At 49.7% G+C, this 282,070-nt stretch overlaps 6 protein-coding genes across 18 annotated transcripts; 3 read left to right on the forward strand and 3 right to left on the reverse strand.

The window, feature by feature from the left end:
* Nucleotides 1-382: 382 nt before the first annotated feature.
* ZNF185 (zinc finger protein 185 with LIM domain) lies at nucleotides 383-50,238 on the forward strand. 4 transcript variants are annotated; one of them, XM_056360118.1, is made up of 33 exons: nucleotides 383-496; nucleotides 15,565-15,640; nucleotides 18,219-18,357; nucleotides 18,929-18,988; nucleotides 20,837-20,875; nucleotides 21,517-21,591; nucleotides 22,480-22,554; nucleotides 23,214-23,294; nucleotides 24,324-24,407; nucleotides 25,559-25,597; nucleotides 26,219-26,302; nucleotides 27,909-27,983; nucleotides 28,617-28,697; nucleotides 29,149-29,217; nucleotides 30,767-30,835; nucleotides 32,373-32,417; nucleotides 32,825-32,911; nucleotides 33,770-33,853; nucleotides 34,363-34,461; nucleotides 35,700-35,798; nucleotides 36,225-36,338; nucleotides 36,990-37,085; nucleotides 38,700-38,780; nucleotides 38,997-39,098; nucleotides 39,550-39,708; nucleotides 40,950-41,063; nucleotides 41,332-41,427; nucleotides 42,595-42,696; nucleotides 44,154-44,222; nucleotides 46,271-46,351; nucleotides 46,704-46,806; nucleotides 47,382-47,480; nucleotides 48,313-50,238. In XM_056360118.1, exons 2-32 carry the CDS (start codon nucleotides 15,616-15,618, stop codon nucleotides 47,478-47,480), a joined length of 2,625 nt encoding a protein of 874 aa, XP_056216093.1. In that variant the 5' UTR covers nucleotides 383-496; nucleotides 15,565-15,615; the 3' UTR covers nucleotides 48,313-50,238. The 4 variants fall into 4 exon arrangements, with proteins under 4 accessions (XP_056216093.1, XP_056216095.1, XP_056216097.1 ...); XM_056360120.1 differs by having other exon boundaries at nucleotides 39,553-39,708; XM_056360122.1 differs by lacking the exon at nucleotides 41,332-41,427.
* A 1,145-nt stretch (nucleotides 50,239-51,383) lies between these two features.
* Nucleotides 51,384-78,458, forward strand: LOC130158858 (SLAIN motif-containing protein-like). 5 transcript variants are annotated; one of them, XM_056359941.1, is made up of 10 exons: nucleotides 51,384-51,515; nucleotides 52,305-52,397; nucleotides 53,953-54,680; nucleotides 65,333-65,469; nucleotides 68,052-68,201; nucleotides 72,140-72,280; nucleotides 74,467-74,784; nucleotides 74,994-75,131; nucleotides 75,267-75,585; nucleotides 77,289-78,458. In XM_056359941.1, the coding sequence occupies exons 3-10, from the start codon at nucleotides 53,971-53,973 to the stop codon at nucleotides 77,344-77,346; spliced, it is 1,971 nt and encodes a 656-aa protein (XP_056215916.1). In that variant the 5' UTR covers nucleotides 51,384-51,515; nucleotides 52,305-52,397; nucleotides 53,953-53,970; the 3' UTR covers nucleotides 77,347-78,458. The 5 variants fall into 5 exon arrangements, with proteins under 5 accessions (XP_056215916.1, XP_056215919.1, XP_056215921.1 ...); XM_056359944.1 differs by having other exon boundaries at nucleotides 52,335-52,397; XM_056359943.1 differs by having other exon boundaries at nucleotides 51,396-51,515; nucleotides 52,310-52,397.
* A 2,230-nt stretch (nucleotides 78,459-80,688) lies between these two features.
* VAMP7 (vesicle associated membrane protein 7) lies at nucleotides 80,689-105,826 on the reverse strand. Of its 5 annotated transcripts, none has more exons than XM_056359952.1 (9): nucleotides 102,590-102,653; nucleotides 96,215-96,288; nucleotides 95,367-95,525; nucleotides 92,125-92,182; nucleotides 91,385-91,522; nucleotides 86,445-86,535; nucleotides 85,751-85,818; nucleotides 83,473-83,565; nucleotides 80,689-82,763 (listed from the first exon to the last, which is right to left on the reverse strand). In XM_056359952.1, exons 3-9 carry the CDS (start codon nucleotides 95,510-95,512, stop codon nucleotides 82,695-82,697), a joined length of 663 nt encoding a protein of 220 aa, XP_056215927.1. In that variant the 5' UTR covers nucleotides 95,513-95,525; nucleotides 96,215-96,288; nucleotides 102,590-102,653; the 3' UTR covers nucleotides 80,689-82,694. The 5 variants fall into 5 exon arrangements, with proteins under 5 accessions (XP_056215927.1, XP_056215925.1, XP_056215928.1 ...); XM_056359950.1 differs by lacking the exon at nucleotides 102,590-102,653 and adding an exon at nucleotides 102,440-102,578; XM_056359953.1 differs by lacking the exons at nucleotides 96,215-96,288; nucleotides 102,590-102,653 and adding an exon at nucleotides 103,186-105,826.
* Nucleotides 102,648-110,513, forward strand: LOC130158863 (DNA-directed RNA polymerases I and III subunit RPAC2-like). 2 transcript variants are annotated; one of them, XM_056359955.1, is made up of 5 exons: nucleotides 102,648-102,761; nucleotides 107,411-107,508; nucleotides 109,206-109,282; nucleotides 109,890-109,972; nucleotides 110,312-110,513. In XM_056359955.1, the coding sequence occupies exons 1-5, from the start codon at nucleotides 102,723-102,725 to the stop codon at nucleotides 110,357-110,359; spliced, it is 345 nt and encodes a 114-aa protein (XP_056215930.1). In that variant the 5' UTR covers nucleotides 102,648-102,722; the 3' UTR covers nucleotides 110,360-110,513. The 2 variants fall into 2 exon arrangements, with proteins under 2 accessions (XP_056215930.1, XP_056215929.1); XM_056359954.1 differs by lacking the exons at nucleotides 109,206-109,282; nucleotides 109,890-109,972; nucleotides 110,312-110,513 and adding an exon at nucleotides 108,856-109,194 and having other exon boundaries at nucleotides 102,673-102,761.
* Nucleotides 110,514-114,421: 3,908 nt separating this feature from the next.
* On the reverse strand, nucleotides 114,422-127,923 carry LOC130158861 (endothelin receptor type B-like). Its single transcript, XM_056359947.1, has 8 exons — nucleotides 127,616-127,923; nucleotides 123,822-124,349; nucleotides 120,603-120,715; nucleotides 119,935-120,139; nucleotides 119,076-119,225; nucleotides 118,179-118,312; nucleotides 117,413-117,521; nucleotides 114,422-116,518 (listed from the first exon to the last, which is right to left on the reverse strand). Exons 1-8 carry the CDS (start codon nucleotides 127,622-127,624, stop codon nucleotides 116,369-116,371), a joined length of 1,398 nt encoding a protein of 465 aa, XP_056215922.1. The 5' UTR covers nucleotides 127,625-127,923; the 3' UTR covers nucleotides 114,422-116,368.
* A 93,344-nt stretch (nucleotides 127,924-221,267) lies between these two features.
* On the reverse strand, nucleotides 221,268-223,047 carry LOC130158805 (brain-specific homeobox/POU domain protein 3). Its single transcript, XM_056359847.1, has 2 exons — nucleotides 222,878-223,047; nucleotides 221,268-222,322 (listed from the first exon to the last, which is right to left on the reverse strand). Exons 1-2 carry the CDS (start codon nucleotides 222,995-222,997, stop codon nucleotides 221,417-221,419), a joined length of 1,026 nt encoding a protein of 341 aa, XP_056215822.1. The 5' UTR covers nucleotides 222,998-223,047; the 3' UTR covers nucleotides 221,268-221,416.
* Between the last annotated feature and the right edge of the window lie 59,023 nt (nucleotides 223,048-282,070).

Below are 282,070 nucleotides of genomic sequence, written 5' to 3' on the forward strand. Positions count from 1 at the left end.
ACAGCTGTAAGCGGCTCTGAAATTCAAGGGCTTTCTGGTACCTGCATAGCAGTGGGGTGCCTGCTCCCCTTTCCTGCTGGGCAAGCAAGCCTGGCAGTGCTTGGCCTGAGAAGTTTGGGGGGGTGGGGGCTACTCTCTGCTGTCCCAGTGCAGCAGAGGGCTGGGGAACATGGCATTTGCTGGAGAATGCAAAGAATGTAAAGGAGAGCTTACAGGGAGGGGAGACCATGCCGACTGAATGGAGAAACCTGTTTGATTCCCCTGAAGGGCAAAACACACCCAAGTCTCCTCCTCAAAACAAGGCTTGGCTTCCAGGAGCCAGCCCTCTCGGTCCGCCCAGCAGGTGAGCGCTCGGCTTCACCCACAGCTGCCTTCGCTGCCGGGGAGGGTCGGGGAGAGCCGCTGCACCCTTGAGGGCAGCAGTGCCTAGAGGTTGCGTGCAGCCTGCTCCGCATCGGCCTTGCTAGGGGAAGGCACAGCTGAGGAGCCTCTGCAGGTAGGGCTGGGCAGGGAGGCTGGTCCTGGGCGCTGCAGAGGACAGCTCTCCGCCGGGTTTCACCTGCTCTCTGCCTGGGGAGGAGGAAAAGGCGGGCAAGGAGGGCTGTCCTTTCCTGACCGGCTGGTGCGGGGATCTGCTGGGGGTGAGGGAGGCTTGAACCGATACCTTAAATCCTCCTCCTGCCTGGGGAAATGAAGTTTCTCCATTGTGTTCTGGACCAAAGTGTGCATCTAAAATGGTTCATGAGTACTGCAGGGATGGTGTTAGTACAAGTACACAAATGAGGCAGAAGAGGGGAGGTTTGGGTATGGGTCTCTGTTGCTTACCCCATCTGATCACTGAATTCCCTTCCTGCCCATTGCCCCGCATCTTTCCCAAATCTGTCCCCCTCTTAATTTACTACATAGAGCAGGGGGCATGGCAGTGAGCTAACTGGGGAGAAGTCTGTGCGTGGGTAGGGGTGAGCAGGATCTGGACAATATGGGTAAAATTTGAGCCCGTGTCCCTTGACAGCCTCTCAGGAGGTTTTGGGTAAGCTGCATCACTTTCTGCCTCTCCAGTCCCACCTCCTCAGGACTCATGCGGGAAGGAGAAGGCTGCAGACAAGGATTTTTCACTCTCTCCTGCTCCGCCTTGTTTTGTTTCTCTCTGAATTAGTATGAAATCAGCACCCTGGAAAGGAGTGGTAAAGCTGGTACAGAGGAGGTGAGCACCTCCCTCAGCCTTTGCTTCATCCTACCACCAAGCTTGGCGAATGCCTTCTCCATTTGTTTCCCCATCTCCACCCCTCTGCTTGGCCCTTGACTGCTCCAGAGCAAATCCGTAACAGGAACATGAGCTGGATTCAGCTGGGCAGGTTGCTCCGCTGCAAGCTGGGGAGCAGAGATGTCCTCCCTCATCAGATTGATCAGGACTTTGTATTTAGGCTAGTTTATTTTATTCATCCAGTCAAAGAAACAGCATTAAATTTGTTCCCCAAAATTTATCATGTTTTAATTGGAAGTCATAATTTTCCATAACTTCCAGATGACAGATTTTAGTTTTCTTTTACAAAAATGTAGGTTTTTTTCTTGGTAGAAGTTTGTACCTTCTCTGTGATGTCATGAAGCTTCAATGGGATTTTCTGTCCTGCTCTGTTTGTGGGTCTGATTCAAATGCAAAGCTCTGCCTTCGAAAGGAAAACAAACTTTTCATTCCTTCTTGCTTTTCATCTTTATACATCAAGGCTTAAGGTCAATGGCATGTGGGTGCGGTAAACATCATTATCCTTCTTCCTCTTCAAATACAGAAATTAGTTGAGCAATTAGGAGTTAATGCCTTGTAATTAGACTAATGAAACTATATACCTAATATGGTGAAAAATGATCTAGTAATTTTTGGCAATAACAGCAGCGAAGTTTTGTGTTTGGGGGTGGTCATACTGTGTAGGTTTGTACAGCTCCTAGCACAACAGGAGCCCCAAGATAGTCTCTTGGGATACACAGGTTTGTGTGCCGCTCTAATTAAGTTTATGCCACACTTCCCTGACTTCAACAGCTGACATCTTTGCCAACTTCATCTGGTCAGAATGATTTTTTTAATTTTTTTTTTTTTTTTTAGTTTTGTGGTGTATGTGGTTGCAAGTGAATTAAAAGACATTATAATTGTGCATTTGCAGCTTCACAACTGTTGTCTTCGACACGGCTGAAACATGTCTGCATTGCTCATATTAATGAATTCTGTGCAGGCTGCCCCATGGCAATTGCAAGTTTTCATCTCTGTTCCCCGTGCTCGGGAAAGAAGAGATATTAGCTGTCCTCAGGCAGCAGTGACCAAGTTCCTGAGAAACTGTGGTGCTGGGCTGAGGCTCTTCGTAGAGATCCTGCACAGCCAGTCAGGCTCTTCTGGAGCTGCAAGTGCCTGATGCTTCTGTGGTTTGTATTCAGGGTCGTGTTGGCCACCCTGAAAAGGGTGGGTGCACAGTTTGATGACCATGATGCAGTTTAAATTATTTGGCTAGTGTCATGGAAGAACTGTGGCAGAGGCATAACATGTCACTTGCAGTGGAGTAACCATCCATCCTCTCCAGCTGACACCTGACTCATCAAACACCTCCAGCAGTGGTTCCTGGGGAAAAGAACCTCCTCTTGTAGCCTGGCCTCTCCTTAGAGCATCTCTGCATGCACCGAGCAAGGTAGTGATGAGCTTTTGTATTGCATGAGCCTAGAAGGGTTGATTTAAGGTTGCTTGGACTGCTTCAACTATTGCATTCCTAATCATTCGCAAGCTTGACTTCAGAAATCTCCTGGTGTTTCTTAAATACCACCAAGTGTATATGTGATGGTATCAGTGTGAAATAGTCACTGTGTGGAAAAAGAAAAAAGGAAGCATGAAAAGCTGGTCCTTCGGAGAAGCTAAGCATTGTCCAAAACATGAGGACTCTCACCCTGCCTGTATGGATGAGCATTCAGCTGAAGTTTAGTATTAAAAACCTTTCTGCTGTTCAGAGGCAGTTGTGCATGACTTTATCCACATTTGAAAGCCCAGAGCCATCCAGTTACTCCTAATACTGAGCATTATCAAGACACTATAATGTTATTTGCCACTGAGGCACAGTCCAAGTCCTGGAGCGTGCCTCAGGCTGTGGGTCGGGATTTTCAGACTGACTGACAACCTCCCACTTCAAACTCATTCAGCCACCTGTATGCATGAGGTGGGATGAAATCCTAAGTTGCAGGTTGCAAGTTCACAGCGTGAAGCCTGAAGTGTAATTCCTGTTGCCACTCATTTCCCCAAGTGTAGACAGTGGGACGGAAGTGTCCATCCTTCCCAGGCACAGGGTGCCACTCAAGTCAGAGTTCAAAGGTGAAATAAATCTAGTTTTAAGAATGCTGGCTCAAAACCATCACAGCCACTGGGCACGAAGCGCTAATCCAGCATGAACTTCCTTTACTGGTTCAAACTTGCTGAAATGAATGCAAAGGGTTAACTTTGTTCTGGCAGGGTTTATGCTAGATCAGGTACAGTCTCTCCAAGCTGCTCTCACTTCACAGGAGATCAGGTAACAGCTGACATAAAGGCATAACATTGGCACAAAGTTTGCATTGTGTGCTCTGGCTAATGCATGAGAAATGCAAGTATGTGCCCACGCCTAATCCAGATCACTGGAGGGCAGTCTGACAGTGCACAGATCTGGATTAGCAATCCTGCAACCTGAATGCTGCCTTTCTGGGGCAGGGTGTCTCATGGCTGCATGTAACCTATGGAGAACAGCTTTTTTCCCTGGCTTTCCTTCCTGTGGGTTTGTGAAAGGTGGGCTTGATCTGAGCATTAAATCAAGGTCCCACCTTTCACCATAAGGGTTGGAGAGTAAGGACTTGGAGCCTGATTTAAGTCTAGATGACAGAATTCTCAGCAGAGTTTAGGAGGTTCAAATGAAGAAGGTTCAAACCTCTTGCAAGCTTTAAATGCATTTTAATTTGAGGACTGTGAAGGTCAGAATAGGCATCAATTATCATTAAACCAGGATACTCTTCTGCGTGACTGACCTCTCAGTCTGTTTGCAGCTGAGGGCCAGCAATCAGGTCACTGGCCAAGTCCTCCATTAGTACACGAGTTCCTAGCTGGTGAAATGAGTTTTGTGCTTCTACCCAGGAACAGGAGGAGCATGTGAGAGCTCCTTGGAAAGCAGCGGGACAGCACGGGTGGTCTCTGCTAACAGGCAGCAGAGCCCAGAGATGCTGCTGGATGAGAGTCGGCAGGTCAGGATTGCTTTGCAGATGGTCACATAAGTGATGCCACGTGGGCTTTGGGCTGCAGGAAAGTAACACTGGTTTAGGACACAGTTTGTCATCTATTAATGACCCTTCTGTTGTGGCATCAAGAGTTTAACTCCCTGTTTCGTGGACTAGGGAAGGCAGCGGTGCATGGGTCAGTTGTGGGGTACCTGTCCAGAAAGGGTCTGACTGACACTGCATGTCCAGGTGCAGAGCATCTCACCATGCAGCCCTCACAGGGACCAGCGCAGTGAAGTGGGCCTGGTGCCCCAGACATCAAAGGCAGATCCCACCCTGAGCTGGAGAGCGAGGCGCGGGCAGGAGTGCTGTAACATGAACTCAGTAGCTGGCCGGGGCTGTGTGGACAGTTCAGGAGTCTAAAGGCACCCTGTGGCGCTTCCCGGGAAAGCTGTATTTATGAGATCAAAGCAGCTCTGCTTCCTTTCCCAGAGCATTCATTTAGTCCTCAGAACTAGGTCCAATGTCGGATCCAGCTCATCGCCAAGATGAACGGAGGGCAAGGTGGCTATTAGGCACAAAGGGGCTATTACTGCAAGTGCCCTACAAACTCCTGACAACAGCAGGCTGAAAAAATGTTATTAACATTTTAAAGTTGCAGTTGAACCATCAAAAAGGAGGATGGCTGGCAGGTTTTTTCTTTTGTGTGTTTGCAGGTAATAGGGGCTACAGTCAGCTTTTAAAGAATACTAAGTGTTTCATCTCCTGGGCTATAATTACATCTTTTTAAGTGGCTTACATGGAAAGCAGAATCAGTCCCAATTAAATGATGGGCTGCTGATTTCAGGCACTGGAAGAATTTATTAGCAAAGACTGCTGGTCTGGCTGTAGATCAGCTCCTTTGCAGACGACTGTATGAGCGGGCAAGGATCTGTCACCCTCGCCCTCCGCCAGCTGCAGCTCTGTGGCCTCAGGGGGAGTGGTGGCTACGGGGATGGACAAGAGCATGGCTGTAGTTACCCCCTTGTTCAGCCCATGGGCTGTGCTCTGTAGGGATTGCTCTCTGCTGGGGGTCAGAGAGGAGTCTGTGGTGCCCGAGCCGTCTCAGCTCCTCTGCTGGTACCAGTGACGATGGTGCCCGCTGCTGTGCTCGTGTGTGTGTGTGTGTCATCTGTCCCTGGGCAGCCACACGGATCTCTCCAGCTTGTTTCAGGTAGCACAGCCACCTGCTCGCCTGGCAGGGTGAGGGTTTTCGCCAGGAGCCGCTCTCTGAAGCGCTGCTGAGAGACAGAGGCTCTGTGCGCCATTAGCAGCGGTGGCATTGCTTGAAGCGCTTTAAAAACACCAAGCGCGTGGAAATCCCTGCGACTGGGCAGGGACCACTGCGGGAGGGAGAGCCTGGCTGCCCGCAGACGGGCACGCCCTGAAGATTAAAATCTAAACAAGGTTTTAGCTCCCCTTTCCTTCTTAAATAGCTTGTAATTGCTTTCCATCACGTGGTGAGGATCTCCTAGTTAGTGTCTTCAGTGGGAGGCAGCTTTGGCAGCCCCCGCACCCTTCCTGCCCCAGAGCAGCTGCCTGCCCAGCTCTGCAGCACCCCGGGGGCTCCCAGAGGTGGGCATAACCTGCTTGTCAAGGGTCTTGGTAGTGCTCTGTGCCTTTGAAAACCAGGGCTTTTGTGTAAGTGGTTGGCATGGATTTAGCTAGCAGCTCCATTTGAAGCATGCAGTCTCGGGACACGGTCTAATAGGATTTTGGTCCTGCACAGGCAGAACATTTATTTCTTCCGCTGGGATGCTCATGTTGGATGCTTTGTCAGCAGGAATTTAGCCATCGTAACACCCGCTTTTGTGGGTCTGCTGTTGCCTGGGCCATCCCAGTGTTACATCCCAGAGAGTGGTGTTTGAAAGCTGAGCACTAGATACAATCAGCCAGCCTATAAATTGAGGGACTTGGCAGTGGTAGTGTTTTGGCCATATTGTACTAGAAACTCGAGTCTGAGCGGGACTAAATCACAGATGACTTAAAATACCAGAAAGAGTATCCAGCTGTCAGGTATTTGTATTGCCCACAGGTGGGGATCCAGTTTCCTGTATCTTGATGCTGCTTCTAGGGAAGGGCTGGAGAGAGAAGGAGGAGGGGCTGAGGTGGGCAGGCCTGGGGATCCTTCTGGCTTGTGAAGTGCTCTGCAGAATTAAGGAGACTGTAAACTCTCATAACCAGGCCAAGCTCATCCCTGCTGCTTCCTGGAATGAGCCCTGCATAGCTGATGGAGAATGAAACCCAGCTTATCAAGAGGTTCTCCCAGTAATATAACTCAGGTGATCAACCTCTGCTTCTTTAGCATTACTGGGCACTTAGCTCCACCTGTGCTACTTACCTGAGACCTGCTATCGCAGGGAAGGGAGGGGCAATTTGGGTTTAATTGCCTGCAGGCTGATTGGATCATGACTCATAAAGGGCTCCTGAGAACTGGGGTAGAGGAGATGAATTTAAAAGTTGCGCTGTCCAGTGGCCAGTGTGTCACTCCTCCCCCGCGTAGGATCAAGGCATTGGTGGCAGTGTCAGTCGACTCTGTCTTTTCTGTTGTGTTCCACGCTGGAAACATCCTGTGAAGTCAGAGCCTCTGTAAGGTGCCAGCCTCTCTGAATCTTGGCTGTGGGCAGATCCAACAAGAGGGAAGGACAAGTCTGGGAAAGAAGGAGATAACAGGTAAAAGAGATGACAGTGGTATCGGGGCCAAGCAGCACAGCAGGGATGAACGTGGAGTGCAGAAGCCTGCAGCAAGTCAAGACAGCAGGGTGGAAGGTTCGCAAAGACAAACTTGTCTATTTCTCCTGTTGTAGCAGGATCCGATTTTGGAGCGGTACACTGAGATAGTGTTGAATGCTCTGCACTTGCCCCTCTGCTCAGCTGGAATCCAGTGCTGGGTGTGAAGCAGGTACAGAAGATCCAAGTTTCAACAGACTGTCCCAACTCTGCTTCTGGGGTAGGATTTCACCACAGACGCTAATAAGGGCACAAGCAGGCCACTAATGGGCATTCCTGCAAAACATTCCTATTACGTGCTGCGCCCAGCCGGCATGTGGGAGGAGAACAACACTCCTGTAGCAAGGATAAAGCTTCACCTCTTGCTTAAGAGCAGAGGGTGTCAGGGAGATTCATCCATCAGAGGAGCAGAGTGGAGGCCAGCTGCACTGAAGCAGGTATGCCCTTAGGATCGTATGAAGATACACCCCGAATTCACAGCTTGGGCTGTGGGTAGAGCATTTGGTGAGTTTCAGTAGGGGAAGGGTCTTCTTAGGGGCTTTTGGGTTGTATTTTTTTGGCTAGGATCATGGTAAAGGAGACATTTGGAGTACTTTGGGGAGGCTGTAGCTGGCAGCTGCTTTGCCTTGGGAACTTGGACTGGCAGTGATGAACCTGATACAGCTCCGAGGTTAGGCTTGTACAGTGTCTTCCCCCGCCCCGAATTAGCAACACTGAACCCTTTCAAAAATACATACAAGTTTTGTTAGGCTTTTGTTCCCAAGAAAAATAAAATTGAAACCTGAAACAAAAGGCTAACTTAAGCCTTTTGTAATGAAACATTTTCATTTTATGTTTTGAAACAACATGGGTTTTTTCCTCAATTTTCATTAATTTTGTTTAAAACAAACATGCAGCAGAACATGTAACTAAATCCTTTGGCTGATTTAGTCTGAATTTCTGTTTGCTGAAAGCTGTGTTCTCATGTAAAACCAGACAACCTTTTTCTCTGCTGGAAACACTCAGTGAATAAAAAATCCTCCATTTTTGCCCATTCCTAATGATGCTTGAGAAATGAGTAAGCCCATAATCCCTTAATTTCCCACTCCTTTTAACATTGCACTGCTATGTTGAAAAAGCAGATTATGGAGAAGGGAGACAAATGTCCCCTCCCTACGTGCCAGCAGCGGGGCATGATTCAGGACCCCTAAAGGACACAGACCCGCTCCGGGACCGAGACAGGCGATGCCACTGGCTCTGCTTGCTGACGCCGGCCACGTCAACAAAGAGACGGGTGTTTTCTTTGGGCTGCCTGTGGCACCGAGCAGCGTGTTGGGCCTCTTCTTTTATCCTCTTTATTAAATAGACTCAGATGGCACCTGGGGACTTGGTCTTCCTTTCCTCAAGCTAAGGCAGTCAGGAATTAACCCCTCTTATTAACAGTGGTGCTGCCTCTATGTAACAGGCTCCCAGTCACGTCGCTCATTGAATGGCTCAGGGCTCTTCCCTTCCTTGGAGAGCAAAACCGGTGGGGGCCTTCCCCCCCTCTCCAGCTTTTTCCAGTCTGCAGACTGCATTTCCTATCGATACACCTTCACTGCTTGGGGACTAAACATCCTGGCTGTAGCCTTTCCAGACTTATTTTCAGTAAGAGCTTGTTCTTGTAAGCTGTCCACAGGACCCTGGGGGTTGTAAGGATCAGAAGATGAAAACTCCTGTAGGCATTTATCCTGGGAAACAGAATCACTTTGATTCTGTTACCTCCCATTAAACCTTATTACACAGACGGGCTTTTGTGAAGCTGTTTCTTCAGAAATTCAGTAGGTGGTTTGATTTAGCCCGTGAGGGGTCTTTTGCAGTTAGGTGCATTTGCTCACTGGGTCTGGGGTTTGTTTCTCATGGCTACAGGTGTCAATAACCCCTGCGTCCAGCATCACGGGGACTGAGGCTTACTGTGCCAGCTCTTAGAGCTTCGCCTGGTTTCCTTCGCTGCTCCCAGCTAAGGGGTTTCTCACAGAGCCCTGTGCTTCTGCAAGTAAAGCACTTACCTTAGAACAAAAGGAAGATGTAAAATGTGTGGTGAAATTGGCACATTTTTACCAGTCTGGTTTTGTTTGTTTCTTTTTTTCTCAAAAAATACTTATTCTTGGAGAAAACCCAACAACAACAAAACACGGTCCAAATATTATTTGTAGTGCTTGCTGGAAGAACACAAGTGCCAGTGTTGTGTACTGTTTGAAACATCCGTTCTGAGCTGTGTGTGCAGAAATACCAATGCACAGTGACTCTGCCAAGTGCAAAGAAAAAAGCAGTATGCAGAATAGAAAAAACATAATGCATTTATGCCTAGCTACAGATTAAGTCATAGGAAGGATTCAGTATATATATTCTTGGTCTAAGTGTCTGTGCATTGCATGTGCTGCAGTGTTTGTAACCCACAGACATTACTGTGGACTGGTATGTTGGTAGGTGGTATTTGAATTTGCACTGGTTTGTGCTCTGCATGGACAGTACAGATGGCTGTGTGAATCACAGACCTTTTAAAATAGATAAAATCTAAATTATTTTAGCTCAGGAGAAGCCTGTAAAAAGGTGCAGGAACTGAACCTCATGCTACCTAGAAGTTTTCCCTAGACTTTCTATTTGACAGGTAGGTCATGGATGAACATACCTGTGTCTTGAGCATTGCCTGTAGCAATGCCCAGCTGTCCCTGCTGCAGAAGGAGTCACTTCAACAGGCAGGTTTAGGCACCACAGTCAGTCTGGTGGTATTTTATTGCTTGCTTGATGTCTCTTTCTAGCGGGTCATGCTCACAAGTTCACATGAGTCCCATCTTCCTCACTGTCCAGATTAAACCCCTCCCGTCCTACACCACAGCTTCCTGTAAGCCCAGTGCCAGGGCTCTGTCGGCATGGAAACAAGTGTGTAACGGGGTAGGAATAATGGGGTAGGAATACAGGGGCATGGCAGGAGCACAGGCTGGACAGGGTACACGGGACGTCAAGTGGGCAGCTGCAGCCTTGAGCTACAGCAGCGAAGGGAATAAATGGCCACCTGTCTGCAGCCAGATGCAACTCCTGATGTTCTGTGACGGTTTTCAGAGGGGAATCGCCTCCCAGAGCTGGCGTTATGCAAGCCAACCTCATATTTGTTTCAGGGGTCCCAGGGCACTTTGCAAACATTAAGCCTGAGGCAGCTCTGTCCAGGGAAAGTGTGTTAAGGGAATCAACCTTCCGAGCGCAGCCATTGCGGAGTAAACTGGGCAATGCTTAACGGTGCAGCAGAGCCTGCAATAACTGTTTGGATCAGGAAGTGAGGAAGGATTATTGCTCATTTACATAACGATGGCACCCGAGGGTACCAATTAGGATCAAGGGCCTGTTGCACTGGTGGTGTGCAGGCACTTAATAGGAGGTAGTTGTCTCCAAAGGGCTCCCACTGGACTTCTGAAGAAAAACTTCCATATAAATAGGGAAGGAATAGGGATTTTTATTTAAACAGATTTTAATTTTTTTGTCTCAGATTTTATATTTGTGGTGAGTGTTTGAGAGAAAATATATATTCCTGAACAGCTCTGTTCGGTATCTAAACCAGAGTGACTCGGTGACTTACTGTGTGTCCTTTTATAACAGAGGTGTTCCTAGTCAGGCAGCAGAAGTATTTTCTATTAGGTAATGAATAAACAGGGAACAAAAAGGTGTGTCCAGCCTGGCAGAGCTTATTTTCAAATTGTAAGGCAAGAGGGAAGGGAAGGATCTGGTCTGAGGCAGAAGAGGTTTTGGTCTGCATGAGGTGTGGAGATCTCCATGTTTTCTAAGGGTGGTGACAAGAGTTTGCTGCTCTGTGTTTGGAAACAGGTGATTACAGAGATGGGTAAGTCAGCATGCATAGTGTTAGGGAAAAAAAAAGAGAGAGAAAATGGGATTCTGCAGTGGTGGGGAGATGGAGAGAGGACTGTGGGACAATAGAGAACAGGGATGGCCAAGAGCTGTGTGGGAGACAGAAGTGGGAAAGGTTACAAACTCTTCAGCTGTACCTGCTTGTCTTTTATCCAGTGCCTCAAAATCTGAGACGTGCTTGTTGGTGAATGGAGATAAGGATCCCAGAGGTTCTCAGGGGACAGCCACCTTTGTGTACCAGGAAAAGAGGAAGTGAGTTGTTTGCTGCCACGCTCCTCTCCAGTGCTGCCTGCATTTCTGTGGTGCTGCAGGTCTGGAATTTCCTGTGCATGTAGTGTTCCCCGTCAGCAACAGGATGCTGTAGACATGGGGACTTGGGGTGTCCAAAATACAGAGGGATCGATTGCTATGTTTCCTGTCCCGAAGCACCATTTTTGGGCCGTGGCGAGTCATGTGAGCTGCATTTTTTCCTTTTATCTCTCGTTTTGCCACAAGTGTGAGGTCCTGGGCTAATGTTTGAGTTGTGTTGGCAAGAGGAGGCCAGAGAACAGCATATCTCTGGCATCTTGTGTGGAGGAAGGGGGTTCTTCTAGGGCTTTTTTGAGAATCTGTCCTGAAAAAATAGCTATAGTGGTGTATAGCTGGAGACTACACTCACAGCCAACTCCAGAGATTCAGATATCCCTCAGTACTGCCAGAAGAGAGTTTTTTCTTTGCTCCCAAACTCATGAGGTGTGCTCCCACCTTCTAAATGACTCTCAAAAGTTGGACCGCTGCTTTTGGATCCTAAAACCTCCAGAAATTCAGCCTGCTCCAGTGAAGCCTGGGACTCAACCCACTGGGAGAAAAAGCATTTGTCTTATCTAAAGGCAATAGAAATTTTTTTATCCTGTGGCTGTAGCTAATAATTCCCAATTAAGCTATACCAACAAAACCACTTCTTTTCCTTGTAACAACATCACACATGTAAGTTCCAGCAGCATAAAAGCATATTTTTTAAGAAGCACATTCGCTAACAACATTTTGGTAAGGAAGATTTTTGAAGTGCTCTGTATTGCTTTGTCATAACCTTTCAGGACAATAATGGTAGGCAGTGTTAACAGCTGAAGATACCCCTCCAAATCTAGAGCTGAGGTCTTTGAGATTTACTGCACTGCAGAATTACAAAAATTTAAGTATAAAGGCATAAGTGCTTGGAAACATGTTTTGAGGTCCTATAGCATGTGTTGAAGCCTGAACTCAAATTTTGTCAAAATAGGGAAGCTGTTTCCATTTCTAAGCTGTCCTTGGAGCAGTGAGAAGCACTTTCTTTCCCAGGAGTGTTGTGTCAGTGCTGTAGAGCCAGACACCCTCTTGCCAATCTTCTCTGGCTCCATCAATCTTGTGCTTGTTTCTGCACATAGTTTGAGCAGATGGACTGGGATGTGGACCCACTGCAGCCTGAGAAGCTGTATCTACTCTTTCTTATTCTAACCACCAACCGCTGGAATATCAAAACATGGACACATACAGTTGAAAGGAAGATGCGAGCATTTTTCCTGATAGTAGTTTGCTGACCTGTCTGTCTTTGGTTTGGGTTAGTGGGTCCCATATCTCTCTCCTGTTCTTGTTTCTTCATCACAGCTACTATCTTGGCATCTGTAGATGTCGGTTTCTCTGCCAGGTATCACTGCCACTTAGCATTAAAACAAGTAAATGAGCTTTCCATTTCTCATCTGAGAAACGCTGATTTATTCTAATTGCAGGATTCATGGTATAACCTGGGTTGATTTGTCTTTTAATATTCTAGTTACTGAGCAGACACTAAGCATGCATAAGATCAGCACAAAACTTTACCAAGCCCAGTATCCTGTGACAACAGGAGCCCATAGCAGGTGGTTAAAAAATAAGGGCAAAAAATGGGGTACTTGAATTCTTTTTTTCTTGCTGAACCCACTCAGCTTCCGGAGATCTTGTTTAGGCTGTATTGCCTTGGTCCTCAGGTGAAAGGTAAAAATAGCCACCTGATAGCCTTCATTAATGAAAGAGAGAAAATGATGTTACAAGGAAGCAAAAGAGCTGACTCCTCTCCATCTCTCACAGAAGAGCCTTTGCACCCTTCTCCATCTCTCACAGAAGATTTGCTGAAAGCTTCATTCTGCATTCCTTTTTTACACAGCAGGGCAGGAGGACAGCCGGTTCTAATGCCCAGCAGTTTCTGCAAGTCGAGCAGTAGAGCCATCCCGATCGGTCACACCGTGCAGGTACACAGTCCAGCGCTGCAGCAGGCCTGGTGTGGAGTGGCCACGCCGCTGCTACCATCGAGTGATTCATAGCTGGAGAAAGCAGGCTGGTAGAAAACATTTGCCAGTCCCCCAAAACCAAGCCCGGTGAGCCCCACCGACCTGTTCCAACACCTGTTTGTCAAGCCAGAAATATCAGTGGAGTACAACAGTGTTTGCTGCAGTCCCTCCCAGGATGATGTGAGCTGGGAAGAGGGAAGGTAGTGCCAGAGGAAAAGGCTTGGCCAGTGTGCAGTTTCTGGCACATTTTTATACACGTGCCGAGTATCACCCTTTGTGGCTTCCCTTCCTTTTGGGTGTATTTGTTAGGAGAATCGTGTGAGTAAGAAGCAAAGTTTCTGTTTAAGCAATAAACGGAGACGTTGTTTCTTGCAGGGCTGGCGCGCGGTGCCCACAGTACGTGCCAGGCGGAGCTGGGGTGCGTGACAGGAGTGGAGTTTAGTCCTGCACCTCTGTGAGCTTCAGTCCTCCCTCCAGACCTTCCCGAGGATCTTTCCTATATGCTCCTGAACTCTGCTTATTTCTGTAAAAGATCTGTGCTGGGGGACTAATCACCTCTCGGTTGTGCTGCTGGACAGGTAACAGCTCCACAGCTTCCAAACACCTCCATTATGTGACAGCACGTAGCTTATGTCTACTTCTGCCTTTGATTTGCCCTGGATCAGAGCCATATCAAACTCTTGGAATAGTTCTTTTCCACTGCTTCTCATCCTCTACTTGCTTCAGTTTTATTTTGTCCTGGAATAGGAAAGAATTTACTAAGTAGAGGAGAGTGTCAAATGCAGCTCTGAATTGCAGTCAGCAAGGCAGCTGTGGGTTGAATTTTCCTTACTCAGATACTGTAGGTAATGAAGCCACGTGGCTTCTCTACATGCAGGTCCACAATGCTGTGATTTCTTTTTAACCCAAAGTGGCCAGATTACAGGTCTGTCAGCTGTGCTCCTGCAGACTACAGCCATGGCTCCCACCTTTAGTATAAAGATACCCAAGTGTTTTGAGGCTCTTCATGGATATCTAGGACAACGCTACAGTTTTCATTTCTCTCTAAATAGCAGGGTCAATTAAATTTGCGTGGGAAGGGGGATGTGGGAATGATAAGAAAAGAGGTGGGCTGTCTGCTCATGGTGAAAGCTGAATTAATGTTTGGGAGTGTTTGCAAAAGGGAGAGGGAGCCTTGGGGTAATAGCAGAGAGCTTGTTCGCAGTCCAAACTGGATGAGGAGTGGATTTGCAGGAGGTAGATCTTCGGCTGAGACAAGCTGAAGGAGTAGGCTTTGCCAAGAAGCAATGCTATGAGATCAGCACTCGGCATTCCTTATGGGCGTGTGGCTTCACAGCAATATTGCAGGGACAAGCCCACCAGCAGATAATAACAACCTAATTTTAGATTCACAGACTCCTGAATAGGGTTGGGCATTTTTATTAATGAATAGCAGAGTCGCTTAAGAATCCAGGTTCAGCAGATAGTTTTGGCAAGGAAAGAATGGAGGGTTGTAAAAGCTGGAAGTTGCCCTTGATTTTCTCCTCTGAAAGGACAACTTGTCCCACAGTTTACAGGAAAAACTTTAGAGAGTGAAAAAAGAAAATAAACTTTTCCGATAAAATGTAATCAGGTGCTGAATTAACCTGGGTTCTACTAATCTCAGAACAGTGAGTCCATTTTGAGGGGATTTGCTTTCTTTTGGTTTTTGTGGTGGTTTTTTTTGTTTGTTTACAACTAAAAAAAAAAAAGTCTTGGCAGAATCTGAAACAACCAATTTCCACCCCACCCCCCCACCCCTGACTCCTGGCTTGTTGTTGGTTGTGGTTCAACTACAGCACTAAATGATCACTGTTCTGCAAATTCCTCACCTCAGAGCATCTCTGAGGTTGTACATCCAGGAGTTTCTCCTTGCTGTTTTACTGTGGTCATTTGAAGGAGGTGCCCAGCTGCCATCAGAAGCAAGAACTAAGTAAGATGTTCTCTCTGCTGTGTCCTGGGGCAATAGCAGATATCTCTGCCAAGTGAAATTTGTCAGAGCACTTACGTTATACTCCCATTTGACAAAAATACTAAGGTTTACCCAAGCAGCCTCAGCTGCTCTGCGTTCTATAGACTCCAGAAGGTCTGCCCCACCTGAGTGACTCTGGGCACTTTTGCTAAGGTCTCCACCACCACTTTCCTCACAGAGCTGGAGGGATGCATCTGTTGTGGCCAGTCTGAAAACTTACTGTTGTGGAGAGCACACCCATTTGATTTTTCCTATCCTTGATACTGAAGGTACATGGCATGGGGAGAAATCGCAACCCTGGTTATATATGCCCCAGTCTCCCCATCCTCCAGGCTCTGTGGCCATAACGTTGTTGTGATGCTCTCCCACATAACTTCAAAGTTTTTATATCAGATCTACTATTCTGCTTTCCCCCTTTTTCATTTCTTCCAGGGGCTTGTTGCATTCAAACAGTGACTGAAGTGGAAGGTGCTTCTGAGAACCATGATGTCCCTGGGTGTCAGTAAAGGTAATTTTTTTCCTCGTCCCAAGCTGTTGGGGATCTGTCCACTGTCATGGCTTTCCTTTGCCTTCTTTGCTCAGTTTTATCTGCAGTAACGTCTCTGCTCAACTCCCTCAGTGCAGTGTGCCCAAGGGTACAGGACACCTCTTCCTTGTCTGGGACCTGCTCCAACCTGCAGCTCCAAAATAACATGCATTTGGCTATCATTTCAGTGTCCATGAAGGTATAGAGATCTGAAGAGCTTATGGCCTGACTGATGTTTTGAGATGAGCAAAAGACTAATAAACTTCCGTATTATTCTTTTTTCAAGATCCTCCTTAAAACTCTCTGTCCTTGAAATGTCTACTGAAAATACAGCAGCGATCAGCAGCCAGTACAGCAGCTGACTAGGTTGGCTTCCCTTTATCCATGTACCCACACCCTCTTGTTGTCTCTTCTAGAGATAAAAAACAAAAGTCTGTGGGCTGGAGACCACCCTTGTGCAGCGTGCAATAGCCATACAGTAATGAGAAGACTGCCTTTATTATTAATAAACTCCTAATAATGTCTTATTAACCAAGGAGTGTGGAAAAATCATACTGGGGCTACAAGTTGCCCTGAGTTGTCCCAGGAACATGCCCAAGGTGAAGAATTCTGTGGCAGACTGAGATGTAATTTTTAAGCAACAGATGCTCACAGGACCTTTAGGTGTGAATAAAAGGGACAATGCTTCCAAATCTGTAGGTAAGCTGAAACAGGAATATGAAGAAGAGTGGAAATGCCTTACTCATTTCCATTAGGTAATAGATTTAATTTTTTAAACTGAAAATTAAATTTTAGTGCTAAGAAAAGCAGCCCTTCCCTTTCCAGGTGCTCCCCATGAAGAGTACTACTGCTGGTCCCTAAACTACACCCTGGCGTAGATGCGGCCCTGCATAACTGTGCCTTTTAAGCGCTACTGATTCCACCTGAGGAAGGACATCCTCTTCATTGTTATAGCTGTTTTCCTTAGAGACTGTCCAATGTACCAATTTTTTTTTTTTTTAAGTAATAAAATCTTACCCCTACTATGTAACATATACCTGAAGTATATGACAGTGTGTCAGAGATTCATCAATTCACTGCATGTCAGCTGCTCAGCTGTAACTATTTCTGGGCAGCCTTCTGGCCCATCATGAGCACAAGATACAGAGACATAGATGACCTTCCATTCCTGGTAGCTAAATTGAATTATTTCAAGTTTGCCACAGGCTAAGAGTGTACAGGCAGGCAGTTTCCTTGGCTTGGATGATAAGTTGTAAAGCTGCAATAACTTGTTGGTGTCTCTAAACTCCTGAGCTGTATTGGTGCAGGTGTGACAAGGAGAGCAGGCTTGACGTTTTCAGCCCTTACCAGTCATTTCCAAAATGGTAAAAGATAGAAGATAGTTAGAAATACATGGAAAAGGAGATTTCCTTATCTGGTCTTCATCCGGGTATTTCCCTGGCTATTCATCAACAGCTATCTCCCTCAGAAGAAAATGCTGGATGGGGAAATTCACAGTTAAAATGTCTTTTTTTTAAAAAAAAATAGTAGCCAGCAGCAATCAATTTAGTCCAGCAGGACTTTGGCACTCCAGGATGACTGATGCCCTTCACATCAGTCACCTGCACATTTCCTTATGAGAAACTGCTCCCCCTTCCCCAGCCTCCCATCTCCTTCCCTGCCTGTTCCCAAAACTTTTGGCTTTAATACTCCTTCCCATTAACCTGTGCTTTTCCCACCCAATATTTTTCCCACTGGGAGGACTTAGCAACTCCTAATCCATGACCTTCTGCTATTTCCTACATTTTAATTTTATGTTTTAATTGCCATTGCTGACTTTCTCAGCCAGAGGACGTAGGTGTTATTTGTGGCCTTGAACAAAGACAAGGAGCAGAATGAGGATGGTGGCAGATTTGCTGTTGGACAGTAAAAGAGAGACCACACAGGCTAGGACATTTCCAGACTCGGGCCAGAACCACACCACTGGGGAGACATGGTTTGAGAATATGTCTTTGAAACTGAGCTTTGTAATGGAAACGTGGAAATGAGGAACCAAAGGACTTCTCCAACTCTGACAGGCCACCAGAGAAAGCTGACAGTCTGGTGTTGCATTTTATGGCTTAGTTCTAACCCCCAACTCTTGGCTCAGCTTCATGCTCCAGACGTATCATCCTCTCCCACAAACCAGAAAAGCCTCATGCTAGAGCTGATGTGATGGGAAATGCTAGAGGGAACTCGGTGCTTTGTAAATCTATGACTAGACCACCCACTGAATGTCTTGGGTCTTCCTGAAAGAGAATGTCTCCTTAATGTTAAACAGTCCTCTGAAAGGAAAGAAGAAACTATGTGAGAGGACGTGATGCATCAGCATAAATTGATCCTGAAGTCTGGATGACAGCTTGTTTCCATCTTTCATTAGAAGTGGCAAAAGACTCATTCAGTGTTTGGATCTCTGACTGAAAGGAGACTCGTGCTCCTCGCTCTCCGAGATTTACCCTGGCTCACCTGCTGATACTATGAATTCTTGCCCTTTCTCAGCAACCCTCCTCCTCTCTCCTTTCTTTCCCTCTGCCTCTCCTAGGACGTGTCATTCCACCCACGGATGAAGACCGCAGGAGGATCATTAAGCAGATGAAGGTTCGCACCACCCTGAAAGGAGATAAGAGCTGGATCCACCACCATAACTCAGACTCTGAGGATGAGAAAAAGAGCAGCCCGCTGTAAGTGTGGCCACTGAGGAACATTCCTCTTCTCCTTTCCCTTTCCCTCATCAACTTCCCGTGGGTACTCTGTTCTCCAGCCTACAGAAGCAGCACATGCGGTGCTAGCATGTTTTGGGGTCCCCGTGATGCCAGGCGATGGTACTGCCAAAGGGAAGCGGTGCTCCTGTTTATTTTTGTTAAATGCAGCCTGGGGAGAAGCTCCGAGAAACAGCCTTTCCTGGGAGCTGAGAAGCCAACAGCACAGGCAGATTTGAAGTCTCAGGAGAACTCTGAAATTTTTTTGAAGCCAGATTGTGTTTCACCATCTCTCTGGCATGACAAACGAAGGGGCAGACCTCAATGGGAGGGAGTTTAAGTGATAAAACAGCCAGGTCTGCAGCTCCTGCAGCTCACAGGGCTTGTCATGCAGCCAGCCTGGTACCAGGGAACGCCACAATCTGGACCAGCTTCTCTTTATTTAGAAACAAAACCAAGCCCAAATTAGTCTTAGCAACTCTCCCCAAAAATGTCTCGCCATGTTCAGTAAGATCAGAAGTTAATTATGTTACTGTGTTTTCTCTTTACTCAGGTCTGGACAGGCCAGTGGGGGATCCACAGCCTCAACGCCTATTGCTCCCCAGAATGACAGGTATTTTTGGGGACCCATCCTGTTGCTTCCCTTCTGTGTTATCTCATGGGGTCCGTGCGTGCTTTCACTGGTTTTTCACAAATATGTGCTCTTTCTGCACCTCCTCATACCCTGCCGCAACTGGGTTGAAAAATACAGAGAGCCTGCATTGGTCAGTGTAACATCTTACAAACTGTCACCTGGTAGAGAGCATGGCTTATCTGCTGCAAAGTCCAGATGGATGAATGGATGGTTTGATGTCTTTAGTGCAGATGAATGGATGCCTTCAAGCTCACGATCTCACAAGATTACTGGTGCACATCAGCTCCTGTGCTGGCACAACTGTATGCTCTAAGCCTGGGGGCTCCTCAGAGCAAGCGAAACCCTGGGTGGGAGCGGAATTTCCTTCAAGGCCAGAACATGAGGGATCTTCAGAAGCCCAGGAGCTTGTAGGACTAGTGTCCTGAAATGTAAAACTGTTGGAAAGAGCTTAGTTGCATGTGAGAACTCTTTGCTAGCTGCAGTGCCATTGCTGGGAGAGCATTGTCCTCTCCCGTGAGCAGTTTCCTGCTTCCTCTCCTTTTTCTGTGCCGGCTCTTGTCACTTCTTGTTGCAATTAGACAGGATGGTTTCCCTGCCATGCCCTACCTCTTTCTGCCTCCCTCTGCAGCATAGTGCTTTATCAGGCACAGGATAAGTAAAAACAGGGATGTTTGTGACACTGGAAATGTGGCATCTGAAGGGGCATCTTCACACAAATGTGTGAGGCCCTCAAGTTGAAAGAAGGTGAGTGACAGGGAGTCCAGGACACTCAGGATCTGTTTATACTTCAAAGGAGAGGCATTTATATGACAAGCTGGACAACTTCTCAGCTTCCTTACAGTTCTCATTCAAAGCTCAGGGAACAGCTAGGCAATAGGGCTGAGAAGGTCTGCACCCTGCTGGTGCCTGCTCTGAGGACACCGAAGAAATGAGAGCTTGGGGCTGCGCTCAGCACTCATCCTCCAGCGCATCCCACCTGGAGAGCTCCAGAGCTAGGCTGGGCCTGCAGTGAGCCTGCATTTCTGTGTTTGTGAAGGCAACTGGTTAAATTTGAGATTGACTGCCACCTCAAGCATGTGGTGATGGGCAGTGTAAACCTGTGTTCCTGTTAAGCTCTGACCTGATGGCTGACCTTGCTTGGAGCAGAGATCTGCTGAGCTTTCTTACTGAATTATCTTGGTCCTAAGGGCACTTGGGTAGACAGGAAAAGAGGAGGTGGTATCTGCGCAGGGGTGAGGTGAGACTGTCTGAGCTCATTTGATGGGAACCAGGTCCTTGAGGCCCATCCTGGTTCCCACCTTGCTCTCAGGAAGACATGTCCAAGACAGCTTAAAACAAGTTCCAGAGATGCTTGCCTTTGCCCTGGTGCCAGGGGCCAGATCCCCACCTGACAGTATCCCTTTCCTTTCCCTCCAGGGTAGCTATGCCACACTCCCTTCCTAAGAATGGACCCTCAGAGAAGTCAGTGTGAAGATGATGTTTTCCCGTGATAAAACAACCGGGATCTCTGCTGTATCTAATTTCCCTGCTGTGTGCCATGAATCTGGGGGCATAATTTTGAGCCAGAAAACACTAATGGCTAATTTTAATTGGCTAACTCTAAAATTCACTTTTCTTATAAAAATCTTTTATAGCACTTCTTCTGATGATTTTTCATTTTTAAGGAATCCAAGCTTCATTTTGGTGCAGCAGCTGAGGTATCACTCAGGGCCCATTTAGCCAGATTTTTGGCTTGACAGCCACGTGAACGTTTCCCTTTAATACTGGTGCTGCTGCTGTTGGTTTTCCTCATGTTTCTTAACTTGCTAATGTCTGTTCTTTGCATAGGTCTTCTGCCCACAAGCCTCAGTCCGGTTACCTCATCAGGTTCGTATAGATTGGCATATATTTGGGCTGTAGGGGAAGAACGTGATCAGGAGCAACAAGCATGAAAAATATGGCTCTCTCTTGGGTTCTCCTATTAGTTAGGAACATTACAGTGCTCAGGGAGCGACTTAGTGAAGAGATAGTCTTGAAAATTTTGTTCAACAGGTAGTTCAGTAATGTTAACGGGAAATCAGATCTTCCCTGTATGATACAATGACCACGGAAGGATTATTGTGCTGGGAAACCATTCCACCACCCTTGTGATCACAGCACCAGTGATGGGGCTTGTGTGCTTCAGCTTCCTCAGACACATGGGTTGCTGCCCACAGAGACTCTGATGCCACCATAATCCTAAACAGGTTGACAAGCTCTGTGATACCCTACCCAAGCCTGTGCACAAGCTGATTTTAGAATCAGAATCAATTTTACCATGTTGTCTAAGGCCAGGAGATAGTAAGATGGGACTTTTTCCAGGTTGACTGTCCCAAGGAAGCACCTTCTAATTCTTGGGGTCCTGAGCCAGTACCTTCTTCCCAACAGGACACACAGCCACTGTTGGGCTTTAGAGTGGCTGCAAGTATCTTAATTTTAGTTCCAAACTCTGTCCAGCAAAAAATGTAACATGTCTCTATTCCTGTCAGAGGGGTGTTCACAAGAACCATTGATAAGACCTCTTCTGTGCCAGATTCTTCATCTTCTAATGAAGCACAGAAAAGGTACGTGTGTGTCTTCCTCTTTTTCGTGAGAATGGACTTCTAAATATTGTGCAAATTTCTAGTCATCCTCTTACCTTGGCCAGTGCTTGTGGGCTTCCACTGAGCTCCACTAAATCCCTGCTAAGTGTTGGAAGATGTGGCTGTTCATTTGACAGCTCCACTCAGCAGACACAGCAAAAAGACAAGGCATCGGAATTCCCTATTTTCCTCACCAGGGCATGGAATGGCAGTTGGCTGTGAAAGTACTCATGGGTTTGGGTTTAATTTAGCAAACAGTTTTGAGTGGGGGACAAATCACAAGGAGGCCTTGCAAAGCTGTAACAATGCATTTTGAGGTTTTTAATGTGGTTTGGTTGTTTGTTTTGAAACCTGTCTTGTGAGAGGCACTTACTAGATCTTACTAGAATTAAATGTAAGTAAGCAAGCAAGCATGGCTCTGGTCTAAGCAGATGCTTTGTAGCACCTCATGGTGAAACCTTTTGAAACCCCATTTTATCATCTGTTCTGATTCATCTGGGGAGAAGGATGATGCCACAAGGTGACCCCTTCCTTCTCACTGGCTGATTTTGGGATGGAGCAGCACCGTCCCACAGAAGGGTATGCCCTCTGACAGTGTCTTTCACAGTGGCCCTGGGGAAGCAAAGCAGACCTCAGATCCTAGCCTTAGGCTGTGAAAAGATGGCAAACGCTGCCCTTTAATTAAATAGATTTCCCTGAATTCAGAGAGTGGATATTTGGGGTCACCTGGTTTTCCCCCCATCACGTGGAACATGGGGTCACCTGGTTTTCCCCCCATCACGTGGAACATGAGCTCACCTGAGGAAGAGGGTGGTGAAGGGTGAGCACTCAGAAGGGGGATGTTAATAGATGTGATTGTGCCATCTGCAGCGCTTCTGCGAAGAGACACAGCCTGTGCCGTTCTTCCTCTGGCTACAGGATGACCACTGAGGATTACAAGAAACTGTGAGTGTGCAAAGGGGAGCAGCACTTTCTGTCCGTGCACAGGCTCAGCAGCACCTGAGCCTCAGTGATGAAGTCGCCTGCACATGGATGCCCATGTCCAAGACGGCCGGGCAGGGCTTCATCAGCTGAGCAGTGCAGAGCTGTCACTAGGAGCTGAAGCAGGTCCCGGTGGTACCTCCAGGCCTGTGTGGCCCATAAGGTGTTCTTTGAACTGGTAATGGCCTTTGTGTGGAGTGAATCGTATCACTTGGTAGAAATTACGGCAGAAACTGGAGGATGCAGCCTGGGGACTTGGTTTACAGCATTGCTGGCCTTTCTGAAACCAGGAGAAAGGAGGGGCCTTGTGGCAGAACAGCACTGCTGACATTTCCTACACAGCTTTTTATGTTCAAAAACTGTGGCTCTAATCTGAAATGCAGCTGAGCATTTATTATGAACCAGCTCTATACTTAACACCTATGCTAAAAACCCCAAAATTCTATGTGGACATGTACACCCCAAAGCACATGAAAAATACGAGTGTCTTCCACACTTGTGTGCAACACTTCTAGGGTCTGAACTCATGCCCACATGCCCTACCCTTGGATTTACCTTGGGTTTTGCTCTGCAACAGGCTACAGAGGCAGTTCCCTTACCTGGCTCTCCCCTTTCTGTTTCAGAGCTCCGTATAACATCAAGCAAAAATCAGTGGACTTGGATGAGGATGATGTGCCTTTTACTCCAGATGAACATAAAAAGAGGTAAGCCCTCCAGGTAACTACCTTTTTCTTGGAGGGGCAGTGACAAGTGGACTCACTTCAGTTATACTGTTCATTACTGGGAGGGTCAGTTTGATGATGGCTGAGCCATTAGGGCTGATTACAATAAAATAATAATAAGCAGATATTTCTACACAGCGCGCATCTGTGCCCACAGGCGACTGCACTCCCAACAAAATATAATTAAAAGCCTGACGTGATTCAACCTGACAGCATACCCCAATTAATTTGGCAGCTGGAAATGGTTGTGGAATCCATCAGCTCTGTAGTGCCTATGCAAAAAGATAGAGATGTACAAATATCCTGGCAGTAACAGGCGGAACCCACCTCCCACAGCCTACATGTGCACCTCTGAGTCTGGACCACTCGGGGGCTTGCATCTAAGTCCAGATCCAGAGAGGTCTGTCCTTCTCATACCCGGAGTGGAATGTGTTTCGTGGTAGATCTGCATCTGATGCAGCCAGCGTCTTTGTTGCTTTCAGTTGAGTTTCTGATTTTGTATCTTTTCCTCAGATACAAGATTTTACAACTGAAAACTTGGTAATTTGCCCACTGGCAATGAACCAATACAAGTGCTTTCAGAGATCTGCACTCCTCCCTTGGTACATCTAGTGGTAGATACATGTGTAGACACGTGCATCCCATGTAGCACATCAGCCACAAAGCCTGTGTCCCATTGTTTTGTCCTGCAGTACGCAATATTGCAACAGTCTAGGTCTTGAAAAGGGGAGCTCCCTCTGCCCTCCTGGAAGAGGAAGTATTTTTTTTTTCTGCCTTACACTTTACATGCACGGTGAAAGTGCCGTGGCCCGGCATGAATGACACTAAAGAAAAAGATAAAGATACTGTTATTCCTCTTAGTTCTGGCTGGATTTCCACTCCCCAGAGCACAGGAGCTCTGTCAGGGTTAGCACAAGCCTCCACTGGGGTGTTCACCTGTTGCCTCTTCAAGGCTGCAGCCTGCAGCCACTAACAGCATGAGCAGAATGTGACCCCTTTCCTCCCTTCTAGGACAGAGGCAGCCAACAGTGTCCTGAGACGCACTGCCAGCAGGGAACGTGCTTACGTCCTCTCAGCAGCCAAGAAAAGCAATGGGTGAGTCTTCAGTGTGCAGGTTCGGGGAAGGAGACAGGGAAGAGGCAGTTGAAGGCAGTCTTACAGGTGTGGCAGCCTGACCCAAGGCTCTCTGAAGGTCATGGGTGCTTTTTCAATGAGTGAAGACATAGCTGCTGTTTCTCTAGAAGTACCAAGGATTTCTGCAGGTTTCTGCAGAACTGGGGAAATCCTCCAAGAGCCTTGGGAAGTCTTCCTTACTGAAATTTCAGGAAGAGAAAACCCATGATAGTCCCTAATTCCCTGAGGCCCACAATCAAGAATTCAACTTTCGGACTCAGTATGACTCTCTCCAGTATTGTTGCATTCAAGGGGAAAATCAGAACCAATACAAACTGCGTCCAATATGGATCAGCTTTTTGCAACAGAGTTTGGCTTTATATTGTGTCTGAACAGTAACTAGATTTAAAAGATCCTGATCTTAGGTGCAACTTCAAAATAGTTCTGTGGGGAAAAAGAACAATAACAGTAGTGTGTGGATGTGTTACAGGAATGTGAAGGATGTGTAGGAGCCACTGGTGCTCAGGGCTTTGTTGTCCATCTCTTTCCTGGGAGGGGAAAAAAAAGCAGATTTCCAAGGTCTGTGATCTCCCAGGAATCATGATAGTGATTTTTTTGCAGCTTGCTTTCACTCTAAATCCTTTTTCCTCTTAACATAACTCAGTGTGACACAATGAGGCACCAGGAGGTTGCTTGTGCGGGAGGAAGCAGGGAGGGGATGCACCAGAATGTGCCCAGAATGAGAGAACTGCTTAGATAGGACTTTACGGGTGTTGGCACTGGCTGCTGGTTCCTCTCGTGCAGTATGGTGTGGTATGGAGGGAGGCAGGTTTCTTTGCAGGAAGAAAAACAGCCATCAGGAAAGGATACAATTAAAAAGGCCCTTTGGGGAAACTTCTTTACTTCATGTTATAACTAGCTGCTCTTCCTATTTTTATTCCCTCTGCTCTGTAATTTGCACAGGTTTAACACACCTGGTCACGGTCAGCTCTGCCCAAATGGTGTTACGTGACCCCTTAAATGCCTTGCACCATATGGGTCAGTTACAGGTTAGAAACTGTGGGAGCTGCCCCTGCCCAAGGTGTATCTTTACCTCCAAACTTCTAACGGTTGCCTTCATGCTTCCTTTACAGCAGCCCAACACAAGAATTTCCACCCTTGTTTGCCAAGAGGTAGGTCACTGACCCTCTGGAAGTACCGCTGGCATCATGCATCTGTGTTCTGTACCAGGGCTGCTGTTAAATGCTGGGATAGGAGACCCCCAGGTGTTCCAAAGCAGAGGAGGGACACTTCCTTTATAAGTTCTGGGTTGAATCACGCTGGCTTTTGAGAGCCCACAGTGTTGTAAACACCAAGAATACAGTAGTGACGATGCTTTGGGTTATGGGCAACCTGAAACAAGGAGAGACTCGTTCACTGCCTTTATTTTTCCGGGGGAGGCTGGCTCCAGCCAGCAGGATGCGTGCTCTTCAGGCATCAGGCATTTAACTTCCAAAGCAGTCAGTGTGATAAGGAAATGATGCTTAAGGCGCTCTCTGGAATTGAAGCATTCAACTAATGCTGTTTGTAAAGTGACTGTGATGGCAAAATGCCACTGATCTCGCTTCGTTCAGCCAGTTGAGATGCTCACCAGTAGCAGAGCAGAGGGAGCATGAGGAGCAGGAAAAATCTGCCTCTAGGGGAAACAGAAGGAAAACATGGCTTAAGGGAAAAAAGAATAAACTGGCTGAATTAGCTGGCAGTGGGAAATAGGAAACAATGTGGTATTTGTCTCTCTTTTTGCCTTTTGAAAGAATTGAGATAGAAGAAGAGGAAGGACAGCAGAGGAGGAGTCCAACTGTTTCTGGTTCATGCAGGTTCACACCGGATGACAACAGGTATTTACCTCATCCTGGAGTCGTGTGTTGACTGCCTTTGATTTTAGGGCACATTGATTTGTCATCTTTGCTGGTAACTGCATTTTTCTGCAAGGTAGCAGCTATATGAACACAACTAGAGATGGAGGTTTTTCTCAGAAAATCCTGGTGACCCCTTTTTTGCAAAAAGAGAAAGATCCAAAATGAAAAATGACATCAGCTAACTTGGTGAAACAAATGGGCAGGCATGGGGACAGGGCCAGAGTGTCAAAATGTATCTAGCTGACAGCCCTGGGGCGTGAGAAACTGCATTTAACCATGGGCCAACTCTAATGTGAGTGGTATGGTGTAAACCCGCCTCTCCCACTCACACGCCATAGCCCAATCAGTCCTGTCTTCACAAGGTGCTCATATGCCACAGGAATGAGCCTGGCAGCACTGCTGGAAAGACAACTTGCAGGAGGAGTCAGAGCCACCATCAAGCAGCCATCAGATAGTAACGATTTTCTTTTACTAGCAAACTTGGCTGCGTGAACTGACCCCATCACCTAGACATGAAATACTCAATATCTCATTATTTCCAGTCCCCTGAGCCAGCTCTCTGTTTTCATTAGACTTTAGATTTAATTATTCTACTGTGATGGCAACAGATAGGTGTGACCGGAGAGGTTTGAGAGGTTCATTATCTTTAAATTGATCTTTGCTTTGATGGGAAATGTTAGCCTCATTTCAAGCCCCCAGACCCTTTCACAGGCTCCTGTGAAACCCAAGTATACGCAGAACTGTACGGAGCAATGACAAAGTGCCTTGGTGCGCAAGACCTGGGGCCAGGCTCTCTCTGGTGTAACGGGGCAGTAGCGACACTGTCCCTGAGTCCACACTGGTCAGAAGCAGCTGGCACATGGTGTGGGTCTGAGTGAGACCAGTATGCAGAAACGTTTAGCTGAAATGGAAATGTTTGCCCTAGGAGGGAGAATCCTTCTCTGTTTTCAAGCAGATTCATTTAATTTGGGATTCAGCCCTCTCTTCGCGCTCTGAGGGGTGGCTTGGTGCCAGGCAGCAGCATTATTAGCTTCTCAGCCACTCTGGTCCTTAGTGGGCCCAGCAGGGAGTCCAATAAATGGGGCCTTTCAGCCCAAATTGCTTTGTTTTCAGGATGAAGGAGCTGCCTCATGAATTTTGGTAGCAATTTTGTGCTGTTGTGGTGCAGGTTTGAGGCAGGGCTGGGAAGCAGTTACCCTCCTTTCCTCATGTATTACATACGTGCACAACAGTGCAGTCAATTTTGTGAATGCACTGAGCTTTCATCTATACATTTGGGGAAGGTGGGTTTTAGTGCAAACTGAAACACTGGGGACAGAAGCAGCTCCAGCTGTGTTAAGTAGGAAAAGCCAGTTTCTAAAGACCGAGTATTTCAGCAGAAAGGCAGATACTAGTCATGTCAGTGCAACAGCGTGTAGGGACAACTGCGTGAGTCCCTGCACAGCAGGGTTTGGCCTCACTGCCCAGGAAACAGACACCAGAGCTGGGGGCCAGAAAGCAGGATGTGTGTCCCCCCAGGAGAAGGCACCTAAAAAAATCTTCTATCTTTAATGCTTTGTTACTTTTTTTTTTTTCCCCCTGTCAGTACTAATGGGCTAAGAAAAGCCACCTCTGGGTCTTCCTGGAATGAGCCAAAGACAACAGCAGTGTCTCCCTCCAGGTAAGTGTTACGGCACAGCCAGGATGTCTTGGACATCCTTTGCAGCTGTACCAGCCCACATGTAGGTGTAGGTTAGAGATTTCTGTGGGCATCCCTCTGGGAGGTGAAATGAACGACATTTGTCAGCCTTGTACATGGGACACTTTTCTTAGATGAAGGCAGCTGCTTTAAGAAAGGTTTTATGTCTGAAATCCATGTTATATCCAGCAAAAGTGCTCAAAACTTGAAAGGAAAAAACCCATGCATGCTGAACTCTTTCTTGCCAAATATGTGTAGGGGAATAATTTTCAGTTACTTTCAACTTTGATTGAATTCACGACTATAGTATAAAAAATGCTGAAACGGTTTTCCGCAGTACTGCAGGAAGCACTTGGGTTACTGACCTTGTTATGTTATTTTTGTTCTTTGTGTATCATTGGCAGAAGGTAGACGTTTCTGGCAATATCAGTGTTTTTAATTTTAAAATTGCTTCTGTTAAGATGACTTTGTAAGTGAATGTATTGAAAATGGTGCTGTTTGTTTTCCATTTTATTCACAGAAAGGAACACTTCAATGCAGGAAAATTTTGGCCAGCTGCAGTGGGGAGCTGGTTTGTTCAGGAATGACAGCTTTTTTCTTTGCCTTCTCTTGCAGCCCTGAAACAGAGAGTAAGAGCCAACCAACCAGATCCTTAAGTGAAACTTCAGAGAGAATCTCCACTTCTGCTGAATTCAGGTAGGTCTGTTGGCCCTGCATCATCCTAAAGCTCCACGAAGGATAGCAAGGACCATGCTGGACTGGAGAGTTTGGCTCTGTGTTGTGGGGTTTTGCCAGGTACACATGATTGTTCTAGACACAGTGCAGTCATGGAACAATAAATACTATAGCATAGGAAATCTAAGAAAGGAGCACTTTACAAAAGCATTAGCAATCTGGGAGGAAATGTACCCAGATGGAAGCTGTGGGCCTCCCGTGGCTTGAACACTACCCAGTTCATTATGATGGGAATACGAGTGCAAAACCTGCAGACCTTTCTATCTCCCAGACTGATCAGGCTTTCATTTTAATCCAATCCCTGCACTGTGCATAGCACACTTCCCAACACGCACCTTGCTGTACTGTTCTTATATCTCACATTGTGTCCCCTCAACTCCCTACCTAATTGTTCTTGCTGTTTTGCTTGCAGAAATGGTAAAAACAGACAAGTCCCTAATGGAAAACCCTCATCTGAAACAGTGTCACAGCATGGGGATGGGTAAGGAGTTAAGAAAGGCTTATCTGTGCTGCTGAATATAAGGCATAAACCTGCTTTTTGCTCAGAAATAATATATACCTGCTAGTGGTCTCAAACAGATGGGATCTCTCCAGTCATGGTCCTGGGCTGCACTCCAAGAGCATCATCTGCTTGCTAAGCTGCGAGTTTGTCAGTTTTCTCTACTCTTCCTTCACCTCCCTCAAGGATTCTCCTCTCTGGCTCAGTCCCTAAAGAGCCTACTTCATCCATATTTTTTTAGGTTGTTTTTTTTTTAACTACACTGATTGCCCTCCCACTGCCATTCCCTGGGGAGCTTCTTACACCTGTGAGGGATGTGTTGAACCTCAGTTGCTGGTGGCTCCTGCTAACATTGGTTCTATTCCTGTGCACCCTGTGGAAAGTCTGAAAGGGTGGCTGGACAAAAAGACCAAGTGTAAAAAGTTCTATTGTATGGAGGAAAACCTAAGAAAGAAGGAATTGACTGGGAACCTGAAGGCATGGGTACAGGTTCTAGACACATTAAAGGGCAGAGCTCTGGCACTGTGTAGCTGCACAGGTGAGACAGGGAATTTGCAGTTGAGAGCAGGGAAGCTTCTGGCCCTCCTGGGAGTGAGATCACTCCCTCCTTGTACGCTTATGGCCAGTAGCCTTTATCCTGTGGACTGCATGCAGGGGAGTTTCAAGATTTTTAAAATATGCCCCGTATTAGCAGGGCTCTTTTTGTTCTCAGTGTTATCCCTCTGAATGTTTTGGCTGTGTCTAGACTGAAGTAGGCAGAGTTGTACATGTGGCCTCACCTTTCATTCTGTTGTGCCTAAGCCGCTGTAGGCGGCTTGGATTCGCTAAGTTAATTTGTGTAGAATATACAGTTAATTGCAGCTCACTCTCCACCTGTGAAGGTAAAGCTAGAAATGTTCCCAAACTGGTCTCTCGGGCTGAAGCAAAATCTAGGGTGCTTGAGAAAAGGTAGAGGCTGGACTATTGTCGTGGACATTCAACTGGGGCCCATAAATACATCCTTGTATGTCATCGCAGGGACAGCCTGGTTACAATGCACTCATTGTGCTTGGGGTCGTTCGGGTCACATAGCTGCTCCTAATTGTGAGGCAGTCTCCCAGAGAAATTAGAGGATGCCTCATTACTTAAGCCACCTAAAACTGGAGACAGAGTAATTGGCAGGGAAGGAAGGAGACAGACGCACAGCATGACAGGTCTGGGGGAGTGAAAGATGGGTGTAGGGTCCAGCTGGTGGACCCGCAGAATGGCCTTTCTGGCCCGTGAGTAGAGAGAGAACAACTGTTGTAGGGCGCTTAGGCTCACCCAGGCAAAGAGGCAAGCAGTGCCTCGCTGCAGGGAGCGGTGTGACCCATGAACCGAGTAACCCACGCACTGCAGTCGGGCCCATGGTCTCGGAAAGCTTGGCCCTTCCTCTCCCAGTATGTTGAGTTAGCCCCACTTCGTGCTCCTCCTAATCACGTCAGCAGACTGCTCTAGGGTGAGACAATATAAATATGTCAGGTCATATCTCACTGGATTTTCCTTTTTCTAGTGACAAACCTCCGAAGGAAAAGTGGGATGAACTGGCCCCCAGAGCAACTGTGGTTTCCACAAATGGAAGGTAGAGTTAGTGTGAAATTCCTGTATTGGCTTGAGCATTCTGCAAACCATAAACTGCTGCTCTTGAGCTGCCTGGAAATTCTGCATGGATATTTACTGATGGAAAAGCACAGTTCAGCCTGTGCTTTGCAGAACTGTAGCAGTTTCTCTAAAATTCTATATAAGAAGGGGTAGAAAAAGAAAACACTACGCTGTTTAATAAAATCATTTAATATTTTGTTCCAATTTTTTAATTTAGTTTCTAGGATAGAAAAAAATAATAACTTTTGTAGGTAATTTCGGCATTTTCCAGGTTTATTCCCAAACCTAAACCAATTCTGCAATATAATTTTTTTACTTTTTTTTTTTTTTTTTTTTTTTACATTATAGAGAGGTTCCCACTGAATGTCTCTGTAGGCTTCCACCCCCCACCTAACTATTTACTTTTGCAACAAGAGACCCCCTAAAAAACCCAAACAACCAAAAAATTGTGTCCTGACTCTTAAGGTATTGTGGAAAGTGGTTAAAGATCCCATAATGACAGGCAGTACAGTGTAGCTGAGCTGGCTCTTGTCTCCAAAAGCTCAAGTGAAATCCACCATCGCCACTCTGCTTGCCTTTTGTGTGTATGACAGTCACCTGCCCCTGACAGGACCTTGGCAGGATCTTGCCCCTCTCATGCACACCAGCGTTTCTGGCATGTGACCAAGCTGATAGCCAGTGGGTCTCCTTAGCCAGGGCTCCACACCATGCTGCTCTTCACTGCTGCCGTGGACCTTGCTGGAGGCACACCTCCCTCTGGAAAACGCTGATTTAATTTGATCTAGAAACCTCTGTGAATCTGAGAGCACTGCTCAGCGATCCACTGAAGGCGACTAAACCAACTCCGTTCCTGCCCGTGGCAGTCTCTGTGGCAGTCCCTTTTCTAGGGAGTCTGCACCCTTGCTGGGAAAAATTGATACACAAATCAAGAAAGGTCACAAACTGCGAAGAGCAGTGGCTGTGCTTCTGTCCTGCCCAAGGAAGAGGAAGTGAGGGAGGGAAGGCATCGCCCCTGCGGTGTGCAGAAGAGAAGTTCAGCGAGAGATGTTCACTTCTGGGCTGTTCACTGCCCACAGCCTGGAAGCCAGAAAACAGAAATGTACAATTTGTGAATCAAGACACCTGAAGTTTCCCGTTTTGTCAGCTCCCCTGAGACAAGCCAGAGGATGTCAGGGCTTTGCCTCCCCTTCTGTGCAGGCAGATGGAGGTGCCTGGTTGCAGCTGTAGGCTGTAGGCCATCCCACTGTTTTGGGAAGAGTCCTGGCTTGAATTTCTATACCACTGACATCTGTCATATGTTGATGATGTTCAGAGTAGCTAAATGCTCCTTTGTACTTCGTATGCACTGAATTTCCCCAAAGTTTCTTGCCATTTTACCTGTAGAAATATACTAAGGAAAGTCTCTAGGAAGTTTTAGGGATTTCCTCCTCTCTCTTTTATTAAATGCATAAGAAAATAATTGTAGAACATTACCCAAACCAAACATGCTTTCTAAAGTTGATGTCTCTTCTTTTCAGTTATACTGAACACACAGAAGCCAACAATGGATTTTACCCACCAAAGTAAGCACAAAACTATTACCACTGTAAAATTCAGTTTTTCTGCTCAGTTTTAGAGTGAGAGGGCTCTTTTCCTGACCTAGCACTGCCCTGACAAATGTGTTCCGAGAGCAGCACTTTCTTGCACTTGCAAAATAGGGGGTGGACTTGATCCACCAGCTCAAAATGGACTGGGACTTTTCACCTTCTTTCCTTGCAGTAGCATGAGTTGGTTGGATTTATGTCTCTGCCCTTCAGGTCTGCTGCAGAAAATTTACTGAGCTAAGCAGGAAGGAGGAAAACGTGTTATGTTTGAGACAGGAAAATCTCATGTTTGATATTTTTGCTTCTTGCTCTGTTCTCCAACTTGCTAAGCTTCCTTCTGTGACCCACATATCTCCCTCCCTTACCAAGTCCAACTCTGGTTGCAGGGACGTACCTGCAGATGCTACAGAAAAGCTGCACCATCGGTACGAGACCTCTCACTACCTGGATGATGCAGAGCCTGAACCTGCAAGGTCAGAGCCTAGTGCTGGGACTGACAGTGCTGCTCACAGAAGCCAAATGTGTGTGTGAGAATAAAAGTAACACATCCAGAGTAGAGCTGGAAGCAGAATCCAAATTGGGCAACAAAGCAAGGGGAGTCAGAAAATCCTAGGTGGCTAAACAGTGGGAACAGCATTCTTTCTGTTCGGTGTTACACATCAACTTCTTTCTACAAAAGCAGCCTGGAAGCAGATACAGCAGCTTTGTCATTGCTTTTAGCGTTGATCTCAAAAGTGTCTCCATGCCACATTCTTTTTAGAGCATACCTGCTCCCCTGACAGTGTCAGAGGTGCAGATCAGGAAAGAACTGCTGTTGACAGCAAACACACCAATCTCCCTGAAGCTGCTTTCTTCATTCACTTTAGTCCGTTATTTTGGGTCTTGACTCCATGTATTGGTGTACCAAAGGACTTGAGGTGAGTAAATGATGTCTTCAAGCTTCATAGCTGAGGTGAGGAGGATTACAAGGCTCCCAGTAAGATGCTGTAAATCCCAAGACCTAGAGTGATGAAGGAACATCTTCCCCAAAGCTGTTTGTGTTGTACTTTGACCCAGGTGCATGATCCTGTGCCAGGCCAGAACAGCCTCGTATCCAGCCAAGACGTATAAATTGAGGCCAAGTAACTGCATTAGTTCTGCTAACAGCCTCTATTCCTCTTGATTAGAGATAGTGAAAATGTCTTTTTTTTCCTGAAGGAAAATTAGTTCTCTGAGAAAAATTACTTTCTGTTTTCTGCTCTCATATAAAGTGCAATGTTGTTATTTCATACAAGTCCCCCTTGACACCTTTGGCAAACTATCAAGCTGAGATTCCTTCCTTTTTTTGACAGGTCTAGCTTACAGTCTGATGTCCTTTTTCCTCCTACTGAGAGAGCCCCTGTGCACCTAGATGACACAGAATATTCCTTTAAAAGGTAAAAGTGTGGTAAATTTAATGAGTAAGTAATACTGAGGATTAAGGGAAATCTGAATGGGGCAGGCACAGGAGGAGGCTTCTTTTCACAGCTTTTGTCCCAAGGATGAAGGCAAATGTGCTGAGGTTTAAAACGCAGCTTGGAAAATAAGCCGAGGTTTGCGTTGTGTCCCTCCTCCATCTTCTTTAATAAGAGCCAAGCATCACAGGTTTTTTTCTTCTCTTCGTGTTTGTGTGCTTGGCGGGGTTCAGTCACTACCTTCTCATTCGCTGGTAATCCAGTGAAGTGCTGCAGTGATGGTGGAGCAGCAGCAAGGGAGCTGAAAGGCAGCTGAAACACACTGAAATGCAACTGTAGTTTAAATATGGTCCCTAGAGAAAAACCCTGGTGCGGGACAGTGAGTGGTACAGATTGACACAAGCCTTGCCTGGTGAGTAGATAGTATTCACTAGTGCAAGAGTTCATGTGCCAGTTGTTAAAGATGTAACGGGCATTTCTTTGATTATCAGATCTGCTCTGGGCTACGAGGAGAGAAGCAACACCCAAGAGAGCAGGTACACGAGTCCTGAGGTTCCAGCATACAGCAAGCCTTACTGGAATGAAGAAACGTAAGGACCTGGGGTGCTAACCCCGTGTTTGCTAATATGTTCTTTGTCATTGTTGAAAGCCTTGAAAGTACTGATTGCTCAGGAAATACCAAGCACAAGAACAACAGCATAATAAGGGCCATTTGTCCAAGCAGCTCTAAACTGCTCCACTGTCCAGAATCCATTAAAGCAGTAAATTCCCTACTGCGTTTACTGAAGACTAACCACACAACAAATGCATTTAGCATTTCCCAATTTCTTCCCAGCAGCCCCTAGCCTTGCAGCATCTCCTTTCAGCTCCGCCTGTCCTGTGCTTGAGTCTGGGCAGAGACGTCTGCCACATCCTGTACCAGTCCTGGGGTGGGATGGGAGTGTGCATCACCCACTTCTCCCTTGCCTTCTGCAGGGAGAAGCCCAAGACACGGAGCCAGGTAGGAGCTGGGGCAGCAGGACTGTTGGGGCATGCCCCTGGGAGTCCATTCGCAGGGACTGGTACAGCTGTTGAGCACTTTGGATTTTACACCCTAGTGTGGAGATGGCAAAGGTCTCTAAATGCTCACAGGAAGAACAGCAAAACAACTTTGTGGAGGCAGCTACAGTGCTCCCCCGGGGAAGGGGTGTCCTATCCTACTAGATAAACAAACAAACCCAGTGAGCTAAAAAGTAGGTCCAACTCTTCTCTGAGAGACAGAAGCATTGTTACTCCAAAGGTCCAGTGCAAAGTCAACGTGCATCCTGAGGAAAGGGAGTCTGAGTAGAAAGGCAAGGGGAGATGAAGCTGTGTTGAGTGGTATCGTTGGGTATGCTGAATGAGTGAGTCTGGCTACAAAAATAACTTTCAGAATATTGGACGGGGAGGAACATGACAAATTCAGCCTCAGGTATTATCAGACACTGTGTCAGGTGTGATGCCCGTCCTGGCGTATACATCCTGATGTATGAGATAGCCACAATAAATCCGATACTCTGCAGGTCTACTGTTGTGCTAGAAAGCAGCATGTTTGCCTAAAGTCATGGACTGGTATTTTCAAGAGCTGACTTCAGTGTGTGAAAATGTCACTGCTTGACCCATCCACTGAATTCCAAGCAGTTCAGTGGTGTTTTGTGTTGTGCTGAAGTCAGTGCTTCATTGTGCTGGTTACAGCTTAGCCCATGCAATATCCTCCACCAAACCCTTCTTTTTTCTCAGTGTGCACTGAACTGAGCTTTTCAGGTGCTTGTGCCTGTAGCCGTGAGTGGAGTTTCTTTTCCTTTGCTAGGTCTTCCCAAGGTTTCAAAGAGGGGAGCACCCCTGGAGAAGGGGGGCATGAGAGCATGCAGGCCTCAGATGACTATAAACCAGAGCTGATCCAAGAAGGGTAAGTGGTCCGTAGAACTCACCCACATTATCTGTTCACTTCATAATTCTCCACATCTTATTCTGTTCCCAATGTAACTGAGACCACAGAACAGCTCCTCTGCTTTGCACCCAGGAATTGGAAGCATCTAACCATCAGTCTGAGGAATGCTGACATGAGTGCTTTCTCCTGTGCCTAACATTTTCCTTCTGTGACAGTCTTGGATGAAAGGCCTTTAGCTACCATGCTGCAAGCTAGAATGGGATCTGGACACATGATTCCCATCAGATTTGGTACCAGATTTTGGTACAGATTTGGCTGTTTGGAATAGGTCTGGCCAAACAGTGTTTCCTGCTCCGTGCCTGATCGCTCCTGTTTTGGGAATGGATGTCTACCCACCCCAGCATGTTTTTTCTCCACTGCCTTAAGCACAGATCTTTACTTTAGGTTTTCAGACTCAAACAACCATACTGAGAAGGGACAAGAGCCTCCTGACCATGATGTCCACCCAAAGCCTCCAAAGTTGAAGGAACATACTGAACATGAACCCAGCTTGAATAGGTAAGGAATCAGACAATTACCTGCCCTGCCTTTTCCTGTAGGGTTAATTCCTTGCGTGTCTTTCCCGACATACTTATGCTGATAAAATCTTCTCCCAGGCTCCCCTTTTGTGCCTGGTTCTAGTGCTGCTTCTACTGAGTGAACCTTTTACCGTGGTGGAGAAAACATCCTCAGTAGCTAAAGGCACCAAACGCTGTCCAGCTGGACTGCCAGGAGTTGCTGCCTAGACCCTAAATGTGGAAGCAGAGCCTGCCTCTGGAGATACATGCCTATAAGAAGCCTAATCTGGCATGGGGTAACACCTCCATGGTAACGCTGGGTCTCATTTCTGAATTTCTCCAGTCAGCGTCAGGTCTCAGGCTGTACTCTGGGCACTGTGGCACAGCACCGTTCTCCTTCCCACTGGCCTGTGACTCCACCGGGTTTGTGGTGGCTGTCTCGGTGCCTTCAGCCTGCCTCATGCAAAACAGTGCAGGGCTGAATGTCTGAATGGAAGGACTTTGAGGACTGATTTCTTTGCTTTTGTCTGTATTTTCCCCCTAAAACTGAAGAGTTGAGGCTTTGGTCAAATTGGGCTTCGCTTGTGCGTGTGTTTCAGTGAGCAACCCATCTTCAAATCAACTTGTAAAGTGGGCTGCTCTTCTCCTCCAGGTCCGTGCCATGCTCCAAGGACAGCGCTAGTGGGAGTGTGGACATTAACAAGGGAGTATCGCCCTGTGTGCAGAGTGAAGAAGTCACTTCAAGAAGGCAAGAGAAATAATGGACTGGCTTTTTCTGATGAGAGAACATGGGGAATTTACTGCAGGTGGTTCTGGAAAAGGGACTGAGGACGGTGTGTTTGGGTTTAGGAGTCGCCAAGCTGGGCTTTGTGAGCGCATGGAGAAAGGTAGTGAGTGGTGGGACAGCAGAGTGCAGTTAGTGGGGACTGTGGAGGAGGGAGCTCAGGAAGGGGCACTGGGAAAAGCAGTAGGGAGAGAGCAATGGTGTCACTGTCCTGTCCTCCTGGGTTCTCCTGATGAACGGAGCTGTCCTGGATGTACCACAAATACTCCAAATTGTAGTTCATCATGCAGAGAAGAAGCTGTTGCCAGTCCCCAGGAATGTAAGTAAAAGTTAGACTGCTGAAGAAAAAAAGTTAGAGAGAAAACTTCCCCTTTCTCTCCAGTAGCCCCCAGCAAAGTGACCAAGATGGATAAAACTCCATCTGTTGCCTGCTCCATGCCTCCCCCAGTCCACATAGTCCCTTTGCATAAGCCCTCAAGCTTAGCAAGTTACTGAGAGAAATGTGGAGTCCTGATCTGAGTGTCTTAGTGCTTCCAGGTGCAGGTGACTTTGGATCAGACGTAGCAAGGAAGCAGTCAGGACTTCTGCTGCGTCACTCCACTGAAGGACTTAGGAGTTATCTCTTGCCCTGTTCAGTAAATTGATTTTCAGTCTGAGCTCCTGGACAAGCATGTCTTCTTTAGGCCTTCAGAACATCCCACCCTGAATGGGAATCTATAGCTCACTAGCGTTTTGAACACTACAGAACATTAGTGTTTTGCTAGAAGGAAGAGTTTAAGGATCTACCTTTGCTGCAAAAGAATCAAACCAAATTGATCTTCCTTTCACCAGGGTGACTGTGCCAGTCATTTTCTGGCGTACCCCATTAGTGAACTTGCAGGCTTCAAACTAATGCTGGTGAAAGGAAGCCCTCTACTAGTAGCAAGTGTAAGGCTGAATCCTCTTTCATCAACCTTAATGTTTCAGGGTGGGATCTTTGAAAGCATTTTGACAGTTTCTTAGTCTAATTAAATGCAGTTCTGATGCAGGAATCCCACCAGTTTTGGATTTTCTACAGGTTATCAGTGTTCCCAGAGGGACTGGTGTGCACAAACATATAAAACCAGAACAGGCGAACAAACTTTTCCCTAGATTAATGTAGACAGGTGCAAATCCATGGTGGCTCTGCAGTGGGTTTATTCCGTGGATACACTCCTGAGATGGTACCCAAATGGCACCAGCTCATGCTCTTAGCAGTCTGAAATGTGCCGCAGAGGTACTGGATGACCCATAATGGTCATAAATAAATGACCAGAATTAAAATGTCAGGTTTTGAAAAAGTAAACAGATAACTGGTGTTCATCAGGAGCTTTATTTTTCTTTGCTTTCAGCCTTATTTTTTAAGAGATCTGTATTTTGCCTCTGGTTTTTTCTTTGGTTTTGTTTTTCACATCTCTTTGGATTACCTGGCATATTCCCATGTGGGGTTATTGTACTTTTCTTGAGGCAGGAGATTCTCCAGGGTTTGCACCTACATCCTACAGTAACTCAATGCACAGTGGCACTTCTGCAGACCCTAATGGTGTTCTGTCTTGGCAGATTCAGCGCTCTACCTAGAGAAGGCAGCATCGCTGCTCCAGAGACCCAACGTGCAAATGAATCTGACCCATTCCGGGAAAGGTATGAAGCCAGGGGACCAGGCATGCTCTGCTGCTGTCTCACACATCTTGTGTTCTCCCTGTTGCCCTGCTAAAAGGCATTGTGCATCATTATGAATGCTCATTTGTTGGCTAGTGAATTCAGAAACCAACATCATCACAATGTTACTGCATTTACTCCCTACAGATTTAGACACTAAGTGCTAAAGCTGCTAACAGGCTTTTCCTCCCTGACCAGGGTCACCCCACCTTATGAAGAACAAGCTCACCCCGCCACAGATAGTCACCCTGAGAGCCCAGGAAACTGGAGGCACGGCGAGCCTCACCCAGTGGCAGCCAGGTACAGTGGGACCATCCCGTTGTTTCTCCCCATCAGTGGCTCTCAAATCCTCGTCCTTTGCTATTCCTGCTTCTGGCTGAAGTCCTAGACCTGTGTAAATTTGCCCAGCGTACACCAATCAGATGATACTGACAAAAGGAGTATTAGGTTTAGGATTCAACCCACATATTTCAGATAACGAATCAACTTAGACAACTGCTGAATCTTGCAGCATTTCATTGTGCTGATAATTCAGCTTGTGTAGGTGAGGGGAAGTAGTACAGACCCCTGCCATTTCCCCTGACCTTCAGAACCCGTTAAGAACCTATTACCAGCGTGGTGTCCCGGGTTTTCCTCATTGCCTATAGAAAGAGGCATGAATCCAACCCCAGCAAATTCTGAATGCTTGTGTGAGCTGGTCATAGCAAGTACAGTCATTGGCTTTATGGTCAAATTGGCTCTAATTCTTTAGCAGGTCTAACTTCAGCTCAAAAGAGAGTGCTGTCAGTGCATATGAGACCCAGCGTCCCATGCCACTGTACATGGACCGCCAGCCTTTTAACACCAGCGTGTCAGCACCCAGTCACAGGATACCGTCCTATGTAGACAGCCAAGTATTCAGCACCAGAAGGTAAGGGTTTAGGGATGGGATGCAGAGACAGGGAGAGCTGCTGGCACGGAAATATTTGACAGAAGCTCTGGTCCAGGTTGTACGATCGCTGCAGCAAGAAGCGAGAACAGGGTTTTGTTCCCAGAGGGAGTAACAGTATTGCCAGGTCTCACAACACGTAGAACAAGATCATTTTAGGACCTGGAGGGCTGAAGAAGGGATTCAGGAGATCTGAGCTGATAGTTGCTCTGTAACGCTGGAGAGTTCTTAGCAGGCTGTATTCAGACTGCCTGCACAGTGCCTGGAAACCTGACAGATGACCACATCTGTTTCTCCTCTGCAGAGAGGATCATGGAGGAGCAGTCTGGTTCTGTTTATGTCTATATCTACATTCATGTGGTCTGAATGTAACCTGCACCTCTTTTAGCATTTTTGGGAAAGTTGGTGTCACAAAGCTCTTGTTTGCTTTTGGAGGCACCTGCAAACTAGGACTAGAAAAAATGGGATTTTTTGTACTTTGTTGTACTCCATGGCCTGTTACCACCCCCCTGGCATTGCATGATGCCAACATGTCTCTGCAGTGCGAGAAACTTGCGCTTCATTCCTGCACTTGGGTTTATATCGCAAACCAAATGCATGTCTTGCCCAGAGCAGGGCTTTTCTCATCTTACGATGAGCTTAGCCTGTCCCTCTTTCTCTCTTTAATGCAGCATTGATTTGCAGTGTTTTTCGGCATTGTTTAAAGTTAAGTTATACAGTTGCCTCAAGCTTTAATCAGGATCAAAGTGCTGATATACAATATAAACATAATCTGTGCTCCAGGGCACTTGCAAGAAAAGAATAACCATAAGCTATAGGCTCATTTGCTCTATTAAAAGAGCTGGAGCTCTGCCCACAGGTTAAAGCCATTCCGCTAATGAGTTCTGTCTTGGAAAAGTGAAAATGTGCAGGTCTGACCTGGATGGGCCAGCTGGTCAGCAGGTCACACGTGTGAGATGGGAGTTTGGTGAGCGCTGGGAAAGGAGACAATACTGAGGACAGATCTGTTCATGAACTGCTTCAGCTTTACTCTCAGATTTTGAGCCTGCTGCCCTGTCTCAGAGCTTTGTACGCATGCTGCAGCACCAGCACAGGTGAAATGGGCAGGGCGAAGGGAGAACACATCGTGATAGTGACTGCAGAGACTAAATATTAGGTAGCCGATGTGGGGAGTCCAGTGACTCCTGGTATCGTGTAATCAGGGCTTTGTGCTTCCTCTCCAGACCTACCCCAGATTACGAAGGGAGAGTTTACGATGGGAGAAGCAGCCCTAGGAGCAGCAGATATGACAGCGCCAGTGCCAGAGGGCACTGTGAATTTAACCCCACAGCTGGACGGTAAGAACTTAAAGGGTGGGATCCAGACTTGTTAACCCAAAGAACACCCCACTGCTACATTTACTCGGTATCGGAGTGTCCTGATCCAGTTCTTACCAATTCCCTGGGTCTCAGCACATGCAGTAAGGTGCTGTTTGTGTGGATGGCAGTGGTGTGTGGATGATTTTGGTGCTAAGCAGGGAGACATTTCGCCAAGATTCTCACCACTTGTGAGAATCCCTCACGTGCTCAAGTTCAGTGCTTGAGATTGTATCACTTCCTTTCATAGCCACGACTCCCTTCCCAGAGATACCACCATGTCCATTTCCCAGAGAAGCCACAGGGTGCCGTTCTACATGGACAGCTTAAACTATAACAGCACCAGGTAAATGGGTAGTCTGGATGGTTGTGAGGGAAACCTCCATGAAACTGTTGTGGCAGAGAAGCTAGGAAGCAAAGCCAGAAGCTGAAAGAGAGGCAAATGGTTTCCAGGGAGTGGATGTGTGATCTAGAGGCATGGAACTACACTTAAACCATTCCTAGCAAAAGCTACTCAGCACAGGGTCTGTGGTATGTCTGTCTCTGGAGATTTTTTCACCATGTGGGGTGCCAGAACAGAGTGGCAGGAGAATGAAAGGCTGGTTCCTGGCTAACCCTCCCTTGGTCTGTAATCAGCCTTTGCAGAGGCTACAGGGGAAAAAAAAGAGAGCGCGCTAAAAGCAGAGAGGGATGCCAAGAGAGAGGATCCCTATCTCCAGAATGTCAGTGATTAAATGACTGAAGTTGTCCCAGAACAAGGCTGTTGGAAGGGGTAGGAGCTATCCAATATGGAGCACCATTACCCTGCGCTTTCTGCAGTCCTTCGCAGCAGCGTCAGCCCATCCACGTGCAGTCTGACACTACGGAGGCACCACTGTAGGTCTGAATGTTGGATCTGTAAAGGGGAGTATGTTGTGGGTGTGAGCAGGAGGCACAAGATCCTCAGACAGCCTAGGACTGGCTGCAGGCAAGATCAGCTTCATCCCTGCAAGGCAGACTGGCAGGTCTCGTTGTGGAGTGGATAGGCAGAGCTATTTCACAGAGACATTTTAGTAACCGCAGTTTTGCCGCCTTCTCCCTTATACAACTTTTGAAATTACTGAGCTGGGGATAGTTATGTTGGACTTTGGCCAGTATGTCCCCATCTCCTCTCCTGCAATGTGTTGTGTGCTGTTTCCCTCCATAGCTGCTCCCATTCAGGCTACGTAATTCACTTAAGATCTTCAAATAAGTACAGACCTTGTTTGATCGTTTCTGCTGTGGCCTTATAAATGAGACTTTTCCAAATCACTTCTCCAGGGAAGTAGTACTGTCATGTGGCAGATGTGAAAAGAATAAGGGGCTTTTTTGGTCTGCGATAAAGATGAATTCATCTGTGCAGTTAAGGGCCTTATTATTGCACTCTCCCAAACTGCACTCCTAGCAGTAGTGGTACATCTTTTCTTGGCTGCCAGCTTGGATCATGTCACAGCTTATGTTTCCAGTGCCCATGGACTTTTCTCTCTCTCGCCAGGCTTCTCTCGAATTCGGGTGAGAGGATCTGCAGTCCAGTTGCCACCTTACCACACAACAGCCCAGCAGCCTCCGGGTACCAGCCCAATTCCAGCACTGCCGGGTAAAGAGCGATGGGTGGTTGTGATCCTCCCGCTGCAATACAGGTTTTATGCGCAGCCATCCTGTTTGGTGAAGACAAGCCAGGTGCTGCTGCTTGGCATCTGGCCACGGGACATTTCTCAGCTGCTCTGGCTAAGAGCACAGACATGGCCATGGTGGCCAGAGCCACTCAGAAGGGAGAGATGGGCTGGGTGCTTTCCTCCAGGTGCCCTTTTTTAGAGACCAGGGTGTAACTCACTGTAGGAGTTGTGTCTTTTCTCTTTAGTGTGGCAAAATCATGAATCCTCCATAACATGTTGTAGCTGGAGGGACATGATGGAGCTCCTCATGCCATACACGCTCATCACAGATGTGGGGCTCTTGGAAGACTGTTTGCCTTTGTTGTCAATCATGAGCGAGTGAGCGGATTTTGGTGGGGCTGTCGTAGGATCCTGATCTGTCACGTATTACAGGAGATAGCATCCCATCACAGTGCAGCTGCCAACTCAGAGCTGTATTCTGGGATTTGTGGTTTCCACAGGCTCCACCTCAGAGGTAGAAACTGCTGCAGTTTTACACAATTTAGAGAGGGGTTTCAAAGTGGTGAGAGGTCAGCATAGGCTTTGGGTCCTGCTGGCCTTGCCACAGCCTGCTTATTGCAACACCTTTCTAAGTAGGAGACTCTCATCTGCAACACTTGACATGGGAAGTATCTATGCTAAATTAGAAAAAAAAAAAGCTTTTCTTTCCTTAGCTGTGACATGGCTTAGTTTGCTCATATGAGAAGAAAGGATTACTCATAGCTTGTAGGCTGCAACGAAAATGCACCATGGAGAAAGAGCCTGATTAGTTCATTTCATGGTTCTGGGAAGAGAGCCGGTGGGCACAGTGTCTCCCCTCGATCTGTGACAGAGCTGCAGACAGACCGACAGATGGGGGCATGTCATTTTGAAATCAGAATTTTAAAGAGGGAAGAATATGCAAGAAAGGTCAGCTCTGTAAGCAAAAAAGATCCTCAAATCAAACCAGTGGCAATTTGTAATGGATGAAAATGCTGGAGATACTCCAGTGACAAAATGGTCACTGTGTAAGTAGTACTGTGCCAGTAGGGTTTTAATGTTAATGGGCAGAATCACAAGCTCTCTAAATACTTGTGTGCATAATCCTGACGTGATTTGAAAAAGACTTATCCTTGCAAAACAGGGGATAACTGGATGAAAGAGTTACATTATCCGCCCCATTCTTTTTAATTAACTTGATTTGTTTTGGTGGGTTAATTAGAGGGGGGTATATTAGGTGTTATTTAGCAACAATGCTTGATATTCAGTATTTATTCAAGAACAACAGCATCTCACTCTGTGCCTTTTCATGCACGCGTTAAGTGTCCAAGTGCACACATGTGGTCCCTTGCGCTGTCTCTCATCAGCTCCAGTCTTTTCTGATGCAAATGCTTCTTGTTCTGTCTCCATCCGTTCCTAGAAAAGGGGTCCTCTTTGTGAAGGAGTACGTGAACAGCAGCGAGTTATCAGCCTCCCCACGCTATGGCAGGTATGAGGAGTGTCCAGAGACAGTCATGTGTCTACATACGTGTGCAAAGCAACAGCGTATGGCTTTGCCAGCTAAAATGCCAAGCAAGCTCCTGAGCTGGAACAGTTAGCACTGCGTCAGCATGCCATTGTGCCTGAGCTAATTAGCCCTGGAGGGATTATTACATTGGGTGGGCAGAGAGTTTTGCTAAGGCAGCGGTGCTGCTTTGGGGACCCAGATGGATATCTGCAGTGCACTGTGCTGTCTAGTTCCGTTGCGGTGACAGAATCTATCCCGCAACTCATAGTGGAGGGGTAAACTCCCCCTCTAAGTGGGCTGGCCTCTAAGGTGGGTGACGGGGTGAGAACACTACGCTGCAGGTTTTTAGGCTGCATATTTGGGCACTGTCAGGCTGCAGTGTGCATTTGCACACGTAAATGTATGATTGGAATTGGTGAGAAAAATGTGGAGGTTGAGGGTTCTCAACTCAAAAATGAGTTAGAAAAAGTTAGAAGATGCCATTTTCAAGCTTAAATCTTCATTCTTTTGTATTCTGCTCAAATGTAACTAAGTAAAGCTACTCCAGATTGACACCAACATGACTGAGAGCAGAATTTGGCCCTGCGTGCATCGTGCTTACATTGATGTGGCAGCCGGTTAACACCCCGTGTGATGCCTCCCTGCTGGCATTTATCCTCCCTCAGTGCTGTGTTGGCATTACTGTGGTAGCCGATTACAGACTCCGTAAATCTCTAGCCTTTCCTGTAGGTCGGCAAAGCAGATGTCAGCAACCAAAGCTAAGCGTATTGCTGCAGTGTCTAAAAAACCCAGGCAAACAGAAGACAGAAGGGAGCACTCAGCTGGGTGAGGCTAGCGATGTGTTCCGTGTCTTTTCCTGCATAATAGCTCAGGATTGGGGAGTTTAGTAAGCAGTGAAAAAAGCCGCTATTTACAGGGTCCGTATGTAAACATCAGGACTCCAGTGAGGCCGGAGACGTTTCACTGAGTGTCGTGGAGGCAGGATTTCATGGGTTGCCTGCCCAGCAGCCAGCGCAGCACTTCACCACTCTTCTCTAGCAGCCAGTGGAAAACACGTTGGTCCCCGTAGTCGGGGTCACAGCCTGCGCCTGTCCCAACCCCAGAGCTGCCAGACGCGTGCTGTGGGCCCGTGGGCAGCACGGCCAAGGCGGCCGTGGCTCTCGCTGGCAGGGAAGCCCTTGCCCTCCCTCACCCTCCTTGGCACCCTCTTTTTTTAGCTGTGCTCCCAGCCTTGTGCTTTCTGCCATTTTAATAAGACAACCTGACTCACAGAGGGGTCTCGTGGCTGGCAAGGAGTAAAAGGGTGGGAGCATGTGGCTGGGAACATACTGGAGGAGACAGGGAGCAAAAGGAAGCAGTATCTTTGCCTTGGCAAGGTTGTTAGGTCTTCTCAGCCCCCTCCTGAGCCGCATTTGACACAGCACGGGCTTTCTGCCGCCCCCAGCTCCTCCTGGCACGGAGGGAGAGTGCTGCTATGTGCCTGTGCCACCCCTCTTGGCCCCAGGCTCGAAGCAGCCCCATTTCAGGGTGTGTGCCCTGGTTTCCCGGCCACACTGCCCACATCCTGCCTCTCCCCGTGGGGACAGCAGCAGCCAGATGCGTTTTTCAGTGCTCTGAAGTTAGGTGCTGGGGCCACCAGCTCTCTTCTGTCTCTGCTTGCCTTTGGGGGTGCCTACTCCCTGCAAACCTCATCTGCCAGGCTGAGCCCAGAGTCAGCTCTGGGTCTGACCCGAGGCACAGCGGTTGTGGTGTGGGGCAGGGAGCAGGTTACTGCCACCCCTATGGAGAATCTGCAGCATCAATCTAGCAAAGGTGGAGATAGTGCTGCCGGCAGCGCTGCCCCATCAGCCAGCGTGGCCTCTTCTATGAGGGAGATGCCTTTTCAGAGCTGGTTAGGGATGACCAACCTCTCCAAGGAGCAGGCAGCTGGGATGTTGCAGTTAGGACTTCAGTTTCATGACTAATGACTCCATCTGAGATATTCTTCCCATATATCACTGCCAAGTGCTGATCTTTGCTTCTGTCTCCAGTGGCAGCCTTGTGGATTTGACCGATTTGGAGAGAGCAACCTACAGCCACCACAGCTACCTGTCCAGCGCTCCCCTGCAGAGGTGGGACCATTCGGGGCTGCCTTGGGGGTTTCAGCAAACTGTTAAACAAAACTTTAAGGTTTTACTTTTTTAGCATATTGATATGTGTTCAGTGAAATAACAGCATGAAGCATAAATGAGCTTTGGAAAACACAGTGACATTGACTTTAAGATCTGCACTGCCCTGCTCTTGTGGTCTCTGCATCCCTGCGATAATGTGCCCCTCTGTACTGTCACTTGACAGTCAAACACATGTCGGAGCAGGTATCTTATGGAGAGTGGTGCTGGAGTTAGGTAGGAAACCTCTGGTACCAGCGCTGGGACTGGAACCAGGTTGTGTTACAGAGGAATTCACTCGTCTGTTCCTTCACAGGGCCAGCGAACCTGCTTGCAGTTACTGTGGCCGTGAGATCCGAGACTGTCCTAAGATCATAATAGAACATCTCAACATCTGCTGCCACGAATATTGTTTCAGGGTAAAAAACCCAAACAAAAACTGTAACTACTGACTGCCTTCTATGCACTGCTGTGAAATGGAGTGGTGGGAGGAGGAATCTTGCTGCAAATTCTGTCCTCAGACTTTGAGTAATGTATATAGTGTGTGCCAAGTGCTTGCATACACATCGGGACAAGAAACGTCAGGCAGTCACAGATGTTGGTTGTGTCCCCAATTTTCAGCTCCTCAAATAAATGTGTATTAGAACTAGGAGAATTATTTATCATTACCTGATAGGACAGCAGCACCCTCTTTCCTCATCTCCTTGTCCTTGTGGCAGACTTGCTGCTTTGTGGCCTTTGCACCCCAGCGCAGCTCTTGCTGAATCTCTCAAACTTGCAAAGTTTACAAGTCCATGGAAATGGTGAGTGTGGGGAGGAGGAAGCCTGCAGTGGCATTTGTCTATTGTAAGAAAGTTTAACCTCAAAGGTGTCGTTGCTTTGGCACCCTCACATTTATAGACCAATACAGAGACTGTTTCTCTGCCCCCTCCATGCTGTCATTGCTGCATGGTGCTTTGGTTACTGTCCCACCACCTTGTTTTCCCTCTGGCAGTGTGGAATTTGCCACAAAGCAATGGGAGATCTTCTGGATAAAATATTCATCCACCGGGACATTGTCCACTGTGACAAGTGCTACGAGAAACTCTTCTAGGTGAGTGCGCCTTCACAGCGTCAGCATAAATGCCTGGATGAGAGAGCTCATGGAGTTTACTGACTGAAAAGTGTTTAACTCTTACATTTACCGAGTGACCCATACAGGGATTTTTCCTGTGGCTTTTTAGTGGGAAGCAGTGACCCCTGTTGCAGAATTAGCTAGAAACATGCCAGAGCTGGTCCCAGGGGTCTCGCTTAGAGCCAGAGTCTCTGGCCATAATGTGATAACCAGGCTGTGTTAGCTTCACGTGGGGGAGACGAGTAGAGGGCTGGCTTGAGTGATGAAAGAAATGTCCCTTAGAGGTTGAGAGTCCTCTCGGAAGGGAACTAAAGCCTTCCCCCTTGCGACCCAGGCTAACCCGCCGCAGGCGGCTGGGTGCTGTTTGCAGCCATAACTTCCCTCTAGCCAGGAGGCTGCCTGTCAGTGGCAGGGGCAGTTACTGCTGTCCTTCGAGATGAAAACCACTGGGAAAATTAGAGTTGTACATTCTGTCAACAGGTCAACAAGGAATAGCTTAGATACGGGTTTGTTTTGCCTGATTATCTGGATGGGGCGGGAGTCACCACAGTGGCAGCCAGAAACCCTGCCACTGCACTGAGATTACAAAAAGAGGCTCCTTTCCTCCCTCTGCCTCATGATAGAGAGAAGGAGGGAAAGAGGCACCTGCCTCGCTGCGTACGCGGCTGCTTTGTTTGCCTCCTAATGCGATGTGACTGACTTGCCTTTTCCGTCCCATTCCAGCACGTTCATCTGCTCCACTGCACTCTGTAATGCAGTGTCTTCTGCAGTACCCAGCTCCTGCGTTCACCTTCTCTTTATTTGCTTGCAGGGTTTTGCAAAGCTGGAGAAGGCAGCCAGCGGAAAGTCCTCAGCAGCACCTACGAGAATGTATCTAGCAGTTCCTGACCGGCTAAGATAGCAGAATTCCTGCTCCCCCGCTTTCCTCAAGTTATTTTCCCTCCCACTGCCTCATCACAGTGAATGAGTTTAACATCCGCTAGTTTATGCTGTCAGCTGCATACAAGACAAGTGCCAATGCTAACAAGATAAGGCAGTGTCACCTACAAAGATAAGTGGGCTGATTTTCCAGAGGTGCTGAGCCCCTCTGCCTGTCTTTAACTTCGTTAAGATTCCAGAGCGCTCGCTGTGTTGGAAGTCAGGCAGAGCTCCTTAGGTCTATCTAAGCTAATTGCGAGAAACCTTTTCTGGTTTTGGTGGGTTTTTTTTCTTTCATTTCAGCCATCAGGCTGCAGCTTAGTGTGTGTGAGCTGGCACAAAGCAAGAAGATACAAGAAGTGGTAAACACTAAATTTAGGTGCTTGGGAGGGTTTGAATTTAGTTCATAGCAAGAGGCTATTTCTGCTTCTCTCACCCCCAAATTCTGCCTAGAAATAGCTTCTGCCTGGTTTCCATTTGCTTTCCATGGGCTTTCAGGAGCACTTGCAGACTCCTTTACTTTAATTGTATGTCAGCTTTAATTTCCCTTTCCTGCCTACTCCTCAGTGGATTGCTGCAGCAGCATGTGTGTCTGCTGTCTGTTTGGGAAGATAACGCTCACTTTCACCTGGTAGTTTAACTTGGCCTCTGATGGTAGGTGTCTCACGGCCATACAGAACGTGCCAGAGAATAGGTGTCTCAGTCGCCTCTCCTGACAGGGAGCACTGCTCGACTGAAATCTGAATTTCCCCCCACCTCGCCAAGGCTTGCTGTGCTGCCTCCCTTATTGATCTGAATTGTGTACATCACAAATGCTCGCTCACGAAATTGAACTTCGAGCAGATGCTGTACTTACTAGAAGTCAGAATCGCATAATTTTAGCCCTTAATTCAGATGCTGAGAGGTTGAGAAACCTGAATACCAAAACCTGAAAGTCGGGCTCTATGCCTTCAAAGTGCAGCTCCAAATGTGTCCGGAGTTAGTTTGCTCGTTGAAAGCATTAGGAATGACTGCGAAGCGCCCAAGTCAGTTCTGTAGTAGCCCTTGCATGGAAATAGGTGATGGCAAAAGCTCTAACACAGACTATTGTTAGCTAGGTAATTCTTTATGCGCTTAGTGATGGAAGCTGGCATGCATGCAAAAGCTTAGCAAGTTCGTGTTTTACAGCACAAGTGCTGCTTAGCTTTATTTAGGCCACTGTACCAGTTATTTAACCGAACCATAGGCATGACCTCGGAAGCAACTCCGTGAGGAGAACTCGCGTTAAGAGCAGTCACAGCTCTGCCACTGGCAGGCTTCAGGTTGTGACGGGGGACTGGGCAGCTCTATTTTGAGGGTGCATGGCACAACACCCCCCTGAAAGCCCAGCAGGCACAAAGGTGTGATTTTTCAAAAATGATGAACGATTTTGGCTGCCTACGTTTCTAAATTATCAAGATGTTAGAGGCGTTACTTTCTGAACAAAAAGAGGGTCACAAAAGCAGACCAGGGAGATGAAATGCTCGCTTCTGAAAATCACAGCCAGCAGTTCCTTACACGTCCTTGTACCAGTGGTGGGAGATAACTGGTGCAGCAGCCGTTAGACGTCTTATCCCACCGTGGTCAAAGGGGGCTTGTTTAAAATACTGAAACAGATGGGCCTGTAACTACAGGTGCGCTTTGAGAAGACAATCTGCAGAAATAATTTATAACCGATTTGAGTTCCTGATGGGTACGTGGCCTTATAGGGAACGGGATCTGTCCATCGTACGTTTCGTTCCGTCTCCCCTCTGCACGGCGTTTCCCTGTTTCACCCCAGTATACAGCTCTAATAAACACTCCTGGCTCATGTGTAGCTTCCTCACCCGCGTCCCCATGTAACGCCCTGCTGGTGTGCGCCCTTTGATCTGGTGGTCTCTGTCGACAATTTTGGCTTCTTGGCGGCCTACGGGCACGACCCGTCTGTGAAGTCACTGAACGCTGTGCTGGCCGGTGTGGCAATGAGGGAGTGAAGACGCGGTGCCAAGGAGAAAGGGGGGGGGGGGGGGGCCGCGGGGGGCAGCAAACGGCCTCGGGAAATACGTGATGTGACATCTTCCACGCGATTCCAGTGGCTCCAAAAGGGAGCCTCGGCCTGCAGGGCGGCATCCCGGGGGGCCGGGGTCCTGCCCGCCCCTTCCAGGCTTCCCGGGTCGGGCCGGGAGACCTGGGGAACCCGACGGCGTGGCCATCGTCACCAACCGATCAATGGCGGATTTTTTCCACCCCCCCCCAAAGACATCTACCAAAGGAACCTGTGCCTGCTCCAAAAAATAACGCGCTTTCAGTTGTTTCGGCCAGGACTGAGGAATTGCTGGCCTGCCCCTGCCCTCCCCCGCTGCCCCTCCTGCGCGAACGGACGGAATCCCCGGGCGGTGCCGGTCCCGGGTCCGGGGTGCCCGGGCGGCGCGGGGCACCGTGCAGCCGCCGGGCCGGGCCGGGGGGACGAAGCGGGTTCTGCCGCCCGCGGGAACCCACCGGGACGGCCCCGAGAAGCTGCCGGAGGGGGGTGGGTGTCGCGCCCCCCCCCCCCCCCCCCCCCCCCCCATGTTGGAGGAGGGTGTGAAAGAAGACGATGTCCGTCAGTGTCGCCTGTTGGCAGCGCGTCCCCAGGAGACGCCAGGCTGGTGGCGCGCCGGGCAGGGCCGGGCTGACCGTGTGCGCCGGGACAGCGACCCCTCCCCCTCGCCCCACCGGGCCCTGCCCGCCAGCGCTCTGCCCGAGGCTGACCGCCCCGCGGGCCGGGGGGGCCGGGCCGGGGGGGCCGGGCGGGGCGGGGGGCAGCGGGGGGGCCGGGCCGGGGGGGCCGGGCCGGGGGGGGCCGGGCGGGGCGGGGGGCAGCGGGGGGCCGGGCCGGGCCGCGCTCGCCTCCCCGCGCCCCGCCGCCGCCGCGCAGGCGCAGAGCCCCCCCTCCCCCTCCTCCCCCTCCCCCTCCTCCCACCCCCCCAACGGCTGCGCGCGCGCGGCGGCGGCTCCCTCCCGCTGTGTGCCCGGGCGGCCGGAGAAAGGCGGCGGCGGCGGCGGAGCTGGGCGGCAGCCCCTACCCACCCACCGGGCTCCCACCGGCGGCCGCCGCAGGTACCGTGTGAGGGAGGGGTGGGATGGGCTGGGGGTGGCCCCGGCCGCGCCCGATCCCCCGCCCGGCTCCGGCTCCGTCCCCGCCCGGGCGCGCCTCACGCAGGATCCCCCGCCCGTGGGGCTCCCAACGGGCCGCTGCCTCCTCCCCGCGGCGCCCGGTGCCGGCAGCCGCCGCTCCGCGCGCTGCCCCGGCTCTGCCCGCGGGGACCGGCCCCGGGCGCTGTCCGGGCGGCGGGGCCGGGCCGGGGGGCGGCCGCGGTGCGGGGGCTGCTGACCTGCCCGCGAGCACCCGGATGTCCCTGAGAAGGTCCCGCTTGTCTCGGGCACGGTGGGGGCTGGAAACGCGGCTGCCCTCCCCACCCCCCCGGCCCTTGTTTCACCCCCAGCCACCCCGCCCGTTACACGGTGACGTTAAGTTTTGCCGCCTCGCGGTCCCCCCGCGCCCCCCGCTGCTTCGCCCGGTGCCTTTGCCACTCGCTCCTCGTGGGAAAAGCCCGACCGGCCCCAACCCGGCTTCCCCCGCGGGGGATGGAGCGTTCGCTGCCCCTCAGCCGAGGGGGTTTCGGTGACGGCCTCGTCGCCCTGGCCCCCCGCGGGGCCCCCTTGTCCCTGGGCAGCCGGGCCGGCCGTCCCGCTGGCGCGGCCGTGGCTTGGAAGCATCTTCGGGCATCCCGCTCGTCCCGCCGGGATGCGGGCTGGTTTCGCGGGAGTGCGGATGCACGGAAGGAGGGGGCACGCCAGTGGGAACGGGTTCTCGGTAACTACGAATTAAAATTTCTTTTCCCCAAGCCAAGGTGACTTCAGCAATGCTCCTTGCAGGCACGGCTTGGAACGCTGCGGTGGAGGCGCGAGGCAGCCAGCTCTGTTCGCTTACTGCTCCTCGTAAGTGCTGCCTGTGTTCGGTACTAGTTCAGCTGTAAGCCTAAAATTTTCATCTTGCATGTGGAGGAGCAAAACAAACCAAAGCATCAAGTAAAAGAACCAAACCAAACCTGTAATTTTTAGGAAATGTGCTTGGCTACCGCTGTTACAAGTAGCGAAGCAACGAGGAGATGCTAAGGTGCGTTTGGGGGGAGGGGTATTTCTAATCTTGCTGGCTTTGTGTACTTTGTGTGGCACCCGGTTGTCATGGTTTCCTCTACCTGCTGGCCGTCAACCCTTAAAAACAGGAGAAATTTTCAGACGGTGAAGGAGGGGGTGGGTGGGGGGAGAACATCTACAGCCACAAAAAAACCAGGATTCAAATGCACTTGCAATGCTTGCATCAAATCTTTTAGTCTCTGAACTGGCTGCATCATCTAACTCCCTTCTTCTGTCTGTCAGTTTGCCCTCCTTCTGCAAAATTGGCTTTATAATTTTTTTAGGGGAATCCATCTTACTTGCTCTGTGGAACATTAATGTCATATTAGGGGCTTTTCAATGAAGAGTCAATTCAGAAATGAATGCACGCGTTGAACATGAAAGCTCATGTAAATCACTAGTAGGGAAAAACTAGAGTTTGCTTGTTATTTTGTAAGTGCTGTAAAACTGTATGTTAAATGCACCAGTGTTATTATGTGGCTTTTGGGAAGCCTGAATGTCTGTGCTGTTTAAAGCTGCCAGAGTGATGGTGCTCTGCATGCTCTTCCTTGGTCAACACAACCACCGGACGAATAGAATCACAGAATCGTTTTAGGTTGGAAAAAACCTTTAAGGTCATAGATTCCAACTGCTAACCCAGCACTGCCAAGTCGTAGTGCTTAAGACAAGAAAAGCAGAGAGGTGGCTTCATTCTACAAAACTTACTGGAATCTGTAATCCATGGTGTGACATATTTAATTTTCCTGGTTTTCGCTGTGTTTGCATCAGAGAGTGTGCCTCTCTCTTTTCAGTTGTAACAGGAAAATATGCCAGTAAAGACATTAGTCACGTTTATTTTCATGTACCACAGTAACTGCAGTTCTTGTTGGTAGTCTTTGGTATAAGTTGATACAGAAATGTTTTCAAGGTTTTTTTTCTGCTTTTCCAGGATAAACCTGGTAACAAACAAAGGATGTTTTTACCATTTTCTTAATGCTGTCATTGTCTGACGTCAGCACCTTGCTAATTATGTTTCCTGACTTTGCTCAATCAGTGCTTTTCTCCTGTATTTTGTTTGTAAACAGATGGAAACTAAACTATTGTGCTTGATTAAATCAGCTTCTTTTTATACAGTCTAATTTGCACCATAAGAGTGGCACATCCTAGCTGTTTAAAATGAGTAATTTGTGTGTGTGGAAATGTTTCATACTCATTTCAGTTGTTCTTTTTCAATAGATTTTGATTAAATTTAGTCACCTTGTACCCCAGTGTAATTACTTTATGCCTGTAACAGTCAGAATTTTTGGTGTTTAATTCCAGTTTGCTTAAAATACTGTGTGTCTTTGTGGAGCTTTTATGTGTTTTTCGTGTCTTGCAGTGAAACTGTGCTTTCTGGATGATGGTAGTGCCTGGAAATGCCCCGGTCATCCAGCAGGATCACGCTCTAGAGCCTGACTTAGGACGAGACTCAACGGAGAGCTCAGCCATGGGCCCTGACACAGAGCCGGCCTCCGAGGAGGTTGGCCCCGAGCTAGCGGAGGTGCGAAAGCTGCGGGAGCTGGTGAGGAGGCTGGAGATCGAGAATCAGCACCCGAGAACGAAGAGTAGCAGGAGCATGCTTGGGACAAACATGCAGAGCGAGATCCATACTGGTGTGGATAACCATGGCTCTGGTCTTAATGGGATGGAAATTAATAATAGCATCAATGCCATAACTGAGAAGCAAGAGTTGCAAATAATGGCAGATCTGCACAACCAATTAAGCAAAATAAGAAAAGAGGAAGGAGAGAGCAACTGCTTAAAAAAAGACATAGATGCCCAAATGCAATATAGTCTCATCAGTGCTGCTGAGGAGTTGTCTTCCAGTGTGTGTAAGGTGGAGATGAAGACAGACGATAACGTTAGATGTTCTTCACGTACAGATACAAGTAATAGCACAGAGCGTGTGGGGAACTTGGTCATTGTGGGTATTGATTCCTCGGTTACAATAAATGAACAACATCCCAATGCAAAATGCGGAGATGTAGAAAGTCTTTCGAATGATGCAGATCTGGATGAAGTGAAGGTGTTGGAACTTGAAAATTGCACTGAAGAAGAAGATAGCTGGTATGTATTTCAAACCTTCGGTAATACGTGGAGCTTGCGCTGCTTGGGAGTTTCTGTGTTTAAGTGTGCAATAATTTTTAAGGGTATAAAAGTATAGGAACTCGTTTTGTACAGTGTTTTGATTTTTAACAGCAAGAGTGCACTTCTCATTATCAGCTATTCTTATTTTTAAGACCATTGTGCCAGAGCATTATTTTATTAAAAAATCAGCGTAAGGCTTGTCTTCCCCCTTTCTTCCTGACGCTGCTGTAGCAAGCACAGAAAACTTCCTTTCCCTGTTTATGTAAAATGCGTGCAGATGAATGAATGATGGAGGTTTAAAACTTTGTGCGTAGCTGTCAAATACTGTATTTAAATATGCATTTTGTAAAACACAAACCGAGACCTTAAACCGTCTGGAATTTGTGGTTTTTGCTAGTATCTAAAGTTGACAAATCATTGCCACTTCCTGAATATTGTTTCTTTGCAGTTAACCTGTTTCTTTTGTTTAGGGAACTGAACTGAAACAGATCAATGATGTAATCCTTAACAGACCTTACTTGGTAGCACTCTCCACTTCACCAGCAGCCTTGTTTAGAACTTGTTTTATAAATCAGCAGATTAATTTCCCTTGCCCTTCCAAAGCTAATTAAAGTTTGAGGCTAATTCCAGCTCATGCAATAGCTGTGATTTGAGATTTTTACCTAGCGTTCTTAACTTTTAAGACTTTGTAGGGTAGCCTCTGGGATCTGCAAATTGTGTTTCAAAACTGTGTAGCTAATCTAGTAGCAAAGACAGCATTGCAGAATGGTTGCTGAATACAAAACACATCTTAAACTCTAAAAATTCATTAGCTGTTAGAAGTGATGGTGAAGTTTTGTTAATGGAATGGAGCTCATGTAATGACATCAACTCAAGTCTAAATACAAGGTTATATTAAAAACATGATTTTTTTTTCCCCCCAAGCTTTTTTTTTTAAACAGCAAATACTGGTTCTAACTTGATCACTGAAAAAAAAAAAAAAAGGGGGGGGGGGAAAGGGTAAAAAGGAAGGAAAGAGGAAAAAAAAAAAGGAATATATTTAACCAGTTGAATTTGGAAGACAGGCTTCATTATTTCCATGTCGATGAAAACAGCTAGTTTTATATTCATGTTTATATAACCTGTGACATGAGAGATTCTTCAAACTATATTGACTTGGTAAAGAAACCAGGCAGAGTCTGAGATTTACACGGGCAGTGACTACTGTCCGATGCAATCAGGAGAGATTCTGCACCCAGCAGCTCGGTTTATTAATCTTTCCCTGAGCTGGTGGCTAATAAGTTCGTTCTTCTTTACCAGGTACCCCTCTCAGTATAACTTGTAGGATCTTCATGGTTTTAATACCTCTGTCGTCTTGTCAAATTTGGTTGATAATAGGTTAGCATATTAAAAAGAGGTACCCCAAGGAGCTTAAAATAATGGTGATATTATGGAGCACTTGTGCAGGTACTATTATCATAAATTACCTTTGATCATTGTTGCATTGCTTCTGTCTGTTTCATTTTCCTGTTGTCAAACAAACCTGGTAAAACAAGAAGTGGCTTTTGCAATGGCTTCTTGTTCTAGAGCTCTTCTGCTACACAAAGTGGGGAACAAATAATATATGTACAGTCAGTAGTGCATGGCTGTGCTTATTGCCAGGATATTAGGATTTAGGGTATTATCCAAAACTGTCTTCATAAGCATGTGTCTCGTGTACTGTCTGTGCAGATATTCATGCATTCCTATCAGCAATAACCAGAAAAAAGTAGTTGGGGGGGTATTAAAAAAACCACAACAAACCAACAAAACCCCCTTAATGCTTATGGATTTAGGATCAGCTTTAATAAGGTAGCTTTGCTGATTGGGGGGAATTTTGTACTGGATGTAACTAAGTGGATGTAAGTACCAGATGGAAGTAATATCTAATGTGTTGAGCGGTGTATTAGTCAAAGCAAATAGCTTACTATATTGTTACATTTGCAATCTGTTTTTTAATGTTACACATAAGGAAAAAACCAATCTAATATTGGAAGCGATCATGTGTACTTTGATACTTAGGATTTTTTTGTGATTTCTGAGAAATTCACAGTGGCCTTGTTTTTTCCTGTCACTGCTGAATTGATACATTTTAACAGCCCAGAAAAACAAATATCCTTTTGGTTTTCTTTAATATTACCTAGTAGAGGGGATGATGGTTTGTACCTTAGAGCATACTAAGAGCTCTTTGCATTGTTTTAAAGTCTGGAAGTGTTGAAAACAAGGTGGGGAGCAGAAAGCTGTCGATAAGAGAGGCTTTGGTTGTCAGGGCTTCAGGACATTCTGGTTTCAAGAACAGGTCCAAACTTCAGGGTAATTTCTATCGTGGTATTTGCTTATGCCCCATGACTCCTTAGCAGGTGAAGCCTCCCGCTGAGTCTGCCGTGTGGGTTTGTGCCACTTGAGCTGAGGCCGCCACAGCAGAACCCACTGCCCGGGGAGGGTGGAAGCACCAGGAGTGGGTGGGAGGGTTTGTTACTGCTCCCTGCAGGTGCAGATGGACTCTGTTTCTGCCCCGTTTTGAAATGATTGGCTTTACTTGGATCAAACTTGCAAGCGTTTCAGTGCAACTTCCCTTGGCTTCGGCAAGATATGTGTGGTCTAAGGTTTTGTTTTTAAAAGCGACACGGTAAATCCTGAACGCCTGTGACACGTGAGGTGTGGCGTCACACGCCGTAGCTGTAACTCTGTCCTGCTTTGGTGTCTGTCCCTTGACTTTCTTAGGTCACTTTCTCAAGTAGCTGTTTGAAATCGTAAATATCCTTGAGAGCCAGTCAAGTGAAAGTTTGCTTTCTGTGCTGTCGAGTTCAGTGTGATGCTTAACTTAAACGTGAGCGCTGTTTGCCCACTGCTGGTGACCAGTTCTCCCCCTTGCACCGGTGCTGTGCAAATCAGCTCCCGAGCTGTTTGTAGAAAGGCAGTTACCTGTGCAGAGGGGGCGAAGGTACCACCTGCATTAGCATCACCTTGTCTGTCTTCCTTAGTGTTTGTCATTGTTAGGTACTCCCCCTGCATGAGAACAGAGTTGTGGCTTTCTGTGCATTTAGTTTATTGTTCTTTGTGCAGTGATTTGTGTTCATCATTTTGTTATGCATTCCCGTGCTACTTGTTTGGTGTTTTGCCAAATATGAGTTATTTTTCCTGCTAAGACTCGGGAGAGAGAATTTTGACTTGGAGTGATGATGAAACGATTCATATTCCAACTCCCTCTGAACTATAAATTGTTCTTATTCATGTGTCATTGGATGAAAGAGAGAGAAAGAAGTGGCAGAAGTGAAAAGCCTTACATTTTTTCAGTACTTTTTTACTGAATTAAACTATTTTTGCCTCCATCTCCTTTGATGGACTGAGTACCAAACTCTCTGTCCATGCCTCACCTTGAACAACTTCAGGTTTTCTCCTTGACGGAAGGAAAGAGGCCTTTGTACGTGTCTCCCCAGTATTGCTGCTGCTGTTGCTTAAGATCTTGATCCCAGTGGCAAAACTGCCAGCAGTTTAACACAGGGCTTCAGGTAAGCTTTTCTGTATGTATGTTCTTCTGCTTTTTTTTTTTTGTAAAGAAACAACGAATCACACCATAACAATCAAGCACATCCATGTAACAGAACCTTGTCTTTACGTTGCTGCGTTCCTTTTAGAAGAAAATGTAACATACGATGGGTGCGTACATGAATGTACCAGTCAGCCTGAGGTGGTCCTGGTTTCTTGTGGGGTGAGGAGGAGAAGGAATCTGTGTCACTCAGGGGAATCCCTGTGTTGCTGCTACATCCACGCCTTGCACAGTTTTCATTCCCAAAAGCCTGTCTTTCAACGGAAAACAGGCTGTGCTGCCTTCGCCTTAGCGTTGTGTTGCCTCCTGCTTGAATCCAGGGGTTCAACACAGCAAGGAGGGTGCCCTTGAAATAGTCTTTGCAGGAAGAAGGAGCATGGTTTGGTCAAATTACTGTTCAGGAGCTTCCTGGGAGTGTATGTTTTCAGCCTTAGCCCTGTGTCCAGTGGCCACCTATATTAATGTCTTAAGGTGTTTAATTCAGCATCACTGCAGGGTGTCACCCTTGTTAGCTGCTTGTACCATCAGCGATAGGAAAAAAAAAAATATGGAGAAGTTCCACCAAATGAGGATGTGCTTCTGCCATTTTACCAATATCATGAAAAATACAGCATCTTGTGCCTCTTAATTTGGGGGAGAACTTTAACTCCCTACTCTCTATATAATCAATTCACACATTTCCGCAGGCCACGTCGCAGTTTGCCTGCAGTTTTTCCTTGCTGTTGAGACTCTACATGACTCGGAAACAGTAATCTGCGAGGTCTTGGTTTCTTAGGCAGGTCATCTTACGAAAACCTTCTAAAGATATTTTTAACAATGGATGTCAGCTCTGTTGCATTAAATAATGTACAGATGACTTATCAAAAACATTTCCTGACTGCTTAGATTGTTTGAATAGCGCGTTATCTGTTTGTGCTAGCTGCCCTTAGCGGTGACAATGCTCCGTGTAGGGGCTGGCTGGCTGTGCACAATCTCTGGGTAGACGAGCTCCTTCAGAACCCCGTCTGTGCAGCTCCACGATAGCATTGCTATCAGCAGGCTTCGTTGCCAGTAATTGCCAGTGCCGGAGTAATCTGAAAGGAAGAATCTACCTGCTTCTCTGACGCTTGTGTGCAAAATATGACCTTTCAGGTTCAATTGCTTTTGACGGTGGAGGCTTGAAATGACTGAGCTCTTAGTGAAGTGCTTGAGGTATTGGCTCCCGGCTCTTTCTGTAGGATGAGGTGTGGGCACGGTAATTCCCTGCTCGGTGGCACTGCCAGAGTGGCGGGGGAAGCCTTTTTATCTTGCTGCAGCAAGCCTGCTACCGACGCTGCACAGCATCCTTGCGCAGCGTACTACGTATAATGGGGCTCTTAAGTTGTTCCACAAGGTGCCTTTTGATCATCCCGCAGACTGCAGGCTGCGTCAGGAGATCAAGCTAATGCGATGTTTAGAGCTTCTCTGTGACTTAGCGACTAGATTTTTGCTATTTTGTTCAACAGGATCAGCCACGAGAGAGACATGAGGAAGTGATGCCCCTTCTGGGTTTTGCAGGATAATTTTTTTTTTTCTCTTCCCAATTTCTGTTACTTGGGAATGAAGGCTCAAACTTCTACTTGGGCTAATACTGTAACGTTTTTTGTGTGGAGTGTTTTCCACAGGGTTTTTGTCTTTTTTCCTGTTATATTTCTGTCCCTTCAAGACCCAGACATGACTGTTTCACTGTTGCTTTCCACAACACTATATTGTCAGTATTGGTATTTCTGTTTAATGTTAAATAGTGTCTAGATTTGAGATTAGAGCAACATAAGCACAGTAATAAATCTGAACATAACTCTCTGAAGTCTGATACATAAAGGAGAGGAAAATGAATGCATTATCTGTTTGAGGTACACACTTTAAGAAGAATTTAGTGGCTGCCTTGGCACTTTCTGGAGGTGCATCTTATAAAGCTAAATTGTTCTAAACATATTTAGCTACCTCAGGACTCTTTCTCCTTGCATTGGTGTGTATAACTCAAAGGTTTGAAAATGAGTGTGATGTCTGCCATTTCCAGTACTGGTGTAGCTGCCAGGGCTACGTGCTGTGGAAGATGATTAATAAGCCGAGCGTATGTCTTAAAAACTGAGGTTCGTTTTACTTTCGGTTTAATTTACTGATGTACTAGTTACAGAGCTTTCTGCAGCTTGGATTTTCTTATGATCTATAGATTTACTAGTGCGTATTCCGCGTGACTAGGACCCTAAATTCTCAGGCAGTACTGGCTTGCACTCTTACAACTCATCTGATGTGTCACTGGGTTGTGAAGATGCTTGTTTTTCGGTACAGCGTGTGAGTTGGGAAAATTGTCATGGTATTTTCTAGATTCTTGGGGCTTTTTATTTAAAGCAGTATTTTCAAAAATCAAACAAGAGTGGCTATTAACTGCCATAAGTCCTCCTGTGACATTGACCCCAAAAGAAAAATACTCTTTCTAGAAGATGCTCTGCTGTTAGTGCATTGGAATATGTCAGTATAAAATGGAAAGAATCCCACAAATTTATTTTTGAGTGGCTACATTCTAATAGAAGGAAAAAAAATAAATCTCACTTTGTGCTTGCTGCACAACTCAAACTACTTGGCTCTTACCAGAGGTGCAGTTCATAAAATACTTCATAGGGGGGAAACACATATACTAGTAAGCAGAAACTAAAGATGTTTTATCTAGGGGTTTCCTCACAGAAGCTGAAGGAAATCTCGTTCACATTTAATAAGTTATGCAGCAAAACCCCAGTACATCAAATTGAGAATATATTCCCAAATGTTTACCTTCTGAATTTTGTATTAGGCCTTGTACCTATCTAGATAACTTCTAATTGTCATTTGCAATTTGACAAAAGAAAACATTCAAAGCACAACTTTTTGCCATTTAAACAGAGCCTGCTTTACACCCAAACTGCTGAGTTGCAGGAACAAAATGCAAAGTAAAGCTTTCTCGGTATTCGGGTGTTTGTTAAAACCAAAAGACTTTGGCTGACTCCTAAACTGGCAGTCGTACACGCGCCTAATGGTACGCCCCGGTACCTTTTCTTCCAGTGCTTATTGGATTAAATTAACCTGACAAATCCAACAGCCTTAGAGGAAAAAACTACCAGAAATAAAATTCTGATTGTCTTTTAAACAGAGCAGTGAGCAGAGCTTGTCACGAAAGACTTTCAGCCGAGGCCTGCTCAGGCTCAGCTGGATGGCGGCGGCGCGTGGGCCTGCCCTCTGCGGCCATGGCAGTTGTGCCGCGGCGGCTGGCGGGGGAGCGCGGCGTGGGGGGAGCCGCTAGCAAAAGGTGACTTTTGGTTCCTAAAAGCGTGTCCGGAAGAATCTTCACTCCGATTTGTGGGACTGCTGGTTTCAGTTTACCGGCTGATGGTGTGAGTGCTCCAGAAGAAGCTGTGGCAGTGTTTTGGGCGGTGTGTCGAACCCTTCCCCAAAGCTACTCAAAAAGGAGAACAGTAAACCTGCTGCTGTGAGACCAAGCCAGAATTCATCACTTTTATAAGCTGCCTGTTGGTGCTCTGAAAAATTGAGTTGTGCTTGCTTAGTTGAGTTTGGTGGAATGATGAGGCCACCTCTTGCCAACAGACTTGTTAGCTGCAGGGCTGGAGAGGGCTCGGACAGCCGGGGAAGCGGGAGCTGAGCTCCGCGTGGGAATGGTTGGAGCAGTCGGACAGGGATCTCCTTCCAGCTGACACCGTCCTGCGTAGAAACGTGATTAACAGCACGGGAGGAGCTGGGCAGGACAACTATTTCCTGAAGTGGAGCAGGATTGTCTCCCTTAACCTAAAATACATGAAGAACAGCGTGACCTGCCCTAAGGAGGCTGTTGGCCTCTTTTTTAGTTTGATGGTTTTATTGCTGCTTTTTTTGGTCTGAACTGTAAAATGAATCCGGAGAGAGGGCACTTTGCTTTCTCTGTTTTATTGGATCTGAGTGGCTGTAATGCTCATTTATCCATGCTGAAACGCAGCAAGATGTGCTTGTGGGGTCTTTCATAAAAGATAACAATTGCAGATTCAGGAGTATTTGTGTTCATGTTTCTCAGCATTTATTTTGTCAATAGCAAATTAACTTTCGTTTGTGTTTTTTTTTTTTTTTTATTTGCATGTGGTTTTGTGTAAAGCTTGGTATGAAAAAGCTTCTGTGTGAGATGTGACCAAAGAGACTGAATCTCTGCTCCTTGAAAAAGATGGGTTTGGCCAGGGGCGGGAATATTATTAAGATCTGTAAAGTCATGAGTGGCATGTCAGGAGGCAGTAGAGAACAGTTACCTTTCACCTGTATCCCATGCTCCAAGAACCAGCAATATCAAGAGTAAATTTGACGACGTGTCAGGTCATTTCAGAGCAGGGGAGCGGAGGTGGTTCTTCACCCTGCGCATTGGTGCGTGGTGGGACTCATTGCAGTAGAGTGCTGTGGGTGCTGAAAGCAGATACAGATTCAAAAAAGGGATTAGATGGCTTCACTGGAAAAGGTTATTTTGGGAGCTGTTGCATACAGAGCTGCTCAATCCAGTAGCCCCAAATTGCCAAGCATGGGAGGCCGGGGCAGCTTTTGCATCAGTACAGCTTGTGGAGTGATTGTTTCCATACTCATCCTGACCAGGAGACAGGGTAATTGGTTAGAGAGACAATAGATGCCACCACAGTATTTTAAATATTCCCGTTGTTTATATGTTTTTTTTTCTTGGCCAAACATTACTTTCATGGGTAGGACACTTGGCAACCAAGAGTCCCATAGTGTGTTTCTGTATCTTTGAAACATGAGTGTTTTTTGGAAATTAATGGGATAATTACTAAAATAGCTGATGACTTGGATTAGTTTTGTTGTGGAAAGGAGTTATGAATTGAATATGAGATGTCTGTGTGGGAATGAGTAACTGGAGCAGAAAGACTTGATGTATCTTGCTGCAGGAGAGTCGGTTTATTGCTAGAAGAGAGAGCAGGGTGCAATTGAAGTGCATGTCGACATTCCTTTAAATCTTAAAGCCATCTTCATGATCATTTTATGCTCAAATACTGGATTTTGCACTGATGAAGGTGAAATATTATGTATCCATCAGTGTGAGGACAGCTGTTGGGAGTAGTGCAAATTGAGTGTGGCTGTAGCCAGTTTGCTGGTGACCAAGAGAGTTCTTTGTCACCTCCGAGCAGTTTGCGAGGTGAAGGAGTAAGGGATGGCTGCTTGAGGTGGCAGTGGAAGAAAAATAGCAGTTGTGTGATTGTGTGCGTGGAAGAACTCACAGGAGATTATGAACCTGTTTACGTGAATTTTCTCGATGCAGAGAGGTAGCAGCTGTGCTGGCTGTGCGAAGGGTGGCCCAGAGACCGAGCCTTGGTGTCCGCAGGTGGCAGCTGAATCCATCAGGCTCCTGCATATTCATCTCCCCCAATCTAGTCTCAAAGCATTTCCCTTCCAGAAAGGCATTCGGTATCTAAAAACTGCAAAGACCTAGAAGTTTTCTTCATAATTCTACATGTAATTTTAAGAAATTACATTGTGGACAAGTTCAGTATTTCGAAACTGAGGCTGAAGAATATCACAGGCCTGCTCACAAGATCAAAACCACTGGCTTTCACAAACCTCCTCTCTGATTTTTTAGTGAATTCAGAGGTAATCACCTCACAGACTCTTCCAGAAACTGCACAGATGCAGGTCCCTAAGGTCATCATCGCAGAGCTTCTTTTCCTACCTGTGAATGCTGTTTATGAGCCCCTGAATGACTTCAGCAGAACGCTGTATTAAATATCTTTTTGTAGCAATGCATTCATAGCACCGTACATATATATTGGCACATGCATATGAAGATTACTTAGCTGGAACTCTAATGTTAAAGTAAGGTACCTGTTAGTATATGCAGGAAATTTATTGTCTCTGCAGGCAGGTTCTGTTAATGATGGCACTTCACGTTTCTCTTCCTGCCTTCCTTGGGCTGTGAATGGAGATCTCGATGCCCTCTATGTGAGGGTGTTCTTTTCTCAGTGACATGTAAGAATTAAAAACTGCTTAACTTCTGTATGTAGACAATACTGATTATTATTTTTTTTTCCCCTTCCTCACAAAAGTTTTAAGTCTGTTGCTAAATAGCAAAACTGTTAAAACGTAAGGTGCTTTTTTTGTTGGGATTTTTTGACTGTAAAAATGGAAATGTGGGATATGTAAGTAAAATACTGGAGTTGCTTTTCAGTCTGGCTCCTACGCCCTTTGACTTTTCTTCAGAAACATTTTCTACTTAACGCAATAAAGGTTAAGATGCTGCTTTAAACAAGATCAGTTGTAAATAATCCAACACTGTAAGATGATTATATCTGTCTATACATAGGGCTAATCCTGTATGTGTACGCAGAACAGTGCTAAGGTTATTAGAACTGTCAGAAGCTTAGGCTTCAGGAGAACTTACCCAACATTACAATAAAAAAGGAGGAAAGGTAGCATACAGTCATACTTCCTAACTGTTTGAAATTTTCTAAATCTTCCAGTTAAATGGTTTATCCCTGAAATCTGTGAATAGAGTTCTTGCTATTCATTCAGTGTCTTGGAGAGCTGCTGTTAGGAGATAGCAGCCAGCCGTTGCCTGCTGTGCAATACAGGGGAACATCCAGAGCCGTGAGGTTTTTAGCAAAAAAAAAAAAAATACAACAGTTAGACTTCTGAAAGTAGATCACCTTGAATCTCAAGTTACAACACCTCCTGTCTGTGTCATGAGATGGGTTTTTTGAGGGGGAGTGAAGGGAAGGGCAGTGGTGACAGGTAATGGTGATAAACCAACGACTTAACGTTTAGTAGTATTCCAGCAGCCCAGGCTTGAACCTGGCCTTGCAGTGGCAGCGTACTTCTCTGTGAAGCCATCTTTAAGTGAATTTTACTAATGTGATAGTAAGTTTTGTTTCTGACTCATAGTATACAATTTATATTTTTCCATCCTGTTTTTAATTTGGATACCTTTTCTATTGCTTACCGTTAGGTATACTTTGGTAAATGCTACGTTAGTGGCTGTGTGCTTTGAGTTAATGAGCATTTTTTTTACTGTCTCCTTTCAATCCTTGCAAAGGCTCTATGTGTCCCCAAGAAAATCTATTACAGATCAGAAAACGGACTCGCCTTTAAAATGGTGCCGCCAGGTGCTGGATAATCCCAGTCCCGAGACAGAAGCAGCCTGCCGAACTCTTATAAACAGACTTGATCAAGGTACGTAAACTATAAGCATTGCTTCTACAAGTGTCTTTTCATTCCACTCGTGTACTCCGCGTTACTGAGGAGCAGTAAAGCAAAGGAGATGTGAAGTTTGTGGTTGCCGCAGTGGAGAGCATCTGCGGAGATAGGCTTCAGATGTTTGCTCTGGGGGCCTGTTTGTACAGCAGCGTTTATTATTGTATAAAATTGTATAAAACCCCTGCTTTCCATTTTGATCGATAATGCCTCAGCTGGTGAAGGTAAGAGTTCATTCTGTAAACATTTAGAAAATCATGCTGATTGCAAGTAATAGACAAAACAGAGCTGTGATTTTTTTTTTTTTTTTTTTTTTTTCCTGTATGTTAAGCTGCAAATACAGGCATTTCAAATTATTTGCCAAACTGACCACCTTGCTTTCTGGGTTTTTAATATGTTCAGAGCCTAAATATTAAAATACATTTTGGTGTTTTCAGGCTTTTGATTTTATTTTATCATTTTTTTAGTATTTAAACACCTGTAATGTAAAAATACATAAAGGAAAAAATGTGCTTCTGGGGAGTGGGGGAGAGAATCACATGGAACTATTATTGCAGCTGTTTTCTGTGTAAGAAGTTCTAGTGCTGTTGAGCGTTTCTAATGGTGATTACTCCTGCCATATGTTACCTTTAGTATTACCTGGTTAAATAGCTGTCTGATGCTCAAAGCTTAAAATAATGACACATTAAAATCTGTAACTTGAAGAAGTGGTGTCACTTGGAAACCTAGTGTATCTTCCAGTTTTACCATCCCCTGAAAGCACTTCGTATGGTGGCTTTTAGCTGTGTTATTTAACCACTGAGGGAAAATCCCTTACTTCACCTGCCTGAAACAAAAACACCGTGGAGCATCCTGTTCAGTACTCGTGTATCACCATCACAGTCAGTGTCCTGGTGTCGTAGGTTTGCGGTTTTTTTTCCTTTCTCAGAGCACAGAAGGATCAATCCCGTGTTCACCTTCACTGCTGTAAGGGCTGTTAGAATAGGCACACAGTTTACTTCATGACAAAACCGTGAAGGTTATTCTGTTTGTACACACCTGTAGTACATCACCTGGAATGTCTGGTGGATATCCTGCCTTTGTCTTTTAAAATGTACTCCGCATTTGTATGTAAGATGGACTGAATTGCTGATAGCCAAGACACTGAGGGCTTTGAAAGTGAATAAGTAATCCTTCTCTATTTTGTATAGCTTGCTAGATCATGCAGCTTTCCCATGTCGACAACTGTGATTTACCCTGCAGCTGGAGGGATGACTAGTTTTATTATTTAATTCTAAAAACTCATTACTGAACACCATGTTGCAGCCTCATCTATCTAGTGTGACTCATGCACATCTGAACACAAAAGCTGTGGTTAGCAGTGTTTGAAAAAAGTGAAGTTTCTGAGCGAATTAATGTTTTGAAGTTCAGTGATGTTCTTAACTGCTGAAAATACAACCTCCAGTTTGGTACAAAAGTTGTTGTCTGCCTGGGTTTCAAATTGGCTGGCTTTATCTTCTGTGTGAATGCAATAATTTTGTTTCCAGTGTGACCAGTAATTTGCCTTTGCTGATTTGAAGTCTGAGAGGCCACTGTTTTGTTTTTTGAAGTTTACATCCTAACAGTGTTTTGGCTCTGTTTGTAATCAGGGTTATTTTGAGTTTAGCCTTGAAATTCCTGATCTGAGATAACTGAGTGTAGTTTGAGAACAAACAATTTACTTTTATAAACCACCTTTGCTTAAAAATTTGAACGAAGATTCATTTGATTAACTCTTTGCTTTCTGTCTGAAATGTCTCAGACTTCATTTGTACTCTCTCTCCTTTTTAACTAAAATAGTCTTATGTTTGGGTAGGAAATAAAAAAAACTATTTATGTAATGAATCTTTATTATTTTCTGAGCTACTGTTTTCTCAGTGGTAATGGTTTGGTGGGCAATTCAGCAGCCCCTTGAATACATGTAGATCACAGAGACATTTCCGTAGTGTTGTAGCTGCTTATTTCCAGCTTCAGTAAGCATGGATGCACGAGGTTTTGCTACCTGGCTTATTTTGATTGTTTCCCTAACTTGTATGCGAGTCTGTGTGCTGGATAAGTATTTCGGAACAGTTGTTTTGTATATGTGTTTGCTCTCCTTTTAATCTAAAGGCATAGCTTTTGTGGTTTAATGCTGTTTTGATTCCATCATTAAAAATTCAGAATAACACATGCATAAACTTCAATGGAGGAGTTTAAAATGACAATGGGGTATAGAGGTGACAGATATTTATAAAAACAGTCTTTGAAGGCCAGCACTGAAACTTTGGGAAGTGTATGGCTTCCTTAAAACCTAGCTTGTCAGTGGTTATTCTTGGAATTCTTCAGAAGTGACAAAAGAAGTTAAAGGGGGAGAGTGAGCAAGGGAACAGGCGCTGCTTTGCTTTCTACATCTTGCAAGTGACACTGCCAAGATGTCTTATGTGAAGTAAATCTTACATACAATATTTAATCTTGTTTGATCTGATGCCTTTCTTTATCTTATGCTCTTCATTTTTAAAAACAATTTGATAACCTTTATGGCTTTTCTGTATTTTTCCTTCTAGCCAGTAGATGGAAAAACCTGTATTGCAGTCCATTGGCATCACCAAGCGCACATAATTTGAATACAGAGACAGGCTCCTGTAGCAATGCACTAAACTCTCCCGGGCATCTCAAATCGACTAACAAAGCACTACTAACCTGTGGCAGCTCAGGTATGGCATGTCAGTAGAGCACTGCAAACCTGTAGTGTTTAAAATGCAAGGAGTATTACTAATTGACACAGGGAATTCCAAGTTTTCAAGAGATGCAAGTCCCCACCATGAGGTTTTTCTCCTCTCAATCTGCTCACTTACTGACCCAGGTTTCATCTGTTGCGTGGGAGGAAACCTCCTTGCATTCTAAATGTCTTGTAGTTATTTCATGGTTTTGTGTTTATAACTTTACATATTTATAAATGGTACTAATTTCAAGTGACTTAGAAAACAGCTGTTGGGGCAAAGAAAATACTGCTTTTAATCGTATGTAGGTGTTAACTTTATACAGTTACTTGGATTCAGTTTTCTGACTTGAGCTGTGACGTTTGTTTCAAGTTTGTGAAAATAAAAGGCGCAGTCTACAGGATAAGCCCTTAAATTGGCCTAGTGGGCAGCTAAACACAGCATTACAAAAGCTTTCCACCAGACTTAATTGTGTTTGGAGTAAGATTTCCTACCTTAGAGGCAACTTACACAAAATTCTTGTTAGAAGCCTGTATTTGTAAGTATGATAATGAAGCTTCTCCTGACGGCTTAGCCTCAAGTCTGCCTTTGCATTTACACCGCTGCCTAAGGAGCCCCTGTAGGCTCTTCCAGGAGCTTTGTTTATCCTTGATGCATTTCATGCTCAGTTTCCTAGTACAAATGCTTTGCCTCTTGGCTCTACTATCCAAGGAGTCTTCATTTGTTTGTTTGTTTTGGTGGAAATTGCTATATCCCAGTTTGCATGTTTAAAAACAGAGCATCTTTAACAGCTTCTGGCTTGAAACTTGATGTTAAGTGAACCTTTTCTTTTTTTTATTTTTTAAGAAAAAATAAAAAGGGTTGCATATGGATGTTTTCACAGCTGCAGGTATGCTTTTAAGATCTGCTGGTTTTCTGCTGTAAATAGAAATTAACGCTTATCTCTGTTTTTCAAACAAAAGGACTGGTTTTTTTTGCAAGCTGAATTCTGTAGGGAAAAACCTCTAAATCAATTTCTTGTTCTTAATATGAGGTTGGCTGGCAATCCAGATGTCTAACCCCCTTTTTGCACAGAAACAAGTTACTGATGTGTAAAACCAAAGTGACTGTGCATTTTCTAGACTCTGCAAATCTGCTTAAGCTGTCAAGGGTACCAAATAAAAAGCCAAGTACAGAACAGGCTTGGCCTGTGTACGATTATATGTGATAGTTCACTTCATCATGTTTGGTGGCTCTACCCTTGTGTATTGTGTAGGCTCTAACGTGAGTTTAAAGTTCATTGCCAACTTGATTGACGCAAATCTAATTTTATTTCTAAGAAAAAATGGAGCTTTCCTACAGTTCAGATGAAAAATGTTAAACATTAACTTCCCTTAAAAACTAAACAAAAAAAACCCCACCACCTTTTAAGAAGTCCAGATGTGGTATATTTTGAGGTTTCTATAATAAAAACCGTAATCAGTTCAGCTTGCAAAGTTGAGCCACAGCAGTTTTTGCTGATGAAAGACTATGACTGTTTTTCTTCCCCTCCTTGAATGTTTTTAAATAGGCCTGCAATTTGAAATGCAACAACCAAACTAAAAACACAGAATTGAATTGGGAGCCTTGCTTTTCACAAAGCTGTATTCTGGATACAGCTGCATTAAAAATACAGCTTTTGGTATTAAAGATGATGTCAGTTACAGCAGGAAACCTGCACTGATTCATTATACTACATCCTGCAGGTGCAATCTCTACATGTTGGCTTTATTTCAGCTGCTTACAGTGTGTTTTCCTGACACCAGAAGGAAAGGAATGGGATTATGTTATACAGAGTGCAGTCTTAATGCTGGGGTGTCTCAACCTGGGGTATTTGTGTAACACACACAGACGTGCTCCTTACACTACAGTCACACTTCTGTCACTGTTGTCTGTAAGCATCCTGAAACTGGAAAGACCATGCCTTTTTGAAGGAGGAATTTAAGGCTGACTGATACAAAGCAATTTGCTTAATGTCCATGGAAGAAATTTGTTTTACACCTGGACTTCCAATATGTGTTTTCAGTGTCGTCAGTTACTGTTCTTCAAAGCTGGTTCAAGAAATAACACTGGGGACCTGCTGCGTTTTCCTGCCTGATGGTGGAATTAACCACTGTTTGAAAGGGTTGCTCAGCAATGGTTTTTAGATGTTTTGCTGAGAGCAGACGAAATGTTTTATTCCCAACGTCATTGTTGAGAATTATTCAGTAGGGGCACTGCTGTGAAGACTTCTTAGAACGCAGCAGGCAAAACTGCGTGGGCCAAAGTGAGAGTCAATGGTGACTGACATTGCGTAGATGCTTTGGGAGGCCAACCTGTGTCCTTGGTGGTCCTGGTGTACTGCAGCCTGCGTGCTTTGTATGGAGTGATGATCCTGCATCCCTGCTTGGGCAGGATTTGTGTTTCTTAAGCCTACTCTAGCTGGAAGTGGTATTAAGTGCTCTTACGCTTTTGCATATCTACTAGCTTTAGCCGATCTTCTGTCAGATTGTGTTTTGTAACTTTTTTTTTTGTGGATCTAAATCTATATAGTACTAATTGCAGCCTTGCCTTGGAATTGATTTAAAGTAATGATGTACTGTCTCCTAAAGTAGCTCGTAAGTTATATAGCCCTACATGTCTGTGTTCAAGGGTTAGTTACGTGAGGAGCATATTACGGTATTTTGTAACGTGTGGCATAGATAAGCATGTGCTGTATAGAGGTTTTACATTCAATAATTCTTCTGTGCTTCCAGATTTTTTTCTAGCAATTTTTTTTTGTTGTTATTGCTGTGATTGGTTGGATTATTTTTTTATATACAAAGCAGTATGGTAGTTATAAAATGAGAACAGAACGATGAAGGTATGCTCGCTCTCAAAGGTACCACCCCCAGCCAGAATTAACACTGATGGATGGTAGCAGGATTCTACCACTGCCTGCCCCTGCCTGCCGTCTGCAGGCACGGGTGAGCTACCTGCGAAGTGATGCTCAGCCTTCCTGCAGAAACGGTCATCCCAGATGCCCAGAGGAGAGCTGTCTGAGGAGAACCGAAGGCAGTTGTGGTGCCACATTTCTGTGTGTAAGGGCTACTTATGAGCCTCCCACATCTGAAGGACAAGAACCAGTATAACCCCAAAGTTACATGGCTTGTTCTCATCTCCCAATTTCAGTAGCAAGTAGTTGTACTCTTATGCCATGGAAAATACTGACTTGCTTAAGAAAAAGTGCTAACATGTAAAAGTTTGCAATTGGTGGCGATTATGATGATATTTTTACTATTATTCTTCAAAAGGAAAATTATCTTCCTAATGGTTGACTTACGGAAAAACTTCCCTGGTGGGAAGATCCTTCCAGTCTGTTTTTTATGACCTGTTGCATGAACAAGCTATGTCCTTCCCTGTAGGAGAAGGTTTGGTTTATGATGACAGCAGGGGGAGAAGGATGAACCTCAGGGACGGGGAGGAGGCAGCCTAGCGTAAACTACTTTGCATAAGCAGATCGCATGTCTGATTTTTGAGATGCTGTACTCTGAAAGCCATTTGGATCCTTTTACTCCTGTGACTGCTTACCAACACCCTAGCAAGCACTTTGTGTAACTTTGCTGCTTCGTATCAGTAGTTGCCCCTTTCTCAAAATGGGCAGAAATAATACCAGTGATGTTTCGAAGCTCAAAATTGCCAAGCGTCTCTTTGCCACCTTCTTGACAGAAGTCCACAGTTTGTTCCCCACAGACACTCTGCCTCCTGAAAGCTGCAGGTTAAAATACTGAGCATTAGGTTCTCAATTTCTAATTTCTTAATTATTTCTAGCAACCATGCCTCACCTTCACAACTGCACTGATTTTATTACTGGGATAAACTCTGCTGCTCGTTCTTGTTCTGTATGTGGTGGTCTGAATGCTTTTTCTGTTCCTTCCTCCTCTTCCCTCCTGAAGGTTATCTGAGCATGCATTCTGCACTGAGCTCTCAGTCGTCTGTGGACAGTGAGCTGAGTACGTCCGACGACTCCATCTCTATGGGATATAAACTGCAGGACTTGACTGATGTCCAGGTTATGGCTCGCCTTCAGGAAGAAAGTACGTGACAGTGATCTCCTTTCTTTGTGTTACAGTTTTAGAATTGTAGAGAAACGGAGATGGATTCCAACTGTTCTTCTCTTCCCCCTTTCCCCAACAACCAAAAAAATCTAATACATCATTTGAAATGTTTGTGGTTTGCCAGGGCTTCCTTTAGTAATCTAGAGCCAAACTGCCACTTAAACGTAGAGGTTGTATAACGTTCTCAAGATCACACTTCTTAAAGCAGAGGATAGCCTTGAAATTCTTATCCAACCCCCCACTTCGTTAAATAGTAAGCACCCTTTAATACTCAAAAATATTCCAGCCCCAATTTTCTCCGCAGTACAGGTGAAGTTTCATGAGTAACTGTTTCATAATAGTGGCAGTTTAAACAGCAGCAGCTCGGAGTTGCCTGCCTGGCTGCTGTCCCCTCACCTGAGCAAACACAGGCAGCTGTGTGCCTGCGCTGTGCATTGGCTTGGGGAACTCATCCAGCTGAAAAAATAACCCAGCACAATTTTTTTTTTTTTTTTTGCTTGTAAATTTTATTTTTCTGAGCAGATGCCTAACTGCAGCCTGAAATCGTATTGGAAGCTGTCTAGAGGGCTGAGTTTTATAAGCTATTTCACAGAAGATGCAAGGAGTATTTCACTGCTGTGTTGAGTAAAAACCAAGAGTTCAAGGGTACTAGAACTGAAAGAGCTGAAATTACAATTCAACTTTTGTTCTGGTAAAGTGCTCAGAGACAGCTCTGCAAATTTAACAAGCATAAAACATGTTTGTGTCCCAGTGTGTGGGGATTTCAGGGCCCTGATGCAGTTGGAAGAGACCTTAAAGACCACCTAGTTCCAGCCCCCTGCCATGGGCAGGGGCCCCTCCCCCCAGCCCAGGCTGCTCCCAGCCCCATCCAGCCTGGCCTTGGGCACTGCCGGGGATGGGGCACCCACAGCTGCTCTGGGCAGCCTGGGCCACTGTCTCACCACCCCCACAGCGAAGAATTTCTGCCTTGTATCTTATCTAAATCAACCCTCTTTCAGTATAAAGGTGTTGCCCTTTGCCCTATCGCTGCACACCCTTGTAAAAAGTCCCTGTCAAATCACGGGTGAACTCGCTGTTAACTTCACTGTGACTTGGATGAGGTCCTAATTGAAGATCAGGGTGGAACAAAGTGGTTGGATCTGTTTTTCTGTGCAAATGAATCATTAATTTGATTTACAGGAAATAGAGAATGAAGTTCTGTTTTTCTTTTGGAGAACATCTATTTGCTTTTAGGACTGTGCCCTTATAAATTTAAAAAATACTGTGATCTAGGAATTGGAATATAGGACCTAAAAGACATAGGATCTTGCTGTCACTTTTATTGCAGCTCAGGAAAAGTTGTATTGATGTGAATAGAAAGAAAAAAGTAGTTACTTGATTTAAACTTGAGTATTTTGTTATGCTTTTTGAATACTTCTTTAAAAATATCAAGGAAACATTACAAAGTTTCCAGTGAAATATGAAAAGCTGGGAATGATGGAAGCTCTTTGTATTTGCGCTGTGAAGGGAGAAGAGCAGGGCATGCTTGTTTTTAATCCTTGCACCGAGAAGAGGATTTTTCAGAACTGTAACTGATGCCTTTCTCAGAAGTCTCTAGAACCAGCTTGCTAAAGTAGTTCTTGATAAGAAGTTGTTTGTATTTTGTTAGGCAGGAAGACTTAAATAAAGGCTTAATTTGGGGGAGGACTTGTAAGTAAACCCGACAGGTGCACTGTAGATGTCAATAAAAAGCAGGTGTTCTTTTTCATGTGGGGGACGAAGTTCAAATCTGTGTTTCAACCTGTTGAAATGCTGGTGGGTGCATAATTAATTGCACTAAAAACTACTGTAAATTTGACTCCTACACCTAGTTAACCTAACGGTGCTTGTGTGGCAATATGTAGTCCCCAGTCACAGCTGCTTGTGTATGTGACACAAGAAGTAATTCAGGTCAGTTTGAATATTAACTCTTTGCTCTAATTAAACAGTACCGATTCGGGTGACGCTGTTCCAGTTTAGAGATTCTGTAAGCTGTGTCTTCAGTAAAGAGTTACTAACTTGACTCTCCTTCCAAGGTGAAATGAATCGTTGGTAAAAGCATTGCGTCTGAATTTGTGTTGTAACTGGGTGTGGAATTTCTATTTTGAAGTGTGATGACTTTGAGCCACGTTGCCCTCCATCCCCAGGCCTCCGTCAGGACTGTGCCTCCAGCTCTGCTTCCGTGTCACGTCGCAGTTCCAGTGCCTCCCTTCACTCTCTGCGAAGGGGTACCTACAGCGACCAGGAGTTCGACACGTACAGCCTCGAGGATGAGGATGATTACGATTGTTCCCTCTCGTACCGTAGCGCTCACCGATACTCCCCATCTCCACTCAGTTCGCCCCGCTGTCAGTCCCCTTCTTCCAGTGCCGATTATGGCAGGTCATCTACTTCCCGTATCCGTCCTCCGAGGAGATCGGTGCAAAGTCCGATGCAAGACCGGCTCAAGTACACCAACAGCGAAGGTCAGCTGGTTGTGAGCTTTGGATAGGCGTCGATAAAAGTAATTCTTGTGTATACATTTTAAAAGCGCTGTTATTTAATGGATGCTAAGAATGAGCTGCACACTTGTCTCCTTTTAAGTGCGTATGCTTTTCAAGAGATAGTCTAAACCATTAGACATCTCTGTCGCTACCAGGAGCAGGAAATAAAGAGAATTTGCTCTTGATTTCAGAGGAGATGCGCCACAGCATGCCCAACCTGGCCAGGACCAGCCTTCGCGCTTTGGAGTCTGTAAGGAGCAGTCGGAGCTTGGAGTCGGATCTGCAGGTGCCAAGCAGCCGCATCCCGAGAACTCAGCAGCGGTCAGCAGGTCCGTGCCGGCGCTGCCGTGGTCTCTCTGACCCACCTGACCCAGGCGAGGCCCCTGGACGCAGGGTGCACGCTGAAGCATTCTTAAAATACTGTTGCCAGCTGGGTTATTCTTCCCTTTGTTCCCTGTTTCTAGGTCTGGCTCCCAGCAAGCTCCGGTATTCCTCCGGCGCTGGGCAGTCTCCCTTGACGGTGCGGCAGCCCCTGAAGGCCGGGTCCTGCACAACCTCCCTGTTGGCACCCAGGCAGCCCGTAAAAGCCGGCAGTTACACAAGTGCTGTTAGCGGAGTTCGAAAACCACCAGCGTCTTCGCTTAATACAGGGTCTTCCAGTAGCAGCTGCACTACCAGAAGCAGTAATATGGTCACTGTGGCAAAAAATTCACCCGTTAAAGCACGCACGTCTGTGGGAGGGATCTCGGTGCCCAAGAACAAGCCACCGCCACCGTCCAGGAGGTAAGTGTGAGACTTCAAGCCTCGCAGACCTGAATGTCTGCCTTTATTTCACAGGTTAGAAACTTTTTTATGGAATTCATGTTCATCTCTGACTTTAAAGTGTGGCATGGGTGCAGAGTTGGGTCAGAGCTACCGATTATAACTTTAGGTGTAGGGTGATGGTTGGAAACGCTTAGAGAAAGGGTGGTGGTTAGCTGGCAGATTCATAGATGTAAGTACTTTGCCCCCCAGTCAAGAAGCAAAGGGTTGCAGTTCTTTTAAGTACCACTACAATTAAATTCTGTTAAAGTATGTGTGAACCAGCAGGCTGGGACTCATTGGCTTCTGGGCGAGATACCCCTTTTCACTGTGTAGTATTACATCTGTTCAAAAAAAAGAAGTAGCTTTTTTAAACAAAGCTAACTATCCAGGAAAATGAAGTGGCACAGGCTCAAACTTACTTCTGTAAGAAATTAATATTATGGTAGGTAGTTATTTGGCGCAGACGTCTGGGTTTGGGAGGGGAAAAACCTCTTCCACAGGACTAATAACCTAGCTTTGCTGTTAATTGAATAATCTTCCCAGATGACCCACTGTGTTACTGGCAAAATAAGTTTGATGGTTGGGTTTTTTTCTTTCTTCCTTAAGTCTTTAGTACTGTAGGTGGGCATTGTCCAAGGTCTAGTAAGATTTTAGAAGGGTTTGGAAAGTAGGACAAATTAACAAGGCTTGTCTTCAGCACAATTCTGTATCATTATAGTAACTGTATTCAGTGGTGAAAGCAGAACATACGTAGTGGTTTCCAAAAAAGCACAATTTTTGTCTTGTTGCACAGGTCTGAACTGATTTAGGGGCTGCATCTTAATCAGAAAGACTAATGGGGTTTTTGGACTTCCTTTTTGACATGTATTTCTAGCTTTTGGCTTTTACAGTTAGCTTCCTAAATATTTAGACAGTGGATAGCTGAAGTCTGTAGACAGTCTAAGGCAAGAGCTGTTCAGTTAGAACAAATCTAATCTCTTTTCTAAAGAATAAAACCTCCAAGATGGTTGTTAACAACTGTATGCACAGACTGCTTTATGCCATCGTGGCAAAGTGCGGTCTTCTCCCGTTCCAAGGCATCTGCTGTGCTTTTGTGTGTGGTAAATTGCCAAAAGCTACTTTTTTACACCTGCTTGCAGTACAATGATAGCGTAAACTTTTATGATTGAGGGAAGTTAAGTTGATTCAGTATCAGACTAATAAGCAATTAATACTTGTTGACTTTCAATGTCCCATTGTGGCCTTAAATTAAAATGTTATCTGCTTAATTAAAAAAATTCAAAAGGGAACTTTTGACCTCTTGATCTGTAGGAGTATTCTACATACAACCTGATTATTTTTTATGTGTTTAGTCATATTTGCAGGGAAACAATATTTCTCTTGCGGGTTTTTCCCATAACTGAGTCCAACAATATTAATAACTTAGCAGAGCAGGATAAATATGTCCCTGGTGACAGTTTAAACCGCCTGAAATTGCTGGTGCGGTGCATGGCCTGTGCACATGTGACTGCAGCTGTTGACCGAAGGTGGGCAGATGTTGACGTTGTCCAAAGCCAGATGCTGCAAAGCTCCATCTAAGCTAAACCCTGCAGCAGGCACCCTGCGCACCTCAGCAGGTCGCTGGGGGCTCTGCTGCTTGTAGCTGTTAGTGACTTCTTGTGTGTGTGTGTGTCTTAAACCAGGTTTCTTCAGTCAGCACAGACCACCGAGGATGACTCGTGGAAGGACGGGTGTTACTGACAACCCGAAGTGCTGATGTGCTGCCAGACACCTCTGTGAAGCAGATCCCCAGCTGGCTGGGCGTAAGAATGGTATTTGAAATTGAAACCAGAGACCCGTTGCACTGCAGACTGATGTATATAGTTCCTCTCCTCTTGAACACAAACCATCCTCACCACCTGCTATTCTGCCAAGAGCCTGACCTCTTCTGGGTGGAACAGCCAGCCGCTTTACTGCGTTTCCACTCTTCTGAACGTTACTGAAATATGAGTCTTCACACGAAGACTGAAAATAGCCTTATTTCATATAAACCTCTACTTGCAGCCCTTCGGAAGGCTTGTCACAGGAGAAGACTTCTGCCGTGACCTGCTCCGGAGGATGCTTGCTTCAGAAGGCTGCTGGTTGTCCCGCCTGTGCCAGAAAGCAGGTTGGAGCTGCTGCTGTGGTGTGTTGCATAGCAGTGGCTTGGGGAGACTAGAAATAGGTATATAGCTGTTAGAAGTTAAGACTTTTTAAATGCAACCTGATGTATTCTAATAATTTGTCTGAAACTCAACTGTTTGGTTTTGATTATATTTTTTTTTTACTTCTGTATAGAATGTATTTCTGCTACTTTTTATTGTTTGTTCTAGAAGATGAAGCAGGTTTTTATAACTGTAGTACACTTCAAGGTGTTGTATTCAAGTGTGTGCATCACAGTTCACAAGTGAAGGGGCAGTACACAATATTTGTGTGGGTTTGTGAACAGGCAGTTGCAGGGAGGGCGGATGCTATTTAAAAACTGCTGTTTATCAGCATCTTCATCTTTCAGATGAGGAAGTTAATGAACACCAGTTAAAAGTAAACTTTTTAAAAATAACCCTCCCTGACTGATTTGACTTGAAGTGTTTCTCTTTGATCTCTATTAACTAGCTCCTAACTGCCCTGATTTTTGTAGAAGTTTTTACTGTCTCTTTGGATATGAAGGATTCGGTGTCCTTTTTCCTCAGCAAGTGCTGGATGCTATGGATACAGTCTTAGTACACAAAATATGCACCGATAGCAATGTTCTCCCTGCCATCAATGTGATTTTGATAGTGTAGTTTAATAAAATGTTATGGTGCTGAAATAGAGCTGCTTTATTCAAACAGCAAGCCTGACTTCTGAGTGGTTTTTGTGCTGGGAATGCGGCTTTTCAGGATGGGCCTGGCCCTATACAGCCGTCTGTGGCTGCACTGTGGCTCTTAATGCTTGGTCCAGAAGTCTCTTATGATGCAAGTATCGATATTTACCTTCAATTTCCTTAGATTTTGTAAGAATGAGGGGGGTGCTAATAAAGGAAAAAATTAATTCACAGCACTCACTTCACATCTTTTCTAGAACATCCACAAGTGGCCTAAACACAACAAAATACACAAAATGACACTAGTGAGTAGGAAGCTCCGCAGGTGCCTTAGAGCAGAGTGTGCTTTCTCCATCAGGTTTGCTTTAGAAAGGAAAAAAAACAATCGGGTACCAACCCTCTCTTCCCATTTCAGACTGGGTCTGTCACCTCTTGAGAGAGGCCCCTGCAAGCCAGGAACTGAAAAGGAGCGAGGGTTTCTTTCTATATCAATGTTTTATTGTAAGCTGCATAAGATACAGCTGTATGCCGTTATTTTTCTGAAGCTGAAATAACCCGTTTTGCTTCAGAGCAGCTTTTTAGATCTCAGAGCCAGTTCAGCCTTGCTGAAGGGCAGAAGGGCCAGTTCCTGTTACCAGCACCAGTACAGTGGAGCCAGGAGACAGACCAGACTGAGCTGGAGCCATTGCTTATTCCCTGGATACAAACCCCTCCCACCTGTGAAAAAGGCAGAGACAACAGCATTTACACCAGCAGGCTTCCTGCTCCCCGGATGAAGTAAAGCTCTGCGCAGTCCTGCTAGGTTCCTCCTTTCTGGGGAAGGCTCTTTTCTAATACTTCTGCCCAGTGGAAGAGCCACAACCTGGTCCCATTGAACTTACCTTCCCAGTTCACAGAAGGATAAACGACCAGCAACGCTTCCGTTTGAGCTCTATTCCTTGTGTCATTGCTGCAGTCTGTTCCAAGGGCAGGAGCATGCCTGCATCTCCCGGCAGCCTCCCAAGCTGAGACAGCTGCTATTTAATGGGTAATTCACAGATATTTAGCGCTAGGTAAAGAACAAAAACTTTCTGGAAAAGTATTTAAATAGTTTAAGGTTATATTCTAGTTAAAGCATATCAGGCATGTACTAACTTTCTATGAAGAACTGCAGAATGGGCGTCTACGGAGATACAGATCTGGATACACATTTCTGGACAGACCAGAGGCTGAAGAGAAGTAAGAAAAAAGTTAAGCAGGGCCTTAATCTGAGGTTGCATCTGCCAGGGTTCACAGGCATTGTACGTACAAGCCCGTGAAGGTGGCTGTCCCACCTCAGGAGAGGGCGATCACTTTGCTTTTGGTCCGTGGATCAGGAACACTAAGCGCAGGGCCCAGCTCTGTAAGAACCATGAGATGGTAAAGTTTTATCCTTTCCTTTTTTTAAGCCGTTCTCAGGCCAAGGAATCTTCCTTCAGATTTTTACATTCTGTGTCATCCTGAGCCCCAGCAGATGCCCTTAGAATGCAGCTTCGCCTCAAACCAAGATAACCATCAACTGAACTCAAACTGTTTCTGCAAGTGTAAGAGGAAATCCAACCCCCTCATCCCGCTGCATGAGCCTGCTCCTGGAACCCAACACCACCTCAGCAGCTGAAGGGCTACGCAAAAGTTTTACAGAGAGGCTCTGGTGCCAGATGGTGCGTCAGTCTGGGGGAGAAATGCTTCTAGAAAGATGGGTTCTTCCCTGCTCTGCCTAGAGGAGGCACCTGTTATGGGGCATTTCCCTCAAGAACAGGGGGGTTTGTATCACTGGAAACTGCTCTCAAATGTTCTCACACAGATCTTTCATTTCACTTCCAAGTCACACCTCCACTCCTCTGCCTGCATCCTCACTCTTCCTTTTGTGTCCCCTCCTCCCACAAGTGCTCCCTCCAAGCGAACACCGCATCCCTCAGCCTCCCCTTGTCTCGGAGCATCGGTGGGTGCCTCAGTTTGCAACAGAGAGAAGCAGATTTCACCACCAGAAATAAGGCCCCATCAAGCAGTGACAGGTGCTAGCACATCCTGCATCCTCACTAAGCCAAAATCCTCCCAAAGCAGAGAGGTTTTCCCCAGCCACCCTGGAAACCAGCTCACAGCAGGACCTCGCCACGCGGGGTGACGCCAAGCCTGGAGCCAGAGCGTGACCCAGGCCCCCAGCTACACACTGGCTTCACAGAGTAGTTCCTACCAACAGTCTACGTCTAGCACTAGACCCACCTTTCACAAAACTAAGGATATCCGCTTTCTGTACAGTAATTTTATTTAAATCAAGTTAACTTTGTTTTTACACTAATGCCTCAGTGCATCCTTTAAAAGGAAAGGAAGTATTTTCTTTAAAAAGTATTTGTACATAAGACAACAAATCATAGAAATGAACACAGTTAACATCGACAATCCCTAACACATGCACAGTTGTACACTGAACTGCGGGTGGCTGCAGAAGTCGGAGGCAAGAGGAAGGAAATCTTTAAGCTTTACATGTGATCAACACAGATGCCAGTGCCCATGGCTGCCGATCAGAACTGCTGACACTTTCTGGATATCAAGGTCTGATTACCCTTAATTAAATTTCAGCCTAGCAGAGGACAGATCCCAAGAAGCACACAAGTTTATAGGAGAGCTCTTGATCTGGCACCTGCTGGCAAGCTCCGAGGTCAGTGTCACATACACCAAGAAAAGCGCGTGAAGGAGCAGCAGCCTCACGTCGCTGCCCCGCCGGCAGCAAGCCTCACGCAGGGAGCCCACGGCACCAACCAAGCGCTCAAGTTCAGTCCCCAAACGAAGCCTCCCCTTCGCACACCTCGACAGCTTCCACCCACCGTCAGAAGCCGCTTCCCTGGGCCAACAAGATGCAGCTTCCTTTGTAGGCCACACGATGCTTTTAAGAGATTTCAGTTGTTTCTGTTTCTTCTCTTGGAAACGAGCCCGTAAGAAGACAGAGAAGCCGCCAGAGCCCTCGCCCCAGGCAGCACCAGCCTTGGCTCCCGTCAGCCAGGACTGGCCCGATGACCCACATGTCCAGCTGGGACAGAAATACAGCGCTCACAGCTTCCAGCAGCAGGCCAAACGGTCCCTGTCCTCCAACAGCAGCCCACCATCGGCACACCTGGTCCTACATTTGGTTATTAGCCTTGGGTTTGGTTTTCTTCTTCTTTTCAGAGGACAATGTTACTACGTCCTCTGAAAGAGCCTTTCTTCTTCAGACCATAAATTAATTAGCCATCCGTCAACTCCAACGTTCTGTCCCCTCTCTGCCCTCAGGTTTTAGCGCACACCCTCAGAGTAGAAGCACAAGCAGCAGAGACCTGACACCTTATCAAGCCAGATCAACAGATTGGCCCCAAATTTCACCTTAGCGAGTGATAACATTACTATTCATTTTAGACCACCCTCAAAAGAAGAACGGGAGAAATAACATGTGAGAAAGCAGATACATTGCTGCAACCTTAACTATATGCAGCCAACTCCTTTACTGTATTGATTTAGCCACAAATTAAGGGGGGGGGGGGGGGGAGCGGGGGGAGATGAGGAAGAAGTGAGGATGAAGAGGCAGCCGTTTCAAAATGCTGAGGTGACCCAACACCCTCTCCTACCACATGCAGAAAGGCCTCCAGGAAACAGGAGACTTCATACAGGGGCAGCACCCACATCCCGCAGTGCATAAAGCTCTAGCCCAAAAGCCATCCTTTTTGTTACTACCAGTATTGCACTTGCAACCTCTATGTGTTGAAGCCCTACAGAACCACACAAGGCCAGACGTGCGGGGAGAGTCACCTGGATCTCCAATATTTGTAGAAAGTGGAAATTCACACATACACCCACTGTGTCCCTCCCCACCCTCTGACACCACCCCTACGGGTAGGCCAGTTGCTAGCAGTACTGTTCTCCACGTGCACGCTCACATGAAAGTGCAAAGCCACGTGGATGAGTATGCACGTAACCCTCCAGAGCTGGATGTACCGCTCACCCAGCTGAGAAGGCTGTAGTTGGGACAGAAAAAGAAACAAAAAAACCCCAACAACCCTTCAAGTAATTTAAAACAGCCCATTCTTGAGGTTACAGCTGCACAGAAGCAGTGACCAGCTGGGCCTGTTTGGGGTGATAAGGCAAAAAAGTCCGAAGTCCTGGAGGGATGGAAGAATGAGAAGGTGTCAGTAGTGAAAGATTACAAGTAATTCTGTAGGTTGCTTCTTCACACTCCTGTGATTCTCATCTCCAAGTGACCAGCACCAGCTGCCTCCAGTTACTTCTGCACACAGCTCGGCCATGCAAGCCCACCACAGGCAGCTGATAGAATAATATAGATGATAACCTGGGGAAAGACAACAGCCACATCAGCAGAGAATTTCACTTCCATCATTCAGTCAGCTGCTGACTTGGCCTGGCAATCAAAACACGAGCTTAGAAACCCCAGGTTATCAAAACCCTCAATAACTTCTCAAATGCTCCACAGGACTTCATGTCAGTGCCTCCTGCTCCGCATCCTTGTGGCAACATGGGGATGGCAACTGCCCTCCAGTAAAACACGAACCAGGGTTCAGTGCTGCCAAAGTACTTCACACATCTAACCTGCAATTACAGTTTGGCATCCTCACATTAGCACTGTTTGCATTTATTACAGGCTGGAGGGACACTGTCACACTGAAAAAAAACTACTTCAAAGTTAAGTAACAAGACACCAACAGGACTAAGGCCTACAAAGCCGTTACAGATGGAGTAAGTAGCCATAAACTCAACACCCTAGCTTCTAACAGAGCTAGCAAGGCAGCTCTGAATGGGCACTTAGGAGCTAGACAGAATGGTCTGGAAAGCTTTTCCTATTGCCTTGACAAGAAAAGCTGCCTGACACAATGCTTCCCTCTCCCCACCTCACACAGGACCGTCAAACCCCTTGTTTTACCGCTAAGACCCTTCCAAGCGCAGAGCTGAGTACGTGCTGGTCTAAGGACAGTAATACGCTATCGGCGTTTTCCAGGAGTTAAGCCTGACTTAAGAGCTAAAGGCTACTACTCCATACTTACAATTGATACAATGATGATGACAATGGTTAGCTTGAGGTTCTTCATACACATGGCTCTAGCAAGGTTCCTGCTCGTAGTTTTGAAAGTGACTGACTACAAGAGAAAGTAAACCAAGTAATTAATTCCTGAACCTGCTGCAAAGGAAGCGGCATCCCAGGAAGCCAGATGAAGTGGCACGTACTTTTTTCTCTGCCACTACTTCCCTACCAACCCAGTCTGCTGCCATTATCTCCTCCAGAGCCGTTTAACTCCCGCAGTTACACCGGCACAAAGCTGAACAGGCATTAAGAGAAAGCTCTCCCACACTATGGCAGGGGCAAGATAAAGCATTAAGGGTAAGTCCAGGACCAGCCTGGGGCTGTGCCTTCTCAGGCTCAGCTCGGGAGAATTAAACACAGCCCACCACAGGCTGCCCACACCAATTATTTACCTTAGAGTACTTTTGGCTGGGTTCTCACTTGACTTCCAACCTTTGGGCAACTGAAGTGCTTCAAAATATTTACGGAACTACTGATCTGATCACCAATTACATGCAACTTTGTTACCCTAACTACACCTGCCAAAATGAGACAACCCGTACTGCCACTCCTGACAGCAGCTCCACAGGGGCTAGACGAGTCCTTTAATGCTAGCATTTTCCTCCAGGATCTGGGCCTACTGCATTTTATGGAAAGCTTGTGGTCATCCTGTTCCAAGTCTTCTCTCTGTATCCTGTAATTCCACCCATTCAAAAACAGGTTTCGGTCACCAAATGATCTCCAGCCCCCGTCAGGCTGTCAGTGCCAAGGACAGCCTGCCCAGAGAAGGGCTGAGGCACCCAGAACAGCCAACTCGGCGGCATTCTGCTGGTTATTTCCAGGTTTTCCCCAAAAACCACCCCCTAAGCTTTTTCAGATAAGGCTACATCAAGCACAACGACATCCCTACAACTGTGATTTTGACTTAAAGCCGATTTCCATGCTCAGCCACCACCTGAACCTTGGGAACACTTCTCTTGCTCAGCCGTGCAGTTTCTCCATCTGGAAGCAGACACCACACCTCATCCCAGCTCGCGCTGGTTCTCCAGAGGGCCAGCAGCTTCTTCAGACCTCCCTCCCCAAAGGGGCCCCTTGCCACTGTTGCTAGGAGGGTTCTAACAAGTTTGGTTTATGTACAATATTCTGGTGGTCAAGGCTCATACAGGAATGACAAAACACAGTCCGTTACTCTGAAGTTTGAGAACTTCAGCCCGGATCTCCCAGGACACTTGCCATCAGGCTCTAAGATGTTCACGCTGGAGGCATATCCCGTTCTTTTGTTTCCTGCGTGGTTTCCAAGATCCAACACCCCCCGAGGAGAACTCATGCATGAATTCAGCCCGGCTGCTGAAGGAATTGCAGTCATTTGCCTAAACCATGACACCTGAGCTGGGACTGCTTCTTGCCACCACCTGAGGAAGTGGTAAGGTTTAAATACCTGACAGCTGGAGGACAGTTTTCCCTGCTGGGGAAGCTCCAAGCACCTCTGCGACCTCTCTAATGCACAAATACTTTTTGCCAGCTGAGACATTTGGCTGCCCACAAGCCCCATACTGGGACACGGCCCTCTGCTGGGTTGCGGGTCAGGTGCCACAGAACTGGGCACCAAGGCAGGACACTGCAGAGGAAGATGCTGAACCAGGTCTCGGGATTCCCAGAGGAAAGACAAAAAAGCTTCCAGAGTGTACAACACTTTACTAGACAACATAGTGCTTTATGATTACATTAGGGGGTTTTTTTCAGTCTTTTCTCACTTAGAAACAGTCCACAAACCTCCACAGTCTTTTACAGACTATTTAGGTGGAACATTTTTTTCTTTATTTTTTTTTTTTAAATCAGCTACACTTTCCCTTGTTGGTATACTAGAACAACTCTACAGATTAACGTTTCCATTCTACCTGCATCAAGCTGACTTCAGACCAGGCTGCGAGAGAAGTTTTAATTATGATCTTTAGCTTCCCTGTCATTCCAGACACCCACAAATCCCACCGGTACTGGCAGGATACAGAACAGAGATGCATGGGATACCATCATTCTCTTAAAGGAGCTGCAATGCTGGGATGCAGCTTGTGAAACAGCTGTAAAGAGGAGGGGGGAATAAGACATGACTTGCGCCTGACACAGGGAAGGATCACCTGTAGACCTAGATGCTTCAGTGCTTAAAAGTGCTTAAAAGTGGCTCTAGATGTTGGTCTTCCCCTCCACTGCTCCCTGATGCAGTAACACTATTTCCCCATGTTTAAATTCTTCCCCAGACTTACCGAATCCACAAGATTCTCTGTTTTATCAATCAGCAGCTCCAGCTTCTCTCCTCTTTGTGCCACAAGGTCTGGGGCGGGGGGAAGAGAGGGAGAGAGAGAGAGAGAGAAATTCAAATCTGTAGGTAGAATCCCAGTGCAAAAAGCTGCTTCCAATACCCAAGCCCAACTGCAAGCCAGGAGCTTATTAGACATCAAGTAACTCTCAGCTTTTCAGAGACTGCCAACCAACAGTACTTCAGGAACAGTCTCACATCTCCACAGGCTATGTTTTGGGACTGATGACTCAATTTTGATTAATTCCAGATCTAACCCTTTATTTGAAATGGTCAGACTTGTCAAAACCCAAACCAGAGTCTGACACAAAGGAAAAAAGAAAGCTACTGAGAAGCATCTTCCTCACAGCAGCTGCAGGAAAGCCACAGTGACAAACAGACCAAATCAGGGCATGCTTCACCCCATCACAAGCTGTGCAAGTTCATCTCAAGTACTCCTCACACCCCCGTGCCACCCTCAGCCAAGTTCAACACAAGTAACAGCTTGCAAACTCGGAGCTCCCCCAGCCCCTTCTTCCTCAGTTCATTCTGCCAAGAGAGGCCACCCCGCCATCAGCTTCTCTCTCGGTAACTCTCCCTGTGGGACGGCTGCTCTGGCCCAGAGGAACTCGGCATGCGTGGCACTGGGGGAAGCCAGATACCTATGTTTCGAACCATGATTCCTTTAAGTTCATCGATTTGAGCTTGCGTCTCTGCCACCTGGTCAGTGCCCTTGCTCTCCGAGTGGTATTTCTGTAACAAATGAATAGTCAGTGAAAGCAGGGACCCTCAACGTTGCACTTCAGTTCCTTAAGACAAAAAAAGGCAACTCCTGGTCACTACAGAACAGCACAGACATAAATGTGAGTTTTCAGATTACCCAAGACATTTGTAAGGGGGTAGAAGAGCAAAATCCGACTTTCTCAGCCACCTACAGATCACACATGCCATCTGCTCCTGCGCTGCAAGAGCTGCAAGGCAGCCAGGTGCCTGCAACTCCCCAGAGTGCCCAGAAATAACAGCTCCCTTTGAAAGTCTAAGCAACTGGCAGCAAGGAACCTGTGAAATATGGTTCACTAAACGCCTGGGCTACCATCAGTGGTCCCACTCCCACACATAATTTCTGATCTATTTATGAAGGCAATGCACTTCCATGACCTTCTCTACTTATCTCTAGACCACGTCAAGAGAGCCCTGCAATTTCACAAGCATGACGCCATGCAGCCACCTCTGTAGGTGAGCACCACAGGGAGTCCCAGCAAAGATGAGGAGGGCCTGTGAACTGGAAACGCCACACCAGGAGATGCTGAGGATGGCCGGTCCTGAGTGGCCTAACTGCTCTTCCTGTAGAGGATACAAGCAGCCAGGAGGCAGTTTGCTGCGTATCACACCCACCCAGGAGGATTTCACGTGCCACCTCCTAGCTACAGTCTGGCACTTGTCGATGGCTTTGCCAATATCTAATCCCTCTGGTGTACTACAGCAGGTGGAAAAAGCACGTGTGAGATACCCCAGCACCGGGTCAGTGTGGAGCAGGCCCACCTGCTAGCTCATCAGGTACATACAGAAGCACACTCCATTGTGCGACCTCACAGAAGCAAGCCACAAAACCATGACATGCTGCTAGCCTGTATGTCATTCCCATCATTCCTCACCCTTAATTCCCTTCAGTGGTGACAGGGAGTTCACTCAGAGACTGTTCTTCCTGGTTTGGGGATCACATGTGAACCCCTGAGGACTGCGTGGTTGAGGCCAGTAGGGGAGGGAAGCACTAGCCAACATCTCCAGGTTAAAAGGAGTCTCACGGTGTCTGCAGAATCAAAGGAGCGAAACTGAGGTGAAGTCAGCATTGGCTAACTGAGTTCTGCTATTCCTGGACTGATTTTAAGTCGCTGCTCTCATCACAGGTCCTTTGCAGTCAAGCACTGCTCGCCACAGCTCCTCCTATCCCACTCCCTTTAAGTCACCTTCACCCAGGGAAACGGGTCTCTACAGCAAAACTCACAGATAAACTGTTGTTTTCCTCAACTTGTAGCCACTGCACGCACATCTGAAGACCTTCAGGAAGCATCTCTACCCAAATAACAGACTAAGGAGACTGAGGCCAGGACTAGGTCACGACTGCTCTACTTCAGGATCACACACGTGGCTATTTAAACCCCAGTTTCCTTCTGAATAAGTGTTTGATTTGCAGACATTTCTGACAACACGGGAAGCAACAGTCCCTAACCCTAACAGCACCCATATATCAATTCATAATTAACGGTTACAGCACTGAATGCAACAGCTCCTTTGGACCTTCTCCTCAGAGATAAGCTTTTTTAGGAGACTGGCATGCTATCCAAGCCGGTCACTGTTTTATCTGGAAGCGCAGCATCCCTTTTCCGTATTACCCGTGCGCTACACTGGAGTGGGAGCGTGACCTCTGAACTGCCACGTGATCTCTTCCTCCACCCTCAGCCTCACACTGGTTGAACTCCTTAAGTTACAGGAATCACCCAGGTAACAGCCCTGCTCCTGCACTGTATGTAATGTTTGATCAGCAGGGTGCTCAGCTCAGCAAGTGTTGGAGCCACTGGGGGAAGAGCTTTTTGTCATCGCTTAACTTCTATTAGCTGATGCCTGGATTCCTATCAATATGCAAGAGCGAAGGTAGGCAGCTCCTCCCGTGCTTTAGAGAAATGGAAAAGCTTGGGTTTTTAGAGGAACATCAATGCCATGGCTCTGAAGACTGCCTGGCTCTCACGATAAGGCAATTCATTTAACTTACTCCAGTTGTGAACAGCTTACAATTCAATGAGTCATCACTTTATATAATTTCAGTCTCCACATATCAAAGTGAAGAAGGAAAAATTCAGTCCTATCACACATGGGAAGTTAATCTAATTTATTATGCACAATGCACTGGGCCGTTCTGGGCCAATGAATAATAATGCCACCCTGGTGGTGTTATTCTTTGCTTTCTATCTGCTGCATAAGCCAAAGAACAGTTTGTGCAGCAAGCTATGTGCAGCTCTCCATGCTCCAAATCACCCCGCTAGACACCGAGGGCACCGACACAAACAGCTCCTTTCACAAACTCCAGGCAGCAACAGGGCAAGTGCAGATCTTCACCCTCACCCACCTCAGAGTCCTGGCTTCACCTCAACATGCAACTAGTGCTGCAGGAGAGCTTTATAAAGCTTGCCCGGTTTCTACACTTACAGATGAGAGAGATGCTCATGGGTCACCAGCATCAGACCTCTCCTCCTGCACCTGTAACATCACCAAACCCGGCACTAACAGTAGATCAGCAGGTTTTTCCTTCTGCAAAGCCCTTCGCAGCAAACAGTAGCAGCACTAACATGCTCACCAGCAGAGCAAATTTGGAACTTCCTACACCACATGTACAGCACCAGTTATAGCTGCCCCAGGTACAGATTGTGTACAAGTTCTTGAAAGCCAATACTGCAAGGACATCTTATCTTTGATTGAATGGAGGGATCAAAAAAACCAGGACCAAACCCAAACCAACATGGCTCAAGTTATGAAGTTGTCTGTAGTCAATTAAGGACTCACTTAAGAGCCTTCAACTGAAGACTCAAAACACTCTCCTTGTAGGCCGTATGCCCTGAGGCTTTGTGCACTAATAAGGCTATTGATTTTGTGAGTCACAGGGCAGTTATTCATTCCTTCTGTATTCTCCACCTGACTTCATTCATTTAATTTGACATGACGTCTAGCGACAGCCCTACGCTTTCTCCAGGCCTGTTTTCTTTACAGGTGCTGGAAGTATACCGCTGCAGACCCAACACCAGGGAGAAGTGCAAACTGCAACATTCCCACTACATTGACAGCTCATATTTTAAAAGCAGCTCAATCCTACACCTAGAGCAACTGCTCTGTGCTTTTTCTCCTCCTCTCTCCCACCAAAAAAACTCAACAACCCCCACTGAAGCAGGGCAGGGTGTTGTTTGCAGACCCAGGTTACACATCACATCCACGCTGCATTAAGTGCTCTGTGAAACACATCACGTTCTACAGAGGGCTGAAGGGAAATGCAAACGCTACGCTGTGCACTTAAACACCGCAGAAGCTATACCCATATACTGCTGTGAATAAAATACATTAAAAAATAAAAACTATTTCAAATCTCTCCTGTCTGGCAGCTGTGGGCTTTGCCACACCTCAAACAATACACAACAAGCAAAGCACTTTAGTGAAAATGGGATGGTAGTATCAAGGCTGTATCAGTTTCCTGTAGTAAGCAAAATAAGCACAACTTCTCTGCACTTCAGGAGGGAAGCCAGCTCCAGCCCAACCTTTCCCTTCAGGAGTCCAAGAACAGGCCCAGAGTAGTCAGAATAGTGTCTTCTGAACCCTGGAAATTTCTTAAAAAGGTGATTGCCAGTGTTCTGTATGTGCCCTAACAACAGCATCCGGAACTCTGCTTTAGTTGAGCTGTCAACAGGGCCAATAAAATCAGAGAGCACAAGCCGGAACACACCCGGACAGCAGTGCCGTCCAGTTCCAGCAACGGAAAGCAACACGCTATGCTGCCAGCGGGAAGCCTAGCACAGCCTGCTCCCTTCTCACACGGCAGGAGAGGGGTGCCACAAGATACCTTACACTGCCAGCAGCTCCCCGACAGTGGCTGAGCTTGCAGCACCGCACCCTACGCGCCAAGGCTCTCTTCTCTGTCTACAGCCCTTCACATGCTGTTGTTCAGTGCCTGCACAGACCCCATTGACATGGGCTTAATTTTCCTTCCAGACTGGAATCACACTAGTGGAGCAACTCATCTTGCCTGCAGTCCCTAGACTTGGAATTTGGCATCATCCTAAACACCACTACAGCTTCAGCTGAAAAGCTCAAGTTGAGGATGAAACAAATATTCCCCTCACTTTTGTAACACCCTCATTTTTAATTTTGGGGTTGGAAGGGTCCAAGGCAAACGTCAACTCAGAGAATGTAGGACCTTTCACAAGTCATTTATGCTGCTCTTTAACCTCCTACCCATCTGGGGAATGGAAATCCTTGGAGGTTCTGTGCAAGCTAGCTGGAGAGTCTACCACGGTTCTGTATACAGCACCTGACTGTAGTCCAAGCCCAGTTTTCTTTCCTCCTGGAAAGGATGCAGTACCCTAAGCAAATACCCTGTCACACTCCAGAACTGTGCCACCGAAATTAGCATGAAGTAAATGGGAGACAAGTGAGAGGCAGTCAGGGACTAACAGATACTCAAGTTCTAAAGTTTAGCTTAACAGAAATGGAGTAACAAACATTGTTACAAGTCTTGCTCTCTGTGACAGTGATGTTAGCTTGCACTGAATGGTCAGCTGGAACTAGGTTTGACATTTCAAACGTTACCATCAAGATCTAGCCTCTGGGGCAGCTACCTGGTACAGACAGTTAATGCATCATTATTAACCCCTACCCATTTTTAATCACCTAACTAGTGAAGCAACCCAGCTGCAGGGTAAGCGTGGGGAGAAGAGCCAACTCCCTTGGCTTTATACCCAGACTCAGCACAGTGCTTCAGTTCCGAGTAAGAAAATACAAGGAGAATTTCTGGGGAGAAGTTTGGTTTCTTAGGGAAACCTCATTTAGCAACAGATCTCACCAGCTGTGCAGCTAAGACGCTTGAGAACTCGCTGTTCATTGCATAGGGAAGGGCTGTCTGTGCTCTTGAGCCATATGTGGTCTGGAACCTCTTCTTGATCTCATTCAGGAAGTTGAAGGCTCTGGATCGTTCAAAGTCCTGGAGGGAAGAGAGCAGACCACGTCCAGAGCTGTGTCAAGTCACGACTAATGAAGTGTGCAGGGCACACAGCCAGCTGTAGTGAAACTGTAATTATCAGTTCTTAACAGGCATGCTGCTCCTAACGCTATGGGATTTGACTGGTTATCCTGGGGTTTGAAGAGCAGCCAGATTTCAGTCTCAGCTTCCTGGACATTGCTCAGCAGCAGACTTTACTGGGGAATCCATAATTCTAATTCTGTGCCTAGTACCTATTCCCAGCACTTCCAGAATCCAGGAGTATTACGCATATATTTCACTGGCAATTACAGGCTATCCTCTACATCTAGATTCTACTGGACTGGGGCTGCTAAGACAGAAACTATGCAAAACCAAGAACTTAACCTCAAAACAAACTATTCACATGCATCTGAGTCCCAGGCTTAGACTTCAAAGCTGTAACTGATGTGAATGAACAGAAGCAGTGGCTCCAATAAGGAAAAAAAAGCACCTCAGCTTAGCACTCAGTATTGATTTTCTTTAACATACAGATACAAAAAAAAAAAAAAAGCCAAAACCTGCAAAGAGCCTGTCTGTGCAATAGCTGCGACCAAAATACTTACGTCATCTGTGATGCAGAGGTATATAATCCTGTCTTGGCAGATGTAATGAAACAGATAACTGCAGAGAAGAAAACAACACAAAAAGGTCATTTGGAGCTGCCGAAGGACTAATCTTCTAGAAGACACTAGTGCCTGTGGGGCCTTCAAGGGCTGGAGGAGTAGAAAAGCAAATTCCAGTTACTCTACAGGAACTCACAGAGATGCCTACTTTGTTCAGGGAAGTGTTTCCATTCCTACAAGCTACCCCAAATTAGAGACCACATGTCAAGGAATCACCGGCCTCACGTGCTTCACAGCACTCCACGCTCAGCAATAACTTTGTGGGACATTTAGTTACCAAACACCTTCAGTTCCACATTCTTCCAGCTACTTACTTGTAAAAACAAAACCTTGACAAGATACCCAGGAGCAAGATTTATGTCTAATCCTAATCAATGTGCATACAAGCACCCATGCACTAGTTCACATGTGACAAGAGCTGCAGTTAATTAACGACGATGCTTTAGTGAGCCTCACCAGTACAGTGACTTGCTTCTTTAGCCTTGTTTCTATGACTGCTGGGTTGCCCTACCTTTGGTTTTTGTCACAAAGGCTAACAGACAAAAGCAACCACAGCAGAAAATGAATTAGATAGAACAATAATCAGGCTAAACAGGCCTGAACCATGTGGCTAGGTTAACTATTCATATACAGACGCCTTTGGTGGTGCTGTGCAAACACAGGCATTAGTTAAATGCAACCCTTAGTACCCTAAAAAAGTGCAAACCAGTTCAAAGCAATACTTTCCTATTTCCTATTAAAATTAAACCAAGCTGTTATTTTAGGCCCACCAGAAAAAAAACCACACCTTAGTTCATACACACCTAAACCCAAACCAGAACTGATCAGAGCATTCTAGTCAAACCCACTGGCTTTAGCTGTGGCTTTTTTATTAAATTGCCCCCTCGCTACCATTTGATGCTCCACTACATGATGTATTTTTCTGACCAGTACAGCAGGACAAAATAGGAACAGAGTTGCAAAAAGGCCACATGAACACTACTTTTTTTTAAAAAAATAAATTAAGTTTTAATTAAAAACTCTGTGTATCCTTTCACTTTGACATTTGCGTATTCCCATCCTCAGTAAGCATGTGGACCCTCTTACAAACACCAGAATAAAAGCAAGCTAATGCATGTACTGCACAGCTCAGTGCACAATGCATGTACAGCTCTAAGGGCACAGCTCAGTAGCTTTCAGACTCAGGTTTTGTATTATATAAGTAAGATAACATCAAAATAAGCTTTAGGCATGAGCTAGAAGTATAGTTTACTGCCCTGCAGGTCTGTTCTCATAAAAAAAATAAAAATCCCTGCACATCCGTAACTATTGCCTCTCCTTCCTGGAGGGAGAGAGATAAAGCTTGTCTGGTACTACCTTGTAGGCTCCCCAGCAACTCGTAGAAGAATCGTAACAGCAGAGACAGAATAACCCCAAGAACTCCTGACGCTAGAGGGCTGGTTTTCCTTGGAGATTATACGAAAGACACAGAAGTTCTTCTTGAAAACAAAAATAACTCATTAAATGCATTTAAGAAGTTCAAACAAAGTTAAAAAAATCAAGTTCTTTCCTGTTTCAGAAGGAGAATTGATCCTAGACAGGCAGATTACAGGGCAATTTTCTAGCCTACAAGCTGGGACTCTGGCAAGGTAGAAGGATCCCTGAAACCCTACAGAGGGGAAGAATGACAACTCCTTGTGCTCACTCAGCTTCACAGTTTCACATTCTGCCCAGTTATCACTGTCAAGGGGGAGAAAAAAAAAAAAAAACTAAAAGGAAAAATAAAAAAAAGAGAGAGAGGCTATTCTATAGCACTACAAACCAAAAACCTTGGAGGAAGAAAATCCCCCCAAACAGACGGCTAGGATCAATTCCTTCTCCTTTCCTAGAGGGAAGGCAGGGTTGACAGATTCTGACCAAAGAGGCAGTTGTCAAAAGCCAATATAAGGCTTGTCAGAAGAAACTAACTTTAGCAGAGGAGACACTGATGGTAGCTCAGTGCCCAGAGCTGCTAAATGGCAGCTGTGCTTCAATAGCACAACGCAAACCAGAACCACCAAACTGCAGTGATATTAAATCCTCATTAAGGAAACAGTCAGTAATGAGCAAGAGATTATACACTTTGCAGCATGCTTTGCAAATGTAAATGCATTAGTTACCTAGCTCTCAGTGCTCCCCAAAGAACAAATCAGTCTCTATCACAATTCAAGTTTTCATTGAGAAAAGTGCACTACAGTACTCCTAAAACTCAACTCCATAGTTGGCTGAACAGCACACAAGGCAAAGTTACATCAAAAGAAAATAACTGTACCTTAAAATTACAGTAGAGAAAAAAAAGACTCAGCATCCAAAGTATGTTAGACCACAGGGCAGGCAACTTCCTCAGGAAACTCTGCCCCAGGGACTTTTAGTGCTCTTAAGCCAGGGAGAGACACGAGAAGATACCCCAATTCTTATCTCTTGAATCCTCAGGCAGCCAAAAGAGGTTTCACACAACAGAACAGCTTGGGCAATACTGAGAATCCTGCCCCGCTGCCAATTCCAAAAAATAAAAAAAAGAAGCTGAAGTAGGATCTAACGCTTCTAAATCCGCTTTCTCCACAGATCTTTAGTTTGCCCACCAGCACACTGACTTACCTACTCTGCATGTGCAACACATCAGCATAGTCTCAGGTGATGTTACATCTACTCCCTCCGTTCTATCAACATTAATCAAGCATTGCTCAGACATCTCTACAAGCCTGGGAAAAATCCTTCTGTCCCAGAGGCTGATTTACGGTAGCTCAGGATGACTCTACAACTTACCTTAAAGCAACAAGGATCAACAAGTGATCTGAGAAGGGTGACATTTTTATGTGAAGCCATGTTTAAGCCTCAGAAAAGCCAACAAACGACTCCACAAGCCAAATACCAAAGTCTCTTAACAGTTTGACATCCACAGCTGAGCACCCTCTAACTCACTCTGGAGTTGCACAACAGAAAACTTCATTTCCTATCAACTGCCTTGGTACTTATTGCTTAAGCCAAATTCAAATCTTGGTTATGCCGTGAAGTTCTGAGAAAAAGTAGCTGTTGAGCTGACTGCACATTCAATCAGCATACTAACACATCCAAATATGAATTTGGCTACGCCCCATTTATCCCTGTCCTCGTGCATGTTCACTACTCTCTTCTTCCATTCCCAGAAGACAAGCATTACTCACTTCCCATGTGAATAGGTCAGTTTGTTGTTTTCAGATGGTATTTTTGCCAGGATCTGCTCTGTCACCTCCAGGAAGTTTCCTCCACACCAGGCATGTTTGGCAAGGATGGTTGTGCCCCTCGCCACAACAGCGAACAGGATAGCCATGACTTCACACTACCTGCAAACAAGAACACTGCAAGAATTAGATTCACGTTATTTGGCAGAGAAAGTATCATGATCTTAACCATATTCTCTCAGCCCTCAACATAATGGGAGGGAGGTATAAGCTTGTTTAATACTTCAACAGGACACCATTATCAGAAAGCTGCACTTATTTCCCCTTTTAGGCTCTGTTCAGAACACCACCAAGGCTACAATAACCTCTAGAAGAAGGTTTTTCTATTTACAACTGCATGGTGTCCCACAGTCAGCGATCCCATAATGAATTCTGCCTACCTTGTTTCCACCTAGATTTCTATCTATTAGTACATATTTTTGCTCTTCAACTGACCCTTCCATTTTTTCTTGCTTGCTATTGAAAAAACTGCCAGTGGCGAGCAAGCTCCAGTTCAGAGAGGAAGTAACTGGCAGCTATGTTAACAGCAGCTCATGGTACAGATCAAGTCCACCCTCCCTGACACATGACTGGTTAGGGTTAAAGCCTTGGCTTTCAAACTGAAGAAGAAAAACTACCAGTTGCTTAGAGTCACGCCATACACATCCCCTTGTAATGGTCTACTTAATGGTCACTAAGTGTATATTGTCCTGAGGCTCCTGTAAACGCACGGAATTGGCACTTCTCGGAGAGACAGCACATTTGCAAACTGATTATCCTCAGCAACACACCATTTCTACAAGCCAACGTACCAGCATAAATATCAAACTGGACAGGTTACAGTGTGCGACTGGTTGAGGGCCAGACTTCTGTGGAGTCTCCAGAGCTGGAAAAACACACATGCTATCATATAAAGGGACACACTTAATCAGATCAAGTATCATTAGATTAATCTACTGACGGACCTAAGATTTAACATATGAAACCACAGGTCAGACACAGCTGTGACATCTGCTTGGCTGAGCCGGTCCATCTATAAGCCTCTTTTCTGCTTAGGAAAGGCTTAGGAAGACTTTTGACCCTGCAAACCCTCAAAATCTTATTTTTCACTTTGCACTTTGACTGCCCACATACTGCCCGCTTTGATTTGTGTTTAGAAACAGCTGCATTCTGGCTGGAAAGAGCAGACGCCTATTTCAATGCCACCAAGTAGCTTGGAGACCTCTCTAGGAATAGGTACAACAGCAGAGCGGCTGCAGTTCCACCTCAGGACCTGGAGACCACAGGCAGAAAGACCAAACACTGGTGTACCCAGCCAGACTTCCCACCCCTCTGGCACCCACTGGAGTGACCTACTGACCTCTTCTGTGGCCGGGATCGGTCCTACCCAGCACCGTGCAGACAGATCTGCCCCAAGAGCTCACACTCTCACGTGAACCGATGCACCCGTGGAAGAGGGGGGGGAGGAATGCAGAAATGCAGAGCTGTCAACAAGGCAGTGAAGTTGAGATACAATCCCTATCCCACTGCATCGGGGCTCGCTCTGTCAGTCTGAGCTTCGTGCTGGCCAAGCCTGCCTCTGTCAGGCAGGTAATTTCCCAAACCTCCCACAGGTTTAAGAGCTCAACATTGGAGGGGAAAAGGAAACAAACTTGTGGATTTATTCCACAAGAGAATAGACTCCACAGCTAAGCCACAACCACCTGGAAGCACTAAGGTATTCAGAGCCAGCACAGCTCAAGGGAACAGAAGGCAAAGGATGAGTTTGAGAAGGGCCACAGCAAGCAAAGTGGGAAGCTGAACAGTAAAACGTCTCCAAGGACACTGTTTTGGAGCACAGCACCTAGCCAAGCGCACTCTAGAAAACCTGAAAGGGTTCATAGTGCCACTACAGAGGAAGAGAGAATACACCAGACAAAGCCTCACACCACTCAGATGCAAGTTCCCAGATCAGCTGTTTCCCTTTTCATGACCAGCAACACAACAAAGGGCATCAGTAACTGGAAGAGGGGAGGAAGCACCAGAGCACTCAGCAGCAGCTCCCCAAACAGATTTGCTGCTTTCACTTCCTCCTGGCCTAAAGCTGGTGCTCCAACCCCTATCTGCGCCCTTTCACGGGCACGGGGGAAGCCCCTTGCGCTGCTTTGCACGGCTTGCTTCTTGTTTACCTCATCTCAGAGAAAGATCTGTTTTCAGAACAAAGGCAACTTGTTGCATTTACGGGCTGCTCTCTTTGAGCTGACATCTTCCCCTGTCCTCACTCACTGCGTCCCAGTATCCACGCCCCCGCTTGCTTCCCACCTACCACTCCCACCTGGGCGCCAACCTCATCCAGACCAGGCTCAGGGACTGAAACAACACGATTTACAGCAGACAGGCTTGCACAAAACCTTAGGAAGGAGGAAGGTGAAGAGTGCCCACACCAGCAGACCCTCTTTCACTACTGGTGAAGGAAGTGGGGTTTGCACAGCTGTTCCCCTCCCTTCCAGACTGTAGCAAGCAAGCAAGCTCCAACTCATTAAAAAATGTCAGAAGAAAGGCGATAAACAGCTAGGTTTGTGCTTTGTTTCCTCCCACAGTCACAGGTGCGCCAGCTTGCAGGTTCACAACCGCCTTCTAAGGAGCCTGTCAGCGTTACAGAGAATCCCCCAAAATCTTAGATATAAAAGAGGAAATTATCTTTAAATAAAGAATAGGCAGTGCTTATTATGGTCAATTAAGCAGTCAGTGTCCACCTGAAGATGACCGTGGAAGTTACAGAACATGGAAAAGAAAGGCTAAGTTTTTCCCCTTACATACTTTCTAAGGAAACTCCTCAGCACAAAGATACCCAAGGAGAAAGAATATAAAGCACAGAAGAAAGTCATGACTACCCACTATCTGTAACACAAAAATGAAAAGCAAGTTCAAAACCAGCTTCCAGCAGAAGGAAGTAGTTCTTCACACAATGCATCCTCTGAAGCTCATTCCTGCATGTTATCACGGAGAAAAAAGTTCACGGGAGTTCAGAAAGTTTATAGAGGAAAAGAATGACTATAAAACAAATACCACCCAAGCAGCCTCTCACTGGAGCCTAAGAGTTTATGAAGAGTTTCTTCGATTCTTCCACTCTTCCCTAGACATCCCACCAGTCACCACGCAGCCAGGCCCACCTCCAGCCCCACTCAGTATATCCGCTCATGACACTGAGAATCACTCACTCCACAGAAGTTCAGGGTATTTTTTTTTTCCAGGGAGAAATACTATGAAGATCAAGTAGAATCTTCAAGCAGCAAACCAGGTGGCCCACCAAGTCAGATCCATGGTCCAGCCCCAGTCAAGGTTGTAACTCTCACAGCACTTGGGCTTTAAGGCCGCTCTTGCTCTCACACCATTCTTCTCATACAGGAACAAGGAAGTTATACAAAGGCCTGTGAAGTTCTAGGGCTCTCAATTTAGAGAAAATGCCTTAAAAGAGCTTAAAATGCACTCCCAAGGCATTGTATCATCTCTTCTAACACTTGAACTACCAACACATCATATGACAAGCACAGAGCCAAGTAATTTGCAAAGCCTCTTAGAAGCATGACCACAACCTTTTCCTTCTAGCACCACTGAAACCGAACCAGCCTGCCAGATCACATCTCACCAACTCTTAGAGCTTCCTCGCAACAGAAAGCTCAGAATTCCTTCCAGAAAGCTGTACTGCAAGAGCTCACAGACCGATCAACCTGCAGCACTGAGCTCTCTGACATCCTGCCACAGAAGACTTAAGCAGCCAACCTAGCAGTTCAGTAGATTTGTTTTCTTTTTTTAAGCCAGCATTATATTTCTGTATCAACCACATGTTGAATTGCATTAGAGCAGGAAAAGCAGTCATAGATTCCAGTGATATTTTGCTGCTGCCTCTGACCTTAGAAAGCTACCATCAGCTCTTCACAGCACTGTTCTACAGACACTGAGGGTCACAAAGCAAGCCTCTAGTGCTCCAAGTCAAGACTCACCTACCTCTAGTTAAACACGAGTAAATTACTAATCATAATCCCCACTCCACAGACCTGAAGAGACCAAAAGCTTTAGCCTGATGCTCACAGCTTATTCGTTTAAGATCAGAGCATTTGGACTTGGCACTGAGCAGAAATAGAGATTACTCCGAGCTAAAACATAGACAAATAAGCAACTACTTGGAACCTTCCTGCAGGAAACACTACCTCCACCTGAAGATTACCTTAACAGAAGGGAAGCCAAGTGCAAAACCAGACCCAACACGTTTACAATGAAGATGAAACGCAAAACTAAACCTTGGATAACTCAGGTTAAATGCTTATCACACCAGATACAAGGGTAGCCACACAGCTGATACTGAATGTCATAAGAAGAAATTATTAACTGCCGCACAACTGTTCCTAGTTTCTCCTGATCAAAGAGATAGCAGCTCACTCCTGTCTGATGAGGCCACAGAGGGAACAGAAAAGTAATACCTGTGGCCAATGTATTCAACTGTGTAGTCCTTCACAAGTGATTCTCTACAAGCTTAATCTCATCTCCTTTCCTACACCTGAGCTTTGACTAATTTAGCCAGAAGATGCAAGCTACACAAACTGTGCTTTATTCTGTTTTCTACTCACTCAACTCCTGCTCCCTTTAGGTGCTACCAACCCTAGTTTTCCTAAAAACAAGGAACTGCTGAGCAGCACAAGTGAAAGAATTTGTGAACAGTTAGCAACAGCACACTGATCTGCAACAATACTAACTAACCCAAGAGGAATTTATTACAGAATCATGTCCCTTCAGATCCACCAAGACACAGTCATCTGCAGTGCTCTGGCCAGCAACTGAACCAGAACCATGTCAGTGCATGGCACAGCACTAGGTCACAGAGAGGAATAAACAAACACAACTAAGCCTCTTGAGCCAATCAGGTGACTGTCAAGTATCAAGAAACCAATCTCTTCACGTTCCAGTCACTCAATGCACAGGGTCAATATAAAGGAGCAGCTGTAAAAGAAAAAAGTCACAAACCCTCCCCCCACATACACACTGCAAGAGATCAGCAGCCTGCAAGGCAGTGAGCAACTAAGCTCAGAACTACAAAGCCCACACGAGCAAAGAGGCACCTTAATTCCCAGAGCAGAACAACTCCAGGTTCAGACTGAGGATTACAAAGTGGTTTAGACAACTTCTAAAAGTCTCTGCTTTTTTCATATTGTATATTTGCAGAACTCACAGAGGTGAGGTGCCAGTTCCATAACATCACAAGTAAGGTGACGCTTGCTGACACTGTAGGATCCCACACTCTTTGTGACAGCAAGGAGAGATCAACTCACTCAATTCACAGTCCTCAGCCTTACTCAGGAGGCAGCAGCCATGTACTGCGGCACGACAGCTGCCCCAGCTTCGAGCAGAATGTTCACCTGTTTTGCTTCATTTTGTCCAAGAAGCATCTCTCTCTATATAAGCAGCACCTCATGCAGCCCTGTAAAACTCACTTATCGCTTTTGTTAGTAATACAAATCTATCAAACTGCTACATAACATCTCTCCTCAGAAGTTACAAGAGTCAGGAATTGAATTTATTAAAATCAACCCTTTTGTATAACCTAGAAATTACAACTATTTTCTGTCTAAACTTACAAAATTGAATGGCTGGAAGGAACTAAGACCAAGCCTTCCTAAAAGAAAAACTCGGAGATATCAGGTAGGCCTTGCATGGAAAGGCTCCAAATCAGAAGGGAAAGGGGGAAAAGGCTGGATTCCTCAGCCACCCAGAAAACACCACGGATCCAAAGAGCTCCTGCAGCAGTGCCAGAAGCATCTGGCAACTAACGGACATAAAGCACAAAGGTGAGCCGAGCATTGCATTTCTATCACGACGACTATTTACTCATTGCAAGTCATGCTGCAAAATGCGCCATGCTGCTGTCTATAAGGCCCCTCATAGTATTTAAGAGAAGGGCACAGAAAAAACTGCAGCATCTCAAAGAACGTCAGAAGCTAAGGTTCAGTCTTCAATGTGACGTTTAAAACTTCAGTAGGGGTGATTTATTATTTTCAAGTGAGACGCAGAACTACCTGTTTGTTGCTCTGACTTCACTGGAGATCTAGAATAAACTATCAGATGGCAGTTAGGACAGCTGGGGCAAGAAGCAAACACAGAGAACTATGCCCATCCTCTATCAGTAGCACGGCCCTCAGCAGCCAAGGGGGACTTGTCACTTATTCTTCTTGACCAGAAGATTCACAGCCTCAGCGCCAACAAGCGACGGAGGAGGTTACTGCTTGTATTTCCAGAAATGCTCTGCACAGAAAGCAAGGGGCATCGCATTACTACATAAAACCAAAAGAAGTGTAGATGTTGCAACCCTTCAAGTTTCAAACTGCCTGACTGCAATAAGATCGTTTAAGTACGGTGACTTCAGCAGAAAGTAGCCCAGGCTTCCCTTTAACTTTTCCTTGGCATCGGCAAATTATTATTTCTTTAAAGGATATTGCAGTGTTAAGCCTTGTAGTGTATTTCTTCATTTTAAGCCTGAGAAGCACGACATTCATGCACCAGCTTCACAGAAGTTCAGCTTCCTCTCTGCCTGCGTAGCCTACTTCAGGTACCCCTGCTTCATTGTTATGGAAACAAACTGTTAGAGAAGATGAACCCAGCTTCTCTGCCAGGCCCATCAGCTTCTCTGGCCGGCGGCGTGGCGTGGTTTAGGAAAGGGCTAAAGGAACCGAATATAACTATTGGGTAAGCAGCTCTCCTGAGCGGTAACGCGTACCCCCCAAGGCATGCCTAGCTACAGCGTCCCCCCGCACCCCACCGCAAGCGCGGCTGCGGTTGTTTATCACCGGCCGCTCTCCCCAGCCCGCACACGCCTCCGCTCCCAGCCGCACCAGCAGCGCGACGCTGCGGGGCCCAGCGCAGCAGCAGCGGCCGCCCCCCGCAACCACGGAGCCAGCCCCGCGCTCCCCCCCTCCGCTGACACCGAGCCAGGCCCTGCACCCCCGGCCCGAGCAGCGCTTCTCCCGCCTGCCGGGAGGCCCCGCCGATGCCCGGCCCCCCCTCACCGCAACGGCTCCCGGCCTTGCGGGCCCAGCCACTCAGTCCGGCCCCGCCGCGGCCTGCCGTCCCGGGGGGCACCGGCGACAGAGTCGCTCGCTTGAGGGCAACCGGATGCTGTCCTGAGGGGCCCGACCCACGGCCCCGCCGCCGCTCACCGGCCGTCGCGGCAGGAGGGAGCGCTCGCAGGCCGCCGCGCTCGTTAACGGGCCCCGGCCCCGGGCCGCCGCGACGCGCTTCCGGAGGGGGGGGGGCGCCGCGGGGGCCGCTGGGAGCCGCAGTCCGGCGGCCATGGCGGAGGACGGCGAGAGGAAGGCCGCGCTGGAGACGGTGAGGGAGAGCGGCCGCTCGGCGGCGGGGGACGGGGCAGGGCTCGGCGCTGCGTTCCTCTGGCAGCGGGAACCGGGGCCTCGCCGGTGCTTCGCGGGCCCGGCTCAGCGGCGGGGCTCCCTCAGCGCGGGCCCGCGCTGAGGGAGCCCCGCCGCTGAGCCGGGCCCGCGCTGAGGGAGCCCCGCGTCGGGATAAATCGTGACAGCGACGATAGATCCGAGGGAAAACCGCCTCCGCAGGGCGCCCTCGGCCGCATCCCCGGGCTGCTGCTTCGTCCCGGCAGCGGGAAGCGGCAAACAGCCCTTCGGAGGCCGGCCCGGGTCTGCGGCCCACTTGCCCTCTCACATCGCAGCCTGAATCCCCCTCAGTGCCACCCCTCAGCCCTGCCCGGCTTGTTTCAACCCGTAAACCCTCCTGGTTTTACCTAGCATGGGGCGGCTGCTCCGTTCCAGTGTCTGTGAACGGCAGAGGGAGAAAGAAGCTGAGGAAAGCGTGTAGTGTTTCCTGAAATGGGAGGGACAGAGAAGAATACACCTTTTGTTTGAATTTCTTGAAGTTTGGGTGATTGAGAAGCAGCTAGAGGTCAGGACTGGCTAGAACAGAAGCAGCTAGAGGTCAGGACTAACCTATTTTAAAGCTAGTCATGTTTTCTAAAAGAAGCCTCGTTTTTTAAAGATTTGATTTCTCAGCACTGTGTAACATCAGGCCTTGGGTGGCTTTGCACGTTGGCCGCAGGGCCCGGCAGCATGCCTCGCCTCCTCTCTTCCACCCATTTCAGGTTGCTGAGCCCTGTGACAGGAGTTTATGGACCCTCTTTCCATCTCCAGTCCCCGTTGCAGACAGCAGAAGGCACTAGATGGCACTGGACTTCATGCTAACGGGGTTGTAGGCTCCCAGCTGGCAGTTACACCAAGTCACAGTGACAGGGAGAGCTGACACAGGATCATCCAGTGCTCTGTGCACCTGTCTGTCAGTGGGAAACGGGGAAAGCTGAGCACCAGGACAGCCTTACAGGAGAAACAAGTAGGTTCTGTAAGTTGCCTGGTTTTAAAAGCTGTTTTTGGGGAGAGCTTAATACAATGGTTTTCCATAGCCTCTCAGTCTGCAGCCCCCAAATTTTTGTGATGGTGCAGCTGACCCTGGAGCCTCTTACCAATAGTCTGGCTTCTGGTCATTACCTTTCTCAGGCCCTGTAGAGCCATATTCTTCTCCCCAGTTGTGCAGGCCACAGGCTGAAAGTCACAATTGCGCCAGGAAGTCCAATTCTAATCCTGCAAGTCTGATGTGATGAATGAAATTGATCTTTGAAGAGATGCCATTAGGAGAGAGGCCCCTGGCAACAAACCAGCAGATTCCTCCACGAGGAATGCAGGACAGTACAGAAAACAGGAGGATGTGTAGAAAGCGATACTGGCTCATGAAGACCAGCAAAGGACCATATATTCTGACACACAAGACAAGTTATAAACTGCAATGAGTGAAGGAAGAAGCAAGTTGTAGGACTGCTCCCCACCCACTTAATGTCTAGCTGATCCCATCTATCTCGGCGCTGTGCTAATGTATCCGCCACAGCACTACCTTGGCACCAAATACAACATTAAATAATTCATCATCGTAAATCACAGCCCCTCTAAGCAGGAGAGCTTCTGGATGATGTGAGAATGCAGCGTTTAGGCTTGTATAGCCAGTAGAGGAGGAGGGTGTCTAATGCTTGGGTGGCCAGGTTGCAGGGGCTGTATCCTCACTTTGCTGAGAGGGTGTACCCCAGATAGGCACCTTGCCTGAGACTGCTTTTCCCAAAGTGGTGGGGGCCTGAAGGGACCTCTGGGGATCACCCAGTCCAACCCCTTGTTAAAGCAGATTTTCCCAGAGCTGGTTGCACAGAATCGCATCCGGGCAGGTTGTGAATGTCTCCAGAGACGGAGACTCCACAGCCTCTCTGGGCAGCCTGTGCCCATGCTCTGTCACCCTCAGAGTACAGTTTTTCATCATATTCAGATGGAACTTCCTTGTGTTGCAGTTTGTGCCCATTGCCCCTTGTCCTGTCACTTGGTGCTACTGAAAAGAGGCTTTTCCATTTCTGTTGTCTCTGAGGGAGTCAAGTGAATTTGAACAATCCTAAAGCTTCCTTGAGATCCCATCAGCTTTTCCTTCTGCCTCTACCATAATGCAAGAACAATGACAGTTTGGTAAAGAGACTAGCAAATCAGCGTGTAACCAAGGAAGAAAAACTCCAGATGAGCAGAGTTACCTACTCCATGGCATCGGGGCTTTTTTTACAAGTTGGTTCACAGGACAAGTTTTCTTGTGATTAATAGTTTGATACCTGGACACCTCTTAGATGAGACTCAAAAACACTCTGAGAAATCTCAACCTTCTGCCTCAGGGCAGGGACTTGATAGCTGCAGGGACCAGAGAAAAATCTGTCCTCCAGGGCAATGTGTCGGTTTTCCTCAGAAGCATCAGACAGCATCTGTGCCAGAGGCGACATACCTAACTAGGTGGGCCAACGGTTTCATGAGAAGCAGCAAACTTATGGTCCTGCTGAGATCCAGAATTGTACCTGAGGACTCTGCACAGGAAAGAGGAGAGAGAAATTGAGTCTGTGAAGCAGACAAGTTCAGCGCAATGTGTTCCTTATGGCTGTGTGAAAAGGCCGTGCTCTGGTTTTCATCTGCCAGAGCAATGCACTGGGTACTTAGGCTGTGCTAAGGTGGCAGGGACAGCTTAAATTCACTGGGTTGCTGCTCTGAGGCACTTGGTGTAGCCCCACGAACTGGCCCAGCCACCATGCATGCCAGAGATGCATCCTCTCCTTTCCTTCCTATGCGTTCATGTTCCTCCAGCTCTGGGAAGGAACCCAAACTCAGTGCAGGTCCCAGCACCGTGTGTTAAACTCCCAGTTATCCTATTTTTCAAATAATTTTTATGCAACATTTGTAACTCAGCTGTAAATACTGCTTTCTGTCTGGAAAAGCACCTCTTTGCTCCCATGTGTGCAGAGCCACACCCGAGCTAAGGTGTAACTCCTGTTGTGTGATGAAATTGGAAGAATGTCAGTCCCAAAGAACAGAGCTGTGCCTGTCTCGGGCGGGGTGGGGGGTGGGGGTGGGGGGGTGGGTGGCACTTGGGGTTTTGGCACTTCTAACCCTGTGACTGGGCGCCTCCTGAGTTAGTCTGCTCTTGTCTGAGCCTGTAGTCTTTGGAAAAAACAAGCACTCAAGTTATGACTGATGCTAATAATTTTAGTAAATACTTCCTTGCAAGGCCTCATGGTAGGGGAGACTGAGGCCAGTCGCTGCTTCTGGGAAGATGGAGGATGGTGCTGGATCTGGCAAGCAGGAGAGCAGGCAGGGTGTCCCATCCATGCCCCTGGCTGCCTGAGTGACCTGTGTCAAATCACACATTTTTGTTCCACAGCAAGGGCAGGTGGTTTTGCCACTCACTGCCTCATTTTAATCACCAGTTACACTCACCGCTTTGGTTGTGGATTGCGAGATGCTGGGAGGTGAGCGAGACCCTGTCAGTCCAACATCCCTGTTGTTGATGTGATGTTGCTGCATCGTACCTACCCTCCTGCAGTTGCTGGTGCACAGGGAGCCTGCTCTTGAATTGTGCTGCAGGTCTGGGTGATCTCTTCATCCGTGTTTCCTTTCCGAACTGCTGAGTAAATTCCCTGCGGAGGCCGTACCTGTAGAAGGAGGAACAGGACTGCTAGGAGAGTATTACTACCCAAGGGAAACGTGAGGGGTCATAAAACCCCTGGAGCGGTTGAGGATTTGGCCACGAGCAGGATGTGAAGAAATCAGCACTCAGCCCAGCTCCTCACTTAACCTTAAACCTCTCTCCGCTGCTGAGAGAGGAAGCAGTTGGGGGCTGTCTGGGCACATCAGGCTCCACAGTGGCTACGCTGAGCCTGGGGAAAGGTCAGGCTCAGCAGCCCTCTGACAGCTAAGCGATTAGTTAGGTGACTTGGGTTTGGAGGGGATCCCAAACCAGGCTTCTCAGGAAGCGTTAGCTGGTAGAGCTCTTTCTGGGTGCCTGAGCAAAAGCAGCAGGAGGATCAGGAGCTGGCTGCTAGTGCTGCCGGGTTCATTACACGTGGGGCTCAGCGGCCCAAGGCTTGCTGGTGGGCTCCCCAGGCTCATCCTAAGCATGGGAATCTGGGCTTGCAGCTCCTTTTGGTTTCAAGGTGGGATAAGATTTCCCTGCTGACAGGCAACATTCCTCCCTGGGAAGTTTCTGACTGTCCCCTGTCATTCCTATCTAGTCAAGGGCTGGTGGTGGGACCTGGGGTAACATCAATCTGAACAGTCATTCCCAGCTTCCTTGCACTATGGGTCCTGAAGCTGCAGTTTTCTTTGGGCTCCTCTTCTCTCCTGTGAAGAGGAAGGACACACAGGCACTTTGACGACCAGGGAGAGGTTTCACTGAGGTCTGTGATGTTGCAGTTTTCCCTCATCTGCAAAGGTGCTCTTGGTCACACTGCAGCACCTGAGACATGAGCCACAGAGGTGGCCCAGCTAGACCTACAAGCCCTCCCAGTTACTGTGGTGAAGCTGAGCACAGTAGCTTATTCTTCACCCTAGGGCTGGTGTTTGTTACCTCAGAGAGCCTTACAGCATTTCTTCTTTCCCCATTTGTGGCAGGTCCAGGCAGATGGGACAGATGGAAACTGCGTCACGTTTGTGTTGCACGATGAGGACCACACACTTGGCAACTCCCTCCGATACATGGTCATGAAGAAGTGAGTAGAGCCTGTCTGGTACCTGGCATTACTGCGGGTACCTGTCTCCCACTCTGGCTTTCTTCTTACTGATCTGCATCTCAGTTGTTGCTGGGACAAGGCAAATAATCAGAAACCACCTCTATGTATGCCTGTTAGAGGTGCCAGAACCTCCTTACCTACTACCTCTCTTCAAGGATTACCTTTTTCTCTGTGCTGCTTGTTAGCGTTGGGACCCTGAGTGCACTAATAGGCCTTAATAGGCCTGACCAACCATACCTGGGACCTCCACCCACACTCTGCCCATGGGCCCAGGAGCCCCATTTAAGCTCAGCTCAGGGCTTTCAATCCCTCCTGGGCAATGTTGTAGGAGTATGGGCCTCCAGCTCAGCCTGTACTGGGCTGTGAATTCTGTTCACCTGCATGCTGACCCAGGGACTGAATTCCTGACCTGATAGCAGCCCTTCCTCATCACTGTATACCTATTTGGTGCTCGCTGGGTGGTGTCTGACCCTCATCACCCTCACCTGACCTGACCCTGACCTGCAGATTGACTTGCTGGCCTGACCTTGGGCCTGCTTCATCCCCACAAACCTGCCTGGTGATCCAGACCCTTGGCTGACCCTAGCTACCACCTTTGCACCTACCCTGCTCCCTTGCTTGGGTGCTGTGGGACAGAGCTAGCCTAGTAAGGCCTGTGCCTTCCTGGCCATCTTATTGTTCATTGCTCCCAGCTCCCCATCCCTTAGGGAACAGCCAGCCCTCACTGCTCCTTGATGGCTAATTGTGGAGGAAAATTAGTGTCTGACATGTGAAAGGCTTCTGAATATCTTACTTGGCCCTGGGTAAAATGATGCACAACTCCATGTAAGTACATGTGGTCAGGCAGTATCTGTGTCTTCTTCTGGGACAAGTGCTGTCAGAAAAGAGAGTAGGAACAGCCAGTATCAAGCAAATTGATCATCTTTCACGCTTGCATGGAGATGCAGGAATTGGTGCTGGGAATTAATTATCTTGCTGCCCCCATCAAAATATACAAATATGTTCACCCTGGTTGCCCAGTTTTATCGAGCTGAGCAGCACTGAGGGTTTGTGAAGATCTGCTGGTAAGCCTCAGAAAAATTACAGCAGGCAATTCAATGCATCATCTCAAATGACAGTTGCATTGCAAATGTCATGTGAATTCCTCTGATAAATCATCATGATGAGAAAAACAGCAAGCTTCTTGCAAGGAGCTGTTCTTACTGCTGGGTGCACAAGTGTTCTACCAGCCACCTCAGCTTATGAAGGCAGGTGCCATGCAGGCCACAAGCCATCTTGGTAAATCCTTGCAGTGCCCTAGACCCATCAGCCTCTTTTGTCCAGCAGGACTGCAACAGGCTTGCATACAGTGAGGTTTCCAAGCATCCCGGATCCCTGGTTTGAACTTGGCAGGCTTCCCTGTGGACTGCTGGTGCTGCCGAGATGGTGCCTACGATCATGCCAGCCATGTCCTCCCCCTGCAAAGCTCCAGCTGCAGCTCCAGGACAGATGGGGGTGTGTGAATAAGGTTACACAGGTAGTTTCCCTTCAGCATATCCCTCCCATAAGACCCTCAACTATTTTAGAAACACCCTGAGCCCCAGCAGGTCTGGGGTGGCCTGAGCATCTGACTTGCCAGAGGTTTGCTGTGGACTGGCCTAGGTTTCACAGTTTCTCTTTTCTTTCCCTTCCTGCAGCCCTGATGTGGAGTTCTGTGGCTATTGCATCACACACCCCTCAGAAAGCAAGATCAACTTTCGGATCCAGACCAGAGGTATGGGCGTGCACGTTTCTTTTGTGTCTGGGGCCACCTTTCTTTTGTCAAATTCCCCCTGCTCATGTCAGGTTTCCGCTACAAGTCATTTAAATAAAGAAAAGCACTTTGCTCTCTCTTCTGTGCTAGCTGCCTGCAACTGCTATGGCCCGTGCTCAGCTGGAAGGGCTGCTCTGAGCCATTATAAATGATTCTACGATTCTGCTACAGCTCTTCTGTTTCCCAAGTACAGGGCTGAGCCAGCTGAGGCCTGAGGAGCCCACAGCCTTGCCTAGTCGCGAGGTGTCTGGGTTGGCTGGCAGCACGCACCAAACTGTAGTGCTGGGGTAGAGCAGGTCTGCTACTCAGTGTCAGAGGTGATGGGAGCTCCATCTGCACCTAAATCAGCACAGGAATCGGAAAGCAAAGCCAAAGTGGCTGACATATAGCTGCAATGAGATAACTTGTTTCTGCTTTTCCTTCTCGGTTGTCTTGCAGCTTTGGTCATCAGGCTGGTAGCAGGCCATGCTGCCTCAGAGCGGCAAGGGAGAGGGCTACCAACCCCTTTTGGAAGGGTTTTTTTTTGCAAGTCACCTCCCATTTCACTAATGCATCTTCTTTCCTGAAGGAGCCCTTCCTGCTGTCGAGCCATTCCGGAAAGGGCTGAACGACCTGATGAGTGTTTGCCAACATGTGCTCAACACCTTTGAGGTGAGACTATTCCTGAAAAGCTCAGGGGCCTTTTCTCTCTTGGTCTCAGAGGTGAGAGAAAGGGGCTGAAACCTGTGCTAAAGGCACCTTTGACAAGAAAAAACTGATAGTTTTTTCAGACATTCTCTGCCTGACCTGCAGCATGGCCTGGCTTTCTTTCCCTTGGAGTGCCTGTAGAGCTCAGTAACTTCTGAAGGTACCTGAAGCTCTGTCAGAGCTTCTCCGGTCCCTCAGTCTCTCCAGGCACCGGACAGAGAAGTCACAGTGCAGACCAGGGTGGCGGTGTATGTGTCACTCAGATACATGCTGTTAACGTTTGTCCTTTGTTCTTGTTTGCAGAGGAGCATGAAGGAATACAGGGCCCAGAGGGATGAAGAGATGCAGTAGTATTTGGGGATGGCAGTCCCCATGGTTGTGTGTAATGTCTCTGTTGAATTCCCCGTGTCAAGCGTTTTTGTTTGTGTGGTGTTTTTTATGACTGCTTTGATGCAAACCTGTATTTTCTCTAATAATAAAGTTTATGAAGTTTGGTGCCGCAGAAGTGACACTGCGTTCAGCTCAGCACGGGTATAGGAAATGATAGCTAGAAGGCAGCTCTTTCAGTCTTCCATCTTCTTTCCCTCTCCAAGTGTTGCTGTTTCCTGCCCAGGCTTTTCAGATCACAGGGTTTGCAGGTGGTCTGCTGCACAGACTTAGCTGCCCCAGGGAGCAAAGGGGTTCTGTGCTGTGTAAAATCAAGCTTTTAGAGGGGCAGCACCCTCCCTCAAGTTAAATCTTTCTGTTACTCGCACCATTGCAGTTGACTGAACAGATAGGGCCAGCCTTCCTTTTTCAACATATCATTATAAAATGATACTCTGCTCATTTGGGAGGTGAGATGAGTAAAAAACCACTTGCTTTTTGTAACCCCCCGAAGAATGCAGACAAAGGCAAGCCCAGACCACTCCTGATGAACAGGTTTAAAGGGTACAACACTGAAACCCTGGCCTCGATCGGTTCTGCTGGCAGCTAGCCAAGTGAAAGCCTTTTGTTGAGCGTAATGTGGCGTGAAATTGCAGGGGTTTTTCTGCTCTGTGCAGGGCGTAGGATTGTGAACCTTTCTAGTTTGCTCTGCACAGGGGGGACGCTGCTTGTCTCTTCAGTGGAGGTCTGCAGTTACCAAAGGAACCTGCTGACACTCAATTAAGTATTTAGCAGACTTTGCAGACCCCCTGCTGCTCAATAAGAAAAACCCAGAGATTTTCCTTTCAAACACCAACATGTTTTATTAACGTACAGAGGAATAAGAGGGAGGATGTAAAATGTCAGGTCTTCTCTAGAAAATCACTCTTTCAAATACGAATTGACAGACTTGGTCTCTCGGACAGGCTGGTGATGGGTTTGTGTTCGCAGGCACTAGGCCAAGAAGCCAGCTGAACCCTACATTTCATAATAAGGCTCCTTTGCCTCTCTGTTTGCTGCAGTGGATTCAGCCTGCCCTGCCAACATGGTCCCACATCTATAGTGGGTAGCTATCGTGGCTTTGCTTTTGGCTGATCCCCTCTGGCCCACTTTCTTCATGCTGAAACCCGTGGGTGGTTAAAGCATGCTTTCATATAGGGCTTGGGGCACGTGGGGAAGAGGGCTGTGCCTGATGGGTGCTGGTGAGTGTTTCACCCTGCTGCATAGGAGCAAGCACAGGCCTGGGGACTTTCTGGTTGGAGAAGCAAGAGGGAGACATAAAAAAAAGCAGGAAAGCAGTTTACCCAGGGCGGGGGGAGAGGGTAAAGGGGTGAGTAAACCAGGAGCGGACTAATGCACCTGGGCTGAATTTCAGCCCTGGTGTCACGGAGAACAGCTTTTTGAAAAGGTCTTGAAACCCAGCTGGTTGCTTCTTCCAAGACCCAAGGGATGCTGTGGACCAGTTGCATGTTGGCTGGGCTGGGCTGGGCAAAGCACTGTTTCTGGACTTCCTCTGCCTGGGGAAGCAAGGGAAGGATGTGCCTGCCCAGGACTGTAGAGCTCTCGCCTGTGAAGGGCAATAGGAGCTGGCAGCAGGGAGCTCTCTTCGCATTTGCATTCCCATGAACAGCTAAAACCAGGTTGCACGGGCACACCTTGTCTGACAGTCATTACTTCCCCTTGAGCAGAAACTCGCTGGCCCTGGCCTTGGTTGTAGCCTAAGGGAGAGCTTCTAGGAATGGGAAAGGGCTGTCTGGATGCCAGTGCAATAAAGAGCTTTAAAAGGGTACTGAGTCCTGCTGGTATCTCGGCTCTTTTCTCCTCTCTCACGCTTGGTCAAACTTTATGATGTTGGTTTTACTAGAGGATGTCTGGGAGGAAAACACAAGGGGAAAGTTATACCAAAGGAGGATGAAGTCACTGTTAAACAGGCATGCAGCAAGCGGTGGCAATGTCTGGAGCTGGGGGTGAATGCGTGTCAGTCTTTTTGTTGTAGTATTAATAATGTGCAGATCTGAGACTGGTTTTGAACCGTTTAAGGCTGAAATGTTGATCTGAGTATAACTGCTAATGCAGGAGTGATTAAATCTGCTCTTGGAGCATAAAAAGAGATGTTAGCCACTTGGGGCCCAGGAGGTTAAATAAGGTAAAAGGATTCCCCTGTGTGCTTGTAATTGCTATCTGTCTTGTGAAAACCAGCAGGTCCTGGCTGTTCTGCCTGTCCTTAGGAGAGGATCGTGGCTCTTCAGTGTTTGGGACGCTGCTCCTTATGGCATTACCAAGATCACCACTGGGAAATTGTCAAGATACTTCAACCTTCACTGAAATTAGCAAGTAAAAGACAGAACAACCTTTGCTCAGCTGCTGGCAGGCACTAAACTGCCTGTGTGCCTTGCTCTTGTAACATGGTAAGTCTCACTTTTACCAGTTGGGACTGACTTTATTTTGCAGCAAGGAGGATGGCAACAGCCAGGGACAGGTCTATAGCTCTAAACTCCTAAGCTGCTTTTTTTTGCTTTTTCAGTTTTTTGGTGCTTGTGGCTCCTCTGCCAGGAGGATGTGCAGAGCTTGATGCTCTTTCCTGTTTTGAGGCACTGAGGCATTTCAGCTGGCTCCTCTGTCCCCGAAGTATTTCAGTCCTCTAGAGAACAGTATCTCCCTCCCCCACGTCCTGGTGCAGTGAGCTGATGTCCACGTCCCTCCTGGGTCTCGAACTATCTAATTTCTAAAGAAAGCTGCTTCTCCTGACTGCCTAAGGGATCCTGTGTTCTGACAACTCCAGTTCATTTGGCATTATTTCTTTTTAATTAAGGGCAGTCCTGTGACTGGTGTCTCGGGGTCAGGTTGGAACAAAGCACCTGAAAACTGGCACCTGGGCTAGCAGAGGGCAATGTACGTGCCAGGAGGGCAGAGTTGGGCAGGACAGGGGGAGTTGCATTCCTTGCACGTGTGCGTGCTCATCCTCAGCTTGTCACCAGTGCTGATTTGGGGCTGAAGCTGCCCTGCTCAGCACATCTGTTGGCCTTGAATTAACCTACTGTGACCCCGACTTACCAGCTTTACCTGACAGATCTCCAGATCTGACCAACAGCATCCTTTGTCAGCCTTCTCCAGGCTGTCCAGGCTATAACGCCACTGACCCAAATCAGACCCCAGCAGGCAGGTCCCCTGCTTACACGGTGTTTCTCATCTATGTGACTCTCACAGTGGGGTCCCCACAAGCCAGGGCTACGCTCCAGGCCTGTGCAATGCATTGAGGACCCCAAGAGAGAAAGATGTTGGCTCAACCTGTGATCAAAGCGCCAGCCGTTTCAGGTGAGGGAGGGAAACTGTAACCACGGGGTCAGAGCATCCCCGTTAGCTGCTAGCATCCTAAATACTGCCTGTTACAGGACTTTATTACCTGACAAGTGATCTGACACCTCCATGCCCCCCAGCATTGTGTGGCCCAACAAGCAGACCCTTGTTTGAAGTGCCAAGAGGTTTGTAATTAACAGAAAACCCCTGGTGATGCACGTGGCAGCAGATGGAAAGGTCAGCACATCCCATCTGTCTCTTCCCACCCTCCCAGCCACCAGCGCTGCACAGCTGCCCTGGCACCTCCCGAGCACGCTAGACCCAGAGCTTGGGTCTACGTGTGGATTTTAGGGAGTACGATCAGAGATGCAATGGCAGAGGTGTTAACCCGAAGCAAATCACTCCGTAGCGGCTGCTTGCAAGGCGGCAGGGCAGGCCTGGGGCCAGCCTTGTCCTGGCAGGAGGCTGCCGGGGAGCTGGGCTACCTGGAGCTGAATTTGCCACAATTTGCGGTAGGGCAGGGTGTGAGTGAGACATTGCATTAGGCTTGGTGTGCCACTGGCTTACCCACTGCTACGTCCTTGGAGTGGTATGAGGTGTTGAAGTCACAGAAATCCATTTGCCTGTAAATGTGGACAAATACAGAAATACATAGAATTCAGATTTTTTTGTATAAGCACAATCATTAAAAAATATCCTTCTACTAAGATGTCTGCAGGGAATGCTTCAGTCTTTATCAATTTTCTCTGTTGACTTCATTTGTCCACCAACAAAATGCAGCCAGCTGTAGGGCAAAGCACAGCAGCAGCGCTGTGGAATTGATACAGACAACTCTACAGTAGGTAGGTAAGTTTATGGAAAACATGGTAGTCTAGATATTGCTCGCTTTCTGTTTTTGTCGAAACCCTTTTGTCTTTCAGAAATGTAATTTGTTTGTAAAATATTTGCATTTCAGTGAAAGCTAAGCTAAAAAACCACCGACACCTGGCAAGTGTTTTGCTTTATTTGCAGGTCTTTTCTCTTCCTTTTTCCTCTCTCTGGTTTTTTTTTTTTTTTTTTTCCCTCATGACAAGATGAGAAAGGGAAAGAAGAAAGGGAGAGAGGTAAAAGAGAGAAGGAAAAAAAAACCCAGGAAAAATCATCAAAAGCTTGGTGACTAAAACTTTCTCATACAGGTTTTCTTAAAGTTTTGGCAAGAGATGCAAGCATGACTTTTTGGAAAAACATGCTGGAAAAGCACTCGGGGATTCATTACTTTAAATAGTAAATTTGTGGAAGCTCTTTGCCATATTTCAGTTAGCTGTAGCGGCTCATTCGGTTGAGATTGGACTTTCCCCATTGCCTTTTCCACCTTAGTCTGACCATGAGGATGAGCATCTCTGTCCCCCTTAGAAATGGCATGAACCTTGGTGTCATGGTGCTGTGGCCAAGGCACATTGGGGTCCAGCCCCACTGCCCTGTTGGAGCTCAGCCTTGTTGGCAGGCGGAACATGAGCTACAGTCATTAAAATGCAGGGCACCCCTGTTTTCCCTTCAGAGCCGTGGTCTTCCAGGCGATCCCCCTCCCAGGAGCCAGTGGCTTAAGGAGGCGGTGGACTTTGCAGCTGCTGAAGACCACGGATCAAGGCTGGATGCTCTTCTGGAAGGGCAGATCTGGATCCTCTCCCCTGCATCCTATATCCAGCAGAATTAGCTGCTTCCAGTTTACGCAGGGAGCTGGAAAGGTGGAGGCTGGTTCCTTGGTCCCAGCCTCACCCAAATTTGAGCCATTTCTGCCTTCCCTTTCCTGGGCTTACAGACTTCCCCTTGAGCCAGCAACGGCGCCCTGAGCTCGCCTGGAGGGGGGAGCAGGAGCTGATGGTTTGGCTGGATGCTGCCACTAGCTTCTAGCAGGGATAGCCGATCCCCTAAGCCACAGCCCTGCGGTCCCACACAACCGTTTTCTCGTGCCATACACAGGTGGGGTGAACATCATTCTTGGGTGGGGAGCCTGGGCTGGATTTCCCAGGAAAAGGTGAAGAGAAGGGGGGGCTTTTGGGGCTCCCCCAGTCAGGTTGGTCACACAATGAAGCCAAGTACTGCCCACCTCTCCCTACCATGAACAGGAGGAGATATCACACCATTGATGGTCTACCAGACATGGATGGTGCCTGGATCTTATCCTGGCTCTGCCCAAAGACAAACTGTCCCAGCAGCAGAGGGAGATGATAAGGGATGTTATCAAAGCCTTTCTTTGGCTTTTTCAGCTGGAAATTTTCACTCATGGTCTTCTCCCTCTCCTCCTCATCCCACATCCATCTCAAAGTGACCACATCTCAACCTTCCTTCCCTTTCCACACACATCTCCCCACCCCATGTTTCCACCCAAGACAAATGGCCATAAGTCACTTGGTTTTCCTGCAAGGAAGTGAAATATCCTATAAGGATCTGAATCCCCTTCCCCCTCCTCCAGAGACGACTCAGACCAGAGGATGGATCGGTGTGGTTCAGCGCTAGTCTCAGGGGTCCATGAAATGCTGCAGCTCCTTCCAGGTGGGTTACGACACGAAGGCAAAAACGATTCAGGCCCAGCCAGGAGATGGCCATGTGAGAGCAACGGAGGGCTCCTGCTGTCCTGGCATGGTGCCTTCTCCTCTCGGCCCCACGGGTGGCATGGCTTTAGGAAGAGCTGTACTTATTACTCAAGCGGGAGCTGCTCTGGTCCAGCCCAAGCTCCTGCCCGTTGGCTTTCCACTTCCCAACAGAGCCCTTCTCATCTGTCGGTGTGATGCTCAGAGCAGGTCGCTGGCACCAGCAGCACAGGCAGGACTGTGAGGAGACAAGAAGGTGGAGGAAGAGGTTACAAGCATGGGCTACAGGGTAGAAGAGGGGGAAATATTCCCTTACTGATGTCAGCAAGTCAACCTGCGCAGTGCCAGGCTGGGGATCGCAGCCTGCACTTCTGAGCCTTGCTGTCCTGCAGATCTGGTGGGAGCAGGCTGGTATGGATTGGAAATGAAGATACCAAAACCTTGGGTACCTTTTGCAGTTGTGTTTTCTTGTCCTCAGGGGACAGAAAACGCAGGTAATGCTTAGCTGGGCTCAACTCTTCTTTTTGCTACAGCAGCTGGGAGATGACTCCTTCCCCACCCCATCCCATCCTATCCCATTCCCTTCCTTTCTCAGGGCTCCACTGCTCCTGAAAATTATATCTGAATAACTTGGCCTCAAAGTTTAAAGCAGCCCCAGTCCCTGATCTGATGGTTTGTGGGGATGCTTCTGATCCAGAACAGGGACTTTTTTGGCTTGTCCTAGGTCCTGCACTGGCAAAAGCCTCCCCATAGCAGGGCAGAGACATCTAGTGAACTGGGAGCTGGGAGGAGAGGCACCTGGCCGAGGGAAAATTTGGGAGGAGAAATAAGATCAAATTATATATGAGCAAATCAAATGTATATGAGCAAATAGGGGAACGCTGTGCGCTGCTGGCGGCCCCAGCATGTCCCTGGTGGGGAATTTGTCCGGGAGCCAGGAGCTGCGAGGTCCAGACCTGTCTCTGCCACTGCTTGCTGGATGTCTTTGCCAAACCCTCTCCACCTTTCCCCTCATCTCGTAAGCTCAGAAGTCCACTGCAATGGGGGCAACTGGTCCGTGGGGCTTGTGTCCCTGCGACTGGTGTCTGGGGATGGTCACCATAGCCAGGAGCTCTGGAGGGGTTCACCCTACCTGGAAGCAGTTCTTGAATTTCCGACTGACGAAGTAAAGAGCCACAGGGTTGATGCAGGAGTTGAGGGAGGCCATGTTGATCCCGAAGTAATCCATCACTAGGAGGAAACTGAGGCGGGAGGGGAGAAAAGAGGGTGGACATATTGGAAGCCCACTGAGTGGACATCTGAGAGAGGGTTTCCAAACTGTCTGCAAACTGCCTGGCCCAGGAACCTGCTCCCACGGAGAGCCACTCGGTGACTGATAACATAGACGTGAGCCCAAGGCAGTCCCCTCTGCAGGAGCCCACCACTTTCTCCAGTGCGAGGAGCATTTCCTGAGGAAGCCAGAAGTGTGAGATCTGATCTCCCCTGGTGACTTTAATGTTCTCAAACTGAAGCACAGTAGCAGCGCCTGGCCTGAACTGGATTTTAGCATGATGGGTAAAAAGGAGAGGCAAAGATGGGCACCTACCACATGGCAGAAAGCGTGCAAAGCCTTCAGAAGTGCTGCAGTCCCTTTAGCCCTGCAGGGAATGTTTCTTTGACCAGGAGCACTCTTTAACCCAAAGCTTTATAGAGACATTTCAAAATTTAATGTTTTTCCTTTCTTACGGTCCCCCACACCCTTTCTATGTGCCTACCAGGAGAGCAATGTCACCTAGAAAAGGAGCTGTTGCAACAAGGTGTTCAGAAGGCAGCTCTGGCAGCCTGCATTGAGCCCAGCGGAGCCTCAGCCGGTGCCCGCCGGGGGTCCCAGCTCAGTGCCCTTCTGCTGCTGCCCCTACCTGAGCAGTTCACATCTGTTGGGGTCCGTCTGGTCATAGATGGTCTTTTTGAGGATGCGGCTGAGGTGGAGCGGCAGCCAGCAGAGTGCAAAGATCACCACGAGGCAGAACACGGTCTTGGCCACCTCCCGGCGCTACGAAGAGAAGGTGGGCAGGAGAGAAGGGATGGTGTGGCTGAGCATGGGGGAGCAGGTGGAGCAAAGTACCATCTCCCCAGGCTGAGCAAGAGCCCTTCTATTTCTGTAATCTGATAACAGCAGGGTGCCCCTTTTGAGTCCAAAGCACAACCTGCAGGTCCCAAATTCTGCATCATGAGGAGGACTCTGAGATACAGGCTGCAGAAAGGGGTAGGGTATCAGCAGCACAACATGGACCAGACTCTTTTAATGCCTCTTCCCAACATTGCTCCTGGTGACTTTGCTGGGGTGACATTCCCTGGGACATGGGGCCCCCCTCCATCCACCCTTCACACTGTATTATTGTGACAGCCAGCTGGTCTGCCTCAGGGGATCATTCTGCAAAGTGTGGGAGGGGACCGTAAACCATTCTTTGCCCTGCACCCCTTATCTGTGATACAGCACATGCAGCCTTTGGCGTGATCTGGGCTGGTGCAGCACTGCCAGAGATAAATGACCATGAGAAATCAAGAACCGAGCTGATCCATGGCCATAACGCTGGTGGTTTGGGTTGTCCCTGAGACTGGAGGTTGTAGAGCTGAAGGCCCATCTCCCTGGTTTAATCCATGCATCTGCATCAGTGTGCCAATAGCTGTTGACCACTGAGAGGCTAATGTCAGCTCCTACGTGTCCTTTACAGGGACAGGTAGGTCTTCTCCCCTTGGACAGCACTCCCTCCCATTCGGGGAATACCAGGGTGCCTGCCTTCCTTGTTTCTTACCCGTTTCATGTGGTCATTCAGAGCAATTCTCATGCCATTTCTCTTGCTCAACATCTCGCATGACATGAGGCTGTAGAAGATGCCAGTGCATACCAAGGGGAGGCAGAAATAGAAGCCAAAAAGCCACCAGTCCTTCACATCCCGGTAGAACTGCATGCAAAAGAAAGAGCAACTGGGAACTGGAGAATGGGGTGGGGGAGCAACTGGGGCATGAACTGACCCGGTCCCTGACACCGACGCTGGCCTGTATCAGACACTTCTGATGTGTGAAAGTGTAACAGCTCCTGCGCTAAGTGCACATGGGATTACCCTCCCCCAAGGCTGGTGCACATGTTTGACCTAAAGAAGTAAAGACTGGTTTATGTCTGGCTGCCAGTCCAGTCTGGCACTCTTGTGCAAGAAACAGTTCCGAGGAGCTGATTTGGTAGACGCAGTGGGATAAGTTCTGCTGCTCTGTAAGTGTCTTCATTCCCTTGCTCACCTTTAGCTGACCCTGTGATCGAGGTTACCCATGCAGACTGGTTATGGAGATGCTTTTTGGCCTGCTGTGACAGCGTGGCAGGTTCCGAAGCTTCCAAAGATGTGTCATGATTTTCTGATGTGGATGGTGAAGACATGACACACCTTGAGGAGCAGCTGCCTGATTTCTGGCCCCATATTCAAGGCAAGTCTGCCCCGTGTCACTGCAGCATTGGGTATTCTGTGCTTTCTCTGAAAGTGCTCTCCTGGTGTTCACCCTGATGGCTAGAAGAAGCCATCTACAGAAGCATCTAACACTCTGATCAAGGAGGGAGGATGCCCTGGTTGCCCGTGCCTCCCTCTCCCATGCACTGCAGCTGGGGTGGGATGGAGTACCTACCATCATGAAGCTGGATTTCTGTTCGGAGGCAAGCATGCACACCCACAGGTGTCGTTCCCAGTAGCTGAGCTCCACCATGTCAAAGGCTATAGCTTCAGGGACTGCGAGCACAATGGCCACTGCCCAGATCAGCATCACCTCCACTGCCTTCCACATGGGGATTCCTATCCCCTGGATCCGACTCCAGGATGCCACTGCTCGGTACCTGCCCAACGTGATTGGAGTGAGAGAAGCAACCATCAGGAAGGGGCCAAGAAGGTGCAGGTTAGAGTTTTCCCCAAAGGCCCTTTCCCTTACACCTTACTCCTCCACCCCTGAACTTTCCCTTTCAGTGGAATGGGAAAGATCAGCAACAGGGGCTCCATGGATGGATGTGATGGTAGCTATCCCTGGCCAATGTCTACTTGCCATTGGGGAGCTGCCACCCTCCCACAGCACCCCAGCACATCAGCATCCTCCCCTCAACTTTTTCCATCAGGATTTAAACTCTGTCACCAGAGTCAGTTACCGTTGGATTTCAACTCTACATGCCAGCACCCTGCCCCCATCTCTGAATCCGGCCTGGGACCCAGCCACCCTGCAGTCTGCCTTCTGGTTACAGTGGAGGGACATGCTATAGTCAGAGGTGGCTCAGGCTGGGCTGTGCCGCTGTAGAAGCTCTTTCTTACCTGTCGATGCTGAGAGCACAAAGGCTGAGGACGGTGATGCCCACTGAGGCTTTCTGGATGAAGGGGACCAGCTTGCACACCTGCACACCAAAGGGCCAGTCCTTTGCCAAGAGCTGGGGAAGAACCACAGGGTTAACAGGCTGCTTCAGGAAAGCATGTCCGGCTTCCCGTAATGGCAGGTGGTTACCCACAAGGTGTGAGTGAGAAGCCCACAGAGAGCAGCTGAAAGCACTCTGAGGTTACCTCTGCTGGGATTATGCAGTGTGCGCTATCCAGTATTTTGTGATCCACTGGGAACCTTTCATTTCCCCAAGGGCTCGTTGTGAGGTGAGTTGACACATAGACAGAAGGATGGTGGAGACACCAGGTCCTGACTTCAGACCCTGGGTGGGTTTGAATGTTTGAATCCTAAACACCACGATGGGCTTTGGGTTGCTTTTAGAGGGAAAAGGGGTGTCATTCTCTGTAACAGCCAAAATCCAGCAAGGACAGCTTCTTTCAGATGGCTTTCAAAGTCTTAAGCCCTTACCATACTCTGACATTCTACCATACTCAGGTTCCTTATAGAACACATACACCGTGGCCCCAAGCTCAGCTGGAGCAAGCAGAAGATGTTGGTGAGGACAAGATGCCTTGAAGGCAGGAGAAGTCCAGGCCCCTCACTCATGAGGATGAGTGAGCCTGCGTTCACAACCCTTATAGCCCCATGGCACCTGGAGCCCATCCTAAGGTTCCTCCTACTCACAACCATCCCCCTGGGCAAGCTCTTTAGTTTGGTCTCGGCAGCCAGACAAATCAATCCAGAAGCTCTCCTGGAAAGCAGGGTCTCAGGTGAAGGCAACCGACCGACCCTACCCTTTCCTTTGCTCTGCACACCCAGGGAGTCAACCCGTCTCATGTGTTGCTGAGACGCACTGTGCGGGAACTGGGCTGCCCTTAGGGGCAAGTTGCTCGTAGTCAGTTTGGGCTTCTCAAACAAGGGAAAATTTCTCCTCCTGAAGGTGGCTGGAAAGGAGAGGTGAAGAAGGGAGTGGGGTTGCTTAGGTGGCCTGGTGAAATCCTGAACATCAGTCAGGAAATGTCAGTTTAGACATGACCAGAACAGGGAGTCCCAACCCTGGATTTGACCCAGTTTTCCTGTTACAAGACATGCAACACCAATGCAAGATGTTGTCCTTAGCCTGGACAAGATATCTTGACTTTGCTTTCTGTCAGCTGCAAGCTGTGCTAGTTGTAGCTCCAAGAGATGAGCAAGTGTGTCTCCAAGCCACAGCCTGTGCTAACAGGAGGTGTCCTGTAGGCTTTTGTTCTAAGCCATGGACTCTGCACAGCCCAGTGCACAGCCCAGTGCAACCCCAGTTCCCAGCTGACCAGGACGCAGAGCTGGGTATTGAGCCTGTCACTGGTTTATCTGCCAGCTTCCCTCAGCGGAGACATTCCTACAGCCTCCACCTGGTCCCACATGCCTTTTTTTTTATGATACATAGGGCCTTCCAACAACAGAGACTTGTGAAATGCATCAGAACTGGGCAAACAGATCCTGAAAGGAAGGGCTGTTGGACGCGTGTCCTCACGGTCCCATCGTACAAGCCTTTTTCCTTTGGGAACCCAGGCTAAAACCAACCCAACCGCCCTGATATTGTGGGTGATGTAAACATGACAGATGGACCCTGCAGTCCAGATCCGCCAAAGTGGAGAAGTATTTGCAACCCGTGGAGGCAGGTCTGCCAGATATTTTGCTGTTGCCTGTTACAGTGTGCATTCTTGTTAAATGCACGTTGCACGACCCAGATTCTTTCCCTGGCTAGATGGTGCATCTCCCATCAAGTGTGGCAAAGGCAGGATTAAAATGCAAATCTTCCCTGCCTTGGGTTTGACTGGGGACAAATACTGGGGGGGCTTTGCTGTTCAAAATTTTTAGGGGCTCAGCTATGGCCATGCTTGTTGGGCGACCTCCACAGCCTCTGCCTGTGCAGTGGGTGCAGGGGGAAAGTGACCCCCGGCAGAGCTGCCGGTGTTGCAGCCACCTTCCCCAGACTGTCTCATGCCTTGGGCAGAACAAATCGTGCCTTATTCAAAGCAAAGGGGGCCCGGTGGGTGAAAGCAGAGGGTCTGTACCCCACGGGTGAAGGGGGCAGCCCTCCCCTGGGTCAGTGCTGCTCACCCCAAGCTACTCTGTTTTCTGGCACGGGTAAAACCCTCTACATGGAGCCATATTCTTGTAACAGCAGGGATCATCAGGCTCATGGAGAACCTGTTTGTTTTGAGCTAAAAAACCTTTATAGTTTTCAGTCACTTTTCACTTGAAGGGTATCTATTCACAGTGATCTGAGACCGTCCCACCAGCCACATCTGGTTGTTCGCACTGTCAAATTACATGCACCTTCTTCCTGATTTGAATTTCTCTGCCTTCTCCCCCTGCCATCCAGCCTGCTTGGTCCAGGACCCTTCTGGCACTCAATGTCCACTTCGCAGGCTAAAGCTTCCCTTTAACAAACAAATCTGACTGAGCTCCAAGCCCTTCACCCTCCAGCATCCCTTCATAGAAACCTCTGGCTCCAGCCCACCAAAACGTGTCTCCAGCAGTTGGCCAGAAAGAGCCACAACAGCCCAAACGCATCTCATGGATGTGGTAACACACCTTCTGCTCTTAACTGGGGTCTCAGGTCTACTGCCTGCATCTCTCAGCCCCCTCTGCCCCAGTGCACCACGCAGAGCTCAGGTCACCCTAATACTGTTGTGCCTCTTCTCTCTAGTTAGGGGTCAGTGCCTCCTGAAAGAAGCCCCTGTTCTGTATTACAGCCCTCTTCCTTGTTCCTGGGTGAGTCTTCATGTTTAGCTGGAATAAAAAAGATATTTGCTTGAGGCTGATTAACTGAGCTGAAATAAACACCAGGTTGTGATGTCAGAAGACTGCAAGCGATTCTTTTCATGTGATTTTAGATCAGATTTAAAAGATCTGGAAGGTTGTGTGTTTGCATGTGTGTGTGCGCATAACACAGCTGTAGCTGAGAACACCTCTGCTTTCCCAGGAATGTACTCTGAGCTTTTTGTTTGTTTTTCTCGTCCTTTGGAGAGCAGAAACACCCTCCCTTGCAGAAATGGAGCCTGTAATAAAGAGCAGAGGATTGATATTCCCCAGGGCACCGAGGCAAGTGGGAGCAGACACCATCCCCACAACCACCAGACTGCTGCAGCGCTGGTGCGCATGGAGCCTACCTTATATACGTTGATGGGCAAAGCAATGAGGATGTAGAGGAGGTCTCCGAGTGCCAAGCTAGCAATGAGGACATTCGGCCCATTCCTCATGCACTTGTTCTTGTAAATGATCCTCAGGAGCGTGGAGTTCCCGATGATCCCTACTATGAAGATGGTGCAGGACACAATGGTGTTGATGTACTTGAAGATGTGTCTGATATCCGCAGGCTTCACGCACACGGGCAGCAGGGGCGGCTCAGAGCTGGTGCTCCTGGGGAGGGTCTCCGAGTGGTTTGACAGCTTGGTGTCCTGGAACAGGCTTGGCTGGACCAGGCTGTACGCCTGCTCCTGGCTGAGCAGCTCAAAGGAGTTGGTGCTCTCCTGAAAAGCCCTTGGGGTCTGGCTCTGTGCCCCAGAGAAGAGGCAAGTCAGGAAAATGGCCAGAGTGGTGGGAGCTGGGACTCTTGTCATTGAGGACTGAAAGGCAAAGTTGGTGCCAGAAGTCCTCACCGTGCTTGAGGGACGTCCTTGCTCGGGTCTTGGTGGGAACTGCAGGTGGAGAAAGGGACAAGGGCAAGAACTCGGTTAGCAGAGGAAGGAGGAACAAGGCAAGACTGAAAGAAAGGAATTCCTGGAGAAAGTCTGTCATCACAGTGTCCAGAAATAATGCCACATTAGATCCCATCTGGTCGGAGCTGCTGACCCCTGTGGGTGGGGGTCTTTGCTGCTGAAATTGAACAAGCCTGTTCGATAAACAAACTAGAAGGAAACAGTCTCTTATGCCCCTTACACAGTATTTCAGCAGATGAGGGCACCTGCCTTTTCTCAAACACGTGTGTTGAATCAGCCGTTACACTTTCTGACCTTGGTATTGCTGCTCACATGGCAAATCTGACTTTTCTTTTATGCCCACCCCACACTTCTCATCTAGTTCCTGACTGTTTGAACCAGTGGTTTTGGGGCACCTGCCCTGCTGACGCCTGCACAGCGGGGCAGTCCTGCAAATCCTGTCTGGGTGTCCACAGGACAAGCAGACCTTTTCTTCCAGTCTGTGCCATGGGAAAGCCGGAGCTGCACTGACATCCCACCCTTCAGCAGATCCTATGGGCTGCCAGATGCCATCTTTCAATGCAAAGTTTTTCCCAGTGCAGTTTTGCTGGGAACCATGATGGGAAAATGTCACAAGATTTTTTTCCAGAAATGCTGTATTGATACCTGATATCTTATTTCGATTTATGTGCAAGCAGTAGAGTCCCTCCTTCCCCATCCTTATCGTCGTTAATTGAACCACTTCCTTTGCAGATCCACTGTGCCCATTCAACCCAATACTTGGGGATATAAATCTCCCTGTGCAGTTTGCAGTTTTGACTGCTGAGCACGACAAAAGGTCTCTCAGGCTCACCAGGGCTGGAGCACCACTAATAAATATCACCCGAGCGGGGTGCGCTGTGCGAGTCTCAGGCGATGCTTCCAGCCAGGGCTCGCTAAGCTGCTGCTCCACAGCCACAGCAGAGAGCTGAGGGTGGCTGTAGGGCTCTGGCATGATGTGAATTTGTGGAAGGGGCTTCCAGGTGATCCAGATATGGCCCCCAGTGGGAAGTGAGCCTAGAGAGTGAGTGGGAGATGTCAGCACCCTGCCAGTCTGTGCCCCAGCACTGTCTGTGCCACAGGCAGGGACAGCTCGGGGTTCTCCTAGTTCGAAGTGGCTGAAGAACTTGTTTCTCAAACTCTGACACTTTACAGCTCTGAAGGGAGGAAAAACTGCTGTGCCTAGAGCAGGAACAGGAGCCTTTTTGGGCTTCCCTGGGGTGTGTTCTGCTCCAGAGAAGCGGTTAGGCAGGGATCAGGGTGCCTACCTGGGACTGGAGATGGGACTCCAGCCTTTGCTCTGACTGCACCAGGCAGAGTTGGGGTCTGAGCCCAAAGCAGCCATACCCCGGGGATCTGCTCCCCAGGCCCATTCAGCCAAGGCATTGCCAGGTTGTAGCACGGTTCCCCTGCCCAGGACTTGGGGAGACCCCAGGACCAGCAATGCATGTATGGTGGAAACACGCCATCCCCACTCTGGGAAGGCATGGCCAAGCTGACCACGAGTCCTGCCAGGCACAGCCACGGCTTCTCTGGATACAGCTGTGCGCTCCTCAGCGCCAGGCTTTGTGGAAGTGCCTGGGCACCCAGCTATGTTGGGAAGGTGGGGAGAAGAAAGAAAGGGAGAAAAAGGATAAATAACCTGAAGGAGCGCAAACCTGACTCATTGGAGACCTGAGCACAAATTCCTGCTCTGACTTGGTGCAGGGACTTCAGCCTGCACCCCTGCTAAGGTCCTCAGCAATCTGTCCTGCCCCAACCTACACCGGGGGCAGCTGTCTCATGGGTCGGTGCCCTGACCAAAGCCCTCCTCTCCTTCCCACTATGCCCACAGCATTGCAGCTCATAGGAGAGGGCAGACCCAGCTCGGAATTCCTGCCCGGGATCCTTGAGAGTCTGAGCAGCTCACAGGGAGCAGCTTCGGATGGCACAGCAAGCCTCTACCGCCCAGGGCTGTCTGGAGGCTTGGAGAAACGTGGTGGCTCTTGAGTGAGCAGCTGACAGAGAGGTGACCATCCCTGGGAAGCTGTGTCCTGTGCCCTCCACAGCAGTGGGCTGCTCTTATCTGCTCTCTCCGGCGCAGGACTACAGAGCCTGGGGTGGCTGTTCTGCCACTGGGTATTTGGCAGAAGAGCTCATGTGAGTATCACAGGACACGGCTCACTGGATCCTGCCCATCCCCTCCACAGCACAGCTGCAAAGCACTGGAAAAAAAAAGCACTTCTTCCCCGTCTTGCCTTAAAATCCAGAAATTTAGTAGAAGAGAAGCATTGTTTTCTTCTGTTCAACAGCCTGTTTACTTCCCACCCTCCGTGATGCCTGTCACATCTCAGAGTTCTTGAAAGCATAACCCTTTCTCAATTGCAGGGGAAACTGAGGCACAGGAGCATGAGGAAGCTTGTTCAGTGCCCAAGAGGTGTGAAGCCTAAGCCAGCATTGCTTGACCTCAAATCCTCTGAGCTTTGCTCATGTTGCTGATTTGGGGAAGCGACTTGGTGCCTGAAGGGGCTATCCCCATCCCACCTGCCCGGCTGGGGCTCTTCTGCTAGCAAATAGCTCAGGCGTGTGGAAGTGGAAATGCCCCTTATGCTGTGCTTCGTCCAAATCACAACTGAAACCACTGCAGTCATGACATGCGCATCAGAGAATAATTCCTGGAGAGGGGATGAGCCTGAAAACCATTGCTATAACCCAGCACAGCCTGCTCCCATCTGAAAGGTGCCATGCACGGGCCAGGGGGCTTGGGACTCCTCTTGCCTGGGAGCCCAGGAGAGCCCACCGCATCCCAGGCAGCATCCTCATCTCAAGGCAGACGCACCTCCGCTTGCACTCTCCTGCCAGACTAACCTCGCCAAATGCAAACCAGACCTTTTCTGCAGAAAAACATCTCTTGCAGCAAAAATGCCATAGGTGGGGGAAAGAAGAAAGGCAGATGACAACACCACATCCCCAGCTGCTTCCCTGCCGTGAACCCAACCCGGTCTGTAAGCAGAAGGATCTTTTCCCCCTGCCCCCGAGGTGTGCTGGATTTCTTCTCATGCACCCTCTCCTTTCCCACCTGTTGGCCCTGGCACAGGCACCACCACGGTCCCTTCAACGCCTCCCCCAGAGTGGGGGCCCTTGGGGGCAACCTGGAAAACATGCAAAGACTCACCCTGAAGCAAGAAATCATTTTGTCTGCAGGCTAGTGCATGGAACAGCAAAGCTTTTCATCGGAGTTAAGTTACCTTCCTCATGGCCACAGACTCTGGATGCTCCTGGGATCAGTTTCTTCCCCTCTCACGGCTCCTTCCCAGTGCGCGGGCAGCTGGGCATGTCCTGCAGGCCCTGGAGAACTGCAGTGCTGTAGATCCTGGAGTTGGTCGTGTGTGTGGGCTCGTGCTCAGGGGAATGTTTCTCCCCTCTCGTGACTTGCTGAGGTCTCTCTGAATGGAGTGGTTGGTTATATAGAAAATGACTGGGCTCCCCCCGAGCGCAGCCCCTGCAACCAATAGGCAAAGCGCGGGACAGGGATGTAGGAGGAGGGCGAAGCAGGAGAAACGCAGGACAGCGCTGCGAAGGAGGTGAAAATAATAAACAAATAAAGCTTGAGGCGGAGGGAGGGAGGTGGGGGAGGGCTGCTGACCACAGAGCAGCGTGCCTGCTCGGCACATCGCAGTGACGGGCTTGGAGGAGCCCCGTGGCTGTGCTTTGGTGAAGGGAGCTGCAGCCCCCACCACCTTTGGGGAAAAGAGACAGGAAAGCCTGCTGTGCCCAGGGGGTACAAAGCCAGCTGCTCCACCTGGGGCTTTTGAGGAAATGTTCAGGAGCAAGATGAGTACTGCCAGCGAGGCAGAGGGGACCTGTGGTCCCCCTTCTAGCAGGGTATATGTTGGCCAGGACGAGCCTCACTTTCCCCCCACCACAGTCTCCCCGAGCCCTGGTCTACTGCTGAAACAGGCTGGGAACAGGTTTCAGACCATGCTTCCACCTACAAGAAGTTCCACTGGTGCCTTCTAACATGCCAGCTCTGTTTTCATTTTGCTGTGGTTTCTGAGCATCCTGAACTGCCTGAAGAGCAGCATCCAGCTGCCGCAGGTGCAGGGCAGAACGCTTGGTGGCTGAGGCACTGGTGCTGCCGTAAGGTCACACCAGCCTCCCCCACCAGCCACGCACCCAGCCCACGCTCTGGACGTGGTCCTGCTCGGAGGCTGCTCTCTGCTCACCACCTGCTTTTGATCATGAGCCACGCTTTCATGAGACTCCTCCTGCTTTTCTCCAGACTGTAGGAACCTGTAGACAACTTGTGCTGCTGCACAGCCTCCTTCCCTGTGGACAAAGCCTCTCCCAGCCTCTCAGCTCATCTGCTTGGAGAGGAGAGTTTCTTTCCTCACCACGCTGTGAACCCGGCTGTTGTCAGGAATGGGAGATTTATTTGGAACGTGGCAGGTTGTTTATTTAAGAAAATGCCAGATCCCCTTGCTCTGGGGTCCTTGATGGCCCAGAAACATCTTGGCATGATGTGACTGTACTGAGTCAAGGCAACTTCACTCTGATGAAGGAATCCCTTTGCCCTTTTAGCCCCGAAACAAGGACAGAAAGAATTGGTTGACTCTTTCCCAAATTGAAAGCATCTCAAGTGGAATGAGATGACATTTCTCTGACACGCTAGAGGATTGTGTTGCCATCCAGAGGGATCTGAAGAGGCTGGAGAAATGGGGTGGCAGGAACCTCATGAAGTTCTGCAGAGGGAAGTGCCAAGTCCTGCCCCTGGGGAGGAATAACATAGATCTCTTGTAGGAAGCCATCTCACAGCCTCACTCACTCCTGTTGTCCATCTCTGATCTTTTTCTCGGTTGTATCATGGTATTTGTATGTTGGTTTATCTTCAAGCCATGACCTTGTCTAATCTCTTTTCTTACTGTGTTTTTGATTGCTAGTCTTCAAAATGTAATTGCCAATAAAATATGCCTGGTATTGGAAATGTCTCTTTGCTCCTTTCTACTTTATTCTTTCTTCTTACCCCTTTACTAAAAGTTTTAAACTTTCGAGTACACGCAGTAAGTTATTAAAAAAAAATTGTAATAACCTAGTAAATTCAAACCCCAGCAAAGTCATGCAAAGGTACTCCTATGTCCTTGATTAGCTGGTAGAAGGATTTCTGCAGCAAATCTGCTGCGATCCACTACTGGAGACAGACTTCTGTGCTACGTGCTCCTTTTGTCTGACCAACTGCAGACCACTTAAGCTTGTGGAACATGACAACAACAAATACAGAATGGACAAGTAATTTTGATTCCTCAAAACTCAGAGGCAAACAAGTGACTGTCATCACCCTGAGGCTAAGGAACTGCGGCTGGCTGGGTAGCTGCACACAGGGACAGATTCACAGCATTATGGTTGAACAAATTTTCACAGGAAGCAACAGTTCTGTGCTTTGCTGCAAACTCTGCCTTCATGCTAGGGAGCAGCGCATCGGGCAGGAGATGGCCCATATCCATCCTGCAATTGCAGACGCCTTTGCAGCCCCAGTTATTATTTTTCATCCTGATAAATATGGGGCTGCTGAGTTTAGACCCCAACGTGTCTTACTCTGGTCCTTGTAAGCTCCGGAGTTGAGCAGGTGCCTGCACGGTATCTTCATGGGACCCGTTTGCTGCGTTTGGAGCACAGGTATTTCTGCTGCTCGCTATTTGAAACGATAGGTTGGACCCCAGCTGCCTTCAGCCCTGTTGGTCTTCAGTTACTATATCTTAAAATACGTTTTCATAGACCTTTGGCCATTTATTATTCTGATGACACAGAATAGTTGAAGCTGTCAGTGAGGGTTTTGCAAGAAATCATAACTGCTCTTTTCTTAAGGTAACATGAGAAATGGACAGATTAACCCACAAGTGTTATAACATCTGTTTCTCTTGCTGATTGTGTTTGAGATCTCCTCAGAGTCTACACTGTCCTCTCCAAAAGCACGGGCTTTGGTTTTGTCTGTGTCTGATGGGTGTAAACTTCTCTCTCAGCGGCTCTCTCAGGGGAGAGCAAGCCCCCTGTTAGGAAGGCATGCCCTTCCTCCCCAGTGCTGCCCAAGCATCCTTCGTCCTGGGGGTTTTTGTGACTTCCTAAGATCCTGCCCTGTCAGCAGAAGGATTAGGGGGATAGATGTCAAGATTCAGAGATTTCATAAAATCGATGTTAATTCCTAAACTCTCCCTTCAGACTTCTCAAACCAGCTCAGTCCATCTGTGCTGTGTGAGGCACCAAGGAGGACTCCTGACTTGACTGCAACCTCCACAAACCTCCTCACAGCAAAAGGTGGGGACCCTATCCAACCTGTAAGGTGAAATTTTTCAAAGGCACCTTGGAGGCACAGATGAAAAAAATCCTCATTACTGTGGAATGTGCCAGTAAATCTATGACTGTAAAACTTTGTACTGGTATAGATACAGATCTTAGACTTTAAACTAGGTAAAGTGAGAAGACAGAAGAGATTGATCGGGTCTCCTTTAGGAACTGAGAAAAGAACAAAGTAACTTAGTGCTGATGCATAAGGAGAACTAAATCACTGAGGAACAGATCATGAAATTAATAAAAGACTTCTAATTTCAAGAAGTAATGAAGATCAGACCACAACAATTGAGACAACTCTCAACAGGGAAAGCTTTCTAGCGTTATTGCTGGCATTGTTGGCAATGCGATGGAAGAAATGCTGTACTTGCCTTGGTTTATAATGGACTCCACATTCAAATTTGTGGCTACCCTTTTCAGCCCTTTTCATGGGGATCATGAGTGAATTTGGGCAGGATCTCTGCTACTTATGGGAGCACTGCATACTAAAATACTGCTGTACGTATACCCTGTTACAGCCCTTCTTCTGAGTGGGTCCAGACACAAGAAGGGATTAACTTCCTCTCAGCTTTGGATTTGGCCAAAGATGCCACTGAGAATTTGCCCGGCCTGTCTTTTCTCAGTGGTCAAGATATGTAGATGGGGTAGAGATAATCTATATTGGTTGTTTGGGAACTTCCTTCTTTCTCTGTGTGAAAACAAGTTATCTGTGTTTCTCCACTGATTCATTTCCATGTTTCCTTGAATATTTGATGAATCAGGCCTGTGGATAATCCATAGAAAAGTCATGTCTTTATTTACTGCCTACCCTTGTTTATGGAAAAAACTCCTCACTCCAAAAAGCAGAGAACAAAACGTCCATTCAGACTCTTCTTTCTTCACCCCATCCCAAACTGGAGAGTCCATCTTAGGGATCCGTCACCCTCCCATCTCTCCATGGCTCCTCAAGCCTGGGTGCATGCCTGCTCTGTAGACAGAGATGTGATACCGCATGGGCAGACATGCCCCCAACAGCGCTTTGTTCTAAGCAGCTCAGGGGCCAGAAGCAACACAGGTGATGGGCAGGTGTTGAGTGATCTGGTTTTCTTGGTTTGCTTTTATTTTTAAGTTGAATGTTTTATTTGTAACCGTCACTTTATGCTTTTTATTGGGGAGAAGGCTGCTTATGGAGTCTGCTTGAGGATCCTGTTTCTCACTTTCTGTGCTGACATTGCCGTGCAGTGATTTTGCTTTCTTTTCTCCAGCTTCAGACTTCCTAGTGTGTGGCAGACCACATGAGCCTCTGAGGATGGAGGCATAGGGTAAAGCCAGCTAGTGGGCTGGGCTGGGTGGGTATAACCCACCGCTGGCCTCCTTTGAAGGGCAGTCAGCTGGTACCCCCCGTTTTGGTCAGTAATGCTCACTGAGGTCCCCAACTTGCAAGCGTCTGTCCCAAAGCCAACTCTGGGCCTCACTGACGCATTTCTGTACCTTGGTGGGTGCCTGTGACACTGAGGCTGGGCCAGCGGTCTGAGCGAAGGGAGTGAAGGGAACGAAGAAGCTCATTACCAGCTGGTGACTTTGAAGGGCGGCGGGGGGGTGGGGGGGGGTGGGGGGGTGGCCTCCCACCATTCCCAAAGGGGTCTGCCCCCCTGCACACTTACACTCCCCAGAGGGATCAGGAAATACGCACCTCAAATAGCCCACCCCCACCTAGAGCAGAAGTCACGGAGCATCGGGCGATGCCTTCTTTAACCCTTTGGCCTGTTTGGAGGGCTGCAGCTTTTCCTTGGCTCTCTTCCCAGAGCGCACGAGTCCGCACGGCACCTCTCCTCCTGACCCCACTGGGGAGGTCTTCTGCAGCCCTATTCTGGGACAGTCATGTTTCTGCATGTGACAGAGGGATGAATGCGCCTTTCTGTTCTGTTGGAGACAAAGGATGGCTCCAGCCCCCTTTGGAGACCCCCAGGAAAACAGCGAACTTCTTGTACGGTCAGCTAGTGCTCTTGAAACACCATTCAGTTTCAAGGCTGATGTTAAGAGTCACTTAAATTATCAGAATGAAGAAGCTACCTCTGAATTAAGCCACAGTCCCGTCCAGCAGCAACCAGCAATGCAGCACCGTGCTGGCAAGCAACAGCTTCATGGGATCCGTTTTATTCAGACTGCCCTTACATCTTAAAGCAGACATGTCAAGTGTAATTAATTTGGCTTTCTGCTGCTGTTTGTGCCTAACTGATGCCCATGCAAGCAGCACGCAGGTGGCTTGGCAGGATTGGCTGGTCCCATGCATGGCAAGCTCAAAGGAGCCATAGCTCAGAAAAACACTGACTCCTTATTGATATATTAGATGAGGAGACGGATACTTCGTCTTCACGCTACCTTTAAGCCTGGTCCATTGATTTGCAGCCTGGAGCTAAGATTTCATTTGGAAATCAGACATACTCTTAAGTCCTTGAGAGAGCAGCTGGATGAGATCCTTCCAAAGACCATCATCCGTCAGTGTCTGCTGCTAATGCTTCAGTCATAGTTGTTGAGGAGAAAGACAGATCTGCCTTGAAATGAAATACCACAGCCTTATCATATCACAAGAAAGAGCACATAGCTTTCACTTTTAACTTCGAGCTGCTGGAAGGATGTGCTTTGAAAACCTCCCTCTGCAGCTAAATTTTAATGGCTTCTTCAATTTATTTCCTATGCAAGAAGCTAAGGTGTGAAAAAAATCCACATTTTTGCACTAAGTGTAGCTGTCCGGAGTACCTGGTTCATCTCTTCGGTTTGTCCAGTGTTCATCCTCTTACATCCTTTTGTCCCTCTTAGCATAGGCTTTGGGTCACCTAGTGGCCATCTACCTCAACAGCCTTCAGCTCTTTCCTACCTAACCTGTTCCTGTCTGTACGATGCTTAAATATCACAAGGGAAAGGGTTAATAAGCATGGATTTCTTAGATCTTTCTTAGATCATTTCTTAGATCATAGCAAAGATCTTGTGAATGAGTGTAACCAAAAGAGTGCTCCTATGATGGAAGATGCCAACTGAAGATGAAGTGAATGGCAACGAAGTTTTGGGCTGTTTGTGTGCTCTGGGATTGTCTTCGACCAGTAACTGTAGGTCTAGCACTCCCAGTTTGAGATACTCATAGGAAGTAGTTCTCCAGAGCTCTGAGCTAAAATGCAGTTTGTTCCTGGCCTTTAATCTGCGCCCTCCTGCTCATCTTGGAGTCAGTCATCCCAGTGCATGGCTCTGCCTGGGAGTTAACTTTTAACTCTTTAAAGCTGCAACCCCAAAGCAAAGCCAAGTCCCATGATGTTGTGTCACAGCAAGAAATCGGCTTGCTGGCGTGATCAGCGTATCTTTGTGGTCTGGAGAGAGGCACAGATTAGGGTGTCCATCCCTCATAGCTTTGCCAACTGTGGGAACATGTTGATGGCTTTCTAGTCAAAACCACTGGAACAGCAGTCCTTAAAACATTGATAAAGAAAAATAATTGCTTCTGCTTCAAGCCTGAATCACCGGATTTAACCTGCAGATAAGTGAGTTTGGGACTGTCCCACAGACTCAGTTGTGCACTGTGTTTTGTGTGTGACCATACAAGAGGAATCAGATCATAGCAGAGAAGGTCACACAGCAGAGAAATATCTGGAAGAATCATGTAAGAGGCTCACCTTACACACCCCTAACATAGGGACACAGACACACACATTCACGCTCCTGCAAATTGAATAAAGCTGTTTACCCTGAAATGTGTTTAGGCCTGGGCTGGAGATGGCTGTCAGGATCCTTAGGGCACTAATTGGTCTTAATAGCCCTGAACAGCCTCATCTGAGTCTTCCACCCCCACCCAGAGCTCTATTTCAGTTCAGCTGTGGGAGCCCTAGTTTCCACCTCAGCCCTGCCTCCCTGCTGGGCCACGGGCTCTGTTGAGCCATGTCCTGACCCATGGGTTAGGTTGACTTCATCTCAAAATGTGCCTTGCCACCATGAGCTTACCCAACAATTTCAGCTCTTGGTTGAAGCTGGCTGCCTTCTCCAGCCCTGCTCTGCTCACCTGGCTCAGGTCCTGTGGGACAGGCTCTGGCTGGTGAGGCTCTGCCCTGCTGCCTGGGGTAACCCCTCAGCTCCCTGCCCCTTGAGGGAGCAGTGGTCTGGGTGGTGCCCTGATGATGGGGTGGTGCCCTGTGGTAGAGGTGCACCTCTGGGAGCAGGGATATGGAGGAGGACTTTGTGGCTGAGTTGGGGAAACCTATCTCTATAGGGAGAAGCTGTGTCCAAGTTTGCCTCCTGAGCTCACCTTGGGGAAGAACGGGGAGTCTGCCACAGGGACCATCTCATTGCCTGTTCCAGCTCCTTCACACCACCTCTCGTCTGCCATTTCCTTTGCCTTCCTGCCTTGCTGCAGTGCTTTGGCTGCTTCTATGTGCCCTCCGCAGATCCTGCCGTCCCTCTCTACCTCTGGGCTTGACTCATCTGTTCCTGTGCTCTGCTCTGAAACACAGTGTCATGAAAAGTTATCATCGCCATGGGAAGCAATATTATTCACTCAACATCACTTTGAGCCTGACTGCAATTAATCCTGCTAATTAGCCAAGGGGCTGTACCTGCTTTCCCTGCTGTATCTCCCAGAGTGTGCATCTGTGTTACCCCAAATGTGGAGTGGCTGGAAGACAACGGTTGTATCCGAACCTTCCACATCACCCAAATGCAGGGAGTGTGCTGCAGGAGCAGGGGTGCTGGGGAGGGTACTCGTGCAGGTGTCAGGTACAGTGGCTCTCATCTCGACCTGAATAGGAAATAGGAAAGCTTGGAGACAGTCCTTTAGGAATTCAAACACGTAAAATGTTCTGGAGAGGAAGCTGCTGGGGACCTGCATGACTAAATCCTTTGGGAATATGCTTCTTTAGGGTTGTGGTTGGGCAAATCCTCCTGCTTTTGGGAGGCCTGTTTTTCTCTGACTTGAATGCTCAGTGTATTTTTGTTTAGTGAGCCTCCAGGAAGGCTTGCATTTAGTTCTGGGGCACTGGGAATGCTGGCATCAAAAGCTCTGAAACTAACTCCCAAACTGTCATCTTCACTGGCATTATTATAAAAAAAAAAAGAAAAGAAAAAAAGAAAAGAAAAAAAGTTGTGCCTGCATTTCTAGTCATATTCCTCAAATCTTGCTGCCAGTGTTTTCTTTACCCTGCCTCTTTGCCTGAGAGGTCTGGAGTCCCAGAGAACAGCTCCGGCATCTTTCCAGGGGTGCTTTTCTGCAGCAAATGTTTTCATTCCTGTCAAGCCCTCTAGTACTGCTGACCTCTGAACTTTGTCATATCCTTTACCCTCTCCAGGCTGATATCCCCCAGTTTTAACCCCTGGCACAATGAGCATAGCAATGGACAGTAAAGAGAGCAAATGGTGGTGCCAGCATCTATCCTGCCCTCTGCTCCTTTCCTGTCTTAAGGGGTAGCCCGAAGAGATGCTCCATTGGCTTGGGAAAGCTCTGTAGCAGTGGAATGAAGAGCCCCACTTCCCCCATTCTGTTGTCAACGATCCCCAGCCTGACCTGTACCAGCCCAAGAGGAGCTACAGGTAATCTCGCGTGGACCCCACACTACAAAACCACCAGTAGTTCTAGGCTGGATCCTACCAAACTCTGCTGATGTGCTTCTTTGCAAAGGACTAGAAAATAGTCGTTGTTTGAGTACTTGCATCTGCCTGTGTCTATGTGTTTGTTTGCTGCCATATCCCTTCCCACCAGTCAGGATGGGTGAGCAGAGGATTAGGCTTGTTTGGAACACATGGGGTGCTGGGACTCTTCCTTCCCTCTGGAAGAGGGGATGGCTCAGAAAGCATCTCTAGGCTGCAAAGCCACATCGCTGCTGTTCCCACGAGCCCATGCTGACCCTGCACTTGATGTTTTCTTTGCTTATGACTTTATCAGCTGGGGCCAACTGAAGTCAAGCTATCTGGGGATGAGAGGGCACTTGCAGCCCTGGATTCTGAGGCATGGGGAGCCTGCCAGCTTCTCCTCTTTGAAGGCTGGCCATTGCGTCCTAGTGTCAAGCCTGAGGGCGTATGTGTGTATGTGAGTTCCTGCTTGATGTTTGGTAAACTGGGGCTTGCAATAAGCAGATGTCTTTTGTCATCTTCAGATGCCTTAGAAGAAAGGCTCTGACTGCAAGCCATCAGGGTGCAGGATAACTGTACTCCTCGTGGGTGGAGGGATCCTTTAAGGAAGTCCCAGAAATTGTGGGCATCTCTACTCCAAAGAAGTAGCTGAAACCAGCATAATGGAATAGATAGAGCTGAGCAAACTCTCCTGCCCTGTGTAATAGCCGTAGCCTTTAAATAATCCTTTACTTATTTATGCAGTAACTTTAGTAATTTGATAGAAAACAGAAGTGGATTTGGGTTTTTGTTTAATGTCTGTTGTTTATTACCTTCATATATTTTGGGCAATCTGTTTCATTTGAGTAGTTCAGATGGGAACTGGGAGGTGTGAACATTTTGACTTCAGGAACATCCTTCTGGGGTATTAAAAGTTGAATTGAAGCAAATCCCAGCACCATCAGTACAGGCCTAGATCCAGCCACTTCATGTAAAGCCCGTAAAGAATCTGGGGACATCACCAGATCCTCCTGTGATCTTGCCAGCACGGGAATCAGAGATGGCTGATCATCTGGTGCAAATCCTTGCTGACTTTGGAAGGACAACGCCAGCAGAGTAGTAACAACAGCCACAGGACCCAGAAACTCAGTGGTAACTTTTCTGGACTATTTCCCAGTCTCTCCTTACCTTCTATTCCCTCCCTCAGCTTAACAAGCTTCTGAGAAAAGTTTGGACAAATGGGTTATTGCTCCTGAAATAACTGCAGATAATTACATAAAGATTAATGGCCTTTTCTTGAAGAGCCACCAAGGCAGGCTTCATCATCTTTAAGTACTGTTGACCTTTCCAGGAAATGGGGATAAGGAAACAGTGGGAGATGGATCGTGTAAACAATATGTAATTTAGACTCTTTAAAATTGTGGGGAAAGCAAGACTGATGTGATTCCCCACATTTAACCCATACCACCCCCCTTGCTGCAGCTTGCAGACAGTGTTTTGGCTGTTTACCAGCAATAAAGTCGGAAAGGGTAAAGTGCAGAATGCCTCGGAGCCAGCGGAAAAATGCATTGGGAAGGCAGAGGGAAACACGAGATTGTATCACCTCCCCTAATGTCTGGTAGAGGACACTTTCTTCCTATAGTATGAGCTTTGGGTATCCCTGGGGAAAGTGAGTAAAAGCCAAAGATGCAGCGAGGAACTTGAGGCCTTCTTCACTTTGGGCTTTGCTGATAACTAATAACTTTCAAAAATTTGGTAGCCAGCTCAGGGATGAGCCATGAATAACCATAACTTAACGTGGCTGGTGGCTAACCTACAGCTGGCTGGTGCCAGCTTGTGCTGGCTTCAAACTCACCCTTTGAAAACGGACCCTGCTAGAAGAGAAGCAGGGCCATAAATACCATCAAAGAAAACTGAGAAACCCATGACCCTGGAAGCCCCCACTGCCTAAAGAGCATCTGACTCTTTTATTAAGAGCTCTGCAGGGTACGGCACCTCTGGCAGTGATATGGAGGAGGCTTTGTGTAATGCCAGCTGAGTTTTGTTGCTCTGCCACTTATAGACTCACCCGAGAGTGGCTATTAGATCAAAGATGGAAAATATATTAAGAACCTTGTGAGGGGATTGTGCCACTAGGATGTCTCTAGCTGAGGGCAAGAACCTTGGAGGTAGGCAGCCCCACACCGTGGCATGGGGTGGTCTTCTCTGGGCCAGGCACCAGGATCCTGAAATCGGTGTCCCCAGAACAGTTCGAGAAAGAAGAGTTGGCACAAACCCTCTCATCCCCTCAGTAAGTACCTTGCTGCTGCAAGGTGATCCTGAACAGAGAGGTGGGAAAAGCATTTCGTGCACATGTGCAAAGCTGGCTGTGTAAGTGAACTATCAGTTAAAAATCCATTCACAGAAGAAACGTCCCATTTAAGTGTCCCAGGGTTGTCTTCATGCCAACAACAGTCCTCGGGTCCATTCCTGAACCTCGTGCCACTAACTGGCAAGTCCTTTTGGTAACCCTGGTAGCTATCCTAAATGTTTTGCTCATTGTATTTATGAGTGTCTGTTCCAACCAGAGTGGCCAACTTGTCCTTGCCAGCTGGAGGGGACGTGCGGAGAGAGGCAACGTGAAACTCGCCCCCGCAGTCTAGGGTGAGTCAAGTGACATGGGTGCACGGAGGGGCTCAGAGAAGGTTTTCATCCTGCTGGAGTGGAGCTGGAATAATACTAATGAGGGAAAGAAAAAAATTACAAAAAAAAAAAAAAAAAAAAAAAAGGAGCTGTCCTGTAAATCAAGGATGGCCTGGAGGCAAAACCCAGTCACGTGTGTTAGGACTGACTGGTTTCATGTGAGGCTTCTCAATAGTGTCTCTGTGTGGAGGAGACACTGGCCCTCTGTGGAGGGCTGCACGTCCCAGGAGAGCTGCTGGGTCACAAGCAGCACATGTGACGGGAGACTGCTGCTGCAGTGAGGGCCACCATGGCCAATCCATCTTGATGGTAGAGTTAAGGACAGTGTGTGGGGACATGCTGTCTCAGGAAGCCTCTCCCTGCTCTGTTAACTCCCAGAAGCAGGACAGTTAGAGGCAAAGGAAATGTTGAATGTTTTTTGGTGGTGTTTGTTGTTGGGTTTTTTTGAGGGCTTCACCTTAAGAATGTTCCCAATGTCCCATCTCAGGCTTTTAAATTGTTGTTTTCTGGGGAGCTCTGTGGACTCCTGCACACAGGAGCTGTGCAACATGGTTCTTGCTGCTATGGACTGATGAGGAGAAGGTTTTTCTTGTGGACACTTCTAATTTGTTACTCACAGATGTCCTTTGGGATTTAAGGTAGGAAAGCAGCATATGGGCGGTAGTTGATGCCCTCTGTTTAGCTCCTAAACATATGATGATGGGAGTTTCCCTTATGCTGATGAGTCTCTCCACCAATGAATGCACCATGGACCCTGAAAACACTCACTTTGCTAGCAGGTGAGACAGCCCTCCCTGCTCTGTTGGCAGCCTCTGGAAGGAAGGACTTGGCTCAGAGAGCTGGGATGTCACGAGAGTCTCGCCACCCATCTGTGAGTAGATCAAAGACGGGGGAAGGAAAAAGCACGAATGGAGAGCAGAGGAGGTGAAAGTCAAGTGGAAGAAAGGTGTCTTGGTGCTATGATAACAAGCTATAGGAGAAAACTGCTTCCTGCACTGAGCCAGGAACTTTACCAAGTAAGAAAAGTACCTGGATCTTTTCAGACTCTCTTCTGTCTCCTTCACTGTAAATCGCCATCAGTCTTCTCTGACCTTCCTCACCTGCTCTTCCTCACATGTAAGAAATCTTATGTAGCAGGGTATCACAGAGAGGATCTAGTCCAGTCAATGGAGGCAGGATGAAGTCTCTGAAGATCCCAGAGGGAGATACTCTCTGCATAAGATTAGGAAAAAGTCAACATTAGAGGAACTGAATCCTTCAGCCAGGTGCTTGTTGCCCATCCTGTGGGGTTTGGTATGCCCAGTGTGTCCCAGTCATGGAGGTGGTGTCAGTACTGACTGAGTAATCCTCCACAGGTGGTGGATTAGTCAGGACTTTCTTACCATGACTCACTGGGACATGCCTGCTACTCATGTATATCCCACAGATACACTTGTCATTGGCATCCCCTATTTTTAGGTAACTAACCTAAGATTCCAGCCCTGCTGCTTAATTCATGGGCGCTTGGAATCCTACTGGCACTCAGTTGGCCTGGGGGCACCCCACAGGCCCCTGAAGGCTGATTGACCAACAATTTCAGATGTGTAGGATAAGGTGGTGGGAACACTGTCCTCCCACCAACCCCCCTACCCTCCGGATTAGGGGATGCTGCCTTAGCTGTGGCTGGCGCATATGGTGCCACGGGATGCAGAGCGAAGGGATCTTGCTGGCAGAGGGATGAGATGAGCCCCCAGCACTTCCACTTGAGGAGGTGAAAGCAAGAGCAGAATAACAATTTGAAATAAACCGCAGGAACCTAATTCATCCTCCTAAACTTTGATGGGACAGTGGCATTGCTCAAAGGGTAAGCTGGGTCCTGCCTGTTTATTTTAAGCTGAAAGCCAAAATGATCGTGCTAGTTACTTGAAACAAAAGTTTGTTTCTGTGTTCTGCTAATTAACAGCCCCTGAGAGGCACCCAGAACCTATCTCTGGGGCCCAGAGTGTTGCAAAAACATGGAAAGGTTAATTGAAGGCAATGGGAAAACAAGAATCCCAGCTTTAACCTTCTTGGTCTGCCCTTGTTATGCTAACAGCATGGTACAGGCAGATTTAATGACTCCTCATTACCCTGCTACCTAATTAACCTTCTGCCCTGAAACACAGAGAGTCTAAAAAAGAAGTCCCTGCCCAGGAACCCCTTCTGCCAGCAGCCCCCAGGGTTAAAGGAGACATCTCCAGCATTGCCAGGCTCAAATCCCTGCATAGCTTCCAAATGATTGCCATAAAAGAGAGAAGGGCAGCAGTGGTCTGGTGTCTCTCTGTATTGGGATGGCTTCATGGCACCCTTCGTGTCGGCTGCAGGGCAGCCTCCTGGCCCACCATCCCCAATGCCACGATGGGAGCAGCATGTCCTAGGGAGAGAGCTGGCACCAGGCTGCCACTGGAACAGGCAAAACTGCAATTTGTCATGGTAAGGATGCTCGTGCCAGAGGTAAGGGTTGGGTGAGAGTCAGAGAGATGGTCTAGGGAGGGCAGGGACCTGGAGAGCTGCCCGCTGCACCCAGTCACAGGGGGAAAGAGCGGAGGCAGCGTCTGCTCTCCCTGGCAGCGACCCTCTCTGTGGGCAGCAGTAGCAGCTATCGCTCCGGGGGCTTGGGGTTGTCTTGTAAGGGAACAGGCAGCTGCCAGTTGTCCTGGTTAATGGAGCAGAAAATGTTATCCATTGCTTTTGTTGGATCAGCTTTTGCTTCCCTTCTGACCTCAAATGTTGCTTGCAGGTGAAATCAAGGATTGCCTCCTTGGCTTCGCCTCCTTGGCTTCACCTCCGTGATGCCTGCTGCTGGGCACTGGGTTGGCAAGCATCAGTTTCTCAGGTTCTCATCCAGCTCACGCCTTTGGGGATCAAGCCTATAGTCACAACTGATTGCGGTATAATTAAGCTAATTTGCATGCTCCATGAAATGAATCAATGCCAGTCAGTTCCTCAGACACTAGCATGATATTAGCTATGCCCATAAGCAGTGTCCAATCTGTAACCAGAAATTCATGGGGCATTAAAACAACCTCCTGGTGCTCCCACTGTGTGTGACTGGGGAGGAGATCTAGCTTCAATGTGAGCTGGTTGTTCCACAGGGTGATGTCCATGGGAGTTGCATGGCAGTCAAAAAGGTCTCTGATATCTGTTTTCCCATGACAGTCTAGGTGGCACAGCACAGACTGCATGAGCATTGCAAATTGTGAGCAAGGTGCAGAGACCCACGCTTCCAGCATTCCTGTTGGGAGCTGCTATTGCTTGGTGGGGTCCGACCCTGCCTCTGAGGGGTGAAGGTTATGTCACCTGTGAGAAAGCTGAGCCACCAAACATGAGATCAGTCAGACTCTTTGTGGCTCTTGTTACAGGAATTACAGGCGTTTTTCTTGGCTATTGAGTGCTAAGTATGGACACAGAGCATACGGCTCTGTGACCATAGCCTCCAGCAGGACTGTTGAACACCTTGGTTCACGTTAGCTTTCCTTCTAGGAGCAGCTGGGCAGCCTTGGAAGGTTTGGGTCAAAATATGGGCAGCAGAGAGAGAATGAGCAGGAGCAGAAGCATCTCGGTGGCCCACAGCCACATGATGGGAGAAAAATGCAGAAGGCAAAACTCAAGTGAGATAATGTCACCCCAAGCCCTCCTTGAAAGTGCAATGGTCTGCAAGGCTTATCTCAGCTTTATTGGCAGTACATGAGCCTCTTCTTTTGATGTGTCAATGAACCGTGCAGAAGAAAGGGCTTTTTGGAATTTGTTCTCTAGAACATTTGCCCAGAGTTTAACTTCTTTCCAAGCCACCAGTTTGCTCACATCCTGCCTGTCTGTATGGAGAGATACGGGGTCATTGGCATGGACTGACCTGGACCGCTGTAGGTCCCAGCGTCTGTATGGTATGTTCGTGTGTGTGTGTGTTGGACTGGGACAGAGCCCACACATGGGGTGTGACAACTCCTTGTGCTTCTCTTCTCTCTTCCTTCCTGCAAACTATTGATGTTGTTGCTACCTAACAATGAGAAAACAACTCCCAGGGCCTGGGATGGAGGGGTGGTGACAATGGCAACAAACTAAAGGGGTCCTGGCAAGCTGCGCTGAACATGAACTAGTGGGGTCCCAGCCCCACATACCCTCTGCCTCCTTCCCATGTATGCTGGTGGCAGGAGAGGGCTCTGGCAGGAGTATGCAGGACACCATGGTTTCTGATCATGCTCTTTTGGTGTCCTGACATGGCCTAGCTGTCGTTCATGTCCAGTCAGCTATGAGTTCCTGGCCTTTCCCCTCGCGCTTGTATTGCTCTAACTTATGGACATGATACCATAGCATTAGGAGGTGCTATACTGGGAGGGCAGGTCTGTGTCAGGTGCAATGCTGTGATGGGGTGTGACAGCCCTGCTGTGGGTATAAGAAACTGCTCTGTTCTCAGCATGGCCCTTTATGGCTGGACATCCCCTGGAAATGGTGGAGTCTGTCTGTCCTCAGCTCTGCAACTGATGGTTCGCTGGAGGGCTGCTTACAGTGACTGCCTTGGAGGGGATGGAGGACCATGTCCACCTGATGGTTGGAGGCTGCTGGTGAGGACTTACTGGTGGACACCATGCTGGGCTGAAATCCTTTGGCTCTGGCCAAGGGGTGTAGGGTCCACCCTGAATGTTTTGAACAATCACACAGCCACAGGGTTTTGTAGGCAACTTGTGCCCACTTTTTTCCCTTCTGTTGGGCAGTGCAAATTTTTCTTGTACTCTGGTCAAGGGGAGACATCTAAGCCCTGACTACAACTCATTCCCTGTGCCCTGGAGTCTGCCTCAGGTGAGATGAATCACGTCCCTTCATTCCTCTCTGTTGGGGTGCTGAGAGAGTTCCTCAGGCTCCAAACCAGGACCAGGCATGACCCAAGAGAGCTACGGGGAAAGAAATGTTGCAGGTTTTGTACCAAAACCAGAGCAGGTGCTAGCCAGGATCTCCAAAGAGAAGAGCCGGTCCCAGCCTTGTCCCTTGCCACGAACAAACCAAAGGAGTGCAGCATTTGGGTTAACAGGCAAAACAAAGCCAAACTGGAACTTTTGAGAGCAAACACCCTTTGCTATTGGACCTCTCAAAATTTAAAGATGCTTCAGATGCAGGGATGAATCTATGGTCTTTTCCATGTTCCAGAGCTGCAGACTTTGGCTGAGTCTGTACTACCAAATCATGGTGTTAATGAATATTTCTAAGTGCTAAAAGGCACCAGTTTGGCCTGTTACATTGATGAAATGGTCCTTGGCCTGTTTTCAGCCTGGCTCAGGCAGCAGCATCCAAAAAATTGCCAGGTGTGTTTTGTGAGCTGGTGGAGGTCTGGGAGGGTCTCAATACGCAGCTTAGGTATGGACCTTGCTGTGGACATGCTCTAGCTGTATTGAGCAGGCAAGTCACTTCTCAGGGCTGGGAAAAAGTCCCTGGCACCAGCCTGTTATTGTATGCATCTATAACTTTGCTAGCAGTTGTGGCAGCCAGGACTAGGAATGAGGGCACCTTTAGGTCCTCTCTGTGGATGAGGCAGTCTGGAGTCTTCCACATTTGCCAGTGGCTGTGGCTCCAAAGTGACGGTGCTGCTTGGTTCAGGCATGGTGTCCCCTGTGTGGGCATGGTGAGAAGTGACACTGGCTGCTACTGTTGCCTGGTGTCGTCTGGGCAGCTGCGCCACCTTGGGCATCTCTGCTGAGGGGCCACCAAGGAGCTGGCAAAGACCTCTCATACCTGTGTCCTTGGCAGACAGTGAGGCCAGGGCACAGAGTTGAAGATGGTACGTCTAGACCCAGTCCCAAGCTGAAGGACAGTGGGTCTGGAGGGTGTGCAGTGAATGACGGGGTCCCTGAGGGACCAGCTGCTGTGCCAGGAGTACCAAGTGCTAAGTCAAAGTGGAGCACATGGGAAGACTCCTCCTCTCCCTTTCCCATGGAGCTGGAAGAGCTGCTCTGTGATTGCCATGGTGGGAACTGGAGTGATGGCTCTTCAAGGAGTCCTTCCCTCCCCCTCAGGAAGCGGGATGCTGCTGGAGCTATTTTGAGACAACTGCTGCTTGTTTTGGCGCTGACTTGATTGCTTTGGTCATCACCTCGCTCAGGTAGTTATTTTTGGTCTTGCCAGGAATTGACTTCCTGAAGGGAAAAAATATGTAGGAGGGAAAGCAGACTTGACTTTGTGTTCCTGAGTTCAAAAAAAGATCCCTGGGAGCTTGTCAGCTTTTTCTAGGGGCAGTGGTGACCGGGAGCAGGGGCAGGAGGAGGTGGAGAGAGGGTGTCCTTGCCCCATGGGCCACAGGAGCACAGTGTCACTTGCTGGTGACCACTGCAGTCCCTTGGTCAGAGAAAACGGGCTGGACTTGGCCTGCTGGGTCTTCCTTGAAGCCTTGGCCATAGGGCTTGCCAGAAAGGTGCTGGTTGCCTTCCTGGTGCCCTCAAGTGACACATGGCTGCTTCCTACTTCTGGTGGCACCAGGGCTTAAGGCAAAGGGACCTGGGGTGTGACAAAGGGTGCCTGCCCAGAGCCTGCTGGTGGGGGGAGGTGTGTGAGGAAATAGCTACCTCATTGCTGTGGGATTTTTCAGGAGGAAAAATCAGGTCGGGCAGTTTCATTTTTGCCACCAGCTTCTTCCTTGGCTCTTGCCCTCCTGCCCACGCTTGTCACATGTAAGACCCAAGCATATCAAGTCATGTTTGAGTGGGCAAAGCTCCCTAAGCTCCATGTCTTAGCACCGGTGTTGCCAGTGTGTCCTTTCAGCCCTGGTCTTAGAATCAGCCCTGCAGACCAGGGTCCCTCTGCGGTGGAGAACACTGCCCTTGCATGGAGTCTGGGTGGTGGCAGCCCATCTCCAGCCTCTACTGCTCCTCTGCAAAAAGACCCACCTCCGGTGGTGTGTGAAATCGCCCCTCTGGTGATCTGCCCCCTTGTCCGCCGAGGCCAGATCTTACTGTGAGCTGCTGAGTGATGTCCCAGGAACAGAAAAGTATCTGAGCAGCGAGCGCTTCCCTGACAGAATTACCTTTTAGCATCCCTGAGGGGCAGGGCTGACGGAGGGGGAAAAGACAGCTACTAGTAACACAGTTAATTACAGATGCTAATGAATGTCTGCCTTCTTGATCAGACCATGGCCACGCTTGTGGCTAGAGAGGGCTGGAGGGCAGCGATGCTGTGATACGGCGCATCTGCAGCGCCTGCAGCTCTGGGTGCAGGTAGAAGGGGAGGCTGCTGCTTCAGAGCTGCTGTGATGGGCTGACTCTGCAGCTCTCCAGGACAGTGGGAGATGTAAGAACTTACTGAAAGCAAGGAGGAAATGGGTGGACTTCACAGGAAAATCTGGCTAGGTTGAGACAGAACACAGTGATTTTTTTCCCCCAAAAAATTATAGGGGGCTAGAAGGCAAAAATTAAGTCAAAACTAGTTTGGTTCAACTTGATTAAACATGAAGGTTTTAAAAATGTCTTTTGGTATACATCAGTGTATGACCACCTCACAGCTGGCAAAGTTAATCCCCTGCTCCCTTTAACTACCCCAAATGAGTGCAAGAAAGACTGGGAAGAAACAGCCTTTTCCAGAGGCACCCACCGCCTGGACTCTGGCTGTTGGTGCACAGGCAGCAGCACCGGTGTCGCAGGGGTCTGCTCCTTCCTCAGCAGAAAGAGCTGCAGCAGACAGATAGATTGCCTGGGCTTTCCTTCTGGCCCAAAATGATGATAAGAAAAAAACTCTTATACCTCCTGGGAAATTTCCAAGAGTTATAAAGCCTGAAGGTATTGCTCCTCCTACTGTATGGAGGTGCCAAGAGATGGCAATGGGTATGAATGTTGACCTACTGTTTCTAGGAAGGCAGTCAGCGTTTGTAGGCTTTTAATTTTATCTCTTCAGTGGTTTTTCCAACCAAGGAAAAAGCTGGAGACTCCAGTCCAACACCAACAGGGCCAGTGAGAATGTTAGTTCAGAATGGAATGCTGGTTTTTCTACCCTCAGCAAGGTGTAGTGGACCTCAAACATGGTGTCAGGATAACAAAGCACAAGGGCTTGGTAAACGGCCCATCCGTCCGTGTGAAAGGAAATTCTGACTAGAGACAACTGACGGCCATGGGCTGGGGAGAAGGTTTGTTCTGGATGTTGAGAAAGTCCTTGCACCAGCCTCGTGTGTTTGTTGCGTAATGGTTCAGCTGAGCTCTCTGCTTTGGAGTTTTCCAGTTGCTGCACTGGCCTCTGAGTTGCTCCAGCATGAAACACCCACCGTGAGGGTTTCCAGAGTCTGTGCAGCTCCAGGGATGGGGGCGCAGGGTCTTGCCAGAGCTCTTGGTTGGTCTCCTGGACCCTAGCAGGGGTGGTCTCCAGCTGGGGTGGCTCCAGGCAAAGGACAGGGACAAGCCCTGATCCCCACCCAGGAGGTCGGGGCTATGTGTGCTGCTCCTCGCTGGCTGCTGCCATCTCCTGGGGACTGGCTCAGTGGCCATGTGGCACCTTTCCTGGGGCTGCTGCCCTCTGAAGTCATCCAAGAGAGAAGAGGAGAGAAGAGCTGTCACCCAGCAGGAGGGAAGGAGCTGTTCCCTGTTGGACCCAAATGGTTCTCCTTCACAGCCTGTTCCCTTAGGCGGAGTGACAGTGAGACAGAAGCCTCCATGTCCGGGCTGAAGGGCTGCCTAGGGAGAGGTTGGGGATCTTGCACAGCTGCCCGGCAGGGCCAGGCTCTGGGCTCTGTGGCCTGAGAGCCACGTTTGCAAACAGCGGGAGTGCAGAGGCAGACCAGGTCCCCATGGGATGCAAAGCTCTCCCCATGGGCTGCCCCCTGCCCGTGTTCAGCTCCTGCTGGTGAGAAAATCTCCCCTGGCCAAGCACGTGAAGCTGAGCCCAGCTGGGCATCTCCTCCGGGCACCCCAGCTGACCGCCACGACTCCCTTCAGTATCACCAGGGTGGAGCGACTGGGCTGGTTACAGACCCTAACGGCAGCTTGGAGACACTATGGTGGGAGGCTTTGCTTTGCACCAGTGCCGTCTGCTGGGACCCTGCCCCAGGTCCCCAGCCCAGAGGGGGGAGGTCTGCCACCCTGTGTGCTGCCAAAGCACGGGAGGCCCCCAGGTCCCAGCCTGCGGCTGGTGGGGCTCGGGGCTGCTGCCGCCCTCAGCCCCAGGGCAAGGGGCCGCTGTTGGCCAGAAGATGGTGCTGGTAGGAAAGTGATGGAAGACCTTGCTCCGCTCTGCTTCTTGCTGGTAGGGGAGAGTTTAGATATTTATTTTTTTTCCCTTCCTCTAAGAAACACTGCAAAAATAACTCAGCATGTTTAATGGTCCCAGTTCTACCATGCAGGGCCCGCAGAGTTATTTATTACATCCAGCAGGTTACTGAGAGCTAAACTGCAGTAACTCGAAACCTGTGAGGCGAAGGATGCTTCTGGGCAGAGGATCCTCTGGACAACTAATGGAAGCATAACCCTGATTGATAATGGGTTTAGGCTTATTTATTTTTCCCCAGGATCCTTCTCACAGCATCCTCCTGAATGGGTGGGCCAGGCCAGGCTGCCCCATAGTGGGGTATCCCCCCAGAAGTAGCAAACGGTCAGGGGGACACCCATCCCAGGGAAAGTCTTTTTCAGGGTGGAGGTGTTCTTCTTGCAAAGGCTGTGAAACTGCAGAAATTGTTTCTTTCTGCTGCAGCTTTGGGCACGTTAGGAAAAACTTCTTCACTGAAAAGGCAGTCAAGCACTGGGACAGGCTGCCCAGAGAGGTGGGGAATCGCCATCCCTGGAGGTGTTTAAAAAATGCATAGATGTGGTGCGTGGGGACATGGTTTAGTGGTGGGCTTGGCAGTGCTGGGTTAACGGATGGACTTTTCAAAGGTCTTTTCCAACCTAAATGATTCCAGGATTCCGTGCCTGTGCTGTACTGTCCTTCTGGGAGCAAATCACTTCTGCAACAGGCTGTGGAGCCACACGGGCATCTCTGAATCCCTGCAGTTGCTGCTGCTCGTGCTGCGGCTGCTCTCAGATTCTCCTGCCCACGCTGCCTGGCAGTGCCTGCAGGGACCCCAGCTCCCAGTGCAGGGGGATAACCTGCCTCTATGCCAAGGTAAGAAGCGGTAAGGCCATCAGGTGTCACAGCGCAGGCTCCTTTCCTCCTCCCATCTATCCACCTACGTGGGCTTGCCAGGACCCTGAGGTGGTGGCAGCCCTCTGTGGCACCGGGCAGCAGGGACTGAGCCCACAATGCTGCTGCCATTTGGAGATGCGCTCCTCAAAGTTGCTTGGGATGAAAACAGCATCTTTTGCTGCACTTCCCCACCAGACGCCAGCGCACAGCCCTTAACCCTGCTGTGAACGGGACATGCTTCTCCCTCTCGAAGTCCTTGCAAGATCCAAACAGTTGCATTTACAGCAATGAGCAGAGCTCTGCTTTAGTCAGAGCACCGTGTTGCTTTATCGCATCCTCAGCTGCTAGTGGTGTTTACGTGAATATCTAGCGGCCCCTACCAAAAGCAGAGTTTGCTGCACGTTGTGAGCTGCTGCACAGGAGCTGATCTCTGTGCTGGGTCTATTATTCCAGTCTTCCAAGCAGGGATAATTTAAATGAGAGATTTCCAGAAAGTTAGCAATGAGACTTTTGGTTTGCTGGAGTGTGTGGCTGAATTCCAGTGCCAGAAGGAAGCTGCTTTAGGATGACGCTCAAATGATACCCAGGAATGAAGAAGCCTGTCTGTGAGTATGAAGGTGGGTCAGGGACTTGGCACCAAGCAAATTACTTCTGCTTCCTCATGGGTACAGGAGCTTTTCCCTTTCCCCAAGGAAAAAGGAGGCAGCTTTGGTAGTGGAAGTGGTTGAAGCATCCTGTGTCCCTTATGCCCTGGGGACTCCTGTGCACATCTCTGAGGTGTGCTTGGGACTGCAGTGCAGATCTCCCCAAGGGCCTTGGAGAGGTTATTTTGGGGCTCCATCCCTCTAGCTCCCAAACTGCAAACAGCAGCAGTAATGCTCTGTTCTTGGACCACCTGCAGGGCTCACGTGTGATGAGGCAATCCCATGCACAGTGAGCCCTGATCTCTAGGAGCAGAACCAGGACACGGTCTGGGTGCTCATGCTCATGCTGGCAGTGAAAGGACCTCTCCAGTGTTACCCATCCTTTGGCATCCCTCCCTTCAGGTGAGGCTCCTGGGGGTCATGCACCAGGACCAGAGCTGAGCCTGACTTGTGGGATCTGGACTTGCTGCAGCAACAGCCCAACAGTGACTGCAGCTGCATCCTGCAGGTGAAAGGCTGAGCTGAGCCAAATCTAGTCTATATTCCCTGCACATCCAAGAACGCCAACTCATAGGAGGGCAAAGGGGCTTCATCCCAGCCCGAGTAATGCCAGCGTTTGGGACTCTGCCCTTTGAATGGCTGGGTGCACCCACAAACCTGCAGGGATGAGGGAGTGCAGCAGGCTAAGGGGCTCTGACTCTTCTGGAAGGGTGTTAGGGAGTTGCAGGGGGGGGAGGGTGGGGTGAGAGGAGCAGGCTAGAATTTATTCTGAGCACATCAGAGAATTAAAACATTATCCTCCAGGATGAGGATTTCTAGTTATGACTCTCAAAGCCCTCAGCACACGTCAGGTGGGTGGATGGGAGCTGGTCCCAGGCGCTGTGCTGCATCAAGGGGAGTCGGCAGAGAGGAGACTGTCCTTACATGTGTCTCAGGGGCAGGGTCTCCTGCAGGACCATTGTCCCTTCTGGAGGGGGGATACTCAGTTTGGACATCCTTTCAACTGCAAACCATCTCCACTGGGATCCCCGGGCCTATTATAGACTGATTAAATATTAAAACAATTCATTTTGTACTTAAACTGTTCCGAAGGCTCCTGCTGACGATGACTTTGAAGTCTGCGGCGAAAGGGTTTGCTCTCATTTTCTTCTCCCCCCTCCCCCCCCATCCCCACCTTTCCCCAGGCAGGAAGGGGAGGATGAGCTCCGGCTGGGTCTGGCTCTTGCTGGAGATGGTGGAGGGTGTTTTGCTCTGTGTGTGGGACCTTGCTGGTGCTCGGCGCTGCTGGAGCAGGAGGAGAGCTGTGGCTGCTGGCAGCAGGGACCAGGAGTGCCCTTGGAGGGAACAAACCACGTGCTCTTGGTGTGGATGCTAAGAGGAAAAGGGGCAGTGGTGGGGTTGGGATGGCAGCAGAGCTGCACTCTTCCATGAGGACAACAGGTCCTCGCCTGGTCCCGCTGGTGTCCTGAGAGCCCCCAGGAGCCGAGGGATGTGGTGCAGAGGCAGCCTGCTTTCATGGCAGGGAGGTCCATGTTGGCTGTTCTGTACGCAGCTCTCTCCTGGCAGCTGGAGGCTGGTGTGTGGGGGTGAAGCCACCCCATGCATCATTTGGTGCCTTCAAGACCTGTGAATGTAGTATCCTAGATCTGGGTGCAGGGTCCCTTTTGGCCTTGGTGACCCCAAGCCACCTTCCCCCTGGGTTGTGGGGTGCTGTGGGTGGGAGCACACATGCTGCGTGGAGTAAACGTGCAAAGCCCATAGCAAGGGGGGCACAGGCGCAGCTTGGGAGGGCAGGGCGGTATGTTGTGAGTCTCTTCCACCATGTATTCCTCAACGAAAATGCCTGGCACTGTACCAAAGGAACTGGGCATGGAGACATGTGAGAGGCACCTGGTCATCAGGGGTGTCTGTGACAGTCCCTTCAGGGGATGGAGTTGACTGATTTGGTTGAGCTCAGGGATGGTCCATCTCTGCAATGACCTTTTTCTGGAGCCAGCCTGGCCTGTGGGCAATTCTCCTCCCTGTCCACAGTGTCTCAGTGGTGAGGTTTCTGTGCAGGCTCTGTCAAACCGGGCATCACCTGGAAAGAGCAAGAGAAGCTGGATTCAAGGCCAGGTCCTGGCATCTCAGACAACTGCACACCCTGTGCCTCAGCATCTCCTGCTGCAGCACCAGGAAGGCAGGACAACTCCTGGGAGATGAGGGCTTGCTCATGGTGTGCTGGGGGCAAGGTCCAGGGCAGGACCCCCACCCTGGAAGGATGCTTGAGCACCTGGAAGGCTCAGGGCTTAAATTTCAAGCTGTGCCCTGCCTGTTTGTCCGCCTGTTCCTAGCTCAGGAGCCAGATCTCAGGAGTGCAGGAGGACCTCAGCCTCCTCTCTCTGCTGCAGATGAAGGAAAAGGAGAGTGGCAAATATTTTGCCTCCCCAGCTAGATCCAGCTTCCTTCCCCCTTTCCTCCCCCTTCTCCAGCCCCATCTTTTACATCTGTTGTATGTGAAATCCAGCAAACTCTCAGCAGAGCTCATTACTCACGGCTCATTGCTCTGAAGAGGGCTGAAAGGTCCTGCACGTAATGATTTGGAGGTGATTTGTATTTAAGACGCTTGGCTTTCAGATGCTGCGGGGGTGGGGGGTAGCGGGGGCGGGAAGGGAAATTAAATAATTGAAAGCTAGCGGGGAAGGGAAGGAGAGAAACTTGGGTAGAGGGAGAGGACAAGAGTTCCTCATGATCCAGAAGTGTTTTGGCTCACCTGCATCAGTTGCACAGATGCAGACTTAAAATCCAAGGCTGAAGGAAAAAGTTCCCCATGTCCATCCAGGATCAGAGCGTGCCCGGGGGTAGGGCCGGCGCTGGGGTGGGCTGAGATGGATGTACCAGGAGCTTTCTCCAGGGATGGCTGATGCTCAGCACAGCTGACCAACGAGGGCAAAAGGTCTGACCCAAGTAGGACAGGGGGTCCTCTGGCCCTAATGTCTTGGTGGGACGTGATTGCCTTGGCCACAGCTGACTGCCCTTCCCTCCCCTCCTTTCTCTGCCTTTCCCTCTTGCTGCCTCTCCCAGCTCTCTGTTTCTGGCACACTTTAAACAATAAAGCCAATTTTCCAGCCCTGGTTCAAATTTTCAGGCAATCTTTCTGGCAGCACCTGCAGGGTGGTAAACTCCCCCCACAGCAGCTATTGACGCAGCAAAGGGGTGAGCAAGGCTGGAGGCCACAGCACTGTCCATGAGCCTGTGCAGGACAGACCTGGTGGCCCAGAGCCATGCAAAGAGCGTGGTTTCCTGATGAAAACTTGCAGTAAGAGCCTCACAGAGTGTTTCTCAAGATCTCAAAGCAAAAGGAGACCCCACAGGGGAAATCTCTGTTTGGTGGGTGGGGAAACCGAGGCAGAAAGAGTAGAAATGAGTTGCCTGGAAAAACAGCAGGTGATCTGAATGTTACTTGCTTGAAAGTTCAGCAAACTGGGATGAGAGTTTAGGCTTGGTCTAAGGCAATCCTCTTCCACTTTCGTGCACCAAAGCTCCTTTCAGCCTATTTCTTTCCTTCTCTCTCTTTTTTTTTTTTTTTTTTTTAATCAAATTGCCAAAAACCCAATCTACCAGTCTGATCTGGTTCTACCTAAAAATAAGCACAACTGAACGCTGCAGGTTTGTGGCAGGAAACAAGCCTGCTGCTGGTGGCTCATGCCCCTCTTTTTTCTAGCTGGGTGCCAGACCCCAGGTCCCCCAGTGATGCTGGCTTAGCAGGGTTTGGCACCAGCCTTTGGCTTCTGGAAACCAGTGTATGTGTGCAGGGTCTCTTCTGCACTTGAACTGGACGCTTTATTTCCAAAGCCTTGTATTTAACCTTGACCCCAACTCGTGCCTTGCTGCAAATGCATGGGGGGAACCTGTTCCCCAGCCCAGGGGACCCTCAGATACCGATATCCTTCCCGGCGCCCTAACGAGCTCCCAGCAATCCTCTGGTCCCCGAGGTGTGCAGATGGCCCATTAGACAGTGCATTAGGGCTGGGCGGGCGACTTTTACTCAGACTGGTCAGCTTAAGATCTAAGAATCAGGTCAGATTAGGCTGCCTGATCCGCAGCTAACGAGTTGGGTGACGGCCGGGGGAACGCAAGTCAAAAATCAATAGCTTGGGAAAATCTGATGCTTTTCCACATGCATGCGGTTCATGTATTTACCAACTCCGTGCAGAGAGTAGGGAAGTTTTAGGAGTTGCCCCTAAAGTCTGGTGTTTAAACTTTGTGTATTTTCTCCCCCAGCCCAGATTTCTCTCCCCAGGTGTGGGTGGGATCCATGCAGTGTGCATCCTCCCAGAGCATCACATTTTCTGCCAAAAAGACATGCCGTGGAGGTATGTGCTCCTCCTGTAAATCGGTAAGTCTAAGAAAATTAGTTTTTCTTGATCTAGCGTCAGCTCAACCAGGAACCAAGCTCTCGTTGTCCCAGAATTTCCTTCTAGGTTAAAGTGACTCCCCAATGTTGAAGCACTGGTATTCAGGCCCAGCACCCGAGTACCTTTCCTTTGAGGCTCTTGGGAAAAACCCTTTTCTATTTTTGGGGCAAGGACAAACAGCACTTTTGTTCTCCCTACCCCCACTCGGCTCTAAAGCACGTCTGGGGCTGGAGCCAGCTCTGCAGCTGGTGCCCTCTGCTCTGCCGGGGACTCGCAGCCGGCCCTGCCCAAAGCGGCTCGGCAGGAGGTGTCCGGCCGTCCCTCCCTCCCTCACCATGGCCAGCAGTCAGAGCAGATGGCTGGGGGTAGCTGCCCACCCCTGCAAGCACGGGGAAAGCGGGGCTTTCTCTTCAGAAGCTGTGATTAAAAGCGGTGGAGTGATGCTCTGCAGGCTGCGGAAGGGCTGTGGCTCTCGGTGATGTGTCGAGCCCAGCTGGGGGATTGTATGGCGAGATGTAGGTGTAGCATCTTAGAATATTAGAATCGCTTAGACTGGAAAAGACCTTTGAGATCATAAATCCCAGCTGTTAACCCACCACTGCCAAGCCCTCCACTAAACCATGTCCCCAAGTGCCACATCTACATGTTTTTTAAATGTCCCCAGGGATGATGACTACACCAGTTCCCTGGGCAGCCTGTCCCAGTGCTGGACAGCCCTATCAGTGAAGACATTTTTCCCAATATCCAATCTAAACCTCCCCTGGTGCAACCTGAGGCCATTTGCTCTTGTCCTGTTACTTGTTATCTGGGAGAAGGGACCTTCTGCTGCTGTGAGCCCTGTCGTGGGGGTCCCAGCTAAGACTGCACCCTGGGCGTCGGTGTGGGATGCTCGAGCCCTCTCCTGAGGACTGGTGGGCTTGGGAGGTGGTACCTCTGCTTTGGAGAGAGGCAGGAAAGGGGTTGCTGGTCCCAGGCTCTACTGTGGCAGCTCGAGGGGTCGTACAGCTCAAGGCTGGCCATCGGTAGCCCTGCAGCTGCCCCTCTGAGAAGGTGCTGGAGAAGAGGCGAGGCATCAGAGGAAAGCTCTGGGTGCTGCTTTACAGGCTGGATACAGCAGGTGGCTTGCTAATGACAGTACTGGGGATACTGGGGACACACTGATAGCTAGTGCAGGCTCAGAGTTTCCTTAAAATGACCCTGGTTTTTGTCTCCAGGAGCCTCCTGTCTATTCTCAGAGCCTCACCTGCACAGGACAGGAGCTATTCCCTGGACCAGGAGCATGGGCCAACCAACGCCAGCTCAGCTAAGCTCTCCTTCCCTGTCCCCAGGCAGAGTAAGTAGCTTGTCCCCTTTCTTGCTGTCACTGGCATGTGCATCCCCCATACACGACTCCCTGTGCATGTCTTCCTGTGCCTGCTACGGGTCACAGCTAGGTAGAGAAGAGCAGAAGAGAAGTGTTCATTTAGAAGAGATCCTTCTGACGTTTTTCTAGCTTCCAGCAACAAGGAGTTTAGAGTGTCTCATGCCAGCAGGTCTGCTTGGGACACTACAGGTCTCTGCCCTAACGTGCATATCCACTCTCTGCTCGTGACTTCTTCAAATCCCGTGACAGAGTTCTGCACCTGGCACACCTGAGATGTGGGAAAGCACTGCAGTTGGTTTCATATCTGCTACTGGATGAATCATCCTCTTACATCCCCATATCAGCTTCTCTGGGCTGTCTTGGCTGGTGAGCCTGGATCTTGTACTCGGGATTTAGGGTTCAGCCAGAGAGATGGAGAAAAATTGCACACACACACACCTGGAAGGTAAGGTGGATGACCTCTCACATTTTTCCTGATAACACTTATTGCTCTAAACTTCTTAGAAAATTTATTAGGTTATATGTAAAAAAAAAGAAAATAATAAAGATATAGGGGATGTACAAAGGATTGCATCAGTAGAAATATTTTCCTGGGAAAAAAAATCAATGGTAAACAGTATTGCAGAGCTACACAAGAACAGCTGGAATAAGCCCTAAATATTTATTATTAATACCAAAGCTTTTTATTTTTTACATGTTAAATAGGTCATATATCTCATCTAATAAAACCTCTGTGTATGGTGCTGGCTCTGCTGGGATGGAGAAAGTTTTTGCTTTTGAGGTCTGAAGGGAGAGTGGGAACACTGGGGTCCCTGCTTGGGCTGGGCAAACTGTGTTACTCAGGAATGACAGCCTTTGGTGAGGTTTGCAGGAGGGCTGAGTCTCCTTCGTGTATAACTGTGTGGCCTCTTCTGGCATCTCCCGGGATGTGGTCTAGAAATATGACCAAGAGGTGTGCTCAGAGCAGGGGATGCAGGTTCAAGTCTCAGCCTGTCCAGGGATTCCCTGTGTCAAGATGGATAAACCACTTAACCTAGACTGGGCTTCGGTCTAGAAATGGGATTGCACCAACCGGCCCTTTGGGATCCTAGCAGTGACTGGGAAGCACATGGTGACAGCAAATGCTCTTTTCCCCCTTCAGAGACATCATTAAGCAAATATCTACAAAGCTTCCTGAGCTTCAGAGGCTGAAATCATGAAGTCAGCTGGATGCTTAAGTGCATCAGGACCTAATTGCTGCCAAGTCCAGGTGTCGAGGGGAAACAAGTGTTGTACAAAGCCCCCCTGCATTTCAGAATCCCCATCCAGTGGCATTAACCCCACATCAATCTACTTAGGCCTTCCAGGAGCTATGAGAAGCTGGGTATCCTCACTGAATTTCCTTCCAAGGCCAGTGAAGCCCCTATTCCTAACCCCACCCCAACATGGAGCACACCACCAGGCTCCAGAGCTGCCTCTCTCCCCATCCCCTTTAGCCAGCCGGGTGGTGTTGAGCAACCCATGTCCACCCTTCATGCCTCAGTTTCCCCTGCTTCCAAAAGAGTAGTCCTCCCCCGGGGTGTCCTTTTGCTTTGAGGACTTGAGGTGTGCTCCAGGCATCAAATATAACGTTGGATTAGCAATCTCTTACAAGTCCAGGATTAGATTTGCAAGAGTGTGGAAAAATGGAGCATAAGAGATGGGAATGACGTATGAGGGTCTGAACAAGTCTTGTAGGGGGATGATAAGCGGTTGTGTTTAGCTTGGTGGCTTCAGCCAGGCAGTGGGGTTCTGAAAGCAGGCTATTTCCAGTAGATCAGATACATTCATATTCGGCAGGGCAGCTGAGCAGGTCTGCCCCTGCTGCAGCTCTGTGAAGTCCCAGGCTCAGGTTTGCTGTGGTGGGAACGTTAGTGCTATTCGCTACAGACAAATTGGTTGCAACCACAAGAGCTGGGAAATGAAATCAATAGAGGCTGGAGCGGCCAAGACCCCAGGAATCCTTCTGGAAAACTGATACTGGTCCCTTAAGGCTCCCCTGCTGCTACAGTAACACCATGGCTCACCTACTCAGAGGTCCCTCTGATCCCATCTACCAGCTCCTCTTCCTCCTTTCTCCATGGGGTCTCCATCCCTCCCTGTGAGCATCCCTCCCCAAATGGCCTTTGTGTTTTTTCCTTTCCCTTTCTGCTTGACCCCCACCTTAGTGCAAGAGCCAGTGCTGGGCTCCTCCTGGTGACCAAGGGAAGCAGTCCCCATAGGGTGGGCTGGTGGACCTTTGTCCTGGTGAAGCCATGGTGGATTCTCCCTTGTCCCAGTTTGTACCCAAAGACAGATTGCACAAGTGTTAGCACGCTTACTGGCCTCGTGCATGCCGGTGTTCTCCAAGACAAGGTCCAAGCAGCATTTTGGTGGCCCAGGCCAGGGGCTGCTCCCAGACAAGGCAAGTTCAACCATTCTCTTCAGCAAAGACCAAGAGTGAACATGGGTGCATTCATAAATGTGGGACCAACCGCCTCCTGGGTCTGTTTGGGAGCATAGATATGTTCTGGAATTCAAAGTATCTAACTTTTAGTAGGTATTGCATCGTTTGAGTGCTTACACCGGAAGTCACGTACTTTCCCAAAGACCATCAGACCCTTCCTCCAGGTCATATGTACCTACATAAAGCAAAAAACACTTCTCCCACCCAGCCGTGGCCGCTGTCTCTGCACTAGTCTCTGGGTCCTTGGCTTTGGCAAACGTGCGTGCAAATCCATCTTTGCATTTGGCAGCTCCAGCGCTGGGTCAGGCTCCTTTCCGTGTGCCGGATAAATAACTGCCTACCGTGTATTTACATTGAACATGGTGCCCTGCTGTACATTAACATTTAAAACAAAATAGTCAGCCCCATCACGAGCATCGCTCTGAGGGATGGCAGCGCATTGCAAACATCATGTAAGTAATTTGTTCAACATTGGTGATAATAAGCTACACAGAGCAATAAGAACATAAACACAGGCAGGGCTTTGTGTGAGCGTGTGTGTATATTTTTTTTTCTCTCCCTTTTTTTTCTTCTTTTTCTTTTTTTTTTTTTTCTTTCTAAAGGAACCTCTGAAGGGGGGTGGAAAAAAAGACATGAATGATTCATAGATGCAAGGGGGAGAAAAGACGGAGGGAGAGAGAGAGAGAGAGAGAAAGAGAGAGAGATTAAGAGAGAGGAGCTTCAAAGTGACTGGAGCCGATTTGAAGTCCTGAGCGTTCCTGTGCTGGGTAGGCCAGCAATTCACCAGAGAGGCCCCGTCAAGCTCCCTCCACCCCGGCCTCATCCCTGCTGCCGCCGCTGCCTCTACTGCAAACACAGCCTCCAAATCACAAGTTCAAAGTTCACCATCATCTAATGATGTGAAGGCCTCCCAGACCCTCTGTGAGTGGCATCTGTTTATAGGCATGGCCCTTCCCTGGTGGTTTAGCCTGGCTTAAAATAATAATAAAAAATAATAAAAAAAAAAAAGAGGAGGAGGAGGAAGAGTGGAATGAGATGCAGGGCTCTTTTTTTAAAAAAAAATATAAAAAAATCTACTGGTGGTGAAGTGCCTTTGATTCTGAATATTAAAAAAGCCCGTTAGATTTAAATGTAATGAGAATATTAACGCTTCTGCCTTGATTTGTATTCACTGGCTACCACAGATATACTTTGGGAGCGGGAAAGCTCATGCCTAGATAGAAGCTGTCACCTTCAGTTGGGGGCGAAGAGCCCAGGTGGCAGAGGGAGCGGGAAGGGGCGCAGGAGGTGGAGGGACCACAGTGTTGCCCCTCTCCATCTTGTGATCCAGCCATCACAGGGACGGGGACTTGCAAAGGCATCTCTGTGCTGGCAAAACAGGCAGCCAATACCCCTTTGCAGGGAAATTCAGGCATTTCAAAATTTGGTCTTGCTGTGCTCGGGAAGGGGAATTCCTTGTCCACGGAACCCGAGTCTTGAAGCAATTTATCTCTTCTTAATTTTGTCTAAAGTGCCATTAAAATTTTGCTCCTTCAGTTTAGTGTTGTAATTGAATTGAATGCATGTGCTATCGTGACAAATCCGCAGGAGAAATCAGCAATGTCTGGAACAAGTCCTGTAAGACCCGTTATTGCTTATGTGTCACAAAATAAATGACACAATAATGAATGGCTAATACTCTAATTAGAATTACATGCTCACTTTATTTTATTAATCAAAGGCAGTAACGTTCAGTGGCCTAATGAAACAGTTTGATGTTTTAATACTTCTGAAAGAGAGAAAAAGATAAGGGCTCAGTACTAATTAGGGTAGCAGCTGATTTTAGAAAAAACATCTGAGATTGTTGCCTGGCTAAAATAAGGATATCAAACACTGCAAATATTCCAATTTGCAAAATGGAAAGAATGTAAAATAAAATCAGAAGCTTTAACGTAATGTTAAAAATAGAAGAAATAATGTAGCTGGCCATCCTACCGTATCATAATGTCATGGCACATCATTAGTACTAACAAGTGATGAGGTATGCATCGCTCCAACAGAAACATAAAGAAATTATACTGAACAAATAATGCCGTCACAAGTATTAGACTAAAGTTAATATTCAATTTTAAAGTGGACTTTCAGGGATTTCTAGATTATTTTTAGGAAGTGAAATATTCTAAACCCAGTGGAAATCAAAATCATATGATTTTGCAAAAGTGTTTCAGTTTTGACTTGGGCTTTTTTAGAAGGAAAACCTCGGTGCTGAGGTTTTCTAGGAGCCCAGATCCCAGCAGACAGCTGAAGAGATATTGAAACCTTTAATGAATAGCTGCAGTGTAGGCAGTGGTGAGCTATTTAGAGACCTCCACTGACACAAGAAGTGCTGTCCAAACACAGGAAGGCAGTGACACAAAGCAAGGAAAGGTTCACACAGGATCTTCCCTTAAGGCTAGGCTAAGGAAAGGAGAGTTTGGTCGGAATGGGAGCTAAGGGGGAAATCCTCTCCTCTCGCCATGTGTCAGGCAGCCCTCCCATCATTGCTCAGACCTGGGTTGCTCCACGGCTTCCCTTCCTTCTGAGCATTGTCCCCTTCTCCTTCCTTGCTCAAGTTACCATCTATAAGGAAAAATGTAAAGTAAGGGCTTGACGTCTGTTAATAGGAGGTGACATGGTCTGTTAAACCTTCCAAAGACTACCTCTGGCCAGGAGCTTGGCTCTCTGCTCTCCCAGACTGATCGAAGTTTGGAGCAATAGCAGGGGGGTTTCTTAACCTCTGACAGCTCTTTGGCTTGAACCAAATGCTCTTTGCCTGTGCTGAAGAGCTGGGACCTGCAATCTGGTTATTGCTCCAGACACCTCCACGATGCTTTCAATAACACCAGGGAGTAAGGGATTTGTGGGGACCTGGGACTCTGTGGTGGTAGAGCGGCATAGATCCTCCATGCAGATGTCCCTATACTTTGCTTGTCTATGCCAGGAGGAAGGGATGGGGACAAATCCTGCCTCAGCAGAAAGAGCATGAGAAAATCCAGCTATTTGCAAGTTATGGTGCAAGCTTTGACCTTCACTGTGGAAGACCATGGGTGGATGAAGCTGCAATGGTAACAGGACAGGGCACTGTCCTGCCTCTCCTTGTCCAGTAACATGGAGAGGGTGCAGCATCAGGCAGTGGTGATGGGCACCGGGGGAGACAATGGAGTAATTGTGCCTCTTACCTTCCATGGTCTCAGTGAGCTGGAACAGCTCCTAGAGCCATTTCAGGAACTGCAGATCCCCCTAATTCTGGTGGCAGGTGTAGGACAGAGGAAAGCCTGGAGATGACAGTATTTTGCTTTTCGGCAGAATAGATATAAACTGGACACAATGGGTGTCCCTTGCTGGGGAGCTGTGGGAGGTGCTAGTCGTCAGGTCTCAAAAAAATGAAGAAAATCAGGGTCAGAGTGGGCTCAAAGCAGCTGAGCTCAATACAGTTTTAAAGCAGCAGCTAAGACTGACTTGGCCAGGTCCAGGTCTCCATTCACAGTTCTTAAATCAATCTCAGAGTGCAGAGGGGCAAAGTAAGGAATAGTATAGCATCAGCACCGGGCCTGGGTACTCTCAGATTCATGAACCGTGATGCCATGGTCAATCTGTTGTCCCCATGACCTGGCTTCTCTTGTTCCCTTCTTGACATGTCAGACCTGGACAGCCACTTTTTACTCGCCTGACTGGCTGTGAGCTTCACCCAACCTGCCAGCCAGGCTTGCTGTGAAACACTCAAGACACTCAAAATAGGAGCTCAGTTCAGGTGGCTGGACAGTTATCCTAACCTCAAAATATCAGTGCTGTGAGATCCCAGCTCCTTGGGTAGTCGGGAGGGAGGACTTAGGGCTGAAGTCTCACCATCCGCAAAAGGTAGTGGCCTTGGGTGTTGTGCCTGATCCCTGCTCTGACTACACAGCAGACCAGAACAGCCAACGGTCTGAAGCTTTCCTTGTTCTCAGAAACTGAGAAGTCCAAGAGGATGGACCAAGCACGACCCTTCTCCTGATGTATTGCAAGTCCCTTAAAAATGTCATCTCCGTGTGACAAATAACAAATAAGAACCGATGTAAAACTGATTGTATCCATTCTCAACTCCTCTTCTTGCTACCGAAGTTTGAGCTGAAGTTGCAGCCTTTTAGCAAAGAGTAGTGAAGCTCTTGAAGTGGTTGAGTTCAATGACGCTCGGCCAGCTGGTGCTAGCAGCGAGTCTAGGCGGGTATGTCGCCACTGCAGACTGTAATGTGATTTCCCCCAGAGGAAAATTCCCATTGCAATGCACCGACACACAAGAAAGCACAATTAACTTCACTGGAGGAGCCTTAAGCCCACTTTCCTTGAGTGTTGTGTAATTAAAACCTCGGTCTTGTTAATACATTAGTGAGATGTTTGCATATAATTCATCAAATGTTTATGAAAATGCGTAACAAATAATCCTGACAAACAAGTTGCTTAATTGAGATAAGGGATGGGAAGCCTTGTGAATTTTTAATAAAAAGGGGGAAAGAAAGTGTGCTGCATTAATCAGATGAGGCTATCTCATTCAATATTTTCAAGTGTCTTCTCTAGTGCACATTTTATTCAATATATTACACAAAAGGAATATCTTCAGCCTCCGATGAGATTTGCATAGAAAACCCTCTCTCGCAACAAACATACCATTGGCTTGAGGCATTCCCTCAGCTATTGATCAAAATCTTATTTTTTTTGTTCTTGACAGATAACAACATTAAATCCTGACTGGGATTTGCACTTTCTGTAGCTGGAAGAGAAACAACTAATGCCAGCTGATGACTGAGCGTCTTTCTGCAAGCGAGTGGTTAACTCTCGTACAGCATCAGTGGTGATGTCAATGCACAGAACACAGTGGCCAACTTAGCTCTGGTTCCAGCTGATCTAGACCACATCGAAGCGATGGCAGGCAGAGAGCCTTTCACTTACCTCAGGTATAATGACTGTCTGCTCCTTTTTGCCTCTTTTCACCTGCACTAGTGATCTTGGGGTGCTTTATCACACCTCTCATGAGATAGCTGAAAACTAGATGTCCAAGCAAGAGACCCGAGGCCAGTGAAGACAAGTGAAACTCATATAACCTGATTTAGATGCCTAGCTTTTGACCGGCACGTGTAACGAGTTGCAAGTAATTTTTTTCTCTCTACTCATTATAAAGGGTGACAAGGAAGGAGAGGGAACCAGCTCGGACTTAAATGCTTTGCATCCAGATGTTTCAGTGAGGACAGAGGTATCCTGGTTGGATGGGACTCTGAGCAACCTCATCTAGTTGAAGATGCCCCTGCTTACTGCGGGGGGGTTGGTCCAGATGACTTTTAGAGGCTCCTTCTGGCCTCAGCTGTTCTGTGGTTCTATCCCACCATGGCCATCTCCTCTTGGAGCAAGAGGCTGTGAGTCCATACCTCCCGCAGATCTCCCTGTCAGCATAAGGAATCTCCACCGTGGGGAGAGATAATCTGGACCCAGATTAGCCTGTTTTGTTTCTTCCACCTTTTCATAATCACATTGGGATCATACAAACGTTTAAAATCTGAATTTAGTGGGAGGGGGTAATTCTTCTCAAGTGCAATGCTCAAAGGTCAACCTGAAACTTCGCTGATTTGGTTAAGGCTTAAAAGTGATGTAATGATAGACAGGCAAAAGAGTAAAGCTTGGGAATGGGGAAAAGAGAAAGAGTGGAATGGAAGGAAAGAATGGGTGGAGGAGAAGGGCTTGGAGCAGGGAGAGGCAGAGATTCACAGGTGGCACCTGTGTCTGGGGAGAGCAGAGGGGTGAACTTGCATGCTGAGCCATTGAGCTGGATTAGAGCACCAACACGCTGCCTTGCTTTGGCTTCCCTGGCAGACCCTCGTACCTCCTCCGTGCTCCTTCTCTAGCCCCCGTCCCTGCCCTGGCTGGCTGCAGCCCCCCAGTGTGCTGCGCACCACGTGGGCTCCTTTCAGCGGCGTCTGGAAGCAGGCAGGGGCCAGCTGCGATTAGGAGCCAGAGGTGGAAATTGTTCAGGCCCAGCAAAGCTCGCCCTAGCACATCTGACTGCACTCCTGAAGTACTCGCACAGAGCAAGCCAGCGATGAAGAAATATAGACTACGTGGTTTAAAAAGCTCCCAGCCCAGAGTCAGCATTTCTGCCCTGACCTGCCTCATGTATTATTTAGCACAGGACTTGTTGATGCGCACTTATATTTTTCTCCCAGTGGAGTTGATGATCTTCCTTCCCCTGAACGGCCTTGCCACTCTCTCCCTGCACAGACACCAGGACCAGTGGGCTGTGGATGGGGCAGGGCTGGGCTGGTGCTCGCCACTGGGAGTTAAGGATGTGGGGTTGGAGGATGGAGGGTCACAGCCATGGCGGGCATTGGCAATGGTAGGGGAAGGACTGGGGGGCAGGGGTGGGAGAGGGGTCTATGGGAGAAAGAAAAGTGGGAGAAGTGCTGTTGGAAGTGAGTGGTGTTAATGAAATATTCAGCAGTGGTGGGCCTAGACGCATCGCCGAAATTGCAGAAGCAGAGATGATTAATATTTAACAGGGTAAGCTGCCACTTGGCTGCTTTCTGCACATAGATTCCACCCCCACATGCACACACACCCCTTTCGTTCTTCTTCCCACCCTCCTCTGACCCCCCCAAACTCCTGCCTCCACCGCACTTCACTGGCTCAAGCCAATGGCTCCCACCGCTGTGGTGTGGCTGGGGGAGGTTCCCAGGCTCCCCCATGAGGTTTGCCCAAGGGAGGACAAGTCCAAGAGTTGCCTGGTGGGAAAAGCACCAGGGGTTGGGGGAAGGTAGCCAAGAAAAAGCACATAATTTATTTTTCATGGGGATGGGTGAGCAGGTTGTCCTATTTAGTCACATTAGATGCTCTGTTAACACAACAGGGGAAAAAAAAAAAAAGAAAAAAAGAAAAAAAGAAAAAGGAAGGATGAGTAAATGCCTGTAGCCAAAGAAGGCTGGGAAAATGGGGACCGGTCTTTCAGGGGGTTAAGTGTTTTGGCTCAAGCTGAATCTGCCTTGGGGTGTCCCATGTAGATGATGGACAGCTAAGAAGTCAGAGCGTGCATGAGGCTCTTCATCGGCTGGTTTGGCACAGGTGGAGCGGCCCAAGGTGTGGGCTGGTGCTTGGGACATTCCCACTCACTCCTCCATCTGGTGTGGAGACAGGTGAGTCCCAGCAGCCTGGAGGAGTTCCCTATACCCACCCCCACAGTAGTTCCCTACTTGTCCTCTTGCAAACCCTCCCCAAAGTCTTCTTTGCTTGGCTACCTTCTCAGGAGCTGTGACAGTGGTTGTGCTGTTACCGTCCTCACTGAGCTGGCTACGGTCTCCATGGGCTGAGCTGTTTTCAGATCAGTTTTCTTCCACCTTCTGCCTTTTGTTATGCATTTAGGTGGGTGCTCTTTGATCAAGGAGGCATCTGAGCACTTAGGATTTGCGATGCTCTTGGTACAGATAGGTCATAGCCTGTTTATGCAACTTAAAGGTGGCAAATCAACAAAAATAGTTAACAAGAAGATGTGAAGTCCAGTTACCCATTGGAATCACTAATTTAAAAATGACCTAAAGCAGACAAATGTCTGAAGGTACAGTGAGGACTTGGAAAGACGAACCAAGCCTGACCTCAACCTTCTGCATACGTACAGCTGAGATTTCTGAGAGCAGGCTTGTGTCCCAACCACACAGGCTGCAAAGATGCACACAGTGAGTAAATACAAGTCTATCGCGGAACCAGTGTGTGGGCTTTGTACAAATTACTACTAATTTGAAAGCAAGGTGTGCTGCAGGAAAGCTGGTCTAATACAGCTCTGTCCATGAAATCAGGGAGGGAGGGTCTCACTAGTAAGGAAGCCTGAAGGTTTCAATGCATTTTTAAAAGCTGATGAAAACTAAACAAGAGTGCAAGAAAAATCTCTTTTCTTTCCCCCCACATCCCACTCTATATTTCAAATGTTGGGAACTCATCCGCATTGAAAAACAGCATGAAACATTCTGTTTGGCTTCAGTTCCTGGGCCAGTTTTCAGGTGTTTAAGCCAATTAATTAAGCAGCATCGCTGACCCATTTGCCTTCACGCTGTCTCTCAGAGCAGCAGCATCCTGAAGGAACTCTTCAGTGAAATCACTGGCTTTTTCCAGTCTGCATCTCCGCATGTGACCCAAAGAAGAGCACAAAGGACACCTTGGAGATCCTGCTAGAGACTCTGAAAAATAGGAGCACCTTCCAAGGGTGGTTCATATCTTAGAGGGACAGAATCAACTTCCAACCAGAAAGGAAACCTCAGGTACCATGGCTCCTCAGTTAAGTGTATAATTTAAAGCAGGAGGAGTCAGGACTGGCAAGGAAATAGGATGTGATGGCCATTTGCTGGCAGAGTCTGGTCCTGGCATTTCTCCCTAAGTCTCCACCCATTTTGGCTAGATGCATGCCTTGTGCAGATGGGTGCCTCTCTTGAAAGCTGGACATCCCTCAAGCGATGTTTGCAGCCTAGAGCTCATCCTACACTGGCCACACATCCATGGCAGACAAACAGTCCCAGGAAACCCCCCAAAAAGCAAAGTCACATGCTGGGCTGTGAAATGTGCCACGCATGCAGTGCAAGGTGCCACATGCAGGTTGTACACAACCAGGGTGGCAGGGGCAGAGACCCTATCCCGCTCATCCCTTCTGCAGCTGCTGCTGCATCGTGACAAGGGTTGATTGGGACAGACGTAGAACGTGAAAACTGGACACTGGCAAAAGCTGGACTGTCCGCGGCAGGAGGAGGAACCCCTGTCGAAAGTCCCAGAACTAGCGAGAACAGACGACTTGATTTCTATTGTGTAAGTGGGGATTTGTCCGTGATAGTATAGTAACAACTAGAATTAGAAAGGAATAAAGAGTGAATTCTTCCTTCATCCCAAGTGTGTTCCCTCCAGGGCAAAGGTCAAGTGCATTGTGTGGCAGTGTTTGGATTCAGAATAAAATAAGTGACAAAGGCGAAAACCTGGGGCATGCACAGGGACTGAATAAAGAGGAGTGTGGGCTAGACACCAGAAACCACTCTCTCACCCTAGGGGTCATTAACATGTGCAATAGGTGACCTCATGACATGGTACAGGGGCAATAGAGACGCTAATGTGAGTCATTTAAATGCTATTCAACTATTGATAAAAGCATATTTCTGAGCATAGCTATTGGTAAAGTGACCATCTCCTCTGGTAAAATGGAGACAACTCCACCCCACCCCCCCATCCCTCCTTGCTTGTCTGGTTTGCTGGAATTTACTCTCCTCTATGTTCTCTATTTTTCCATGTTAAATGGGGGCTTTGTTGGCCTTCAGATTCTCTTCAGATTGTCTCCCCATCCCATATAGTTTTCCATAGGCAGAGTCCACTCATCACTTCCTGGAGCACATGCTCTTGTGAAGGAAAAGGGTTCAACATAAGGCATGGAACACGGATGGAGATGGAACTTGTTCACAGTTTTTGTAGAAGGAGGACTTAGTAACTCAATAAAATTCTGCAAATGATGCTGGATGGAGAACTCAGAAAGTTTTCCTTTGTTGTGAAGCTGGATCAAGCCTAAACCATATTCAGCTCAAAGTCTGTCTTGCCTGTTCTTCAGCATCTCCCACAGGTGCCCTTGCCCATCGTCTGTGCCCTGTTTAGGTCAGTGCTGGCTGATTTGCCCTTTACCTGATGTCCACCTTGATGTTACCAACACAGGATGCTGCACTGCCCAGACTTTGCCTTCCTTGGCTGAGGAGTGAGTTGGCTTCTGGCATAACAGAAACACTTGAGGAGGAGGTCTGGGGGGAGGGTGTGTGTGTGTGTGTGTCTGTCCCTCTAAGATATGAACCACCCTTGGAAGGTGCTCCTATTTTTCAGAGTCTCTAGACTTCTGAAATGAATTGGCTGAACCTCACTTTGTCTGAAATGAATACTCCACCAGGACATGACCTTCACATTGAGTATTTCAGCTAGAACAGGGTGAGGGACGCAACCCCACGTCCTGAAGAAGGTCCCTCTGCCACAGAAATGCGCACACACCCTGGTTGAGTTGAAGGCTAGCCACAGAAATTTGCACTTTGTAAGTGTCCTTTTGAGTGTTTTTTATCTTTGCAAACATTCCTGCAAGAAGCGTGTTACTCACTGAGGAGAGGGCTACACTCTGAGCCTAGCCCTTGAGACACTGGAAAATCTACCCAGCAGAGGCTCTGAATATCCCAGATGCCTGCCTTCTGGTTAATTAGATGTTGGAGGCTCTAGCCACATGATCCAAATCCATTGGAGAGCAATCTTCATTTAGCCGGTGGCTCAGAGGACCACTTGCTCACTTTGAAGATCTCATCTTCTCTTTACTGTCCTCCCCAGGTGAAGCACTTGCCCTGCACGCAGCTTGGGTACTAAAGCAAGCCTTGGCCTGTGCTCACCAAGGAGAAGGTGCCTGACTGGAGGAAAACATTTTGTTAGGATGGTGGGTACAAAAGGAAATGTTTTCTGTCCTATCCTGAGTCTTACAGCTTAGGGCAATTTTTTGCTACCATAAAACATAGTGATGGAACTTCTCAAGTATCCCATTGTGGCTTCAGGCTCTAAAGAGTTCCTTAGACTGTAGACTTTATTTATTTATTTATTAGTCAAGAGCTTCTTTGAGGTCCTATCATCTCTTCCTCAACTTACCTTCAGGTAACCTTTCTTAGAGCTCAGACTCTTTGGGGCTGGCCAATAGTAAAGACAGGTTTGAGCTGCAAGCTTATGTCTGAAGCTGGGTTTGGGTTTGGGGTTTTGGTTGAGAGCTGTTCCATGCTGTGGTACAGCTGTTCTCAGAGAATTTGAGATGTTCTTCGGAGAATACATTGAAAGCGGTGGAAATCTTGTGGGAGTAAATGATGTAAGATAGCTTCACCCATCTGCTTCAAAGCCACATGAATACTAGATGTCAAGACTGCTGAGTCAATTTAAACAGTATCGTGACTCCTAAACTAAGCCATGACCTCATCCAAATTCAGCATCCTTCTTTTCGATTGCATCCTTAGTTTTTTCATTCAGGTTTCCCATCTATAACGCCACTGATTCCCTTTGAGACTGTTCAGTAACCAGCACCTCAGTGTGGCAAGGAAGACAAAATTGTGCTCAGCAGGTTCTCCTCTCCTCATCTCAGGGATGAAATGCAGCCCCAATGGGATGAGGTGTGTCTTGATATTTGCCCTTGTGTCGAGATTTTACCATGTCATATGGAAGAAGGCTTCTTGGGGACCTTGACAGAGAGAAACCACGGGCAAAGGCTAACAAGAATTGCCATACGAACTCCCCTGGCCACCGCAAAGGTGCTGCAGGGTGAAATGTTTGGGAACAGCTGATGTGCTCTCATACCAACGCGATCTTTGACAGTGCCAGGCCTGTAACTCAAGCATTAATAATGGATTACCAAAATCAACCAGCTGCAAGGGAACCATTTCTCCCTGCTTAGGTAATTCTCCTCCCTGAGAAGAAGAGCTATTGATTTTGATACTGATTCCTTCCTCCCCAGTGGAAGGGCTACACCCCACCATTGCTGCCTGTGACAGTGAGCTCTCTCCTGATCTGCACACACCACACACATCACCATGTTACCGTGCTCCAGCAACAGAGACAGCCCTCCGGTACAACCGAGACTGCCACTGAAAGCTGTGTGCACTTTTATTTTCTCACTAGAAGATTCAATCGGCTTTGCAATTCAGCATTGGTTTCTCATGAGACTGCAACAAGGAACATCTCTGAACATCGTGAACCTGGATAGACCCACACAGACTTTGCAGTGTCCACAGCAGAAAGGGTATGGATGAGCACCAGCTTTGATCTACCGCATGCATGCAAGCTGGTTTGTGCAAACACCCTCGTACATACACGTCTTTGCTTCACTATCTTCATCCATTCTGCTCTCCTGAGTCCATGTTTGTGTTTTTCCGTGTGCACTTGCACTTGCCGGTGCTGAGATGGGGCTCTGCTATCTTTATGTCCTCCTTGAGATACAATCCCTGGTGTGCCTGGAAGGAGGGAGAGGAGCATGCTTTGAGCTTATTCATGATAATGAAGTCTTATATTCATGGGCTGAGCTGAAAAATTCTGTCCATTTGGTTTTGGGCCAGCCTGAAACAGGAATCATTTGCAAATATGTGGCACCTATAAATCAAAGAATCATTGAATGGTTTGGGTTGGAAGGGACCTTAAAGTCCATCTAGTTCAAATCCCCTGCAGTGGGCAGGGACACCCACCACCAGCCCAGGCTGCTCCCAGCCCCATCCAGCCTGGCCTTGGACACTGCCAGGGATGGGGCACCCACAGCTGCTCTGGGCAGCCTGGGCCAGCTCCTTGCCACTTACTTTTAATTTATTTTCAAAAAAAAAAGGATGTTTGCAATCACAGTTTTGTGTATGCGTCTACCACCTGTCTTTCCAACCGCTGACACTTGAACTCATCATCCAGCTTTAACCACATTTAGCTGTGGTTGATAAATGTGGTCTAAAAAGATATGATGAAATAAAGCAATCGGATGTAACACCAAAACCCTACTAACAGCCTGAGAGAGGGCAAGACTGCAGCACGTTTTCAACCTTAATGAGACACTGGAGATTGCACCAGGGAGAAAAAGCCACTCGGAAAACCCTGGGCATGGGGCATCTTCCAGTCCGAATTCACACCGCTCCAAACATCAGAGAATCCAGCTACAAGAGGCAAACCTGCAGGGAATTGGGCTTCGTTAGTTCCTCTGCTTGTGGAGTAACTTGTTTTCTTGGAGCACCTTTCATCTCTTTGCAGGCATGAGCTGTGGAAACAAAGGGCTGGATTCCTGACAGGATTTAGGGTGCTGCTACAAAATGGTGGGAGCAAGGGTCCTCTTTTATCTGACAGCCCTGCTGGAAGCTAGCAGGGATGGGATCTGAGACGAGGCTGCTTGGATGGGTGCTGAGCCCTCAGGCTAGGTGGGGGAGGTGACGTCAGGCCGGTTGGGAAGGGGCGTCTTGTGAACCCAGCCCCAGAAATATAAACGCTCTTTTTTAAGAGAAATGCTGAAGTGAGACATTTGTGTAGTTTGGGTCTTGTTCACGGGAAGAAATGAGATCAAATGAATAGCCAAAATAACTCCATGGTGCAAATGGGAAGGAACGCCTGGAATTCGCTAGTGTAGGGCATAAAAATTATTTCTGGAATATACAGAGAAACAAAAAAAACCAAACGAACCCCCAAACCCCAGCCTCTTACCTGCTACAATAACCTGCAGACTGCTTGTCTCCTGGCCTTCTTGTCCTCCACAGACACGTCTTCAGACCAAAACTCATCTGTGTTGAAGTTCATTAGGAAACTTTCTAATGAAGTTACTGCAAATTTACCTTAAAGCAGAAAACAGCCCTAAATTCTAGGATCTGCAAAAACCTGCCCTTACCTGAACCCAGATACCTCCCCTGAAGTGTCCAGTAAAAACTGACCCAAAGAGCCCCAAGCCTGGCTGCTCGCCGTTTAACAGCACACGGATTTTCAGAAAGCCAGTTAATATCTGAAATCCTTGCTTGAAGTCAGGTGGTAAGATGGGAAATCAAATCATTTTATACTGGTCAGCAAGTGAGTGTTGCTGAGCATATGGGTTAGTCAATAACCGGCTTTAATTAAGTAAAAGTTGTTTCATTAATATCCTTTTAAATGGATACTCTACAAAATCTGCCTGGGGGGATCTCGGGGTTAGGAAAGCCTTACAGTATATATTATTGCAATGTAACTGAATAGGGGCTGAGATACCAGCAGGATGAGCAGAGGAGAAAAAAATGCAGCAGAACACAGCCTCATTAGCTGCTCTGGACTCAAAAGAGCAAGACCATTAGCTTAACCTGAGCCTGAGTAAGTGAAAAAAAAAAAATGTGCTGAAGGCAAAAGCATGGTCTGTGGAAATCACATGGCTAAAAGCAGTTACTGCTGTTTGTGTCTATTATCCACCTCTCTTCCCTTTGAGGGTCCTGCAGACGCTGGGGATGGGGCTGAGCCATGCCATGCGCACCGGGCTTTGGGTCCTGAATGCCTCATCCCACCCAAGAGTGTCATCTCGGTCCATGGTTTGAGTGAGGTATTTTTGGGGGGCACCTTGCAGCCCCCTGGGGCACCATGAGGATAGCTTTTGCTCCAGGGCAGTGACCCTGTGCATCCCACGCTGCCCAGAGCGCCGAATCGGCGTGGAGTGACTCCGTGATCTCCCTGGATTGGCATACAGCGACCTCAGCTTTCCACCTAGGACGTGGTAGGTTTGGGGAGTCACTATGCTCCTGGCAGCAAGTATAATTTTTTTGGGGCCTCAGGACTTGATCTACTAAAATCGAGTGATCTTTCTGAGTCTTTAAGTTTTGAAAGGAATTTGAAATATCCAATTGGTCTGCCTTTTCCTCCTTGTAATCTGGGTATTCCTGTGTTGAGCCAGCCCCCACAACCCATTTGGCTTGGGGAAAAATAAAAAAACACAACCAACCTCTTTTTGCTTTTATTACCCCCATTATTTCTGTTCCAAAACTACAACAATAGAACTCTCCCTTTTACCAAGAAAAGGATGCAGTTTTCCAGTTTTCTCTAGGCTGGGACGTGGCTATCACCCTGCATAGCTGCACTACACCCAAGCCCAACTGCCATGCTCTGGAGAGCTCAAGCTGGGAAATGCCTTTTCTACTCAATCAAGTTGGGTCTTTAGATCTTGCCAAATACCAACAAACTGAAGTGTGCTGCTGGGTGCCATCAAACCATCTGCCATGCATGGCGGGGTTTTCATCGATGGCGTTTTTGTTCTCCACAAGAAGCAGAATGGACCTGTGGGCTTCTTCAGCTGCAGAGCTGTAGAGGAATGAAGGCAGGTTAATTAACATTGATAATATCCAGCTGTGGGCTGGCTTCAGGGGTGGTGGGTTGGCTGATGGGGATAATGTGCAGCTGTGGCTGGTTCCTGCTAAGTAGTTAAATAGCTCTAAGGGGGACAGGAAGAGGAGCTCTGGATGAAGAGAGACCCCAAAGAAGCAGAGGGAGGAGAGAGAGTGCCCTGGATGTTGCAAAGACAAGGAGAGGCCCTGGGAGGAGCAGGGGCTGGGATGAGGAGAGGCTGGCTGGGAGAGGAGCCCGGAGAAGGGAGAATCCGGACACAGCAGAGGCAAGAAGCAGGGTGAGCTGGCCTGAAGAGGCTGAAGGAACAGCACGGACAGTAGATGAACTGTTGAGACCTTGTGGGGATCGGTGGCTGTGCTGGGGCAAGGTGTGGGAACTGCTTATTGAAGTTAACCTGGTGGGGGATGGTAAAGACCTTGTTGCAGCTGGTGAGTTTTGAGAGTGCTGTGACACAAAGCTGAGACCTGAGGCAGGGATGCTGTTCCTGAGCTGTGGCCCATAACCCTGTGCGTGCACAGGGACATGCTGAGGACTCATTTGTGTGTTTCTGTAAGTAACTCCTTTAGGTTTCAGGCTCTGTTTTGTTTTTTCAAATCCAAGTGGTAAAGGCTGCATGATCTTCAGAGTGCTGCTTTTGTTTTAAAGTGGGTTGGTGTCCCCTTCTTCACTATTGGCTGTGACAGTCCAGGAGTGGAAGGCTTCTGATTAACACATTGTGCACGTAACCTGACATGTTGCCCAGTTTTAATATGCTCTTTTATCAGGTCACACAATCTCTTTGAAGGCTCTTTGCATATTTCCAGAGCACAATATCTACAAACAACTCCTGCTTCCTCCCTTCTCAGCCACCTACATCCATGTTGACAATATAAATACTACATCACCTGATCACCAGCAATTTTCTCTTTTGCCTTGCATTTTCTTGAATTAAAAGCAAAATAAGAGGCTTCTGCAATGAGATTCCTGCCCTGGAAACTCCATCCAGCCAAAATGATAAATCTGGTCTCTCCTTCATGAACTGACTTTCACTTGCTTGAAGCAGGTTGATGCTGGGGTGGTGCTCACCTCAATCTGCATTACAGTAAATAGTTGGAAATTTTGCTTCAACCCTTTTATTCAGTACATTTTTTAAAATACAATTTAAAAATTAACCAAATCAAGTTGCTTTATTCCCAAGTGAACCTTTGCATACAGCAAAATAACAGTGTAAATAATGTGAGTAGTTATTGGGGTAAATATATGCACCACCCAAGGGTGCCTGTGGCTATGGAACTGCCCTGCCCTTGAGGATGTGCCATATGGAGATTTCTGCATTTTCATCTCTCCATCTCCACGCACTTGTGTGGATGTAGCCTTTGGCATTTTGTCAAGAAAAGACTAACTGCACTGAATCCCATGGGTCAAGGAATATGCTATTTGTTAAAACTGTGCCTTAGCCAAACACAAACAGTTGGACTCAGTTTAGGATCAACCCACTGAAACCCCATGGTCTACTGATGTATGTTACAATTCCTGGGAAGCTGAGGTTTTTTTTGTTGAAAGTGGTGGAAAAACAGCAGACCCTTTGGCAGGTGGTTTTTTTCCACCTGTCTAGCACTCCAAATTCAGGGGCAGTGAATCAGCTTTGGGCAGCACTGCTGTCCCTCTCCGGGGGGTTGCAAAGGGGTGCTTAGACTCAGATGCCTCATTTTTGGATGGGTGAAGCTGTGTGAGGTGTGTTTTGCCTCTAAGGCTCTAGGAAAGACCTCCGGCCTGCAGTTATGGTGTTAGAGTTGATTGGGAATATGCCTGGTGACACCAGGATGCTTGATCTGTCCCATCAGGTGTTCTGCTAGCAGGAGAAGGCAAACTGCTCCCTCCTGGTCATCCTGGCTGCAGAAGCAGCCTGAACACCTGTGCTATGGTCAGAACAAGAGGTCTGGGTTATTGTCCTAAGTCAGACGCAGAAGGTTCCCCAACCCCTGCCTCTGGTTATCTGTGAAGCTTGACAGTTTCTCGGGTCAATCCCCTTTAACCACCTGTAAAATCCAGCTAACCCTCACAACATTATTTTTCTTCTGTCATATCTGGTGATCCTTTCTGCCAAAACCAGTAGTTTGAGCTCCAGCCAGGAGCTCATCAGTGGCCTAGTCATTTGCTTGGGCCACCCTCCAAAACATGCAGTTATGCAGTAAACAAATTGACCAAGCCCCATGCCAGAACACGCAAGGTTAGCTGTAGACTATGCTGGGTTTCACCCTTCTTTTTACTGGTGCTGCAAAAGAAGATGAGGCAGATGGCTGAGCTCATCCTTTGGAGCGCTCCTGCAGATCCTCACCTTGCAAAGGATCCCCACGGCAAACCTGGGATGGCCACTCCATCCTCCCCACCCTGGGCAAAGCTGGAGCCACCATCCTGGCCCACGTGCCTGCCAAGCAGCAGCAATACCACAACCACCAGTGCCCCCTCTTTCGAGCCCTGCCTGGGGGCTGACCTGGCCCCTGAAGCAGCGACCACCTTTTTTGTTGAAAGCAGCTGGATTTTGGCACGCTCCTGTAAGGGAAAGGAATTTTTTTTCCTCCCGTCGTCGTCTTCTTCTCCTGCATTTTGATGGGGCTTAAGATCTCTCGGAGGAAGATGCTCTTCCCTTTTTATCAATTAGGAGCACACACACGCGCTCGCGCTCTCTCTCCCACCCCTGCTCTGCTTTCCTCCCAGCTCCCCTTGGCTGCCGGTTTCAGACAAAGATGTGTGAGTTCTTTGATCTGCCTGGCAGCCACCACTGGGGGATTGGCTTGGAGGTTAATTACACACAGGCCGTCTCCAGCTGTGGCAGGGAGCCATTCGGCTGGAGAGGGAGCTGTCCCTTCTCCCCCCCCCCCCCAGCTACAAACTTCAAGGGGACAGGAGGGCAAGGAAGGTACCACTGAAACCCCTTTTGATATGACAAACGGGCTCCTTGCTTGCCTCTCTGGTTCTTGTTTTGTTTGTCTAACTGGTATTTGAAATATGGATGAGCTCTCAGTCCTGAGGGTCTAGCCACTGTCTTAACAAAACCTTGCCTTCTCCCCCCGCCCTGCTTCCCATTCCTGCCTGGGCAGAACTGGAGTTTAGCTCTCCTGTCTGTCTGTCTTGCCCATCTGCGTGTCCCTGTCCAGGAGCCCTCTGCTGCCTGTCCATGACTCAGCCCATCTCACAAGGAGATGCAGAGGCTGGACCCCGTGCTCAGCCCAAAGTCGAGCATCGCTCCACAGCTGTGGCAGAAAGCGGGAGCCTTGGGACAGAGGAAAGCCGTTTGAGCTGATGGCTGGCACCCGGGAGGTTTGCATTCGATCCCCCTCTCTCCGGCTGACTTTCTCTGTGATTATCTTCTTTTTTGCTTTCTTTATTTTAAAGCCACTTAAATCCCTATGTGCCTCAGTTTCCCAGTCTTTACAATAAAGGCAAGAAACATTTATCCGCTCCTCAGGGTTGGACTGAGGCTGATTGATTTGCTTGTCCAACATCCCAAACAAACTAATGCTGGAGCAGAGAGCTGTTGATGTAATCCCCCCTGCATTAACAAAATCCTTCCCAAAAGGAGCTTACATAGATGCTTCAGGGCAAGGTGTGGTTGGATTTCAGATGCTTTTCAGTGGCTCATAGGCCCCTCCATTGGCTTCTGGGCTGCCCCACCATATCTAGGTGTGGGGCGGGAGTCAAAGGATGCCATGTAGCAAGCAAAAGGAACCTCAGGCAATGAGATCAACCCATAAGTAAGATCAGAAATGGGCAACAGTCTGTATCCTCAAGGGCATCATGCAGCCTTGACTGCACCCACACAGGAGTGCAACCCCGTGCTCAGATCCAGGCCCTCTTCCAAGCACATTTGGAGCAAGATCCAAATTCCTCATGTGAAAAGCTTTTCTATTGCAGTCAAGAACTACAGCCAGCTCTGCTGCCTGACAGTGGAAAATATTGATGGTTTGGGGCAAAACATGCCTGTCCTGAGAATCTGTGTGAGGCCAACCTGCTTGTGTGCTTGTCGGGGACGTGAACAGAGTTCCGAATCAAGGAAGCAGAAGGCATGCATCTCCATCTACATTTTTGCTGGCAAGTAGAAGTTTAAGTGTAACCAGCGCATGGACCCCTGGGTGCATCCCAAGCCCTCACACACCATGATGGCATTTGAACTACTTCTTAGATGCAGGGACTGCCGGTTTGTGCAGCAAATGGATATTGTGTCTAATATTGGTTATCTTGGTTAAACTGACAAGGAGCTGTAGTTCAGTCTCCTCCTCCATTACCTCTCCCTTCCCCCACCACCCACACGCTGGTGGAAGAGAAGCAGCTCAGTTGCTTTCTTCATCCATCCACCCACCCACCCACCCGTCCACACCTAGGACAACCCCACGGGCACTGCAGAGCTGGGGAGCAGCACCCAGGGCGGTGTGCGTGCTGGAGGGAAGGGGCTGTGTGCCCCTCGGATGGGGCCAAGCTGCCTGTCTTGGCTGCCCAAGAAGCTGTTTCCATTGCGCAGCAGTGAAGCGATTGTTCTGTGCTGCAGGCCTTTCATGGCTTCGTAATGAATAGGGACACGGCTAACATTTTACAAAACGCTCCTTCTCCCTGGGAGACGGCCAGCGCTGACACTTTGAAGCTGTTCCAGAGTCAACAGATTCAAGAAATGAGACTAGTGAAAGGAGACGGGCAGACAGCTTCCCAGCCGCAGGCAAGGGAGGAGGTGGCATCCTTCAGCATCAAGTGCCACCCAGCAATGATGACACCAGGGGTTGCCTGGTGAACTGCAGAGCCCATTTCTGGCCCTGCCTGCATCCACAACGGGGCTTTCTCTGGGTGGAGGCAAAGAGGGAACTGCAGGCAGCAGAGGTGATGGTTTGCTGCTCCTGTCCATGCTGTCCAGACCTTCCTTATGAGTTGTATGGAAGACAGGTGCACTCCTGAGGCTGGGGTGATGCCTTCCCCTAGCTCAATGTGCCCATTTGAAAAGCTGCTGTGTGGCCAGGGGACACATTTGGTGCTTGAAGACCTTCTGGAGAGGTAGCACTCATCCACCACCTTGGGGTCTTCATTGCTTCTTCTTGAAAGGCTGAAGCGCAAATGCCCGGACAGACCAAGTGCCTCAGAGAAAACCCCTTCGCCTTCTCAATCTTGTCCCTGCTTGCACTGTCACCCTGCTGCTGTCACTGCGTGCCTCCCCCAGCTGTCCTGCCAAGGCAGGAGATGGAGGAGGGAGGGAAGGGAGCTGTACAAATCTCAGCCCCTTGCAGTAAAGCTTGTAATAACAGGTAACGAAGGAGGAAGAGCACATGGGGAAATGAAGGGGCGACCGCTACCTTTTCCCAAGCTATTTATACCACATTAACACCATGTTTCAGTGTGCCTGTTGATCTTTCTTAAGGGCAGGAAGGATTTTCCCCCTTTCTCACCATGTAGCTTGACTTCTGGTTGGCTATTCCATGTTTTCCTCTAAACATTTAAGATATAAAGGTTCCCTGGCACAGTAAAGATCTCATATCCTGAAATCACAGCAGGCAGAGAGGGGCGAGGGCTGGAGTAAGAAACATCAGCTTTTATCTCACCCCATGGTAACTGTGATACTCTGGGTTTCCCTGGATCTCCTCCTGGAACACATGGATTTGGGGACTTGAACTATTTTATGCAAGTTTTCTGTTTGATGGAGGGTGGGACAATGTCAAGAAGCCTGCAGAATAGGTGAGTTGTGTTGTGGATGTGGCAGTGGAGTTACGGAGGTGCTAGAAAATAGATTAGGAAATGTGCAGTAGGGAGGGATGAAGGAGAGCTATTGCTCCTATAAGAAGAGGATGTTCCTTTCAAACTTTCCTTTAGCTAGAGAGGGAAGAGGCAAGTTCAGGCTGCCCAGGAGTACTTTTCCAGTATCATATTCACATCATAGATCCCTCTAGGGCCTTTTCTTTACTTGGAGCAACTTTACCTATCTCCTACTGACATTAATAGGACATACTCCCATACAGGGGGCATATAGCGTGTAGTCACTTAAACACAGAAAGGATAGGCAATGAAAGCACACAGCAAAGCAGGGTCTGGCTGCTCTAGGAACAGCTTTAGGAAAGGTGGAGTCTTCCCCAGAACTTGATAAACACTTGCTTGCTACCTGCCAGGGCTTTCCTGTCTCTTGCTGTGGAGATTTGAATAGCAAGGGAATCAAAGCAACTCTCTTCTCCTGCCGTCATGGCCCAGTGAAGGGGCATGTGAAGGACATGGGGGCACACACAGATACGGGTACTGCCTTCGCACCTTTTCTCTATATATCAATCAAAGTATCAACGAATGAGCAGCCCAGGCAGTGGCAGGAAACATTTGCCTGTAAATCCATTTTAGAAAAGCATAGGTTGTATTTGTTGCTGTAATTTCCCCATTGGGGTTGTGAGAAGCAGTGAGGGTTGGACCAGCTCCTTCCACCCAGGCTTCAAATGAGCAACAAGTCACCTGGGGGCTCTGGGTCCCCATTACTGTCAACAAAAGGCAGCACGGCCCAACAGGACAATCTGGTTTTTATGGGTGACCAATTCACAACCACAAGTCGATGCTCCTGCTTCTCTCCCTGGCCACAGAGAAGGCCTTGGTCTGGCAGGTCTGGGTGAGGAGGTGGCCTGGATTGACCATTGCTGTATGGAGAGAGCCTGTCACTGGTGCTGGAGGTCTCATGGAGCCCTGCATCACCCACCAGCTCTCCCCAGCTGCCTCCAGGGTCTCGAAGATGCATCGCTGTCGGTGCTGGCTCAGCCAAGTGGTTATTTGCCATTTGCTCGTTAAATGTATCTCCTCAAGTTGTCTGTAAATAAGTGTATTAAATAACACATCTAAAAAGTTGTTCCCCTTCTGTTTTACTTGGCCAGAGGATCTCTGTGCTCTCAGGGGCAGCTGGGGTAGGATGGCAGAGGGGAGGATCTCCGGAGACAAGTTGGCTCAGAGAGTCAGTACTGGCGCTGAGCTGCGTGGGAGCGGGTCCCTGGGGGCTGCCCCTGCGTGCACAGGAGGCCACGGGTACAGAAATGGGCTTCAGGGGAGATGTGGTGGTCAGCAATGCCCACAGAGCAGCTGGTTTGTGCAGAAATAGTGGTGGAAATCCCTCTTGTGTGAAGCCAGCAAGCTGCTACTGAGGCTGCCTTCCCTTTCTGGAGCCTTTCTCCTTTCTCCTGCTCATCCAGGCTGTGAGCACATCTTCCCCACACTTTCCCATAGGTCACATCCCTCAGCTTGTGCTGAGATGTCTGCAAGTACTGCTGCACCTTTTGTGATAGGGGAGGCAGGAGGTGCCCCCCCCCCCCCTCCGAGAGCAAGCACCCTCTGGGCAGGGTCCTATCCAGGAAGGGAATGGTTAATCTCCTGAACCGTTGAACCCTGGTGGGCTTTTTTTCTGCAATAATGAGAAGTGGAGTGTGCACATCGCAGTGTGATTATTACCTGTTTATTTTTTCATGAGGCTTCTCCACTGTGTGTCACTCTAGTGTCATCATCCGTAAACACATTGATTTAACCATTACTTTGGAACAGCACTCGCCTGCTCCACAGACTGGATACCTGTCCCCTGGGGGGACCTGGAGTGACGAAGCGGGCTCGGAGCTCGTCCTCAGTCTCTGCTTCACTCCTCCTGCAGTATTTGCCCCTCCTTCTAGCTTCTCTTTTTCCGTTCATCTCTTCCTTTCACCCTTCTTTACTCTCTGCTCATCTCATGCTCCACCTCCCACTCCCATTCAGCTTTACGGCCCTTTTCTCCCACCAGCGGCACTCAGCAGTAGGCAAGAGACACCTGCTGCCCCAACCTCGTGCTCCACAGCACGGCAGCAGCGCCAAGGATCACCCCGTGCATTCGGCTGAGCACCCCTGCACCACTTCCCACAGTCATGAGGGATGCTCCTGAGGGAGCTTTCTTGCAGGAACTTTCGGCGCACAACAGAAGTGGGGACAAGAGGTGGCCACGCGCATGGGGTGTCTGTGGGCTAGGAGGGTGGGATTCTCCTCCACTCCTCCAAAGGTGTGTGACCAACCAAACCCGCTTGTTTTTTTTTTTTATTTTCCATCATCTAAGAAGAGCGTGGTCACCACAAGGACATCCTAAGGGGGTTCCCCGGGCAGATCCCTGGGCTGTTTCTCCCCGGATAAGAAGGGAACCAGCCAGCTTAGGTTCAGACCCCTCACTATTCACCATTAGAGGTGGATAAGCTGAGGCACCCTGGGGAACCTGCTGCGCTGGCTTCTACCCACACTTGTGGGAGGTGGCATATGGAGCGCCTGGGCACTGCTCTGCTCTCAGAGGAGCCTGGGCTGGGAATCACATATCATTATAAGGCTGAAGTCCACACACCGTGGGCTGGGAGAAGCGCTCAGGAAATGAGTATCATCACACAGGGTGTTTGCAGTTATATCTGTTTTGAGGGGGGACGTTCCTCTCTTCTCCTGTCCCTGTACCGGCAAAAGGCCTCTCCATGTCCTTCCGAGAAAACTGTCCCCAGGCAGCTTGTAAGTCAGAGACCATCAAGGACGGGGGATTGGGAGGCTGGCTAGCTGCCTGGTGGGGTTGTCATATTGTGGGTGTTGTCACCAGCATTATGAAGGATGGAATCCAGACATTTGCACCCAAAGTAGATACAAAGGGTTTGATGTACAGGGCTGTGGGACAGCCAGAACCACTGAAGATCAGCCATCTGGTGCCATTATTTCAGGTTCATGGCTGTGTTTCTTTCCACAGCTACAGCTCTCCCTCCTCTCCTGCTTTCACTCAGCACAGTTTGGGTCTGTAAGGCTTGGAGCCAGTGCTTGCTGTCCTCAGTGCCATGGTGGTACAAAGGGAAAGCCAAGAGAGAGATGCCTGAAGTATTTTATTTTTGAGATTTCTGCAAAGTTACTTGGAAGGAATTGAGAAAAAATAGGGAAGAACATTTGAACCTGAGGCTTTTCAGCAGATCCATTTTTCAAATTCTCTTCCTTTCATGATCCCCAGAGCAGACAAGGGCCAGGGAGTCCTCTTGCCCCTCACTCCCACCCCACCAACGGAGCAGTTTGCTCTGGGTCTGCCCTCACTGTTGGAGGGGGAAGGGCCCAGAAAGACAGCTAGTGTCATTTGGAAGTAGAGCAGTGCCCCAAAGGGGATGTTAGGCAGAGCCAGGCACATCTTTACCAAAATAATTCCCCCCAGACACCCTTGTGCTTAATTCGGGCTGAGGAATTGGTGACATTGGGGATGTGCCACAGCATTGTGCAGCCCTGCCTTACTGCTCAGGTGCCACCGAGGTCACCAGGAGGCACATCTGTGTTGATGCTTATCATCAGAGGGCTGGGGACCTCCGGAGGTGGAGCTGGCTTGGATGCTGCTCCACAGCGAGTGTTGCCTGCTGGAGAAGTGTCCTCTGGTAGAGTGATACCAGCTGCTGCTTTGGCCCCAAGTCACGCCAGGATACGGCCCTGGGGCTCTACTCTTGAAATTATTTTTTCTGCTGTGTGCTTGCTCTTTGCCTGTGCAAAACAGAGGCAGCCCTTACCCACCTCTGCAGTGCTGCGTGCATGAATCCATTACAGCCTCCGCAGTGCTCCGATACTCCGGAGCTGAAGGACCTATCAGTACCTTGCTAAAATGGCTTTGCTAATCCCCACTGTTCACAAAGGAATCAGCAACGGTCCCTGAGGGACCCTTTTGTTCTGCTGTCAAGGCCTGGGCTTCTTAGCTGAGTCTAACAACCCTGAATGCTTTTGCAGGAAAGCTCCCTGTGCATTATTTATTATTGTCAGGATTGTTACACTTAATAGTCACACTCACCTGCCCACCACACTGCAGGGTGACATGACGCCTTCGCAGCTCTGGTGCTGCTGACGCACAGCCCCCTCCTACAGCGGGTACGAGCATGGCAAGGTCATGGTGGATCAGGGTCAGTCTTGACCAAAGAGAAGGTCCAGGTGCCTACACAATGAGGGGTGCTGCAGCCAGCGCTGCTTTAGGAGGGAAGTGAAGGACAGCGTTCAGCAAGGCCATAGAGGGACAGTGAGGAAGGAGGGGAGAGCATCTTCTCCTAAGCATCTTCTACAGCATGGGAGAGTGCTCTGTCTGAAGGCCAGCAAGAAAATCCTGTCTCTACAGCAAGCTTGGGAGGTGCAAGGAAAGATGGTGGACAAAGGAGGAGTAGAGATGGGTTTAGGACTTCACTTGTGATGAAGACTGAGGAATTTCAAGGAATTTCAAGGGGCACAGCCTCCCTCCCCCAGAAGCCTTATGAATGTTGAGGATGAATGGCAAACTCCTCATGAGGGCCTCCCAGCTCATGTGGAAACAAAGCTTAGGGGCACAACAAGCTCACAAACCTCCTTCAGCCCTGCACAGCCACGTGAACGCATGGGGCTTTCAGGAAAAGTCCTCCCTGTGCCCTGTGTCAGAGGGGAAGGGGTCTGGCCCTGAGGACTTCTCCTTTCTTGGAGAGGAGCTGCAAGGCTGGGCTGCCCTTGGAGGATGGGTGGGTAGACGGACGCCTGGTGTGGATGCCTGTCACACTGGCCTCCCGTGGTGCTCCCACCAGGGTCTCTGTGCTGTGCACCAGGCAGTCACCATCTGGTTCCCACCACTCACAGTGGCCGCAGCCAGCCAGACAAGGGACACCCGGGGAGGGGGGGGAGAAACATCAAAAGCAGAATGTGGGAGAGGAAAGAGGGACAGGGAGGTGATGGAGGAGAGGAAGAAGATGCAGAGAAGAGGAGGAAGAAGGGAAAGCAGGGAGCAGAGGGAGAATACACACTGGAATCCAGAATTGGTTTTTCCTCCCAGAAGCCGCCCAGTTTTAGCAAAGTCCTTTTCTGTCTTTAATAAATTCTGGCTCCCTTCCCCCTGCCGACCCCAGAGAAGATGGAACATTTCCAAGAGCAGGAGGGAGGGAGCGGCGAGAGGGGCTTGGAAATAAAATTTAAAGGGAAGGGGGGGGGGGAAAAAAAAAACCCACCAAAAAAAGAGACTCCTCTTTAAAAGTCACTTTGCATCCCCTCCCCGAGCGGGGAAGGGAGCACGGGTCATGTCAGAGCCCTCCGCCGATGTGCCTTGCCTTTGCCGCTTTGCTAATGACACTGGAAATATGCTAAGGAGCTGGCTGCGAGGGGCTTTTCTAATGCGGTCACTTCCTGGGACCTCAAAGAGGCTTTAATTGCAGGGCCGCGGAGACGGCAGGTGTGCTTGTCATGTCTAATCAGTGCGCTGGGCGCACTGGGCTGCCCGCGCCAAGAAAGAGGGTTTCTGGTGCTCCCCCTCCCTGCCTCGCCCTTGTACCCCCCAACTTTTCAACCATTGCACACCTGTCAAAATGATTATGGGAATGAGACTCCATCATGGGCAGAAAGAGCAGATTTGAAGGAAATCCTCTTTCTCCCTCACTCTCGCCCTTTCTTTTTTTTGTGTGTGTTTTTTTATTCTTTTGCTCACGTTCGCTCAGCTCAAGAGGGATTAAGAGAAGGGGGGTGAAAAAAAATTCCCCCTGGTAAATGGATCCTAAACATGCATTGTTGTCAGTGGGGTTTTTTCCCTGGTACATTCTGGAGTCGTAGCAAGGTTTCCACGCCAGGAGCTCATGGATAAAGCTGTAATGCAGCAAATGAGAGGCAGCCCCTGTGAGAAACACCAGCCTCCCTGTACATCGCATCTCTTGCACACACACAAATGCCCACAATGCGCACATGTTCCCCACTACAGAAGCCCAACACTTGCACAGGCACAAAAATATAGTGCACAGCTGAAATCGGTCATGGCCCTGTCTCCCCGTGGCTTGAGAAGCAGCACTCAAAGGCACAAGCACATGCACACAACCACCTTCGTACAAACACACACATCCTCAGTGCACCCATGGATGCAGGACCACAAACCTCTAGTCACACACATTGGACCTGATGATCTTGAAGGTCTTTTCCAACCTAAATGCCTCTATGACACTGCACAGAGGCTTTCCCAAGCTACAAGTGCAAAGAGTCCAACTCAGCCCCACATGCATATACATGTACCTGCCACTAAGCAGCTTTCCTCACACTTTGGTGATTTTAACACAAGTGGATGACACTTCTTCATTAAATTCCTTGCTAAGTAGCAATTAGTAGTGAACAAAGCATATAAACAGTATCGATCTGTGCAACCTGCAGAGGCAGATCTGACTCAGAGTCTGCTCCTTGTCATGCACGGGCAACAGAAAATCAGTGGGACAGTTTATAAAGTAAAACGTGTGTTAGAATAAATTGTGGTCACCCACACAGGCCTTTTTACTGAATCAGTCTTCTTCTGGCCACCCGCATAGGACAGACTGCGAGACACCAGCCGGGGTGCAGCCATCCGTTGAGATGCCAGCCTGCTGCAGACGGACAGCTGTCACTGCAGATGAACGGAGAAGTGTCGAGCTCTTCTGACATGCCTCCAGGGGGGTGGTGGGGTAGAGTACATGTGTTATAAAAACCCCTCTAAGAACTGCATCAGTTCTGCTGCCACTCGGCTAACCTTTTAGCACAGGAGCTGAGCGATGCTTGTGCTGCCCAGGTGATGGGACCTGCTTCTAAATCTGCAAATAAAGAAATCCCACAGGGGAGCGAGGCAGAGGTTGGGAGGAGAAGCAGGAGTTGTTGTACAGGTTGTAACACGGTACCAAGTAAGGTGGGGGAGCTGCACTATATGTATATTTTATAGTACATGGAAAGTGACTTTTAAAGCATCTCCGGTGATGTGATGGCAGCTGAGCCCAAAGCTGCTCTGAATCTTGGTGAGTCTTATCTTGGGTTGTTTGGAAATAAACTGGTTTATTCTGCCTGCCTCCCCCTGATTTGTCCATCCCTTCCTCTCTTTGCCTTCCATGCCTCTGCCACCCCTGTTTGCTGCCTCTTTCCTTCCAGCCTTCTGCTTTGCTCTACAGAGTCTTCTCTCCCACTGCTCCAACCTGCTGGATCTCATGCCTTGCTGCTGCTCTTCTGCACCTCTGACACAAACATGCTGCACTCGCTGTCTCCCTGTGCTTGGGAAGCATCAGCCGGTGATGCTGCTCTTGCCTTATGCCTGCAGCTCCTGGGTTCCCAGTCACAGCTGCCTTGAGGCAGAAGGAAGCCTTCAGCAAAGTTCAGCAGCAAGCCTCCAAATTATTCTTAATAGAGGAAATCTTCCCTGTTTCATTCCCCTTGTCCACACAGCAGCCATGCCACCACCTCACAGCCATTGACATGCAGAGGGGCTTGGTAGCTTTACTCCACAGAATAATTCAGTCTGGAAGGAATCTCACAAGGTCTCTAGTCCAAATTCTTGCTTGAATTAGGGTCGGCTATAACCCCCAGGGCTTGATCCAGTCCAGCGTTGAGTGATCGCCCAGCTTCTCTGGGGAACTTTATGGTGGTTTTTATGTATTTTTTTAACTTATATCCAGTCTGAACTTCTTTTATTTCATCTTATGCCCACTGTCTCTCATCCTCCTACCATACACCACTGTGAAGAGCCTGGCCCCATCTTTTTGATGACCTCTGTGGATGTGAGAAAGCTGCTGTCAGCGGGATGGCAGCTGCAGATCTGGCTGGAGCTGTCTGTTCCCCAAGCTGAGCAAGACCAGCTCCCTTAACCTCTCCTCAGAGAGCAGATGCTCCAGCTCCCAAACCTCCTGGTGGTCCTCCACGGAACTCAGTTCAGTTTCTTGTCTTTCCCTGGAGGGCCTTTTGAATGACCATTTTGTCCTGGAGGGTCTAATGAGTGCTGAGTAAAAAGGCATAAGCGCTTCCCTTGATCTGCTGGCCATGCTGCTTTTCATACAGCCTGATACATCATACACTGATGGCTCATGTCCAGCTGCCACCCACCAGGACCCCAGGACATTTCCAGCAGCGCCAGTCGCTCCCCAGCATGTGCTGCTGCAGAGCTTGCTTCCCTCCTGGGGCAGGACTTTGCATTTGTTCTTATTCCTCTGACTTGTATACCAACACTGCGGCTCACAACATGTCCTGATGATGTGTCTTAGGATGCCAGCTGTCACTCACATTGGTGACAGGATATTTTGACTGATCTCTGCAGCATCCTTCACTTCCCCTGCTGTGCACACTCCACAGCTATAACATATACCACTCCAGCAAGACATTTCTTTTCTGCTGTGGGCGATTGCTGTACCTGATCATCTCATCTCTGCAATCTCTTTGATGATCCAGACAGAATACTGGAAGCCCAGTCCTTATGTTTTCTAATCATTCCTGTGGCTTTTCCTGAGTGTTTTCCAGTGCAGCAGCAGCTCCTACTGCTCTTACGCTCCCCTCTCAGCCACAGCAGTACCAGTGCCAACTCAGTATCCCCAACCTTCTCAGGAGCAGCATCAGGTGCACATCCTTCTTTCCATCCTTCAGACGACGAGCTTGCTCCAGAGCAAGGGGAGAGGATGATGTCACATTCAGATATTTATAATGAAGGAGCCTTCAATGCCCTACAGCCCTACTGTGCTAGGCTGAAAGGTACATGGAGGAAGAAAAAAATACATCTCACAAGTTTTTTAAATCCCAAATTTCTCTTAGGGGCCCTGGACTTGTTAAATTAGTGAGCAAGAGCTGTAGGAGTTGAGAGACAGAAAATCCCATTCACCACCATCAGGAAAAGGAAACAATTGCTGATGGTCAGCCAGGAGCTCTTCAGAAGACATGGAGAGCAGATCTTGCTTTCCCCAGCCCTGCCCTTGCCAGCAGCTTTTTGTGTTGATGGGGAAAGCATTTCCAGAAGAAAAGAGCAGAGGGCTTCTGACGAGAAGCCATCATCACAGCTTTCAGCACATTCCAATGCTTCGTGGACCAGTAACAGCCTTAAACACATGTTCAGACATCTGGAGAGTCCAGGTCTCCATTTAACCCCACACCGCCTACCAAATTCAGGAGCCTGAAAGAAAGAGGAAGAGCAGAATCTCCCCACGCGGGAGGCACCCCTGGCAAGCAGAAATGGAAGAAAGAGAAAACACAACCGAATGAGTGAGGATAGAAAAACTCGTTTTGTCTATTGAAAAGATTCTGTTTAATAAAAAATTGATGACATTTTAGTCTCTGAGATAGGCCTGTTCCCCTTTAAAATGAATCCCATCACTCTATTTTTCATCTCACTTAGCTCTTTTCTGATAATCAATCAGGCATTTTCTCCATCTCCCCCACGTCAGGGGATCCACCAGAGACTCCTGCACGTGGCCCCTTTTGAAGCGGGTGCAACTCGACGTGGAGGGGAAGGGTTAGCGCTAAATAAATAAAAAACAAACTAACTAAACTCTTTTTTTGTTTTATTCCTATAAGGAATAATGCAAAGGATTTCAAAGAAGAGGGGCAAGGATCGTTAAAGCAAAGAGAACAAACAGTCCAAGCTTCATCTTGAGGGCACAGGCACTTCGGAAATCACCCGGGTCGGCGGGTGGCTGGCCAGGTCCCTCACGGACACATTTTATGTCCTGGTAAGACACTTCTTAATGAATCAGACTTCTCCAGTAAGAGTGGAATAAAAAGTGACTTCTGACCAAAAAGGCTAGGGCTTTGTAGTGCCTGCAGCAGAGTTATGGTGGGGGTAAGACAAGGGAGAAGTCTTGGAAGTTGGAAACACCAACTTCTCCATCAGTCCAAGCTCGCCCCAACGTCACTGGAAGGGCTCCATCTCCTTCCGCAGAGACCAGCTTAGGTTTGTGTCCTTTCATGGGATGTGCTGCGGGAGGGTACAGCTGTGGAATCAGGATTGAAGAGATCAACCAGGATTGCCATGGCTTTTTAGCAGTTTATCTTATTTCTTCTTTAAGTAATAGAAAAAAATACCTCACCATGCAAGCTCTTCGACTGCATTCTTCTCCAGATTCCCAGTAAAATTGTCCAACATTTTTCATTGTTTTTTCACACTGTTTTAAACTGATGTTCTTTTTTATTTTATCAGACCTTTCTTTTTGTGTGGGTTTGTTGTTGGGTTGGTTTTTTTTTCCCAATGAGACTTTCCTTTTCTCAAATCTTCTGTTTTCTACAGGAAAATCAGATCAGAGGGGAAAAAATTACCAGAGATAAAACTCAGAAGTGGGGTTTTTTTGGTTTGTGTTTGTCAGAAAAATCACATCCCTCTCCTTCAGAACCACGCATGGCCCTGGAAAGGGCAAGCACTTTGCAGAGGGTGGCCCTCAAATTAACAATGTGAGATTTTGACAGAAAGAATGATGTTTGCAAAGCACAGCCAACGTTTTTCGGGTCCACATACTCACAACTCATTTTCTCAAGATAATCTCAGGCCGCCTGTGCAAAAAACATCTCTCGAGAATCCTTAATTAGCTCTTACTGGAGAGGAGATAATTTCTGGGTCCTTGTTCCGATTTTCAGGCAACATTAAAGTCCTTTATTTGGTGTCTGTCAGTCGCCAAGACACCAAGGGAGTGTTAACGAATTAGCAGCTCCTTCCCTCTATGGTTCGCCTGGGATGTGTATGGGTCTCTGGCATGTTCCAGCAAAGAGGATTTGGAACTGCATCCTGCTGCTCCCCAGGCAGGGGCTGAAACAGGCAGAACAGCTGTTTTGGGGTGCACATCTCAGCTTTTGTTACGTCTCCTGCACAGAGAGCTGCACAGTTCCAGGGGTAAGTGGTATCAATATTCATACGATTTTTGTGTGAAGGTTTCTGTGGAACATAGAGACATTTCAATAGAGTTGATCTCCTTGGGAAGCATGAGAAATGGATAATAACATAAAATGTGGGAAATTCACCCTAGTGGATTACTGTCTGCCTGGTTCAGACTGTTACTCCTCAGCCCATCAGATAGCTTTGGACTGTAGATATTCCAGATTTTGCAAGGTAGCTAAATCCTAGGGAAACTAAGGAATATAGGCATACATCCAGGTCACCCAGCAAGTCAGTGAGAAAGCTAAGAGCTGAGCCTACATCGCCCGAATCCTGTTTCAATGGGCTTTATTGAGGTGAGCCAGATCATGCATCTTGATGGAAGCAAGCCCTCAGTGAAAATGAACATGGACTCCAAGATCTGGTCCTACAAATCAATTTATGTTGATATGCCATCCTCTTGTTAACATATGTCTTGTTCTTGCTATGCTGGCTGGATTAACCAGACCCCTCTGGGAAGTTCTGTTTTCATTCACTGGAGTAAAAAGTCAACAGGGTGTTACTGGGCATGTTCAGCAAAGGCACACCAAGGCACTCAAGGTGCTTCGTCCAGTCCTCACCTCACTCTGTGCCATCTGATTTATTTAAAAGCAGCTTGGGAAATATCTTTAGCAAATATCTTTCCCCAAACTATACCTCTCAACCATTCAGCTGAAAGATAGTGGAGATCATGCATGTCATTCTTTCTTTAAAATTTTAATCATAGCTATCAAAAAGCAGGAGCTTAGACAACTAAAAAAAAAGCCATCAGCTCCAGTTATTGCCTTAGCTAGGTCTCTAGCTCATCTGATCTGATACCAGGGATGTTAACTTGGATGTTCTTTGCAAACAGCATTGTTAAAATGCCAAAGACTGGATAAAGGTGTTTAGCAGAGCATGAAGTTGTGCAGGAACGTATCCCTTGCTCTAAGACTGTTCTGCTGGGAGCAGCTACCGGCTCCAGACAACTTAGCCTGTCTCCTGTCGAGGTATCAGAGGACGAAAGATCCTCAGGCTGATCACAAGACTCCGTGGCCCATCCTGAAGACAGGGTCCTAGTGATTGGAAAGCTGGTGTTTGTGGGGCAGCTCTTGGCTTGGAACAGCCCAGGGGCAGAGTTGGGGCAACCTGCTTATTAGATGCAAGAGGAGAGGCAGGGGGAGCCTACTGTTACACCAGTGGCTGATGGATCTGTTGGAGACACTGAAAACAGCTGGGGTTGTGGGCAGGGCAGCCAAGCGCAGGAGACTGTGACATTTAAGTTAAACCATGAAATGACCTGGCCTATAAATTTCAAGCTACTGCCCCTCACAGTGCTTGCATCTCCCAGGCTTGCACTCAGAGCTATAGGTGCAAGCCATAGGAGGTTCCACGTCAACGTCTGGAGCATTTCAGAAGGAAAAAGTGCCTTTCCATCTGCTCTGGGGGCGAAAACAGGGAAAGGGCTAAGAGAAGAGGCCGGATGCAGATGCAAAGAGAGGACAGTCCACGAGGGCAAGGTCTGTTTGCTGCACCAAAAAGCAGTTCTGCAAGCTTAGCCTAATTGCAGAGGTGTTGGCAGCATGTCAGTGCTGTAGAAAATCAGGAGAGGTTAAGATCATGTTAATTTGTACACACACAGGGGGATCGGGAGGCCTGGAAGCAGGGGAGGGAGAGAGGGTGAGTGGATGAAAAGAGGAGGAGGAGGAGGGAGAAGACTTGCACACGAAAATGTTGGGTTTATGTGTGTGGGGGGGTCCATTTCCAAAGCAAGAATACAAATGATCCCAACAAAGCCCAAGCTGTCCTGAAACCCTGTAGCCAATTAGTGCACATCAATATTTAATCAGATCTCGCTATTGTGCAGCCTGGACTGTGCTACCCCAGCCCCTGCCACACTCACTCTTTCCCATCACAGACACACTGTTATGACACATAATGATATTGTCAATGAATAATTTAGAGCAGTTTTTCTCCTCTTCTCTCTGTGTGTCTCTCTCTCTCCCCGTGCCCTTATTAGCAAAAAATGTGGAACAACTTCTGAGAGGAGGTGAGGAAGGAGCTACTTCCGTAACATTGCTCGAGGACCAGCCCGGCCTCCTGCCTTCCTCAGGCATCCGTAAGCCAGTGATTAACACTCCCAGGATGGTTGGAGGTGACCTTCCCTCAGTGGAGGGGCTGGCAATAGCTGAGTGGGAAGGTGGACCTGGAAAAGCTTGTTGAAGCTGTGTAACGACTTAGATGGAATAATCTTAAATGCCAGGGGTCATGACCAGCAGGGAAAACACCAGCCAAATGTGACAGAAGACATCCCAGGAAATGTCCCTGTGCCTAAACGGATGAAAGGAAAGGTTCAGTCTTCTGCACCTTGGCTCTGGCACTATGAGAAAGCAAGGCCTGTCGGGGGATGCAGTGGGCAGCAGTGGCAAAGATTAAACTTCACTCGATGGTTTCACAGGTATAGCCCCCACCACACAGACACTTGTGTGCAAACTTGGTGATTCTTTCAACACTTTCAATATCCATTTGTATTTGGATGGAGCATACAGGATGCCCATCCCCTCTTTACGTGTGATACCCATCTGGCCAACTGTGGCCAGGCACTATTCACATGCAGGGTGGTGTTGTAGCTCATGACGTGTCCAAACCTCAGCGCAGCACCTGAGGGACCGTCAGCACTCAGACTCTCATGGAGAGGAAGGCAAAATGGCAGTTTATTGAAAGACACAGGCACTTATATACTAGTAACAGAGCCAGCCCCTTCATGGGTAGTTCCTACGTTTCCGTCACAACACGTGATCTTCCGCATCGCCACATCCCTATGCTACTACAATTCCCCCCTTCCATGCTACTACAGGGTGGGATGGACCAGCGAAGCCATATGGTATGTTGAGGCCTTATAGACACCAGTGTGAGCAGTCACTTTGCTTGGATTGCAGGACATGGAGCAGGGTTGTTGGGGATGCTGTGGTGGGAAGTGCTCCATGGAGGTTTGTGGTCCTGTCTGTGTGGTCAGTGAAGGCATGTCCTCTTGCAGGTGCAGGCACAGCCCTCCCCTGCATCGTGATGGGGCCAGGGAGTGTTGAGCTGTACCTCCATCCCCACCAGGCTGGGCTGTACCTCCACCCCCACCAGGCTGAGCTGTACCTCCATCCCCACCAGTCTGGGCTGTACCTCCATCCCCGCCAAGCTGAGCTGTACCTCCATTCCTGTTAACCTAAGGGTTAATTTGTTACAGCTGACTGATCCTTGTGCTGATCCTTCGGTGAAATTATGGGGAAAATGGTAACTGGAAGCACAGATCTTCGAAATTACTGTTTTTTTCTTTTAGATTAATCTGAATCTAATCAGGGAAGCCATTGAATCTGAACTATTTTTCTGCTGGTTCCACACTCTTTCCAGTCCTGGCCTCTCATCAATAGCTTTTGACCTTGTGTCAACTAGGCTCTGCCTTTCCTGTTAGTAACCTCTGAACCTGTTGACTGCAGTCATGCTGTTGGGATGAGGAGTCTTAAGGATTTTAATGTTCCTACTACAGAATATAGGTGAATATAGAAGAGAGGGGTTGAATTAACTCCTGCATCATGGGAAACACTAAATAGGATGAGTAATGTAACTCCTGGTTGTCAAGTCCAGCATGGATGAAAAGGGAAGAAAAAAATATCTCTTCCAATGTTTCTTACAATAATTCCAAAGGTCTTCTCCCAGCATTTTTGTGAAGACAAAAAAAAAAAAAAAAAAAGAGAGAAATTCTGTTTGGGTCAAATTATTTGGGGGAAAGAAATGTTTGTCCTCATCTCAAGCACTGGACTGTAGGAAATTCAGTTGTCTTCTGACATGGGTCTCCAATATAGAGCAAACATCCATGGTCAATAATTCAGACTTCCCATTCGTGCCTGCCATGCTTACCAAATTTTTTGATGCCACTGTGAGCTCAAGTTAACTGCTCCATCCTGCACATATGGATTGGTACCAGAGTGCTGCTCTCACTGGGACTGAAAACTCAGGAGTGGGGCTGCAGAGCGTCTGTCGCATGACCTGCATGTTGGTGGTCCTCCAAAGTTTTCCACAGTTTTACAACAGAGGATGGACTGGTAGCTTCAGGTCTTCAGTTTCCAGATCTGAAGAATGCTTCTTTAGGAACTGAACTTGACCTGAGCTTCACTGTTTGAAAAGAAAAACCAGAACCAGCCTATCCTTCTGGAGATAAGGCAACCCCAAGGCAGGTAAGCTCTCCCACAGGTCACCTAGCAGGACTTTGGGGAGATTTGATTTCCAAAGCCTGGAGAACTCAGAGGTTTGGTGGGCACAGCATGACCCCAGGGCTGCCTGCTCACTTGCGTAAGTGGCTGGCTGCGTGGCAGAGCTGGGTGATTCACAATGCTCTTGGAGTAAGGGATGACACAGATGGAGTAGGATCTCCAAAGACCTTGTGAAATTCTTTTCCTGCTTGTGGAGACTTAGCACAGAAACCCTTGGTAGGGATGAAAGCCTAGTTAAGCTTTGCAGGCAAAGCGCTGAGGGAAATGGTTAAGGATATTTCTTGCTGTGCGCTGTCCCAGCATGCAGATGGTGACTGCAGTCCCTGCGCCTCCATCGGGCACTTTCTCGTGTTTCATTTGCATGCTCCAAGCCAAGCCAAGCTGATGTCTAGTTACATGTGCGAGGTTTCGTCTCCTTCTAGATTTGCATGCGGTGCTGGAACAAACCCAGCAACTCTCTGTCCACCCCTCCACGTCACCAGCACAGCATCAAAGATCCTCCATCCTGTCTTGAAATCATTACTATTGGCAAAATAATTGCAACAACAGAACTACTAAAAGCCCTGTTTGCACTCCTTTCATCTCGGCTCAGCCAAGATCTAGCCAGCCTTCATAATATGTACTTTTAAAAGGGAAGAGGAAGAAGGGGAAGAAATCTTATCCCTACCCTCATCTTTACCAGGGCATCATTGGCTATTGTCATGCTATAAAGCACAACATTATTTGAGTTTAGGGGGGTATTTTTTTGCTGTGTTTGTTTCTAAAGCAATGAGTGTCAAAGTTGATTATTGATTGAGACTGGGGGATCTGAGAACTGCATGAGGAAAACTGCCTGATTATTCAAGCCCCTTTCTCTCTTCTTTTCCTTTCTTTCCTTTGCACCACGATTGCATTGATCGACCCTGTCTTCATTATCTTCCCTTCTCCTTTCTCTCTTCTGGCCCCTACTGGGGATTCCTGATTAAACTATGGCAGGGCTCAATTGATCCTCCGCAATTCACTCACTCCTCGCAAGGAGGAAAAACTGCACCGCTGCATAATTCAAAAAGCAAACACAGAGAGGAGAGGGAGAGAGGAAAAATCAATACAGCTACAACTGATCCTGCAGATAAATGAAGCAGCGAGTGCTGACGAGAAGGAGGATCCCTGGCAGTGGCACGGCTGAGCCCAGAGAAAGTTCAGCAACTCAGAGATGGGCTCAGGTGAAACGGACCGGCTCGAAGTCCTTTTGGAGGCGGGCAGGAAGGAAAGGGGGCCCTTGCCTCACTCAGCAGACAACCTGGGGTGCAAGAAAGCCCAGGGATGAGCAGGGGAGACCCTCTGTGCCCACCCTCCTGTGCTGGGTTCACAGCAGACTCGCTCCCTGCCAGGGATGATTTAGGGAGTGCATCTCAGACTGCACCTGGCAGAAATGTCCTCTCGCGCCTCTTCCTTGTTAACCTTCAGGGCTCCTCCTGCCTCCTTTCCAGCCCGAGCTGGGCTGTTTTCATGCTGCAGCCCATAACCAGGGCAGTTTTCTTGCCAGACTGCTGCTCCAGTGAGAAGGCTTTGCCCTTCACGGGCTGAAGAGGCTGCAATGGGGGAAACAAAATGGGAACAGAGGCTCCCCTGCCTCTCCAGACTCACAGGGGAGCCTCCAGGCTGTGAAACCTCAGTCAAGCCCTGAACCCTGAGGCAGAGCATCGCCACACAGCTGAGACAGCACGGCAGTCCTGCTCTGAGCGTCACCTGTTGCACTGCATGGGCAGTGACACCCTGGCAGGCAGCAGCCATGCAGGCTTTTCTTGGCAATCCAAAATATAAACCCACTAGGAAGAGAGAAAAAAAAATTTTTAAAAAAAGACCAAAAAACCCAAATCAAAGGCTACAGTTTCCCTCCTGCAGAGGGAAGATGGGCTGACTCCAGGGCTGGTTGCTGGCTGATAGCCTAGTGGGAAAACCAAGCATTTTTTCTCCTCGTCTAGGTGGTGAGGAGGCGAAGAACTGGACTCCCCTGTAAGGGGTGTGCTGGGCAGGTGAGCACAGGAGGTCTGTGTTGCACTAAAGGCAGTTTCCTGTCACCTTCCCACGTATCTTGTGTAGCAGAAGCAGGGGGAGTCAGAAAATCAGGGGGGGTGACATATCTTGGATGGTCTGGCAAGGACAGCCACTAAGGGACGGTATCTGGTGGTACTGCTGCCCTGGCTGCACGGCCAATGTCCTTGGTGACTCCTCCAGCCTCTTCCTTCCAGGCATGTTATGCCTTCTGTTTAAACTGCCCAGGAACAGGTCCCAGACAAGCCTTCAAAAAGTATATCCAGAAGTCTGCAAAATGTTTTGGTTGGGTTTTTTTTTTCCAGTGGCTGAACTTTGACTCTGCCTCTGGCACTAAGAAAGGGTGGCTGACTCTCCTGGGGAGGAGTGTGCTGGCTTCTGCGCTGCTAAGCGCTGTCAAAGGGACCGGCAATCATAGAATCATAGAACTGTTTAGGTTGGAAAAGTCCTTTAAGACCATCGAGTCCAACCGTTAACCCATCACTGCCAAGCCCATCACTACATCACATCCTTAAGTGCCACATCTAAACACCTTTTAAATGCCCCCAGGGATAGTGACTCCACCACTTCCCCAGGCAGCCTGTTACAGTGCTGGACAACCCTTTCAGTGAAGAAATTTTTCAATGGCCAAGAATTTCAGATATTGGCAAGGGGAAGACAAAATAGGAGATGCACTCCCATTCCTGGATAGGGTGTATTCCCAGTGCCCCCTGTTCCTCTATCTGAGAGCACATGGCAGTGTATTGCGCAAAGGATAAAGGGGGAGAATTGAATTGCCTGGGCTTGAAATCAAAGCCTGTGTGAGAATGGCAGGATAAAGGACGCTGCGGCCAAAGCCCTGCCTGAACAACCAGGAATTTGGGTACATTCGCTCTCTGCAGGTGAATTTTGCAGCTGAGCCATCCTTAAGAAGCTTAGCAAATACCTTGAGCACAGAAATATAATATATTAAATGAACAAAAAAAAGGAATGTCTGGGCTACATACACAGTCCTGTTGAGCATCTAAAAATGACATAGTGAGAAATCCTTGCTTGTACCATTGCATTGTCATTGTCAGGCAGTGCCCAGCCCTTTCCTGGCTTGTAATGCATCCCCAGAAAGCCCCTAAGCTGGTGTCTCACAAGTACAAGGAGCTTTGCTGAGCTGCACTGAGGTTTTCTGCAGCCAGGAGAGAGAAAAGGCTTTTAAAACAATATTGCTCTGTATTTTAAAATGATTTAAGAACCCAAAGAACAGCCCAGCACTGGGTTTGCCAGCAGAGGGGATAGATTGTTCTTTTAAAAGCTTTTAAACGCATGTGATAGAAAGGGGAAATACAGCTGCCACACTGATAGATATTGCTGTGGTACCAGCTTCCAAGCTGCCCACACATCACTTTAATTCTTCTTTTATTTGGAGCTGAAAGACACCTTTGTTCCACGGTGGGATCTTCAAGGATCCCAGGTGGACCAGACACCCAAGAGAGGGATTTCAAAAGAATGTGGGGGGTGATAAAAGACAGTGGGAAGATATTAGTGCTCCTTAGTCACCAGGTGCCTGAATGAATCCCCCTGAAATACTACAGCTCTTCAGAATCCAACTGCCATGTGCAAATCTTGCCTTTACTGTTGTCCTCAGACCATTGTGAGGTGAGGTCCTCTATTCCGGAGTTCCCGGCAGAAACACAAAGCCACTTCTCTTTGCAGACACATTTGTGCTCCCACGCTGCACCCAGCCAAGACACAAACGAAGGATGCTCGGTCAGTGCTGCCGAGGGAGCCCGGAGCCAGCTGCACCCCGAGGCTGGGGAAAGGACAGGCACCCCAGGGCAGGACGTCCTGGCAGCCTGCAGCGCTCAGGCTCGGTTTCTCCTCACTCTTCCCTTTGCCCTCGGAGCACTCCTGGCTGTGAAGCACTGGAACAACACCTCCAGGACTGCTTTTCTTCATCGCTCTGGAGAAGAGCTTGGATGCGTCTGTCTCCCAGCAATAAAACGAAGAGGGCCATCCTCTGTGCCCAAGACTCTGATTCCAGGTGCACCATCTTGGTGCAGTCTGCGATGCTACCCTGAAACATCTCCCTGGTTACTCTGTGCCAAGCACTTCGCACTGCATAATGTCCAATTTTCTGCTCTGCTAAAACTTGTGGCAAGGATCTAGACACCCTCCATTTGGTTTTCCCCTGTATCTCTGGAAAACCTGTGCACATCCCAGTTGCTCTCTCCCATTAGAGCAATCCACATCTCATGTTGTTGGCTTTAAGGCAGTTTGCACTTCTCCTAGGTCTAACAAAACAGCAGTGGTTCTGACCCTTCTGGCCTTAGAAACTGTTTGATGTGTGGAAAGGGACAATCACAAGTCTTCAGCAAAGAGAAATAATCTAATTCCTAGACAAAGCCTAACCATGGCTCTGTGCACTTGTTGGTGTGGCTCATTGAGCCTTGTATTTTGGTTCACTACAAGTTCCCATCCATCCCCAATGGACTCAGATGGCATGGGCAGAGTGGAAAGAAGTTGTAGACTTGGAGGTAAGATGCAAATTCTGACAAATATTTGTGTTCCTGAGGTCCGCTTGGCCTCCTGCCCACCATCAGTAGTCACGAGGATTTGGTGCCATAAATGGCTCCTAAGAGTCCTGGTCAAGGCTCCTGCAAACCGTTACGCTACTTTATCCACTCAGGAGTGTGTCCTTTAAATGGCAGCAATCCTTGTGTCTTTCCCTACATTAAATTTCTTGTATGCTGTGCACTCCCTCTGTCTTTCTGCCCTCCAGGGATGGCTTTTGTCTTCTGCCGATGTGCGATGTGCTATGTGTCTCAACTTTTGTCATCCCTCAGATTGCCTGAGGCAGTGGAGGTGACCTTGTTGCTGAGCTTTTGTTTCCCTTTTACATAGGAAGCTTCTTCCTCCTTTGAGCCGCTCATCACTGTGCTGTGAAGCTGGTTTTCCCATCTTGTCAGAACAAGTCTCTCTCACGCAGGATTTGGCCATGAAAGACACCAGTGAGAGGGTGTTGTAGCTCGTGTGATCAACATCCACCACCTGGTCCGCCTGCCCTGGATCTGTCTGGAGGATGGAGAAAGTAAGCCATGGCCTGCCGTACCCGAGCCCAGCTCCAGGAGCAGCACATATCCCCCTCCCAAACAGCCACCTGCCTCCAGCCCACACACTTCTCATCAGGTGCTTTCTGCCCTGAAGCCCCTGAGGTGGGCTACAGAGGATAAAGCAGGTGGGTGAGCGTTTTTACAGCGGAAGGAGAAGGGTTGAGAGGTGTGGGGTACTGGACTGTTGTAGAAGAAGGGTGGGAGGATTTGTGGGCAGCTTATGCCACAGGGTTACCAAGGACAAAGGGTGGCAGTTTAGCTGCTCTAAACACCGTTATGTGCCTCTGGCCATCTTTATTACCTCTGTCTGTACCTCTCCTCACTCTTCTAGGTCCTATTTGAGAACAGGGTTGAAGTAGTGAAGTTGCTTCAAGGAAATAAAAAATTCACAAATGAGCTGGTGATCACAGGCCTACTTAGGGGGTAGACTTCCGTGGTATTCTCTACTGATGTGTGTGCTGATGCATGAGAGGTGACCAACAGAGCACTGGCCTGTCCTCTGGCTATGCCAAGACTGATGCCTTGCAGTCAACGATCACAAATGGTCCGAACAGATGTATGGAGTGGCTCACCTATGCTCATGGATGAGAGTAGTTCATTTTCATGCCATGGACAATCTGGGCACTGCCCTGGCTGGAACCTTTTCTAAACAGCTCCCAGGATAACAGCAGTTGTTCTTGGAGCATGGTGGTGACTCACTTGCTCCTGGATTTTGCCTGAGTGTGGAGGCTGGCGAGGGGAGGCAGCTGTAATGCAATTCATGGGGACTGCTGGGACCAGGATTTGGCAAGGCCACAGGTGCCCCAGGGAGTTGCTAGATCTGTGTCACTAGAGGAGACATTTCTGAGGACAGCAAGTACTATTATTCTCTGAACCAGCTTGGAGGGTCAGGCAATTGCATTGTGGGGAGACTAAAAGTTTTCCATGGCTTCTGGAATTTTAAAAATTGGTTTTGTGGTACATATTTAATCACAGGGGGTGCAACAGGATGCACACACAGGTCTCACAATGCTATTTGAAAAGACATCCGTGCTTTTACCCCTTGGTGTAAATGTGGAGCTGTGAGCTTTTCAGGCCAAATTGCCAAAGGATCCCAGCTCCAGACTGGAGCCAGACCTCCCGAGCCTGCAGCATGTGCTGAGCCACTACACATTGCTAAGGAGAGAGGAAGATAAGTGCTGATTTTGAAACAACAAAGGTCGGCTGGAGGTATTTAACGGTCTCATGGAATTAAGCCCGTCTACCACTTGTGCTGCGTGCCATTGGTTTACAGATTTTGAGTGCTCAGGCTGGCTGAGCAATCCGCTCTCCCACTGTGAGCCCCAGTGCTGCTCAGGGCCACCCATCAGGTTGTGCTGGTCCTGCAGACACCATCTCTCTGGCATAGCCACCCATGAGCCCTTCAGCACCCGTCAGGGCCACGCTGGCCTGACCTTCATGGGCCACATCTCATGGCAGGGTGATGCAGATCCCTCGCCCAGCCCTGTGCTCTGCTCACTCTTTGTGGTGCACGTGAGAGCTGGCGTGATTCAGGCAGGAGCAGAGAGAAGAGCTAACTCTCTTTAAGAAAAGTAGGGGTTTCCTCTGCACTGGCAAACTGGGAGAGGCAGCATGTTGGTGTCCTTTTCCATGCTCTCCCTGCGGAGTAACACCTCACCGATAATTGACAGTGAGAGGCAGCCGTGGGTTTTCTGCAGAGCCCCAGTGCTGTTTTCCCACTGGGACCTGTTCGCTAACAGTGATAGATGACGGCGGGGGAAGCAGGCTCAGCACACAGGGAATTAATACCGCCCTCCCAAATGTCGCACCTGAACTTTTTCCCAACGTGTTTCACGGGCAGGGAAAATGCCAACATCTGGAAGTCTGCAGAAGAGCTGGAAGGGCTCGTCCTCCTGCAGCCGGAGCCCGGCAGCTCCCAGCGATCCCGCCCGGCCCGCAGCCAGGAGAGGGAGCTCGGCGCCCCGGTCCCAGGCTCCACTCGCCAAACATCACTGAAGACAATGTTGATGATTCTCTTGTTCAACAAATAAAAGAAGTGGCCCACGAGGGAGCCGTGTTGGCAGCTGCTTTATCAGGGCTTCGGGGAATTGTGGAAAATCAATGCTTGCCAAAGGCAAAATGGACAGAACCGGGGGAAGAGAACAGAACTAACTATCGGGCTTCTGAGAGATTACTGCACCCGCAGAACCTGATCTTGGAAAAGTGGGGTGTCCTCAGTCCCCACAGCCATCAGCGGGAGCACCGAGCACTGGGTATCTGCCAGGGCCAGGAGCGGTAGAGAAGCATGAGGCTGAACTTGGGACATTGGACATGTCACCAAAACCCAGAGGGCAATCCTCCAGGTAAAAATTCCCGGTTCCCTTCCCAGAGCACCGAGGACTTGCAGTTCTCACCAGCTCGTCAGGAGAAGTAGGATATTCAGTGATTTTTATATTTCACTGTTTAAGTGTGGGAATAGCCCCCTAGCTTTAGGTGTCAGATAGCAAACGTTCAAAACATCAGAATGGGAATGAATTCCCAAACGTACTGAACATCAGTGGAAAGAAAGCACTTTAGAAATGGATAATTCTTCAGTGCCTGCCTGCTGCGGAGGCCAGGAATTTAGTCAGATTTGAAGGGATACATTTGTTTAGATAGAAAGAGTCCCATACTCCTAGAGCAAAACTTTCTAAGTTTAATGATGTCAGTTTAATCCATCCTGATTAGCAGTGCTATGATTCCTGGATTTATTGGAAGTCTTATTTCTTTACTTCTTTTTGATGTTTAAGATCCTGGGAAGAGCAAATTGTGGACCTGGCTTGGTCAGCCTGTTGATGAATTGAAGATATCACCACAAGGATTTCAGAGATGCTCCTCAGTGCTCTTTCTGAAGGCCCTATAAACCCATAACTGACCAATTTCAACCCACGTAATGCTGCTGTGGTTCCCCAGTCCAGAGATGCTCACCAACACCTGCTGGTCCTGGGGATACCCTTTCATAATGCAATTTTTTTTCTATTGCTTTTGTAATGATTGTATTTATATTTGTGTGTCATCTCTCCCATGTTCAGTGTAACATCTCTGCCAGAAAACTTGCTGTTGTGGGCACAGGGAAGGAAACGCTCCACGTTCAGGAAGCTGAGAGGAAGAGTACGGCTCCCTGGTGCTGGGCTCCTTCATGGACTGTGTCTCATCAGCCATTCCCAGAGCTGCTGTAACCACACAGCCCAGACCAAGCCATGCCCCAAATATCGCCCATCTACTGCACAATGCAGAGAGTGCTGAACGGTGTATTTCAGACACAGACTGTAATCCCCAGCTTCAAGGAACGGGACTGCCCAGCTTTTTTCCCTCATCCCAGCAGCCGTAGTCTCACTGGGGTCAGTGGTGCCCTGTGTCACTCAATGACCATCAAAGTTGATGAGCCTTTCTCCGTTCCCTCCCTAATCCTGTTTGGATAAGGACGGTGCCCAGAAGGAAACCACAGCCAGACAGATATCCTGACAGATACATTTTCCCTTGGGCTGGAATGAAAAACAGTTATTTTGAGCGTGCCAGATGGGCTACGGAGACACCTTAACAATACCTGCCATTAAAACATCTAGCTCTGTCACATGATTGCTGGCACCCAGCAGGTGGGAGCTTGCACCTAAGCTGCAGATCCCTGCCCGGCCAAGCACTGCCTCAGCCAGCTGATGGTGACAATAAAGGGTGCCGGCCCCGGTCCTGGAGAGGGGCAGCTCTTGAGAGAGAACTCCTGTTTTGGCTGGTGACTGGAAGTCTTGGGTCTGTTTTCAAGTGCGCCAGCACCTTTGTTCTCTGTAAATACTCTGTGCAGAATGAGACCATGCCCTGTTAAGCTCCGCAGGCAAAACCCAGGATATCACTCTCCCACCCGGCTCCTGGTAAATGCTGGCTGGCATGGCTGGCATTCCTCCATCAGTGTCTTTATTGAAAATGGCACTTCAGCCAATCCTGAGAGCATTTCCGACTCTTATTCAGTGCATTATTCCACCTGCATGCATCTCACTGACATGAAACATGAGAATTTTTTTGAGGATCACTTTCCTCTGCTGCCCCAGCTCAGAGAAGAAACAATGCCTTGAAGACCAAGCAGCCAGACATCTACTACTTACCAGCAACCCACCTGAGGTTTTGCTCTTCCATCTCCCACTAAGTTTACACAGCAAAACCACATATTTTGTGTTTTAACTGCGGCTCTTCCACTGGGTGCTCCCTGCTACTGACGGGCTGTTCTTGCCCTTAAAAGTTGCTCAGTGCTGTGACATCTGACAGTGCTTATGAGGCGATTTCTTCCCCAGGACCCCTCCTAGCCATCAAAAGATGGGATCCTTCTGCAGGACAGATGTCTTCCATGGAGCTTTCACATTTGGGCATCAGCAAAGCAAATAAAGGAGTCACTACAAGGCTCTGGAAGGATGGTCCTCCTGGTTCCTAATGTTATGTGTTGCATATTTTTGAACGGCAAACATTGGTGAATAATGCATTATCATGTCTTGTTCACTGACTTTCACTTCTTTTTCTATGCTGGGGGAGTTCTCCTAGCTGGTGAGCAATTTCTTTGTTCAAAACTTCCACTCAGTCTCATTAGCAGATCTTCAGATCCATCATGAATATTCAAAATTGGAGCTCATTTGCAATTGGCTGCTGTATCACAGGGCACATCTCTGCCTCCTGGTTGGGAGGATGCCCTGGTTGCCCTGTTGCCTGTCCAAATAGCAGGTATGTTTGCTGGAACTGTTCACACATTGACTTTGAAATTTGTTTCCCGCAAACATTTGTCCTCAAAATCTAATTGCTTTGATGGCTGAAGAAAGCAGACACAAAAGAAACAAGGCCATTTATAATTGAAAGGGAAAGTCCTTAGCTTTGTTGAATCTCCTATCAGAGGTGCCAATTAGAGACTGCTGGATCCTTGATGGAGGCACCTGCCTGTTCCTCCCCAGCTCATTTCAGACAGGGGAGCAGCAGGTATTTGCAGGCACTGCCATGCTGGGTCAGAATTGGACCTGCAACCTCCAAGCAAAAGTTGTGGGAGTCCAGCTCCCCTGTCCTGAAGCCAGCCTGGCCCCAGAACTTTTATAAGCTGAAAGGCTGAATGAAAGCATCAAACACCAAGACAGTTTGCAGGAATATCAACCAGAGGAAAAAAAAAAAAAAACCAAAAACCCAGCTGTACCAATACCATCACTGGACACAGACAGCTCCGGATTTTGTAGCTTCCAGACAAAGTCAGCAGCAACCGTCAGAATCTGTGTTTCAAGTCCAACCTTCTGCTTTTATCTATATTTTAAACCCCACACAAGGTATACAAGGCGAATGTTGCTGTTACAGTCAGAAAAGTCTAAATAATGGATGAAGAACAGAGGCTACAAAGGGGGGGTGGGGGGGTATAAGAAAAAAAGAGAAAAAGAAAAAAAGAGGAAGAGAAAAGCTTTAGGGGGGAAAAAAAAGGCAAGAGAAAAAGGGAGGAAAGAACCCTCCAAAATCAGAAGAGGCTGACACCTCTGACAAGGTGGGAGTTGAAGCTGACCATCGCTGCAGTGAGGCACAGAGAACTGACCAGCAGCTGTTGCTGGAGCCGTTGCCATTTGCTGCTCTCCAACCAGAGTCAAAATCAGGCAGCTTCTGTGCTGCCTTTGCCCATACTCCGAGCTTGTCTTCTAGAGAGCACACAAACACCCTCGGTAGGAAGGAGCCCGGAGAGGTCTGAAACTGGGCACAATAAAGGAAGCACTCAGAGGTGCTACAGTAAGACCAGGATTGGGTCCTCTCGCACTGAGGTGGGGGTTGAGGGAAAGCTTTGTCCATCATGGAAGCATAGACAGGGAACTGTCCAGGCCCTCGCCCTCTTCCAGGCAAGGGTGAAGGCACGAACCCCTGTTTTGCAGTGGTCTGGGGGTGTTTTTTGCCTTGCCTTGACTTTCTCAGCTATCCATATCTTTGGAGGTTCATGATTAAGAGGGATAAACCAAGACCTCAGATACTGGACCAGGAACATCTCAGTGAGAAGCAGAAGTGGCAGAGCTTATTCAACAGGCTTGGACACAGCTGGCACATCCACAGCTCCCCTCCTGCACTGGCCACCTCTGGGACAGCCTCCCTGACCACACTTTTCTTCCTGGCATCGCAACTTCAGCCCCTAGCTGGGCTCAGGCTTGGTGGTGGAAACTGTGGTCACAGGGGTGTAGTCATGCTGAAGGCACATCTCTGGGGGTATGTCCCCCTGCCAGAGCTGCAATGAGGACAGGAGGGGCATAGAAGGGTTATTTCAGGGGGCTGCTTTCAGCCCAAAGCTGCCTGGGGCCAGCAAGTATGCTGATTTGTGACACCATGCAGTAAATAAACCGAGCAGCTGAAGTCACCCAGCACTGCCTGTGCCCAGCTCTCTTCCCCTGGCATCACACTCAAGAAGATCTTTTATTCACCAGAAGGTTTCAGAGCTGATGAACTAAGGCCATCAGGGAAAATAGCTATCTAATGAGGATTTTAGCAAAGGGAGCCATGAAGGCAGAAGATCTCTGTATGGAAACATTTGCTGGATGCTTTATTATTTCCATAAAAAGTTAATACGGAGGCAGTGACTGTGCTTTTGCAGTGGCACCTGGAGCACTGGGAGGTATTTGCTTTTGGCAGCGTTTAGCTTCACCTGGATCCCTCTGAGGGCAATTAGCATCTAGCCATGACAACCTACAGCAGAATTTAGACCCCTGAGGAGGGAGAGTATTTTACAGAGTGAAATATTTGGAGTGGCTTGCAGGAGGCCACCGTCCTCCCCCTCCATCCCTCAGAGGGAGGCTGGCTCCAGCTCACAGGAGCCAAGAGCCTTACGAAGCAGAATGAAGCCATCAAGGCTTGGCGCAGAGGCAAGCTGCATTTCCATTCCCTGCAAAGTGCACAGTCACTCGTTCACGACTCCCTCACAGTTTGTTTTAAGTGGATTCTTGTATTCTCTTGTATCTGCGCTCGCTTTTCAGGTGCTCGTCTTTTTTAAGGAGTGAGCTGCCTTGCTGGCGTGGAAGGTTGCGTTGGGAGCAGAAAGCAGCTCCTTGCCAAACAGCCCAAGTCCTCTCTCCTCCACGCACCTGCCTTTGGAAAGATGCCCAGGAGAGGGTTTTTACCAAATCCTCTATGCTTATGATCATGGCTTATAACAGGCAAGTGACTGCCTGACTTCTGCCTCATCCAGCAAAAAGAGTACGATATGCTGTGATCCGTCCCCAGCCACCAAATATTTGTGTGTCATCGGTGCTTAGGAAAAGGCAGCCAAGGAGCTTCCCTCCCACCCACGCACCTCGCAGCCACCTCCCCTCTCCCCCTGCCCTCCCCAAGCCGCAGCCCCAGGTCGCAGGCGGCAAGCCAGACCCCAGCACCATCCCAGGGTGATGCCACTGCACCCCCCACTCTCCTTTGCGAGGGGTCCAGCCCAGCAGGGACAGGAGCCGGAGCTCCGCAGGCCCTGGCAGCCCCTTGCCCTGCTGCAGACAAGGCAGGCAGGTGAACACCGGAGGCAGAGATGCTGGTGCATTATCCTGGGGAGCGCTGCAGTGGACCTGCCGAATCAGGCAAGAGCTGAGCTGGAGATGTGAGGGAACGAGGGAAGGAGGGAAAAAACAGCTGAAGCAAAGCTAAACAGGGGTTTTCACAGGAATGGCCTGAAGACATCTGCTAGGGTCAGACAGATAAACACAGTAATGCCGAAGGGTCATCATTCTGCAACTGGCTTATTTATATTTATGGCCTGTCAGAACGGACTGTCTTTGCACCGTGAGGCTACTCTAAGATGAAAATACGGTGCCACACACAAGGGACTTTGTCTTGTGGGAAGTGTACAAAGGCTGATGTCACAGAGGGAGCACAGAGGATCTGGGAAGGCTCTTTTTGAGAATAACTAGACCGGTTCAACACTGATACCTCGCCACTGGGTCCCACCCTGCCTGTGCTTCTGGGGGCTGTTATTCCCACAAACTTTGGTGCTCAGGCAGTTGAGTGCTGAGCTGTATTGGACACTTTAACTGGCTGGCCCTGGGCATTGCAAGGCAGCCTGTTGACACTAACTACGCACACCTCCTACGGGGATTATTTGCAGTCAATAGCTGTGGTGAGAGTTGATGCTTTGCGTGCGAGTACTCTAGCAAAGAAGTGATAATTTGTTTGGGTTTGCTCCTGCTGTGTCTGCAATTTCATATACTTCATAAACCAGGGATATCTGGGGTCAGCTGTCTGATTGCCGATGGTGTCACTACCAAATGGCACAACAAGAACTGGGGAAGGTGGGTGTGTGAGCATCCTGGCTTGTGTCAGAAACAGTGTGGCCAGCAGGACCATGGCAGTTACTGTTGCCCTGCACCCGGCACCTCGAGCCCTGGGCTCAGGTTTGGGCCCCACAGGGCAGGGGGGGCACTGGGGGGCTGGAGCATGTCCAGCACCGGGCAGGGGCTGGGGCGGGGGCTGGAGCACAAGTCCTGTGGGGAGCGGCTGGGGGGGTTCAGCCTGGAGAAAAGGAGGCTCAGGGGGGACTTTCTTGCTCCCTACAACTACTTGAAAAGGGGGTGTAGCGAAGTGGGGGTCAGTCTCTTCTCCCAAGTAACAAGTGATAGGTTGAGAAGAAATGGCCTCAAGTTGTGACAGGAGAGGTTTAGGCTGGATATTAGGGAAAATTCCTTCACCAAAAGGGTTGCCCAGCACTGGGACAGGCTGCCCAGGGACATGGTGGAGTCACCGTCCCTGGGGGGGTTTAAAAGATGTGTAGATGTGGTGTGTGGGGCCATGGGTTAGTGGTGGCCTTGGCAGTGCTGGTTTGGACTCGGTGATCTTAAAGGTCTTTTCCAGCCAAAGTGATTCTGTGATTCTATAGGGACACCAGCTGACACCACAGTGGCCCCACAGGCAAGTCCATCACACTGCCCAGTCTGTGACCTGTGCTTCTTACAGATGTTCTCACCTGCAGAGAGAAGGCCTCATCTCATGGTGTAGACCCAAACCTTTGCTAATCAAGAGGGTTTCAGTAGAAAGAGGAGGGAAACAGCACGGCTGGCAAAAATTGTAGGTGTGACAGATGGTCTGGAAGGACATTGATCCATCAGTCAAGCTAGAGAGATGTTCCCTCATTCATGCATAGTATAGCAAGTGATGTCGATACAGTACATTAGTAATAAATGGTGGGAGAATGGGAGGAAACAGCATGGCTGAAAGGCATACCTGGGTAAGAGTTCGAAATGCCTCATCTGTCTAAGCTGTGTCAATCAGCTTCTTTATCGAGTCTTCAAAAAATGTTTGTCTAGAGCATCTGAAAATCACTGAGGATGGTTGTAGCCATCACAGCCAGTGCAGACAGGTAGGGAGTGATTTCTGCATCACCAGCCACGTTTGGTCCTTTTTAACACCACTTCTTGCTGAGACCCACAAGCACAAACACTGGCAAGTCTGTGACTGCAGACCTGGCTGTGCCAGGGCAGCAGTGTCAGCCTCAGAAGGGTCTCACCTCCAGGCTCAGGAGATGGCACTGCTGACAGATGCCTGCGGGTGCTGCTCCTTCGCTACTTCTTAGGAGGCTTGAGATGCTCCAAGCCATGAGACAATTGGAGAACTGTGAGTCTGACCCAATGAAAGAGGCTCCTTTAGGGTTTTTCTAACCCCACTTTATCTCCTTCCCTGCTCTCCAGCTGGGAACATGGCGTGCTTTACTGGATTAATTCCTGCTCTATGGAAAACCCATGGCAAAGGATTCAAGACCTTGGGATCTCCATGGGGCGCAACCTGCGGCAGGAGAAGGCTGAGACTTTCAACTGAGATAAACACCATGCGCAAGGAAGGCTACCATGCTGGGAACAGCTACAGGAAGAAATGGTCTTCTGTGGTGCTCCCTTCTGAATCCAAGACACTATCTCCTTTTCAATGCCTGGACTCCATCCCCTCATAAATCTGTGCCAGCCCAGCATTCCTCTAATCAGACCAAGTCCCTCACAGGAAGACAGAAGTTCATGTCTTGCTTTCACACCCCTTTCCAGCTTCCCTGTGCGCCAGCTCATCTCTTTCTACACAGGGGAGAGGTCTCAAGCAGACCCTGAGAATTAATGTTGCTTCATTGTGTCAGCAGGATTGAAGGATGCTTCCAGAGTTGGACTTCACAGAGCCAGGCACAGTGGGCTTGGGCATCACCTCTGAAAGCACAAAACAGGAGAGAAACAAGAGAGGTAGTGGCTTGAGTTACACCTCAGGGATGTGAAAGGGAGGGGCGATTCCTACCGGCTGTGGAAGACCTGAAAGCAGGGAGCGAATCAGCCAGTCTGTGTCTTTCCAGACTGGGGTTCTCCTAAGGCCTGATTTTGCAGAGGAGCCACCACAGCAGCCCATTTCTCCCATTCTCATGCTCACACAGAGCAGGTGGCATTAAAATCTGATGCTAAATTACATGATTCTATTTGATGGAATGAAGGAAATTCAAAGCTTGGCATATGCCCGGCATGTATAGTCAGGTGGTCAAGCTGAGCAGGGACCTGTTTGCAGGATGTGAGATTTGAATGGCAAGGGGCTGGTGAGTGGAAGGGACTTATTTAGGTTAAACTATTGTTCAACAATACCGAAAGCAAAAAAAGCCTTTAATCTCCAGGTACTAGAAGCTTCACTCCTCCCTCCCACTCTCAGTATCAGAGCTATGGTGCCTGAGAAGTCTAATTTGATTTCAGAGTTAAACTTCTCACGAACTGAGACACGAGAACCATCTTCATCTCTGTCACACCCCGTGGCCATGCAAAGCCACCCACAAAGTGCCTACGCCTTGCACAGATACATTCCTTGGCACCACATGATAGCAAAGACCTTCCGCGGGTTCCTCTTCTCACCAGATGAGTTTGTGCTCAGCTGTGGGCTGTGGGGAGATGAGGGATGCAGGGAATTTGGGGCAGCCACCAGAGGGTCTACTCTGAGGTTCACAGGGCTACTCAGGTACTGAACACACAGCAGGACCAGGGGACCAGCAGGGGGAAAAGCAAAAAAAGCAAAATCCCACAAAGGTGCTCAACATGGAGGGGGCTGTGGGGACTGAGATATATTTTTGCAGTGAGGCTGTTGCCCACTGCAGGCTTTCGGGCAGCTTAAAGACAAGTCTGGATATGGTGCTCTCAGAGCAAGTAGGCCACTGTGAAAATGTGTAGGTATTTGCAGAAGTAAAGCCCACCACGGGATTCACTGCTGTTTTCATTTGCATCCCCATAGGCTTTCCAGCGAGCAGAGGGAGCGCTTGTGCATGGCCCAGATTGCGGGGGGATCGATGCAAGGTGCTTTCACCCAGCCACCCTGAGAGGACTTTGTGGCTTTGGCCCTTTTCCAGACAGGGAGATGGAACCTCATGGTCTGACCCATCCGCGAGCACACAGAGCAAAGCACCATCAGTAAACAAATGAAGCTACAGGCCCTGCAAGCAGCTCCTTAACCATTTGCTGGGAAGTGCTTGATCAGGTGAGAGTAAAATCCAGTGCATCTGCCCATGAATGATGAAGAGAAGAGAGCCTGGGAGAGCGCTGGCCCATCCATGCACCCTGCAAAATGCTGGTGAAGTCAGGAGTCACCAAGAGCATGATGCAAGAGTCACCGAGGGCATGATGCCACGTGTTATCCTGCCAAGCTGTAGTCACAGTAAAACCCCAAAAAACGATGTGAAGGCAAGAGTGGAAGCAGGGGAGCCGGCTTCAAACCCCTGCTTAGGTTCAAATTCCCCATGCAACTTTGTCGTGGAGGGTCCCCACAGTGCCACAGTGCCCCACTGTGAGGCATCAGCTTGTCAGACAGGTCCCAGACATGTTGGGCTCCTGGGTCTGTGCAGTGATTTGGGAACTTGAGAAATGTCCTGGCAGGGTGGCAGGGTGAGACACAGTGGAGAGGAAACCCCATTCCAGGGTGGTATATGAGCCCCACCTCCAGCAGAGCATCACTCAGGGACTCTGCTAAGCCTGCCCAGCTAGGACTCCTTACTGGATCCCTGCTGACTAATATTGTCTGGCAGGGCTGAGCAGGATCCCTTTGCTTTTCAAAAGCACAGCAGCCATGCCCTGTTAAGCACTAGCACAGCAGTGAGATCGCAGCAGGGTCCTGGAGAGCCAAGCTTCAACGTCCACTTTGTCTCGGGGGCTGCCCAAGGGGCAGCTCTGCTCCCCAGAACAGTTGGTGCAAGAGTTGTGCAGACCCCAAGGGACGAGGAGCAGCTGGGCCAGGGTGTGAGTCCTGCTGAGGAAGCGGTCTGGGTGGTTTGCAAGGGGGTGGAAGCTGGGACAGGGAGCACGGAGAGGCTTGTGGGGACCTTGCTTCAGATGGTCAGATGCGGGATGCCTCTGCTCAGAGCTGTGTGTGGGCTGGTCCAGAGGAAGAGCTGCGCCGGCGGAGCTGCCTGGTGCTCAGACCTCCCCAGCCTGCTGCGTGCAAGTCACCGCGCAGGAAGGTCTGGGGTTATCTGAGGGTGCAGGGTGAGGAGCTCATCCTTCTGGCAAAGAAAGGCTGTGGAGGAAGGACAGACAGACACACACCTCCCTCCTTGGAGCTCTCCTCCACCCTGCTCAGAAATAGGGTCAAGCCATATTTAAAGAAAGGCTGGGCTGGATGGAGCTTTGAGCAACCTGGTCCGGGGGAAGGTGTCCCTGCCCACGGCAGGGGGGCTGGAACTAGATGGGCTTTAAGGTCCCTTCCAACGGGATCCATTCTGTGATTCTGTGAAAGCAGGCACTGAAGTAACCCTGTGTCCTCCGCTGCATGCAGAGTCTGGTCCCTGAGCGCTGGTTTTGATCACAGGTCTGGTTTCCCTGTTCTCTGCAGTTTTCTCACGGTCAGAATAAAGTCCCCTCTGGGGGCTCAGTAAGTCCCCTGGGAGTGCTCAACACCAGTACATCCGTGCCCCCCGCTCCCCTGTGGGGTGGTGAGAGAAGGTCACATCCTGGCCTTTTTCACTTCTGAAGGGCTCCAGATCACTTGAGGACTTTAATGAACAAATGAACACCAGTTAAGCAGCTTCTCAGGGCTGGTGGAAGCATCATCTATCCCCACCTCTGTGCAAGGACCACTGCGTGCATCTGAGCTCTGCAGAGCCAGGCAGACCTAATTCCCACTTCCTAGCTTGGCTGAGGTGGCCCTGGGGAGATGGATGGAGGACCTGTGTCCAAGAAGGGCAGGAAAAATGGCCTGGAGGCCAGTTGCCTTCAGTAGCCAAGGGCAGCAGAGGCATCCCCGCTGCCGTGGCTTGGCTCTCTGCACCTGCAGGCTGTAAGAGCAGCCAGAGATCAAGCTGCCAGACCAGAACATGCAGAAGACCCGAGGCCAACTTGCTTGCTCAGAGCTGACCATGCAAAGGCACTGTGAGGTCTGTGAGAGCACTGTCCCCGCGGCAGCACCCTCAGACACGCTGAAGTGGGGCTGTGTGGCCGTGCGGGGTGTGCGTGGGGCTCAGGAGCCGTACACCAGTGTTTCAGGCTCTCCGCAGACTCAGGGAGACTCTGCAGACCCAGCCTTGCTGTCTTCCTGGCAAACACTTCACCTAGAATTTTACTGCTGGAAACAGTGAAGCTGAGCTATTGAACTGATCTCCACGCTCCCCTAATTTCAATAACGGAGGCCATAGGCAGAGGCCACAACGCCTAAGCTTTAATTGAACCTTTGCTCTCAGCAAGGCCCAGAGAGCAGGGCCCTACAAAGGGAGCTTTAAGGTTTCCTTAATTTAACCAAAATATCCTGCAGCCCATTTAACAGCACATTATGAAGTTTTATCATAAATAATTAACACTGAACTACAATTGACATTATGAAGCATGTGGCTGGCTCAGTGAGTATCTTACAACAGCCAGCCATTCACGGGGGGGATGCACAGCCATCACGGCAAAAATCAGCCGCTTCCCCCGGCAAGGAGAGCGCTTAATGCAGCTGCTTCTGGAGCAGGGCACAGCAGCTGCTTAACAGCACTCTTCCAGACAAGGAGCAAAGGAAAACATCACATCTAAACGGGGTTGCAGGGTCAATTTGGGGTGGCAGAAGGTCAAGGGTCTTTGGCCAGGACTTGAGGGTTGGAACATCGCAGGGCTAAGTCCATAATTGTGTCAGCGCAGCAGCACACTGATCAGCACGTTGTTTTGATGGGACACCAGCTCTCGGGGAAAGGCAAGCCTGCTCTTCTCATCGCTTGTGGTCACTAACATCTCCTGGTGACTTACGCAAGAAGTCAAGGCTGGAGGTCCATGCCCAGACACTGGGACCTTGCTCAGCCCCTGCTCCCAGGAGCTGCTGCTTACACTCCCAAAGTGGCTGCACATCTGAGTGACAGGCAGAGGGGCTCCCAGGGGCTTGGCTTTCGGCAGTTCAGCACCGCCTGGAATGATTGCCTCCATGTCAAGGTATCTGAGAACAAACTTTAACCCAGGGCTCAAAGTTTCCCGAGGGAAACCTGTACCTCACAAGCTGGTATCATGAATAGACTGACCACTTTTCATCCCATTTCACAACAGAGCCAGGCTCCTCCACGAGCCATAGGGAATACAACTCAGCATCTTGATCAGCCTGCCCACCACCCCTCTGGCTTGTTCGCACCCCTGGGGGACATGTCCCTGTCTGTCCACCTGCCTTTACACCAGAGGAGACAGCAGCACAAAGGTAACAAGCAGAGGGGCTGCACTTCATGATGAATTAGTCATGGCCGGGGAACTGACCCCGTGTCCTGCTGATCCGGCTGGCTGTACTGCACAGCTGTTTGGGGCTGTGAACAGTTGTAGAGCAGAAGATTCCCATGGTTTTGGCTACAGAGTGCATCTAAAGCTGATCCATTGCCCTCCTCCAAACCCCCTCCTTAAGCTGTGTCTTTTAATAAAGACATACAGGCAGCATGCTTGAAAAGCTCACTTAGATCTGAACCAAACAGCACAGCTAGGGTAAGAAAAAATCCATGCGAGAACCCGGAGGTAGTCAGCACTCCCGTATGCTGGCTGCAGGAGCGAGGCATGGTGCTGAAAGGGCACAGGAGCGGTGCTGAGCAGAGCAGCCTGCGAGGGAGAGCCCCGGCACAGACAACTGAAGCATCTCCAGGAAGAGGCGTCAGAAGCCATTAGCCCGCACGCGTGAGGCCTCGCTGGCTCCCAGCAAGGAGGTTTGGGTCTTTAATGGGAGAGGCTGGAGCCTGGGACTCCCTGGGTGCCTCCCCGCTGTTCGGTCCGGTCTGTCTGCCCGAGCAGGCCAGCTTCGCCCCAGCTGTGGGAGGTGGGAAAGCAGGGCAGAGGGCAGGCACCAACAGCACCCACTGCCCCCACGCAGGCAGGTGCGAGGGGTCTGCACTGACGGGTCCTTCTGAAGGAGCAACCAGTCTTCCCAACAGAAGGGAACCCCCCAGATGTGAATGTCCCCCTCACCAGGAAGGCTGCGTGGATTTGGGAGGGAAACACCCCCCTCCCCTCTAGCTTAGCTGGCACAGACCATGAGACGGCTGGAGCTGTGCTCAGCCTGGGGCACCCTGCTATTTCCCAGGGGATGGGTGAGTCGGGAGCCTTGGTGTCTGAGCAGATGGGCTGGACCACATGTGAGAGGGCAGGCTGCGAGGACCAGGAGTCCTGCATGGGAAGGAGGGAGGAGAGAAGAGCAGAAGAGGTGATGGAAAGGAAAAGATGAGGGTCAAAAGGCAGGTATGGCAGGGAACAGACTCACTCGTGGTGCAACTCAGAACAAGGAAAAGGGCCTCCAAAATCATATTAACTGATCTGACTGCGTGAAAGCAGCACTCCTGCCCTGAACTTGCACTACCACCAGTGGGACCCTGCCCCTGCCCTCCATTCATGTTTTAGTTTAGCAGTGCATGACTGAAAATGGGACAATGAATTTTTCATTCCTAATCCGAGGATCCTGAATGCTGATCTCACTCAGGACCCCAGGGTACGTAGTGCAAATATTGGTAAAGAGGAAAATATTCTGCACTGAATGTTGATCTCAGTGTTAGGAACTAGTTCGAAGTCTGGACAGATGACACGCGGTGGATATTCCCCCATCGTACTGCAAGGCCAGCAAGCATTCCCTCCTTCACCTGGGTGCTCTGTTTTATGGAGGAGACAAACAGTGCTTTGCTCCACTGTTTAGCCAACAGTAATGTGCAGCGGGGCTGGGCAGTGCTCTCCCGGAGCTGGTGAGGAGTGAGGCAGCGTTTCTGCTGACTAGCTTGCAGAGACGGGGTTGCAATGGACCTGGCTGAAAACACACTCTGTGAAACACACTCCCTCTGATTCACAGGTAGCAGGCTGGGTAGTCACAGAATAGTTGAGCAAGATTTTATGCAAACACATATGCTTTTTTATTGTATGAAACAAAAACCTTCCTTGCCTGAAATAAATAACGCATCGTTCTTAGCAGACATTTTCATATTTCTCAGAGAGCTCTTATTTTCCTATAGCTGCTGGAAATGCTGGTGAAATGCTGCAGATGAAATATAGATTTTATCTCTGATCTCTCTATCTCCAGAATCCCAAAGTTTCTAAAATCGCCTGTGAGCTTCCCTACTCTCTGATCTACCCAATGTTCCAAAGCTGAATCCCACAGCATTTCCTTAGAGCTTATGGCTAAAACTGAGGGATTGTTCTCACAGGGCTTTGGTAGGGCTGCTGGTAATCAGAGGGCTATTCGTGTAGGTGAGGGCTGGTGAGATCAAGATCTTGGTCTTTGCATGGGAAAAGCACAAGATTACATTTCTGGAAATATTTCTTTAATGCAGATTTTAAAAAAGAAAAAAATACTTGTAGCTTTATTAGGATCCCTTATTGTCACTAGGACAAGTGTGTGGAGCATGGAGCTCCATTTTTGCACGCTAGAGTCAGGTGTTAAAGCTGCTCATGCTGCAGGCAGATTGAGCACCCCAACTCCTGATTTTGGTAACAAAAGCAGGAAACTCAGAATTTGGTCCTTGGAAATGCAAACTAGGAGATATCTCGATGGCAAGTGTCAATCAGCTTTTTCTGTTGCTTCCTGAAGCTCCCACCCTCTCCTGACCAGGCTGGGTGGAAGGTGGCCCGTTTCTGCAGTGCAGAATGTGATACCCAGGTGACCAAAAGCTGAGGTCCAGGAGTGTTCACCCACGTTTGAGTGTCAGGTTGCAGTAACACAGACCAGCCCATCCATCCTCACTTTCCCCCACCCCATGAGCTCTCGCCAGGCTTCCCCTGGGCATCTCCTCTGCCCACAGAGATGTTTCCTCTTCTCTTCTACTCAGAGCAAGTCACCAACCTGCCATTATGCCCTGACCTGATCTGACAACAGCAAAAGACCTTTCCCCACCTGGTGCAGCTGAGCTCCCATGGTACCATGTGATGTGGAGCCTGATCCTGCACTCCTTGCTTAGTCAAAATCCCCAGAGACTTCCTTGAGCTGGGGGAAGGGTTTGGCAGCAGACAGCAAAGAGTGCAGATGAAATACCCATGGCCTGACAGAGGACTTACTGCTTGTGAAAAGCAGCTGATCAGGTGGGGAGGGGGATGTTCTGTTCTGCCTGCTCGCCTACCCTGCAGTCAGCCGTGGGGTTTGCCCCATGCAATACCGTGCCCCATTTCCCAAACTCTTTTCAAATACAGCTAATTGCCAGCCTTCTTCCTGGGTTCCCCCTCAGCTCTCCTCCTCCCTGCTCAGGCACCTGTGAAGCCTCTAATTACTGCTTTACTCATTTTCCCCTGTAGTGGAACAGAGCCTACTCCAAGTATCGGCCTCTTTAAAAATACATCTGCTCTGCACTGCACTAAAACACATAGAATAATAGAAGAGAGTCCGTCAGCAGGGGCACCCTTTACCTGTATGGCTTTCAAAGGCAGGAATCTTTTAAAGAACATGGAGCATTTTCTCTCCTCCAGACCCAAAGCTGAGTGCAAAGCTGTGACGTGCTAGTAATATTTGAACGAGGGGGTTCACTATCCCTCCTCCGGCGTACAGGCTGGTATGTAGTCACACGGGTTAACTTTGAACACATTCCTGCACACTTTGGTGGGTGGTGGCATGGACACACTGGCCTGGATCATTTATTTATATGCTCAAAGGGCTTAGGAGCCCAAATTCTTGGAGGGTCTTGGCTTTTAGAGCAGGGAAAAAAATAAAATATAAAAGAGCGTGGCATGGAGCTAAACAGCTTCGAAGTAAACCCTGTATTGGAAGAGAGATCCTTGCTACAGGGTCATGCACCAGCTCCCAGGACTCACTTGGCAGAGCTCAAAGAACTGATGTCTGAAAGCTTCAGCAGTCCAGAACTGGTGGGCAACTTTCCTCAGGAAGCCTTTGCAGGGGTAGGACTCATCTCTGCTAAGCTGTCATGTCCCCATTTATAGACGATTCCATCTGAGCTGGTCATGCAGCATCTTTATAGGCCTTAAGGTAAGGTGCCTCTAGAGCACCATTCCCCAGCCAGGGAAAGTCAATGTTAGAAGAGATGAACTGTACTGTAGACTCCTTGGTTCCTCTCCGTTGGCCATAACTGGAGCCTAGAGGTCTACACTCACCTGTGCACCTCCTGCTTTGAGGACCCCAAATGCATCTCTGTCAAGGCTCAAATCCCTGGTGAATTATCTGCGTGTGATGCTTTTGTGTTCTCAGGATGCACCATCTCCCAGCTGGAGTGTTGGGGAAAGGAGAAGGTCTGGCCCACCCCATCCATTCCACCAGCTTGGAGGTAGGTTAGGAACCAAGTCATCTAGGGTGGCCACCACCCTCTCATTGAGCTCTGGGCCAGCATCAGTGGTGGGTGAGCAGGTGCCCTTATAGGTGGAGCTGCTGCCAAAGCAACAGGTGTAATAAACCTCAAGGCTAGCTCATACATCAAACCTCAAATGAAAAAATAAATAATAAAATGGTGAGAGCCGAGTGTCCAGTCCAATCAATAATCTTTCCGTTTAACGCTGTTTTGGCTCTCGGGTCATGGTTCGTGGGTGTCCTTTGCACTCCAGGAATACGGAGCGTGCATGTGCTCCATGACACCTCTGTGTGTGTGTTTCTTTTCCTTCTTCCAGAGCTCTGCTGCTGTCCTTGCCCTGGGTTTTCCCCCAGCCTCACCCTGTGCACTGCACACTGCAGAGGCTGAATTTGGGGCTGGGGGGGGGGGGGGGGGGGGGGGGGGGGGGGGCTGGCTTCCCTTTAGGCCCCCAGCCCGGGCCCGAGCGCTGGAGGCGGAACCGGCATGTTGCAGCCCCAGAGGAGGGACAGCCGGGAAGCCCCACGGCCGCGGCGCTGGGCTCCCTTGCGCCCCTGCCCACCAACCTGTCCCCAGCCGTGGCACCTGGGGCGAGCGGCTGCAGGAGCCAGACACGGAAACCGAGGTGCAGGATCACGGCTGGGACCTGTCCCCGGGCTGTCCCGGCTCCCGGACCTTCTGCCGAGGGGGACCAGCAGCTTTTCCCCGACCTGTGCCCAGGAGGTGGCTGTTCAGGGGCAGCCGATGGGATGCAAAACGGGCCCTTCTCGACCTTTTCCCGGACCACCCCCCATGCGTCCCGGATCCTTAGGCACAGCAGGTGCTGCTGAAGCAGCACCAGGAGCAGCACCAGGATCAATCCCCTACGTGGGATGAGCTCGCCAGGCCTCATCGCCGCCCCGGGAGCCTCTGCCCACCCTTCCCGGCCACCGGGGCTGGCCCTCGCTCCGCTGCTCGTCCGGTGCTGCCCCATCCTTTGCTCTAGTCCCCGCTCCGCCCCCCCCCCCCCCCTTACCTGGCGGCCGGCAGCGCGGTGCGGGGATGGGGGCTTTGCCCCCCGCCCGCGGGGGAGCCCCGGGCAGCGCAGCCCCGCTCCAGCTCCCGAGCCCAGCGCGCATTTGCCTAAGCGCTTTGCATTTGTGCCTGGGAAATACCGAGTCGCCTTTTTATGATCGCGGGTGATAAATATTGCATCGCTCGCCTCCTTTGCAAACTTTTAAAAGCGGGGGGCAGAGCGGCACCTGCCAGCCGCCGGCCCCGGCCCCGGGCAGCGACCCCGGCCCGGCGCAGCGAGCCCGGCCCCGGCGGGGCTGGGCCCCGTTGTGAGGAGGGGGCGGCCGGGGGGCAGGCTGCGAGCGGGGGGCAGCGGCAGGCGGGAGCGGGTGATGTCTGCGAGGGGGAGCCGGGGAAAGGATGGGGGGCGGGGGGGGGGGGGGGGGGGGGGAAGCGAACAGGGCCCTGCTAATGCTGCGCGGAGCTGATTCTCCAAGGCCCCCCCGGGCAGCACTCAGCATCCAGCCTTCATTAAAATTTCATCGCCAGCACTTGGCCAAGGTCTATTTATGAAAATGCGCTTTTCGCTTCATGGAAAAAACAGGAACGGAGCGAAAGAACAAAGACGGGGAAGGGGTTTGTGAGGCGCCCCGGGCCGGGGCCGTGCGGCCGCGGGTGTGCGGGCCGGGGGCTGCGCCCCTTCTCACGGGCAGGGCTCTGCCGGCCACCGCCAAGCTGGCCCCGCTCGCCCAGGTGCTGCAGCTCCTCCGACAGTTATTTCGGGCACTGCACAATTTCCCCTCTTTTCTTTTTTTGGGTGTTTTTGTGTGTGTGTGTTTTCCTGTGGGCTTGGGTTTGGGTTTTTTTTCCCCCTTATATCGGGATTGCGGACCCGCTCCGTCCCGCCGCTGTCGAGCTGCGGCATCGCCCCCCGCTCCCCGCGGTGCCGTGCGCTTGGGTATTTTTCCCCTGGAATAAGTTATAATTAAAAAAAAAAAAAACAGGGGGAAGAAACCCCCCAAAATCACCTCTTTCTCCCGGGCTGCCCCCCCCGCCCCCCGCCGCCCAGCTGCCCAAGCGGCTTAAGTTCGTTTCGGGAGACGTTTCGCTGCAGCGGCTGCGGGAGCCGCAAGTCGAGGCTGAGCGGAGCCGGGAGCCAAAGTCTCCCGTTCGGGGCCGTCGCGGCCGCACCGGGCCGAGCCGGGAGGTGGCGGGGGCTGCCTGGCGGGGCCCCCCCGGGGAAGGCGGAGCGGGGAGCCAGAGACACGGCACGGCCCCGTAGTCGTTTGCGGGAGAACCCGGGCGCTGCGGGCTGCGCTCCGCCCGACCCCGCCAACGAATTCAGCCTGTGGGAGCACCCTCCGAGCTCCAAAACAAAACCCGCCCCAGCAGCCACGCGTGGGGGCGGGGCTTTATCGGCGGAATCCGCCGAGTGCGGGCCCGGGATGGGGGGGGTAGGAGGCGAACCCTCGCCTCGGCTCCGGCCGCCGCTTGAGCCACCGAGGGGGCTGCGGCCGGCGGGGGTGGCGGGGCCGAGCCCCCCGCCGTGGGGAGGGCCGCTCTCCCGCGCTGCCGTGCCTTCCCACGCGTTTTGTTTCTTTCCCCACGGAGGAGGAAAGGCCGAGACCCAACCCCGACGGCAGCCGGCGGCCGAAGGCGGTGGGGGATGGGCTGCAGGAGCCACGCCGCGAAAGGGGCTCCCCGGGCCGGGGGTCCCCGGGGCCGCAGTAACTCCAGGAGGCAGGAGGGTGAGGTAAAACGTGCATGATTTATTTGAAATGCTGCAGCGTACACAGACACCAAATTTCATTCAGCACACACACAGCGAAAACGAAATCTTGTTTAATTTAAAAAAAAAAAACAAAACAACAAACGACACAAAAATAAAAACAAGAAACGGAGGCAAATTTCTCTATTAAATATGCAAAGGAAAAAAAAAAAAGAATATTCTTGCCTTAGAAAGTGCAGAGTTCACTATTTGCAAAGGCAGCCGCCCCCGCGGAGGGCCGGGGGTGCCCGGGCATCCCCCCGCTGCCCCGGGCCAGTCCCGCCGCGGCCGCGCCGCTCCTGTGAGCCCCAATGACTTGATTGTCGAAGCGTAGGATTTTTTACAGTGAAATCATACGGATATCGAACAGTTTGAGTGAAATCAAAGCAAAAAAAGATCTCCATTTTCCCCGAACAAACCGTGACTCCAGGGACGTGCCAAATTGTCTTTCTCTCTTTTTAATCCTTTTTTTTTTTTTTCTCTTTTTTAATTTAGCCGATGAGGTAGAAACAGAAAATTTATTGCGAAAATGCGATGGGTTTGCTGGGGCAGGGAAAAGCGAACAAAACCATGCAAGTGTGTGTGTGTGCGCGGGTGTGCGTGGGGACCCTGGCAGCGAGCGCGGGGAGCACGGGCCGGCACCTCCATATTTACAGCCGTCGGGGGCGGCTTCGAGCTCATTTTCTTTCTTATTTATTTTATTTTTTTCTTTCCTCTCTTTTTTCTTTCTTTTTTTTTTTCTTTTTTTTTTTTAGTTTTTTAAAAGAAGAGGATCGGGCACTGGAGAGAAAGCCACTAGTGCCACGGCCCCGTCTGCCCAGCTGAGCCAGGAAGGGGCAACAAAGACCCGCCGGGCTCTGCTACTGCTGCCCTGACTCTACGTGCCCCAAAACTCCCCCCCTTGGCCTTTCATTTTGTCTTTTCCTTTTTCTCCAGTTTTATCTACAAAAGCAGTCTGTACCAGTCATAACAGCAGGGCCATTTCGCCCGGGGGTGAGGAGCAGGCACCAAACTGTTCGCTTCACTTTGGGCGGGTTTCCCTTTCTTGAGGTTTATTTTTCCTTTTTTTCTTGTTTCCCCAATTTTTTTTTTTAACAACAACAAAAAAAAAGCCAACAACCCCAAAACACTGCCCATTTTGGAGAGGTCGGGGGCCAGGACCATGACGGGCTTGGCTGGGGGCAGCAGGCACCCTCCACCCACTGCCCTCCCAGCCCCTTCTTCAGTAGGTGGCAGAAAATTTCATCCTTTTCTGCTTCTGTCTCTGATTGCAAAACCAGACCCGCACCACGTTCTTCTTCAAGTCTAACTTCTCAGCGATGGCGGCGATTTTCTCCGAGGAGGGCCGTGGCTGCACGGCAAAATAGGCCTCCAGCGACCGTTTTTCAGGGGCGGCGATGGAGGTACGCTTGCGTTTCTTGTCACCCCCCGTGTAGATCTCTGGTTTGGTCATTTTCTCCCTCTGGGCCCGCTCAGCCTCCTCCAGCCACGCTTCTAGGATGGGCTTGAGGGCCACCATGTTGTTGTGGGACAAGGTGAGGGACTCAAACCTGCAGATTGTGCTTTGGCTAAGGCAGCCCACCCCTGGGATCTTCAGGTTGGCCAATGCGGAGCCCACATCCGCCTGGGTCACCCCCAGCTTGATCCTCCGCTGCTTGAACCGCTCAGCGAAGGATTCTAGCTCCCGGGGGTCCGTCTCCGTCTCGGGGCCGGAGATGACAGCGTGGGAAGCGAGGCCGTGGGGGTGGGACATGTTCATAGGCTGGGAGTGGTGGGCCATGTGGTTGATGGCAGACATGTGGGAGTGAGGGTGTGAAGGTGTGGAGCCCACGTCTGGGCCCGGCACCCCTCCAAGCGGGAGGGCAGAGTTGAGGTGGTCCAGGAGCTCGCCGTCCAGGCCCTGGGAGGGCTGGTGGTGGTGGTGGTGGGGATGGTGCGTGGTCAGCACGGACGGGTGGTGCAGGTGGACGGAGGATGAGGTAGGAGTACAGGACACGCTGCTCATGGTGTGGTAGGTGGCATCCGGCTTGAAGGGGTGAGTTTTCTGCGATACTATATCCACAGCGGCCAGAGCCTCAGCACCCCGCAGCAAGGTCTCGTCAAAGCCCGCAAAAATGTTACCCTGGATCTGGATGTAGGGGTGGGGTGGGGTGTAATAAAAATGGGAGCAAAAACAAACCGAAAGAGCGGGAGAGGGTTACAAGGAAAGCGTTACAGAGATCCCACTTTGCCCCTCCAGCAGTGCCTGGGACAGGTAAGATGAACCGAGTCCAGCCCGCTTGCCCCACCGAATAACAGGAGCAGGAGCAGGGGGCCGGACTCCGGGCACCCACCCTCCCTCCGGGGCGACCTCCCCAGAACAGAGAGCGGCCGCAGTGGGGGACAGGGACCCCCTGCTGCACCGGCCGGCCCGGCTGGCCCAGGGGCTGCGCTCCCCCAGCCCGGGATTGACCTGCCAGCTCGCCCCCGGCTCCCCCAGCCCGCTCGGCGCCGGGACAGCCCCCAGCCCAGCCGCCCCAGCGAGGGAGGGGACGGACTCCCCCAAAACCCGAACGAAACTCCAGCCCAGAGGGACACCATCAGCTGCCGAAGTTCAGCTGGGGAGGGCGCAGCGCGGTCCCCGGGTGCTGACCCCCCGAAAGGCAGCCGGGGGGGCGGGGGGGAGCCCCGAGGTGCGGCTTACCTGGGGGGCGGGCAGGCAGGCTCTGCGGATGGCTTCGGAGCTGGTGTGCAGGTGGGGGTACTTGGGCTCGTGCAGGATGGGGTGCATGCTGAACGCCTGCTTGCTGTTCATGGACATCATGGTGGGAGAGGAGCGGGGCTGGGGCGCTCCGGGCAGCCCGGCTCGGGGGCGCGGTATTGTCTGGCTCCGCCGCCCGGCATCAACGGCATTATAGCGCGGCCCCCCCGCCCCCCCGCCGCTCATTGGGTGGGTCTCGGGAGGCGCCTCCCACCGCCCGCCCCCGGGCAGTGAGCTCACCCCCCCGGGTGTACCCCAAACCGGGGCTCACCCCCCCCCCCACCGCTGTACCCCCCTCCCCAAACCAGGGCTCACCCCCTAACCGATCAGTACCCCCTGTAAACTGGGACTCCCCCCCCCCCCGCTGTTGTACCCCATCCACAAACCGGGGCTCACACCCCCCGGCTGTACCCCCTCTCCAGACAGGGGCTCACACCCCGTCCCGTTGTACCCCCACCAAACGGGGCTTACCCCCCCGCCCCGGCACTGCGCAGCCCCGGGGGTGTCGCCGGTGCGCCGCTCTCCCGGGCACCCGCGTCGCGGGGATGGGAATGGGGGGTCGCTCCGGGCTTCCCCCAGCCCGCACCGGCGGCGGAGGGAGGGGAGAGGGGCGCCAGGACCCGTTCCTGCCCCGGGATGCCGCCGTCGACCAACGCTGCGGCACGGCTCGGCACGGCTCGGCTCGGCACGGCTCGGCACGGCTCGGCTCGGCACGGCACGGCTCGGCTCGGCACGGCATGGCCCGGGCCGGCACGGCCGACGATGCTCCCCGGCTGCCCCCCTCCCAGTGGGCTCTGCCCGGCTCCTGCCTGCCCTGCCCGCGGCTCCGGGCCGGGGTCCCCGGGGGGAGCCGGGGGGCCGCGCAGCCCCGAGCCGCGGGGCGGAGGAGCCTTCCCCTTCCCGTCCCGCTTTCTTTCCGAAGAGAAAAAGGCCCTTGGGTTAAAAACCGTAACGCAATGAAATAAGAAGTTTCCCCAACTTCTCTGCTTTTTTCCCTTTTTTGTTTTTGCCCCGTCTAGAAGCTGCCAGGCTCGACTGCCCCGGCCCAGCAGCTGCGTGGCTTCGCTGCAGCCCCCAGTCCCCCTCCCCCCCCCCCCCAAGCCCCCCCAGCCCAGCGCCGCCTGTCCCTGCCCGAGCCCAGCCTCCCGCTCACCCATCCATAGGGGTCTCCACGCCCGCTGCCCGCAGCCTTTCCCTCCCCCTCCCGCCCGCCGCCGGGACCCTGTCACCCTGTCGCTGCCAAGAAATGTGAACAGAAATTTGGTGGCTGCACGTTGGATTCGTGGAAGGGGGGGGGGGGGGGGGGGGGGGGCGCCTTGCAGCTTGGCAGCCCCCCACCCGCTCCAGCGTGCCAGACAGCAGCACTGTCAGCCCCGGGGCGTGGGGGGGCCGATGGAGGGGGAACCCCAGCGCCTGCTGCGTGGGGGGGGGGGGGGCGCGGGGCTGCTGGGGGGGGGTGTGTGCTTGGCCGCGCTCAGAGCAAAGGGCTTCCGAGGGGGAACAGCGTGTGTTTGCCCCGCACAGGAATCCGGCCCCAGCGAGGTGTGCAGGTTACACACGGCGCAGGTGGTTGGGGTCGGGGTTCGTACCAGTTTTCCCGGCTCCTTTCCCACTCCCCCCCTCCCCACAGAGCCTCCACCGCCGTTCCCCGAGACACCCCCCTCAGGGGGATGCTGCCCAGCTCCTCGGCTCGGACGGGTCAGCAAGTGTCACGCGGAAGGGAGAATCCTGAGCTTGGCTCAGCCTTGTCTGGGGCTGAACCGTCCCCCAGAAGGTGGTTCTCTGGCTCTGGACACGCACGGGAAAGGTCAGGTCCAGTGGAGGAGACTCAAAGCCACCATCACCACGTGTGGTGCTGCCCGGGTTCAGGCACAGAGAGGGTCCCTAAACCAGACCTGGGTAGCACGTTGGTTGTGCAGAGGGATGGAGGGGAGGCCAGCGGGAGCTGAATCCCGACTGGAGCGGTCTGCCTGGAGGAAGGACTGCATCAGCACTGCCCGAGAGCCCCGTCCCTGACGGCTGGGAGATGAGAGGGTCCACGGGCAGCCCCTACCCACCACACTTCAGGCAGACCTGGTCATTAAAGTGTCCTATGTGTGCCAGAGGCCACCGGGCCCAGCAGTGGGGGGTTGCCAACACGCTGATGCTCTGACTATGTCCAGGCAAGAGCAGACAGGAGCTCTGAAGCCTCTTCCCCTTCTGCTTTCTACCAGCACAGCTCTGAGTCATGGTCTCCCCTCTGCTGCTTGCGGAGAGATTGCAGCATCAGGTGATGGGCAGAGGAGAGCGGCTGCCAGAGAGGTTCCCTTGAAGATTTCTGTGCAACCGAGACTCAGGCAGAATTATTGTGCAGCGGAATTGTCCCTCCTGGGTGCTCTGCAGTGGACCCAGGCACTTTGCCTCCCCTTTAGCTGACAACCTCTGGGTTTGCTAACTCTCTTGTGGTAGCCAGAAGATTTTATCAGGGTATTTCACAATTTCTTTTGTTGGGCTTTTCCTGGTGATCCCTCTACCTCCTTTCTCCTCACTCTGCATTTCAGCGGCTCAGAGGAAGAAGGCTGGAGAAAGCACTTCAGTTCCTAGCCCTGGACTTAACTCTCCCCAAGGAGGCAAACCTTGTGCCAAGCGGCATTTTGCTGCAAGGAACTGACTCCAGGTTCTGCCCCGGAACGTGCCCAGGAGGTTGGGAACTCTGGGATTGGACCTGGGCATGCTCCGCTCCTGCACATCACTCAGAGAGTCAGCTGGAGCAGGGGGAAGTCAGAGGAGAGTTTCCTCTTTGAGGGGCTCAGCAGCTGGTTTTCCACACCTCTGGGAAGCTCAGGACTCGAATTAACTCAGACCCCGAGGACAGCACAAGGCTAATAAGCTCAGCAGGAAGCACAGAAATACATTTACCAGTGCATGGAGATTTCTGATCTCATCTTCCTCACTTGCAACCACTCAAACGGTTGCTGGAGCAGCAAACAGCTGTCCCAGGCCAGCCCAAAGACTCTACTGCCCTTGGGTCTTGGGTGTTCATTCGGGAAAATGAGATAAGAAACAGATGAAGTAGATGGCATTCCCTTCCCTTCACTCCCCTGTGTGTCAGAGTTTAGCAGATCTCTTCTCCAAACAGCCAAGCCTCCTCCCTTTGAGTTTCTCCTCATCACCCTGCCCTGGATTTGCTTTATCTTGGCAATGAACTTCTTGAGCAAGAGATGCTCAGGACAGGACCCCCGAACGCACCTCTGCACACACCGTCACTACACTGAGGCACAGACACATGTGCGTGCACACACAGGGACACAGTGAGGCACCGCGGTGACAGCAGAACGCCCTCCCCGCTCTATTCCATGGGTGAACCTGTACTTCTACCAGCTCCTGCATGGTAGAAGTGTGGGCTGGCCCCAGCAGGGAAGGGAGCAGGTGCCCTCCCTATCAGCTGTCTCAAAGCCCCTGGATTTATTCCGGAGTTACCAGGTTCCTCCTGGGTAGGGAAAAGCAGGTGTCTTACAACCAAGTGTGCAAAAATGTGTGACACACCAAGCAAGGAGGAAAGTTTCTACAGCAGAGGTAGTAAGTGACAGCTACACTGCTTTCCCAGCAGGTGAGCTGGTTGTTCCTTTATCCCTTTGCACTTCTGAATCTTGACAGCGTACCTCGTGAGGAATGGGCCAGCCTTCCAGGCGGTGGTCAGCACTCAGCTACGGCTGAGTAACATGGGGCAGCTCTGCAGCGCTCGCTGCAGTCTCTTCATATCTATACTAGCTTCTCTCCCTCGTTGCCACAGAAATGCAGTAGTTCAGACCCCCCTCTCTTATCCGTGAAGCAGGAGGTATTTCACTAGAGTCAGGATAAAAGAGAGGAGAGTCAGGATCTCTCCTATTAAGACCAAATAAAAACACTGACACCACAACATTTTTGAAAATAAATCCCGTGTGTGTGTGCGCGTGTGCGTGTTTGTGTGTGTGTGTGTAAATCCAGCTTCCAGGCCAAGAGCTGGCACCCCAGCCTGGCTGGGTGGCTTTGGGAATTCTTTCTGAGATAAATCCCTGTGCAGAAATGAAGAGCCAGAAAGCCCTTCACATTACTGTTGCTCCTTGCGATGGCCAGATGTTGTGGTTATCTGCCAGGGCTTGAAAAGTTATCAAAAGGGGCCAAGGATGTTGTGGGCATCATGACATCTATAGCCAGTGCATTAGATGCTCTCGTTTGTCATTCCCACTGGAAAAATAATCTTGGAGACGCTCTCCAGCAAGGACTGTTGCTTTTTGAAGATGACCCATAATTTTTTGGTCTGGCTTCCTGCCTCCAACCAATAAAACCTTGCAACACTCCACCTAATCCCCATGTTTTCAATCAAAGGATAACTCAGTGCAGACTTTTTAGAGGGCTGTCCTGCCTGCCATGTGGTTTGGTGCCTCAGGCAGTTGCCTCCAGACTCCAGCTGTTTTTATTACCTAAGTGGGTTTGATTGCTCCTTCATTTGTGCCTGAATGAGAGCCCTTGGCACCCTCGCGGGCTTTAATGGGGTCTGTGTGTTCTAGCTACCAATTAAACCCACTGGCAGCGATTAGCAGCTTCCAGCATAACACTAACACAGAGCAGAGGGGACACCGCTTTCCAGGACTCGGGCAGAGGATCCGGTGGAAAAGGATCTGCAGAACGATGGAGCACAGGGGCCCTTCCTGAGCAGACAGCTGTGCTGGCTGGAAATGGCTCTGTCCCCAGGTGACTGCTGCCACTTTCTTCTCGTCAGTGGAGGTCACAGAGTCATCACATGGTTTGGGTTGGAAGGGACCATAAGACCATCCAGTTCCAACCCCCTGCCGTGGGCAGGGACACCTTTCCCTGGACCAGGTTGCTCCAAGCCCCGTCCAGCCTGGCCTTGGACACTGCCAGGGATGGGGTCTGGCTCAGCTGTCCCTGGCTCACTCTGTGTGACCTCAGACACGTTTCCAGCAGTGGGCTGGTAACAGGAATGCTGCCGGCGGGCGGCTGAAGGTGGGTGTCACCCCAAAGGGTGGGTAGAGACATCAGGGGACAGCCATCCACCTGTCAGGCCATCAGGACTGTTCCTGGAAAACCTTGTGTGAGGTGATGTAGGGATCAGGAAATCAGTGTGTGGGGGTCTCCCCCTACCCAGTCAGCATAAAAAGCAGGGGCACCCTTATCCCACCCTCCCCTTTCCTTGTGGTCCTCCCCAGGGCCTGAGCAGGTGGAAGGAGCCCAAAAATGGTGAATTTCTAGCACGCTGGAAATTTTAGGCTTACGCGGCATTTCAGCTCCAAATAGCCGATAATTCTCGCTGCCAGCAACCGCCTGAGCCCGGCCTGGGGCTTTGCCTGGCAGCATCCTGCCTGCCCAGCACCACCGCTCCCCTTAGCGCATGTCCTCGGCCCCTCTCGGCTGCTTGGCAGATCTGACACAACCTACCGCCATCTGTGGAAACCCTGGGGAGGATCCATCCATCAAAATTAAGATGTTTGAGGATTAAATGCTTCAATCTCATTGGAACTGACATTTTCTGATGAAAATTGGTTTTGTCAGAGAATGTGTAAGCGGTCCGTACACTGTGATCGGGTGAGGGTTTAAACTGCCTGCTCTAGTGCAGGAACAGAAAATCAAACCACGAATGCTTTTTAACTAAGCTAAACTCTATCAGCCATCTCACTTCTGAGCGAGGCCCATGGCACCAAGGAGAGCATTTCTCCTGCACAGGGTACTTGTGCTGATTTAAACTTGAAGTGAGATCAAACCCACGATCGCGACATGCTGAAGTGATATCCAGTGTGACTCTGCGGCAAACGGTGGCATTCCAGAAGACTCAATGGAGCCCAAATTCTGTGCTGGAACTAGAGAAAGACATCAAGTCATGGTTCAAAATATCATGCTTTCGAAATGCCTGTTTTTCTGGAGGCTGGGAGAGGAATCCAGAAATAGCTCCTGATGACGATGAGATCTCTTCCTTAGTCTGAATAGCGCAGCATATTCTAATGCACAGGTCCAGCACTTTAGGTGTAAGAGAGACTATCTGTGCAGGCCAACGCTGCAAGCCAGCTTGTAAAAATCCTGATTAAAACCCCGCTGAGCCTAATCGTGAAAGATAGCTTTTAATTAAAAAGTGCAACCGTTCAGCCAACTTTTATAGGAGATTGCTACGACCCCAGGAGATGCCAACCAGCAATAGACTAAAGTCCTTCCGGAGGGAGGGATTTTTCCCATCCCTTGTTAGCTGGCAGGGAACATCTCTGACTGTTTTAAATGGGCAACTTCACAAGTTTCCTGAGTGTGGTTTCTTCCATTAGGAAATGGGAATCTTTTAACGGCTCACCCAGGCAGCAAAATTCCTCCACTCCATCTATCGCATTAGGAGCCCGGAGTCCACGCTGCTCAACTCCGCAGAGCAGGAGAGAGAGCAAGAGAAAAGAAAATCCAGATGGGGCAAAGTGTAGCTCGACTTTTTAATACTAAATTATTTACAGTAAGTAAAATCGTGTGTGTCAATTGTGAAAAGAGTCCAATTTGTTTGATTTACATTGCAGGGGGGTGCCCTAGGGTAGGGGGTGTTTAACTATCTCCTCTAATGTAATTGCCTATGGCAGCCCGTTAAATATTTGATAGGCTGCCTGAGCAAAGTAAGGAACTTTGTCTGATAGGCTCCCGCAACCCTTCCAGCGTATCAAATGTGTTTGCAGCCAGTGAGTACCTGAGCCCTTTCTATTGTGTAACTGTGCTCAGCACGCTCATTTCAAGCCCACACAGACTGCAACGGGCATGTTTTAGCCCACTTTTAGGGTGTGCTTGCGTTCCGTGGGAATATGTGCTTTCCCCTGGAAAACAGGGGCTCTTCCCCCGTACCAGCAACTTTATTTTACATAAGAATCCCAAGTTTCTCTTTCCATGCCTCAGAGGGAGCATTTTCCTCAGCAGTTCAGCAGGAAAAGCAGTTTTTGCTGTTGTCAAGGCTGTGCCCATGGCTTGGAGGCGCTGGCCCCCGGGCAGCTCCCTGCCCTAAGTCACAGTGGCTGGGCAAAGGTTCCCCTCAGTCACAGGATGGTCCAGCCTTGGCTTAGACCTTGGCTGCAGGACAGCGAGCAGGATGGGGGTACATGGGCTGTGGGAAGGTCAGCAGAGGGGCCTGTGGGCACCAGCAGCAGAGGTGGGATGCAAAAAGTTCAAGGGTCCCAGCTTGCCCAGCCCAGCCCCAAATCAGCCTCTTACAGCTTTTACGCTAGTAGTGTGCAAGGTGGCCAAACTCAGAGCGACCTGGGTATGACTGAGGTGTGCGAGGAGAGGTACAAGAGGTCTTACCCCGGCCCTCTACACTTCTCCTTGACTGTCCTCCATGGGGTGGACATATTAGGTCCCCCTTCCCCACCACAGCTACATCCAGCCCTGGTCCCTATGTGCAGCAGTGCAGCCCAGAGCCTGAACAGCCGTCGGGAGAGCAGTGGCTGATGCCACATAGCTCCTGGCTATTTCCACTCCAGCTTTTGGCACTGGAAGCTCTGGGCCCAAGAAAACAATTGTCCCTTAGCCCAAGCAAAGAGGAGGACAGCAAAGTGGTTGAGTAATCTGCCCCTGAGAGAGGCTTAGCTGCTTACAAAGCTTGTTTCCTGACTGGGGGATCTATCCCAGCTCACGCTGTTCTGTTTGCACAGTTCAGCAGCTCAGTTTGATTGGAAAACTAAGGGGGAACAGGCATGAGGCTTCCCCGGTTGTAAGAGGACTTCTCTTTTGGGACCTCTCTTTTAAGGGAGTCCACTGCCATGGGAGATGAATCCTGCTGCCTGATGAAATGTTGAGGGAGCTGGCAAAGTCACCTCACACAATCCCCTTTGGGGATCATTTTGGTGCTGGGGATATTCACACCCTTTTCCTCTTTTTGTGCATATTTGTAGCACAATTAATTTGGCAGAGCCTCTGGGAAGGGGCATAGAGCATCTCTCCTGCAGTATGCCACTGCCTCGGGAACACTTGCACTGCCAGGAAAACCCAGGGCATGAATGCGATTCCCCTGCTCCCCCCGCTCCTGGGGCAGGGAGCTGGGTCGGTGGCCCCTGCATTGCCAGTGGCTGCAGCCCCAGCCCGCGGGGAGCCTGGCTCCCACCATCTCCCTTCTGTCTCCTAAGCAAGTGTCCTCCCTGAATTACGGTCAGAAAGCAGTTTGACAGCCCAGATTGTCAACCAGGACCTTCAAGTACCAGCCCTCTTCCTGAAGCTACTGCTGAGGGATAGCAGCAAAGACCTCAAAATGTTACCTCCATGAAATATCATGAAATTAGGAGCTGGGAAAAAGAGACGCAGCAGTCAGGAACAGACTGCCAAAGATGAAACAAGCCCCATGTAGTACCACGAAGACTCCTCTAGCAGCAAAGAAGCAAATAAGAATTTCTATTCAGCTTGGGAAGCTTCTCCCATTTTTTCCTGGCCAGTCTGACCTGGATATCACAGATGAAGTGATGCCTTGATCCCCCCCTGCCAACACAAGCCACCGATTGAAGTATTTCTGCTCATGTCCCCAGTCTGCCAACCGGACTGTCCTTGTGACTGTGGTTTTTAGGGAATTCAGTGCTGTTCTCTGGGAACTCACTGTGAGCACAGTTAAATACATCAAGGTCAACAATGAGCAGCTAAGACCCACAATAACTGACCCAGGTCCTGGGGCAAACAAAGGATACAGTAGGTAGCATTGCTTTCCCCCAAAAATTTACGCTAGTAGTACTTCACTTGCACACGCACCAGAGGTGATTACACACCCCATGTCTGCGCAGCTCCAGCTGTGACGCCAGCTCTGCCCAGGCACAGGAGCACAGGGCAGATGCCGGTGTTCAGTCTGGTGGTCACTGGAGGTTGCTGATAGGAAAAGGCCAGAAGTGGCTGACCTCCTGCTTCAGCCAAAGAAGAAAGAGCTCCCAGAAGACAGTCCACAGTGGCTGCCATAGCTATTTGGCTGCAAAAGGAGGAGGGAAAAGTGAATTCATAAACTCAGCCCCATTAGACGTTCTTCCACAAGGAATAAAGCCCTTCTTCCTCTCCCAGGAAATCCCAGGTCTCTGCTTTCGCCAGCTCTGCTTTCACCTGTCCAAGCCCACCCCAGCATCACCAGCTGCCTTGACAAGCAAAGGATTAACTGTGTTCATGCCCCACCTGAAAGGTCAGACCTTTCCAGGGACACTGCTGCCACCAAGACCGCAAACACCTCTGGCGTGGGAACAAGGTTTTGCTGGGATAAGGCTGGGAGAAAGCCCCCGGTCTTCTCTGGTCAACCCTAGGAATTCCTAGAGGGTAGGAAATACCACATCACCCGCCTGGGATGGTAAATGTTTAACAAGGGGAACACCCCCTTCCTTTCTCCCTCCCCTCTTCATACATATTCAACTCCTGCATCTCTCTCAGCCGGCAGCACTGCCCCTCTCCCTCCTTTGCAGTGCCAGGGCAGCGCAGCAAAGCCCCGCAGCAGCACAGAGACTTACCAGCCGTGGGGAATTAATTGAGGTTCAGGCAGAGTGCGAGCTCATTAGGAGCGAAGAGCATTAAATGTACCTGCAAAGGGTGTTTGGTCCAGAGGTGGAAAAAAGGGGAATAGTCCTGGATGCTGGACACCCTTGGCTCGTGCAGGTTGCTTTCTGGGACTTGCCTTATGACCCAGGTGCCCCGCCCCCGGCTTGCTGTGGCAGGGGACCAGTTGATGAAGGTCAAACCACACCAGGGAGTGCACTGATGGGGTAAGATGCTACTGAAAGAGTTTTGGCACCTGGGAGGGCTGTTCCCCACTGTTCTTCCACCTTCCACTTACTGACGCAGCTGGAGGTGCAGCCCTACTCAGAGGTGCACCTCTCGGGCGTCCGTTAAGTGAGATGGGGCAAGGCAGAGATGTGTTGCCTTCTGGAAGAGGATCCCCAGGTCGTGTCCCCGGAGGGGTGGTGTCTGCAGGTCCTCTGCCCTTTGAAGGGGCATAGAGCCCCAGATCTGGAAGAGTGATATGGAGGTGTCCAGCCCAACACCCTGTTTGGAGCTGGGCCAGTTAGAGCATGTTGCTGAGGGCTTTGCATAGTGAGGTTTGAATGCCTCCGAGGATGGAGATACCATAGTCTCTCTGGGCCCCTGCTGAGTGAGCAGGGAGAGGCTGGCAAGGATCTTACTCTACAAACACAACCAAAACTTGCCTGGGGGTGTTGCATCTGCCTGATGTAGCATGCAAACCCTGCAGGTGAAGGGAACTGAGCACAGATGGCATCAGCAGCTAGGCAGAGGGGAGCAAGTGGGACCCACACTCAACTCCACACCAGTCCCCACGAACCCACTGGGGTTCCTCAGGGGGTTTCTCGGGGCTGCTGTGCCTGGAAGGCAGGGGCAGCTGGTCAGGACGGGGTGAAGCGGGGGTGGAAGACCATCGGATGAGGAGGTGAAGGAGAGACCTGCTGGGCTCCTGGGATGCAGAGGGAGGTTTTGCACAGCGTGGCCATGCAGAAATCCAGGCTGATGCTCCCGGGCCCCTGGGAGCTCCCAGCCTGCTCCAGCACACACATGCCTGCCAACGCAGAGGCTCTCTGTGGTTCTCCATCCCTTTCTGCTCGCTCCAGCTCTTACAGAAACCCGCTCTATTAATATACCCATCTCTTCCTCTCGGCCCATTATTCTCCTGATGGCCCAAATTTCCAGTTAGCTCCTCTCCAAATTTAAACGATTGCTTCCCCCTCTCTTCTCAGCCGCCCCCCCCCCACCCTTCCGAGAGATGATGTCACTGATGACCTATATTCTCCCTCCTCTTAAATGGCTGGCGCCGGGGCCATTAGATCCCGCTGCTGGGCTGTGATTGGCTGACAGCCAGCCCCGACCTCACCGGGAACCACGGCATCCTCCAGGAGCGGGAACCGGCATCGCAGCCTGGAGAAAGCGAGAGGAAGGAAGGATGGAGCGGCTGGAGCCTACTCCCACCCAGGGGGGCTGCTACCAGGGAAGGGAGGAAGGCGAGATGTAAAATAGCAGCTTCAGACCAGACAAAAGCAGCCATGGAAAGCATCTTCACCACCCTACCTGCCGTCAGGCTCTGCCAGGACCTGGTGGCTGAGACCCCACGGACTGCTGGTGGGATTGCTTTTCCTCTGCCACTGCTTGCAGCCCCATGGCTCCTAAAGCACTACAGGTACCGATGGGAACAGCGTTGCTACACGAGTCTGCACACCTCGAAGCCCTGTACAAGCCCAGAAGCACCATTTTGAACAGTCCCTTGTATGCCTGGAGGGCTCAAGCATGTTGTATTTCTTTGTAAGCCAAAGCACTGTATCAAAAGCCAGCATGTTTCTGTGCGGAGACAAACTCTTTCTTATTTGTGTCATGACTGAGTGGAGAATCACAGCCCACTCCTGAGCAGGTAGCGCTCCCTGGCACCAAGTCATTGGAGTCACCAAAGCTCAATCAGTCTATGGAGGAGAAGTCCACAAGCAGCTGGAAAGAGACGTTGCAGGTGGTGGGAGGACACAGGACATGCCCCCTCTGCTGCCCACGACTCTGGTCAAGGCATCCAACTTTTAAAGCCTTCTTAAGAGTCACCTCTGGCTCTTCTCAGCAAACAACAGGGCTTCGGTGTCCCGTTTAGTCCCAGGCTGTGGATGCCATGACTACCTGCTGCTGACCAGCATACTCTAAGAAATGAGAGAGCGAGAGGAAAGGGAAGGGACATAGTGAGTAGAGGTGGGAATAGAGGTCCCTTCCTTTCCTTTAGCCTTGAGCATCACTACTATTTCTACTTTGTGGCTCCGTTCTTCTACGTTCTTTCAGCCCTTCAGCCCACTGCTAATCCCTGGTCTCATGAGTCCAACCCAGGTCCTCCCCAGACAGCTCTGCCCATGCAACCCCAACATCCCAAACACCTCAAGCCATAAGCCCACCCCATCCCACAGCTGGCAGGAGACTGACTTGAGCAGGGGAAGGTCCCAGCCATGCCGTAAAGGCATCCCCAATGGCCAGCTGTGACATCGGGCTTCTCCCAAACAAGTTGTGTTTGACTAAGAGGTGAGGTTTTGGCTGGGTGACACAACGTCTAGCTGGCCACAGGGGTCCCACTGCTCATGAGCCCTGGCCAAAGGGATATAGCAACCACAGGGGACAAACATGCAGATTATCTCCTCATCCAAAGGAGATTCCTCCTGGTCCTCACCTTGGTTTATTCAGCAAAGGGAGTTCCCTAGAAACTATTGCAGTTAGGATTTCCAGCAAGAGAGAGAGGGAAATAGAAAGAACAAGAAAGAAACTGTAAGAAAAAAGGAAGAAAGAAAGAACAGGAAGAAAATGAGGAGAGGAAGAGAGGAAAAATAAGGAAGGAAAGAGAGAGTCTTGGTTTTCTGAGTTAGAAGCAAAATTATCTTGATTTCCATTTGAATAATTCATGTTTGCCACGGGCCATGTATTCCTGAGCTTGGGTGTCAAGTGTTTATTCAATATATCTCTTGACAGGGCACTTGTGTGATATTCAGCCATTGCCAGAGTGTTGAAAAAACACACACAACAAATGTAAAAGGAAGGGAAAAAAAAGGAAATGCTGAAATGACGGCTTCCTCCAACTCAGTTTGAGAATAATTGGTCCAAATGAAGCCCCTTTCTTTCAATAAAGAGTTTCCCCCTGCTCCTTCCCCTACATGGGGGACCAGCTGGGAGCCCAGCATGGGTGTCTGGGACGTTGTCCTTACACCCAGAGCAAGAAGCTCTGCCATCATCCTAGAAGATGAGCCTGGCAGGTGCTGGAGGAACTGGAGCCTTTTCACCTCCTCAGCTTTTGACAGGACATGGAGATGTAATCCTGGAGACTAGAGCTGTCCCATCCCAAATGTTTCCACCTTGGAGGGAATCCCAGCTGTGATGTAAGCCAGGTGGCCCAGGGTTGGTTGCTGGATGTCTTGGATCACTCACCTCCATCTCACAGTCTGCATGGCCACGGCACCACCAGCTAGCGAGTTTAAGCGAGTTTAAGGCTGAGTGGCAGCTGGACCTACGTAGAGCAGTGGCACCAAGCGGCTGTTCCCTCGCCGCTGCCACAGCCACGCCTGAAAAGGGACAGCGGAGAGCCAGCCAGCCTCTGCAGGGGCAGTGTGATCCCCCTCTCTGCCGGGCAGGAGGGCAGGTGTCCTCTCCACCCTCTGTCCTAGTTTGATCCCTGCTGCAGTAAGCAAGGGCTGCTGCCCTTCCAAACTCTGTGGCCACAGAGCTCTCAGCGAACCCCCTCCATGTGTGGAGGACCGCTGTCCCCCTTGTCCTGAGGACTTGCTGTTGGCTGCTTTCCTTCCCAAGGCAGGGCCAAAGCCCTGAAGACAAAAGGCTATTTGGGGAGTGGGGCAGAGGAGGAGACAGAATGCTGGAGGGTGGCCACGTCCCAGGCCACTCTGTGCAGGAACAGCACCCATGTTAATCAGATGTCCCAGAAATGAGGAATTTGGTGCCACAGCTCCCACCACCTCTGCAAATCTCTTGTGCTGCCAAAATCGATTCTGAGGCAACAGATTTTGCTGTGCCTGAGGTGGCCCATGGGGATGTCTCTGAATGATGTTTCCCAGTGCGTCTCACAGAGCTTGTAGTATCCACGTGTCCCTTATACTCGGGTATCCCTCTCCCTATCAGCCCACATCACAGAGAGATGTCTGCAGGTTGCACAGAGAGGGAGGGAGGCTGGGAGTGGAGTGATTCCTCCTTCAGTCTTTTCTATATGTGACCTCTGAGAAGACACACAAGACGATACACTATAGCGTGTGACTCATGGTAGGTAGCTGCCTCATGGGACGTGTCACATGGAAAATATGAAATGAAGGCTCCAGCCCTGCAGCAGGCTAGAAAGCAGCCAGAAAAAACACCCATGTGGGCAAAAGCAAAGTGAGAATGAGCCTGTGCTCAAATCCCCTCTGCCTGCTCAGCACCTGTTGGAGTCGGTGCCTAAGGACAAGACATGTCACCAGCTCATCCCAAGAGCTGGCTGCAGAGGGGAAGCACCACAGCAGCTGTTGCACTTGCTCTGAGCCCCAGCGTCAGCCTGAGCTACCCTGTGGGTTGGTGCAATGTGTGTAGTGAACAGTTGTCCCACTGCTGGTCCGATGAGTGCTGTGGGGTGAGGGTGGGTCACTGGGGCACCGCTTAAGCTGGTGTCTGAGGCATGGAGCTGCCCGCAGCAGCCAAGGGGCTGCAAGCTCACCCAGCCAGGACAGTCCCCAGCTAACTTGAGAAGAAATGCAATGGCTGTAGGGGACTTTGGGCATCTCATACGGCTTCTTCTTCCATGTGGTGTGGAACCACTTTACGGGGGAGCACCACCTCAGGCCATGTGGCAGGAGAGGAGTGACCTGAGCTGCAGCAGCAGGACCATCCTCGGAGGGACACATCTCCCACTGCAGGGCAGTGCCGCGCCAGCTCCTGCCACAAGATCCTGCACCCCAAAGAAGCTCAGTGATCCCTGGGAGGGCAAAGGACACAGCTCTGGGGATTTGCAAGCCATGCAAGCAGAGGAGGGGATCTGCAGCAGCTGGAGCAAGTTCACTTGCAGAGTCAGGGTCTTCTGATGGGAAACAGCCTGGTGCAGGGGGACCCACTCCTGGGTGGCTGCTGGCAGGTGCCCATCAAACCCACAAGCTTCCCCACAGCATCACCTGGGACCCTGAATCCCATGGCAGAGCTGGTGTGTCACAGGCGCCGGGGCAGACCAGCTGGGCTGGCAGGGGGGCAACACTGACAAAGGGGACCTGAAGGTGAGGGGAAGGCAGCCAGGGATGCCCAGGACAAAACTTTGACCACTACCCACCACCACCCCCAGCACCCAGCCAGTCAGTGAGACCCCCAAACTACAGACCTCCTTAAGAGGTGTCATTTGAATAACCGCTTGGGCAGAGGGAGGCAGCCAGACAGGGAGATGGGAGCCTCTCACCGCCTGCTCTCTCCCAGCACCCAGTTCACAGCTGGTGCACCAGCAGGGATCCCTGCTTGGCCATATGCTCTACGTGCTGCTTCAATTACCCCTCGGAGGAGCCGGGGCTTGCATGGCTCCTGGGAGGGGGAGGAGGGGGCCGTGGGGGGAGGGGATGCAAAGCAGGGAGGAGGGAGATCCCCTTGGATGGTTGGGATGCCAAAAAATGAGAGCAGGGCTGATGGGTTTAAATCAGAGCACCTTTGCTCTGGTCCATGTGGGACACCCGTGGAGCGCCCCCAGGGCATCTTTGCGTCAAGAGCATCCCCTGCATACAAAAGCATCCCTGTCAGCCTTCTGCTGGCACCAGCTTGGGGCTGGGTTTAACAGCCTCACACAGACCAGGCAGCGCACCAGGGTGGGGAGCCCCTCTGCACCCTCTCGAGGGGATCTGACTCAGAAACCTCCCAGCCAGGACTGAAGACCTGGCACCTGGTGTTAGGGATCCATCCCCAGCTGTAAGGATGGACAAAATGTCCCCAATCCTCTCTCTAGAAAGCTGATTATTTCCAAACTGAGCCCCCAAAGAAATTGTGTGAGTGGGAAACAAAAATATTTCCACTACTGTTTTCATTTTCATAAAAATACCCTTGTGATTAAACAGAAGTGTTCATGGGAAACACTCTGATGCCTTAAAAAAAATGTCTTTCTTTACTGGAAAGCCAAGAACCTGCAAACGAATATTTTTTTACCTCCAGCCCACATTTTTTATTTTCTCACCTCCTTTTAGCTTTCTTCTGAAATTGTTTGCATTTGGGTTTTTAATTGCTCAAGAAATGTCAGTTTGTGATTATCTGATGAAAGCAAAAACTGTTTGGTTTTCCTGAGTAGGTCTAATATTGGGTTATTCGCTACATCTTGCAACCAAACCAGAGGAAAAATCTTTACAGGAGCAATATGCATTGCTCTGGTGCTCGTTAGACAGATCACCTTGCCCCTTTTCATGCCAAAAATATCTCAGCCTTACACAAACACACACAATTTGTGTGCTTCTGAACTGGAATCAGATTCTCTATTCCTCAGGAAAACTGGCGGGGTTTGAGTTTGGGGTTTTTTTTTCAGTTTCTAAACAGAATAAAAAAGAAAAGCCAAATGTGCATGAAAAAAAGCTTAAACATAAATCATCAGGAACTGACATGAAACTTATCAGATAATTTTGAAACTCACCACCTTCATTTCAAGTTTTTTCCAGCCACTGGAAATATTTTTACAATCAGAAACAGCAGGCTTTATTTCAAGAAGTCATTGTGAAATGAAAAATGTGTCAACATGTGCTATCGAGAAAAGCATCAAACCAGGACATGTCAGCATTCAAGGCAGCATTTTGAGTTGGCAAAGATTCATCCGGAGGGTTTTGCTTGTACTTGTTTTGCTCTTGCTGCACCGTTCCTGCCCGGCTGCAGGAGGGCTGCCTCTGCTGTGACTCCCCAGCTCTGGCAGACACGCCTGGCCCAGGAAAGATTTGGGCACAATCCTGTGATTTCTACAGGGGCAACTGTGCCTTGACATTCTCAGGATGGAAACGCAGTGCAGAAAGAAGTCATCTCATCAGAGTGGAGGTAAGTGGAGGCAGCCAAGCTGTGTCCCGAGTGCCTGCAGGTGGCTAGCCATCCTCACTGCTCTGGCTGCCAGTCCTGCCTCACCGCACCTCCGCCCCATGCTCTGCTCTCACCCCATGGGCCACAGCCAGCAGTTGCTGACCAACACTGAACCCACACCAGCATCTCCAAGACCACCTGACACAGGAATATCTTTCCTATCTTTCCTTTCCCTGCCTGGGCTGGACAATTTTTCTATTCCCCTGGACAGCCTGGGCTGTGACGCACGTCACGCTTCCAGCGAGCACTGCCAGCATGGGCTGAAGCTGAAATCCTCTGATGCCCACGGGACCCACGGTCCGTAGAGGAGCTGCACTGGGCTGGGTTGGGAGTGGAGGCTGGTGCTGAACCGAGGCGGCCCTGCCATAGCCCATGAGCATCTTGAATCTTGATTCACCTGGAGCAGGGAAGGGAAATTAGCAAAAACAAATCAAGGACTAATTCCAAGTGTCAAAGCCACTTGGGGAAATTGCTTTGCTTCTGGGAGACCTGCAGGCAGAAAAGCTTGCCTGAATAAATGAGTCTCTCATCTGCCAGTCCCAGATACTTCCACGACTCACTCACTGCTGTCCCAGAGACTTGTCCCCACCCACAACCCCCCCTGCCCAGTGCCCCTCAAGCCCCCTCCCCTCACACTATGAGAGGTCATGGCAGAGGGAAAGCCCAGCCTGATGCTCTGCAAGCCAGACGGAGGGGTGGAGTGGTCCAAGCAGATCAGTCCAGAGACGCAGGGTCAGCACCAACACCCGTGGGTGGGAAACAAGAGGCGATTTTAGCCCCAAGCCCCTCTGCAGGTGCCAAGGGCCCCTGAGCGTGCGGCAGCAGCTGTACGGTGCAGGCGGGTTTTGTTCTGGGGACAAAGGAGGGCTGAACCGCGATGGCACTTGGGCAGCAGTTCAGCCGGGCTTTCCAGGCAATAAGTGCCCGTCTGCAAACAAACCCTCCCCAGTGCTGCTGGCTGTGTGGGACCAGGGCAGGCAGGTTGCCCACGTGGGCAGCCGGGAGCCCTCTAAGGCTATCTGGTGACAGCACACACTTTTGTCCCTGCTCCTGCGGGGAAAGCAAGCACAGGGCGTCAGCAACGCAAAGGGGAGGCATCTAAAGTGGGGAAAGTTTATCCTTTTGGCAGGTTTCTTTCCTTTCAGAGGAAACAAAGCTGTCTGTTCTTTCACAGCACCTGTGTATGTGCATCTCCTGGGGAATGGGATCAAAGCAGCCCTGGGTCTCAGGTACTGTAATCCCACTGCACTTATTTTCCCATTTTTAACCCCATGTTTCTGGTCCTAGATGGCACCAGCACTCCCAGTGCATTCCCCAGTGCTTTGCTCGCTCAGAGGCTGGTGGTCAGTGCTTTTCCTCCCCAGCTGTGGTCATCCTGGCAGCAGTCAGGTGAAGAGCCTGGAGGTGGCTGCCTGCACCTGGCATAGGAGCACATCTCCCGTGGCTTGGCCTGGAGGAGCACCCGCACCATGTGAGGACGGCTCGCTTTGCAGAAGAGCAATGCAGTTTGGAAGAAAACATCTGACATGGGCTCGGCCCTTGCACCTAACGTGCAAGTTACTTCTGAGCTGTCCTGTTTGGTAGCCACATGATGGTAACCAGAAGTCTCAGGCCAGGTGAGGCAAGCTTCAGCCAAGTGTCCATGGCCACCTCCATTGCTGTGGTAGGTGCTACGACTTGGACACGCAACAGACACAGGTTTCTAACTTCCCACCAAAACAGCAAGAACAACAAGGTGTCAAAATGTCTTTGGATCCCCTGAGATCTTCTGCAGCCATAGGAGAGGAAAGTGTCTAACAAGCCCTACAGGACAGAGTATTTTTCAGAGAGGAGGAAGAGGGATGTGATGGGGCCAATATCTGAGCAGGATGGTTTATTTGACCTTTGTGCATAAATCTTCATTGTCCTTTCTGACAGGCAGAATTCTTCTAGGCAGCATTTGGGGGACTCAGGGGATGAAAGGGTTAAGAGCCCTCCAGGCCATGGGCTGACCCATAGACCTTCCCATATTGTCCCTTTCTTTATCCCCTGTCACTGGGGCGATTAGCAGCCAGAAGATTAACCTGGTCTATGCCCTGCAGGCACTTTGGAGATGAAGGGCAGAGGAAAGAGAGGCTGATTTTTGAATTCCAAAATGCTTGGATGTCCATGCAGGAGGCAGGGAAGTGCTGGAGGGAGAATAGGTCCAGAGGGCTGGAAGGGAAAAGGATACACAGGGACGGTGGAGAATATTAACCAGGTACATCAGCTTTCTGCTCTGAGGGAGAGAGGTCCAGCCCTTGGAGCTTGTGTGTTCCCAAAGGGCATCAGCAACCCAAGAGCAGAAAGGTCCCCTCGAGGAGATGCAGGAGTGTCTGGGATGGGACTTGTTGGACAAACCTAGAGCTGCACAAGCCAGGCAAGCCAGGGGCAGGCTGAGGTATATGGAAAAGTTGCTGCTCACAGGTCAGGGAGGTCTCACGCCAAGTCTGGTGTGAGCTCTGGCCTTGCCCAGCAGACGTGTGATGGCTGAACCTGCTGTGCCCTGGATCCTGGGAGCCCTAATTAGTGCCCTCAGCAATGCATTAGCACGAGGGGTGCAGCTGAGCCACAGCCCTGACGTGACCGTAGGGCTCTACAGAGAGCGGCTGCTTGGCTGAACTAAGACATTGCAGAGGGAGAGCAGAAGGGAGATTTCAGAAATGATCCTATTTGGAATTTTCTTACCCCAGCCTGAAAACCTCCCAAGACCAGTAAAAGCAGCGTGGCCAAGCGAAGCAGATGAGTTTCACAAAAGCAAAGGAGGGTGGGTAGATGGCAGGACTTGGGTACATGCTGTTCACAAGGGCAACGATGAGAAAAGGTTATCTTTTCATGATGGAAAGCTTCGATATCTCAGGAGAAGCCTTGAACGTGATTCCCATCACTTGCTGAAGGAACTTAAGCTCAGGTCACTCCTGCTAGAGCTACATCCTGACCTCAGGCTATTCTGGGACTCAGAGCTCCCCACTCCTGTGAAACCTCTTCCCTTTGGCTGGGAACAATTCAAGATCCACACAGGGGTGTGTGATCATGACTTGAGTCCAGTGGTTAAGACATCTCAGCTTCAGTCCTTATTCTTGTGAATTTTCAAGTGACTGATGCAAAATAAAGCAGATCTCTCAGAAAAGTGCATCACCATGCCCTCCTGCAAGGTAAGGGGGATGAGGACTCTGGTCCCAGTGGCAGCAGCTCCTCTTGGCTGAGTCAGAACTCTTACCTGTCCCTGGTGGGAAGGGACCCACCTCTTCCCATTCAGTTTGGTGCTGTTAGCTCCCAAAAGATGTTTCTTTCCTTTTTCCCCAGCTGACACTACCCAGTTCCCTTCACTCATATTTCATGCAACATCTTCACAGTTTGACAGACTGAGTGAAATATGCAGTCACCTCCGGATAGGGGAGAAAAATTCCAGGTTTTGTTTCAAATCCGAGGAAAAAACTCCACAATGTCCCCTAGCTCAGACAGGTCTTCCCCAAAACCCATCCAAAAAAACCATCGACATTGCTGTGGGCCTCATCCTTTTCATTACAGGATTCACCTACACTCAGCCAGGTTGGAGGAAAGCAGAGACAGAAAAAGGAAATCGATGGAGGTGGAACTGAATGAGCTGATACTGATGGGAGAAGCTGTCAGGCTTCATATCTATCCATCAGTTCTGGGCACAGTCGCCACAACACATAAGTGCTGCTGAGCCAGCACTAGCACAGGGCTTTCAGAGGTATTTAGGAGAATACCCATGATTTGAAGGCAGTTGAAAAACCCAAGCATCGCAAGCAGCCTGGGACTGAATCAGCTTGAGCAAAAGAAGGGGCACAGGTCTTCTGATTTCCCCCTCCATAGCAGAGCTGCTTTGAGGATAATTAATTGTTGTTACCCCAGAAGCTGCAGGAGTCACAAGGTAAGAGGAGAGCCGTGCAAGGACAATATCTAGGATTACCTCGCACTACCCTTAGTCTGAGCCGTAAGTGTGAATCCAGCCATGCCTCACCTAGGAAAGAATCCTTTACCCCCAGATCCAGCTTCTCCTGTGCATCTCAATGTATTTAAGCTGAAACCTTGTTTCATTGATCAAGGCCTGAAATCGATGGCCATCAGAGTGCTAAGACACCATCCAAATAAAGATAATACAAACAGCAATAAAATAGCACCATTGATTTTAAAATTCCCCATCTAAGGCTTTATAAAGTATTCATTAAATGTCTATTAGGATAAATTGAAAGCATTAGGAACATGGGTAACTGGTTATGCAGATTTGCAAGTGTTTTTGGTTAATTTATAAATGCTACCTCCACATAGAGAGAGAAGTAGACATTGATAATAATTATTCCAATATGTTTTGTTATTCTCTATATAACTCAAAGCTGTGAATAGCATGCTATATCAAAGAAAGAAAGGGATCCATTTCCTTCTCTCCTGTATCTGTAGGAGGTCAATAAGCTAAGGTAGACAACAGAATTTTTCATCTGTTAAAAGGAACAAAGACACATTTAGCGAACACTTGATGTGGCTGGGGAAGAATGGAACCGCTTCATTAGAAAGGCCCTGATGCTTGCTGATTACACGGTTGTTAATATGGTTGAGAGGGTCATGGTTTTCAAGCACATGGTGAGTTGTATCATTTTCATCCCTTGCAAAGAGAAGCTGCTTTGGTAACAGTGGGGTGCGTGTCATGTATCTATAGGGCTATCAAGGAGGATGGCAACCCGCACTCATTTAATGGTTGTCAATCAACCACAGAGCCAGGACGGGGTTGTAACTCAACAGCAGAGGCTGGGGTACTGGAAAATGGGATCGTAAAACATACATAAGGGTCTGCTCTCTGCCAGTGATGCGATTATGGCTCACTGCAACTGAGAGCAACGAAAAGCTGTCCTGTGCTGCCTGTTGCGCAGCCAGAGGTGGGATTCCCCTTATTGTCACGTCAGTGCCCAGGGCTAAATCCAAACTTGCTGCCTGGGCTTTCTCCAGCCATGGAGTGACATCGGAGCTGCTGGAGCACGATCCGTGCCAACAAACCCTCCCTCCCGCAGCCAAAGGAGGAGACCCAGCAATCGCCGCTGAGATGCAGGGCTCACGGGCGGCTGCAGGAGGTGACACATCTCGGCCTTGAAGACCTCGCCAGCCACAGCCAGAAGCTGGCCTGTGAATGGGGTCATTAGTCACACTCTCCTGCACAAACAAACTGAAGCACAAAGAGACCATTAAGATGTCCAGCTCCAGGAGGCAGAGAGGGGATCTCGTCTGGCCGTGTGCGTTCAGTGCTGAAGCCCTCAGCCTTACCTGAGGCTCAAACTGCCTGTAATTAAGAATTACGCTTATTAAGTGCAAATACCCTATGTTTGTCCGTTACCAGGCCCTGCAAAGCATGTGCATATATTTACAGAGCATCATCTTCCTCACTGCAGCCTCCAGATGGAGTGTTTGAAACATTTTGGAAGAGGGGGAAGGGAAGGCACAGACAAAATACCTCCCTTCTGCTTACAGCCTGGTTTCTGTTGCGGTGCAGGCCGTTCGGACGGCAGCCTCCCCTGTGCAGTGCAAAGTCTCTGTCAGAGGTGGTTTTCAGACAGCCACGGTCCAAAACACCTGAGGTGCAATGGCGGCAGAGTGTGCTGGGAGTCCTGGTTGTCCTCCTAAGGCTGCTTCTGGGGGAGACGCAGCCTTCCTGTGACTTGGTTTCCCACTGCAAATCACAGAGGAAAACCCCTCCCCAGGAGCTGGATGTTACAGAGTTGAATAGAGCTGAGAAAGCCTTGGAAGAACAGCACCAAGCAGCCCATAATGCTTCATGTCTCCTTTTAGCCCCTTCCCTCAATGCTCTTGCACTTGCTTGCCTCCCCATTCCCCTGCTTCTCCTCTCATTGAATGCTCTAGAAAATACCTGGTTCGGTTGCTTTGTGAATTATTAGAGGCATTTACCATAGGCCCTCTCATTAATTATTCACAGCTGTTTTGTTCTGGGGCTCAGATGTAATTAATGGCTCAATTAATATTTAAATATTAACTATTTTTAAAAACCCAAGACATCTCTGTTAAGCTTGTCCATTGAGAAATAAAATGCAGGGCAAGCGAGGCTCGGGCAGGGAAGCAGCACAGCGTGGAGTGGACTGCGTGGTCCTCCTGCAAGCCCGGGTCCATGGCCAAGGTGAGCCTGGGAGCAGAGCCAGAGGGTGGGAGAGGGTAGCTGGGGGGTGGCGGGGCCGGCGAGCCCCACCAGACTCCCCCAGAAGGCTGGGACAGAAGAGCAGGAGGTCTATGTTTATTAGATCCTTGGGGAGTCACCATGGATTAAAAGTGAGTGTTTCTCCGTGGACTTGATCTAGAGACTCCTGATCTCCCCAGCATTTCAGGTACCTGGCAACATCTAGAACCTTGCGAAGCTGGCCATCCTGCTGGTGCTTCCACCTTCTCCTGCTCCACAGCCCAGCCTCCGATGGAAAGAGAAATGGAGGAAAATGGAATGCAAAAGACGCACCGATCAGGGCCAAAGCCTGGGTGGCATAAAGTGGGAAGAAATGAGATGTCATTGCACCAGTGGGGCTGCCAGAGACACCCCCCCTCTTCCCCCACACAAAAGGCTGATGCTTTCTTATGTCTTTGCTGCTTGGGACAGTTAATTCTACAGGTGCTTTGGTGAGAAACACAGAGCAACGCAGGGAATTGAATTCCTGTTTGCTGGAAAAGGCTGAGGTTGGGTTTTCCTGTAAAAGATGGTATTTGGAGAAAGGGAGCTGGGGAGACTGGCTTGACATTTGGGTTGAATGGGATATTCCAACTTGATAGCAATATAAAGCATATGTTTTTACTAGGCTTAAAAAGAAGGAAAAAAAATTTAAAAATAAAGTAAGTTTAGTGAATTAGAGCCAAGCTGATGTGAAAAGAAAATAAAAATATTATATTCTAACTGTATTCAAACAGAACTTCATTGCCATAAGCTCTGCTCATTTTTATTTGTTTGCTTGTTTCCAAACTGAAATTTCATCCAAACAGATTCATCCCACCAACCCCAAATTCACTTTCAGAGTCAACAAAATGACATTTCCCCTCAAAAGACACAACCCAGGGGGAATTTTTTTCACGGGGAACAGTGCAGAAATATTTCCTTTCACTCTGTCCTGAGTGTTTCTCATTCACCAAACGTCTCCGGGTCCTCGACGCTGACAGCCAGGAGACACGAATGATGCCCTGAACAAAGAATGATGCCCTGAACGGCCAAGAGCCGGTTCACTGCTCCCTCCTCCCGGCTGTCCCGGACCCAGAGCCTCTTGAGGCTGAGGTTTATCCCACTGATCGGCTTTTTGCCTCACATCTACCCGACGGTCTGGGAAGTCAGACCCATCTCCACCAGTGTGACACGGTGAGAGGTTCCCCACGCTCCAGTGGTGCACGGGAAGATGCTGGTCTTGCCCACCCATTCCTCTGACGGGAATTCATGGGAATGGGTTTCGCTCGCGCTATATAAAGCATTACTGGAGCCAGGTACCTCCGGGTGGTTTCCGCCAGCCTTCTGCTTGCATCCTGATAATTCATGGCGGGTGATTTACAGCATCATCCCACCGCAGCAGGCACTTACTGGGGCCCACCTTGCCCAAGCAGGCGTGAGGCCGGGTCAGCTCAGCTCTGCACGCCAACATATACGGTAGCGAGCAGCGGCTGAATAATAGATGGCTGGTGCTTTGTGAAGGTCCCGTAATCTGATCTCCATCACAGGGACACATGGACAGAAATGGAGCGGGGAAGCCGCCCGATAATGCGAGCCGCGGCCACCCGATACACATCCCTCGAGCACGATCTGGTGCCCAGCCAATAGATGTCTATTGGGGAGGAAATGAGAACCTGGTTTCTTAGGGACCGGCTGACGCTCGCCTCCCCCCCAGCAGCTCTGAAAGCACAGTAGGCGATGGGCAGATGCTGCAGCAGCCACCGCTCGCACCCTGCCCTTCCTGGCTCCCCCTGGCCACGGCCCCCACGTTCTCCAGCTGGAGGACGGTGGGTTTCCTCACAGCAGCATGGCACATCCCACTGTCCTCAGCATCCTACGGAGAATTAGGCATCCAGGCCTCCACGGAGGGGCTGTGACTGTGTCCAGAGTGACCACCCCATCTTGCTCCTGCTGGAGCACTGGCCTTTGCCTGTTTGGCATCGCTGTGTCCGGTCTCTTCCAAGGAAAGCACACGTGGGGGCTTGCTACAAAAACCCAGCTCCTTTCCAAAGCCTGCAGAAAGCCAGCTGGATCATTTCAGCTTTGTGCTGCCTAATAAAATCAGGCACAGCTCCTCCACAGCCAGCTCTTAGCAGCAAGGAATCCAGTGGTGCTGCTTTCCTATTTTAATAGACCTCAGGCTCCCAAGTAAGCTTTTCTCCCTCCTTTCCCTCACAGACAGACACGTGTGGGACATGTCAGTCTCCGTGCTATCGCAAACCTGCTCCCTGCACCTTGCAGTTTTCCTCTGCACTGCAGGGCACGAGGGCTTATGCTCCCCTGGGCGGAAGGCTGAGATGCTCAGAAAAGGCTTGTTCCTAAGACCTGCAGTTGCAGAAAGTCCCTGTCCCAGGTGCTCAGGCACTGCCAAAAGTTGCAGATAGCTGGGAAAATCCTCAGCAAGCTGAGCCTCCTGGCTGCCAGAGAGTGAAAGAGCTCAGCTGAGCACCCCAGGAAAGGGGTGACATGTCCCAGCCCTACTGGTACCTGCTACCCCATGAGCTCCTCAGGTCATGGGGCTGAGCATCCCTTTCCCACCCCATTACAACCTGCTCACACCCACCAGCTGCACAATGGGAAGAGAAATTGCTCACAGGAGCAGCTCTGCGTAACCCATATGGGACTCTGCCAGGCTGCAAATCCCTGGGGGCAGAAAAGTCCTGAAGTTTCCATTTCTCTGGGAATCCCATCCTCTGTGCAAACACCTCCTGGTACTTTCAGCTCCCCTATCGCCTTTGCCGTTGTTGCAGATGTTCTGCTTCCCCTGTTGTTCTGCGCCATGGTCATGGTGTGAATCCAGGTGGGGTCCAGGCATCACCCCATCTGCAAAATGCATCACACATTGCAAAGGCACCGCGCAAGACCAGGACACTCTCAAACATAACAGCAATGGGAGTTACATCAACACGCAAGGACAGATGAAGCAACCTGACAAGGTGTGGGATGCTGCCCCATCCTGGCCACAGCAGTGGCCCTGCTTGCAGGCAGCAGCGTGATGGGGCAGTGGGTGGCCATGCACGCCCGAGCCTCACGCTGCATGCTGCTCACAGCTGGCAGCTGCTGCAAGAGCAGCTCCTGGAGCAGGAGACGCTCACCTTCAAATCCAGGGGGAGGGTGGTTCAGTGAGATTGGAATAAAAATCAGTGCAGGTGGCTGGGAGGAGAAGAGAGGGGTCATCTCCCCTTGGAGATGGAGGGAGAGCTGGAAAGAGGGTTCAATGACAGCAATCACTGCTTATTTCTCTCACTAAATCCCAACTCAGCCCCAAATCCTCCCTGCCAGCACTTTAACCCAGGAGCCCATTGCAAGCCTGTTGCAGGGAAAGGTAGGGCTGGACCTCACGAACGCTGGGAGCTGCTGCGCTCCTGCCTCCTTCAACCTCATGGATTTCCATCTGCCACCTTGCTTGGGGGCTGTACAGCTACCTGCCATGCTCACCATATTGCTGGCAATTTCCAGCCCGGGGTAATCGCCGTGTAGAGCTATTCTCCCGTCCCCGAGCCTGACAGCCGGCAGGTTGCACGCTCAGCCCCGGCTCGACAAGCCTTGGCGGGGCAGGTTCGCTGCAGGCGGCGATGGGCACCGCTCCCAGCACGCACGCCCCAGCCCCGGCTGCAGGCAGTGGGGTCCAGCGCCAGACGCGGGGCGGGATGCGGCGTGGGGGCCGTGGGGGCCCGTGGGGTCACCGGAGCCGGCGTCAGCTGTCAGGCAGAGCCACCCACTGCCGTTACCCACCCTGGCTGCTCGTGGCCGGGGGGCACACACAGACGGTGGGGAATGCAAAGGGGTGAAGGCGTTGCTGGAGCTCAGGTTTTCTCTGGGGTGCCGTGGTGGGGAAGCCCCAGCCTGTGCGAACAGGTACAGCAAAACCCACTGAGTCACATTGGGGAAAAATTGTTCGGATGTATAGGAAGGCTGGATTATCTTTTTCCCCCACCCGGCGAGAAAAAGAGGTGTCCCTATGAAAAAGATGCTTTACCCTATTTCTGACCAAAACATTGTACTTCATTTGGCAGTTATCTGGACTTCAGCTTTAAGCTGTTTTCGGCATGTCATTTCCCTGTTTAGGACTATTTAAGAACCAGATCACCCCTCTGCAGCAAAAAGCCCCAACCAGCCAACTCCCCCCTAAATCAACTCTGTTTAACATTTTCTAATAAATTCCCCACTTTTTCATCTCTTTGAACTTGACTTGGGTTTCATGAACAGGTTTCAGTTCCGTTCAGGTGAACATGTGCATGAAATCCAAGTCAAGTGAAAGCTTTGCCCAGGCTTGGAGAGGAAAAAGAAAGAAAAAGGGATTGAAGCACGATTCATTGTGGTTTAATCCAATGAAAAGTTCCACCATATTCTGTAAAAGAAGTAGAGTGTTCATTTTTGCAGTTTTATCAAAAGGCTCATTAGAGCTGATTATTTCTGGAGTTGAAGTAGGAAATTTCTTATGGATCTTATTTTTCACACTGAGAAAGATAATCCTCAACACTTCCCTGCTCTTTGTGGCTCTGGAGTAAAATCTTGAGGGTTGAATCTAAGGAATTAAAGATCTCTGTTTGCCACCTGAACAGCCCATCCTTGGGCAGGTGGCAGCTAAGAGGTGAGAAAATAGAGTAGCATCCTGGGGACCATCTTGGTAGTGGTGGTGACACTGGGGGGAGATTTTCCTGGGAGGTTGTCTCAAATACCACCGGGGTTCTCATATGGGGTAACGCTGTGGCTTTGGACCTCCTCCTTACCTCACGGCCACCTCTCCAGGAAAATCCCAGTGACCCAACAGGTTAATGCTGTTCCCACACTCACCTGCCCTTTCCCACATGCTGCCCCTGACTGCCTGTACCTGCTTTCTGGCTCTTAATCATCAGCTTTGCTGGGCAGCATCAGTCTTTTCATTGATTTACCTCTTTGGTCCTATCAAGCTTCATCCAGTGTCACCAGGGTGGCTGGTCACACAGAAAGTGGGGTTCACCTGTGAGCAACCAGGAGGGGTGGCAATGAAGGGGTTAAAAAGAGGGGCTGTGCAGAGGGATGGGTAAATAGACATGGTTTATGGGGTGTCTGCCAGTTTAGGAACAGAACATTTGTACTAAAAGTACAATTTGGGGCTGGGTGGGGGTGGGGAGGCGTGTGTGGTCATGCCCTTGCAGAGGTCTGTGGGTTGGATGCACACAGGCTGCGTGGTGTGCGCCCTGGGTCCCTGCTGCCACCGGGCTCCCCGAAAGTGGGATGCAATGAGCTGAGTGTGAGCAAGTCCACAGCCAGTTGTCCATTGCTGGGAGAGAGGAGGAGGAGGAGGAGGAGGAGGAGGAGGAGGAGGGGGAACGGGTCTTCGTCCTCGCACAGGGAGGATTCCCAGGACACCCCTCACTGTCCACATGCTGCTCCCAGCTGCTCCCCTGCCCGCCACCAGCACATCTCCATAACATAAGCTGACACGGCTCCTGCGGGAAGATGTGGGATTGAAAACCCTCCCTTCAAACCCTCTAATTGGAGTTAACTTTTGCCCTGGGAGTGACTCCATTACCAGGGAACCCCGTGGAGGGGCAAGGGTAAGCTGGGGTTTGATGGGTCCAGACAAAAGTCGTTTTCCAAGACTCCCCCACTGCTTCACACCAGACTTTCTCCCATCCTTTCCCCTCCCACCACACTCTTTCCTCCTCTCCTGATCAGCTGCTCTCTGACTGGTAAAATGTTTATACTCCATGCAGATCCACAAATCAATTAGAGACACATTTAGCTGACATATGGCTTCTCCAGGTCCATTGCCTTGACTGATACAGCCAGAGGGAATAAAAGACCTGGGCTGGAGACCCTGTGTCCCACCCTTATGGACACCAACAGTTCTTAACGACCCTTTAAATCAGTTCTGCTTGAGGGATATGGGCCAAAGCCATTATCCTCTGACATTTATGACCATGACTCGCTGACTGCTCTGTCCCTACGGCTTCTGCAAGCCCACTAGTTTTACCTATCAAGACACTAGTAGTTCTTCTCTTCCCCCAGCATCAACCACCACATCTGGGCTGGGAGATCTTGACCTGCCTGGTCTGGAAAGAGCAGCAAATAACAGGGACTGCTGCCAGGGAACGGGGGGGAGGGAATGATTTTTCCCATCACTTCAATGGTTTCTTCCTCCTTTGCTTCACCCACAGCCACTACACATGGACAAGACCCAGCAGCCTCCAGAGCTGGCGCTCGTCTGTGCAGAGACGGACACTGGAGCAGAAAGCTGCTCCAACAACGCTCCAGTTAAGGCGAGCCTCTGCCCAACAAGCAGATTGGGAGGAAAAAGTCCTTTAAACACTGAACTGATGCACTGCAGAGGATCTTCTGCCTCCCCTGTGTCCATCTGAATTTGCTCTGCATTAATATATCAGCTAATGAAATACAAAAATAATTCTTAAAATGCTTCCACAGACTCTACACCAGATGATGGAAGAGGACCAGGTGCCCGGCTGCTGTGAGAGCAGAGAGTGAGCACTTAGCTGGGTGACACATGGATGGTGGCCAGGCAGGGCAAGAAGGAAGGTGGGAGCAGGCAGATGGGGGGGACAGGGGCAGGAAAATGTGGAGGCTGCCATGTTTGGGCCACCACGCTGGCCATGGGATTTGATGGAAATCATAAGTTATGCAACTTGTCCTAGATGTGTACCTTATAAGCCACAAAACCCTGCAGCCTGTCTGGGTTTGGCTCTATGTAGATGGGGCACACTCCTGTCCCACCGTCCTCTGGTGACATTCCCCACATCCAGCTTTCTCAGGGTGAGGGGATATAATGAGCTTGTGGCTGTTCAACGCTCTGCATCCCCATGCAGTTGCACGGGGTGGGAATGGAGATGATACAGAGGGAACAGTGGCTTGGCCTGAGTTCAGGCTCAACACAGCCTCCAGGGATCCCATCTGAATATTTTTTTTTTTCGGGTTTCTCCCCTTAATGTGTGCTCTGAGTCCTCTGCCACTCTGTGTGAGACTGAACAAAAGTCAAGCCCAGATGTGCTCCAGGTCAGATCCCCTCTGTGTTACCCGGCTGTGGCCATGCATCCTGCTACCACCATCTCTGTGCAGCTGGAGATGCGAGGCAAACCCTGCCATATATTCCATCCCACCCATGCTGCTGTCTGACCAGTCCAGCTTTGCAGAAATGTCAAGGTGCCAAACATTTCACATCCTCTGCACTGTGCCTCTCCTATTGCACAGCTTGGCATTTACCACCCCAGCCACAGCTGGGAAAGCTGGACCTTCCCCATCACTCTCCACTGATGAAGACTTCTTCCACTGGGCAGGCACAAACGCCGGGATGCAACAGCCTGGTCCCAAACCCATGCCCCACTGGTCCGTTCGTCTGTGAAGATTTGCCTCCAGAGCTACAGAAGCACAGAGCATCCACGTCACCTCCAGCCTCAGCAGGACACCCACCCGTGCCCAATGCTTCCGGGGGGAGCCATGGGGATTTCTGCACGCAGCCAGCCCTTGCAAAAAGAGGCTGCAGGTATGGGAACACAGCGTTCCTTGTTCTTCTGGGCTGAGCAAAGCCACCTCTTCGGCGTCTTTGGGACAGGAAAGGGAAGCCACCTCTCAGGCCATGGCTCTGGGGCTGCAGCTGCTGATGCATCGCCCCATCTAGTGGCAAAGGTGGCCAGAGGGATCTCTGCGGCCCCATTAATGCAGGAGAGATCAATGAACGGTTGCCCCTTGCTAAGTATTTTTAGTGTGCAAATGTTTCATGCTGTAATATATATCCCCTGGTTGAGGCTGAGCATGTCTCCATTTCCTTCCAGCATTACGAGGATGCCGCTGCAGCCAGACTGACGAGAGACTGGTTTCAATTATAACACGAGGAACCACATGTACGGGGCTGGTCCGTAATACGCTGCTGTGTGGAGAGCTGGGTGCTCTGGTAGTTCCAGTAAAGGTACAACGGTTTAAGTGGAAATGACTGGTATTGATCTTGGCAGGCAGATACCAGCAGAAGTAAAAATAAGCTGCTCTCAATTAACCTGCATTGATCTGAATTAAAAGAAAAATGGATCAGCCCTAAATAAAATACTAGCCTCTCAAGTCAGAGAGACTAGTGGTGGGTGGCTTTTTAGCAGAAACAGGTGTTTGACTCGAGAAAGGAAATGCCTGGTTTTAAAGTGCAGTGCTGGTTAGAAAAGCAGTGGTACAAGGCTGGATGTTCCCCATATTTTTCCCCTCTGTGGATGTCTTCCATATCACGGGGCCCTTGGTGTGCAGGTAAACAGAGCTGTTTTCGAGAAGCCAGTCTCCACAAGTCCACCAGGAACTTGTCCCACAGCAGGACCAAACGCAAGAGACTGGAAAATAGCCATGGATGAATAGATCGGAGTTACTCAGCCTTGGCAGCCTGCAGACCCTCTGCGGTGGTCAGCAGAGCAGGACCCAGAAGGAAGCCACGAAAGGTGCAATGGACCTTCTTCCCCAAGGACAAAGGCGTTTTTTGCGTAAATATCATAGACACACACTAGAAGAGACAAGCCCAAGTCCTGCTTCACTCTCTCAAGGTGATGCTTTGACTGTCTTGAGGCCAGCGTGCCGTAAGCCCCCAGGACACTGTGCTACGTACTTCAGCCTGTTCTGAATCTCAGGCTCGGTGTTGGTGCTAAAATCATCAACCTAATGAGAGAACTGGCTTAAAGGCTCATGAGGAAGGCAAAGCTGACGCACAAGTCGTGAAAGACAACGCTATCTCCCCCCATGGAATTTATAGCACCCAGCACAACAGTTCCTGGGGGGCTAAGCCCTGCCAACAGACAGGGTCCTGCTGCATTCCAGGGTCACCAGGTACAGAGCGGAAAGGAGCAAGAATGGAGTCGAGACTTTGGACAGAGGGGAGTTCTCCACTGCATCTTTCTGCTCTGGGCTTCAGCTCATCTGCAGTTTGAACCTTCCTGCTTTCCCCATGGAGAATCTGGTTGAGGAAGAAACAGGAAAAACTGGTCCAGGGAGCAGATCACGGAGGGAAATGATGCAGAGTCCCTCTGCAGTTGAGATGGGTTGTGGTATCTGAACTCTCTCTCACTCGTCTGCTCGGGTACTAAGAGTACGTCACCTGCCCAAGAAGTGGAGGAAGTGCTCAGCACTAATTCTCAAAAGATTTCCCTTGAAGGGCAAAAAGGAGAAGGGGTCCCTGCCCCACAGCTCTGATGCATTGTCTCCACACCCCTGACTGTCCAGCGCTGTGACTTCTGCTGGAGTTTCTCTTTCAGGTCCCTGTTCTCTCCCATTTCTCAAAGCTGAATTTGACTCCATCTCCTGATCCATAAGCTCCATCACAGTAACTCCTCATAGAAGTCACAGGGTTATCAACCACGACAGCCCCTCCCTAGGCAGTGTGTAGCCTGATAAACTGAGACACTGACCTTCTCTCCCTTCTTGCTGTCTAGCTCTGCCTATAGCTGTCACTCAGCTGTTGCTGGTCTTGGTGAACCACCAACCTAGGACATAGAAACAGGATTGCCTCTAGTAAGAAATATAAACTGGAAAAATCCCTGAGATAATGATAGAAGATGTAGAAGAAAATGTCAATGGCAAAAAAGACAAGACCAGAGAGGAGACACATTAATATACTTAAATATGCAAGGTGTTCCTGCAAGGAGAGAGGCAACAGCCCTGGCTGGACAGGGCAAGAAGCGATGGATTTAGAACAGCAGCCAGGAGCACTGCGGTTAGGCAGTTTCTGTTTTGCACAGGCTGGGAAACTGAGGCCCAAGGAAGGAGCTGCAGAGAAGGGAAGAGTGGAGAAACGGGAACATATTCCCCAGAGGTCACAACTCCTTGCCTGACGCTGCGAGCTCTGGAGCAGAGCTGTCTAATGTGCACTAATGAACCTACTGCCCAAGGGGCTGGGAGAGTGAACTGAGCTGCTCTCCTGGGAAAGCAGAAGAGGGATTTGTGGCGAGCAGAAAAGCTGGCACTGCCCCCATACAGAAAGAAGGATTTGTGTGCCAAGCCTCTGCCTGGGGGAGCGCGAAGTGTCTGCTCTCCTGGCCTCCCCCTGCAGGACTTGAAATGGAGACTAATGCGACCTCAGGCATTGAAGAGGGAGACACAGATGGGCTTTGAGATCCCTCAGTGGGCAGAGCACCCAGCCTTTGGAAAAGTGAAACTTGGGTGTGCTGACTTTCCAAAATGATCTGTTATTGCAAGGGAATTCACAACTCCCTGAGGTTAAAATATTCTCCTTCCCCCTCCCCAAGCTCCATTGCTTCCCCGCAACCTGCAATCTGACCTACCCATCCTCTACTGCCACCTCTTTTCTACTAACTTTGGGCACAGTAGGTTTCTCTGTCTTCAAATTTCATTTAATGATGCTGAATACAGCTCATGGAGAGATTTAGACCCAGCTTCAGGTGAGCACCCACCCTGTCAAGCCTGACTCTTAATGTAAGCTTTCCCCATGCAGAAGGAGGCTTGGCTGGGACTGGTGCCTTCAGAAGACCTCTGGAATTAGTTCAGGACAGCCTTTCAGCATGCCTAGTTTGTTGAGACAGCGTGAACGCAAGGGAAGCCAAGGGAGCAGATGACAGGGGAAATTTTGAAGCTCTGTCTTTCAGACAGGACTGATAGCTGGGAGCCCCAGTCAGTGGGAGCAGGAGGCTGGGGGCTGCTCTGCAGGTAAGTGGCAGCGCTGAGCTCTGGCTGCCCTCCCACAGGCCACCCAAGAGGGCTGGGCCATTCTGCACGGTCTCCAGCATGAAACCCTGTAGCAGTCCAAGTAACCTCCAAGCAGCGGAGCTGCCCAAGTGATGCAAATCAGCATTGCCCCACTGGCCTGCCCTTGTCTTGCTGCTGGTAGGGCTTTCTTTGCCTGTGCTATTCTTCTGTCTCTTCTTCCTTTGTTTGTCCTTGCTTTTCCCAAAATATCTTCACGCTTAACTTATCTGTCATGTAATCCTTCCAGTGCTGCCACAGACAAAGTCCCTGGCACAGTAATCACACCAAAAACTGAACCAGGCAGGCAGATTCCTACTTGCTACAGACAGCTGGGGCTCCCCAGGTACTGGAGGAGGATCTAGCCTCAGGAATCCCCAGATGGCTATGAGAAAGGAGAGTATCTGGTTCCCTCATCTGGTTCTCTGGTTCTGGAGACCAAAAAACCTCTCTGAGTATGTGTAAACTCCAATAAATGTATGAGACCACCAACTGATCAGGACAGCAGGTTGAAGGATATAGTTCAGTGGGTGCACAACCTCAAATAGATCACTTTCAGCTTCTACAGCTCATCAGAATGATTTCTGCTTGTTTCTCTTAGTGGGGATGGACGGAGAGGTCTGGAAGAAGCAGCCTGAAGGGATAAGCAAGCAGGTTGTCCCTACAAGCCCTTTAGAAGAGCGGTGGCTGAAACCCAGCAAGCCTTGGAGGAGCCATGCTGGGAGGTGGGAGAACACAGAGCTTGCAGAAGGACGAGGGAGCAACAGTTTCTCAGGGGACTCACTGAAGACCAGGACAGGCTGCCATGTTTGCCTCCTGTGCCATCCCCACCAGGAGCATGCTGCCTTGTGAGAGAGGAGAGCAAGGAGAGACGACATCACTGGGGAGTGAAAGTACCATGGGAGACAAACACCTTCTGCAAGGGAAATCCAACGAGTGCAATGAGCCTGAGGCATCTCATTGAGGCCATGGACCACTCTGCTGCACGTGTGTGGCCAAAGCGCGCTCAAGCAATAAGTCTGCATTACACTGATTGCTTTTCCTCAAGTACAAAGGCATGAGTGATCCTCTAATAGCTCTCCAGAGCACTGGAAAGGTAGGTTGGCAACAGTGGGCGATGGCATATGTGCAAATCCACTTCTCAGCACTGACTTGCTAAAAAGGGACTGAAGCAGAAACAAGGACAATGGGGCTTATTTGGAGGAAAAAATGACATGTTGAAATAGAAACTAAGACAGAGAATCCTCTGGATATCTCGTGACCTGAGCGCAAAACAAGCACAGCCTCAAGCTTCATTCTTAAGCCTGAGCATCAGCACTACCCAATGCCAACAACAGCTGCAGTGCAGCGCACAGCTGGGCTACAGCTGTCTTCCTGGCCCTGCAGCTAAAGGCAGCACATACCAGTACCCAACAAGTCCTACCGATCAGCCAGGTCTTACAAGATGCTCCATCACATGGCCCAGCTGGAGCTCACCAAATGAGGCAAACCGTTAACTCCCTTCTTAGGCCACCATGCAGAGAAACCTCCCCTGTGCAGATAACATTTCTTGGTGAAAGTTCTGACATTGCTGAGTAAATCTGCCTGGGAGCAGAGGGCTGTTGCAGAGCTCCCACCCTCCACTCCCAAGGCAAGCTGACCCACAGTGCCGTTCCCCAGCACACATCGGCACAGCCAACCACACTCACACACCCCACACACACACACTCTCTCTCTCTCTCACTCTCTCTCCAGGAACACACATGCATCCCCCACTCCTCCACCCCATCACTCCTGGAGAAGGCAGGAGCAGAAAACCTGCCCAGACCCACACCAGGTAGAGTCTCATGGCTTTTCTGTTGATGCGGGCAGTTTAAGGACCTACTGAGAACAGCGGAAAACTGCTGGTCCACGCTGCACTCAGTTTCCAGGCAGTGCCTATGTGAAGTTATAGTATCTACTAGTTGCAAAGAGACACAGAGTCTAACTTGCATCTTGGCACCTTACTCTCATTGATTTCAGATAGGAGTTAGGTGCCAGAACAGGAGTGAGGAGTGAGCTGAACCACCTGACTTAGGGCTGAAATACTACCGCTTCCCCAAATCATTGCTGCCACACCATATAGTCTGCATCTATTTCAGGCGCTGTGTTCCCAGATGTACACTAAATGCTGGGAAAAGTGGCCCAACAGCCTGGATGTAAGACTGGGACTTGAAAGACCCGACTTCTCATTCTTGTGCACAGGGAATAGATGGAGGGCAAGGCTATGAGCAAGTCACTGCATACCTTTGGGGCTGAGCTTCCTTTTATCTGTAAAATACAGAGAATTTCCCAAGCAAATTTACCTGCTGTGCACCCAGATTCTTGTGTAAATTCACACTTTATCCTTTTGTAGCCGAGTCTCAGGGGACCCTAACAGTGGAAGGGAGCAGAAATGCATGTCACTTCCCACCACTGCCAGCTGCAAACTCTGCTCCGTCCACCGCTCAGACAGCAGGACTACCCCCAGGCTCCAGAGTGCTGTCTTGCTCCCACGTTGGCTGCTTTAGTTTGGGCTTCTGGGCTGGGTTTGGAGCCTTTTTTTTTTATTTTTTTGGAGAGCACATTTATTAGGGAAGCCCTTTAATTTTTCCGTTTTGGAAGAACCCCAAATGGGCTTCCCGGCAAAACTAATGTGCAGGCGCTCGGCATTAAGCACTGAGTAATCCTGGAAGTACAGACCTGATGTCTCTACAGGCAGCAATAAACTTTTCAGCACAATATTGTAACCTCAACTCTTCCTCCTTTAATGGCTTTTCTCCATGCCATTAGCATTGCTGCAGAACTTGCCGTGTGTGGCATGCGCGCCCGGACGCACGCAGGCGCACTCAGAAACAGGCAGGACCTTGGGAGTCAGGGCTCGGGGCAGCCGTTTCTCCAGCCTCCTTGGGTCGGGAATGCAGCCTGCAGGGTGAAACACACACCCAGATCCCAGCCAGGGCTTGAATGCTTCTTGCCTTTATCTTTCGCAGGATGCAATGGCCTTGTGCTAGTTTGGGAGCAGAGAAAAAGAATGGGGTGATCCTCCACAGCTGTCTGCTTCGGTGCCACCAGGGTCACATCTGGAACAAGACATGGTGTTTCACCCTGGGATAGGTTGGCACACGGCTCAAGCACCAAGTGCATGCAAATCAGATGATGAGGCAGGTCACATGGAAAGGGATTCGAATGCTTAAGACCTAGTCTGTGTTGTGGCATCTGCCACCACGTCCTTAACTTTGACCCCAGTACAAGAAGATCACACATACATCTCCTCCAGGCTGCAGGACCACCTCAGGACCCCAAAGCAGGGGTTGGGGAGAGCAAAAAAGGGGTCCACAAGCTATAGTGAGGATTGAGGATCATGAGTGAGCCCCTTGGCTCCTGGCTTTCTTGAGGACTGGGTGTATGGCAGGTCCACACACCAGCATCTCCTGGCTCCTGTGGGCATCTATCCCTCTCCAGGGCCAAGTCTGGGGCCAGAGACAGATGTGGAGGTCTGGTGCAAGTTCAGGAATTCAAACAGTTCTTGCGCAGCTGATGGCAACAGGTTGTCCTGGGCTGACCACCCCTCCTGTCAGAATGCAGCATACTGGGAAGGATTAGGATACCTGGGAATAGGAGGTGGTTGCCTTGTGACACCTGTCACAGCAGCACCAGGAAGGGAGGACTCCCTTCCAGTTAGAGGGATGACAACAGGGTCTGGAGAACGAGTTTCCAACTACAGAGGTATGGGAGCATTCGCAGAGAAGAGCCAGCTCAATTCCCCATCTTGGTTTTCTGCCGCTCTACCCACCAGTGGCTGAGAAGGTTACAGAGGAAAAAAACTTGGGCTCTGGAGAGCCCTTCATCAGCTCAGCTGGCTCCCTCCAGTCAATTAAAAAGCACTACCGGTTGGCTTGGAGGAAGAACCAGCAGCAGAACCAAGTGCAAATTAATGCACGGAGGAAGGAGCGTTTTCTGCCACTCAGCAGCCTGAGCAGCCCCGACGTGAAGCAAGCTCAGCTGGGAAGAGCACAGGGCTGGGACCGGCTCCGCTGCCTCTAATTGCATTACATTACATGAGGCTGGGGAAGACCGCCATGAGCTGGGGGCCAGAGGGAGGGCCAGACCCCCAGCCTTCCCGAGCAAATTGGCATCTGTGACCTTGCAAGAAGGAAGATTTTGAGTGACACTGGGGCACTGCATCAGTGGTAGAAGCCTGGGAACCTGTATCAGCAAGTTTCAGCTCTTGGCTCTTTTTCTTCTTCATAAAATTAAAGATGTAACCCTTTCCTCTGAAAGCAGAGCTTTCTTTCTTCCATCTTCACAAAATAATTATAAATTAAAAAGAAAAAAAAAGGCAAATTTTCTCCTGGAACCGATTTTTAAGCCCAACTGGCAATGTTCGAAGTTGTGTGAGACGGAAGATACTTTCAGACACTTCAGAAAAAGTCCAGCAAGCTAAATATCACAAAGAAGTATCCATCTAGGGACACCAAGGACATCAGGGCTGTCATCTGGGTCTTTGGGCCAAGAATTGAGGCTACCCTGTCCTGTGCAGGATGCACCCCTGCATCTGGTTCTTAGATGGCTTGTCCCCAGGTCTGGTAGCTGGAGCTAAGGAATACAAACCCAAGAGCCCAAGAGCAAGCGAAATACGTAACTACTGACTCCCAAAAGCTAGAGAGACTCCTTTCTGCCTCCTGCTGCCTGCAGTTGAGTTTAGGTGACAGAATGTACCCATCTAAATTAACCAAGAATAACCAGCACCACCCAAGTGCTGCACAGCTCCAAGACCTCCCAGGTCATGCTTCCCAGCCTGCTTTGGGCTAAAGCAAAACCTCTCTGGGAGACTTTGAATTCCAGCTTTTCCCCAGAGTTTTGGATTTGGGATTAAGCGATACTGTCCCTGGGACTTTCAGCTCAGAGGAGGAACCTTAAGATACCCAGCAGTGAGGTCTTCCAACCCCGCAGCAGTGGCACCGACAGAGTCCCCACCTCAAGTTACAATGATCTGCACTGGGATGTGGATGCGGCTTCCTAGGAGCTTCCTAGGACGTACCCTTGGGTTTATGGCGTACCAAAGCCCAGAGCATCGAGGCGTAACCCAAGTGGATTGCACCAAGGTGATGGACAGCGCGTGATTCCCTGGGATCGAAGGGAACTCAGCAAGCGAGAAGGATGTGGTCAAAGAGGACGTGAGCTGACACACTCACATGCACACAGCACTAAGTGCATGAGTCTATCTCTAGCAAAGTAGGTCACATCAACAAGAGGCTGGCTGAGCAAAATGGGACGCTCTGGTGTTACATTAACATTAACAAACATTAACATTAATATTATGAGTCGCTTGCTCCTCCCCCGGGGTCTCCTTGGACCTAGCTGTTCCTTCCTCACACTGGCAGAGCCCTGAAGAAGGAGAAAGGCCCTGGGAAAAGATGCAGAGAGTCCGACCCTTGTGATGTGCAGAGACGGGCAATCTCGTAGAATCATAGAATCATTTAGGTTGCAAAAGGCCTTTGAGATCATCAGGTCCAACCATTCACCCAGCACTGACAAGCCCATCACTAAACCATGTCCCTAAGTGCCACATCTACACAGTTTTTCAAACACCCCCAGGGATAGTGACTCCACCACCACCCTGAGCAGCCCGTTCCAGTGCTTTTGGTGGAGAATTGGTGGAGAAATTTTTCCTAATATCCAGTCTAATCCTCTCCTGGTGCAGTTCCCTGGAGATGGAGCCTGTGAGAGGGAACAGGGCTTAACTGCCGGCAATTGCAGGAGGCACAAAGAGGAGGAGGGCAGGCAGCAGCTGGGTACCCCAGCTGGCGGGCAGGTACAGGCAGGCAGAGAAGAGCCTGATGGACCAACTCTGATGCATCAGCAGTGCTTAGCATCTGTAGTGCCATCTTAACAGGCACCAAATATAAACCTTAAACATCTCCCCATGTTTTAGGGCCATCCCTTGGGCTCTCAGGCAGCTCTCCACTGTGCTCACTTCCCAGCCCAGGTGCCCAGGAGGAAGGAGCCTGTTTTCCTGCAGCCACCTTCCAGTGCAGGGGCTCTCCCTTCCTCTTCCTCTCCACTCATCACTTCAGTCCGTCTCAGCTGTCAGCCAGGGAGGGGATAGATCCAGATCCTACTTTTGCCAGCTCACCACAACCTGGAGTCACTGCCCTGAAGAAAGCTCCTGTTTAGATGGACCTTAAGACCTGTGACAGTCTGTGACAGTGGCAGGAAGGAAGGATGCTTTTCTCCAGCTTGGAGCAAATAAATAAATAAATAAATAAATAAATAAGTCATCCCTAGAGCTCCCCAAAGGTGCCATTAAGGAGCAGAGAGTTAGTGATTAGTGGCAACAGGAAAGGGGGAAAAAATTATAAACAAAGAAGTCATCGTCATGTCCATGGGGAGAGCACTTCTAAAAATCCTTTAACAGGGCTCATTAAAAATACATGGCCTCAGTGGCTGGCTATACATCCTGATTAGCCCATGACTTCAGCTCCTGGAGTCCACGGTGTTTCTGCTCCTCACCAAGGAAATAAAAGCAGGTGGTCCATCGCAGCGGGCAGTGTGGCCAGCCCTCCATTGGCATGGAGAGATCAGGACCCCATGGAGCCCTGCAGACCTTCCTGCTAAGTATGGCACAGTGGGCACAGGCACAAGCTGATGCAAAACAGGTCCAACCCATTCATTCTGGGTAAGAAGCAGAATGGGAGAGAAGGAGGAGGAATCAGCAGGGACTACAAAGGCCCCAGACACGCGCTTGCAGGTGTTTCCTTCCACCTCGGACAGCCGCAGTCTTGACATGCGGCTCAAGGAAGGGGAACCTTTGCAAAACATCACCCTGTTTTATCCAGGTCTGCTGGAGCAGAGCCACGTGGCACCTTGGGTGAGATGCTGCAGGATGCTGTGCAAGTCTTTGCTGCAGCTGCGAGGGCCAGGTGCCCAGGTTAAAATTTGTGTGCGTCCTCTAACCTCCATCCTGCCTTGCTCTTCTGCTGGAGAACATGCAGTTCACCCACTCATTCAATCAGAGCAGTCCAAGGCCTCTTTCTTTTCTTTCCCTCCTTCCTTTAATGATATTAATATTTTATTACTTTTCATTGGAAGAAACATGCAAATGAATGTGTGTGGGAAGGCCCTGGAGTCTTCCAATGTTAACAAAACAAGTAAACAAGGACTGTCCTCCTTATGAACGATGTTAACACAATATACAAGTGTTGTTCTACAATCAATAACCTCATAGGAAACTCGGGTGGCTGGAGGCTTTGTTACTGCATTAACTCAGATTGTCATTAAAAGGTTTCTGCTTTGCTGATATTTTTTTTTTTCCAAGCAATATGAGAATTTCTTTCAAACATTACCGTAGGATCAGAGAAACACAGGGCTGCACAGGACATCATGGCTTCAGTGATCAATTCCTAGCATCTCGGGAGCTGTCCTATAATCCCTGAATGCTCCTAAGGCACCAGTGACATTTTCAACCCTAAGACTGGCGTCTTAGGCACCAAGGCCAGAATCAAGAGGCAAAGTTGACTATAGCTTCACCTCGTTAGATAGTCTCAGTGCAGAGCAAGGAAAGATGAAGCAGAAAGCTCTGAAATCATCACCAACAGTGTCCTGACATCCCTGCTTGGGAAGGGAGATGAAGCCAGGAGTCCCTGCATCTCTGCACATGGCCCTCTACTGACCGAGCTAGAGGTTAGAGCTCTGCAAAGCTCCTACCCGATTTGGCTGCTTGCAGGAGACAGGTCCTCACTTGGGATCCTCAAATCTGGAAAGATGCAAAATGCATGCTAAGATTTCACTATAAAGCACCCAGCTCAAAACACCTGGGTGAGAAGGAACATGAGATTTATTGCCATCAGTTTTTAGCCACTGATCTCATGACGGAACCTAATTCAAAGCCAAAGTTTCATGCAATATGAACCTCCCAATTCAGGTAAGTCAAAGTCCTACAGACACCACACTTGCCAAAAGTCACAAGAATTTTTTCACAAGAAAAAGCCATATTGTATGTGTGGGGTCCATGATGGTTTTGCATAGAAGTGTAGAAAAATAGGAGCATGACAGGAGAAAAAAGAAGAAAACCAAGATAGTACCACTTGCGGTAAATTCAAGTTAAACGTTACTGCAAGTGGGAGATGCAGCTGCAAAGTAGCCTGTAAGACTGGGTCCATCCAGAAAGGTTTCTGGATTCTATTTCCTTGGATATTCAGGGTGTAAGAAAAGGAGCCGAGGAGGCCCCGCTGCACTAACCCATGTATCACAACACTGCCAACTTTCTTCTGGTTTTCTTCTTTTTTCAAATTCCTTCTGGTTTCACCCATCACTCACAGCATCTTGCGCATGAAAGGTGGAAATACTGGATGGGAAATCCCGCTCGTGTGGCTCTGCCTGAGAAGCAACAGCTGCACAGAGCAAACGGGACGCAGAGCTCCAGCACAGCAGCCGCGGCTCCCCATGACCAAGACAGTCCCTTCCCAGATCCGAGTCCCACAACTCACTCAATCACTTCCATAAACATCTCCCTTTGAAACAGCAGCCTGTTTTTTTCACTGCTTAGCCTGGCCTGGGCCAGTGGGTAGAGTAATTATGTTAATTCTGCCATCAAAATGATTAGCCATTCCATTTCAGCCAAGAAAATGCTGGAAATTGGCTCATGATTTATTCTGCGCTCTTATTTCATCTCATCCTTTTAACATGGCACTTGGGTCTCCCTGCAGCTCGCTGGCCAATTAGTCGAATCAAAGGAGGCACATAGAAATGCAGGCCTTAAACGCAGCTCGGTCCACACGTTGGCAGGATCTGGATGGATCTGTTCCCTGGGAGTTGGGGAAGTGACATCTCCTTTTCCCTGGAGATCCTCCACCAGGCTGGACTTTTCTCCTTCATGTTCAAGAAACCACCTCCTTGGGGGACGGGCAGCTCTTAAGTTCATGAGTTTCTCTGTGAAGTGGAGAATCTCTGAGCTCAGCCCGAAGATGAAAGAGACTGGTCTTTCACAACCTAAAATAGTGATAAAGCTGCTCAGAGAGAAACCCTGCTCCCAGCTGGAGGCACCCAGTAGTGACTGAGCCTGGAAGGGGCCAAGCTCCCCTCCTCACCCCTGCTCCTGGCCATGCTGGATGCCTCACCGTGACCACAGCATTTTTCTCTAATCTGCTTTCCAGTGTCCCCCATGGGATCTGCAGCACTTCCCTGGGAAATCTTCCATGGCCTGACACATCTCTCTGTCAAGATGTTTTCCCTGGCACTTCGTTTTAAATTAAAAGCCCCATTCTTCTTTGTTGCGTTCTTTTTATGCCTTGACGTGTTCTCTCCCTCCCTGCACAACCTTTTTGCTGAGAAACAATTCCTCGTATCATCCATTCAGAGAACTTGGCCCTTTCACCCTGCCAGCCACCTTTCCCTGGTCTGTCTTGATTTTTATTCTGATGCTTTAAAACTTCAGGTAATTCCTGTATCTTGAAGCCTGAGAGGTCCATGAAGTGTCCAGAGAGCATGTTGAGAGGGTCTTCCTGGAGCTGAGCAGAGCTCGGCCATGCTCTATCTGCCATGCCTTCAGCAAACCCCTCCAAAGATGTCCTGCTATGTCACCACACATCACAGCTCACACACGTGTCATCTCCTGTCCATGACACATTTCCATCCTCACTCCTGTGACCCATGGCACTGTCCCCAGGCACACACTTTGCTTCTCCAGCACAACACCAGAGGGCTGCTCGGGTCCGTGTCTGCCTGCAAGGACACCCCACGTCCCTTCGCTGCCTGCACTGATGGGTTACAGGGCGGGACAGGTTCACCCTTCCAGGAGAAGTCGAGTCACAACTATTGTGGAGCGATTTGTCTCCTGCTGACCTGTCTCAGGCCAGCTCCTGCAAGCTGCTAAATGGAAGTGACTCCCAAGTTCTCCTGGGGCCACCTCCCCATTTATCTCAATGAGAGTGGTGACATCCCGGACTGTGATGCATGAGGCATGCCACCTTCCTCCACACTGTGACATCTCTGGGTTTTCTGCTTTGCTGCCTCTCCACCACACTCTCCCATGAGACACCCATCACCACTGGGGGGTGACGGCTTCTGCTCTCAGTCCAGCAGGCAGCAATACTTCCTAGGAGAAAACACATTATTTGCACTTTCCTCTAAAAAAAAAAAAAAAAAAAAAAGACGGGAAAAAACATCCATGGACATGTCCGAAATGCCAATGGGCTGCTTTTGAACTTTCTGCTTTGCTCCTCTCCGGGCGGTCTGGAATAACTCCACAGCCACAGGTGCTCCCCAGTGCTCTGGGGGAAGAAGGAAGAGTCACCAGTGCCCCAGCTGCCCTGAGGCACAGGGAAGCCCCACCAAAGGCAGCTCACCTGTCACTGTGGTGGCACTCAGGGCTTAGGGACAGGTGACCTCACACAGGAAATTTGGGACGGGCACAGGGCTGAGGCCAGATGTCCCAAGCCCCAAACCGGTGCTTTATCCATGAAACTCAGAGAGATACCATCCCATGCCTCAGCAACAGGTCCTGGTGATATTCAGTGCCTCTTCCCCACCCTTGCACTGGGAAAAATGTCCAAACAACATTAAAAAACAAAGTCAGGTCTCCAGCAGCCCCCTGGAGTGGCAGTGCAGGAGTGCCAGACTCTGGGAGAGGAGTAGAACGAAGCTGTTTTCCTTAATGTCTGCTTCTCTGTTAGAGATGTGCCCACTCCCGGACTAGAGACCCACCAGCAGCTGCCCCTGGCTCGCGGTGGGTCATCCAGCCTGAGCCACCAAAGGAGCACGCCAGCAGCCGCAACAGCGTACATCCACGTTGACAGGAATTGGGAATAGGTTTAAATCAATCCTTTCCCTGCCATCAAAGCAAGCAGAGTCCTTGCAAGAAGCTGCAGCCATACAGAATGACTTCTAAATTATCCTTGCAAACCCCTTCAGTGGGAAAGTTTCCTCTGAACAGTGTGAGCAATGGGAATTTTGAGGGTTTATCCAAACAGCAGTGCCTTTCCCAAATTAAAATGCTACAAGGAGGAAAGGTGGAGAAAGCAACATCCCCCCGTGCTGCAGCCCTGAACTCGTCTGGCTGGCCACTCCGGAGCCAAGGGCTATAAATTACCAGGAAGTGACTTTTCTCGTAAATGGTTTTAATTTTTGTTTTTATGTTCGGAGGGGGAACTGTGTGATCTATAACACAACAGATTGCTGCTGGTTCTCCCATAGAGCTCTCGAGCTTCTCTCAGCCTTTTGTTTTTTCTGCTTTCCCATTAACGGGCAGCCCTAAAGCAAAGCCGAGGAGGCTCACTGTCGGTCAAGATCATTCCTAAGCCTGAGCCAGAGACCAACAGATGCAGTTGGTGCCCAATAAATGCCTTTTTCACATCATAATTTCTCACTGGAAGGAGGTAGTGAAGTCTTAAAGGGAGATGCTGCTGTGCTTGCTGGGATATCCCCGTTCTATGGGGGCTGCTGTGCTCCAGCACCTCCTCCGGGCTCAGCCCCTCCTTGCAGAGGTGCTTCGTGCTCAGATATGCATGGAGAGCATCCTGCAGAGATGGATTTTGAGCAGAGAGGCTTGTACCATACTCTTCTGGGACAAGGAGAGGCTGGTCAGTCGTGCGGGAGAGGAAGGACAGAAAGCTGTAAGGCTGCAGGTGGGGAGGGTTTTTTGGGACATGGAGGCAAGGGTCCTTCTAGCAAAGTATTTACGGCTTTCCCAGCTGCAGTGCCACAGCTTCTGCACCCTTGTGGGACAGTGATGGAGAAGATCACCCCAAATCATCTGGTATAGACAGAGCCACCCATTCACACTGCCTCTGTGGGATGCAGAACTGGGCAGATATCGGTCAGAGACACTAGCTGGTGGGTCACAAGCCCGCGGGGATCCGGGTGCAATCTAACAGCATGAATCAAGTTTGAGTTAGCCAAGGCAAGGCTGGGTTTGATCAGCTTGGCAGCCTAAAGAGAAGTACTGGTTGATCTCTCCTCCATGGCGCCTCTCAGTGAGAACACACCCCTTACTAGCAAGTCACCAGCTTTTTCACTGTCATAAACTTCTCAGGCTCCAGTGAGATGAAAGTTGTCATTAAACACAAAACACCATTACCAGGCCGAACATTACAGGTGCTGCCAAAACCATGCCATGAAATCAGAGGAACCTGAAAAAGCTGCTAGAGAGCAGCAGAGATGCAGTCTGCAGAGCAGCCCAGGTATGAGCTCCAGCACTGCCAAACCCCAGCTACAAATTAATGGTCCAGGACATGGGGAAGGTGTGTCCAAAGGTGGCACCAGCCCTCACATCTGCATCGAAGAGCTTTAGCTTGTTCAGACGAGAGTCAGTTCTCAGGGAGTACAAAAATCAGCTTCAAGCCTTTGCTCTGGATGTTCATTGCACACTTCCATGCATCCCTACTGCAAACAGTGTCATACGCTATGGCAGCCTAGCCAGGCATCCGCAGCAGCTCTAACCATGCCACCAGACCCCAGCCCATGTCCCTGCCAGTGCCTCCACCACTCCTGCAAACTGAGCAGCCTCTGCTGCCTGCACACCAGTGCCCTGCTCGTCACTCCGAGCAGCCCAGGGTCCCGGTGCCGAGCAGGGCAGTGATGGGTTATCACACCAGCCCATTCCCCGTTAACGCCACGGAGGTGGCATACATAAAAAAGCAGAGAGGCTGCAAAAAACTTCACAGAGGCTAGGGTGCTGCTTCCTCTCCTCCTCTGGAGCTCAGCTGCCCTCAAAGTCAGCCCTGCTGAACAAGACCAGCCCTTTGGGAGGAAAACCCCGGGGTGGATACAGGTTTATGTATCCTTGAAAGGTTCCTGTATCCATGAAAGAGCCCACCTCACCCCTTGCCAGCAATCTCTCATCTCATTTCTAACAGCAACATGTTGAGCTTCAGCCCCTTCACCATGACCATTACCATTTTTACCATTTTCATCACCAGTGGCAATGCATTTCCTCCTCATCTTCTCCTTTTGCAAGGTCTGCACCCAGCCTCTACCTCTGTAATTCTTCCACACTTGCTCTCCTCATGTCCCTACCCACTGCCATGTCCCCAGCGGCTGTCATCAGGGCACACAAGTCCCCTCGCAGCACACTGGCTGGCACAGGGCACGCCTTGGCTACCACCCTCACTCCTGGGCTCTGGCCACATGCCACCTTGTCTCAACAGAAGCCCAAACCACTCCCCAAAGCACCAGTTGCCCCAGTTGTTCATCTGACCCTCCCTCCCTCCTTCTCTGGAGGCTACTGGCATCTGCAGGGCCATCAAGAAAGTCGGGCTGATGAAGCAGATGGTATACAAGGAGATGCTGAGGGAACAGTGTTCTTACCCCAGAGGAAAGGAGTCCAGAGGGGGGATCTAACTGCTGCCTTCAGCTGCCTGGTGGGGAGTCACAGGTAGGACGGAGCCAGACTCCCAAAGGTGCACTGCAAAAACTCAGGGGCCAAAAGCCGCTATGAAGAAAAACCCAGCTGAATAAGGGAAAGCAGGAGAGCGGCCCTCAGGCTTGCAGAAGTCCCGTCCTACACAGATCTTTCAGTGGTTTCTGCAGTACGGTGAGACAGAGCAGGAGCTGGATCTGGTTAACACTGACCCAACCAGACCAGAGGTTGCTGCTGGGCCGTGGCTCTCCACCAGCCCGAGCAGTGGGACACGGAGCTCTCTGATGGGCTCGGCGATGGGGGGCCGAGCTCAGAGCAGCCTCGATGTTGCCCCATTTACCATCCCGGCAGTTTTGCTGCATTGGCAGGTTCGGTCACAAGATGGAGCGGTTGCCCCATTTGTTATTCCTGGCTGGACACCACCGGGCTGTCCTCAGCCCCTGCTTCTGGGGAGCGGCGGGGATTTTTTGCAGCCTGGATCAGGGGTTTTTTCTTGGCTCAGGTCCCTGCTCCAGCAGATACCTGAGTCTGCACAAAGTTGCTCCTCAAACGCACCCTATGGCACCACATTCCTGCACAAGCAACCGGCACAGGGTGCTCAGCAAAAGGTCCGCTCTGACCATCCACACCGCCTGCCTTCCTGCACCCACATCCCACCTCTGGCCATGCTCTAGCCCACTGCTGGGCTCTCTGCACCTGGACAAAATGTCTCTGTCCCCACATTTCAAGGGTTTTCAAAGCTACTGGGGATGAACATGCCTTTGACAGGACACCGTGGGTTCAGGTCCTCGTGCCCAAGTGCCCTCAAGCTTCAGTGAGCAGCTGAAATCCCACCAGGGATGCAGAGCTCCCCTTGGCAACCAAGGCCACAGCCTGGTATTTTGGGATGTGATTGCACCTCATAACTCTCCAGTCCAGGAGCACTGGGGACAGAGGAAGGGCTGCCCCATAGCTCAGGCGATGGCAGGACTGTTGGACATACTGCCTGCAAGCACCACGGCAGGGAGGAGAGAGCCGGCCTGGGAGAGGCTGGAGGGAGAAAAAAGCCAGGGAGGGATGTAGGAGGCTGGCATCTGCCTGCGGGAAAGGTGGAGGTAGAGGAGCAACGAAGGAGGTGAGCAATGAGGTGGTCTCTTGGAGGTGGTGGCTGTGGAAGGAAATAAAATGGGGCAAGATACCCCTTTTTCAGCTGACATGGCACATCTGACGAGGTGGAGCAGTGAGATTGCAGTGTGCCATTGCACCGTTGATCTGGCCATGAAGAAGAGGTTCACCCCGAGTGTTCCTGGGGTCTTACTGCGACTCATGCCAGCTGGGCGCCTCCCAAGCAAACCACTTTCATCAGAAAATGATGGCTCACTTGAACTGGAGCTGTTCCACTCCTCCAGATCTCTCCTCATTAAAAACATGTTTGGAAAAAGTTGAAACATCCCGTTTTTCCACAGACACATTTTTCTTAGGACAGCTTTTCCCTCCTGAACCACGTTCTAAAGTTGATTGGCCCAACAAAACAGCTTTTTTGGAGTGAGCAGCTCCAAAATAGTCATTTGGCCTCTCACTTCCCGACAGCTTTCATCAGGATGGGAAAACTGCAAGAGCTCAGGAAGAAATCCTTTCTCAGTAAGTGCTGGCCATCAGACACCAGTCCAGCTAACTTATTCCCCATCCAAGCCAGCAGCACAAGGCATGGCTGCATGGGCTCTTTGCCCCACACACTAAATGTTTCATGGAAGTTGGGGGCCGCCCAGCACAAAGCAAACAGCATGAAGTCACATCTGTATAAACATCTGGGGAAGCTGGCCATAACCCTTCCTCCGGGATCCCTGGGACCTCTCAGTGTGTGTACAGCAACCAAGGGAGAAATGCTTGAGCCTCACCCCCACCCCCAGTGGGCTTCAGAGAGGGAACAGCTCCAGCTCCTCTTCCATGGAGCTGTGGCTGGGGTGCAGCAAAGGTCTTGGTTTTTCAAATAACCCTTGTGTTCATCCCTCTGCACAGCCACCGACCTGCTGCCAACAGCTCCAGCCTTTCCACAAGAAGCGATCACTGAGGTCTCACCACCACAGGCAGAAGGTGCCAGGGGATGTCCTGAGCAGCGTAGACACCATGGACGTTCAGTGGGAGTCCTGTGGGGCTGGAGAGATGGGCAGGAGGCCCTGGGATAGATCCATGTGAGACAGCACGGTGCTGACCCCTCAGGGCTTGCCGGCTCCGGCAGAGAGCGAGCCTGTGACCACTTTGTTCAAGCCCACCAACGTTTGTGGGTCATACCCCTCAGTCCCAGCCCGCTGAGCGCTGTGCTGATGGCTGATGGGGCTTGTGCAGAGACCGGGGAGCCAAAACGTGCGTATTACCTCCCAGGATCTGCTTGTCCCATGGCACCTGCCTGGGACTGACTAGATGCGGAGCAGCAATGGGTTTCTCCAGCAGCAACCAGACAAGAGTCGCAAGCAGCGCACAGTCTATCATCCTCTTCCTTCATGACAGCCACTGCTTGGAATAAGAGAAGAGCTGAATTTTCCCAAGCCGCCCTCACCTGTTGGGTAGCAAATGAGGCCAAATTTCCCCCGTACAAAGAGTATCACCAACAAGTCCCATTAACAACCTACACAAATAGTCCGAAAGTCCCATCTCCCCAGCTGGTCCTTCCCCGCCAGCTGCCCCGGCTGGTCTGGCTGCTCATTCCAGGCATGTTTCTCATGGCTGTCAGAGGAATTCAAAGCCCTGGGGTGTTCATGGACACCAGCACCAGATCTATTCTGAAAAGGGACAGCGGGGTGATGTCAGCGGAAACATATTTTTAACCCGCATTCGAATGAAAAGGAAAGGAGCCAGAGGAAATGCATTAAAAAAAAAGAAAAAAGACTCCTGACAATGAAGAGTCCAGCTTTGCTTTCAAGTTTTACTTTTCCCAGGACACTGACTCCCTCCTGCCCTCAGCCAAGAGGGAAAAGCGCAAGCGAGGGAGCGAGAAGCCTCCCCGCACAGCCCACAAACAGGAAACATCAGCTATATAAAGACTGGGGCTGCGTCAGGAGACAGAGGGGCAAGACATGAGATGTGCCAGGGCTCTGGGACACCCACCTGGACCACCAGCCCACCTGAAGATGGGCACACTGGCTGGGCAGGCTGTGCAGAGCAGGGCAGCTCCAATGCCATCCAACTTTCTTTTCTATGGCTGTGCAGCCAGTGTAAGCCAGCCAGTAGAAAGATGTATCCTTGCATCCTCATTTACGGCAAGATAAACCCCAGGGAAATGAAATACGAAGGGGCTGCTTCTGCAAGGAAAAGCCTTCAAACACTTTCTTGTCCAGAATACAGAGGACAGAGCCTGTTGTGTTGGGCAGCAGGCAGGTTTGCAGGTCCAAGCCATAGCTTGGCAGACAAAAATCCCTGCAGCAAAATCGGGAGGGGGGGGGCGTGTTGCAGCAGTAGGGCAGTATAGGGGTTTTCTGGAGCCTCGGCACCCCAATTGATACCAAACTTCCATCATCCCAACAGGATCTGGATCATCACCCCAGCAGGACCCAAATTTCACCCCTAGGGAAAGCCATTAACTTCAGATCCACTGCTGGCCAGAGCCAAGGGTGTCATTTTGATGGGGAAGAAGCAATGGGAAAACTTCTTCCCACTCTGTGTCCTGGAACATGGAGTGACCTGGTGGCTTGGGTATCCCGATGGCAGCAGAGGGGCTCCTGCAGCTGGCAGGAGGGGAAGGATGGAGCCAAGGTGGTCTGGGCAGGGGCAGCAGCCCTCATGGGCTTTGCAGTTTCGCACCTTCCAGGGAACCTCAGGGGACACGTAACACCAACTTGCATCCTGGGAAATACTGTCCAGGTCAAATTGCTGTCCACCCTGCAGAGAGAGCCCATAAACCTTCCTGCACAGTCTAAACCAACCCCTTGTTTGTCTGCGTCCCTCCCCAGAAATGCTCTGGGAACCCTCTGCTCCTCACCAGCCAGCTGCGATGCTGCACATGCATAAATAGCAATGCAGCAAGTTCTGAGAGAATAAAACCATCCAGTAGTCGGAGATCACTTCTCTTCCCCACCCAGCTTGGCAGAGCCAGCGGGTCTCTCCCTCCCCTCCCCAGAGCTGGTCTGTCACTGGGGAATTACTGCTCTGAGCCTCTCCACCGGTCTGACAGCTGATCAATGCACAGAGGAAGGAGGTTCATCAGCCCCAGATGTGCCCCCTCGCCTTCCCCTCCCCTGAACCCATCCGTTCCCATCCAGCTAGCTGGGGAAGAGCCATTTGTTGAAACCTCTGCCAGAGAGGCTCATTAACACTATTTAATACCCCATTTCCTGGAAGGCATGAGGTTCCTGGGGACAGAGAGGGAGAGGGGGAAGGAGGGAGGAAAGGATGGAGGGAATGGAGAGGTGGTACCCGCATGCAGGGCATGCCTTGCCCCACATGGCACCATGTGCAGTGAGTAGGGCAGAAAGCAAATATCCACCCCACCCCACCCAGCCCCCAGAAAACAGAAAACCTTGTCACTCCATTCGATTCCAAGTGGATCTGCTTTCTGGCTCCCCTCTCCATCCCTCTGGAGATACCCAAACGGATCACACAGGCACCCAAAGGCAGGGCTGAGACCCAGCAGCTGAGACTGAGGAGGGCAGGAGTGGGACCTCACTGGGCACACATGGCTCCAGGATGGCTCCAGGAGTGGATCCCCTCTACCCAGCCTGGAGATCCCCCTGTGCTGTGTCCAGCTGTGATCTGTAAGGGGTGAGCCCTGGGCGGCTGGGGTGGACATGACCTCCCAACTCCGCACAGCCCACTGCCTACTCAGAGGCTGCACGATGATGGGCCAGCATCTCCAAAGCCCTGGGGCCACATTTGCCCTCCAAGACTGGAACAGCACAGCTCTGCAGCTCCAAGCCCCAGCACACCATGGGTCAGCTGTCCAGGGGGCACTGACTGCCTCTTCTTTATTTCATTTTGCCTCCAGGGCTGAACTCCAGCCCAGAAGCTCTTCCCTAGACCTGAACATGGGAATTATTTTTAGCACGGCAGGCAGGAGGCAGGGGCCGAGAAGAGCCTGGACCTGGCTGCAGGAAAGCGGAGCTTAGCAAGGCAGGAAGGAGCCGGAGGGTGGATCCGAGGAGCACTCCCTGCCTGCAGCCACGGTGGCTCCTTCCTCTGTCACACACCACCGGCTTCCCAGAAACGGCCACCCAAGGGGAAGATGCTCGCCTGCCCGCCTGTGCACGCAGGGACCGTGGAGGAGCCCTGGGGGCAGGACAAGAGAGGGCAGAGGTGGCGGTGGGAGGAGAGGAGCTTCCAAGAGCATCCCGTGAGACCCCAGCCTGGGGGGATGTCCCCCACCGAGGCCACACCAGTCACTGGCTTTTGCCCCCATGCACTGCTGGTGGGAGCAGTGGGAGGATGGGGTTGCGGAGGGGAGACAGCTTGGCTTGGCCAGGGACTGCGGTGCAGTGGCGCACAGGGAAGGGTGCTGCGAGGGGCGAGTTAGGGGAGCCTGAGAGCTGCACCGCTGCAACTGAGCAAGCAGGCACGAGTTAGATGCGCATAAGCATGCCTAAGTAGTGTACATCAGCAGGCTGGAAAGGGTCTGGACCCTGGCACAGAGGGCAGAAGTTGCTCCCTTCCCAGTGCTGGAGGAAGCCCTGAGGTTCCCACCCTCCCTGTGTGTTTGCAGCCCTGAAACTGCTGCCCCAGCAGCACCCCGGTGCTCTGGGGTGCCTGGCAAGGGCTGCTCACCCAAGCTGCCAGGTCCTCTACAAGCTCACAGGACAGGATTGAGAGCTTTCTGCTCTGCCAGTGCCTGGGTGGCATCAGTATGATGCTGGAGGACAGCTCCTTCACCTGGGAAGCAGGATAGACAAGGAATAAAAAGCTTGAAGCAGCAGTTCCCAGGCTTTAAGGCAAACCCTCAACTCAAGGGACTGTCTGATCTCAGCGTGCCACCTGCACCCCCATTTGCCTTATGCCAGTGAGATGACGCCCCCCACTCAGAGTGCCAGAAGAGCCATGGCAGAGCCCCAGCCTCCTTGCTGATGAAAATGTGGGCAGCGCATTCCCTCATCAATCATTCAAATACTCTCCATGAACATAAAGCAGATGTGACAATCAGGGGCAAACCTGTTGGTGTGTGTTTCCTAAAGCAGTCTGCACCCACCTGCCTGATACATATCCAGGTTTTGTGTGTATTTGAGGAGGATTTCTTCTTTCTTGCCTCTTATTTTTGGGAAAGTCTATTTGCCTCAGTGGTCTGTCTGCCTTCAAAATTATGTGCCTGCCCTTGCTGTGTATCTGACATTTCTGGCACTTTGAGGTAGATTTACTTCCCTTTTAGGCAAGAAGACCCGGTAGACCAACCTTTATCTGCAAATCAGATTTCACCCTGAAATAGCTTTCCATCCCCCATGCTTTACCCAAGCAAATGCAAAGTCTTGCTGCAGGGAAATTGTTTCCAGGCTTGCACCACCAAGTTCCTTGGATCTGATGGGCCTGGGAAAGTGCTTATTTGTGGGAGAAGGAAAAGCAAAAAGCAGCAGGGCCAAAAGTTTGCTTTGCTGTCCCTCCACTCAGCTTCCTGAGATGCTCCTGATCTCCTGGCCTGCAAACTGCCTGCAGGTATTCCCACAGTCCTCCCCCAGCTTTGATGGACAACTTCCTTCACGCTGAATGACATTTGGGGACCCACCAGGCTGTGTGAGGGGTTTCGAGGACTGCTGACCCAGCCTCCACCCTGCAACAGTGACAAGAATGAGCCCTTGCCCCCTCCTTAATCCACCTTCGCCCTGTCGCCGAGAGGAGCCAGTGAACCCTGTCCCCTGACCTGTTAAACGTGAAAGGGAGGAGGCAGCGAGGGGGGGGAAGCCAGGACCCGCCGAGGCTGGCCAGCACTGGGCATCTCTGGGGGCTTCGGGCCACCCCCAGCACTCACCGCCCCGCATTGTGCAGGGGAGCGGGGAGGACGGGGCGCTGGGCATGACCCCATCCCGCCACACTCTGAAAGCCGCTTTTGTTGCGGGGCTGTCACCCGGGCCCAGGCATCCTGGCCTCTGGTTTCCAGGACGACAGGAGGAGGGTGGGCTGATGGGGAAGAAGGTGAGAGACAGCAGCAAGGAGGTTTGGACAGTGCGGGCAAAAGTGAGTCCCAAACAGTGGCTCGGTGGTTTCTTCAAGGCACCCTGTTGCTGGCAGGGGAGATGCCAAAGCTGAGCCCTGAACTGCTGCCAAGCCCATGGCTGGTGTGGGGTGCGAAGGGGGTCAGGATGTGGCCCATGGGCTTGGCTCAGCTGTATTCCACAACAAGCACGGTGGGGTCCTTTCTGCTCACATCTGTCGGTCTCAGATCAAACCCTCCCCAGCTCCCTCCTGCTCAAAGAGCACGGCACCAGTTGAGCTCATAATGGGACCGCTCAGTCCCAATGGCTACTTGCCCACCCTAGCCGCTAGCTCAGGCTGCCTCCAGTCCCCCTGACCCATCCCACCTAGCTGGCAGAGCTCAGGTACATTTTTAGCCAAACATTTATGGCTTGCCCTTTTGCAGCTCTCCAGTTCCATCAGGTTTCAGAGGAGTTCAAAGGTGTTTCCCTGCCTCCTGCGAGCTCTCGGTTATTTACTGCTGTCAGATGTTGGCAGCCCAGCTCTCATGGGCAACTGTATGGGGACGGTGTGCGCGTGGAAGTCGCTCATTGCTTCTGAGTAACTTCAGGACCAGCCACGAGCCTGGGGTGTGACGGGGCATTGCTTACAGTCCTGTGTACAAGACAGTCAGAAAGGGTGGGTGGTGAAAAGCAAAAGGCACTCCTTTGGGCTGGATATGAGAAAAAAGAAAAATATCAAATTTTCCAGGGAGATCTCTTAATGCTTGGGATTCTCCTTGGGCGAAACTATGCTAATCCTGCCCCATGGGCTATTTCAAGCAAGGGTGGCCTAGTTGTTGTAGCTGTTCTAGCTCTGGGGATGATCTTACTCTTCCTTCGGTGCTCAGAAGAGGACGGATATCATATTGGCATGTTTCACTGCTGATCTCAAAACCCGGCCTGTTCTGACCTGGGTGCCTTCACAGCACGCAGTGCCACGAGCCCCTCGGATGCCTGCATCCAGCTCCCAGGCTGCAAAAAGGCTTTCCCAGGCCAGGACTTGGGGAAATCATTATCATTAAGAGCCAAAAGGGCTCGCTTTTCTTACACACCCGCTGGCTTGCGGCTGGACTGACCTTTCCCAAACATGCCAACAGCCCCAGTGGTGACCAGATGAGCTACCAACCTCAGGCAAGCTCTGACCCACCGTCATGGTGGAGGAGAGAGCCTGTTCTCCTGCGCTTGGCCATCGGGCAGTGAAGTCTGGCCAGGAGGGGGAAACCAAAGGGGACTTCAGACTGGAGTTTCATCTTTCCATGTCATCTATTGTGTCCAAGGACACCGGAAAAGATTCAGCATTTGAGTCTTTTGGGATTACGTTGCTTCATGGAAAAGGAGAGGTGAATGGGGACTCTTGCTGGCATTCCTGGTTTGTTGTTTTTATTTTTCTTTGTAGAAGGTGCCTCATTGGGAGAATACAGCAGGGTAAAGCAGGCATTTCAAACTTTGAGAGTCCGGGGGTCTCGCATCCCTATAAAACTCCGTACTTATAAAGCTGCCAGGAATGACCAAGCACCAGTGATCTAGAAATGCCACGAGGGCTGCACCAGCACAAGCTTTGTGGAGCTGTGCAGCTGGCCATGAGGGCGAGCACTGGCCCATTCCAGACCTGACTTAATGCTGTGGGTCAAAACAAGCTTTCTGACCACACCGCACCACCACTGCCAAAGGGACCGCTCGCTTCTGCATCTCTTCAGGTGCTTCCCTGCTCTCATCGAGGGCAGGGAGAGAAGAACACCGCATCCATCCATGAGCTCGCAGGAACTTGTAGAGAGCTGGAAAAGAACTATCTGAGCTGGACAGGGTCCAGGGCAGCAGGGACACATGCCCCTCTGCTCAGGAAAAGAGCCAGAGAGACTTTTACCAGCTGCCCCAAATCACTGTTTTACATCCCATCTGAACAAAACCACTTCACCTTCTCTTTTTTTTGTGCTCGTACACACCTCTCCCTTCAGCATCAGCTGCCAGCATATGGGAGTGTGGTGGGCTATTTAAGGAAAACGCCCGATAACATTACAATTACTTACCATAAAAGCCTCATGTTTCCAAGAGCAGCCTAGTGTTCCAGGCACCTGTCCAACAAACTCAGAGTTTCTTACCTGCCCACTGCAGGATTCATATCCATCACACTTCCCAACAGACATCTAGATGTGCCATCACAAAACTGCAAGGCTCCGGAAGATCCCGGAACAGCTGCCGCACCTGTCCGCAGTGGGGACAGCGGCTAGCAGGACCCCGCCGCACTGCTGGGGGCTGCAGAGGGGGCTGCAAGCGACAACCAGCGTGGGAGAGGCAATGTCAAAAGCAGCAATTTGCCTGCCACCACAGTAGCCTCTGTCCAGGAACATCTGCCCAGCTTTGACCACTGCCATAGCACTAGCGTGGTCCCCCGATGGCCACAGCTTCTGGCAACAGCCGATGACAACGAAGGGGCCCAACAGGACCAGATGCCACTCTCACCTCCTAACACGGTCACCCTGATGCTGGAATGAGGCGGAAATAGACAAACGGAGCAAAAACAAAAGGGCTCATAAATGTTTTTCTTGGTCAGATCCCATGAGCCCAATCAGCAGTATCCGCAATGGCTTTTACAGACCAGGCTGGGCAGCGCGATTTTGTTCAAGTGTTCCCAGGGAACAAAAAAGCCATCATAAACATGTGTCTTGCTGAAAACAGACTTTCCAACATGAAAATGTGATTGTTCACCAGCAAAGTTACTTGTGGACTTGGGAAACAGTTCACGAGCAGAGGAGATGGTGTAACAGGATGTGGGCATCTAATCTCTCCGTACCAGTAGACAGTCATAAGCACTGGCATTTACCCAGCAGTCAGCTACAATTTGTTTGCACACAGGGTTTGCTGGAAAATTGCATCCAGCCGTCCAGTTAATAAAAATCATCCTCACACAGCTCACCAGCAGTGTTTGCTGAATGAGAGATGGATGCTAAATTATTCACTCTGCACCACTGGAGTCTCAGCGGTGGAAGAGAGGGGAGGAAGATTTCACTGCTGCTAGTCATGTTATGCTGTCAATTACGGAGCACTTCATTCTCAGGGCTGTAAGGCTACCATCTGGTACTAAATTCACCACAAAAAATGGAAAAAAAAGAAGGCAGCATTTTTATGCATTGACTGCTCATCGTACAGCAGTTCTAGAACACGTCTTAACATTCATGAGAAGTACAAATCCAGGGGAAGTGCGGAGTGGAAGGGATAATATGCCATTTAGAGTTTCTGCCTACAGAGATTCAGGAGAAACACATGCGGGCACAAAACCCCATTCTGTCTAGCCTGTCTGGCACACCTGAGAGGTCAGTGGAGAGGGTGGACGTAGCATAATCTTCTGGATATGTCACTGGACTTCACAGCCAGGCACTCTCCTGTTCTCCCAAGTATTCATCTGTTTTCTTTCACTGCTGAACCACCTCTCACCCCACAAATTCTGAAGGGTTTTAACCCTGACAACCAGGGAAATGAAAACATTTGTAAGGAGGTCAGCATTATGGGAGGTCCTTGTTCTCAGTATGCAACTAGAAATGCCCAAAGTGGAAATTTTTGAGAAACTGCAGTTGGACTTCATGGCCAGGTGCTTTGGTGTCCATGGTGGAAATGTTTTGGGGGAACTGCATGGTGACAAGGCTCTGGCTGCACAACCTGTGTTTGGAAGCACACCCGGCCCTGCTGCATACTGCACAAAGCAATGTATTTTATCAGGAACCAAACAGAGGAGATACATTAAGTAGCAGAGTGGAGCGTGTCCCCACGGGCAGAGCTGGGGAGGAAGATAGAGCACCTTGGCTGGATATGAAAGGCTCCAGGAGAACAAAAGAAGAGAAGAAAGCAACAAAATCAGATGGGTAAACAAGCTCACTAGTTTGTCCATAGAGCCACAGACTTCCCGCACTGAACACCAGAGATTTCGGGCGGCTTTAATAAAGATGGAGATGAGGGCACCATGTGATTCATTAATCTTTTGCATGGCCCAGAGAGAGAGGGACAAAGATGCAGTACTGCCGTGTGCCTTCCCACAGGGCATCACAGTGCTGGGAAGAACTGAAATAACCACAGGATGCCCTGGGTAAGTCCATTAATCGAGAGGCTTCTTCCTTTTCATGCCTTTTTCCTCCAGGCCATGTACCTTTCACCCTCAGTACAAATCTGGAGATCACAGAGGCTGTTATCACATTTGGAGATGATGGGGAAGCTTGAAGATCTGGTATAAGGTCTTCAACCTGCTGTGGCTTGGACTTAAAGCATCCACAATGCACTCAGGAAGACAAAACTTGAGCTGCCTGCTGCCTTCCCAGCCCATGCAGACCACATGAAGCTTGTGTTCCCATAATATACTGAACGTACTCTATGTCCCTCCTCAGAACTCCCAGCATGGGGCTGAGGGCTCCAGTGAAGTCTATACAGTGAATCTGGTCTGGAAGACAAATGTAGACTCATCATAGGCAGCACAGATGTGCCTGGTAAGGTCCCATGGTAGCTGCAGAAAGTTCTTCAACCTCACCCATCCATTCTTTGTTTGGTCCTTTGCTGAGTCATTGCTCCGGAGAGAAGAGTCATCCTTCCTCCTGATGGGCCATCCAGCCACGTACTGGTGTGATCCCTCACATGAAGTCTGTACTGCTAGTGGAGGTGCCCAAAGAGGTGGCTGACCTTACAGAGTACCCCTGCTCCTGCGCGAAGTCTGAAACACGCTTGGAGAGAGGCACCAGTGAACTCTAAACCAGCCTCCACCGAGCACAGAACTGTTCCACAGATTCTCGTGTCCTCTGCTGGATTTCTGACAGTCTCCCATTCTGCTGGGACCAAGCAGCTGGTCTCTTTCAGTGACTCCTTTAGCACGTGTCTGGAGCTGAGGACCCATGTCCTGCCAAACACTACAAAGAGTCAGCAGAGGCAAGGGCATGAAAACCGGGGAACACCATGATGGAAAAGGGGAGTGACTGGGACACTCACCCTCTCCTTCTCTCAGGAGTCTGTCCCTCTTTGGGGACCTGAAGGAAGAGCCAGGCTGGAGTTTTCTGCTTCAAAGGTAGCTCAGGAGTTGACATTTTCAATAGGTTGTAAGGTGAGGAGTAAAGCAACCAGCTGATTCTAGGAAGACACCCTCCGTGTGGCACCAAAGCCACAGCCTTCACGGGGCTAGAACCCAGACATGGCATCCCGTGAGCTTTGTAGCTGAAGCTGTGGATTTACTTACCACAAGGGTCACTTTTGCAGCACATTTCATG

This window comes from Falco biarmicus, chromosome 14, assembly GCF_023638135.1.
Source record: "Falco biarmicus isolate bFalBia1 chromosome 14, bFalBia1.pri, whole genome shotgun sequence".
NCBI lineage: Eukaryota > Metazoa > Chordata > Aves > Falconiformes > Falconidae > Falco > Falco biarmicus.

Bases quoted from the DNA above. Each gene is read 5' to 3' on its own strand.
- ZNF185 (XM_056360118.1), top strand. From the start codon at position 15,616: ATGATGTCCCTGGGTGTCAGTAAAG. The intron at 28,698-29,148 runs GTAGGTCTGTTG...TTTTGCTTGCAG, and splicing joins TCCACTTCTGCTGAATTCAG to AAATGGTAAAAACAGACAAG. The intron at 33,854-34,362 runs GTAAAAGTGTGG...TTTGATTATCAG, and splicing joins ACAGAATATTCCTTTAAAAG to ATCTGCTCTGGGCTACGAGG.
- LOC130158858 (XM_056359941.1), top strand. From the start codon at position 53,971: ATGATGGTAGTGCCTGGAAATGCCCCGGTCATCCAGCAGGATCACGCT. The intron at 68,202-72,139 runs GTATGGCATGTC...TCCCTCCTGAAG, and splicing joins ACTAACCTGTGGCAGCTCAG to GTTATCTGAGCATGCATTCT. The intron at 75,132-75,266 runs GTCCGTGCCGGC...CCCTGTTTCTAG, and splicing joins AACTCAGCAGCGGTCAGCAG to GTCTGGCTCCCAGCAAGCTC.
- VAMP7 (XM_056359953.1), bottom strand. From the start codon at position 95,512: ATGGCTATCCTGTTCGCTGTTGTGGCGAGGGGCACAACCATCCTTGCC. The intron at 86,536-91,384 runs GTGAGATCTGTT...CATTTGTTACAG, and splicing joins GCGTCTTAGCTGCACAGCTG to AAATACCACTCGGAGAGCAA. The intron at 85,819-86,444 runs GTATCTGGCTTC...CCCCCGCCCCAG, and splicing joins AATCATGGTTCGAAACATAG to ACCTTGTGGCACAAAGAGGA.
- LOC130158863 (XM_056359954.1), top strand. From the start codon at position 102,723: ATGGCGGAGGACGGCGAGAGGAAGGCCGCGCTGGAGACG. The intron at 102,762-107,410 runs GTGAGGGAGAGC...CATTTGTGGCAG, and splicing joins GGAAGGCCGCGCTGGAGACG to GTCCAGGCAGATGGGACAGA. The intron at 107,509-108,855 runs GTGAGTAGAGCC...TTTGTCCAGCAG, and splicing joins CGATACATGGTCATGAAGAA to GACTGCAACAGGCTTGCATA.
- LOC130158861 (XM_056359947.1), bottom strand. The intron at 120,716-123,821 runs GTAGGCTCCATG...GTTCTTCCCCAG, and splicing joins TGCCCATCAACGTATATAAG to CTCTTGGCAAAGGACTGGCC. The intron at 119,226-119,934 runs GTAGGTACTCCA...TTTTGCATGCAG, and splicing joins AGAAATCCAGCTTCATGATG to TTCTACCGGGATGTGAAGGA.
- LOC130158805 (XM_056359847.1), bottom strand. From the start codon at position 222,997: ATGATGTCCATGAACAGCAAGCAGGCGTTCAGCATGCACCCCATCCTG. The intron at 222,323-222,877 runs GTAAGCCGCACC...CCCTACATCCAG, and splicing joins CCTGCCTGCCCGCCCCCCAG to ATCCAGGGTAACATTTTTGC.